Source organism: Pholcus phalangioides, unplaced genomic scaffold (assembly GCF_987345545.1).
Source record: "Pholcus phalangioides strain wild (caught in Gottingen) unplaced genomic scaffold, Ppha-v1.0 ptg000029l_1, whole genome shotgun sequence".
NCBI classification, from domain to species: Eukaryota; Metazoa; Arthropoda; class Arachnida; order Araneae; family Pholcidae; genus Pholcus; species Pholcus phalangioides.
Genome location: NW_028301619.1, coordinates 6,132,690 through 6,360,378, shown reverse-complemented (window position 1 = coordinate 6,360,378; position 227,689 = coordinate 6,132,690). Strand labels below are relative to the sequence as shown.

At 35.4% G+C, this 227,689-nt stretch overlaps 3 protein-coding genes across 7 annotated transcripts; 1 reads left to right on the top strand and 2 right to left on the bottom strand.

Moving 5' to 3' along the window:
- The first annotated feature begins 546 nt into the window (after positions 1–546).
- Positions 547–97,049, top strand: PGAP1 (GPI inositol-deacylase). 4 transcript variants are annotated; one of them, XM_089252435.1, is made up of 23 exons: positions 547–853; positions 1,592–1,659; positions 3,315–3,335; positions 10,695–10,848; positions 13,170–13,212; positions 26,775–26,854; positions 27,591–27,687; positions 29,856–30,037; positions 30,955–31,007; positions 36,826–36,892; positions 39,010–39,177; positions 42,571–42,642; positions 43,687–43,748; positions 52,399–52,549; positions 62,546–62,771; positions 70,947–71,007; positions 75,896–76,049; positions 79,228–79,321; positions 84,114–84,204; positions 86,126–86,314; positions 87,027–87,186; positions 87,964–88,223; positions 96,277–97,049. In XM_089252435.1, exons 1-23 carry the CDS (start codon positions 713–715, stop codon positions 96,449–96,451), a joined length of 2,769 nt encoding a protein of 922 aa, XP_089108561.1. In that variant the 5' UTR covers positions 547–712; the 3' UTR covers positions 96,452–97,049. The 4 variants fall into 4 exon arrangements, with proteins under 4 accessions (XP_089108561.1, XP_089108564.1, XP_089108562.1 ...); XM_089252438.1 differs by having other exon boundaries at positions 576–853; positions 3,315–3,371; XM_089252436.1 differs by lacking the exon at positions 1,592–1,659 and having other exon boundaries at positions 770–853.
- A 949-nt stretch (positions 97,050–97,998) lies between these two features.
- On the bottom strand, positions 97,999–174,228 carry LOC149067621 (uncharacterized). 2 transcript variants are annotated; one of them, XM_089252469.1, is made up of 11 exons: positions 174,030–174,228; positions 131,559–131,610; positions 128,315–128,521; positions 128,116–128,206; positions 126,706–126,874; positions 126,290–126,414; positions 122,070–122,199; positions 111,864–112,049; positions 109,475–109,600; positions 107,029–108,495; positions 97,999–98,766 (listed from the first exon to the last, which is right to left on the bottom strand). In XM_089252469.1, exons 1-11 carry the CDS (start codon positions 174,054–174,056, stop codon positions 98,461–98,463), a joined length of 2,886 nt encoding a protein of 961 aa, XP_089108595.1. In that variant the 5' UTR covers positions 174,057–174,228; the 3' UTR covers positions 97,999–98,460. The 2 variants fall into 2 exon arrangements, with proteins under 2 accessions (XP_089108595.1, XP_089108596.1); XM_089252470.1 differs by having other exon boundaries at positions 98,332–98,766; positions 128,315–128,509; positions 174,030–174,184.
- A 16,811-nt stretch (positions 174,229–191,039) lies between these two features.
- Positions 191,040–220,462, bottom strand: LOC149067620 (nose resistant to fluoxetine protein 6-like). Its single transcript, XM_089252468.1, has 15 exons — positions 219,701–220,462; positions 208,624–208,856; positions 206,313–206,427; positions 205,087–205,174; positions 204,897–204,988; positions 204,605–204,775; positions 204,390–204,483; positions 201,081–201,173; positions 200,749–200,917; positions 200,463–200,542; positions 199,859–199,981; positions 197,120–197,240; positions 194,955–195,141; positions 192,513–192,655; positions 191,040–191,424 (listed from the first exon to the last, which is right to left on the bottom strand). The coding sequence occupies exons 1-15, from the start codon at positions 220,182–220,184 to the stop codon at positions 191,191–191,193; spliced, it is 2,427 nt and encodes an 808-aa protein (XP_089108594.1). The 5' UTR covers positions 220,185–220,462; the 3' UTR covers positions 191,040–191,190.
- Positions 220,463–227,689: the final 7,227 nt, after the last annotated feature.

Here is a 227,689-nt window from a genome sequence, read left to right as displayed (position 1 = left end):
GAAAAAAAATCTTATTGCAAAAAAAAAAAAATTAGGGAAAATTGTTTCTGCCCGCTCTTTTTCTGACCGTTCGGACTTTTTGGCGAAAGTGCCCCGGTTTTTCCTGTTTTTACATGACGCCTACTTAGATTTTTATTCTTTATTGAAGTCAAAGACGGAAATTATTTTTCGACTCATACATTATAATACGATGATTACAAATATAAATAAGAACATTTATCTCCCATATTTATCTTGGTGAAAGTTTTATTTCGTGTAATTCATTTTAATCCACTGCAATTTGCTGTAATGCTTCATTTCCCGCCATTTCGATAATTTCCGTAAAATCAGCAATATTTGGCAACTTTTTCACTTTTGGCGTCATTTTTGGCAATGTCCCGTATTTTCTCCTATTCGGAATCTCAATTTCCCGTATTTCTCTCGAAGAAATATGGTTAGCCTGTTCATGATTCGTGTTGGATCATTTTCGCGACGTTCGTTCTTGGGAGTTCTTCAAGAACCATCCTCACTCGCTCTTTGAAAAGAGCCGGCTCTTGTAGACGGTTCATGAGCGGATTGCCCTTCTCTGGTCTTTTCATTTGACGGGGCCGGCGATTATACAAACTGTCACATATGTAAAATTTTCAAGATTATCTTCGATAATGAAATCTACCTAGACATCTAGATCATATCACATCAATGATCGTCGACGTAAAATTACATTTTTAACAAAATGCAAAGCTTCATGCTGCTGAAAATTTGTGCTTCAGTTTTTTGTTTTTGTCTGACACTGTACGGATTGTTCAATTATGTCACTGATCAAGAAAATAACATGTGCAACATGACTTACATGTTCGAATATCCGGAATATATTGTAAGCAAAATCAATCATGACTGCATGAACTGAACACAATTATACTCATAATTATGCTTCAAGTCACTTGGATATAGATTCAATATTTCGATTAATGGTTTGATACAGAACAGGGATTCTCAACTTATGATCCTTAGCCAGACTTGAAATTTTATTATAATCATAATCACACAAATATTTTTAAACTTCACATAGGCTATAAAAAAAAATAAGATCCGCATGTTGATGAGACTGGTATATGAAATTAATATATTTTACTGTTCCTTGGTTTGCAAAAAGAATGAGTAGCACTGATGTAGAATATTGGATTCCTTTAAGCCAGACATCTTCAACCCGTTGCTTGTGAGCACCATGGTGCTCCCTGAAACGTGCAGAGTGCTTGTGTCTGGTTTCATGCTCGCGAGCACTTGAATGCCTTCAAGTAAACACCTTGTTCATATTGCACTGAAGGATTGAAATCCTAGTTTTTCATGCATTGGTATGCCCAGGGCTGCAATTATATACTTTGTCACCCAGGGCAAGCTGGAATTTTGGCATCCCTTACATGTAGAGGACGCGGTTAAAGGGTATGCCAAACTTGTCGTAAGGGTGCTCGTCTTTTGATTATAGGTACAGGCGGAATGCTCGGGACTAGAAAAAGGTTGAAGATCTCTGCTTTAAGCTATAAAATATTTCTCACAGATTTTTTTGTTTGCACTGAATTTGAAATTGGTAAACTGTGGAAATTTTCAATTACAGAAATTACCTTTAAAACATGATATAACCAAGAGATTTCCCAGATATGGCCTGTATGCATATGGAGAAGGGTAAGTATCTGTGTTGGTAAACAAGTCAGTTTTTCTTTTGTCAATGAATCTGAATTTTGTGGCCATTCAAGTACAGTGAAACCTGTCTAAGACGGACACTGTATGAGATGGAAACCTGTCTTGACAGAGTCAAAAGGATTATTGCTTTTATGTGTACCTTTTTAAAACAAAAATCTGTCTAAAATGGAATATTATGTCAGTCTCTTGATGTTCCATCACGTGTATTATGTAAGAAAAATTTTGGTCATTTTTGACTCTTTCTCCCCCCCCTCCCCCCGGCAAAAGTAAGCAAAGCTTTGATTCCCCATCCCACAAAAATTGAGTAAGCAGCAAAGTTAAATAAGTTAAGCCAAAGCCTCCTAGACTGGTACTGGATTCAAGCAAGGAGGCTTTGATGGCCCCCTGCCCTCAGAGAAATATTTGAGGGGGTGTCCCCTTGCACGTACTTTTACTTTCCTATAGGGGACTCTTTACCCCCAAAAGAGAGAAAAACTAAATTTAATTAATGAACTCTTAAAATATTTCTTGATTTGTTAAGCCCTGCTGCATAAAAGAATTAAAATATCAAAGAAAAAAAATGCCTTTATGCTCTTTTAATTAATTTTTATAATTATAGGAAGTTTTTTGATGAATTTTCTTGATATTAAAATGTTTTTGAAAGCTAGCAACCCAAGATTCCTCTGGAAGATTTTTTCTATGTGCCCTGTAGAGGTAAATCCTGGCTAAGCCCCTGGACCCTCTTTTCTTATCCCGTTGACTGGGAAATCCCCCTTAGAGAATAAAGCTGTTGATTCTGGCTCACTGCAATGCTGAGGTGAACATCTCTGGATTTTCACAAGCATAAGAGCACGTTATTATTATGCTTTTATTCACCATGACATTTTTTTGACATTACAACTGATTGAATACACCATGTTCCTTAGATCATGTTTTTATTGAGCATTCCTCAGCAAAGTGGTGAGCCCATTCCAAAAGATTTATGTTTGCATTGGACTGATGTTTGATTCGATTCAATTCTGATTTGAATAAAATTGTTTCTTATTTTTATATTTTCACACCCAATTGCTCATTTAATCGCTATTCAAACCCCTATCCCTGCCTTGTCATTAAAAGTAAGCAAATGCAAACCCCACATTGGTGCTTTGGCCCCTTTCCTCCCAAAATTTATGACTTTTTATTGCTGTGATTATACATTTTGAAACTAATTACTGAAACTATTGTTATGTACACCATTGTAGTACTAAGCATATTTTCAATGAAAATCATGGGCGGAGATACAGAGGGTCATGGGGGAGGGAAGCAATGCACCCGACCTAATATTTATACAAATACAACGCCACAACAGGCAAAATGCCCAACGAGGTGGCTGAGAAAAAGATGCCCATAAAAATATGGATGTCATATATTTAAAAAATACAGCAACCCAATTAAAAATGCAATTAACAAAAATTATAAACAATATATACACATGATAAAATATTATACAATGCCCATAAAGAATACTTATGGTTGTCTTAATCTAAGTATGGTTTCTGTAATAATCCATTGACATCATCATTGTCGAGACCTCTCACCAAACCTTCCAAGTCTATCTCCGCTTATGATAGAAATTTATATTTTTTGCTGAAGTTTGACTTTTGTTTTCTTTTATCTAGGAGATATGCACAAGATTTGAGGTAATTGATTTTTCTTCAATAATGCAAAAATTAAAGGTAATACAGTGACACTGCTTATTGGAATCACGGATAATGTTATCATTCGGGTATCATTATCACTTTTCACAAAGTACTGAACAGACCCACCAACCATTATCATATCATGAGAAAAAAATTATGTATAGTTATTGCGATTTCGGTTTTTATTAATATTTGGCCTATGGGTTCATTTAAAATAGTTATCAATTGGTTATTATCACAGACCCTGAATCCTGATGTGATCACGTTAAGTGACATGCACTGTATTCATGAAATTATGGTATCGCTTGGAATTTTTCTTCAACAGCCTCATTTCAGTATTTTTTTCTCTTTTTTTGTAATAGAAATAGCTTAAAATTTTTTTATTTCCACCTTTTTCACCTTTGTTTTTAAAAAAAACCAGTAAAACGATAGTAAAAACAAAAGTCTTGATCATGAGCACAATGTGTCTGAGTAGGTTTAGCAGGCTCACTATCAGTAGCACAGCATCTCTAGTGAAGTCTCTCTGTTCTAATGTGACTAAGCAATCAAAAAGTTTTATCTATCAGTTCAACTAGGTTTAATTACTTTTATTGCTACCTAGTCTACTCTTACTTGTTCTTACCCATGTGTCACAGACGCTTCCCAGATATGTCATACAGTCCCTTATGATCCTCTTGCAAATCCACTCTACACAATTTATTTTGCTAATTTTCGACAGCAAACATTTTATAATTGAAGGATATTTAATAAAAAAAATTTAATTTTTCATTAAATATATTATAAGGAACCCCTTTTTGCCAAAAATAGGGGGGTGGGGTTTCTTATACATGGATAGTATTATCAGGACCGCCTTTATCAGATGCTGGAAAAATATAATATACGCAAAAATAATTTTGGGGCTATAATATTAGTATTTTGTGGGGGGGGGGGAGTGTTATTTTATTAATACAGCATCTAAAGATTCATTCATTATCACAGAATATGCGGGAATGCTGAGAAATACCAATGAAAATTCAGAATTAATGAGAGGGAAAAAATCCCAGAATCAATAAAAATCCAGAATTAACAAGAGAAAAAGTTCTGAATTGAAAATATATGTGTGAGGCCACCCCCCTCCCCAAAACCACAGCCTGGTGCAACTGCACCTGTCACACACCCCTAAGAATGGCTCTGAGTATTATAGATATTAACAATTTACTCCATTCCTAACAATTTACGGTGAAAGTGACTCTGATGATAATGACTAGTTAATGTAGCTGATTGCAATGTATCAGAAGAGAGATCATAGAGAGCAATTTAATGGTTTATGAATAATTAAAAATATATATTTTTTATATAGCTTAAAACTAGAACTGCAGCACTTTCGGTATACCTAGAACCGCGGACTGGGTCAAATTGACCCAAACTGTGAAAGAACGGTGTTTCATAACGGAAACAGGAATTTATTTTCGGTTTCTGGGTTTTTTCCTTACTTTTATTCAATGTTGTTTAATTGCGTATTCATAATTGAAAACTATATTTGTTTATGAATATAAAATTGTCTTCAAAATTAGCTAAAAAATGATGTAATTCAGTAAAAATAAGATTTAGTATACATTATTTACTCTATTCAGTCCAAAAACACTTTTCAGTAATCCCATAATACGACAAAGATGTAAAATAAGTGTGTCAAATTGAATATGAAAAAGTCTATAATATGATTGTCAAATAAGTATTGATTTCTTACTGATAATTATGATGAGCAGCTTGGAGCATTTTTTTTTCATTATTCTTGCACATTCATCGCATGTTGAAATTCTAGACAACCCATGCAAAAGTTAGCAGTTTTGTTTCCACATTTTTATGTCACCTGACATATCAGACTCATTTTTATTTATCACTATTATTATTATTTTGACAGCTCATCAAAAGTTACATGATCAAGAGCGCACGAACGTTTCCTTTTGCGCAAGGGCAACACCTATGATGAACGCAGCTCTTCAATACGATTTTAGAGAAACTGCTTTCAAAAAATAATTCTGGCCTTCTATACTGCTCTATACAAAATCCAGGATTATTTTTATAGTGAGATCCAGGATGTAGAAAATGTCTGTGATATGCCACCTCAACCAAATATTTTCTGGGCGCTACAACTACGATCGTTACACTTTTTTGAATTGTAGTGTGAAATAGATTCTGTGTGTAGGTGTGTGGAAGCTTTTTGTGGCTACTACTGCTAATATCGACTGCCAGATGAAGCGTGCTAAGTAATGAAAAACTTATATGGTTCTTTCCTTGTTAAATTGTAATTGTGGCATCATTGTTCCATACAACTGTAGTTTCATTATCTTTCTTGCGTCAGATAATATTACTCTTCAATTTCTCTACTAAGCTCGTATTTTTTGGCTTTTAGCATTTGAGCCAGCATCAGTGTAGTGAAATAAGGTGTCGGTTGAGGCATTTCTACTCTTGTTCTCAAATGGTTTGATCAGTTGCATCACTATGTGCTCTGAAACAGAGATTTGTTGGACGCTGATACTCCCCAAGGTTTAGAAATCCGTGCAAAACGTATTTGGTGCAAGCTAGAATTTTATTCTTTTTCTGTGACATCGTTTGCTTACAGAAATTTCAACTATACGTTTTTTTTAGAGTTAAGCTTTTACTCGCTCAAAATCTTTATTGAGTCTCGTCAGAATTCTAGGTATTCAAGTTTACAAGGGAAAAAAGTATTTAGCTCTACTTGGCATTCCTCCATTGAAAAAAAGATAATCAGCTCTGACAATGAATTGGCCTTGACCTTGAAAGACCTTTATTCTTCACTATCTTCATGTACACATACTTTTAGAAAGGGTAACCACTTCCGAGAAAATTCTGCACCCCTTTTTTCCTACAGAATATTACGTTGGGTCACAATCACCCAAACCGCGGTTCTAGGTATAAGTGCTTATAGCTCTGAAACACAAAATGTGAAGATAATAAAATTTTTGAGAATTAATATTCATATGATATCATGAAAAGTCACGAAATTTTTTTAACATCTGCCCTTAAGTTTTTGAGATAAATGAAAACAAAGTTTGATTTGGGTCAAATTGACCCACTCCGCGGTTCTAGTGTTAAAATAAAAAAATATCTTTGGTAACTTTTTTTTTTCTTCAAATTTCAACCCCACAAAAGTCAGGGAGGTTCCTTATACATGTTAAAATGTGGTAATCATATTTTTGATTGTGGGTTGCACCTAAAAAATATCAAGAACCCCTGCTCAGGCATTCTAGCTAAAACATAATAAAATCATTTAAAATTAATACTTCAACATAGTGGTTCTAGAAAAGTATTTTCTTTCAATTAGCACCTTCTCAAGGACTCCATTGAACACACAAGGTCAACAAAAGGCATTCTGGACTTTGCTATAAAAAAAATTAGTATGAAATATGTAACAAGCAAGTGCAATCTAAGGGCCATTCAAGTATTATGCAAGCAGAATTTTGGCAGTTTTTGCCCTCCCCCATCAGCAAAAACTGTGAGTAACTAACAGTATCTACCTAGACTTTGGCTACTCCTCTCCTGGAGTGGAGATGATTTCCAATATTTAAATTTTGATCCCTCAAGAGAAAAAATATTTGAATATTTTTTGTAAAAAAATTTTATTGTTGAATACCTTTTATATGATTTTCAAAAAAAAAAATTCCATAAATTTAAATGTTTTTTGCAATCTAGTAACAAGATTTCTGTATAAAATTTGCCACATACCACCCCCAAACCTCCAATTTACCACTGTCACCCAAATGTAGGTGTCTGCTCCTGGGGAGGACAAGAGGCTCACTCAGAAAATATATCTGGCAAGTCTGACTTGCTGCACTGATGAGACGAGCATCTCTCATGAGCATATGAGCAAGTTATTAAATATAAGGGTGTATCAAATGAAGATGAAACAGCGGCTATAATTTGGTTTATTTTTGTACTAGTGTGGTACATTTTTGTGTAGAGTTGGAGTGAAAGCAACTCCTACTGGGGAATGGACTTGCCCTAGGTAGTTGCTCGGAAGTATGTGATGTGTGCTGGCAGTCGGCCCACAGTATCATCTGGCAGGCAATCGGTTATTTTTTCGTGTGCAGAATGTTTGTGAGTAAAGAAAAGCAATGTGGTATTATTTTTTTAGTGGCAGAAGGAGTGGGAGTTTGTGTGTGTGAGGAGTGCATCAGCAAACAAAATCAGTGTATGGAGAAATACGCGCTCACGTGCAGGACTGCCACAAGCATTTCTGCGAAGGATGGCGATCTGTGAATAATGATACGTGACCTGATCAAGGTCACCTTGTCATCACAGACACTTTGGGGAAAAGAAGTTGACCAGATAATCAGTTCAAATGATGACACACCATAAGTGACATCAACAATAAGTGGGAGTGAGTTTCGGTTTCATTATTACAGAGAAACTCTGCTACAGGAGAGTGAGTGCACAGAGAAACCACTTGTGACCGTCCTGCATACGAGTTAATGGCAGTGCATGTTCTCCACATACACTGCCTTAGTTCGACGATACACTTTGCAAACTCCAACTCCTTCTCCCACAAAAAAAAGAATAACACCACGTTGCTCTTATTTTGTTGCAAACATTCCACAGATGAAAAACAACTGATTGCCTACCAGACGATACTGCTAGTACACTGCCAGCACATATCAAGTGCTCCCGAGCGACACCTAGGGCAAGTCCATTCCCAAGTAGGGTTTGCCTTCCTTATCTTTGCTGTATCTCTAAACAAAAATATTGCCACACTCATACAGAATAAACCAAATTATAACCATTGATCTGTTTTCATTTGATCCACCCTTATACATGCCTACAATTTTCTCACATTGCAAAAGATTGAGTACACTATTTTCTTAGCTGATTTTTTTAATTCTGAGCATTGCTAAGCAAAGTGGTGAGCAATGATATACTGTAATTCAGTGGTTCTCAAACTTTTTCCACCTCCCATTCCCTTAGCCTTGTCATCGTTTATCTGCCGCTCCCCAAAATAGTCTAGAAAAGAGTAATTTCAAAGCACTGAACGGGCGCATATCAATGTATCAACTCCTTTCAATGCCTCAGACAGAGGTTGGCGATGCCCACTTTGAGAACTACTACTTCGATTTATAGATTTTTTTCCCAAAAACAGAACATTTTGCATTATTCTGCAACAAGCCCTAAACTGACTGAAAATATTCTGCCGTATATATAAAAATTTCTTTGTAGTGTTTTCTATGCAGAAAAGTTTTTTAAATTCTTCCTGAGATTCTTATGCAACAGCACTGATTGTTCTGCCACGTATATTCGTTTGTGGCATATTCTGCTTTGAGGAGTTTTTGTGAATTATTAGTAATTCATAAGTACTGTAAATATGTGTGTGTCATTGATTTAAGGTTACAGAAATGAAAAAAAAAACAAACTCAATTTAAAAGTGAATGTTGTTTTATAATCAACATTTATTTAATGGGTTTTTTTTGTAGTCACTTTACTAATCGATCAGCAAAAAGAGTCAATTATGATCAAGCAAGAAAAATGAAGAAGTACAGAAATGTTTTTCTTCACTAAATTTTAATTTGAGAGATGTAACTAGGATTTTTGTCAGTAACTGGGGAGGAGGTTAGTTTGAGTTTTGCCTATGCCCGTGTTTCATGAGGTATTAAATTTTCTTGAAAATGAATGAATATATCTTCACTGCTTATGTAATACTTGAATGGCACCTAAGACCCATACAAAACTCTTGCGGACCAACTTTTGAAAACCACTGTCTAAAAGACAATGAATATCCAGCTTACAAAGAAATCCAATAACACGGAAATTAACATATCAGTGAAATAAAAGTAGAACAAATTGTGTTTACAATAGTTAGTGATGATTAGGGCTCAGGTTTTTATGACCTAAAGATATAACGTCTTTGCTGATTGATTAAAAAATCCAAAATTCTCTCGTGTTTTTTAACCTATCAGCAAAGATCCTCTATCTTTAAGTCACAAAAATCCAAGCCCTAGCGATAATACATATTTACTGATTATTCAATCATTAGATTCCCCTCTGATCGATTTTTCATTTTGGTAAACCTTTGCTGTTTCAATGAAAATTTTTTGATTCATTTAAAGAAAGTTCTTTCAGAATGATTATCATAAATTTATGGTGGGTTTTTCTCCTTGTCAAGACAATTTCTTCATTCTTTTTGTACGGAAGAAACCCCCTTCGTAGGTTTTCTTTTCCTTATGAACCATGAAACAAGCACTGAAAACCACAACCAATGAAGTTTTGATTCTGTCAAAACAAACTAAAACTAAACTCTCCAGTTCTCAAAGAAGCGTCCCTTTTCTTGTTACACACTCACAAAGAAACATGTTCAGTTGCTGCTTCATTTAGCTGCTTTGTATAATATTTGGGTCTGTTAGTTATTTGGTGCTTGCTAAAATTAAGAGAGTCAGTTTACTATTTCATATAAAGGTGTATGTGGGATGGGGGAGGGCAAGGTGATAAAAAATGAATTTTTTAAAATATTTTTGTAACAAAAATTAAAATTTTAGTAACTCTTTTCAAGCTTCAAAAATTTATCTGAAAGCAGATTTTTGACCCCCCCCCCAAAACCTTTTGTGCCCTCTCCAAAGGTCAATCCTAGGTACGCCCCTGATTCAGAGTTCTCCCTGACTTTTTAACAGTTGTGGCAATTTGGCTAATCAGATGGAAAAATATGTAGCCAAATGAGAGAGAACCTAAGCCAAATTGACGAGTCATAAAATGTGAATTCCAAAAAAAATTGGCCAAATGAGCACTCGTAATTTGGCAAATTTGATCTTTTATTCATTTGCCAAATGAAATATTTGGTGCAATGACAATTGGCAGCGGGAACCCTGCCCTGATTTCACATCTGAATAGGGGAGCTATGTTCAAATTGTTTTATTGAAACCTAATAGTGTGCTTTTGTGCACTCTATTAGAATCCACTTTATTGATCCTTAAGTGGATGGTGCCACCTATCTTCCAAATTGCCTAGGAGTGAATATGACTGCATGTATACTGGATGTGGATATGCTGATTGCTGTAGCAGTACTTTTTTCAAATGGATAACCAACTTGAAGATTGAAAAGTATTAAGTCTCATTCAGCCAACCACTGTTGGGAGGTTGCGAGAATTTGGTAGTGTTGATTTCACATCGCTAAACCAAAACATTGGCGATGTGGAACCAACACTACCAATTTCTATTTTTGTATTTTTGCTTATACTCGTAATAGATGTCTACATGTTATATCTTAAAGTTTTATTTCACTGACATCGAAACAGAATAAAAAGTTTTTGAAGTAAAAATATTGAAAAAATTTTTTTGGGGGAATTTATCATAATTTTTTTTCTGAAATTTTTATAGGAATAATCGTATCAGTGGTATCCCTGTCTTATATATTCCTGGAAATGGTGGTAGTCATCGTCAAATTCGCTCAATAGCATCTGTATCAATGAGAATGGGACATTCTTTAAGAAGTTCATTCCATTTCAATTTCTTCGCTGCAAGTTTTCAAGAAGTAAAATTAGTTTTCTTTCAATATACCTTTCAGAAGTTTTTCTTATTATAGTATATTTTATTGCAAATATTTTCTATAATATTTATCAAAAACCAATAGGCTGAAGCCTCTTTTGAAGTACAGTCCTATTCAAGATATTAAAAAAAAACCTAATTAATTTCTTATCTGGAATTTTTTGTTGAGCTCTGCAGAATGGAGATTAATCCTAATAAATCAAAAATTATAGTATTTAGGAAAAGTGTATAAGATACTCGCACTGTATCAAAAGATGTTTAGAAGTGTTGCAAGTTTGACATGTTGTCAAAATGTTTTTGCACATGGAAGTGTATGGCAGCAACCCTGGAGCCCAGGTCGATTCTCATAATTTTTTTGTTTTTTTTATGCTATAATTTCACTATAGAGGAGCCCGCCAAAGATCCCATTCTAAGAGTTTCAGTTTAGAAAAATTTGTGACAGCACGTATCGGGGGAGCTTTGTGAACTGGTAGGAAAGTGGATGCTACATCATGATAACACCAATCTGCATGTTGCTACTTCTTTCAGCAATATCTTGGTAAATGCAATATTGAAATCATGCCACAACTCAGAAAGGGCTTGAGAAAAATCTCTACCCATGTGGAACCAATTTTTGGCTCTCCTGATCTTTTTTTGGTCCACAAAGCTTTTTCATTCTTTACTAGCTGAATTGATTTTATACATTTGAAATTTTAATTTTTCTCAACCAATTTTTGGCTCTCCTGATCTTTTTTTTGGTCCACAAAGCTTTTTCATTCTTTAGTTAAGTTAGTTAAGTTTCTTTAGCTCTGTTTTAGTTAATTTTATTCTCATAATCCTTTAAAATTTGCCACATTTCTCAATTTTTTTTTAATTTGAGCTGTATAATAAACTGTAGGTGTAACTGTGAAAGTTGTATTATGTTGCTGCAACGACATCACACCTTGTATTATGTTGATGTTACATCACTGCAAATGTTGTATAAAAATGCGGGTGATGACTCATTCGTTGTTTTTTTTCTCACTATTTACTTTTAACCGTTATGTATACCTGTTTTAAGTTTTTCAATATCTAACATGTTAACAAGTTTGTTTTAAAGTTATTTTTTTGAATAAATTAATTGCTCAATTTATATAACATATATACCAAGAATTGGAGTAGTAGTAATTTATAGAGTCAGATAAGTAAATTGTTATCAACATGTGGTTCTGACTACTGATAATCCCTAAGGCCACATTCATGGTGGTTCAAAACTTTGTTTTTCATGATTTTCTTTTTATTAAGTTTGGATATAAGCTTAAGAAATAGATCTTGGTGGTCATAATTTAGAGGGCTGATCAAAAACATTTCATGTTGTGTTAGTTGAAATTTTAAACACCGCCTAGTTTTTAAAACCAAGTTGATTGGTTTGCATATAGGAGTTTGATACATTTCCAGTTTGGCTTTCTTTATTTGCAGTAAGTTTTAGATGGAATTTCTCTGAAAGACTACGATGCCACAGTCTAAGCACCTCAGAGAATGATTAGTCACTAGAATAGAATTCTCACAAGCCAAATGCTTCATATTTGTTATAAGATACTATAAAGGATAGAAAATTAAAATGTTATGTATTTTAGAAAACATGTCTAGAAAATTTCTTAGGGCATGCAGAAATAATTTTTAAAGCATGAGGAATTGAAAATTCATGTGTTGCTGATCTGGTTGAGAACATTATAAATATTTACAGAATACAGTGAAACCTCACTACAACAATACTCAATATAATGATTTATTTTCACAAAAATATTTTTCAAGTCTTGTTTGTAAATTTCTATATTCTAATGTTAAACTGCTGCCTTTCAATATAACACTATCCCTCTTTAACAGTATTTTTTCTTGGTTGCAGAGTATCATTATATCAAGGTTTTGCTGTATTTAATTATGCATTTTTGCCAACATTCATATAAAAATATGAATCGAAAACTTAAACAAAGGGGTATTTTACAAGCAAATTATTTCTCTGGTCTTGCCTCTTGCGACTTCAATTTTTCCTGGATGAAGAATTTGTTTGATGCTGTAGGTAGAAGCACTTTTCCTGAAAAGGTGATGTTTCTTTAGTTCTTCAGAAGAACAATGGGTAGTGACAGAAGCACTGGAGAATGTAGCAAACAATCTTGCAATTTGTATTTATGACCTTTAGCTGCTCTATATATAAAAGAAGCATAATAGATACAGTATTACCTGTACTCACTTTTTTTAAATTTTTTCAGAACTGTTTGATCGTACCAGTATAATTAGTTTGCACACATGTTCACAACTTCTTACTGAATTCTGTTTGTCTTATTCTAGGAATTATCCTCATTTTATGGGTGCATTTTAAAAGATCAAGCTGGTATGTGTTATTTTGAACTGGACTTTCAATACCTATTTGTTGAAAATGAATGTTCAAGTTCAGATAAGGAAATGACAAACAGTATCTCTGTGATAGTTAACTTCAATACTTTTATTAAACTTCAACTTTCCCATAAAGTTGTATGTTTTTTTCAACAGTTGCCATAAATTTGATTGTGTTTTACTTTAGTTATAAATATATATATATATTTTAATATTAATAAACGCAATGGCAATATAAAGAGGAAGTATGACAGTATATATATATATATCCGGGTTCGAACCCAAGGGAGGATATAGATAAGATATTTTCCCTTACGAACTCGAGGCGACCACTGATAGACAGCGCCTTCACTTCCAACCCATCTCACTAATGGCAGTAAATTGCAATATAGTGATATGGCCAGAGTTGGCGTTTGGTGAAATAGTGTATATATATATATATACCGAGTGCATAGCTACCAGCACTCACTGCATTTTACTGGCGAACCGTTGATCCTAGAGGCATACTTCCAATTAGAAGAAATATCTAATTAACGTGTAGAGCTCAGATGCATCATTCATGTTGCAATAGGTTGTATAGTTATTAAAATAAAAATTTTAACTTTTTATACGGACACCTCATGCTCAAAAACCCAGTGAGAAAGTTGTTGCCCTGTAATATTACTGAAACTGGTGCTAGAGCAGTCTTCTGCATCTCTGGAGTTGATCATGGCTACCACAAGATACAGTTGTATCTTGGTAAAATGACTACCATCTTCCAAGCTGAAGTACTTCCAATAGCTACACTAGCTGAAAACTTAATCGCTAAAGGGTATCATAATAAACAAATCGTTATCTTCTCTGATAGCCAGGCAGCATTAATGACTCTTGACAACTTCAAGTTTCAACTGTGTGTCAACTACTACACTGAGATATTGAAGAACTTAGTAGCACTTGACAACGATATTAACCTTTACTGGGTCTCTGGACATGTAAACTTCTATGGAAATGAACTTGAAGACCAAATAGCCAAAGAGGCAGCAAATCTGAAGGTATATGGATCTGAAACTTTCTATCCTGTCTCCATGTCAACCATAAAAGGATATATGTAGAGAAAGAGGTCCTCTCCACTTGTTAATACAAGATTTTTGAAAAGCTGGTTATATCCAGAGATGATGATTTAGGAAGAAAATTCACATTTGCCTCCATGTGGACTTAAACCCTGTTCTCTCATATGCCAGACGAGTGCTCTGTGTCTAAGGGATCATTCAAGTATTACATCAGCATCGAGGGAGGGTTTCGCATTTGCTGACTTTTTGATGGCAGGGAGGGGGGGGTCATTGTTTTGCTGACAAGGGGGAGGGGGGTCAAAAATGGCTGAAAATCTGCTTACGTAATACTTGAATGGCCCCTAAACTATGAAAACAGAATATTTTTTCCTTTGAGCGTGTTTCCATAGCATAGAGGTAAAGCACTCAACCACATACGAGAGACCAGGGTTCGATTCCCTTGTGGAGTCAGAGATAAATTTTCTTTTTAAATCATCATATACAGATATAACCAGTCTTTCAAAAATTTTGCATAAAAGGAGATGTTAAGCAGTAGATAAAAAATAAACATTATCGGCAATGGAACTCAAGGCCGGACTGCGGAGAAGCCAAACTGCCCTTGCGAACTCAACCAAATATTGCCAAAAAAACTTATTTCACAGAATAAAAAACAGATTTAACAGGTAATAAAAATCACAGGCTAACGTGGGCAAACTAGAAATATTTGGATTTGATTAACAGATAAAAGTTTGGAAAAAACATGATAAATGCTGGTAAACCATGTTTTATCCCCATTTATGCGGTTTTTCACAACTTTTCTCCATTTTTTAAAATTAAAATATCTCGGTGAATATTGCATTTCGAAACGTGTAATTTTTTTTTGTTGACATTAAGAGAGACAGGGGCAACAACCTTCTAATTGTGTTTTTGAGCACAGGGTGTATAAAAATTAATTTAAAAAAAAAATAATTATTTCAACCCCTTGCACCATAAATGACATGTTTGAGGTCTACAGATTATTTAGATACTTTTTCTAATTGAAAGCATGCCTCTCGGATCAATGGTTTGCTAGTAAAATGTGGTGAGGGCTAGTAGCTATGCACCCTGTGTATACAGAGATGCCACTGTACTTTAATTTACCTGGGACCCAGGGTATTCAAAAAATCTGGGTCCCTTTTGAGTGAAAGTGGGGCCCCTCTCGAAAAAAATTATCCAAAAGTATTCCCCCCATAATTCACTGGTATCTCTATGAATTTTTTTCCAGCATGCCCCAGATTTTTCATCACCTACTTATATCTCTTTGTTGAGACAGCAGTGGGCCATGTTCTGGGTAAGAAAAAGAGGTATCTTTATGAATCAAATGATTCATTTCTAAAAACATGTTCTATCCAAAGGTTCATTTACTTTCATTGTCTAATAGTAGGAAAAACTTACAAAGAAGCCCATTAATGCGAATTTAACATATGGAATGTAGCACATCTAACAAATCAAAACCAAATATATAGTTGATCCCGCTTATAACATTCCCATTTAGAACATTTTTCCACTTAGTACAACTGATTTTCATGATTTTAACTTTAAACGGGAAATCTTAATAAGAATTACTTAAAGTGTTTTCCTGCTTACATTTTTTATGACAGTTTTTTGAAAAGCGTTATAAGCAGGATCCACTGTAATTAAAAGTTAGAGGCACACATTTATATATTTACTAATAAATCAAAATATAATATATATAATATCTATAAATTCTCTTCTGATTGATTTTTCATTTCTTTAAAAAAATCTTAGCTCTTTCAATTTTCTTTTGATTTAAATTTAAAAAGCAAATGAGATTTTCTCTCTCTCTCAGTACACACACTCTCTCAGACACTTATCTTCCGATTCTCTCTATTCATACGAGCAAGGATTTCATACCAATCCTTGCAAAGAGATTTCCTGGTAGAATGATTTTATTTTCCCTCTCTGTTGGTCCACCACTCTGATCTGTCGTCATTTAACTGCCACATATTTTCACTCCTGAATATGGGAACTATGTCAGATTTGTGTTGATGAAACTCAAGTGTGTTTGTGTGTGTGTGTCCAGCATTCAGCGTGTTTTGTGTTCAGTAGGTGGTGCCATGTATCTAGGGCTGCAACCAGATAATTTCTCAAATAGGGCAAGCACACATTTTGTCACCCCATGTAATGTAGAAGAAGCAGTTCTTAAGTGAATTCTGCACCCCCTCTAGTCTATAGTACAGGAGGGGGGGGGGCAGAACTAGACCTGCCTGGTCCTCCCCCCCCCCCAGTTATGGCCCTGAACCTATCCTCCAAATTGGTTTTTCATGGATTTGAAATTTAATGTATACATACAAACATACAAGATATACGGAAGACTGGATGTTGTGAAGATATTTATTATTTGAGATGTTAATTTTTTTTTTTTAAGGAAGGAAGTTCCTTGTATTAACAAGTGAAGAGCGACATTCATGTCAAATACAAATACAACGCCACAACAGGCAAACTGCCCAACGAGGTGGCTGACTTAAGAATATCATGGATCCCGAGCCATTTTTTGGAGGCCCTACCTACTACTGCTACACCACACTGCTGTGGTGGTCGAGTGGTTATAGTGACGGACTCGCGATGTGAGGATCCGGGTTCGAACCCCACAGTGGTGGTCGGCTGAAGTTGGTTTTCTGTGGTCCCCAACTTCAAGGCGCAAATGCGAGCCGATCTCCCCGTTAAAAAGTCTCGCCACAGAGAGCAACAGTCCTACAACGATAAATCATTCAATCATAACCCTTCACTCATAGTTAGAAAAACTGGTGGCAGATGGCAGCGCTACACATAACAAGCATTGCAAAGAAACAAAAAACTTCACGTCAGGTTTCACTACACGTACACGCACATTCCCGCATGTACCGATTCGTTGGGGGTTCCGCGGGGGGGGGGGTGTGGGTGGGGTGCATGTGTGGTGTAGCAGTAGTAGGTAGGGCCTCCAAAAAATGGCTCGGGATCCATGATGTTCTTAAGTCAGCCACCTCGTTGGGCAATTTGCCTGTTGTGGCATTGTATTTGTATATCTCAAATAATAAATATCTTCACAACATCCAGTCTTCCGTATATCTTGTATTAACAAGTGAAAAGCGACATTCATGTCATAATGTATACGTATTTGTGTTGTAGGTCTGTGTGATTTTCGTGATGACCAGACCTTTTTCAAAGGAATAGCCAACTCAAAATTTGAAAACCTTTGAAAATCATATTTTTAGCCGATTACCACTACGCAATCATAGGTACCAAACCCTGATTTTCACCAAAGGCAAAATCAGGGGGGTGGGGTATGGAGGCCCCAAGAAAATGAGAAATTAAAAATATTTTTGTAGAAAATTAAAATATTGGAGAAAATACTCTTTTATACTATGTTAATTTAAAATTCTTTTTGAGCGTTAATGATCCACAATTTCTGTGGAAGAAATCCTTCTTCCCCTCCTAAAGCTGATTCTGCATACACAACAGTGATTTTTGTGATGCGAAACGGTGACTACCACATAGCAGCTAGATGACAAAACTGTGAATATTCAAGATAGTTTTTACAGATTTGCTTTTTTTCTTTGAACGATCTCAAAAAATGTTTTACACTTTGAACAGACGTTCCAAATCCTTTACGATTTTTCAAAAATGTGCATTTGCAATCTTGTAAGAACAAGGCGCATTTAAGCCGTAAAGACAGCTGTCTTTGAATGCCGGCAGATAGCCACTAAAGTACCGTAATTTCCGATATGTAACAGGAGGGGAGAAAATCCGCAAGGGAATAGAAACTCAGAAATTCACTTTGAAAATTTTGTAGACGGCCCCTCATTAAGGGAAACTAAATATCATCAACAACCCGCGTGTGTATCAATACAATACAGTACAGTATACGTAGTAAAACCCTTTTTAAGGTCACATGCAATCATGATAAGACTGAACAGAAGGAAAAAAAAGTTGGGGAGGTTTTTTTCTCTCTACTTTGTTCATCTTGGAACTAGGAAAGAATGCGTTACAGCGCGTCAATGGCATCTCTGTGTATATATATATTTAAACTTTGTGATTATGTATCATCCTCGGGGGGGGGGGGGGTGCTTTTTATTTTCTACAGTAAATGTAATGAAATTACTCAATAAATTTAATGTCTGGGCCTTATTAATAGTCAGCAGCACGTGACAATCCAATGACGACAAGTCGGGCATTGAACTCAAAGTCTTAAAATTTAGAAATGTTACAAATTTTGATTGAAATTCATATCACCAAAGTCGCCACATTGCTTGTCCTGATTTCTCATTAGTGAGGTTTAGTTTATCATAGCCGGATGTTCAATATCAGCTTGCCCATTCTTTACTTCAAGAATAGATTTCAGGAACATGGAGGACTAGAAGGCTATCCTGTGACTATGGCATCCTAACTCCTTGGGTAGAGTTAACCATTCTTTCTTTCAAACCGAGCCTTTTTTCTTTTTACTGAATAAGTTGTGCCAGATGTGTGTGTGTGTGTACCTAACAGTCTGAATATGTATCATAGTGTTGTGCATGTATTTTTTGTGCCACCATCTATTTTTGAAACTGAGCTATGCGGGGTGATTGAATACTTGTGCCATTGTAAGTCTGTTGCTCTCTGTGGTGAGACTTTTTAATGGGAAGATTAGCTCGGTAGAGTTAACCAGCAAAAGGCAAACTGCAAGTGAGAGCGAGTAAACTGTAAGAACAAGTTCATTGAGGTGATCTCATGGCTGCCATGTATCACCTCAGCTTGAAGAGGGGTGGCCAATCACCGCCAACCGCTCCTTTACCTCATGTATAGAAAATTTTCATATTGTATCGTATGACCCAGCTACTTTTTCCCGTGATTCTTACATTCATCTAGTAAATTCTCAGGCAATTTCATTGAAAACGATGGCAAGTTTTAAATCAAGTCATTTATTCAATTACTAAATACAAATAGCAAGTTACATTAAATTTATTAAATTAATTTTATCTTTAAAGTATATTAGCTATGATCGCGATATGTTTTAAAGAACAATCTCACCCAATTAACATCAACAAAAATCAGTTTGACCTAATGTAATAGATCATCACAATTTCACTGCGGGATCTGAAGACGATTGAGTTGGGTGTGGGTTTTGAGTCTCCATTAAGACCAGGGGTGGCGAGTTTTTGCCACAGGTGGGAAAAAACTGCTGTAAAAACTGTCCTGGCTAAAAATTTATCCCCCGCATTTCTGCATGTGAGGCGTTATTGCTCATTTGATCATTTCTCTAAATACAAATAAGATAGTTTTGAACACAAACTTTACTAAAAGAATTAATAAATTTTAAAGTTGGTGAATTTTTGCTATTTCTGGAAAAAACTGCAGTAAAAAATGTCGACAAAAATAGGTTTTTTGCAAGCATCAAAAATTGATATTTTCCACTTTTTTTTTTCTAGTCTTTCAGAAAAAGTTTAATACAAAAAAAATTGCGTAAAACACGCTAACTCTCGTTTAAGAATTATATTAACATGATATATGCACATATATATATGCTTATTAATTTTATCAATCAAAGAATGAGCATAACTTGTGTTTCGTGAAAGTGTTTAAAGCATCCAATACCCTATCATTCACACTATTGTGTTTGCTATGAAAGTAGCAAATTTTTCCCAAAGTGAAAAAATTCTTTCTGAAATAGACAAAAGCACAGCAATACCCTGATAATAGCTAGAATAGGTTAGACCAGCAACAACTGTGTAAGTCATGGTACAGTTTTCCACAGAATGCATATAGATATTAGTTAATTGTGACCATATTTTAGAAAGAACACCTGTATTTTTCTTTCTTACTATGACTATAATGCTATGGTACTCTTTTATGTGAACAGTACAAATGCTATGTAAAAATTATTTTTTAAACTTGGCGTTGGAGTTCAAGTATAAAATTGTTATCTTATCTTCTAAAAATAGCGGATACCAAACAAGCCTTGGGATTCCATTTCAAAATCCCGGCAAAGTTTTCATCTTTAGCCTACATACCATATCCTCTCACAAAAATTTGTGATTTCATTAAATATAATGCTTTTATTCAAGTAAAAAATTGTTTTATTTGATCATCACTTAATAATTTCCACTATCTCATCAATAATCCAGTGATTATGCTTGAATTTCAGAAATGTGAATTTTTCACAGAAAATTGCATAACTCTAAAATCATGCAACTCAGGGTAGTGTAAGTCAGGGTATTACTGTACAGTGAAACCTCACTGCAATGATGCTCAATGTAACAAATTAGTCTACAACATTTGTTTTCTTGATCCACAAAGCATCATTATATCAAGATTTCACTGTATCAGGATTGGTAAATTTTTGCCATAGGCAGAAAAAACGACAATAAAAACTGTCCCAGAAAAAATAAATTCTTCCCTCATATATATGCATGCAAGACATTGTTATGCATCTATTTTCCCATTTATTATGCAAAGAACAGTTTTGAACTTAAATTTTAGTTTTAATATAATCATTTTTAGGGTTTGGTAAGTTTTTGCCATAGCTGGGAAAAAAATAGAGTGAAAAACATCCTGACAAAAATAGATTTTTGCTAAGCATAAAACATTGATACTTCCCACATTTATTTTTATGTCTAGGATCATTAAAAAAAATTCAATTGTATATTGTTATGACGACCATGATTCACAGACGACAGGTGTTCGTTGTATCGAAAGGAAAAATATAGGATGGAGTTATATGAAAACATTAGGGACTTTTCCTACAAGTCATTGTAATGGAATGATTGCTATTATTTATTTAAAATACAAAGCTACAGGTTTAAAATCCAATTACAGCTTGTAGTAAAAATTAAAATTAGCACAGAATAGAAAATAGGACATGATAAAGTACACAAAAGACAAATTAAAAGTAATAAAAATTACGCAAAACAAAAATGCTATACAAAGATATATACAACGCAATCACAGCAAAAATCTTCTAAAGTCTGTAACAGACGAATGAAAAATATCCAGATGTCGAGGAAGCTCATTATAAAATTTGGAAGATCTGTTTACAGCACAGTAATTACCAACATTAGTATTGAATGATTTGACGGCAAATAAGCAATTAGATCTTGTATTGTGGCACTTAATATTGAAACAGATTTCGTTAAGAATGGGTATGCAATCAATTTGGTTAGTCAACAGTTTCTTGAAAAAAATAACGAGCAAGTACTCTCTGCGTTTTTGTAATGCTAATGACATTGAAACTGTTTCGTAGATGAGTAGGCGGCAGATAGAGAATATTGTTATAAGGACCATGTTTTTTTAAATATAAATACCTTAGAAAATTGTTTTGAATAATTTCAAGACTCATAATATGGCAAGTGTGAAATGGGTTCCAGATAATTGAAGCGTATTCTATTTTAGATCTTATAAGCCTATTAAAATAGGATATTAAAGTATTACTATTATTGAAATCTCTCGACATTCTTTTTTAAGCAAGCCAAGTTTTTTATATGACACAGAACAAAGATTTCTAATATGGTCAGCAAAGTTAAAATTGGTACTATAAATAAAGCCCAAATTGGTCGCAGAGGTTCTTCTAAGCAATTGACTATTATTAATGCTGTACGTGAAAAAGATTGGATTCTTTTTTATGAGTGAATGAAAGAACAAAACATTTATCAATATTGAGATTAAGTCTACTAAGTAAACACCATTCGTGAAGTAAAGACAACTTATTTTGTAGGCAATAACATACATCAATACAATCAATACTTTTAAAAATCCTCAAATCATCAGCAAAGAGTTGACAATTTTGGAAAAGTGCAGATTGGTGATTGATAAAAATGATGGCAATGAACAATGGGCCTAGGAGAGATCCCTGAGGTACGCCAGCACTAGCAACAAAACCTTGGCTTAAGTTGGATTTATAGGATACATACAACACTCTATTAGATAAGTAGGAAATGAATCAATTCACTAAGTCAGAGTTAAAACTGATTACGTGGGGTCATTGTAATGAGCATCAACTGTATGTCTATTTATTTGTACATGTATTTTCCACCAGAGTACTTCACCATACAACGTTATAAAGTTGATTGTTGTAATGATTTTAAGTCTCAGTTGCATATAAAACACATTGAGTCAAATGTTTTTATTCATAAAACCATTTTTTCCAGTTTTTGCTACTGTCCCAACGAAAATACCTTTTTGCGTGCAAAATGCCCAACCCTGGTTAAAACAGAGATGAATTTTTCTTCCCAAAAAAATCAGCATCTCTACATATAGCCAGTTTTCTGTATATCTTGAATACAATAAAACTCTAGCTATCAACACAGTAACTTAGTTTATGAGTGTTTTGCAGGATGAGCAAAACTTCTAGAATTTTTTTAGAGATTTTGATTTGATAAATACAAGTAGTATGCTTACCAAAGTTTCACAAATGAGCACTATTAGTATTGTGTATTCATCTTGTCTGCCAAGAGTCATGTAATCACAACTTAAAAACCAATTGTTTGTTTTCCCTCACTGTGGACTTGATGAGAAAAGGTCCAGATTCAAGCATTTTTTGAGTCACCTTTCTGTTATTCTAATGAAAGACCAAATTAAAAAACATAGCATAGCTGCCAAGTCTCCCGAATTTCTGCTTTATCTCCCGGACTCCCGAAAAATTCTTTTATCTCCCAAATTTCGCCCGTGATTGTAAATAATCCCTACATTTAGGGAAAAACTTATTCTCAGAGAATTTACTCTAAAAAAAAAACTGCTGCTTCATAAGCATTGTGTAAATTCATTTCATCAAATCACAAAAAACATCATTTTTGGGGAGAAAACACAAAATTTGCCAATCAGCAAGCGTTAATCTGGCCTTTTGAAATCCAAAATTGGCATGATTGCATGTATCTGCTTTATCCATATTTCCCATTTCGGGATCAACAGAGATTTTTTGGTTTGCAGATTTGATTTTTGAGAGGTAATTTAACCCAAGGACTTTAACCCCTACAGGTTGGCCATGATTAACGATGGTTTGCTCTGTGTCACTGTGTTTCTGCAATGGCAAAATATCCCTAAAATTTCCCTCTTACTAGGGAAAAATCCTTAAAATGTTTTAAAAGATCCCTTTTACATTTATTTTTGTCCGGAATTTGGATCCACGCAAAAACTTCCAGAATTCTCATTCTCCAAAGTTGGTAGCTATGACATAGTATATGCATGTGTGTATTAATGAAACCTTTCAATAAATTAAGGGCCCTTGTTCGATTTGGGCACATTCAACAAGATGTCACTGACTACAGAAGTGGCATTCATAATACAAGCACATAAAATAACTGCCTCACTCTCCTGTTGGGTGTTAATACAAGCAAGAATTCTAAAATGAAGCCCCTTGCTCTTCTGCATTCCGGAAATACTCGAGCCTTCAATATAGTATAAAATAAACCAGCCTGCTTTTTTCTCCTTTGAAATGGATTGTGTCTGGTGCAAAAAGAACAATTGTGGAGTGAGTCATTTGAGTTTCCATTATTTCCTACGGGGAAGTTTGATTCAATATACAAGTGTTTAAGATTACGAGCGCTTTCACAGAACAAACAATGTTTGTACATTAAATAAATTATATAAAGTTTCACTTTACTCCTTTTTGAAGGTTTACATAAAAAATCCCCACCAGGACATAGAATTTTGTTCACATCAGTAGAAGTCAGCAGGTCTTCAACATCGTTGATTTGCCTTTGTAGACTGCTGATTTCTCATGTTGGTTTACACATTATTTTATTCATAGGATCCTCTTGGCCTTTTTCTGTTGGACCATATATAGTAGAATAAAATTTTTTTATTCAGATCAGATATACTGGATTGGTTGTAATTAAACTAATTGTACTTGGACATTCATTACACCTGTTCTGATGAGACAATTTGAATAAAACTTGGTAACATGCCATGCATTTACAATAATATCTCCCAACAACAGCCACTAATGAGACGAAGGAAATATGACTTGTTGGGAGGTTACCATTGTTAAGAGGGGTTCAGTATTTCTGAAAACATTAAACTTTTTGATTGTGTGGAAAAGTAACAACCCATACTATAATGAATTAGAAAAAACTATTTCTTGACAGTTATTTTGCATTGAAGATGCGTGAATTTTACATGACTGTCTTTTATTTATGATCGGGCACTTTTTTCCTATCTAATTTCTTACAAACATTTCAGAAACAAAAATGCTTATAGCTCTGCTGTAATCTTTATATCCTTGGATATGCATTCTTTAAGAGATCAGATTCATCCTTCAATACAATCAGCTATTGTTTGTTGTTAGCCAAAGAATTGTTTTCAATTACTGCTTACTTTAGCATATTTGGTCAAACATCATGAAAATTAAGGACTCTGGTCTATGACATAGCTAGCCACTTGCTATATTTAACCATAATTTCTATTTTTTCTTTTCTGAAATGCACCCAGCACACTCATCAGCTACTTTGAGAACCCAGGGGTGCCCAGCTGACATTTTAAAAACTTTTGACATAGGGAAGAACCCATACTTATTTTTATGTCTGAAGGGTTCAAGGAAGAAAGTCTTCTTTGGAGCAAATCTTAAGGCCTATTTTCCTTATGTGATAAGGCATGTTTAACCCTTTCAGCGGCAATTAGAAATCACTAAATCCCACTTCAAAATGCAATATCTTTTTTAATAAAGTAGGCTATCTTCCGATTTTCAGCAGTTGCAAAGATAGGAGTATAGGAGAAAAGTGTTCCATCGAGAAATAAACATATCAATGCTGAAATAAGAGGCTTTTATACAAATACAACGCCACAACAGGCAAAATGCCCAACGAGGTGGCTGAGAAAAAGATGCCCATAAAAATATGGATGTCATATATTTCAAAAATATAGCAACCCAATTAAAAATGCAATTAACAAAAATTGTAAACAATATATATACATGATAAAATATTATACAATGCCCATAAAGAATATTTATGGTTGTCTTATTCTAAGTATGGATAGCTTCTCGATTTACCCCAACATGTTTATCGTATTTCTTTTTAAACGTGTCAATTGTGTTACAGTTTACTACCTTCGGGGTAAGCTATTCCATTTATTAACAACCCTATTGGAGAAAAATTCCCTGCAACACCATAGCCTTGCATTGTCCCTCACCAATCAATACTGGTGTCCCCTTGTAAAAGCAGTCGATTGGCGGTGTACTAAAAGTTCATGGTCCATCCTATCCATCCCATTGAAAATTTTGAACACTTCGATCATATCTCCTCGACACCTGCGTTCATCCAATGTAAATATATCCAAAAAATGAAGTCTCTCTTCATAACTCAAGCCCAGTGTGCCAATAAGGACACTCGTAGCTCTTCTCTGCACCTCTTCAACCAAGTCTATGTCCCTCTGTAGGTATGGTCTCCAAAACCTTACAGCATACTCCAGTCCAGGACGAACTAAGCCTCGAAAAAGCAGAAGAATGACTTTAGGAGAACGCGAAGAGACCTTTTTGAAAATGAGACCAAGCATTCTATTCGCTTTTTTGACCACCGCTGAACAATGTTCAGAAAACCTAAGTCGCTCGTCAATGAGAATTCCCAAATCGGTGACCCTAGTTGCATCCGGGATAGTGACACCATTCAACTCGTAAGAGAACCGTGGGTTGTTCGAACCAAAATGAGCGACCATGCACTTATCAACGCTAAGCGTCATGCTCCATTCATTTGCCCATGCTGCAATCCTGTCTAAGTTGGTCTGGAGCAACTCACTATCGTTTTGATTCTCGATTACCCCCATTGGCTTCACATCATCTGCGAATTTGCTAGTAATCCCATCGATACCCTGATGGAGTTTATTGATAAAAAGTGAAAAAAGTATGGGGCCAAGGACACTTCCTTGAGGAACTCCACTTGTGACGCTTGTCCAACCAGAGACTTCCCAATTCACCATAACTCATTGTGACCTATCTCTTAACCACGATTCTATCCAATTCAGCAAGTTGCCCCCAATTCCAATCTCGTTTAAACTCTTCAAGAGTTTACCATGTTGGAGGTAAGATATCTCGCCATTGCCGCTTAAAGGGTGAATGGTAACGCAATGTTTCTTTTACTTCCATAGTAGGAAGTGGCTGTTATTCAGAAATCCTTGTTTGGCGATAAACCTTAATATTAATCCAATGGAATGCATTCTGTTCCAAGAACATCTGGCTGTCGTTCAGAAGTTACTGTTGTTTGGAGGTGGTTGTTATGGGAGGCTTCACTTTATAAGATTTATGAAGGGAAAAACCCCAACAACTGACCTTATAATGGTCATATTTGCAATGCACATTTTCTCTAGGTGGAAATATTTTCTTCCCCCCCCCCTCATTCTATTAAATAATCTGCATAGCATGTATGCCAGGTTTCATTAAAATCAGTTTATTAGAATCAGTAATGGAGTGCCTAATTATAACCAACCTTTACATAATTTACTTCAAATAATTTTCCCTTTGCTTATTTGTATTTAGTCATATATTATTGCTATCATATTTTATTCTCTACTGCTCTCGTATTTTATTTTATAGAATTTGTTAGAGAATGTGTGAAAGTAATACAGCAGCTGTATACAAAAAAAAAGAAATTGATCCTTATTGGTCACTCCATGGTATGTATAAGATGTGTTTCTGAGTGAAAAATTATCTACATTTATAAAACACACTAACATACAATTCTTCTTTCCCATATTTTCTCTGATTTTTAAGTTCAAACATCTCAGTGAATATTGCACTTGAAAACATGGAAGTTTTTGTTGGGCCCAGGAAAGACAGGACAACAACTTTCTCTTTAAGACAGAGTGTCCATATAGGAAGGCCAGTTTTTTATTTCAATAACTATACAACCCATTGCAATATGAATGATGTATCTGAGGTTTACACATTATTTGTGGATACTTTTTCTAATTTGTGGTATGTCTCTAGGATCAATGGTTTTCCAGTAGTTTGGAGCAAGGGGACTTAAAAGAATTAAGGGGCTTATCAGAGTTTTCAATGAGTCAAACAAAGAATAACTTAGGTTATTAGATAAGTTTTTTATTGACCACTCCATATTTGACTTCCATAGAAAATCTTTTTTTTTAAGGTATCAAAAGGCATGTTGATGCAATTAGAGGGAGCAACATTTTTTCTCAAAAAATTATGGTGAACAATCCCCTTTCATTCCCTAAGATTTCATTAGTAGTGATAGATAGCTGCCAAAAATTTGTGGAGCTTGGCTTACATGCTGTTAAAGATTGTAGAATGACTGTTCCTCGAAGTAATGAAATACATTTGCAGGTGTAGATTATATATAGGAAATTACAGCACATTTTTTTTTAAACTACTAACTTTTTCATTTTTTTTCAGGGAGGTATTGTAGCTAGATTACTCCATTCTGCTGATAATTTTGACGCTTCCAGTATTTCTCTCATTTTCACTCTATCTGCTCCTCACAAACAACCAAGTTAGTATAACAATTTTAATTATTGTCCAGGACTGTAATGGTTAATAAAATTTATTTAAAGATGTTTTTGTGTTTCTTAACCCTATTTATTATTAACTGATGTGGGGTTTTTCTTCCAGATCCAGTACTAATAAATAGGAGGGGATTGGTTTTTTTTCTCTGCAGAAATATTTTTTTAAATCTTGGGGAGTTTAGCCCTTATTCCAACAATAAAGCACTCACAATCCTTGAAGGCAGGACTGAACTCCCCAAGGTTGAAAGAAGAATATATATAGCAAGAAAAAGCAATCTGCTTATTTGTGCGTATAGGGTCTGAAAGAAATGAAAAGGTACAAAAATGAACTATTTAAAAACTAAGCTTAACTATTTCTCTAATTTGCCTATATATGTTACAGTAAAAGTAATAAATCTGGGGAATTATGCCTAATCACCAACCATCTTGTAAGACTAATAAAATTTTCTTCATGTACAGAGAATTTATCATATTTATCAGTGATTATGCATAATCCCCCATCTTGTATTGGTAAATTTGATCATATCTCTTTTGTCTATTCAATGCTTGCATAGACATCAGGTATACTGGAATGTGTGTAAAGGCCTAAATGCATTTAAAAGTTTATAATATTTTGAAGATTAGTTTCTATACATTGCTTTGCTTTGTAAAATAGCTATTTCAATGTCTTCTGTCACCACTCTCAAATGCTTCAGGAAGCACCATAGTGCTTGTGAATAACAGGTTTAATTTGTTTGTCTTCCAAACTCATTTTCCTATCGATCTCCTTCTCAGAGAAAAATAAATTTCAAATTTCTGTTCTTCTCTGGTTAAGACAACCTTCAAAGTCCCATGTTATATCTGTAGTTTCTACCACCCTCCTGTCTGAGATCATTACCTCCCCTCCACCAAGTGGCAATATCACCCATTTTAGGAAACATTGGTTCAAGTCTCTACCTTCAGAACAAGAACGTGTACAACTCTAGATATAGCCTATGGCATTACTTGAACGTGAACCAGTTTGTCATGAAAAGAGGCATTTTATCACACCTTATTTTCAAAATCAATTTATGAGTAATACCTCAGATAACCAAGGACGTATGTAAGAATCGACCTTTGGAGGTTTTGCACCAGGTTTGATAGAAGGGAGTAAAACAAATTTCTTCCTCAGAATTTTCAGTTATGAACCTTCAAAAAACATTTAAATTAACAGAAATTTATTAAGATAGCATATAAAGGTGTTTTCTTTTGATATTTGAATTATTTTATTAAGGTTTTTAAAAATATTTAAAATTTTTCCTCGTCTTTGGCAGGCACAGGCCTCCCAGTGTATACACCTCTGCAGATAACACAAAACTTGTTTAATCTGAGTCTTACGTTATAGGACTTATTTTGAGCGAGAGATATAAATATGGTTGTAGCTGCTTTTTGAGCTATTTTACTTGGTGCCAGATCTTGAATCCTGTGAACTACGCAGCCACAGAAATCAGATTTTTTAGGGCACCTACTGAAGGGGGGGGGCAATTTTTTATCACCAAAATAGTATTCGTTTACACTTTAAAATGTCTAGAACTGACCCTGATTTTATTTTGTTTGATCGTTGATAATTTTTGTCACCACAGTCATTTTCTGCACATGAGGTCTAATTAGACCGAGACCTACAATTTACTGCCGATTCTGAACAGCAGCCTTTTTTATACTCACTGAGAGGTTGGTGTACTATCTCCTTGGTGTGGGACTCCTTGCGGTAGCAATCTCTTCTCTGGTCATGTCACTGTTTCTGTTGTACCCCCCACGTCAGAAAAGTTTCTGATAAATACAAATTGGGTATCAAACTCACAATGTTTCTGAACATCCTGTGGTACGTTAGGCAATTATCTTATCGACCTAGGCTACCGCCCCCCCGCCCCCATTTTATTTTATTATAAAGGGATTTATCAAAATAAAGAATATTGTTGTATCTAGAGAAATGAAACAATAGATTAAAGACAATTCCAAACAAGATTCAAAGAAATATTATAATATAGTGAATTTTCACACAACTTTGAAATTTTTAAGTTTAATGGCAATTCTCATAATTGAGCCAATTAAAATTTTTATGTCTGAAATATTTTTTTGTTTGAATTCATTCTTTCTAGAAATGAATGTGTTAATTTTCTGCCTTTTCTTTTCTTAGTTTTTGCTCTTGACTATGGAATTTTTAGTTCCTATAAAGCAATTGATGAGACATGGGCAATCAACTCTAGATTATTGCAAATTCCAATAATTTCTGTGGGGGGTGGACAGAGAGATATTTTGGTCAAAAGTGAACTTACTGTCATGAAATCCAGAGAAAAAGCGGCTGATTATCATGTTCTGGTTCGTATTATTCACTAAGTTTAATTTGGCTAACGTGTATGTATAAATATACATATTAAACTTGAACAAATAATTTAATTCATGCAACAAAAATTTTATTTTTTTGTACTGAAAAATTTGATATGATCAAAGCAATGGGATTCTTTTAGCTAAAAATATATTAATATAAAATATAGAGAAGGCCAGTAATTTATTCATGCACAAAAAATTTATATAATTTTGGAAATTATTTCATATTGCAAATATTTCTTTCTCATAGATGCAATATTAGGAAACTTAGGAAAATCTACGATTATTTCATTACAAGAATCATTTATCCATGTCTTCCTATTAAGCTACTACTACTAGACCACTATGCACCTCATTAACATTCCTCTGGGAAATTTCTAACAAATCAGTACATGCCAAGGAATGGCACATGTATGTGCATGTGTTTCTAACACATTCATAAGTGTCTGAGGTTTATAATGCTTTCGTCTATCTTTAATATTGAAAGTGAAAGATGCCCAAAGCTTTGGAAGGACTCTTTTAAATGGGAGATTGAATGACATTCTCTCTCCTCAAAGTTGGAAAACAAACTTCAGCCCACTACCACTGTGCTGCCAATGGGTACTTATGAACCTAAAAAAAAAACCATTTTGTAACCTTTATTGCCACGAATAGCAATGTTATGTACTCTTAATATATCATGTATTTTGATTGGTATTAGAAATTGTCTAATCGCACTTTAATGTATGTGATTTTGAAAGTTTCCAAATAGTTACATCGCATGGAAAAATAAATAAATTCAGTCATCTCATTAACAGGTTATTCCAGGAAGCTGAATCACTTGATAAATAATCAAACCATCTAATAAATCTTGAAGTTTTATTAATTTATATATATAAAAAAATTATATTAACACTAATTATTTTCAGACAACCTCAATACCAGGTGTTTGGGTATCTACAGATCATCTGGCTATAGTTTGGTGAGTTATTTATTGATTGTAATTTGTTTTTATTTTTATTGCCCGTAATAAAGTTTTGGGTCACATGGTAGCCCCAAAGATTGGGCGTATCAACTTATGGTTGGTATAGTACTGTGTTAAAAATTTCAGTTTTGTCATTCCCCCAAAGCACAATGTTTTGCATTGTTCCGAGATGAGCCCTTGGCTGACTAGAAATGTTCTGTGTTAAAAATTCCCATAATAGTGTTTTCTACACCTTTATAAAAATTCTTCCAGATTGTTCTGCAACGTACGTTGTAGATCATGGTTCGTACGGTCCTTGAAAACCTTGAAAAGTCCTTGAAAAAAAAAGTTCATTTTCAAGGCCTTGAAAGTACTTGAAAATCGATAAGAGTCCTTGAAAAAGAAATTTTTTTTAAGAATTCTGTGAGAGTCCTTGAAAAATTTGTTTTTTCCGAAATAGTTTTCGCCACTTTTTTTTTTTTACTCCGTAAGTGACGTCGTTAAAGTGCAAAGCACAGGGAAAAAGCCTTAGCAGCCAATAACCCTGGATAATTGGATTTAAAGCAAGTTTTTTCCCATTATTCTTAAGCCGGGTTTTTGTAGGAGCAGGTTCTCTGTGCCGCGTGCAAAGTGAATTGCCCAGCGTGACACGCCGTCCACTCACCAATAATTCAAGTTCGACTGTTTTCCTAGAGAGCGCAACAAGCCTCACTGCAGTGTTTTACGTCGGGTAAGATTGGCTGACTGTTTCTGGAGGAGTCAAATGCGTTGTGCGCCACTCGTTTTACCGATCTTCTCTTCATTTTTGTTTTCTTTCACTTCCCTTCATCGAGCTCGATGCTTCCCTTCAAGCCGGAGTATGCAAATGACAGAGTAGCTGATGCGCCACGGTAGAAATACACAAACGCGTAGTGTGATTATGTAACACGTTTCTGTCGACGCGAAATGATCCAGTTCGGTTCATGCGGTGCCAAAAACCTATGTTGGAATGTTTTTTCCCTTTTTATTCTCTGTGCACGTGGAACCGCTGGGCCCGATGCAATATGTAAATCGCGGGCGGCGTGCTCTCACCCTCACGGGAGCTCGGCTTTATACTGTAGGCTGGTTTTTTTCCGCGTGTATGTCGGGATTGTTTTTTTTCTCCCTGAGATTGCCGGTTGTTATTTGTCGGCCGTTTTATTTATTTTTTTTATGATCTTGTTTTTTTCTTGCAACTTTTATGGAATAAAAGCTAGTGTTCAAAATGAACTTCCGATCGTTGTTTTTTTTCTTCAGCTCAGTCGGCACGCTCTGGCCCCCAACAACCCACTTCTAGGAACACCCGGCTTTATGGTAGCATGTGTCCTGCGATCGTATGTAGACGTATTTGGAGTCGTTGGAAGTCATTAAACTTTTTTACTAGGTATTTTTTCTGGAGGACTTGAGAAATCAATATCTTAGAAAAAAAATTTCCTAATTTTTGCTGAAATAATTTCAGCCTTTCGGTCCGTAAGTGAGCGAAGCTTCCTCTGATTACTGTCAATCATAGGCGGAGATTGACTTGGAAGTCTGGGGGGGGCACGATGATGTCAATTCATATATGCATATATACATTAGATCAATCAACTTCACCTTTCACGCTAGCCCCTCCCCCCCCCCCCCCGTATCGCCGCCCATGCTGTCAAGAAAATATTTATTTAGGAGTGATGTGAAGCGCTTGTACAAGGTTCTTTAAAGAAAGAAAACAAAAAATGAGTAGCAAGTGTGTGTACTTTTAATTACTTGTGGCTGAAAAATCCCTTCTATCAAGATTGGTTGCTGAGTGTGCCAGACAAAAATGCCACCAAATGCGAGCTGTTCTTCAATGGGTGAATCGGCGCTGAAATCCATTGAGCTTATATTACTGGAGGGAATATGACGCAGGGCCATAACTAGGATTTTTGTATTGTCTTGCCGCTCCCACCAATTCGGAATCCGATAATTTTATAACGGTGTTCACCTAAAAATTGCCACCCGGGGCAGTTGTCCCCCCCCCCCCCCCGTGCCCTATAGTAGAACTCCTTAATACACGTTGATGTCGTCTTACCCTGTAGTACCGGTGCTGGTATGACGTCAGCGGCCTATATCATTCCTTGGAAGATCACGTGACGCCTTGAATGTCGGCGTATCTCTGTTATTTTCTAATGGCATCCATAGTTGTTTAAAACAATAAATGAAAGAAATAATTTCAGTATCGATGATATGATTCCAAAATTAATGAGAGATAATTCCAAAATTAATGAAAGAGATAGTTCCAGAATTAATGAAAGAAAAAATTACAGAGTTAATGAAAGGAAAAATTACAGAATTAATGAAAGAAAAATTACAGAGTTAATGAAAGAAAAAATTACAGAATTAATGAAAGATAATTCCAAAATTAATGAAAGATGACTTCAAAATTAATGAAAGAGAATTCCAAGATTAATGAAAGACAACTTCAGCATTGATAAAAGAGATAATTCCAAAATTGATAAAGTAATAATTCCAGAATTAATGAAATAATTTTAGAATTAATAAAAGAAATAATTTTAGAATTAATAAAAGAAATAATTTTAGAATTAATAAAAGAAATAATTTTAGAATTAATAAAAGAAATAATTTTAGAATTAATAAAAGAAATAATTTTAGAATTAATAAAAGAAATAATTTTAGAATTAATAAAAGAAATAATTTTAGAATTAATAAAAGAAATAATTTTAGAATTAATAAAAGAAATAATTTTAGAATTAATAAAAGAAATAATTTTAGAATTAATAAAAGAAATAATTTTAGAATTAATAAAAGAAATAATTTTAGAATTAATAAAAGAAAGAATTTCAGCATTAGCGAAAGAAACAAATCCAGAATTGATGAAAGAAATAATTCCAGAATTGATGAAAGAAATAATTCCAGAATTGATGAAAGAAATAATTCCAGAATTGATGAAAGAAATAATTCCAGAATTGATGAAAGAAATAATTCCAGAATTGATGAAAGAAATAATTCCAGAATTGATGAAAGAAATAATTCCAGAATTGATGAAAGAAATAATTCCAGAATTGATGAAAGAAATAATTCCAGAATTGATGAAAGAAATAATTCCAGAATTGATGAAAGAAATAATTTTTCTTTTTCTATCTTTAGAAGAGTTCTTTTTTTTTAGTCTTTAAAAGAAAATTAATTGCAATATTTAGAGACTAAACTACGTTTCAATGGGGAAATTGACAGGCACGAACTGTGTTATTCAATGTGTCATATGTTTTGTAGGATATATATGTGTATGTGGCCTCCTTTATTCATTACGGATAATGTGAAATAAAGTAGGTAGAAATGTAATCTCTGAAAGATTTAATCAAAATTAAATATGTGCCTATTCATGTGAAAAATATGCGTTTGTAAAAAAAAGTCCTTGAATTTTTAAGTTTTACCTTGAAAAGTGCTTGAATAGTCCTTGAATTTTTTTTCGTTGGAAGAGTACGAACCATGTAGAACCATGTAGCACTTGAAATCAGCAGAACCAGGTCTTGAAACTATCGACTCATTATCATCATTTACTGGAAGCACCATCTCTGACATCTGTTGTAACGCTAAGGTCGGTTCGCAAGTCTGAGTCGTCATACATAATTGGCCATCTGGCTTGTCTTCATCATTGGAAATGGAAACACTATGATGGTTGTCTTCTTCATCGTCAGATTCTTCGTCATCAGATGCCTGAAGTTTCTGATTCAAGCTATTCAAGTCGATAAAATGTTTTTTGGCAGTTGATCCCGTCTTACATCACAGTCTAGGCACAGGAAATTTGCAACCAGCAATTGATCTGTTTCACTCCATTGCTCAACAATTACAGCCAGTCGGTTTTTGTATTCCCCAGAGCCATGCTCGCACCAAAAACCATTGAAACTCCTGAGTCTCTTTCGATTTCCTCTATCACCCTCAGACCTGAATATGAGTTTACGTAATTTATTAACAATTTTCGCGGATGCGCTCTTTATGTTAGCGTTAATTTGAGGGATTTCACCCAAACAAATCAACATGTTGTTCGTCGGAAACTGATCAAAATGCACTCACAGTGAATTCATCGTCGTCAAAAGGGATCTGCGGTTGGTGTTGTAGATCAGTGAGATTCATCGCTGACAAATGGAAACTGTCTTCATTGAATGGAATTGAAATCGTCGTCTTGAAATAACGTCATCACTAGAAAGAAACCGTCGTCGTCACTGGAAAGAAACCGTCATTATCTTGAAATGACGTCATCACTAGAAGGAAACCGCCATCGTCTTGAAAATCTTGGGAATGGTCGTCTTAGGAATCGTCGTCATCTCAAAAATCTCTGGAATGGTCATCTTAGGAATCTTGGGAATGGTCGTCTTAGGAATCATTGTCATTTTGAAAATCCAGGCAGATCCCACAAATTTGAGATTTAATCATAACTATAATATTATTTACATAGAGTTACAGACATTATCCTTATACCGTCTTTCGTCCACCGCATCGTCACTCACTCTCCTCGTCCACTCTCTGCATATGCGCACCCACACACACTCGCCAACTCGATTCCGGCATGTGGCGCCATCTTTCTCAACATTTCACTCCATAACACTTTGAGTATGTGTGAAAAATTTGAACTTCTAAAACAGATATAACATGGAAAAACAGTACAAATATTGTGAAAAGAATACTAAATCAGAAAATCTACCGTTTATGACCTTCAAGCAAAAGGTATATTACTGCTTAAAATACAAAAACTTGGGAAATAAACAAAACTTGATCCCTAATCATCTGTATCCAGAGGAGTCCAGATTAGAGAGGTTCTAGTGTAGTTTAATCATATATATTGAAAAAAAATATTCTTTTTGAAGTGAAACTTCTTTTGACGCAGTAAAGTGAATTGGTTCCATGAAAAAACCAGTGTCACAAAAAATGAAATGCTTCAATTGTCTTCAGTCCGGTTCTATAGATGAAGTCTGAAATAGAGAATCCATGCAAGAGTAAATTTGCAAAAAGGGGTTTTGCCAATTTGTGTAGGTAGATGATGTAAGAGTCAGGAATGTGTGAACTCTATAAAAAAAACTGTTAACCCATTCCCTTCATTAATCTTAGGTTTTACTGGTACATTTACTATTTTTTTCAAGCCTTTACTTAACAAGTAACCCATCTAATCATGAGGATGGAGCACTCCTAAAATCTATTGGATCTGATCAGTGATGTCAAAATCAGGTTTTTACTTGCATAATTGATATTACTCTTAATATCGTATCCACCATCCATAGTACAAATTTCCTTTTCAAGTTTCATTTCTATTGCACAAGATTCTTATGGTTTTTAAAAGAATCTTTATGGTAAGATTATGAAGTTGAATATATAATAAATACTCTAAATTAATGTAAGGAATATTTGAAGAAATTTTTTTATAAAGAGTAATTATAGCTTTTTTTTCCATCTGAAGAAAAGAGGCAGAAAAAAAAAAACAGTTGGAACGGGAGAGATTTTTTTCTTTTATTTCTCATGAAGGATACTGCATATAGTTGTACACCAGAGACAACAACTTAGCACTTAAATGGTACAGAAAAGTATACTTTTCTCCATGCTCACTGCTTTTATTGAAAACATATTAGCTGCAAAAAGGTTAATTTAATGTAGTCTATTGTTTTTAAATGAATCATGTCCGTTTTTGTGGAATGGTTTTTTTTTTTCATGGTTTTTAAAAAATATTTTACTGGCCTTATTTTTCATGTCTTATGAAAAGATTATTTTATGATAATCTAATTTTATGATATTAGCTAATGAAGATGTATTCTATCATATTAAATTTAAAACTAATGAGAATTAATTTTTTAAGGTGCAAGCAATTGGTTCTTGTTCTTTCTAGAGCAATGTTTGATCTCATTGATATTGATACAAATGAGGTAAGTGAGAACTAGAAGCTTTTATAAGAAAAGAAATTGTACAGTTGAAATCAGTTTTAATTTTTGATACGTTAAAGTCACAAATTAATCTGGAGATCCATTCAATTCACTCTAAAACTATGCTGAATTCAATTTTTTTAATATTTTTGATTATTCAAAGATAGATGTATAATAGTTACTTTGCTGGGGGAATACATTTTCTCCACAATTAAAAAGATTTAGCTCTTTCTGAAGAAAACTTCTGCAAGTGTAATAAATTCTTTTCGCGCTTTCGACCCATGAATATCATAATAGTATTCCTTTTATGAGCCGGTTGCCTCACCATTTTATTCTCATTGAGTAACTAGTAGCCACTCATTAATGATGCTATTTTAACTTAATTGTGATATTATTATATTTATTAATTTTTGCATATGCATTGGCCAATTCTTTCTATGACTTTTCTCAAAAATTATTCATATAAATTGAATTGGTGAGAAGAAAAAGGTACATGTTCTGCAAAAAAAAATCAAAATTCAACTGAGATAGCCATTTTGTTCTTCATGCGTATACACACCCACTGAGTAAAAAAAAACCGCATTTCTTAATCATAAGTCTGTGTCATCAGAAAAATGGGAATGAGTTGAAAAAGGAACATGTTCTTTTTCTACTTAATTTCGGGCTAGTTCTGTTTATCTGCGGATGATGTCACTCTCTGCTATCCATACGAATGTTTTTTAATAGCTGCTGATAAGATATATTTAGGAAAAAGAAAAAATTCTGCTGCCCTTGCTGGGAATTGAACCCACATCCTCTCTCTTGCCGGAAGTCATCTGGTGGTATTGGCGGCAATTGTGAGCTTTGGCGTGACTTAGGTCTGACCGTCCATGTACAGTCCTGTTCAGTGCACGTGAGCTCTAAGGAAAGATTGAGATATTCATTGCCTTTGTAGTCTAGTGGTCTAAGGCACTCCCCTGGCAAAAGAGAGGATGTGGGTTCGATTCATCGCAAGGGCAGTAGAACTTTCTCTCTATTTCCTAAGTATATCTTCGCATGAGTGAACTATTAAAAACCTTCATATAGTTCTGTTTATGCTCACTGCAGTGCCAAGTGAGTACTAGAGTTCGTTTTTAGTTATTGCTTTTGAAAGCATGCTGTTTTAGGATTATGTCTGGTATTTTTCAGTAGTGAAAGATAGTATTATTACCTAATTAAAATAAATTTTGTGTGAAAGTTGTGATTTGTATTCAAAATGTTTTAAATCAAACAGTGAGGATGCTGAACCTAAACATAAGAAAAGGATACATAATGAAGAACATATAAGAGAAATAAAGAATTAGCAAGACTTGAAGGTTAGGAGCTCGTTAATTTGAAAGGGTTGCTTGTCTTAGCCAAAACAACAGGTTGAAACTGTAAGTGTAAAAAGAAATCTATGGATAGTTTTAGTAATGAAGAAAAATAAATTATCATTAAAGATCTGAAAAGTGGTAAACCTAAAACTGAACATATCAGATGGGCGCTCTGATGAGCTTCGTTGAGAGATTTGATGTTGTTAGACATAGGCCACCATCGGAACATTCCAAAACACAAGGCTCATCATTCAAATACTTTTCTATGAAGGGTACAACCAAAACTGCAGTATATCATTATACTAGCCTACATGCAGTGTCTCATAAAATCTTTTGTACATCATACAACCTAATTTTTCACCCGCTAAAGTAAGTCTGGAACACTTAAATAAAATATTTTCATACATAATAAAGTTTTGAGTTGAAAAAGAAACATTTTCCATGGCATTTATGTTAGTTTTTATATTTATGATATAAAAACAATTAAATTAATTTTTTCAAATATCACAATCTGTTCTACTTACCTAAAGGTATAAATCATCAATACAAATTTTTTTTGTGAAAAGAAGTGTTTGGCTGAGAAACAGTTTTTTTTAGATTTTCTAAAAGTTGAGGTTTGTAGAACATGTACCACCTTCTTCTCACTGATTCAATTGTGATATTACATTTTTATCAATCCTGGGTTCTCTTTTCATATGTATATGATCAAATACTGGGCAATGAATGTTTTGTCAGCTCAGTATCACAAGCATCTTGAAATTCATTCTGGAGTTCAATTTTTTTTTGTAGGTATCCCAAAATGTGGAATTTCAGCATCAAGTATTGTCTCATCATTTCATTCAGCGTAGCTATGACGGTCATTTTTCCAAACTTCCCCCAATTCAGTTTGCAGAGTTTTCAAATTCTGGAGAATGGATAGAAGAAAAATACACTTCATGGAGACTTGCTAGAAGCAAGGCAAGTTCCATGTTTTGCTTTTGCTAGGTTACATAAAAAAACATTCAAGTGATTTTAATTATGATCCTACACAAAATATTCTTAAATATGTTGAAATCAAGGCAACACTGGGGCTGTAAATATCAGTAAGCTAAAGGCATGAGTTAGGTTAAAAATTGATATCACACATAGCTGTTATAGTTTTTCATATTTTATTACAATACCATTGCAAAAAAAAATTTACTCATCGATCAGCTACATGTTCAACATGATAACTGAATATTGCAAATAGCCCCATAACTTAATAACTCTATTACTGTATAGTCAAAATATCTTTTTTCTTTTTTAAATTTTCAATAATATTGAGAGATATGCAGCTTTTTTCTCAGCCCAAGATATCAAGGAAACATATTTTCTGGATATTATGTTGAGGTGAACTCATAAAGAAAAGTCACCTTGTCTCTGCTAGGACTCAAACCCAATGCCCTCTTGCATACCTGGCAAGCATGCTGCTTGCTACTTGATGACTTTTATTTCCGAGCTCACCTCAGCATAATATCCAGAAAATATGTTTCCTTTTCAATAATATTTGTTGGAGTTTTTTAGACTTTAAGCCAATACTTTCTCCAAGCTTCATTGTTATGCTGGCACACATAGCTGAAAAGGCTTCTGCACAAACAGAATTTTTGTTGCACCAAAGAAATTCACTATATTCTGAATGATGACATTTTTCCTATATCACCATTGTAGAGATGAATATAATAAATAATTCACAGTTTGAAAAAAACCAAAATATCTATTAAAACTTTCAAAAGCAATATAGTGTAACTTAGCACCATAGCAAGACAAAAACTCACAAAAAAACTACATTCATTAAAAATAAAACTTCACAATAAATCATAGTATACCCATGAATAATTCACTCGCAAAAAATTATTTGCATAACGAGTATTGTTTCTGGAGGTGAAGGTTTTTCTTTTTTCTCTGATATCTAACATCCATTCATTCGTGCAGATGTTAAAATTATGTTTACAGAGTACCAGGTCCATGCAGTAAAAAAGTGTTAGAGGGCACATTACTTATGATAATTTTCTTTTTAACCCTTTAAGCGATTTTTAAAATTTTCTTGACCTGCATTATAAAACTGCCGCATTAGAAGTAAAAGCTTGTTAAGAACTCAAAATAAAGCAGATCAAGTTTGATGAACTATCTCTTTATTGTTACTGTTAAGGGTTAACTGTTTACCAAACAATTGGTAAAAAATTTAGTTTCCCACAGGCATAAAAAAACTTTTTTTTTAGTTTCATTCCCTTGATTTTCCTTGTCTGGAAATTGTGAAAGCACTGGCTTTTACATATCTCTAACACCTCTTTTGGCACAAAATACAATAAAACTTTGGATTATGACGGCTTTGCAAGATGTGAACATCTTGACTTGATAAATGAGTGATTTCTCATAGTACAAGCAAAAATTGTAAACAAATTTTGACTTGATTAACTAGTGATATCTTGCAATATTAGTAATATGTGTACACAAAAGCCTCCTAGATGAGAACTCATTTATAAGAGACTTTGTATATTCCTGATGTCTATGTAACCTCACATTATTACAACCTGAAGACGGTTCTCTTTCTCTCACTGCAGGCAAAGCTGTCTTAACTAGTTCAGGGGCTAGGCTCAAGTAATTTTTAGGGCTTTTACATTATTTCAATAAAGGACCAATTAAAAAAATGTATGCATACTAATGAAAACTTTCGATAGTTTAGAGCCCTCTGTTTGACTTGGTCCTTTCTTCGGCCCCGTGGACCAATCATTAAGATGACGCTAACTATGGGAGTGACATTTATAGCATAAGCTCATGAAATACTGTCCTCCCCTTTCAGTGTAAAAGCAGGCAGGAATTTTGAAGTAAAGCCTTGCTCTTTTGTATCATTTCAAAAATATTGTGTAAGTAAAGTAAAAAAATATAATATCAATTGATCTGCACTTTATCTTTGGCATGAGTGTTGGGGAATGAATCATTTGAGTTTCCATTACAGTGGAACTTCAGTTAACGAGCTTAATTTGCTCCACAACGTACTTGTTATCCAAATCAAACTTCCCTATAGGAAATAATAGAAACTCTGATAATTTGTTCCATAATTATTCATTCACATAGAAATGACTAATAAAAACGGATGACATTCAATTAATATACATAATACAATAAAATAATCGTAATATAAATAACACCATAAATAAACATACAATACGGTAATGTTTACAAATTAACTTACTTGAAACGACGAGAGAGAGTAGGACTATTGTTTAGGACGATTTACAAACTCACTGTTGGTTGCGAACTTATTCTTTTTGCGTGACTTTCAAAAAGAACCTTATCCATTGACACTTCCTTTTTAGGATTTCTGGGAAATAAGAAGTTGCAGTGTTTGTTGGTCAGATTCATTGCTGGCACACTGCTATAGCTTTATTTGGGTGTTTCTTTTCTACAGAGTTTTGCGCAGATTCACACATCTCTCTAATATTTTACGTGAAGGACTTCTCCTTACTTCTCTCTTCCTCTGATGAGATACCGTCCATAAAAGTTTGCTGGTGTGTGCAGAATAAATCCATCCCTTCATCTACCACCAACTTCTAGACTACCTTTTCACCACTAGCTCTTGAATATCATCCTCATGCACCTCCAATCCATGGTCTTCCCCAAGCACACAATCTCTTCAACAAATAGTGGCTCCTGTTCATGAGCTAGCCCCTCAAAGTTATGTTCAATAATGCAATCAGCGCACAGTTTTCTTGAAGCAGAATAAAAACCCTTCAAGCGCATACACGCATATTTGCAATGCTACATCTAGTTTCTCAACGTAAATTTTAACACATGCAGTGGGTGTTAATTTTCAGAGTGAGATACACTTACTGGAGACTGTGGGGAGAATATTATCCACAATTCCATGACAAGTGTGTGGGCCAAACCATCAGCTCAGTTGTGATAGCGTGAAAATAAATAAACAAAGCACAAAATTTTTGCTCGTAATGTGGATCATCGCTCGTTAACCGAGTCAACATTTTTTCAAAATTTTTCTCATTATACGAATTGCTTGTTAACCAAACCGCTCATTAACCAAAGTTTCATTGTATTTCTTATGGGAAGATTTGGTTTGCTACAGTATATGAGTGTTTTGAATTACGAGTGCATTCATGGAATGAATTATGTTTGCAAACCAAAATAAAAAGTTCTACTTCACTTCAAACTGTCAGTAGACAATGGAACCACAGTCTGCTAACCCAATAGCAAAAAAGACAATGAAAGCAGTTAGGTAGTTGATAATGTGTAACATGGCATGAAAATTGGTTGATATGTTTAATGCAGAAAATCCTTGTTATACATGTAAAATTGTACATTTCCATGTACTTTTAGGTGCTTACAACAATTCACATAATAGTTCCAGTGAAAAGTTATGAAAATATTATCTTTGTTGCTTCAGGATTGGTATGTATACAGGAAATTCTTTCTTAAAATAATTGTACACAAAGATAAAATTCTGATACACAATCTAATCTCTATGAGTTGATTTTGAATACTGTATTCCACGGCATTAGCCGGTATGCCAGGAAAGTCGTGTCACAGATTCTGGAAAATTCTCAAATATTTGGATTGATCTGAAGCTTGTCCATTCTCACATTTTAGGATTGGTGTTTAACTATGTTGAAGATAATTTGAATTTAGTTTGCTTTTGTTACCATAAATATTAGTTTATTGCAAATGCCTGATACTAAAAATATTCGTTCTCATAGATTAAATGAGATAAATGGGAAAAATCTGTAGACTTCGAAGAATTTTTATATTTTTCGATCATGTGTCTAAGATTTGAATAAGCAAAGCACAAAAATGAAAGAAATGCATTGCAAAACAGAATATTGTAATGCAAAAGCGACAGCATATTTCTTCAATCTCTGATCATACAAAGTAACAGACAAAACAGAGTATCTGCATTTCGTATTAGGTAATACCTAGGTTAGAGCAATAAGTAAATGCTCAATTTCAGTTATCGTTATCATATTTCTGGACAAAACATGTTCGCTACAATGAAAGCTACTATTTTATTTCAATTTGCGTATTTATTCGGTATTTAATATAGACTTCAAAAAGCTTGTGGTCCCCCAATTTTTATGACATGCCAGCTAATGCAGTGGAAGATGGTATATATAATACTGATTAAGTGACTAATTCTTTCTACTCCCTTTGGGCTTTCATTTAACTGACCATCAAAATTGTGTCATTATTCCATGTTTTCTTGCATTTAGGATCTGAATTTAAAATTTTTTTTTCTTTATGAAGTATGGTTAGCCTGATTATAAGGGATATAAAAATTTTAAACCAATTTCCAGGAATTGAATTAAAAATTTTGTCTCTGATTGTAAACTAAATTTTCCTATTTGAAAAATAATAATCTATAATTTTATGAATTTATGATGATTTAATACATTGCTCAAAGACAAAACACAAGTCTTATAAGTATCTTAAATTGCTCAGGTGAAACAAGACTGGGTATTTGGTTGCACTCCTGAAATTATAAAGAATGGGTCACAGATTTGGTAAGTAAGGTTTTAATGTTAAAATTTATCAAAAACGTATAAATGTGCTTTAAGGAATGGACTGTTCTGATAGAATTTGAAAATAATGTTTCATTCACTCATATTTTAAATTTTTATTAGTTTAGTGAATACTGAAAAACTAACTTTGAAACTATTGTGTAAAATTTTTTTTTGTGATAATATAGTGCATAAGATAAATTCCTTGTTTTTCTTGTTTTTAGCCATAACATTTCAAAAACACTATTTTTGAAGTTTTTGTAGTTGTCTACTTATTGGTGAAAACTTATACCAAGTACATTTTGAGCATGTAAACATAATTGAACTCATACTTTCCAGTGCAGAATTGTTCACAAATATTTTAGGGGACTGACAAACAATTAAAGAATAAAAAGTTTCTGTTCAGCCCTATATCATAAAAAAGATGCAAATGATTTGTTACTTTAACAGAATATTTTACTTGCTTTGTAAAAAGTGCAATATACTTGTATGCATTTTCATGAAAATAGCATGCATATTCACAAAGATATAAATGCTTCTTATAAAAATTCCAATTGTCATCACATTTTTTACTTATAACCTCTTTGTTCTAGAGGTACACATATGTACCTCATGGTTTTAAATGATTCTTTTTTCAAGTTAGAACCTGAGGTACACATATGTGTACCTAACTCGAATGATCCTAGTAAAAATATCGACCCAAATTAATTAATTTTTTAAAGGGCATTTTAACGTAGTACAATAAACACACATCAATCAAAAAAATTTTTTTTTAATAGTCAGTTTTGGAGCTCAAGTGTTGAGAGGATAACATGCAGCGTTATTTTTACGAGAATTACAGAAAATTTGATGCTGTACATGAGACATACTGTAAAGATTGTAAAAATGTTAAAATCTAACAATTTAGTTTTAGATCAAACATGAGTGTTTTAAATAGATGATTTTTGAAAAATATGTTTTTTCCATTTTATGTTTCAGTTTTTCACTTTAACTGTCCTTAGTACAGAAAACTCTTGTCATTTCAAGGTTTTAGTGTTTGAAAAACTAGCCTCTTAATTTCTGGACCAGTTTTAGTCAGTCTTATTATAATTTTTTTATATCTGATAAATATCCGTTGGTGTTTACTCACAATGGATTTTTGGTCAAATAGTTTGAAGAGAACCAACTGACTTTCTGTACTAAAAATGTTTTGTAGCCAGGTTGCGTGTGCAGGATTTTTTTTAAGGAAGAAGTAGGGGGGGGGGTCATCCTTTTTTTCTTCTCAGGGGTTTTTTAATGCAAAAAACCACCAAAATTTGCAAGGTCTTTCCCCCATTGTGTACACCAGTGTTTGTAGCAGCTTAATTTTACTCTTACCAGAGATTTGTTTTTCCTTCACAGTTTTCATGAATTTCAATTTTTTTGCAGCAATTCAGTGTATCATATTATTGCATGTAACCCTTTTCAATGGTATAGAGTAGAATGATGAACATTTTATTGAAAGTCATTCATCTTGCAATGGGTAAAACAAATTATGTCCAGAGTTATCCACAATGGCATTACATTCTATATGTTGCAACAGTAGGAAATATTTGAAACCCATTTTGTGAAATTTCTAATAAAAATATTTTTGTATAAGATATTGATTTTCTAACTTTTTATCTGATTGACATCAAAATTATTGCTGAAATTCTGCAGCTTGCCTGAAAATGCATTGTATCACAAATAGAAACTTATCATGCAATGTGTGTAACATGATGTGTAATAATTATAAGACTATATGTTATAATATATAATCATGTAACAAAATAATTTCACCTTTACATTCATAGAAAAGAGATTACCTTTTGGGCTATAAAATAAACAGAAGATGAGCCGTGTAGGTGAACCCATAATATAAATTCAGGACTTTTTACGAAGTTCTTTCCTTGTTAGAAAAGGAAATAATAAAGCAAAATACAAATATTTTTTTTATATTTTTTCTCTTGTCAAGCAAGTAACCTCCACTGTGAAGAGATTTTTATTTTTATTGGATTGTTCTATTATTTTTCTCTGAGAGAAAGGAACTTCATAAAGTTCTGAAACGTGCCAAGTTATTACTAACCTATATTTCAAGCTTCTTATGTCATTTTTAGTTCATTCTATATTCATCATCAAAGACAAGATTGACATGAACAATGATGTTGATTTTCTTTTTGTAACGCATGGGTTGAAACGGCTAATTTCCAAAATGAAAATAAATTATGTTAGAAATTATTGCTTATCGCTTTGCATATTTTGTTTCTACTGACTGATATGAATCAAATTAAAAAACATCAACATAAAGTAGCAGTATAATTTGGGGTATTTCTTTGGCTTGTGTGTACGATATATCTTTTTCTCTCTCTCCCTTTTGCTTTTAGGTTGAGATGAAGTCTGCAAAGAAGCTCAAATCAGTTTAAAATTCCTCTTTTTTTCAGGTTTGACTGAAACTTTATTTTATTACCTTCCCTTGTTTTATAATTTATTATGTTCAACTTAAAAATTTTAGTTGTCTCCATTTTTGGATTTTTTTTTTAATTACCCCTTTCAGACTCAGTACTAACAAACATGAGGTTTGTTTTTTCTCACTACATATATTCTTATTAACCTCAGGTAGTTCAGCCTTAACTTCAAAATAACACACATATAATCCTTGAAGTCAGGCTTAGGTTAGAAATAGAATATTTAAAGCGAGAAAAAGCAACTCACTCATTTGCCCATACAGGGTCTGAAACGGTTATGCTTTTTATTAGTTTGATTTTTTTCTTTTCTGTGTGTTTCAAGAAATTTTTACTTTTTAAATACATTTGTAATTTTCTCCCTATCTCTTGATAATGGAAATTTATTTCTTTCAAGAACATGAAATTTTCAGAAGCTTTTTTTTTTCACTGATATAATTATCTTAACTTGTTCTAAGAGGTAATACAAAAGATTAGTATCTGGAATTCAGTCAATATTAATGTTGAACTCAAGACTATTTATACCTAGAGGATAGACCATAAGTTTATCCCTAAATTAAAAATGTAGAATGTCTATGCTGCTAACTTTAGACTCTGAATGCATTGCTGTAAACATTTCAATACAAAATGTGATAATGTTCACATTGAAAAGAAAAAATATTAATAGTAAATAATAATAGTAAACAGTAAAACAGTAAATTGCTGAAAAAAAATGTACAGTGTCCATCTAGAACCACACAGACATGTCAGTGTGGAATGTGCTGTTCCTGAGCTGAAATGCAGTGCTCACAGTTTTTAGTTATTATAGAGAGCTTTGAACATGAATGGAGTTTCTTGAACAAATGCATAAATTTTTGATGTGGTAGTTTGAGAGCGGGCCAGATTTTGTCATTTTACGGCTCTACAATATGCATAAAAAAAACTTTGAAAATATGCTGATAGATGTTGAGTGTACCACTAACGCATATACATAGGTGTAGGAGTGGAACCCAATAGTGTTCCGTACCATAATGCTAATGAAGTATGAAATATCTTCCTTATTCTTTGTGTAACAAGGCTGCTGCAATCATTGACAATGTTTAGTTTGCCCTTCCTGCACCCACTAAGTCCATGTTTGCATTACAATTGTACAATTAGATTTTACCCTAACACAGGTATGGATTTCTTGGAAGAAAAATCTCCAGGCTTGATAAGCTACTCCCTTTTTGTGAAATTCAGAAACATGCTAATATGATTCTTTTTTTTCAACATAGTATAATTAAGTTTCTTATACACAGTAATAAAATGGGACAAACTTTGTTTCCATAATTATGAACTATTTTCTTTTTCATGCTGTTTACCACAGGATTGCTAGTCATTTGCACATTGTTGCATTCAGGCAAATGTCACAGAGTCCAAAAATTGCGATTTTGAGATAATTATCCCAGCGTCATTCTCCAATTAATGCTCAACAAGAAGTCAAGTCGTCTGGCAAAGCTCACTAATGAAATTGAATTTTTGTTGCTAAGCAACAGAGGTTTCCATATTTTACTTAGTCTTGTGAGCACTTTTATCAGCAGAATTAAGTTTGTTTAGTTATTTTTAGCAGATTTTGTCGGCATTCAAGCAAAAGTCATGAAGTTCACAGAAAACCTTTTAGAGTAGACAGCAGCAATTGATTGGGATTTTCTATGAATTACTTCATGATATGAACAATTATAAACCATGAAGCAGTTATCTACTGTAGGAGTTGGAAATCTTTGAAATATTTTTTACTATTTTTCATAACTCAGAAGTTTAAATTGACAAAATCTCAAAACAGGACTTGGTGACTTTTGCTTGAACGGCGATGATATATTTCTATAAACTGTTTATTGTGGGAATTTCAAGGCTATTGAATGTGTTTCTTTCTTGGTATGGCATGAAGGGAGGCATAGAAGCATAGCTTGTGAAAAGCAGCTTTAAATTGTTTGTTCTAGTTCAACTGCCTCTTATATGTATGAAACAGGCATTCCATAGGTCTTTCAAGATCTTCAGGCATAACACCTTATACATCACAGTTCTTGCTATGATCTGTGAAGACATTTAGGTTCATATATGAGGAGGTTAAAGTCAGAGTGGTGAAGTCCATTAATCATCATTCTGAGAAAAGAAGGTTATACTAGAACTGCTGTCCTACGTTCCTCATGTTGAAAATTTTGTGATTTCACAATTCGGTTTCAAACTACTGAAGCTGAGACTTAGTTAATTTTTTCTTTCAGTAGTTTAGCACTTTTAGATTGCATTTCTGGACTTAAGTCAGAATTGGTGAAAATGTGACTTACACCACTCCAACTTTAATCCCCCTCATAATGGAAATGGGGGTGACTTACTTTATAAGTGACAATCTGTGTCATACTTTAAAGAAAAAAACTAATGATAAAATAGCAGGAAAAATACAGATACCCTTTCCTGCTATTTGTCTTTATTTATTGTTTTCTTCTTTATTGTGTTAGTATCAGACAAAGGATTTGTATTTCTCTATTATTTGGCAATTATGTTCTCTTATAAAAAGAAATTTCACTTTAGTTGCAATAGAGTAAGGATAATTTCCTGACACATGTCGGAAGCTGCTTATGTTAATTTAGAAGATAGCTCGGAGTCTGAATACTACTATTTGCACACATCCAAAATGTATCATTGCAGATAGCACATTCATATTTTTTCTATATACAGTCAATGCTTGATTTTACGAATCTGAAATTTATGAACACGCTTTTTTTATGAACTGGTTCTTTGTCCCAAACAGCATGCCATATAGATCTAATGTAAAATCTGTTTTATTTGACAAACTCTTATTTCTTCTAACTCTCTGTTTTACAAACTTGTTTTCCTCTTTTACTGTTTTTTTGTTATTTTATTCTTCCAGCCACCTTCGAGTTCATTGTAACCAAAAGTAAACTTCAGTTCTGACATTCTACTTGTCTTAAAGGCAAAACAGAGAAGGGGGGGAGGTGTCCATAAATTTGTCATCAACATGAAAATCCACATTCAATTGTGGGTAGGCGTGACCATGAACTGATGATGCATTGGCTATGTAATTCATCCTTTGTGCATTATGAGAAATGGTATGATACAGTAGACTCTCTGTAACTGACACCCTAAAAGTATCGACAAACATGTCGACTTAAGCGGATGTCAAGTTAGCAGGGTTTTGTTCTAAATTTTGTTTGATTACTTTTGTGTACGTAATTATATACATTCAAGCAATTCCATTAAATAAAGTTCTAATTCTCATTAATTTTAATTCAGGGTTATTTCATTATAGAATCAAAACATATGAGAAACATTTACCTCATGAAAAATAATCAAGTACACTTGTTTGCTTTTTTTCCTGAAGAGAAAACAAAAATTCTTCTACACTATTTAGTTTATCCTGTGATTGTTCAGCTTTTTCTTGAGTGCATAGGAATCGACGTATCACATCTACAGCTTTTAATGCATCATTGCGAGATGGTGCAGATACAGTCAAATCCTGTTTTAACGAATACTGTTATAGCGAAAAAATCTCATTTTAAAGAACACTTTTCTAATCCCCAGGTAAGTTTACATAGGAATAATGCAAAAACCTGGGATTCCTTTATAACGAAATTTCGTTATAACGAAGTGATTTCTCCTGTGTCTTGGAGTTATAACAGGATTCGACTGTACTTCTTCTTTATCTGAACTTCCTAAATTCTATTTCATCGGAACATGAAGCACTTGCTCTTTGGTTGATTGATTCTAGAATATCATTGTCTTCTAAAAGTCCTGAAGTTACAAGATCAGAATCAATGTTTACAAATTCATCCTCGATACAATCACCTGCAGCGTTGTAGCATTATTTATGCTTCCTCCACATATAATCTGAGAGAAATCTTCAGAGAAGTTTCATTTTCCAAAGACTCAGAACAAAAACCAACATGACATAAGCAGTTCCAAATTGTGGCACTCGCAACTGACTTCCATGCAGAATTGATCATTTCAATAGCATCTAAAACAATTTTTTGCGTCCATTCCAACATCCACAAATTCACAAATTTTTTTGGTCTAATTTTCTGTAAAAAGTTTTCATACTTAGAATAATTTTTTGATTCAGTTCAGCTTAAGCGGAGTTAAGCCAAACATATGTTGAGTTAGAGAGTTTCCGTACATTGAAATTAGTATTGTGCCAACCAAGGGAATAATAGATGTCGTGTTATCCGGATAGTCGAGTTATCGAGATTCCACTATATATTATCTTATTGATAAGGAAATTTGTGAGTCGGGAGTTGATCAAACTTGACTAACTGCCATTTGTCTACTTTTCATTTCACAATTTCAATAAAATTGTTTAATAAAATCAAGGAAAAGGTTGTGCTTGATAGTAGATGGAAACAAAGATTTCAAAAGAAATTAATGTGTTTGTGCGTATATGCAAACTCTCATACATTAAAAGACAGAATGAAAACAGAAATTGTCAAAATGTACAGGATTCCAATAAGTACATTGATTACTCTAATTAAAGATCAGCAAAAGATTGTTCCTGCGGCAAGTGGATCCAGTGGCATTTCATCATCCTTAAAATATTTCCGAAAATAAAAATTTCTTGAGCTCAAAATGGCGCTTGTTGCTTGGCTGAGGAAAATGTGAGGTAAAAATTCCAATAGACGGAAACTTTTTGAAACAACATGCGAAATTGTTTGACTCAAAGTTAAACTTAAAGGATTTCAAAAGATCAGCTAGATGGTGGCAGATATTCATGAAAAGACACTGCCTGACTTTTCAAATACGTATGTGGAGAAAGTGCAGCTGTCACTAGTAAGGGGAAAGAAGGGAAACTAAAATCATTGATTACTGAAATCACTGCCAAATGTAATGATGAAGCAAACAAAAGTGTTTTTTTTGTTTTTGGAAATTGTCAAATACTGACTCGTTTTTTATTTCCCACATTTTTTTCATCGCTCTCATTTACGAAAACTTTCGATTTTATGAACTAATTATCAAGTCTTTACAGGTTCATAAAAACTCAACTGTAGTGTTTGGATTTTGAATTAGTGTTTTTTATAATCTGTGTTTATATGTTCAGCCTTAATAAATTCATAAAAAATTTTGATCTTATTAATTTGTCTCAGTGCGATCTACATCATTACACCAGGCTGGGTAATGGATCTGGGTTGTATGTGTAAGGACATTGCACGTTCGCTGTGAAAGTGTTTCATTGCACACAAAATACAACATAGGTGGGTATGACATAATGTCATTCCATGCACAGAAAAAAAAAATGGTCTGTACATATAAATGTCAAAGGGGTTAGTGCACCGACCTCTCAACGAGTATAAAAAACAAGCCTGCCATTCGGAATCGGCAATAAATTGTAGATCCCTGTCTAATTAGCCCTCATCTGCAGAAAATGACAGTGCTGCAACAAATATGATAAAAAAAATGATCTAGACTCCAAAATGTATTACCCAACATTCATTAACTTTTCAAAAATGTAAATATTTATAAATGGCTGTTCACCGTACCCATGTAAATAAATGCCTGAACTCTGCCACTGGACTTATCCAGTTACTGAGATCTCTTCCATCCCAGCTTTGGGGAAGAATCTGAAATTTTCATACACACAAAGATTCATCTCTTGTACAATATCAAGACAAGTTATTTGGTTGATTATCTAGAATCATACATTTCTTGCAATGAATGTTCACAGTAATGACTGCTGTGATACAACATAGCCAAGATTACATGTATTGATTGCTGTGATCTTTGAAACGTGTACACCATTCATGTATCTTGCCACTGTACTTTTCTTGAAGTATTCTGTTCATATCTGTTGCTTTACATCATACATTGTACACTTTCACATTATATGATTACAGTTCAATCTCAATTGTCAATTGCCTTTTAATGAAGTAAAAATTTGTCTGTCAGGTTCAATAGCATTGTGCATTCATTGTTTCATGACTCAGTTTTCTCCATGCATGCATTTTCATATTTACTCATATTATTCCCACCAGAGTGGTGACTGCCATCAAGCCACCATTTTATCTTGATTATTTTATATATGTTTGGTGTTCTTATTGGATATTACTAAAACAAATACTCACATTATATATAATTACGAATTTATAATAATGTGCAAATCTGTATTATAAAAATACAGTAGTGCTTTAAAATTTGGTTTATTAAATTGACTTACATATTTTCATTTCTAGTGAACATGGTATTAATCTATCAGCCTGGGGTAAAATTGTTCCCCGCAAGAATGGTGCTTATGAACGAAGAATGCTTTTAATTGATTCATTTTTGGTGCAATCGAAAAAGTTAACACATGCAGTGTTGCGTATAGAAGCTACAAATTCAGAGGTAGTATTACATTAGTGAAGCCAAACCTATTTACTATGTATAAATACTATGTAAAATAGAATGTATGGAATACATACATTATGTATATATAATAGTATGTATATATAATAGTATGTATATTATGTATATATAATAGTATGTATATTATGTATATATAATAGTATGTATATTATGTATATATAATAGTATGTATATTATGTATATATAATAGTATGTATATTATGTATATATAATAGTATGTATATTATGTATATATAATAGTATGTATATTATGTATATATAATAGTATGTATATTATGTATATATAATATTATGTATATATAATAGAAATATTCATGCATATTTTAAATTTTGGGCTGTTGAATAGTCTTTACTTGTTAACTAGGAGAAGACCCTTTAATTGCCTCATTATGAGGACTTGAAGGAATCAACTAGGAGTAGAAGCTTAAAGTCCAATCCGCACCTTCTCGTGGTACAGCCTGTAAGTAGCAATGTTTAACCCATGGTGAACAGACGCGGATGGGCTTTCTCCAACCTGCACTGGCCAGCGTGGAGGATTATGGCCAAAAAACCCTCTAAAAAGAAATATGAACTCTGTCAATAAACTAAGGCCGTCAGACCCAAGCAGTCTGAGTGTTCCTGGTTACGGCAAGACATGAAGACAGAGGGTGCTAAGAATCTCTGGGTTGGACCAGACTGCCATAAGATGATGACCTTGACCACGTATAACGAACGATATATTTCTTCCAAAAATCGTTTGCAGTAGTTGGAAGAACTGGAAAGAATAAATTGGGACATCTTAGGCATCTGTGAAATAAGAAGAAAAGGAGAGGAGAAAATCAAACTTGCCAGTGGACATGTATTTTACTACAGGGGAACAAATAATGGAAGAACCAGTGGAGTAGGATTTCTCATTCATAAAAAGTGGAAAAATCACATAGTTGAGTTAGATAGTACATCTGATAGAGTTGCAAAGCTGGTTATGCAAATATCAATCAGATACCGGATACAGATCATACAAATCTATGCACCAACAACAAGCTACTCTGAGGAAGAAGTAGAAGACTTTTATGAAGAACTAGACGAGCTGCATAGTAAAGGAAACCATCATATCAAGATAGTAATGGGTGACTTCAATGCCAGAATTGGAGAGAGAAGAAATGGTGAAAGCTCAGTTGGAAGTCATGGTTACGGTGTACGAAACAACAGAGGAAACCGACTCGTCAAATTTGCAGAGAGCGAACAGTTATGCATCATGAATTCATTTTTTAAGAAAAAACCCCAAAGAAAGTGGACCTGGAGAAGCCCAACTGGAACAACTAGTGAGATCTACTACATCCTATCTAATAAGAAGCATATGATCCAAGACTGCAGTGTTCTCAACAAATTCAATACAGGAAGCGACCATCGGCTGGTTAGATGCAGAATAAGGCTTAACACTAGAATGGGAAGAGCGAAACTTATCAAAAAAAGAAAAACTGTCATCGAAATATGGTAAAGCTTCAAGAACATTGATATAAATTCCAGTTAGAGCTGAAGAACCGATTTGATTCGCTGTATAACATCACTGAGGATGAACAAGATGTCACCACGATGAACAAAACTTTAACTACTACCCTAAAAAAAGTAGCAAAAGAAGTTGCTGGAGAAAAAGAAATCGAACCAGTGAAGAAAATAACAGAAGAAACAAAGAAACTTATGAAAGACCAGAGATAATTTCAGATTAAGAAGAATGACCCTAAATCAAAAGTGGAATGTGCAGAACTTTGTAAGACTTTACGAAAGCGGATTACAGAAGATGTCAGGAAGTTTAATTGCGATATTTTGAAGAAAGCATTGGAAGATAATAGGAGCTTAAAATCAGCACAACGAAAACTGTGTGTTGGGAGAAAGGAAATTTTTGCACTAAAAAGGAAAGATGGAACCATCACAAAAGATGGAAATGAAATCATTAGTATTGTTGAGGAATTTTATAATACTCTATACAAACATGAAGAACAGGATCGGAACAAAGGAAAGGGAGCAGAAAGAAAAGACAATGAAGCCGAATTTGTACAAGTAGCACCTGTGCTGAAAGAGGAAATCTACAAGGCTATAAGATGTATGAAAAAAGGGAAATGCCCAGGTGAAGATGGGATTTCAATAGACATTATTAAAGAAGCAGAAGAATTTGCCAGTATGCTAGCTGTCTTGTTTACAAATTGTCTCACAAAATCGGATGTGCCTGAAGATTGAAACAATGCAATGATGGTTCTTCTTTACAAAAAGGGTGAAAAAGAGGATGTTAAGAACTATCGACCAATCAGTCGCCTATCAGTAATTTATAAAATATTTACCCCCGCCCCCCTAAAGTGCCGACATATAGGCTTGAATCCAAATTGGACGAAGCTCAACCAAAAGAACAGGCAGGATTTCGAAGTGGATTTAGTACAATGGATCACATCCAAACAATCAAGGAACTCAGAGAGACATAAGAAATACGAATTGCCATTGTGTATCCTTCATTGATTTTGAGAACGCGTTTGACTCTGTCTTCACATCTGCTGTTATTAAAGCTCTAGATGTAATTGGGGTAGAGAAGACTTACATCACACACACATCATCAAGAAAATATATGACAAAGCAACTGCAATGATTCGTTTGGATAAAGGAAAAGCAAAGATTAAACTCAGAAAAGGAGTCAGACAGGGTGATACTATCTCACCAAAACTCTTTACCGCTGTTTTAGAAGTATTCATAAAACTGGATTGGGATAAAAAAGAAATTAAAATAAATGGAGAATTTCTCAACCATTTGCATTTTGCTGACGACATTGTTGTTATCAGCAGTAATCCAGACAAACCAGAAGAAATGATACAAGAATCGGCAAAGGCAAATATTCAGGTGGGCTTGAAAATTAATCTGCAAAAGACAAGTTATGTTCAACCCCTTTGTGTTAAAGAGGACAATCTTGCTCAACAACACAGAGATAGAAGAAATAGAAAGCTATGTATACCTGGAACAAGAAATTACCATGAACAATGGAATCATTAATGAAATAAACAGAAGGATCAGGATTGGATGAAGCACTTTTGGCAAAAAATGCATAATTCTGAAGATTCACATGCCATTATGCCTAAAAAGAAAAGTTTTTAACCAGTGTGTGTGTGTGTGCTACCAGCACTGACTTATGGAGCTCAAACATGGACACTCACAAACAAGACAATACAAAGGCTACAGACAACACAAAGGAGCATGGAAAGATGTATGCTAGGCATCACAGGGAGAGACAGAAAACGAATCACTTGGATAAGGAACAACACAAAGGTATATGATATCATGGAAAGAATCAAACGTTTGAAATGGAAATGGGCTAGACATTGCAAGAAGACAAGACAACAGATGGACCGTAAGTATTCTGGAGTGGTACCCCATGGTGTTAAACGTCTGAGAAGGCGTCCCCATGCAAGATGGATTGACGAGATCAGGAAAGTGGCAGGAATCAACTGGATGGCTAAAGCATCAGACAGAACAGAATGGAAAAATTTAGAGGAGACCTTCATCCAGCAGTGGACTGAAAATGGTTGTTGGTGATGATGATGATTTTATAAATTTTAGTCAATTTTATTCTTCAGTTTCTTTGATCATTCACTTAAGAAAAACATGTTTATTTAAAAATCAAGTCAGATTTTTCATTATGCACCATATTCCTTGGTGCTTACTGTTGGAGGGAAAATATTCAATGCAAGCACTGCATCTGCATTTTCAGCACACATTTCTAGGATGAAATTTAACTTTCATGTGATCACTATTTCCTGATATTCTACAAATATTTGTTAGAAAATATCAGGAAAGGATTTGTTCTGTTGTTCAGAACTAATCCTAAATAGTTTATATGCTATTTAATTAGTTTATGCTTGAATAATATATGGTCAATACTAGTAATAACAAACCCCCATTGTTTTATGAAAAATGAACATTATATTTGGTGGTCATTATATTGAATGTTTGGAAAAAAATAAAATTGAGGTTTTTTTAGAAAATTTCATATTTGTGTATGGCTTGACCTCTTTGTTCCTGAGGTCCTTATACGTGGACCTCATACACAGGTTTAATGGTTTTAAATTATTTTTAATGTTTTTATCTTTGTCAGGTTAAGACTTCATGCAACTCAAAGTTGATGGCCCTAGTAAAGATATAGACCAAATTAAAATGAATGAATGAATTTTTTTAATGAAATTTTTTAGAGCATTTTGGCATACAATAAACACAAATATTATATTATTAATTTTTTTATAATGTTAGCAGGAGGGGCATTAAAATGTATCAGGTTAGAAAATAATAAAATTTAAACACATAATGCATTGAGTGTAATTTAAGGTCCAAGGATATCATGTTGTGCTCATTTAAGACAGCCACATTGTGTGAATGAACGAAAACAGCAAAGTTTTCATTTCAAACTTGAGTCCACGTGTCTGTATATTGTTCTCAATTCTTATAAAAGTAAACCTCGGGAAATGGGGGAAAATGAGAATAAAATTATACAGGGTTTGTTAGAAAGTGTCTGATCGTTATTCAAAAAAAATATTTGTATTGAGATACAACAGTCTTTTACACAAATCTCCTTTGAATTAGTCCCCTTAGGCTGCCATGTACTTCTCCCAATGGTTCTACTACTGTTGTTGACAGCGCTGGAACACCTTTATTGAGATTGCATGGAGCTGGTCCATGCATTCTGCATGATATCTTCTCTGAACCAGGACCGGACAAATCTTGAAAAATATACATTACCAATCGAGCGCATGTGACTCTAAATGATAGGATGCCCCTAATAGTATTACTGGATTTACATATTTAAAAAAAATATATATATATATATGTATATACATAAAATAATTATTTGCATATACAGTAGAACTTATTTCTTAATTCAAATTTTGGCTAATTTGAACCTTTTGGAACTTTCCTTGAGTTTTCTATCTAATTTAATGTTAAAATTTCTTGTTTAATTCGAACTTTTTTAAATTTTTCAAATAATTCAAAGTTGGAGAAAAAAAATCATGATTTTTTTTTATGAGCAAATTTAGTTTGGAAAAATTATACAAGAAGCACAACTTTGCTTTTTTCGATCAAATTGCTAAACAAAAAATTTTCAAAGACTAACAAAAGTTTGAAAATTCTACTCTTTTTTTTTTTTTTCTTGATAATTTAATGCCCATTTTAACATTGTTTAGCTAGAGTGCATCAAAAATGTGTACCACTTAATACTGATTATGCTTTTCAACCAAGGTGTAACATTCAACATATAAATCTTTTGGTCGTCATTAAAAGTATGGAAAAGTTCAGATTGCAATTCGTTAATGGAAGTCTATTTTCTTGATAGCATAAGAATGGTAAGCAAGATTTGGGAGTTTCATAAAGGATGATCACATGAACTGTTCCCTTAAATTAGGCTTTGAACATGGTCAAGAAATTCTTTATTGATACTGATTCCAAAACAGTGAAATACAGCTAGAACCAAACTGAGCAACCATGCACTTGTCAATGCTTTATTCATCTGCCTTCGCAGCAATCACATTGAAATTTTTCTGAAACAGCTCCCAATTGCTGGACTCCGAAATTTCACCCATTAGTTTTGCATCATCTACAAATTTGCTGAAGAGGTGAACTCTCTTTCAAAAAATGAAGGGACTTTTCTTTTCTTCACTCAATAACTCAGAAAAATGCTCAGAACTTTTAGCATGATCAATAATAATGCATACGAATATGTTGTTTACGATTAGAACTTCAACAATAAATGGTATTTATAGTTTTAATTTTGATAATATTTGTGCAGTTCTTTACATTGGACTTTCACCAAAGGAAATAGTCCAACTTGGTGCAGTGAAACCTATCTAGGCAGACACTGCATGAGATAAAAACCTGTCTCGAATAGAATCAAAAGATAGTAGTCTGTTTGAAGATTAGGATTTTGATATGCACATTTATAAAACAGAAATCTGTCTAAAATGAAATATTATTTCAGACTCTTGACATTCCATTTCATACAGGTTTACTGTATAATGTTAGTCATTTTGAATGTCACCCTGCTTATTACATAATGTTTTTCCAAGTTCTTGCCAACTGAATAGGATTTTTTTGTTATGGTTTCCGGTATCTGCTTGATATTTGCATAACCAACTTTGCAACTATGTCAGATGTAGATGTGTTTTTGAATACACAGGGTGACTGTGAATACACTCAACATAGAAACTTTTAGGGGAGGTAGAAAACACAAAAACAAAACAGAATGTGAAAACCCTGTGTAATTAAACAAGTCCCAGAGTGATCAAAATTATTGAGAGAATGGGTTTACAAAGGCCTTTAAATTTTTAGGGCCAGGTAAATAAGTGAAAACATTTCCAATTCTCTTGCCTTCCACTCTTTTGTAATATCTCGAGTCCTTTTTTCTATTTCTTGCAACTTATGTCTTTATCTGCCAATGAACAAAACAGCTTCGAACAACTATTTATTTCTATTATTACAAATTAAAACATTAGTTAAGACATCAATTCAAGGGCAAACCCTTCACTAGTAGGAAAATCGCAAAGTATACTTATGGTGAAGCTACTAGGGCGGAAGTGACACTCAGCTATGGTTTTCAAGAAACGATGTTCGACCACAGATGTCAGTAGAATCACACAGAGTTCGGCCGCGGAATCGGATCACGGACGTCGACCAGAACTGCACTTGGTCTTCACCGATCAGGCAGTAGAAGTCAGATAACGGATATCGTGATGAACCCAGGGCGTTGATGAGGCGATATTAGATCACGAACACGGTAGAACCACACAAGGTATTCAGCGATCAAGTGGTGGAATCCAGTTAACGGATATGTAGACGAACCCAGGGTGTTGACGAAGGGGGCGTCATTAGATCGCGGACATCGGCGTGCTACACATGGATTTCGGCATTCAAGTGAAGGAGTCCGATGGTGGACATCATGACTAAAGGGTAGCATCAGATTGCAGCTTCATAGGAAACTATCAGATCACTGCTATTGACCATGCCAGCCAACGTCAGATCGCAGTCAGCAAGATCTACGAAAGCATTAAGATCAAGAATGGACACCAGCAGACATCCCTGAACGGCATTCTTGGAGAGCAACTGACGGGAACATCGGACCAGCCGAGTTGTTCGGATGATTAGCGAATCTAGCGCTACATGAGACTCAAGGCCAATTTGAAGTACGGACGTGATTATATATAGCTCTCAAATCACTAAACATGCAAATGAGGAGTAACGCACATGCGCCCCCATCGACATCGGCGTTCCAAGCGGCAAGTTCGGAAACTAGTTTCCCTTTCTTCCTAAAACGGTTCGTGACACGTCTGCATCGAAAACGTCCGTAAGTAACAAGTTTGTTTAGTCGACAAAAAATAATTATAAACATACAGAATATGATAGACATAACACAAACTCAATAATAAAACATAACACATGTACTACCATTACATCAGGGGTAAAGTGTCAGGCGAGCGTCAACAAGGCCATGTTACATTCTTTAAATTACAAATCTTAGAATATCTTCTTTTCACCTTGACTAATATATTCAAATTTTTCCCTTTTTTCTCTGTATTTCTGTTCTTTTAATTTTGTAAACAAGCAATGTCCTCCTCTTACAGATGTTCTCCATTAGGGGCCGTTCACTTGAAGTAACATCCCCCATTGATAACTGCCCTACAGAGCCACTTTTGTGATCTCTAAATGTTTCACGAATCCAAGTGATCTGAAAATATGTTCAGGCCACTTAAGTACTCTGGAAATGTGTCCGGGCCACTTAAGTGCTCTGGAAATGTGCCGGGCCACTTAAGTGCTCTGGAATTGTGCAGCAGGATCACTTAAATAATCTGAGAATGTGCCGAGGATAACTTGAGTGATGTAGAACCGCACTTGGGGGCCGCTTAAGTGCTCTAAAACTATACCACGTGTCACTCACTCAAGGGATCTCTAAATGTGTCACGGATCGCTCAAGTGTTCTGGAACTATGCCCCGGGTCATTTAAGTGATCTGAAAATATGCCACGGGCCGCTTAAATGTTCTAGAATTGTGCCATGGGACACTTAAGCGATCTGTAAATGTGCCGCGTAGTTCATTTTTACAAAATTAGGTTTGAAGAGGGCAGGCCGCATCAGATAACCCCCATGGGCTTTTATGCGATTTATCATTATATGGCTTAGAGGGTGGGTCACAATGAATTTATTAAAGATAAATTTTGAGTTCATAGCCTTAAAATAACAATGAAATTAACAGAAATTTATTATACTAACATATGAAGGTATTTTCTTCCGAAACTTCAATTAAAAATTATTTTTTTTTGCATTGAAAAAATAAATTTTTGATCATGGGATAGGAGCACGAGCCCACCTATGCCCCCCCCCCCCACATACATCTGTGATCCCACCAATGTGCGTTAGGATTCAGAGGGACAGAGCTGATGACAAGATTTTGCTGACAAGGGGGGGGGGGAGGGGGTAAAAGAAATGGCTAAAAATTTGCTTACGTAATACTTGAATGGCCCCTTATGGTTAGAATCTGTAAGAAATAGATAGCTGTGAATTCTCACTGTATGATCTGCTGGTGCTGTGATTAGATGGTTGATAATACAGGTTTGATTAGATGGAAAAAAATTGTAATAACCAATACTTTATTATAAGCAAACCACTGTATTATAGTGTGACCACAGAAAGATGGCCTCTGACCTTATTTAACCTTCATGATGAAAAGAGAGATGGTTCATTTTTCAGTAAAGAGAAATGGGAGAGAAAAAAGAAAATGAACATCTCAGGGGTTGCTGGTCCTTGTTCTCCCCATTTCTCCCTACTGAAGAATGAATCCTCTTTTTGTGATGAGGGGTCATACAAGGCCAGGGGCCATCTTTCCATAGTCACACTATCCCTTTCATTCAGCATCAGAATGCTGGTACCAATTCGTGTCAAAAATAAAATAATAAATTAGCAAACTGTATATATATATTTAGATAATACAAACATTTTTTGCTGTTTGACCGTTTTCTCCTTAAAAAAAAAACTCAGACCAATCTTTTATTATAAAGTTTAAGCTGGTTAAAGAATAGAACAGATGAACATGCATTCATCATATGGCTATTAACATTATCTTATAGTATATAGCAGGGGTGACCAACAGCTGGCCCGCTAGCCGCATGCAGCTCTGGAAGTGATTTTGTGTGGCCCTTGACAAGGTAAAAAAAGTACTGCGTATTATATAAATTTAATTTGTGATCATTATTCGAGCTATTGGTTCCAATAGCAGAGATTTTCTGATTAACGAACTGCTTACAAACTACTTATTTCCGGTGAGGAAAGTAATTCCATAATTTATTTATATAATATTAGTGTGACTTACATGCTGAAGTGGCACCACTAGTGCAACCTGCAATGCTGCAGCTGACCATTATGTTGGTACATGAACAGAAAAAGGTTGGCTACCCCTAGTATAGAGAAAGGAGGAGAGTGGGAGGGTCTATATACTCCATTTCTTTTTCATTTAACCTATTGCAGCTGGATAGACAAAGATGATTGTTCCCCCTCCCCAAAAAAAAAGACCCTACTCTGTATTTTGTCTTGATTGAGGTAAGTAATTATCGGTTTGTTCTGACAAAAATCATCATAAAATACATAAGGACTTTGGTTTTTTTTCATGATCATATTAAAAAAAAGGTCTGTTAGATAATTATTGTTCTCTCATCAAACTTTCCTAATGCATCTTGGCACTCTTATTACTAGGCACACTGTGCAGTCCACTTTTATAGATAATTTTCTAGGAAGTACTGAATAATGATCCAAAATTTAAGACTAGTGTGTTAACTAGTGTATTAAGACTTCAATGAGTAAAAAACTCTATAAATATTTTGCCACATTTTTTTTATGCTTTTAGTGCATATATAATACTTGAAATATATATATCAAACACTTACTAGTTGAATAAAACTATGAATTGATAATGATCTCATTTTAGATTGATATTCTGGGTGAACGTTACAGAAAAGGAGAAAGAGAAAAGATCATAACTCTGACACCATTTCCAGAAAGATTGTTCACATTTACTCCTGTTCGTATTATGAATTTTTTACTTGCAGACAGAGCTGTGTTTTATAATCTCACAATATCTGGGTTTGGGCGTGTGGTTGATTCTGTGACTTTCTACCTTGAAACACGCATATGTAAAGCTGGAAGTTTAGTTGGTAATTACATTATTTTGATGGCTTACATGAATAACTTTCTTTCTTATGTGCTTTGTTGCTTTTTCACCTATTTTATTTATTGTTAATTTTTTCAAGAGCCATGATGTTGACTTAGATTTCACATGTGGCAAAAATCAGGGTGTTGCAGAAAAAGAAGGGAGATCTCAATTTTTCTAATCAAGTGTGATGATTTATGATAATGAAATCATATATTTGAATAAATTAAATTTTTTTACTATTACAACCAAAATTTATCAAGCATGAACTTTTATCAAATTATTGAATAATTAAAATTAATTTTTGTTTCAATGCAAAAATGTATGTCCAAAAAATGTTTAAAATAATTATTTACATATTGATAATGACTTACGTGGATTGACTGTCTCAAAAGAAAATAAAGGAAATAAAAAAATGGATAGCATTGACTGAAAATGGCTCAGCCTGGAATATGCTCTTTGACAAGGTTGAGAAATGTTGATTGATTGCAAGTGGTCATAAAAATCATATTAATCATCAGGCATAGGGAATAGTGCCTTCTTAGGTTGTGGTTCCAAATCCAAAGATTGCCTACAGCATATTTTTACTAGCATTCACAAAATTACCTGTAATTACTCCTTAGAATTTTTTGACCCATGGTTTTGTTTCTTTGCATTCACATCAATAAATACAAGCCATGCGCTCCTTGAAAATCCTCAAAAAAAATTATAATTTTCAAGTGTTTTTAAAATAATTTAGTAAGTAAAATGAGTAAGTTATATTGTAAGTAAAATTAGTAAGTTATATTGTAAGTAAAATTAGTAAGTTATATTGTAAGTAAAATTAGTAAGTTATATTGTAAGTAAAATTAGTAAGTTATATTGTAAGTAAAATTAGTAAGTTATATTGTAAGTAAAATTAGTAAGTTATATTATAAGTAAAATTTTTTTGCATTTCTTCTACATTTTCATTTTTGCATTTTTTCTCTTTCATGAATTTCTTCTACAAATTTTTATCTTCACCCTCCAAACTATGTTCTGTTGAGAACCTAATGAGTTACAGGACAATGTTCAAACCAGGGCATATTGTGGTGTCCTTATAAGAAATGACTAAAAGAACTAAAGTGATAAGAACATAACAATGCCACCTAGTGTTGTGTAAGGGGAACTAGGGAGTTCCACCTCGGACATCAAGTAGACAAGATGTGTAAATGTTCTGCTCTTTCCGCTTTATAAATTCTTCCTATATATATGAATGTAATCTATCTAAGTCTAACGTAATAATAAATACTCATCAAAATAAATACCCATGTGTTATCCACTCTGCTAACAAAGTGTTAAAGAAAACACAACAAGTGGCGACGAGGCCCATCTTAAAAGTTGGATAGAGTATTTACTCGAAGACTGCAAAAGGTAGGAGAAAAAGTTTTTCATACATCTCTGACAATGGAAAATTTAGTTGAAGAGTTAATAAGACAGAATCAAGCTCTAATGGAAGCTCTCAAAGAGCAACAAGGCTCAACGTCAACAAATCAAAAAGTGACAGTTTCGTTTGATAAATACGATGAAGCTTCAGAGACTTTCGATTCGTTTATAGAACGTTTCCAGGCGTTTTTAGACATTCAAAATGTCCCAGAAGAAAAACGTGCTAAAGTCTTAATTTCGAGCATTTCTGCAAAGCTCTACAACTTGTTAAAAAATTTACTGTCTCCGGACAATCCATCAGAGAAAGAATTCGCCATTTTAAAGAATGTTTTGAAGAACCATTTGAATCCTAAAGCATTGATTATACCGAGTAGGCACATGTTTATAAAGCTGAAAGAGCAGAACATTTAGACATCTTGTCTACTTGATGTCCGAGGTGGAACTCCCTAGTTCCCCTTACACAACACTAGGTGGCATTGTATGTTCTTATCACTTTAGTTCTTTTAGTCATTTCTTATAAGGACACCACATTCCTCCCCGCTAATTTAAAGATCCAACCGGACAGGAGCTTTCCTGGTTGGTTGGGAACGTCGCAAAGGAATGGAAGTACTGGACATCGCTGTAGGCTTGCTGGACGTTGCTGGTGCCTTAGCTGGTGTTGGTAGATCGCTGCTGATCTCTTTCGTAGTTGTCTGTTCTTCTGGAGCAATCTGTACCTCGGAGTTAGAAGTGACAGGAGTTGATGAAAGTTTGCCTGGAACTCTGGGTATCACCACGGTTGGCTGAACTTGATTGCCAGCTGCTCTCATCTGGTCGATGTGACGTCGGAAGAGAGTTCCATTTACATCTACAGTGTAGTGTAGAACTCCGTCTTTGTTGAGAACAGTTCTGAACTTCCACTTGTTATTGGCGAATCTGTAATTTTGCACAGCCACACGATCTCCTGGCTCGAAAGTTCGGTCATAGAAGTCTGTGACCTCATTTCTGATCCTTTCTTGAACCCTGTTAGAGAGGGTATTGAGTGAAGAGCCGAAAAAGCCTCCGATGATGGTTACTGTCAACATAGACAATAAACCAGTGAGTATGGAAGTTGATACGGGTGGAACAGTATCAGTAATGAGCTTACAGAGATTCAGAAAAATCTCGAAGAAAAAAGTTCAACCTACGAATTTAGTATTCTGGACATACAATGGAGAAAAAATTGTCCCAGCAGGATATGTCACTGTGAAAGTGGAGTACGGAAAGCAAAAGTTGCTTACTTGAATGAACTTATATTTGGTGAGGGAAAATTTAGACATCTTGTCTACTTGATGTCCGAGGTGGAACTCCCTAGTTCCCCTTACACAACACTAGGTGGCGTTGTATGTTCTTATCACTTTAGTTCTTTTAGTCATTTATTATAAGGACATCACACATATGGTCACACACATCTTTATTTCTGTGCTTAAAAAAGGTGTTGCCTAATATCTGGTAGTAAAACAGTGCACTTGAGATATTGCTTCAAAATATTTCAAACTATTCACACACACAATTAATGAATGTCAGTTGTATATACAGTCAGTAGCCTAAAAAATTAAGAACACTGATCACTCAAACTTCAACTCGTCCGTGCAGCACGTGCGCTTACTTAATGAACCAGATAAAAAACTTTCTCCTGGTCAGAAGCACCAATTAACATTGCAATTTGCCTGTTCATGGGGAAAAACAAGAGATTTGAGTGACTTTGAACATGGCATGATAGGTGCCAGAAGGGGCGGCTCCAGTATCTCTGACCTAGGCTTTTCTTGTACAATAGTATCTGAAGTCTTCAAAGAATGGCAACTAAGCCAAAAAACTTTGAGCAGAATAGTCGGCAGAAATTGCTTGTGAATGAAAGAGGTGCCGTGTGATTGACACACATTGTGTGCAGCAACAGCAGAGCTATAACATAACAAATTGCAGTTCAATACAACTCAGAAGCATCGCAAAGCATATCCGTGCGCTCTACGAGACAGATCTTAAAACGAATTGGTTTTAATAGCCGCCTCTCAAAAGAGTCCCTTAGATTTCTCTGCAAAACTGAAGAAAATAGCTTTTGTGGGCTAGAGAATGCAAAATTGGACACTTGGTGAATGGAAGAAGGTTATCTGGTCTGATGAGTTATGATTTCTTCTCCATGATGTTGAGGGCAAGATCTGTGTGTGGCTCACGCAGCACGAAGCCATGGATCCGCTATGCCACATGACAACTGTTCGAGCGAGTGGCGGTGGAATAACTGTCTGGGGAGCATTTTCCTGGTATAATCTTGGTCCCTTATTTCCATTGGAAGCATTCGTCAATTCCTACACCTACCTTCACATCGTTGCTGACCACGTGCACCCGTTTATGGCCATAATGTTTTCTGATGACGATGGCTAGTTCCAGCAGGACAATGCACCCTCCCATGGGGCTAGAAATATCCCAGATTGGTTTGAAGAACATGATTTAGAGTTTCAACTCTTCAATGGCGCCCTCGCTCATCCGATCTCAACCCAGTTGAGCGTTTGTGAGACGAGATTGAAAGGTCTGTTAAAAGCTCCAAAACACAGTCGTCTTATCTGAGGGAATTAAGAGCTGCCATTTCGTTAGCGTGGGCTAATATTCCTCCTCAACAGTTTTAGCAACTTGTAGAGCCCATGCCTAGAAAAATATCTGCTATCATCATGGTCAGAGGAGGTCCCACACAATATTAGTGACGAGTAGCAGGGTGTACCTAATTTTTTGGCCACTGGGTGTATATGACTGTGCTTTCAGATTTTTTTTATCAAGTATAAATTTCAATGCTATTTTCAAAAAAGGAATGATTTCTGCTTGAATGCTAAACTATGATGACTTTTTTTCAAAAGCAAAACCTTTATATCTTGATTTTGTCTACAAGTTAAAATGATAACTATATAACTGCATTTTAAAAATTATATCCATTGAAACTTCAATATAACAATGGTCTGTTGGCCAAGAAAAAAATGTAGTTGTAGAGGGATTATCTTCGTATCAAGAAGCAACATTATCATCACGTGCCATCAAATTTATGATGCTGTTGGCATCTTTTCTAAATTAGCATTGTTAGAACCACAAAAAAATGTGTTTTTGAGTATTTATTTGCCGCAAAGAATTTTTAATTCATTAGCTGAATAAACAAAATTCAGTTAGATGTACTGCCCTTGCAAAGAGGTTTCTTGTAATACATTTTGGTATATCACACAAAAAGTAGCGATACCAAAAACTTCAACACTTTCTGTGATCACGTAGTACTAAATACTGATATTATTAGATATCCTTGGTAGAATTGAAATATGTGACGAAAAATTTGATAAATATTTCAAGCAAAATATAAAAAAATATGTTGTAGCTGTTTCAAATCTCTTAAAAAAATAGTTATAATGTAGAGGGATTTTTATCGCCATATATTATTGCATGACGAGGAGTTAAACACTAGGCTATAGGGGATTCCAAACAAGGTGTGACATATAAAAAAAGTAGAAAAATATATATATTGTTGTGAAGGGATTTATCGTTATATCAAGTATCATTGTTATGAGGTTTTGCTGTATCTTTAATGAAGTAGCATTTCAGACTCAAAATGATGGAATGTTGAATACAAACAAACAAAAAAATTGTATTTGATTTTTTGAAGGAAAAAAAACATGATATTTTTATATCAACTGCGATATGAATGTGTGTGTGTGTCCTTGAATTTTTAAATTTCTCCTGGAAAAGTGCTTAAAAAGTCCTTGAATTTTTTACTTCTGAATAGTATGAACCATGTTACAATTGATAAATCCATCACACACACATTACAGATAAATCTGATATACTATTTCATCTATAAGATTCATGTCAAAATTTTGGCTGAAATATTGCAGAGCAGTTTTATCTTCACTGGTACAAAGTATTTGAGATATGTTAGTGAGATTCAGTGAAATGTCTTGCTTCACCCAATCAAATATTATGGCATTCTTCTGCTCTTGCTTTGTTTTCATGCTTTGTCAGTGCATTTGCTAGAAAGTGAACTAGACCCTGGTAGTTCATTGCTTTCTGAACAGTGGCATTATTTACTAGCTTCCTGATGAAAAAGTTGAATAATTTCCAAGAGTTTAATCGGTAATTCTTCGCATGTAATATAGAAACACATTGAAAAAACAGGATAATACTTTGTAAAAAAATTGAAGTCACAAAATATAATCAAAGCAATAACTTAATTTTCTCCAACCTTTTCAATTCAGGCATCGAGCCCTCTGGCCAAGGTCATTAATGGACTCCCTAAGTAAAGAGAAGGATGCAGGTGGATCTTGTGCCCTGAGTGCTAGATGGGGGAGTGCTAAATTCTTTTAAAATTACACGAGAGAGGTACAATGCATGCTTGCCAAGCTGAAAGGATATCTAGTTGCTGGTCTGGGTAAAAGGTCTCCAATATTTAAGTGCCAGAAGACACACTTGAAAATGTTTTTCAGTGGGCACTAATCAAAATAATTTGACTAAGTCGTCCAAATTTATTGACAAATGGTCTTTTATACGACCATGCAATAGTGGTTCGATAATCATTCTCTAGTGCCAATGTAAGCCCAGTGTACACCACAGTGTTCATGGATACTGGAGGGAAGTAAAGTATACAGGATTTTCTCGGGGGTCCAAACCCTCATTTGCGTACATTAATGCACTGGAGGGGGTTTGAAATAATGTTTTAGAGAGCCGCAAAGCTGTTTTCGCATCAGGTTTCAAAAGACTTGAGCCCCTCTATGAAATACAGCAATATATTTTTCCCCCATCTCCCTTAGTTCGTAAACAGAATTGGTAGGGGTTTATAATTATTGGAATCTGGTTTCCAACAATAAGTCATTGAAAAAAAATCAAATTGGATTTTCAATAAAAACGCCTTTATTAGTTTTTGGAACGGTCGAATTCTTTTCTGCTGCCCGGTGTGGCTGCACCTTATGAACAAAGCCGCAACTAAGAGAGACAGCACAGGAGTCTGGTGCCCCGGGCGCTTGATCACAAAAAGCACTGAGTTTACACTTTTTTCCGAAAAGCTGGGGTTTCCTAGGAATCGGCTTTTTTCATCATGTGAACCTAACTGGATCATTTCACATTAGCAGAAACTTGTTACATAATTACGCTACGCATTTGTGTTTTTATAGCGTGGCGCATCAGCTCAGGGTGGCTATATAGTATATGGCCCTGGCATCAGCTACTCTGTTGTCTGCATGCTCCGGTTTGAAGTGAAGAAAAAGAAAACACAACAAAAATGAAGAGAAGATCGGTGAAGCGCATGACGCATTTGACTCCTCCAGAGGCAGTCTGCCAATCACACCCGACATAAAGTGTAGTCATGAGGCATATTGCGCTCTGTAGGAAAACTAGTCATACTGCTTTTCTTATTGGTGAGTGGACAGTGCATCACGCTGGGCGAATCACATTGCACACAGCACAGAAAACCTGCTTTTAGGAAAACCTGGCTTTAAATATTACTGGGAGTGGGGCCACAAAATGGAACCTGAGCCCGGGCGACAGTAAATTTTTGTTCCTCCTAGTTGCAGCCTTGCTTAATTCTGGTTTGGGTATTTGAAACTCAGGTTTCTGAAACAACGAAAGGTTTTCAGTTGTGTGTGAATGTGTGGTTTGTTATAATTTTTTGGCCCACGTTCACTCATTGCACTATTAGAAAATTTTGGTAAGGTGGGAGATGGACCAGGGATCTGGGGGGCAGAATGCATGGTTTCCCAGTGTGAGAGTACTGTACTTTTTTCTAATTGCTCCTTGTAAGATGGATAGAAAAAGCTGCCTGGGTTCAGGATCCCTGTTGAAAGAGGGCCTTGAAGTCATAATAGACATTTTTATGTCAATATTGTAAAAAATACATACTGTAATGGTGATTTGATTCCATGTTTTGAATGTGAATGGAGGGAGGACTCTCAGACGTCTCAGCCCTCTCTGGTCATCACTTGAAAAATCATTCTATTTTTTACATCTCGCAACACAGGGGAAACACTTTTTTTCTTGTTAGCAGAAAAAAGGGGGTGATGTCTTTCTCAATTATCTTTATTTTTTTCCATTGCTACTGGACAGCAAAAGAGAGAGCAAACTGCCCAGTATCTCTGGAGGGTTAATGAAGAAAAAAAGCTAGTGTGTGTGTATTCTTATCTTCATGGAAATGGGTATACAGTATGCGCTGTATATGCACTGCTTATCAACTCAAACCTTGAAATTTTTTTCTCATTACTTATTTTTCATGTGCATTTTGCACAGTAATTTTTTTTAAAATTACCTTAAGAATTATTTTCTATTTATGTGTGTATCCCCCAAAGCAGAATGTTTAGCACTGATCTGCGACGAGCCCTCAGCTGACTGGAAATGTTCTGCAGTAAAAACCTCCATGCATGTAATAGTGTTTTTTGCTGTGTTTCTTAAAATTCTTCCAAATTGTTCTGCAGTAGAGCTAATTGTTCTGCGACGTACGTCACAGATTTTGGCACATTCTGCTTTGGGGTGTGTATCTAAGTTCTCTAATTCGTTTCGGCACCTCCTTATAACTTGGCGCCCTGTGCAATTGCACTATTTGCACAGCCCTAAGACCACCACTGATTCTCATCATTTTCACTGATTATCCCACATTCCTTTCTAACTGGTCTAGGAGTAGAAAAGATGCACATGATTAAACTAAAACTCTTTCCTAGTACTTCCTTTCAAAGAGGAATGTAGTAAAATTTTAAATTGAATGTACTGTATTGTTTTTTTATAGGATATTCTTATTTATTTATAGGGCAAGGCATGATAAATGTGCATATTCCCTGGAGCCATGAAGATAATTTTTATCATATACGGTGAGTGAATTACTAAAATGATCAGTTTAGTTCATAGAGCTGTATCAAATAAGCTTTTAACATTTTAGAAAAAGAATTGGAAAAAAAATCTTTATTTTTTTCAGCAATTATACCTCAAAAAATTGTTTGAAAACTTTGAAAAGTTTATTTTAAACAGTAGAAATATTTTACAAAGTTTAAGAAAAATATGTAGGTTGAGTTTTTTTTTAAACTTCAGCCATTTCTAGCTTTTAATTTCTAATAATTGCAGGGTTTATAGGAGTTGAAACATATAGTACAAGATGCTATAGATCTAACAAGGTTGAAGCCTGGGAATCAAAAACCCTTATATCTTAAAGAAATTGTGAAACGATAAACATTTCAGATAATAATGATTGTGGCATGCAGCTGTAAGGGCTGACATGAGATAATGGAAGTTGAGGGATGACATTCTCTGGAAAAGATTTCTGGGAGTATCGCATGCACTGATTTTATCATGCCACAGAGTTGCCAACTGCTACGGTTTGTTAGTAGTTTCTACGGTTGAATTTAATTAACTATGTAGTTATAGAAAGAGAGAAACCCTGATATTTGTTTTTATACATTCGATAAATACAAATACATCAAGGAGGATCATGAATCTGTTGGGAAACTTCTTTTTTAGTTTATGCTAATTTTTTCTTGCCAAAGAAAGGTTTCCACGCACAAAAACAGATAAAAATCCTGCTGCTTTAACCCTAAGAATTAAAAAAAAAAAATGGTGTCATGTGCTGTTTCCGATAGATAGTGGAGAGGGAGGAAAATATTTCCAGTTAGCTTGATTCATGCATACTTGTTATACTGCTGTTTTTCCTTCCTTGTAGGATGGGCAGGAGGGGGGGGGGTTGTAACGTGTACAGTACAAAAGCCCCTGGTTGCTCCTGAAGTCTTCTAGTAGGATGGGTGCAGGTGTCTTAATTTATTGCAAAAAACAGCTATTTGAAACATTTAACTCTTTTATGAGAAGGGTGTTTTCCCAGAACAGTTTGCCCCCATAATGATCTACTTGAAAGTACTTGTATACTTCTTTGTGGGGGTAATAAAACACACATCAGCTTTTTCTTTTTTTTCTCCACCCATGCACCAAGATGCAGCTGCAGCCACTGTTCAAGGTCCCAGAGATCTTAACAAGATCCAAAGTCTTTGATGTGATGAGGGAACAGGTGGGGGGTAATAAATATATTGGTCTGACTTTTGCTTTTTTTTATCCTCCACCCACTCAGCAACAAGTTGCTGTTCCAGCCACTGTACAAGATCCCAGAGGAGGAGGGATGCAAGTTCCTCTGATTTACTGATGCCTGTAGGCCATTTCCTGGCTTTTTTCCTACATCATCATAACTTATCATTCCCTTCACATTGAAAGGGAGCTCAGCAAATCCCCCAAAAGCAACCCGTAGCCCACTAAAGCCCTGTTCACATGTGCAAGATTGGGGGTCGCTTTGGTGGTAATTACCGGCATGACAACTTTTTTCCCCTCGTAGGGAAGAAAAAGGTGGGAGAGAAGCTCATAAAAAAAACCCATCTTTCTTGGGGTGGATTGGAGGTCGACGCAGACCTTCTCTCCCATAATCCTTAGTGCCACGAAAACTGCTATAAGCTCCTTCGTCAACCACCTTGAATAAATCACTTCCGTTCAACCTACGTAACCAGTGATGACTTCCGTAAAAAAGAGGGGGATTACCGGCATAAACTTAACGTCATGTGAACAGTTTGTAGCGAAAATCCCCGTTACCGGGAACTTCCCTGGATGTTTTATTGTACATGTGAATGGGGCTTAAGAGGGAGAATCTGGAATGTTTGTCAGGAGGGGCATCATCATCAATAGTGTTCAGGAGGCAAATCTATAATACTTATAGATAAGAGAGAGTTGGTATAAAGTATATTTCTCTTTTCACCCTCACCTAACTGTTCTCTTTCACCTCCTACATACATGTATATGGTAGAACAAATACAACGCCACAACAGGCAAATTGCCCAACGAGGTGGCTGACTTAAGAACATCATGGATCCCGAGCCATTTTTTGGAGGCCCTACCATACTATATATGTCAGCAGCTTAGAATATGAAATATTCTAAGCTGCTGACAAAATGTTGCTGGGGGGGGGGGGGTGTCAGTGTTTTGCTGACTTTTGCTGAAAAGGGGGGAGGGGGTCAAAAATGGCTGAGCTACGTAAATAAATATGATTGATACAAGTATTAGAAAGGGCGCCTAGTTTGATCAGTAATCAAGGGGAGGAAGCCATGTCCTAACAACATATTCATATAATCAAATCTTCATTATTTGGGTTTAATATGTTAATGTCACCTATCAATAATACACTTTTCTAGATTTTATATTCGTGAATATAGAGTCAAGCTCTTTAACAAATTCTATCTTCGAAAATGAGTGTGATCGGTACAAACAAAGAATAGTTAATTTGAGTGATAGTTGGTTAATGCCAATCACTGGCTGTTTTCATTGTGATGGAGATTATGTTATTATAATTTAAAGATTTGTTTGTGTATATTAATATGTCTCCTGAATTATTGTAATTTCTACAGCATGAAAATAAATCAAAACCTGATATTTTATAGAAGTCAACCTCTGCATTGAATGTCCACACCTAAAAGAAAATTGTAATATCAATGTTATCAATACAGCTACTTATAAATGCCATGAATTTGTCGAAATTGGCCTTAACATTACACTTCTTATATTGAAGTGAAATAAACCAAAGTTGGATATATTACCAAAATTGTTACATTGCGATCGATGAAAAGATATTTTTCTAGATCCTCCTGGATGTTCATTTTGAGATTTAAATTTTCTTTGCAATTAATTGACATAAGATAGATCATCTACATGACTAATCCTGAACACTCTGGAGTCATCTGTTTTACGCATATATATCTTACCATCACAGATCCAACAATATTTGGAGTTCTTGTATAGTTCAGAATTGAAAAAACACATTTTTCATGTATGGGCTCAAATGTTCATTAAAATAAACCAATGTAGATCCAAGTCTGCTGTTGATTGTAGAGGCAACCAGTTTCTTTGATTTAGCCGACTTGAGAAAACTGCACAATTGTATTTTTTATCGAATTGAAATATGGATTTATTTTATCTTTCTTCATTGTAGACATTCTATGTATATTGTCCACTAGATCACGTTGGACCTGATCAGCTAATCTGGTTTTCAATTCAGTCATATCCTCATTTTCAGTCTCTGGAAGGCCTTGGATCTCAATATTACAGCGACATGAATACTGTTGCAGTTCACCAACTTCAATCTAAAGTTTTTGACTTCAGATTTTAGTTCAGAATTTTCCGATGACAGCTCTTTTTGTTTTTTGTTTTTTTCATAGATGAAGTGTTTGGGATTGATAGTTCTTGTTTTGCTCATCCAGTTCTCTGAATTGGTCACATATGTATGATTTTAGTGATTGCATGTGTGTTTAGAATGCTTCACTTATGCCATTCACTATATTTCTATCTTCACTCAGCAATTTTTCAATATCAAGTGGAGACAGTAACTGCATATCTGTCAATGACTTGTGATCTGGAACATTTGCAGTAGTATTACCTGGATCATCTTGGCTACGTGGATATTTCTTGGATGACTTGTTTGTTGTTTCTTTACATTTGAAGCAAATTCAACTGAGAACTTGATCGTGGGCCACATGTTTGAAGTCTGTTTTTTTCTCCTTTGGAAAAATAGAAAAATAAATTTTTTGGACCAAAAAAGGTTGTATAATAATGTAAGTTCTGTCATAAATCTAATTAACTCTTTAACGCCCAGATAGAAAACCTGGGAGGGTCGTGAAAATACCAAGTTTTTTGTGTTCGAAGTGGACTCGTCCAAATTTCGGCCACTTTCCCTCTCCCCGCTTTCTCCATGAGTTTCTATTCATGCCACCCTTTGAATTGACGTTCACCCCTTCATTTCAATGGATTTTCGGGAGACAATTTGTCTACTCAAAACACCCCTTTCCTCACAGTATTATATCTTTGTAAAATGCATTGAGTACCCTTAGTTCATTCTCAAGGAACATTCTAGTACATCAGCTTTTAAAATCCTATTGATAGGGCGTTGCATTTGTCTTTCCCGTTCCCGCCTCTGACAAGAGCTTTCATCTTCTTCCCCGTTGGTGACAAAAGCCCACCAAAACATACCCATACCCCCTAGCTGGGCCGACTTGAGGCGGTTATGGGCATTAACCTACTCGGCCGACTTCGGGCGATCTGGGCATTATAGAGTTAAAGGCCTATCCACACACATCAGTCACAGCCCATCTCTGTTTGGGAAGATCCATTTAGTCCTAGTGCATAGTTTTTCAAACTTTTTGTTCCATCACCCCCCTTCTTCAGAAATTTTTTTCCTCATCGCTTCCAACTCAAGATAATAATAAGATCCTGCATTATACCCACAGCTTCTACTGGCCCCTTGGAGTATTCAATCATTCTGAGGGGGCAATATTCCACACTTTGGGAGACACTTATCTAGTGTCTTCAACACATACTAGGATTGGATTCTGACAAAGCAAAGATGGGCCTTGACTAATGTGATGTGTGTGTGTGAATAGACCTTAAATTGGTGAGTTAATGTATTTTTTGTTGCGGAGGTCGTAGTCAGAGAACAGACTGGGGGTGTCTGGTTTCCTCTCCTCAAATGTTGGAAAATGACATACATAAGGATGGGTTGTCTATTGTAATGTCAATTTTGTTTCCTGGCCAAAATATCAGTTGTTCCCCTAAGAAAGAAATTTCTGGCCATTGCACTGCCCATGACCCAATAAAAGGAACCTATGTAATTTTTTTGCTGAAATAATTTTGCTTTTACATACTTTCATCTTCATCTTGTGATTATTATTTTTAAACTTCTTACAGAACAACTCTAGGTGGTATGACAGCAATCCCTGTGAAGATTCATAGTTTTCCCCAAAAAGGAGTTAAGCCTGACATACAAATGCACATAATTCTTGATCCAGAATGTAGCTACACACTTTTTGTGTCTTATCCTATATCCAATATTATCAGTCAGGTAAATTTTGAAATTTTTTCTCTATATAATGAGTCTTCATCAAAGTAAAATATTTTAATTTTTTTAGATGGAGGAGAATATTGACATAGTGAAATAGCAAAAATTATGATTCAATAAAAAACAGTTCAATGAATGTAAAAACAATTTTTATATGAAAAATCTCACTTGACTGTCAGTGTCACTTAAATGGGCAAAATGGGTGAAAGAAAATCTTATTTACTTTTCTCTGATGAGAAATCTTAAAGTATAAAATTTGATTTTTCTTCATTTTGGTTGTATTAAAATTATATTGCTTAATATTTTTTTTAAAACCCAAAAACTTTCAAATTCCAGTGTCAGAGAATTTATAGAAATGCTGATGCATTTTTAAGAATTAGTAAAATAAATATTTCATGATCAATGAAAACCTAATAGCAATCAAAAAATATTTTCAGATTTACTATATGTAATTTCAGAATAATTAAAATGATAATTTTTTTTTCTAATCTGAAAGAAATACTTTCAGGAATTGAAAAAATAAAATAAAACAAACATTCAGTGAAAGAAATGATTTCATAACATAAAAATTCATATTTAATCAAAAATAATTTCACAATAAATAAAAGTGTTCAATAATTTTGGGCCCTTGTTTTACTTGGGGCTTGTTGGGGGGCCCTCTGTTGAAATGTCACTGTACATTACATCAAATCCTTGTTAGTGTGGATACCATCTTACTATTCTAAGTACAGCAGTATAACTTGGTTGCCCACAAGCTTTATGAAAAGTTTCAATTTGACCCACAATGATTGAGAGCTTGAAGATCCCCACAATAGATCATTCCAGCAAACATTAGGAAATGCAGAGGTCCTTTCTCCTGGTGCACAGTTTCAGTCTATATACAAACTCTTAAAACTCATTGTCTTCTTTGGCTCATATGGTACACATAAGTGAAAAATATGCCTGTGGCAAAATGAGGAAAGGGAGAATCACCATTATCTTGTGTTGCAATATAGATGGCATTGATACACAGACACCTGTTGTCATTGGGAAAAGTAGAAATCTGCGCTGTTTTAAAAGCATCAAATTAATACCTGCAGGAAAAATATGCCAATTCAAAAGGCATGTTGCCAATTCAAAGGCATTGACTGACAAAAAGTAGAATTTCTGAAAATGTTTTTTTAAAGTCAAACCTGTTGTAGTGCTCTTCGATTTAGAGCCAAGCCCGCTTAGAACCAAAATTTTTCAGTGAACCAGTCTTCTATAATATAAGAATTGCACAAGTTAATTTGTAATTTGATGGCAGAAACTCAACTGCCAAACTCATTACAGCGCCAGAAATCTGCAAGACAAATGGTGACATTTTTTTTTCGTGGTTTTCAACCTGTTTTTTTTCAACCAATGTGGTTTGCCTGTATTTATAACTTTTGAGTCCTGAAGGTCACTTTGATTTTTACGTTCATTGTTAACTGTGAAACGGTCTAAAATTAGTTTCTGTCAACAGATGAGTATGAATATGTTATTACCAAATGTTTAGAATTAATTTTGAGGTCTCTGTGAGCATTTCATTTAGTTAGGTGGAGATTTTTTAAAAGTGCTGTTGAGTGTCTTCCACAAGCAATGCAGAGACCGAGGTGGTTAAACAAAAACCATTAGCATAAACTCAAATAATATCAATGAAATCATTCAAAGTTTAAAAATGTGTATACATTTTCTAATGTGTGTATGTTTTCTAATAAATCTTTGAACAACTTCATAAGAAATTGCCAAAAATAAATATTCGTGTAACATTAAATTTTATTATGTGCTGCTTATTTTGTTTGCTAAAATCTCCTCAATTATGCATTTTATGCACATATATAACTATTATACTGTCAAACCTTGCTTATAACAAAGTCAGAAAAAAACGCCAAAAATATTCATTATATGCAAACTTCATTGTCACTACTAGCTGTATGAGAATAGATAAGCAATACAAAATTCACAGGAAAAGCAAAAACTTTTTTATATGTAAAAATTCTTAATATCTGTGTTTTTTATAAGCAAATTTTACTGTATAAGCTCATTCCATGACCTTGCTTATCACAAATACTTTTGGAATCCTTAAGAGGGTATGTTATAAGTGAACTTGACAATAGATTCTTTGTTGATGGCTGTATGATTTATATCATATCATTGGCCACGAGATTGATCAAGAGCTTCTGTAACTCATAGTTCTATTTCTACTAGTGCACATCTTAGCAACTGCCTCTCAACACGTCTAAGTTTTTAACCTGTGATATCGATAAGTTAGACTCAGTTAAAAAAATCCACCTACTTTATTCATGACAGCAGATCTTCCTCAGTTTCTATTTCATAACATATATATTCATAAACATCAACTTTTAATATCTGACCTCTCACTCCTCTTCAACTTATTTCCCAATCAACTATGCTCTTTAAAATTCTCCATGGCTATGATAACTCTGATTTTTATTTAAACCATCTTATTCTTCAAACAAATTAATACAAATCATCCACAAAAATTGCACCCTATAAACTGCATCTACCAACTGTATTAAATATTGTTTTTTATCTTAAACCATACTTGACTAGAACAACCTCCTAACCACTATTTTTCAAACTCTCATACAATGTAAAATAACAGCTGTATGATAATTAACCAACACATTCTCTTGTATAGGTCTCAGTCAATATTGCATAAGTAAATAAATTTATTCATTTCTGTGTGAAAAGATCAATATTTTAAGGAAACAGTTATTTTCTGGACTGTGGGCTGAGGTGATCTCGGAAAGAAAAGTCATCTCGTCTCCGTTGGGACTCTCAACCAGGCCCTCTTGCATACTGGGCAAGCATGCTGCCATCTACACCACGGGAGACATGGAGACATGACCCTGCCTTCCTTATTTCACGCCCTGTGGCATGAGGTGCTGAAGTAGAGACATTAGTAGCCTATCTTAACTTCCGGAAATCGCCCCCAGGTGGGATGGTTTAGAGAGAGATAGATGGCTTTTTTCTCAGCCCAAGATATCAAGGAAACAGTTATTTTTTCCACTGCCTAGATTCGAGAGTCCTGGCAGAGATGATTTTTCTTTCCGAGATCACCTCAGCCTAATTGTCCAGAAAATAACTGTTTCCTTGATATCTTGGGCTGAGAAAAAAGCCATCTATTTCTCTCTAGATCAATATTTTGTTTTTACAGTTCATAAAGTTTTATGGGCTCTATGTGATGATTTATGTAGTTGCTCTCATGGTATGTATACTGAGCGGCCAACTGTATGCTTTTGGTGTGAAAAGTAAGAAAAATTTCTTTGTTTTGCATCTTTTTTATAATGAATATTACTGAGCCTCCACATTAATGAAGAAAACTTTTTATTTATTATCAATTATCATTAATTTATTATTAAAAAAAATTACTTTGAAATTCCATACTATTCAATGTAAATATTCTTATCGACCAAACAATTCTTTTCTGATTGTCATACCATAATCGCTATCATTGCTCTTTTGGGCTTGGCACTAACAAGATTTTTTGCTAGGCCAAACAAGCTGATATAGTAAACCCCCTATTGAATCCCTCCAGTGTTTTTGACATAATACAGGGTGTTGTATAAATTTTGACAGGTTTTAAAAATCATAAAAAATTAACGTACCAAGTTGAGGTTTGCACTCTTAGACTTGTCGAAAAGTTGGTTTATCTGACACAAGAAATAAAGCTAATTGTCACCAATAAGTGGCCCTATTTAGCGCCACGTTAAAAAAATACATAAAAACATTTAGATGATCACTTCATCAGGCATTTGTTTTCACTTGAGAATGTTCACTAAATGCTCTTTCAAATTCTACCAGTGTCAACATAGCTAGTTAGAAAAGTTGATGGCAGATGGCAGCACTACACAAAACAAGCATTACACAGAAACAAAATTCACATTAGGCTCACAACACGTACACACACATTCCAACATGTACCAATTCATTAGAAGTTTCACAGAGGAATATGGACAAGGTGCATGTGTGGTTTAGTTGCAGTGTCAACATCAGGCTTTCAAAGAGACACATTAATGTAGCAAAGCTGTAATTCAATTTGCATTCACTGGGAAGAATTTGTTCGTAAGCGAATTGTTAATTTTCATCATCTTTTAAATTGTTTAAATTTGTTTATTATCAGGAAACAACATGCAGCGCCACCTATCACAAGAATTTTAACTAATTTTTTGTTATGTCAGAAAAAAAATCAGACACTGAGAAATCTACAGGTTTAAACCACACTCAGATACGTCAATTTGTTGATATTTCATGATTTTTTATTATCAGTCCAAATTTATGGAACAATCTGTATTATATCAGAAGTTGTATGGAAGAAAATGCAATGCTGCTATTGTTATGCCAAGTATATATGCCAATTTGATGCAATAAAGCAATTGTGCAAACCTTTTGTGTGAATGAATAAAAATAAGTCAAATATTTTTCTCTCTGCTTGCTGAGGGGTTGTATATTCAAATAAATACAGTCGGACCCCAATCCGATTCAATGAATCCCTCGATTTAAATTTTTTTTCTGAAATTCTGACGAAAATAAAGCTCGAACCCTATCAATAAAAGTCCTCAACATAGCAAATCATTTTCGGACTATCATAATTTTTTTTTCTTATTTCTTGTCACCCAAAACCACAATCCAAAGATTTTACTTCCCAGAATTTTTATCTTCATCTTTTCTCTAGAGACAAATGAGAACAGTAACCAGAGAACTACATGAAGGAGGTACTTGCATTGATAATGTTTTCTATAGATCAAATAAAAACACTTTACAACAATTCTCTGTACTTAAAACGCACATTACTGATCACTATCCAATATTTGGTTACATTGATTTTCAAGATCAAAAGAGTGTTAAAAATAATAAAGAATATACTTCAAAACAAAAATAGATTATACCAAATTTGAAAGATTCATCTCAAATGTATCCTTTGGAAATGTTCTCTCAGAAAAGAAAACCAAACAAAAATATAAAGAGTTTTTTCAGATACTATCTCACTAAATTCTAACCTCTGGACCAAAACACAACAATATAAATGTAATAGAAAAAAATGAGTGGATTACTAAAGATCTCATACTGAAGACAAATACTAAAGAAAATTTATATAAAAAATATAGGAAATATATCCCAACATACTTGCATATAAAAATGAATATAAGAACTATGATAAAATGTTAAAATTTCAAATAAAAAAGCTAAACAAGAATATCTGAAAAACAAATTTATTGAATGCATTAGAGACAAATGAAAACAATGAAAGAATTGCATAAATACTTTTATACTCAATATAAAAATAACAGAAAGCAAATACTCCCAATCCATCATGATCCTAAAAATTTAGCAAATGACTTTAATAAGGAATTCATTGATAGAAACTTGAATGCCAATACTATAGGATACACATGATTTTCGAAAATATCAAATGGCAACACCAAGTTTTTTGTATTGGAATGTGATCTCCATTGTGAAAAACCCTAAATAGCGTTCTAACGGCAACTGTAGCATGAAAATCACTGGCGGTAGATAGGCTAAAAGTGAGGACAACCAATAAGGACAGAGAAGCAGCATAAAATAAAGTATTTTATTGTGTTTCACAAATTTTCCACATGACCTTGTGGAGGACTAATCAGGCTGGGATCTCAGCCGAAGAAACGGTGTGACGAATGAAACAAACATTAATGCTGTGGTGCACGGCAAAGTCCTTTTTACTTTTTCCTTGCCTAGCTCCGGGGATTTTCGTGCTACAGGTGTCATTCCAACGCTATTTAGTGTTTTTCAGTATGGAGATTGCATTCCAATACAAAAACTTGGTGTTGCCATTTGATATTTTCAAAATTTTCTCACTGTAACCGTAACTGTTAGAGTGACACTGTTGTTTTCCATATCATTCTTGAGTGCATACCTCAAAATACCTTATGCCAAAATTTCATTCAGTTTCTGTGAATGGTATGATAGTTAGGGGCCCATATGTCAGGATAGTTTTTTTATAATCACCCCGTATAATATAACTATGTAAATATATATAAACTCAAAAAAAATAACAATTATAGATATTGATATACCTACTTTAAAAAAATTGATAAATGAATTAGATAATTTTAAAGCAATTGGCTACAATGGCTTAACACCGAAAATGCTAAAAATAATTTCATTCTATCACATTGAAGTACTAAAACACCTAGTTGACTTGTCAATCAAAGAAAGTTACTTCTACGACGAAATTAAATATTCCTTTGTTTACCCAATTTACAAAAAGGAGACCCTAATAGTATGAACAATTACAGACCAATTTCAGTTCTCCCAATTTTTTCTAAATGAATAGAGAAACATGAACAAACAAGTTTTAAATTTTCTAAATCATATTTTTTTTGCACCAAATCAGTATGGATTTCAACAGAGTAAAAATACAGAAATGGCAATAATCAAACTTTGACAATACATGAATACAGGATACAATAATAATAAATATTCTATGATAATCTACCTGGATTTAAAACAAGCGTTTGATAATGTTGATCTAAATATACTATTACAAAAGTTGCATAAAGCTGGTGTTCGAAGAAGTATTCTGAAATGGTTCAAAACTTATTATTGTAAAAGGCAACAGGCAGTCTTCCTAATTAAGAAAATAAGCGAGTACCTACAGGTTCAAAAAGGTGTCCCTCAGGGATCAGTTTTGGGCCCTACATTATTCTTGTATTATTGTTGAAAACGATGTGAAAGGTTGAACTTTTCATTTGTGTGGCTACTCTCTCATTACTACTTTTATCCGCATGGAGTGAATAAAATTAATAAAACTGCTTGCTACCACTTTTTGCGATTTTTATCATTATAAGAATGCATATTTTGGAAGCTACAACTGGCATTTATCAATGAAACCATAATTATTTGCACACAAAAAAAACTAATTTGGAAATAATACAAATTTCACCCAGTACAGTAACTCGATGACATTGTGCCGTCTTCAAGCTCAGAGCTTACATTGATTGAAAACCATTGCATTCTATTTTTTTACTGTATTCTATTATGTTTATTTTGCTTTTTTCATAAATTAAAAATTAATCAAATTAAATTCAAACATATTCATACTTCAGACAATTTTTGAATAAATATCTTGTAATGGGAAAATGGGGGGTAGGAAAGAAGGGGAGTAGAAAATTAGTCATGTTCGCAAGGGGCCACAGGAAGGAGAAATGTTTGAAAGGGGGCCACAGACAAAAAAAGTTAAGAACCACTAGTCTAACCTATACATATACTCTTTCATCGAACATAAAGTTCATGAACTCTTGCACCAGAAGCATCACCAGCTGTACATACGTATTCCATTTGTGAGAAGAAACCGATTAATTTTTATGTCGGGTTGGCAGAGCTTGGAATAGACTTCCATCTGATCTCGTTTGTACACCGACGTACTCATTATTTTGTAAACGACTATCAAGCTTTGACATTTCAAGTTTCTTGATCAGATACCATTTTAATTTCATACCCCCATGTATGTACAGTATGTCATTATTTGATATTTTTCTTTTGATTTGTATCATGCTTTTTTTCTTTCTTCCTTGCAATGTAAGTGCAACCAGCCTTTTGTGGATGTAAATAAGTAAAAATATTTGTATATACACTGTATTGTTTAGATGGCGTTTTATGAATGATACACTCATACTCAGTCGATGGTTCAAATTAATTTCATCAGTTATTTTCTTAGTAGACTTTCTCTATGAATTTTTCATTTACTTGCATTATGCTTATTCTCTTATTTGTGGTTTTCCTAAAGTCATTCTGAAAGAGAATTACTTTCAACATGTCCCAGAGATTTTTGAACTTGGTATTACACCCAAACTAATTATCACGAGAAACCAAAATCATGTGCCATTTGCACTTGACTTCACCTGTTCTTTCAAGCTTCAATTACCTGTACTAAAAAATCAACTGATTATTCCTTACATTTTGCATTGATTCTCAAACTTCTGCCACCCTTGGGCTCCCTTGATTTTAATTCAATTAAAGTATCAAATTTATAAATGATTGCAATATCAGATTTTTTTCATTTAGGAACTTGTGTGTCATCTCTTGATATCCTTGGAAAATACCCCACCTACTTGAGTCTTGTGATGTTGCCAGCTATTTTGTACCATGGACTAGGGTAATTTTTTTTTCTTTCTTTAGAATTTTTTTTCCGTGGAATTTTCAAATTATTCATAAGAAATCATACAAGTTGATACTTTTGTACTGCTAAGCCTTGGTTTGATATCCAAGGTGATTTGAAATGTGATAAACATTTTGAAAATCTTTATTTCAGTGAATAAAAACATATTAGCAAAACAATTTGTGTTCAGCAAACATAAGAACAGGCATGCATGTGATTTATTATTGTTTTTTTTTTAACCAAAAAATTAGTTGCAATTACATCCACCAGATAGCATAATATCAGTTAGAAGATAGAATTTGAAGATCATAGAACATAAAAATAGAGTTACTAGACATCTTTATTCTGAGGTCATTTCAAGCATCTTCATATGTTCTTTAAATTTCTTTTGTTCTTATTTTCAAGTTTCCAGAGTTCTTTTTTTTCTTTTTTTGAAAAAAATTGCATTGTGTGAGAGAAATATATATCTCTTCATGAGTGAGCATTGTGTGTTGACATGGTTTTTTCCTCACACATATTTACACACTTTGACCAATCACAGTCAAAACTTGCAGTAAATTAAAACTAAATGAGGACAGATAATATTCTAGTCATGATTCCGTGTGCTCCATTTTAGTTTAAAGAAGACAGTACGAAAACAGTTCTGGAAGAAGAAAAGCACAACAACACTTGAGAATGCCATTTTTTAGCAGCAGCCAATTCCATGCACTGTAAGAAGGTTACTCAGGGCAGTCTCAATAGCATCTTAGGCTCCAGAAAAATATTCTTAAGTCCTTTTTACTAGCCTACCAATTCATATACTTTTCAAAATAATAATAATAGCAAAATAAAAACATAAGCATGGAGTCTGCCCCATTATGCACCCAATTTTTCTGGCCCATGTTTGGGTGGGTCCTATGCTTTAAGATGGCCAGACCTCTTTCTTCTACCATTCAGAAATAAACTAACTGGATGAAACAACACTCAATGTCTCGTTGCTTAAAAACAAAACCCCCATAAAAACATGTTGTATACCAGCACAGTATACTACTTTTTCATTTTGCAGGCCAGATATGAGAGATAACTATCTCTTGCAGCTCACAAATTGAGGTACTCATCGTGTAGTGTACATTGTTTTCAGAAACACTTTTCGTGGGCCGGATAGAACCACTTCGCAGGTAGCACTCAGCTAAAAGTTGTGCACCCCTGCTAGAAAGACATTGAAATGGGTTATGTTTGGGTTTGAAAACAAATATTATTCTTTGTTAAATGGCACCATCTGGTGTAAGCATATGCAAGGGCCGTTGCCTCCAGGAGTGCATGTACACGCGTCCTCATTTCTAAGTTTTGAATCTGGTAACTCTACATAAAAACATTTTCAGGCCTTGAAATTAGCACAGGCTCAATTATATCAATGTGGCGCTATCTGGTGGACAGAATTTCAACTAATTTTCTTTCTTTTCTAATAAAACCTGATATTGCATCATGCATGTCTATGCTAATCTGATCACAATATCTTTATTATTTAATGAAATATTGCTTTTTAAAATGTTTCTTGTCTTATAAATCATTTTATAGATGGAATTATGAGGAAGATATTCATTGTAGATTTATAAACATTTATGATACAGTGGAGCCTGCATGAAACAGAATGTTAAGAGACTGAAATAATATTCCATTTTGGACAGTTTTCTACTTTATAAAGGTGCACGTTAATGTATCAATAATCACTGATGAGATTCTTTTGATTCTCCATTCAAAACAGATTTACGTCTCTTACATCGTCTGTCTTAGGCAGGTTTCAATGTATACATGTGGTCTGTAGGTTAATAAGACATGTAGATTTATAATCGTTATGTATAACTGTATTTTATTTTTTTGGTTTTTGAAACTATGTCTAGAGTTTTTTTCAATAGATACATGTATAAATTAATTACAGTGCTGTAGGACTTCAAGTTTCTTACTTACCTGCCCCAGATGATATAATGGAAGATGCTGCATTTCACCATGGTGTTGCTTTGAGATCTGTTCTTTATATTATTGCTTACGGAATCGTTTTGATTATAAACTACATCTTTGAGAAGTCAATCAGCTCAATTTCATGGGGTTGCCTTTGCATAAAAAAAAAGTAAGTATTTTTATTCACACACATTTATTAATATTTTTTTTTCTATTGGCAACGAATATTGGATGAAAGATTGAGTTTATGTAAGATGGTTTTATGCAGTAGGATCTGAAAGTTTCAGGACTCAGTGCAGAATTACTTACCTTAAACAGTTTAAAATACTGATGCATAGCCATCTTTAAAATAATCCCCTTGGAGGAATGATACACATTTGCCAGTTCTAGTAAAGCTTCTGGAAGTCATCTTTTGAAACCACCAGCAATGCCTCTCCTGCAATTTTGCTTTCACCTTATCTGTTTAGTGATATTTTGGCAGATTGAATGGGCTGCAATAAATGGTGTAAAATGTCTAAGTAATAACCTTTGTTAGCTGTTCTGCTCTTAGAAATTAGTTTTATGGTGTTTTTGGAGTACATTTGTTGTAAATAGCCTGAAGTGTGGCAAAGTGGACCATGGTACATTATTTGTCCCTAATGGTTTACTCATTTTCACTGATTAAACAAAATTCTGCAGGGACGTCATTTTATGTCATCGGATGAGCAAAATGTGTATTGTCACAGAAGATGATTATCTGTTTCGAGATGGCTGTACGTCAGTATTTTAAGATTTTCTGGGTAAGGAATTATACGACGAGTCCCCAAACTTTTGTATCCTCCGATGTATATAGATAATTCAGTATCTATAAATATATATATTTATTTATTTTTGTAATTTAGAACAGTCATGCAGGTCACAGAGCACCCTCTAGCTGAAACCCATGATCGCTTGATAATATCTTATTTCAACATTTTCATCAGCAGTGTGTTACAAATGCTAGCAGTTGGTATGGCAGGATCATTATCAGTCATTCTTGGTCTCTTCTATCAACTTGCTAAGGTAATATATGTGATTTCAATTTTTTTTGGGGAGATGATATATTTTTTCATTTTTGGTTCATAATTATTTTTTTAAAACTAATGAGACAAGAAATGTGATAAAGTAAAACTGGGAGTTTTAGCCTTTTCCCCCATCTGAGAAGTATCTTATAGCAGATCAAATATTGAATTCAGCAAACTTATCATGCCTATTTTTCTCTGGTTCGAATTTTCCTACCCCCTCGGACTGTTTTAGCACCCCGCTCTCCAAATCACACTGTAGTGTATTTGATTTCACAGTTTGTGTTTGCAAATAGGCTTTGAGAACGTGGTTTTTTAAAGGTTAGGTGTAAATCATTCTTGAATGGTTATGCTATCATATCTGGTACAGTTATGAGCACTTGTGCCTATAGGAAGAAATTTACTCTTTCATTTCAGTGATATTAAACTTTTTTATTCAAAATATAAAATGTAAAAACGTTTATTTCATTCGACTAAACCATAAGTGGTATTTATCTTTATCTGCATTATCATCTGTATTTATTAGTTCTTTTTCCTGTCAGCCATTTTCAGCACAGTTATAATATGTTACGAGAATCACACAAACAAGGACTAGTGATGGTTCACCATATTTCCTTTAGCTCTATTTCATGTTATGAACTTGTCAGTTTTTTTTCTATTTATGTTCATTGAAAAAAAGAAAAAAATAGGTAGAGATGAATGGGAGAAAATTTTTCCCCAATGTCACTCATTGGTTACAGAAGCAAATATTTATGATTATACATTATTATATATACAGCTGATAAAAATGTGTGTAAGATGTCAAGCTGAAGAAGAAAGGAGAGGTCCGAGCATCATCACCAGCAAGTGGCGATTTCACATGGCTTTGAGTATTTTGTGGAGCTTTGCAGTAATACTAACATTACCTGGAACCATAATGTGGGCTAAGCAGTTGAATTTGTCTTTGCATCTCGCATGTGACCCTCACACTCTCCCTTGTGTTATTCTGATCATTTCAATGGCTTTAGTTTGGCAGCTACCAGTCCCCTGTTCCAACAGGTGAGATTAAAAATATTTTATCACAGTTAAATATATATATATTTGTTTTTTATTTATTTTTTTTCAAGTTACGTTGTTGAGCCATTGGCCTGCTGTGACTTAAAAATTTGTATTTAAAACCCCTCTCTTAACAGTTATCCCACAGATGCAGTCACCCTTGTTTTATAGCAAAATAATAGTTTCCTGACGAGAAATTTCCCCCTATTTAAAGTGCTGTAAACCGGGGCACAGTAGTTACTTTGCGACAGTTTTTGATGTTTTTGTGAAGTTTCTAGGTGAAAATATGTATATTAAAAATATATATATATATGTTATTGGCCATAATCATCACTCATCTTTTAATTATGGTGGATGGGACTTTTAATTAATTTTTATTTGCACAGATAATACTTCACTAAATAGCTGTCATAAATTTACCCCTGCTTATAATACAACTTTGTGACACTCAGATTTTTCAATATTCTGATATGTGCCAAAATGTTATACTTGCATACAGTTACTTTAGGACTCTGAAGGAAAAAAATGAAAAACATATTAAATTGTTTTGGTAGAATTATATCAAACTTATTAGTTTTAAACAAACGTATAATCATACTAACTGAAAGTAATTGTGAATGAGCATCACACTTTTGTCTATGTTTATGGGTTGAAAAAAAAAAGAAAAGAAAAAAAAAGGGGGTGTAATGTGATAGGCCTCCTCGTGGTGCACCCTGGGTAATGCTAAATCTATCACACGTCATTGTCATTGCTTATTTGTGCTCATATCCTTCACTTTCAATAGCCCTGATTACATGTTTTTTTTCTACACATCTTACAGTACTTGTCTTGCGTCTCGTTTTGTCTTGTTTATATCCTTGTCTTTTGTGTGCGACCCCTCATTGTGGGCCTCGCTCAGGCGGGGAGGAGTCCTCCCAGACGGGGCATTGCTTCTAGCGTATGCCCTATCTGGGATGCTGTCTACCTGCATGTTTGCCGTGCGTGGAGACCCGTAAGGCTGGAGATGGGGATGCTGGTTAGCCTGATGCGCTAGCTTTGGCCTCGGATTCAGCCGAAACGGGAGGCCTGGATTAGCCCTGTCTGGGTCAATCGGCTGGTCGCCTCGATGGCTGAAGAGGTCACACTACTGGGCAGGTAGAGGGGCCGGGCCTGCCGGACGTCGTTGAGGTTTGTTGGTGCTGCTTCACGGCGATCTTGGATCTTGAACGCGTCTGCTCGCCTGCTTCGGTGGTGTATAGCTCCTACCTAACCTGGCGTTGCTACTAACCTTCATCGGTTACGTGTGCGCATCCCCTTGTAGGGCTCCATGGTGGGCATGGTCGGTAGGGGCTGAACACATTATCTCCAAAATGGGGAAAAATCAAAATGCACCAAAACGTCAAAGAACTGCTATGAGTGAAACTATTGTCACTGATCCTGCTCCTACTGTTTCATTTTTCTTCCTGCATTGTACTGACACTGATAAACCGCTGGCCAAAGTATCACCATTCTTAATAGACAAAGCTCTCTATGGCGCAATAGGCACATTAAAATCAGTGAAGGCTCTTCGTTCAGGAGACCTTCTAATTGAAACTAACACACCCAAACAATCCGAACTCATTCAAAAGCTCACATCTCTTGCAAACATTCCCATAACAGTCAAAATACATCCCACGTTGAATTATTCACGTGGTGTCATTTCAGACACTAACTTGATTAACATGGATGAAGAACTACTAACAGAAGAGCTGGCGTCTCAAGGCGTAACATCTGCCAAACATATCATGAGCTGCAAAGATGGCAACCCATCTCCATCACGCAACATAATCCTTACATTCTCATCGCCAACATTGCCGAAAGATATTAAGATCGGTTATTACAGCCTCAAAATCCAGCCATATATACCTAACCCTGTAAGATGCTTCAACTGTCAGAAATTCGGTCACTCAAGAACGGCGTGCCGAAGTCAACCCACCTGCGCAAAATGCGGTGAGAAGGACCACATTTTGGACAACTGCACCTCAACATCATTCAAGTGTGTCAATTGTGGTGGCAATCACCCCGCATTTGACAGAAAGTGTCTGAAATGGAATGAAGAAAAAGAGATCCAGAAGATCAAGGTCCTTAATAACATCTCGTATATTGAAGCATGTTGTCGCGTAACATCTAACCAAGCCCCAATAGTTGGTAAATCATACGCCAATATGACTACACCATCACTGACTACTAACAATATCACCAAAGTTTCTATTACAACTCAGACCGAACCAATAGCTAACACATCTACTCAAACTTCATCCAATCAACCATGCAATAGTTGTGGCAGCTGTTGCTCCGCTGGATTCCGGAGGGAGTCCACTACCTCCAAAGAAGAAGCGGAAAAAGCAACGGCTAACACATTCAAAAAATCTGGTACTAAACCCAAGATCAATTCTGGAAATAAATCTAAAAAGAAACAGTTAAAGACCGGATATTCAAGAAAAGCGATACAGAGAGCAATTAAATGTCCCACCCTCCAGAATGTATCACCTAATTGATGACAAGTCAATTGGTGACATGGATCTTGATAATCCGTCACAAACTGGTGGTACTTGCCGGAAACTAGACCGGAATAAATTCAAAGACGTTGAACCGTCTACTTCTACTTAATTTATGGTCAACATAATTCAATGGAACATTCGTGGTCTTAGATCCAATTATGAAGATCTCCAGGATTTGATCAATCGTTATCATCCTGTTTGCGTGGCACTCCAGGAAACTTTTACAAAGCCATCGGAGACATGGAACATCAGGTGACATTCCCTCTTTCATATTGACTACGATGACGGGAGTAGGGCTTGCGGCGGTGTTGCTCTGCTGGTTCCACATCACGTGTCGTCGCGGTGTTTTAACGCTGCGCACGAACCTGCAAGCCATCGTGGTGGAAATCTCTACAGGCCTAAGAATTACCATCTGTTCCATTTATTTGCCACCAAATGACACCATCTTACAGAGAGATCTAGAAGATCTGATTGATCAATTACCACCACAATTTTTTCTTCTTAGAGACTTCAATGCACATAACATGATATGGGGTTCTAACAGCAACACCCCTCGTGGGGAAATGGTAGAACGGCTGTTAGACGACATGGACCTTGCCATCATGAATGATGGCAGTTTCACTCATTTCCATGCCTCAAACAATAGTTTCACTGCAATAGATCTATCCTTATGTTCACCCTCACTCTTGCCGAACTGGTCCTGGTCGGTTGATCCGTACCTCCACGGGAGCAATCATTTTCCTCTAGTGGTTAAGTGCCTTGATCGAAGCCATACCATACCTGAGGGTCCTCTTCGGTGGAAGCTTGTGGCCGCCCGATGGGCAGACTTCACGGTCAGAGCAGAAATCACGGAGGGTATGGTTTTGCAACCCGACGTCGACCACTGTGTCGACCTTGTGACCAGTTGTATCATCTCTGCAGCAAATGAAACAATACCCAAAGTCTCCTCGAAACTTCCTAAATTCCCTAAACCTTGGTGGAACCACGAATGTAATCTTATGATTAAAGCACAAAAGAAAGCATGGAATAGGTTCTGGCGGTATCCTACCCATGACAACAAGCTGGCATTTTTAAAAGCAAAGGCGATAGCGAGAAGAACCAGGCGCCAGGCTCAACGCGAGTCCTGGCACAAGTTTATCACGGGAATCAATTCATCTACTTCATCTAAAGTCATTTGGGACCGTATCCGAAAAATCAATGGTCATTATCAGTCTCATCCAATCACTATTTTAAACACCAATGGCACTATCATCAGCGATGTGAGGGATATTGCGGATACCATTGCCACCCATTTCGCCACTGTCTCCAGTGATGCGAATTATCCCCCATCGTTTCATCTCATTAAATCATCGGCCGAATGTACATCGTACACCTTCCGGCCTTTTACACCGGAGGAGTACAATTCATTGTTCACCCTTCATGAACTGACGACGGCCTTGCAGCGAAGTCCTGACTCAGCTGTAGGGCCCGATGCCATTCATTATTCCATGATTCGGCATCTCTCACCCGAATCACTCTCACATTTACTGATATTATTTAATCGGATCTGGATCAGTCACTCATTTCCTGACACCTGGCGAGCAGCCATTGTTCTTGCATTCCCGAAGCCTGGCAAAAATCCTCAGCAACCTAACAGTTACCGACCTATTGCTTTGACCAGTTGTCTATGTAAGCTCATGGAACGCATGGTCAACTATCGCCTTATGCACTACCTTGAGGTTAACAATATTTTATCTAAACATCAAAGCGGCTTTAGACGGTTCAGGTCCACAACATGCAATATGTTACGCCTTGAGACATCAATTAGACAAGCATTTGTAAAGAGGGAGCATATGATAGCTATATTTTTTGATATAGAAAAGGCCTACGATCGTACATGGAGGCACGGAATTCTTTCCGATCTCTATAATTGCGGCTTGTGGGGGCAACTTGCCCATTTTCATTAAGAACTTTCTTGCTCGCCGCATCTTCCAGGTACGGATCGGAAGCACGTTATCAGCTCCCCAAATTCAAGAACAAGGTGTACCTCAAGGTAGCATTTTAAGTGTTACACTTTTTATTTTAAGACTCAACGGGGTGTTGAACCAACTCCCGTTGTCTGTCACTGGCGCACTCTACGTGGATGATCTGTTGATATCGTATCAATCAGTGAATATGAGGTCAGCCGAGAGACAATTACAAACCGCACTCTACAAGATCAGCAAGTGGGCTCATGATAACGGCTTCTCTTTCTCCGCTGACAAAACCATCGCTGTACATTTTTGCAGGCGTCGTGAGCTTCATGATGACCCACATTTATTTTTAAATAATAGTCAAATACCTATTGTAGAGAATACAAAATTCCTCGGCATTACATTTGACAAGAAACTTACATTTAAACCTCATATTTCACAGTTGAGAGCTCGTTGCATGAAGACGATGAACCTCTTGAAGGTCATCTCTTCTACATCGTGGGGAGCTGACCGTAAGTCGCTCCTTCACTTATATAAAGCTCTAATACGATCAAAGCTTGACTACGGTTCCATTGTATACGGGTCAGCACCTTGGAGCTATCTGAGTGTGCTCTACCCAATTCATCATCTCGCTCTCCGCATTTGCTCTGGAGCTTTCCGAACTTCTCCCATGGAAAGCCTCTATGTCGAATGCAACGAGCCATCACTGACATCAAGACGCCAGCAACTTTCCTTGAAATATTATTTCAAAATGAAGTCTTTACCAGATCATCCACTTCATCGTGTCATTTTTAATCCCTCATTTCATAGACAATTTGCTGCTCGCCCTTTCATGTGTTCCATCTTACGGTCTTCGTATGAGGGCACTTGTGGAAGAACTACAATTAGACATCAGTCGTGTGGCCCCAGTTGCTTGGCAACTGGCACCATGGGAGCAGTCTCTGCCAGATGTCTCTCTTTCATTATCATCATACTCTAGAGCCACCACAGCAGATGTCATATATCGACAGATATTCTTTAGGCACAGGGGTAGGTACAATAGGTACTTCCCCATATATACCGACGGCTCTAAGAGCCCTGGGCATGTCGGTTGTACCTACATCTGCTGTGAGGAGACATCTTTCAAACTTCCCGATATATTTTCTATTTATTCGGCAGAGCTGTACGCAGTCCTTCACGCTCTACGTCATATACGACGCAAACGCCACCGACGGTGCATCATTTATAGTGACTCTCTCAGCGCATTACAAGCACTGTGTTCCTGTACGTTTCACACTCATCCATTCATTCATGCCATTTTTCATGAACTACATTACCTCCCTCATCATGGTACCACAGTATAATTTTACTGGGTACCAGGTCATGTTGGAATACCGGGCAATGAAAAAGCAGACAACGCAGCTCGAACAACAACTAACATCAATAATAGCCTTTTGGTTCCTGCCAGTGACCACTTCTCAATCCTCCGAGAAGTGATGCATCGCCGCTGGCAGGATCACTGGAACAATCAAATTAATAACAAACTACATTCTATCAAGCCCACTATCGGCCATTGGCGTTCGAGCTGCAGAGCTAACTGAAAGGAGGAAGTTCTGCTTGCCCGGTTACGCATAGGACACAGTCGCCTCACACAATCATATTTGTTATTACGAGAGAGTCAACCAGAGTGCCCTCATTGTCAAAGTCCATTGACCATTGCTCATGCTTTTACTTGTTCACATCATCGCCATCATTTTACGACCACTTTTGGTCAGAATCATCTTTCAATTTGCGACACTATGTCTGACAATTGCGATGCATCTCACATTTTTAAATTCATCAAAGCCATTGGTTTTTATGACAAATTATAGTTTTTACAATTCATGTCATTGCTTCACGTTTTATGCATACTTTTACCTTTTGACATGAAAAGAACAATTCTTGTATTGATTTTATATGAACATTTGTTCTGGCGCAGCTTGACCTAGATGGTCCTTGCGCCAAAAAAATCAAAAATCCAATCCAAAAGAAAAAAAAATATTCACTGATTTTATATTTTTGCTAAGAATGGAATCTTTTTGAAAGTTTAAAAAAATTAAATCTTTAAAAATGAGAGCTTTTTAGATTCATTTTTGTTTTGTTTTTTAACTGAAAAAGAGTGTATTAGCTGTTTTTGTTTTATGTTTATATGAAAGTATACAGTATGTATATACTCGTATAATTTTTTGCAGCAAGCATTTTTATTCATATTTTTTTTTAATAAAAAGTGAGCTTGTGGAATGAAGTATAAAATGATAAACTGTTACATTCAGCAAGAAAATAATTTAGAAAAAAATTCAAAATGTGTGCAGGCACAAGTTTTTAATAATCATATTTCTGCTGGCAACCCATTTATTTCTGGAACATAAAAAATGTCTCACTTCTTTCTTTGCATAGAAGTTTTTATCCTTCACACTATTCTTTGTCTTGGTACTAGATTTTGTCTTTCTCATTAGGTCATTCTCACTGTTTTCTTTCTTTCCATCAAATTCACTAAAGTACGTCATTTACCAACTTTGTTCCTGGATAATATTTACTAACAAAAACTATAACACAAACCCCTACTTTTTTATCTTCCTCCCTTGTGCCAGTTAAAGGTATGCATTTTGAACTCCTGCTTAAAAGTCACCCTCAGATATGGTACTGACACTATTTTCACGTATTCATTATTTCATTGGGTGAGAATTATTTTGATTCTCTTGTGTCATATAGTGTTGCACATTTTTTCTTTGGATATTCCTGCCATATTTCCTCCCATTATTTTCCTCATGTCCTGTTTCAATAAAATATTTGATATAGCTGACTCATCTCCTTGTGTCAACTTGCAGCTTTTTTTCGTGCTCCCCCAATCTACCTGTCGTACTTCTCTTAATAGTATCTATGTATTTTTTTACTTAATTAGCATGTTTCTTTGTAGACCTCAGTTGCTAAAAAGGGTATTTCTGGGGTCTTTTACTGAACAGAGTTATTGACTCAAAATTTCTTATTAACAATTCAACTTCTAAGTGCTGTAGAGGATTGGCACAGACCACTACAGTGTTTAGTGGGGATATTTTTGGATTTAAAAGAAGTATAATTTTAAAACAGACAATGCCTAAAATTGGTATTTGAAAGTGGGTTTCAAAATAAAATTATTAAAATAATGAGAGAGATGATAGTGATGTGATTCTACAGTATACCAAAGGATAATGTAACAGGGTTCTACTGTATTTGAATTTGTTTTTGATTGTATATCAAATAGTGAGAACCTATATAAATCATTAAAATAAAAAATTGAATATAAAATGTCAGAGCTGAAATCCCTACTTAAAGAGTTTAGACACTTTGATAATACTTTTTTATGATTCCATGAAAATGATGATTGTTGATGAAATTCTCCAAGATTGGTGCAATACATTTTTGGAATGTATACACACAAAAACCTTTTTTTTTTTTCTAATCACTATCAGCACTGCATCCCTATATGATGGTTTATTTATTTTTGACTTTTTTTTTATTAATCCAAACAATGTTATGCCACTGATGTACATTGAATCATAATTCATTCACATTGTTCATATTTTATAGGATATTTTATCGTGCAACATCTCACATTGTTCGAATGTTGGGCAGTCTAATAGTCTTATATGCCATGAAGTCCACCTATAGACTATTGTATTTCATCACTCTAACATTTCTTATTGTGAATGTGCATCAGATTTTTGTCTATGTTTATGGGTTGAAAAGAAAGAAAATTGACTGATTTTTTATATTTTTGTTTAAAGAATGGAATCTTTTTGAAAGTTCCAAAAAATAAAAAATAAAATCTTTGAAAATGAGAGCTTTTTTAGACTTGTTTTTGTTTTGTTTTTTTAACCAAAAAAGAATGTTTGTATTAGCTGTTTTCATTTTATGTTTATATCAAAACTATACAGTATATATATATATATATATACACACATGTATTTTTGCAGCAAGCATTTTTATTCGTATTCTTTTTGTATGAAAAGTGAGCTTGTGTGAAATGAAGTATAAAATGATAAACTGTCATTCAGCATGTATTCTGTTGAATACCTGTGATGAAATATTCCAAGTAAAGATGAATGAGAATTCTAATAACCTTTTAATAAACTATTCTCTATTTAGTTTATTAAAATAACATTTTTTTAGCATTTTTGTATATGTTTGTTCCTATATGGTTTGCATGTGATTGAACAAATTTCTAATCTTTTTGTAGAATCTGAATCTTTGTTATTTATCTGAATGAATTGTAGGCATTTATTGACTGTAACAATGCAAGCAAATGTAAATTAATGTGATTTTAAGTCTATACTTTTCTGAAATAAAAAAATTTTCTGTTGAATTTTTTTTTCTTAATAAGAACAAAGGAACTGAAGCTCTTTCTGGAAAGGCAATCACACTAGTAGCTTAATTACATGTATCAGGTGCTGCACAGTGCCTAAAATAAAAATTATACAGTCTAATTTTAAAGTAACACAGAAAAAACTAGTAAAAAAAAGTAATTCAGCTGTGGTAGTTTCAACCACTTGACCCTTTCAGACCCTGTATGTACATATGTTGCTTTTTCTCAATAGAATTTTTTTTTTTAACCAGAGGGAGTTAAGCCCTGACATAAAGGATTGTGTAAGTTTTGAGTTAGAAATGTGGTGAATATAAACTTAGAGGCTTTCATCAGAGGGCAGCACTCAAAGTTGAACTTTCAGGGGTTTTTTAAGATGGCTTTCAGGAGAAAGTGCCTCCAGGAAAAGTAAATTTAGTGATAAAATTCTGGAGAAAATTGTATTTCAAGATATAACCTTGCATCATCTTCGCTGAAAAATCTGAAAAAAGGAAATTCACAAAAATTGTTTTTTCTTTTTTAATTTGAAAAAATTATTTGCTAGACATTTAAAGTACAGTCTTGATTATCCGAGATGAACAGTATACCAACTTTACTTTGTTTTTCGAATTCAAATGGCTCAGTGAATATTGCTCTTAGAAACGTTCAAGAGTTCAATTTTTGAGCACATAGGGACACTATAAAAAGTTAGTTTCTTTATGTTTTCGTGTATACGATTCCTCAAACAAATTTTGGAATTTTAAGTAACTGCACATCATTTCAAAATTTTTTGTAATTGAAAGTATGTTTACAAAGTCAATGGTTACAGAGATATCCGCTGTACAAACAATTTGGGGCAGTCTGTATAGTGACTAATATTTCGGAATAATCAAAACAAGATCTAAAACATCAATTTTTCTTTAAGATTGAATGATGAATATTTATCACCATAGACAGACATAACTAGTATATCAAGCAAATACAAAAAAAAAAAAAAAAACTATTTTTTTTATTTTACTTTAAGTATTTACAAATACTGAGACATTCAGATGTGAATCCTTATAAATTTGTATCTACACCATAATCTTTTTTGTAGATTATATTTTTACTCGGCACCAATATACAGTTTTCCATGTACCACATTTTTTGCAAGTCTAGTAGAACTAGCCACAATATCATGACATTGTATATATACTGTACATGATGCCTTCATACCTTAGAGACCCATCTTAATGAAGTGAAATAAAAGTCATTGAAGATCAATATGATCAATTGGTACTAGGTATAATGCCTTTTTTTTCTTCAAACCAGTGCTTAAATACCTTTGAGTTTGATTCTATGAATGCAATGATCTTATCAGTAATAATTTCATAGACAAAAGCATAAAAAATTTAATATTTTTATGCCAAGATTTCACTGAAGGTTTATGGCGTTTATTTTAACTTTCGTGGACTGCATTTTTCTCCATCACCAGGCATGCACCTTCCCCCTCCTTCAAAAAAGTATGTTCCTTTAGGACAACTATGAATAAAACCATCATATTCATCAGATTCACCTTCAGCTGGAACACACACTAAAAATTTGGCACAATCCATTGGATGGGGGTACACTCCTCTTTTCAAGCAAGTTATACCACCATCTGGCAAAAGAGCTAATGCAGGCTCTCTTGTTTCATGATAACTTGGTCTTGGTCCACGTGTTGGAGCGGGAACCGCTGGTCTTCCAGTTGGCACTGTAACCTGAATCAAAAGGATAAAAAAGTATGTATATATGCAGTATTGTTATACAGGGTGATTCAAATTGTTTATCCATCTCTGTAAGCATTGACTTTAGAGGAAGTATATTTCCAATAACCAAAAGTTTTTGAATGATATGCAGTGTTTATGAAGAAAGGCTCAATTTCTTGAACATGTTTACACTACTATTGAACCATACATGCACCTCCTCCATATTCCTCTGCGGAACTTCTAACGAATTGGTACGTGTTGGAATGTATGTGTAGTGAACCTAATGTGAAGTTTGTTTCTGTGTAATGCTTGTGTGTAGTACGTGCTGCCATCAATTTTTCTAATTATGAGTGAAGTGTAATGGTTGAATAATTGTATTGTTGTAGGGCTCTCTGTGGCGAGATTTTAATGGGGAGATCGGCTTGCATTCAAGCCTCAAAGTTGGGAACCACCGCTATGGCGACGGTGGGGTTCAAACCGGGGTCCTTGCGATGCGAGTCCGTCACTATGACCCTTGACCAACATAGTGGCACATGTTTACATAGAGGAATGCAGGTTTCAGGGGGATATGATCAAAGTGTTTAAAATTTTCAACAGGATGAACCATGAGTTATTTATACACCATAAATCTACTGCTTTGACAAGGTTATAATTCCAGGTTGTGATGTTGCAGGGAGTTTTTCTCTAATAGATTTGTTAATAAATAGAACAGCTTATCTCTGGGCAGTGTTGCCAACAGTCAAAATTAACTAGATTCTTCACAAAAAACAACTAGAAACTGGGTTTAAACTACCAGAATTAATTTTAGTCATTATTTAGATGACAAAAAGTCCCATATTACCCAGAACATTTCCATACTTTTACTTAATTTAATAATAGACTACTAGTACGCAGGAAATTTTTTGAAAAGACTAGCAAAAAATAACTAGATGGGGCAACACTGTCTCCAGGGGTCATGACTTCTAACACATTTGACACATTTAAAGAGAAGTACGATGAACATAGTGGGATAAATATTGAGAAACTATCCACACTTAGATAAGACGACCATAATCCGTTTTATTGGCAGTGTATTACATAGCATTCATTATTAGTTCTTTCTTTCATGATATATGCTTTTGTACTGGGTTGCTGTATTTTGGTTATATTTGACATTCACGTTTTATCCACATTTAATACTGTTGTTTCCCAACTTTCCTTCGTTTTCCAAATTTGAATATGCATGTGAGAAAAGTATCAATACACCCAGAACGATAAAAATACCTAGGCTGACCATATTTCTTTCATAAAAATATGGAAATCTATCCATATACGCGACATCGCCAATTATCACCAAAACATTTCTTAATGCAAGTGAAGTCAATTGCAGTTATATATATATAAAATTGTCAAAGGCAATTGAAGTTGCCAACTATCGCTAAAATTACTGAAAAATCAGCGGGAAATAGAAGGCTACAAGTCGTAATGGATAAAAATGTGTGACAAATATGTGAGATAAATACTTAGATAGATACTATAGATAATTAAAGAGGGAGAGAAGCATTGTCCATTAGTTTATACTGTTCTTTCCCAACTATCCTCCGATTTTTGAATTCAAATACCTTTGCAAATATTGCACTTAGAAAAGTGGAATTGTTTTGTTGGCCTTGGGAGAGACAGGGCAACAACTTTCTAATTGGGGTTTTTGAAGTCAGTGTCCATATAAAAAGTTATTTTTTTATTTTAATGGTTACAGCCCTTGCAACATGAATGGCGTATCCGAGTTCTACACGTTATATTTGGATTATTTTTCTAATTGGGAGTATGCGTCTAGGATAAAAGATACGTCTTCAAAAGTAAAATGCGGCAAGGGGAATTAAGTAATCACCCTGTATACTCTTGAAATTTAGGTAGGGCCGTTACTAGGATTTTTACCGCCACCCCCCCCCCCCCGCAACTTTAAAATGCGATAATTTTATAACACGGTGTTCTTTGCTCCCACCTAAAAAATTGCCGCCCGGGGCAGTTGCCCCTCTCTAGTTCCGGCCCTGAATTTAGGTGCTAGAATTGTGATGTCATTAAGCGAATTCCTTAAATGTCTGTCTGGAAATCAGGCCCAGTTTCTACAGTAAATATGTTAATCGTATAAATAAGGTTTTCAGGGGCATTTTTACATTTGAATTATGGTTATTTGACATGAATAACATGTGAGGGTATACTCTAAATATTTATTTTAAACCGGAAAATGAGTAAATATATATTTTATTTGCACTATTCTGTGATTACTATTATGTAACAGGTTATAATTTCTTTCAGGTGGTTTAACCGTGGGTTTCGGTTTTCCGTGACCCTTATATGCGTCATTTTTCTGCACACGTACAATAGATCTCTAAATCATGCTCCTGATGCATTTAGGATTCAATAGCTTTTAAATATATATATTTTTTCAATACTTCGAGTTTCATACCTCACATAGCTTTTACAATAATATCTCAATTTGTGAGGAAAATCAAATGCATTTTCTCTGAATTCCTCAGTGTTGTTGAAAGCTGTGGTCTATAACTGCTAGATATATTATACCTCACTTATATCTAATGGCTAAGCTGATCATTATTTTCTTGGCTCGGAGCCCCGGGACAGTGCTTCGGTTTCTCCAGCCTAGTTACGGCCCTGCTCTCCCCGTTAGCGGACACATACAGTATTATATCAGACTTTCCAACTTTATTTGGTGCTGGTAGTGAATTTTGATCACTTTTTTATCGAGACGATTAGTGATTATGCATAACCATCGGTGTGTTTATAGGAACTAATTGCGGTGACACGAACGTCGTATAAATACAAATACAACGCCACAACAGGCAAATTGCCCAACGAGGTGGCTGACTTAAGAACATCATGGATCCCCGAGCCCCTACCTACTACTGTTACACCACACATGCATCCCCCCCCCCCGCGGAACCCCCCAACGAATCGGTACATACGGGAATGTGCGTGTACGTGTAGTGCAACCTACCGTAAAGTTTGTTTGTGTGTAATGCTTGTTATGTGTAGTGCTGTCATCTGCCCCCAGTTTTACTAACTATGAGTGAAGTGTTATGGTTGAATGATTTACCGTTGTAGGACTGTTGCTCTCTGTGGCGAGACTTTTTAACGGGGAGATCGGCTCACATTTGCGCCTTGAAGTTGGGAACCACAGAAAACCAACTTCAGCCGACCACCACCACTGTGGGGTTCGAACCCGGATCCTCGCATCACGAGTCCGGCACTATAACGTGAAAGTCGTATAAAGTTCCACTGTATATCATACCTCCGAATTAGCGGACAAAATTTTTGGTCCCATGGGCGTCCGTTATCGAGAGGTTCTACTGTACACATCTCTACGACGTCCAGTGGCCTTATTTGTTATGGTCATCCATATTGGTTATGGGCATCTTTTTTTCAGCAAACCCGTTGGGCATTTTGCCTGTTGTGGCCTTGTATTTGTATTTGTCTTTCGGATGCTCCGTCAACTCCCATCAGAGGTCTCAAATTGTGTGAACAGCCGATATCTCTGCAATCGTCGACTTCAGAAATACATATTGCAATACATAAAAAAAAAATAAACTTTTTATGTAACCCCGTGTGCTAAAATTTCGATTAGTGAAATATGATCCTGCTCTGAAAAAAATCATTTGCAAGAAATTTCATATTCTTAGATCTGAGGAGATATTTGGTTTTCAAGTTTTCAGCATTTATCGCTAATGATTGAGGGTGTGGTTGACAAATTGTGAAAATGTAAATTAAAATCCAACTTTGAAAAATTGTCATGGTGACTAAAAAGAGAATAAAATAGTTTCATACTTTAATAATTTTAATAAGTCTTTTCAGACAAAATGTTTCACAACGAAACTACCATTTCATTTTCATTTCTCATGTGACCAGCGGTATGAAATTAGAATCGTCAACGTTTCCTGCATCTGATTCGATCTGCTGAAGAGATTTACATGAGATGTTTTTTTTACAGAGTTTTTTCACTTTTTAATCCTCAAAAGTTCGAATAATTACTTTTTTTTATGCCTTCGTCCAATATAACATTTTTTTATTTTGAAAAATACACAAAAAAATGATCTAAGGCCGGTATTACACTGTAAAACTTTAATAAACATTTTTTTATAAAACTGGGAAAATGCAACCGATAAGTTTATCGGTTACATTCGAGCAAATGCAACTGATCAGCTTATTGGTTGTTTTTGTCAAGTTTTATAAAAGAATTTTTATAAAACTTTTATACTGTAATCCTGGCCTGAATGAAATAAAAACCAATAATTTGATTTTATTCTATTTATGTACAGTCCTTAGAAATATCCATTTTTGAGCCAATTGAAACCCGCCAGTACAGCGATAAGTTCCCAAACATAGCAATTTTTCTTCAATAACTCGATAAACAATACATTAAAATATTTGGGGTTTTTGTGAAAGAATTTTCAAAGTACAATTCATATTTCACTTATTGGAAGTACAAATACAAACACAAAGGCCACAATAGGCAAATCGCCCAGCGAGGTGGCTAAGAAAAGAAATGGAAGTCAAATATAACTAAACTACAGTTTATCACGAAAAAACTAATAATTAATAATATGTAACTACACTGCCCATAAAAAAGATTATGGACCCTTATCTAAGTATGGATAGCTTCTCGATTCAACCCAATATGTTTATCGTACGAGTATATCTTTTTAAATGTTCAATTGTGTTATAATTCACGACCTCCGGAGGTAAGCTATTAAGCGATTCCATATTTATTAACAATGTTTTAGAGAAAAACTCCTTGCGACATCACAACCTGGAGTTGTCCCTTAATAAACGATACTGGTATCCCTTAGTCGAAGCAGTTGATTGACGGTCTATTAGTAACTCATGGTCGATCCCGTTGAAAGTTTTAAACACTCCGATCATATTCTCCTAATGGATAATGCGTTCTTTCATAATGAGTGTATACGCAGACACAGGGCCTACACAAAAAGTTAATTTTTCTATTTTTTTGTGTATGCGATTCCTCGGGAAATGCAAGATATTTCAAGTAACCGCAGGTCATTTGAAAAAAAAAACCTGTAATTGGAAGTATGCTTCGAGAGTCAATGATTGCAGAGATTATCGGATGTCTAAACAATTTGGAGCTGCTCGTTTAATGAGAAAGTCGTCTGCGAATGCCTGCATTTCAATATGTTAATTTAACTGTTGGTTGAGTGCCTCATTAGTCGCTAATAACCCCATATTATGGTTATTATGATCCCTATGGGACTCCCTTCCCCCATTATACAGGGTGATCAGCGAATAAGCCCTTATTTCAAAATTAAATATCTCTGCAACAAAGATCAATAGAATTATGCGGTAAACGGTACGTTTAGTAGCAAAACTGTAAGAATGTTGTACAGAAATTTCGAAAATTTAGTTTTTTAAAAATTTTTTTTAAAATTAAAAAAAAAAAAACTGGAGATTTTGGGGTTCCGAAAATCCTCATTTGTGTGAAGAGAAACCACTGCATTCGCCTAAAGTTACTGCATGGGCTGCGGTATGCGCCAGAGGCATTATCGCCCCCTTCTTCGTGCGGGAAACGATTACTACTGAACGTTACGTTACAATTTTGGAACAATTTGTCAGCACACATGGCGCATACCGCAGCCCATGCAGTAACTTTAGGCGAATGCAGTGGTTTCTCTTCACACAAATGAGGATTTTCGGAACACCAAAATCTCCAGTTTCTTTTTTTTAATTTTAAAAAATTAAAAAAAAAAACTAAATTTTCGAAATTTCTGTACAACATTCTTACAGTTTTGCTAATAAACGTACCGTTTACCGCATAATTCTATTGATCTTTGTTGTAGAGATATTTAATTTTGAAATAAGGGCTAATTCGCTGATCACCCTGTATCTGTGTTCTTGATCTATATTATCGTTAACAACACTGTATCTATCTTCCAAAATTGCTTCGAATAAAGGGTATTGATTTCTTTTGAATTCTAATATCATTCGCCAACTTTTTTTTAGTTTTCTTGAATCAACCATGTTGAACGCATCTAAACTTATAGTGCATCTGCTGAATAAGTTTTTTTTTTCCTTTTACTTATTTTCTCTATAATCTCTACTGCATTAATAATATTATAGCATCTACAACATTTTTTTGTTCGCGAAATTGGTATCACTTCTGATGCAAATAGTTGCTATTCTCCTAATAGAATATAGGTCTGGATGTTATAATTGTATCAAAAATTTTAACCTACATGGGTGAAAAGGCACAAAGGTCTAACTCCAGATGGGTAGTTAAGACTTTCACCATCTTTGAGAATAAATATAGTATTCCTTCTTTTCCAAATTTTTGGGGAATAAATAATCATTGTTGTGTATGTGTGTGTGTAAATTAGTGTTTCCCAAAGTCTGGACAATATCGCCTCCTGGTGGGCGATGGAAAGGTCCGAGGGGGCGATAGAAGCTACGGGTATAAAATAGGATCCTATGTGTTTGCTTGAGTTGAGGGGAGATGAAACATTTCTCTGAAGAAGAGAGCGATGGAACAAAAACTTTGGGAAACTATGTTGTAAATGATGATGGGGTAAAACACATTTGTCTCAAACAGTGAAAAATTGATTGAAAGAGCACGAGTGCCATAGAACTAATGGGAGAGAAGAATAACAAGAAAAGGGTCCCAACGTGACGTCTTCCAAAAAGGTTTTGAAAAAATTACCACTAATTCTACTGATTTAGATGTGCACAGAAATATGGAAAAACACGACGGAGTTATTATAAGTTACTCAAAAAAAATTATAGATATTAATATTATGAATGCCAATAGATGCCAAGAATGACTTTGAAACCCACAACCCTAGAGTGTTAGGGTGACGTTATTCGAACAACACATGATAAAGCACCATCTATAGCAGAAGGCCTCCACGCGAAGCTCGTGATGTCATTGAAGGCGTTATTTGAACTGTAGCCATATTGGATATAGCAGGTCGACGCATGTGATATCTTTACCTTTTTTTGCAGTATAACCAATATATGATTATAGGTAAAATAACTTCTTCAGTGACGTCACGAGCTTCGCGTGGAGGCCTTCTGCTATAGATGGTGTTGGTACAGCAGAGACAAAGAAAGAGAAAAAAAAGAGAAATAATTAGTTTTCTAGAACAATTACAATTAAATTACATAATCTACAATATCTGAAAGAAAATACAAAGAGAGAAAGAAAAAATTATATTTGAATTGACACGGTAGAATTAGTTAATTTGTAATGTGATGAAGAAAGCTGGGACAAGGAAGAGAGCAGTAGCTAAAAGCTAGTAAAATGCTCTCTACCCTATGACGACATCTTTGTACTTGTGACGTACCTATTATACAAATACAACGCCAGAACAGGCAAAATGCCCAACGAGGTGACTGAGAAAAAGATGCCCATAAAAATATGGATGTCATGTATTTCAAAAATACAGCAACCCAATTAAAAATGCAATTAACATTGCATATAGAACAGAAAAGATGGAGGAAAGAAAGGAAAAGAAATTGAAAAGCAGTTTTTTTATAGAAATCACCAAGAAGTGCAGGAGGTGATGAGTGGCCAACTGTTATCATTTTGAATAATTTTTTGTGGCTTTAATAATTGCATTCTGTCGCTAATTTTTTTTTTACGTGTTTCTGGGTGAGATAAATATACTTAAATTTTTTCATAATTTTTTGACGACGACACCGTGGGACCTTCTCCTTGTAAGGAGTCATTTAACTCTTCCTGGATGCATCTTGGTGGAAACATTGATGCAAATCTGGCAAAAAATATGTGTGGAGATATTGCATGACCTCAGAAAATTAATATCATGATAAATGCATTTTTAATTCGTATTAACACCGATCCTATACAGTCTTAGAGTATTGTACTTTTTGGTCAGGCATTTTATTATTTGCTTAAAAAATTTTCAAAAGTTTTGACGTAAAGAAAATAAATAACAAGTAAACAATTACAAATACAAATACAAATACAACGCCACAACAGGCAAATTGCCCAACGAGGTGGCTGACTTAAGAACATCATGGATCCCCGAACCCTTTTTTGCCCTACCTACTACTGCTACACCACACATGCACCCCGCCCACAACCCCCCGCGGAACCCCCAACGAATCGGTACATGTGGGAATGTGCGTGTACGTGTAGTGAAACCTGACGCGAAGTTTTTTTTTGTTTGTTGAAATAATCTTAGTTTTTTTAGTATGATAATATATATATTTTTTGATTAATTTCTTTCAGTAAACAGGATTAATAGGAAATACCTGATAAATAGATGGTTGTCGTGGCTGGTCATTTTCTTTTGCTTTTGTCACAAGTTGACTGACGTCTGGAACATTTCTATCAGCTTTATTCTCTCGCGGCCTCTGTGTAGGCCTAGCTCTTCTGGTTGCTGGTTTAGCAGTAGGCTTTGCTTCTTCTGAAGAGTCCTTGTTAGATGGTCTCGCAACTCTACGCACTCCTATTGTTTGCGCAAGGACGTAGTTATTATTTCCACGATTGTCTACATCATCTTGACTAGAGTTAATAAGTATTGTTCCAGGTGGATATTTATTTCCATTTTCCCCAGGAACGGGTCGAACCCGAACTACTACACGCCTGTTTTGGCGATTGGACTGGACAGGTGGTTCCTGCGCGTTAGTTCTATCTTTTTCTAATGGCTCTTCATCTCTCTCTTCTGGGAGATCGTCTTTCTTTGGATCTGACGTAGTTCTATGTCTACTTGGAGTATGGTACACGAAAGGAAATTCGACCCCAGGAGCTTCTGGTTGCGATGTAGGTAAAATTTCGTCACCCTCATCAACGTCATCTGACGCTCGTGATTCGAACTGAGGGCCTCTTGGCTTTACAGTTGGTCTGGCACGTCTTTCGCTTTTGTTCCTCCCTGGCTTAGAATATTCTGCAAATGGATCTGCATTGGTGACTTCAGAAGTTTGCTTTTGTCGGTTAGGTGCTACGTATTGTGGAATAGTCGGAAGAACCGACGTTGTTGATGACTCTGTCAATCTGTCGTGAAGTTTGTCTTGAATTTTATTTGCTCCCAAGTTCTGTAGCAGCTGTAAAAGCTCTGACAAACTCTCGGTGTTGAGTTTTATCGCATCGAGAGGGCCATTGAGGGCAGATAGGTCGTTTTGTATATTTTTGGGGATTTCTAATTTTTTTGGTGCTGTAGTTGTGGTAGTGGTGGTGGTCGTTGTAATTTTTTTCCGTGGTCTGGGTCTGGGTTTCGGTGTTGTTGTCGTTGCTGGTGTAGTTTTCTTTCTACAAACTACGTTTCCAGCGTAATCGCAGGCGTCTCTTTTCTTATTAAAGAAAAGTCCAGATGGGCAAGTAAATGAATGGGGAACAAGTCCAAGATTAGATGGTCCGCTGTCAAGGCACCAGAAGTATTTTTTACAATCCGTTGGGTTATTGAAAAATCCTTCTTCCTCGCATTCAAACGGTGGTCCTGGATCTGGTGTGGTAAATGATGGAGCTGCAGTGGTACTCTTTGGTACCCTAGGGGTGGTTGTCTTGAACTGTTTTGGTCTTCTGGGTGTTCTTTGAGTTTGAGCAGATGTTGACGGTGGTGACGGCGTTGTTTGTACTTGTACTTCCAGTTCTCCTAAAAGTGCACTTTTCAGCGTATTTATGAGTGGACTTTGTTCTCCGTAGCATGTGCCGCGGAAGTCATCGTTATCCAAAGTCCATACCATACCTCCACCTAAGTTCTCCTTCAAGATGAAATTCGCCTGTAAAGATAATATAAATTATATCTTTGAAGCGTAGAATAAATGCTCTGCATGAAAAATTGTGGATAAATTTTACAATTTTGACATTCAATAGTTTGGTTCAATCTAAAAAAAAGATGTTTGTTGTATTTTAATTTTTTCATATACGCCGTTAGCTATGTGACGCAATATTTGTTCGCGTAAGCCAGTAGTTCCCAACCTTTATATGCCTACGACCCTATGTGAAACTTTTCGTGAGGTAGGATTTCGAATGTCCAAATTTTATGTAAAAATGGCTACAGAACCCTACTAACTGTAATATAGTTGTTACTATTGTTACATAGCAACACTTGTTAGTCTTTCCCAGGCCTCGAGAAAATTTTGTGGGCATCATAGTGTCCACGGACATCTTGCTGGAGGCCACTGGCATAATCGATCCATGTTTACATGAAGTATATATTTTCCGAGTGAATCTTTTTTTACGAACAGCGTTCGCATGAAGTTTAGGAAATTAATGTTTTATCAACATTTTCCGTTTTCGAACACAAGTACATTTTTTCTGCAGCAGAGAAGTGCAAGTGGGAACAGCTAAATACATGTAGATAATCCATTGGGGAGGTACATTTTTTCACATGAAATGTTTATGATTTCTTAAGCTTTTAAAGTGATGTAAATTGGTGGTTGTGTGGGAGAGATAATATGTTTGAAATTTCAGTAAATTCTCATAAGTTGAATAATTTGTTATTTGACGGGGTAGTATAGAGTTATAGACTACTTGATGAGAATCACATGGTGGAAAAATTATCTATTAAAGGCGTACATTACTTCATTTGGTTATTGGAATTTATCTGTGCTCACGAACGGAGACGAATTATTTAGGATACTAGCATAATATTATTTTACGAGTAATTTTAGATCGTTAATAAACCGTTTAGAATAAAATTGTAATTGAAAGAAAACATGATATGAAAACGATTGAAATCGACTGCAATCATCTTACTTTTTCTATGATGATATCTTCGTCATCAAAACCGACCCACTGATTGTCCTTGAAAGCATATGGTCCCATCAAATTTGGATAAGGAGCTTCTAACTCCCACTCTTCTTCTTGAATCTTCTGGCAGATCTGATGGTAAAAATGAAGATTTGTAACTAAGCATAATTCTTCAAAGTAACTCTTGGGCTGAATTGCTCAGCATGCACACAATGAATTTGCGATGACTCTTTTAGTATTATATGATTAATTGAAGGGTAAAATGGTGAACACACACATACACACGTACGCGCGAGCGCGTTTTTTGTCACTTTGACACTTTTTTGTAAGTGCCAAAAAAAAATTGGCAATTTTTCACGTTTAAGTGTCAAATCAGCGATGCTGTGTTTAATGTTGTCAGCGATGCTTAATGTTTTCAACGTGAAAAGTGCCTAGTAGTCTTCTAAGTGGTTCAAAAGAGCTTGTAAATAGGTCGCAAATGTTAACATCCCTACGGACTGCAGAAACAGTTTTTTTCCCGATTTCCCAACATTTTACCTTTTGGCACTTAACGTGTGTGTTTACCACTTTTTCTCTTTAATTATGTATGGGGCTACATACATACCTACTCATATTTTATTATGAGTAGGGCTAGTATTTCCATGACTTTGCGTATTTTTTATGCATTTTGCATATTTCGCTATTTTTATGCGATAGAGAATTTTTTCATAATTTTCAATAATTTCAAGACATTTTTTCATGATTTTAGAACTTAATAACTATACGATCAATGACGTAATATTGCGTCCAAACGCCAGTGGAATGAATTCAAACAAATTCACTCTGTTTTCTTTCCTCTCCTGATCATCCCGAAGCTTTGTTGAAAACCTTGTAATTTTTTTTTATTTTTAGTTTTTTGTATACCTTGATATGATTTTTTTTCTCACAATGATGTATCTTTGCTATAAGAGTGAAAGAGAACAGGTAGGGTGAGGGTAAAAAGAAATATAACTTTGTACATTCTTATCACCTTATCTTTTACACACTGTCTTACTCTTTTATTTTTGTGTTTTTTTCTTCCCTTTTCCCCCCAACGTGTGGTTAGGTTAGGACAAGGTCACTATATTTTTTGCCGATTCGTCAAATAGAAAGCATCCTAATTTCTTGCCAATTCGCTTGTAAGCGAAGGGGTTAAGGCATATTGTCATATTTTGCAGCAATATTTTGCGTATTTCAGCATAAAAATTAAGAGGGGTTTTTCCCCTTCGAAGCTTTTTCTTCCCTAGCTTCATTTCCCACAACTGGCGATTTCAGCAATAATTGACAATTTTATCTACCTTGACATCATTTTTGGCAATGATTGGTGATTTTTCGCCGATATTAGGAACTATTGGCAATTTTATTTGTGTAACTCTGGTCACACATATATTTTATATATATTATGGAGCTATGAATGGGGACTACAACCTCCTTGAAAGCTAGCATAATTTTTGATTATAATTAGCGATTTCCTGTAATTTCTCGAAGAAAATATGGTCAGCTGATTTATAAAAGCATATTTTTAGGGTTTCGCTAAATTTTTAGTTTTTTAGAGCATAAATGCATTTTTTATGGAGCATATTTTGTTAGTTTTTATGTCCTAAAAATCCTAGTCCTAGTTAAAAGTATACAATGGTCATTCAACGAGTTTTACAGAGCATAAAATCAAAAATTTTCAAAATTAGTATAGTACTGCAAAAAGTCTACAGTTTATAGTCACAAATGAAAATGAATGAAGTCTCACGTGTCCATGAATATTCATTGGGACTTTATAAAAAAAAAAACATCTTTTTTTTTTTTTTAACGAATTTTTTTTACCGGGACACTCGAGGGAGAAAGGGGAATGATTGATCACGTGATTCCAAACAAAGACACCTATCAAGGAAACAGATATTTTCTGGATTGTTACGCTGAGGTGAACTCGGAAAGAAAAGTCACCTGGTCGCTGCCGGGACTCGAACCTACGTCCTCTTGCTTACCGGGCAAGCATGCTACCATCTACACCACTGGAGACATGCCCCTCACTGTCTTATTTCACATACCGTGGCGTGAGGCGCTGAAGTAGAGAACCTCAACTGGCCCCCAACACAAGATATCCATACTCGAGTAGGATTTGAATCGAGATTTGGCCAAACGTAGGCCGGTGTGTTAACAAGTTGTCTGCCATGCTGAATGGATTCGTTCAAATGAAGTTTCAGCCCTATATTTTACTTCATATATCCATTGTACTCGAAAGCCAATTTGTAGTATTGACGTTCATTTGTAATAAATACAACAGTGATAGGATGTAGGACATTTATAAAGACAATATGTGGATTATTCGGATGATTTAACATATTACTGTACTGGTATAGAATATACGTTATAAAAGGCAAACCTCGTAATATGAAAGGTAACCCTTTTCTCTAGTAGCAGTTCCTTTCTCTCCAGGTCCATCAGCAGGTGCTCCGAGGTCATATTCATCCGGATCTTGAAGTGTAAAACTTCGTCCGTAGGTAGGTACTCCAAGAATTAGTTTTTTCCTGTCAGCTCCTTTTTTGATGTAATACTCAACTGTCCATTTCTATTTGTTAAAAATTGAGCTAATGTGAATGAATGAATTTTTTATCAAGTTCAAAAATAACTGAAATGCAAATAATTTTTATCAGCAAGACTAATCATAATTAGCGGTGCCTTGTATATTCGTAGTCTGTTTCCATATCAATATTTAGATGCACATCAAAATTTCTAATCAGAATAATTTCATAATACAGTCGAATCCCGTTATAACGAACTCCAAGAGACCGGAGAAATCACTTCGCTATAACGAAATTTCGTTATAAAGGAATTCCAGGTATTTGCATTGTTCTTATGTAAACTTATCTGGGGGAATTAGAAAAGTGTTCGTTAAAACAAGATTTTTGGTATAACGGTATTCGTTAAAACGGGATTCGACTGTAGTAAAACCACGATGGCAAAGTCATGGTTTTAGGCATGACCACGGTTGAAATTCTTAAAAATAAAACAGGGTGCGGCATATCTAACGTTACCTATCCTGAGTTGGCGAAACTGCTTGTGTGAGCCGTGGGAGGGGTCACTGATAGTGACCAGGTTCCGAGTGGCCTTGGATTCGGTGAACAATGAAACGTTCGTACAGTAACGCATATTTTATATGGGACAGTTCTATTCATGCAGCGAAAGTTTCGTCGGACATTTTTGGTGATGAACGGCAACTCGAAACTGCACCTTCAAGAAAAATGATCGATCAGTGGGTGCGTCAGTGTCCGGGCCGTTTTTATGCATTAGCCTACCTGGGCATGGTCCGATGGCCGCGTGGCGGATTTAGAATAATGATTTTCGAGAGTAAATCTGTCAAATGGTGTAGACAGAGAGATAATACCAGTTAGGTAGGAGCATGGCCCCCACAAGGCCGGGGCTGACAGGGCCCGGGATAATTCTCATAATTTTTTTGCTTTTTCACGCTATACATGAACTATAGAAGGGCCCGTGAGAAGTCTGATCAGGGGCCCCGCGAAAGATCTCAGCCTGGGGACCCTACCCCTGGATGTGGGGGCCATGGGTAGGAGGAGGAAGGGTATGATGCTGTTAAGACGGCTCTGTTACTGACGTATAATGGATAAATCTCTCTTAAGGTATCCGACTACATTTCTTGTCACTTTTCTTTTAAAATAGAGTAAACTTTAATACCATTTTTTGATAGAAATTGTTTCAAAATGATGAAAACAATAATAAATTTTAAACTACCTGTCATTTTCTGTGGAAAAAGCCATTTTTATGTTAAATATTAAGCAAAATTCATGTGATATTCCAAACACGATTGCAAAATATTCTATGACTGGAATGTTTTGTTATTTCCACAGTACATTCAGATAGTAATGGTGCAGGTTATGAACTAAAATTTAAAAGATTGTATGATGTGCTATAATAAGTTAAACTCAAATTTGTTGATGCACGTATGAATTTTTAGAAATTTCATTCTACATTTCGTAACTTCGATTCTGAGCATCATATAAACCAGCGGTTCTCAACCTTTTTCACTCGCGGAGCCCTTTCTGGTCTATAATTTCTATGGCGGTGCTCCGTAAGCCTATTTATTATTTATTCATCAAAGAGTTACTGATTTAATTATATTATTAAAAATATTTATATATATTTTTTCAAATTTACTGTGTTTTTTTATTTTCCTCGAGCGGCAGCGGAGCCCCTCGGGAGTACACACGGAGCCTCAAGGGCTCCGCGGGCGCCGGTTGAGAACCACTGATATAAACAAAACAAGGCCTGTCTTGGAATCACAAAAAATAGGGCTTTCATATTTCAAAAAAACATACACACACAATATTTTCTTCCAAAATGACGTTTTCAAATTAGTCGGATACCTTAATAGTTAAACATCGGGGTGGCAACACAGCGATCGTACTGACAAGACGCACGAATTTCTGTTGTGCAGATTTGGGCCTAGCGATCGACGTTTTGAAAAATGTTATTTTATTTATTATTATTAGTTTATTTTTTGGGTGTGTGTGTGTGGATCTCATAGTTTTTGAATATGTCTAAGCAAGTGAATGCTAGTTTTTCCCCTTCCGTGTCGACTAAACGTAAAACTCTGTCCCCGATGATCGGAGCGTTTCACAGAAAACCTTGCAGTTATCGGATCAAGATGTGGACAATGATCAGTCGCTGTTAAGTTTTCAGGGTGATTTTGACATGCGGGAGGGATTTCGTTACATGATGAAGATTGAGTTGGAGTCGAAAGCTATGTTGAATCGAATGCTTGAGCGTGTGGATAACCTCACGTAGTGGCTAAAGAGATTGGAAGAAAATGTATTTGAACTTGAGAATCGCCTAGATAGGCTGGAAGATGTAGCTGCAAATCATGATCGGTCCTTGGCAACTTCAGATACAAGGTGTGGTGCTGGAGATTGTGTAGAGAAATGTGAAGCGATTATGAGAAAAGTGGATGAACTTGAAAACCACTCTCGGAGAAATAATGTTATTTTTTTCGGCTTTCCTGAGCAATTGACTGAATCGCCAGAGCAGTTGGAGGAAACTATAACTACGTTTTGTGTCGAGAAATTAGAGGTCTCGAATGTGAAAATTGAAAGGATACACAGACTGGGCGGGAGACAGAGTGGAAAAATGCCGACGACCAGTCATAGGCATCCTGGACGGAAATCACTGTAGAAGAATTTTTACAAATTCGCATAGACTCAAGGGTACAGGATTTTATGTCAGAGCTGATTACAGCCAGAGAATGAGATTAATCCGTCGTAAACTGTCCGATTTCGGAGCCGAGCAAGTCAAGGGCACTGAGGAAAATTTTCGCTTGAGGTTCGATAAACTGTTTGTCAACGACCGATGTTTCGTGTATGACGAGAAGAATAGCAGCATCATCGAACAACCGGGACATTAGGAGTCATGCCGGAGTCTGCTGAAACTACTGTCGTGGAATGTATCTGGTTTGATTTCATTGAACTCGCATAGTCTATCTACTAGTGCTAATTATGATGTTTTCTTTTTTTGTGAAACTTGGACTGAGAGCTTGAGGCATGCGAATACGATATTTTTTACTGATTTCAATCTTATTTTTAATCCGGTGGTCAGAATCTCCGTTTCTGGCGACGTTTTAAGGGCGGATGGCTTTTGGGAGTTCGAAAAAGCGTTAAATATAAAATCTTATATAAAAACGAATATTTTGTATCTATTGAATGCATTGCAAACTCTAAATCCCCTAATTTAATTTTTGTGTACTTCGATCACTCGGAGTGGGACAATATTTTACATAACATCGATAGTTTTTTGGAATTGTATCCCCGTAGTTTTCTGATTTTGGGTGACTTTAACTCTAGAATTGGTTTTTATAACGCTGTTTATGACGGATGTAACGTGGAGTTATGGGGCCATAGAAACACTCAGGATACCGCTATAAATAGTAATGGCTATAAACTTATTGATTTCTGTAATCGGCATAATTTAGTCGCTCTTAACGGTAGAAAATTCGGAGATCCCCAAGGTTGCTTGACTTTCATCGGAGGAAATGGCTCCTCCGTCATAGACTTTGGTTTTTGTCACTGGTATATTTCTCATTTGGTTAGTCATTTTGAGGTCTGTCGGGCCACAGATTCTGATCACTTTCCGATTGCAGTGGAGCTTTACGGAGAAAAAATACCCCCTTAGAAAAAACGTTAAACGTAGAAGATTCTGATAAAAATTGTTTTTTCGGGTTCGAAGACCGTCGTCCGTTTGAGTTTGTTCTCAACGTTTCCCCAACACTAGTGGTTGGCATCATCAGGAGAATTGATAAACTGGATCAAAGTCAAGTTTTCCGGAGTCTCAGGTTGTATTTATGCACATAAGTGGCTTGAACTACACTATTGTTTTGCGATTGGTCAGTTGATTCTATGGCTGGCAGCGTATTGTAAACAGTTGTTATGCTGGTAGAACCTGATTGGCCGAGAGATGTGGAGTTATCTGATTGGCTGTTGTCATCATTCTGTTGCTGGACCTTGAAGGGGAAGGTTCTTGTTCTTCTGAGAGCTGGTGTCCAGGATCTGCTCAATTTCAAAGTTTCTTCTCTTCTATTATAGCTGTTTTTGTGCTTGTATATTTCAATAGCCTCTCTGTAGATTCGTGGGAAGAAGTGGTCAACATTAGCTATTACCTGTGTTTTGCTGAACTGTACACTGTGGTTGTCGTAAAGCGCATGCTCTGCCACCGCCGACTTTTCTGTTTGGCCCATTCTGCAGCATCGTTCGTGCTCTTTTATTCTCGTGGCCACAGATCTTTTTGTGGTTCCAATATATACCTGACCACAGGTGCACGGTATTCGGTAGATCCCCGGTGTTGATAGAGGGTCACGGTGGTCTTTTGCTGATCGCAGCATTTCACATATTTTTCTGGTTGGTTTGAAAATGGTCTTTATACGATGTTTTTTCATGACCTTGCTGATTCTTGCCGTCACTCCGGGGATAAAAGGCAGCACAGCTTTTCCAATTGATTGTGACTGCTCATTTTCCGTTGGTGATTCCTTGATGGAGCGTAAGGCTTTCTTGATGTCGTCTTTCGTGTACCCATTAGAGCGGAAAACTGATTTTAAGTGCTCAATCTCTTTACCTAGATCTTTTCCTTCACATAGTCTTCTTGCCCTCTCGATCAAGGTTTTCAGTACGCCTCGTTTTTGGTGAGGATGATGATTGGAGAGCTTATGCACATATCTGTTGGTGTGAGTAGGCTTACGATAAATGCTGTGGCCTAAACGTTGACCTTGACGGCTGACCAGAACGTCCAAGAACGGGATCTGTCCTTCTTTCTCTATTTCCATAGTGAACTTGATGTTCGGATGGATTCTGTTGAGATGGTCCAAGAATCGGTGTAAATTTTCTTCACCATGCCCCCAAACAACGAATGTATCGTCAATATGATTGATATAATTGACGATACATTCGTTGTTTGGGGGCATGGTGAAGAAAATTTACACCGATTCTTGGACCATCTCAACAGAATCCATCCGAACATCAAGTTCACTATGGAAATAGAGAAAGAAGGACAGATCCCGTTCTTGGACGTTCTGGTCAGCCGTCAAGGTCAACGTTTAGGCCACAGCATTTATCGTAAGCCTACTCACACCAACAGATATGTGCATAAGCTCTCCAATCATCATCCTCACCAAAAACGAGGCGTACTGAAAACCTTGATCGAGAGGGCAAGAAGACTATGTGAAGGAAAAGATCTAGGTAAAGAGATTGAGCACTTAAAATCAGTTTTCCGCTCTAATGGGTACACGAAAGACGACATCAAGAAAGCCTTACGCTCCATCAAGGAATCACCAACGGAAAATGAGCAGTCACAATCAATTGGAAAAGCTGTGCTGCCTTTTATCCCCGGAGTGACGGCAAGAATCAGCAAGGTCATGAAAAAACATCGTATAAAGACCATTTTCAAACCAACCAGAAAAATATGTGAAATGCTGCGATCAGCAAAAGACCACCGTGACCCTCTATCAACACCGGGGATCTACCGAATACCGTGCACCTGTGGTCAGGTATATATTGGAACCACAAAAAGATCTGTGGCCACGAGAATAAAAGAGCACGAACGATGCTGCAGAATGGGCCAAACAGAAAAGTCGGCGGTGGCAGAGCATGCGCTTTACGACAACCACAGTGTACAGTTCAGCAAAACACAGGTAATAGCTAATGTTGACCACTTCTTCCCACGAATCTACAGAGAGGCTATTGAAATATACAAGCACAAAAACAGCTATAATAGAAGAGAAGAAACTTTGAAATTGAGCAGATCCTGGACACCAGCTCTCAGAAGAACAAGAACCTTCCCCTTCAAGGTCCAGCAACAGAATGATGACAACAGCCAATCAGATAACTCCACATCTCTCGGCCAATCAGGTTCTACCAGCATAACAACTGTTTACAATACGCTGCCAGCCATAGAATCAACTGACCAATCGCAAAACAATAGTGTAGTTCAAGCCACTTATGTGCATAAATACAACCTGAGACTCCGGAAAACTTGACTTTGATCCAGTTTATCAATTCTCCTGATGATGCCAACCACTAGTGTTGGGGAAACGTTGAGAACAAACTCAAACGGACGACGGTCTTCGAACCCGAAAAAACAATTTTTATCAAATGATGGCCGCGAAAACCTTATAGAGTAGAAGATTCTTTTGGAATAATGATCTTCGGGAGAAATACCCTGATCTCGTGCAAGCAAAATTGTGTAACTTCCCTAACAACATAGATTGGTCTAACTTCATAAACATTATTGAATTCTCTGCCATATCCTTGAACATGGGGTCCCCAAATAAAAAATCATTCACATGGTTTGATGACGAGTGCAGATTGGCTATTCAAAATCGCAACAGTATTCTAACTAAACTTTGGACTAAGTGTTAATTTTGAGTTAATCGACGCGTTTAAAAAGGCAAGAAATGAAGCAAGGAAGATCTGTCGTACAAAAAAAATGATGTTTCTACGTTCATGCTTTAACTATAGTCGGAATTTTAGGCAATTTATAAAGCGCTTTGATTCAGGAAAAGTAATCTCTAAACCGTCAAATAGTAACTGGACCGGGTATTTTGGAAATATTTTTGCTGCAGGAAGTAGTCATTTCAGTATACGGGTTGTACAATCACTGCGTAAACTGAGGATATGAGACACTCGATATACCGATAACTGAAACAGAGATTAGCTCAGCTTTTAAACATTCCAAAAGGGGTAAATCTTCGGGAATAGACGGAATTCCCGTTGAGTTTTTTAAACATAATTTTCTTGTGCCGTATCTGGCTAAAATGTTCAATACTTTTTACGACTATGGTAATATACCAAAGAAGTGGAATGAAAGTGTGATATACCCGCTACATAAAAAGGGATCTTTAAATGATCCGGGTAATTTTAGAGAGATTTCGTTACTATGTGCCGCCTCCGGAATATACACCTCTATTCTACATTCGCGTTTATCCAAATGGATAATTAGCGACAGAAATGTTCTCTCCCCATACCAAACTGGTTTCCGACACGACTTTTCAACACTTGATAACATTTTGATCCTTGATACAGTTATACATAAGACATTAGCTAAAAAACGCCACAAATTATATGCTTTTTTCGTTGATTTTAAAGCCGCTTTCGATACAATTGACAGGGACTCCTTTTTTTTTTTTAGTCCAAGCTCTTTAAAATTAGATTGAGCTATAAGTTTGCGAATTCAATTAAAAAACTTTATGATGGTATGTGTGGTCGAGTTCTTTGTGATGGAGGCCTTTCTGCATCTTTCCCCATACAGATCGGCGTGAAACAGGGTTGCAAATTAAGTCCGCTGCTTTTCAGCATATATTTAAATGATTTTTTAATGGACATTTCTGAGTCAGATGTACCGGGAGTGTCCATTGCTAATAAGGAAATCAAGGTCTTAGCTTACGCCGATGATATTGTTTTACTTTCTGATTGTAAATCTGGCCTTCAACGACTGATCAGTAAGCTGGAATATTTCGTCGAGCTTTCGGGAATGAGGGTGAATTTACTGAAATCAAAGATTATAGTTTTTAGAAATGGCCACAAAGATTCTAAATCTGATACACTGTTCTTCAAAGCATCCGAGATAGAAAAAGTTAATCAATATAACTACCTGGGTGTTTTATTTCAATACAACGGATGGATAAACTTTTGATTTCGGCCCCGGTAAAGCGTTTAAGTAGGTTTAAAGACCGTATGAAGTTGATAGATTCTGTGATCTTACCGACCGGCTTATACGGAATCGAGATCTGGTGCCCATACTCGAATATGCTTGATTCTATACAATTGGCTTTTATCAAAAAATGCTATAGTATATCATTTTATGTTCCATCATATTTGATTTACACTGAATTTGGTAGATTGCCAGTGCAATTCACCATCGTAAAAAAAGTTATGAATTTTTTATACAGGTTAACTCGGTCGCCAAATAACGATTTAAGTATGTTTTGCCTTAATTGGAGTGTTAATCATAAGGTGGGTTGGGGACTCCGTGTTGAAGCCCTTCTGAATGTCATAAATAACCTTGGTTTATCTGCACCAGTGTTTCTCAACCGCCGGGCCACGGCATCATTCATACCGGGCCGCGATTGATCTGCCGTTACTTTTTCCCCCCATTCACGTTCCGTTAATCGTGTGTTTGACCGGGCCTTCCACTTACAAAAATGAATGAAACCGGGCCGCGGGCTTCTAAAGTTTGAGAACCACTGATCTACACCCTTCTCCGAGTGGTCCAAGGCCAATTTCGAATCTGTTACTTACACAATCGCGGAAAATTTTGTTGACAGTTTTTGAACTGGGATTGAAGAAAGCAATTTTAACCCATATTATAAACATATTAAAAGTTTTTCTTCCCGAGTACCTGAATTTTCAAGGGAACCCGGACTATTTTACTACAAGCTCGTTGTAATTTTATTAGAGGCCTAAATCGGTTTTCTAACCGATGCCAATGGTGTGATTATCGTGGGCAAATTGATTTCGTACACGTCATTGCAAACTGCAGTCATTTTGCTGGCCAACGTCTCACAGTTTTTGGCTCTCAGTCATTATCATTATCGTTGTGTGATTTATCCAATATCTTACGAGATGAAAAGAATTCGTTGTTTCAGTTCTTTTTTTTATGTAATCTTAATTAAGTTACAACCGCACTAAAACTTGCCACGAAATGATAAACTTCAATGGTTCATCTCGTATTTATATTCTGTGTTTTATTTATTTTTTCCCCTCTGCTCTGTATTTTTTTAATTTATTTTTTAAGCGTCTATATTACATTCTGCATCTAGGTGTTCGTCTGTGTTATCCAACCAAGTGTTCTTGTTTTGTAATAGCTTTTTTTGCATTGTGGGCTCCGGCCTAATGCACAATAAAGATATTATTATTAATAGTCAAACACCGTTCGGATTATCTGAGAATATCGAATGTGTGAGACGTATAATTCGTTCATGATTGGCTGTCATTGAGGACAGTGGCGTAGAAACCCATAGCACCTCCAGAATCCACAGAATTTTATAAACAGAGGCTGAGCACCCTCAAAATTCATTCAGAAATTTTAAGACTTAAGACATGTGGCCTGTGGTTTTGTGAATCTAAGAACCCTGACTGACTCGATAATAACTATGTTATTTCACTTTAAAAATGAGTAATGCAACAGCCCGTATAACTTCGAAGAAAATGCTAATTACAGCTAATAATTTCAATTATTCAAATACTTCAGCAATTAAGCTAATAGAATATACAGGGTGCATAGCAAACAGGAGGTATGACATTTTACTGGCGAACCGTTGATCTTAGAGGCACACTTCCAATTACAAAAAGTATTAAAATAACGTACAGTACTCAGATATTTCATTCATGTTGCAAGGGGTTGTATAGGTATTAAAATAAAAAAAATAACTTTTTATACAGTCCCCGTGAGTATTCACTAAGATATTCGAATTCTAAAAACGAACGAAATTTGTGAAGACGCGGTGTTAAATGTGGCTAAAACGGTTTTTCGTTCATTCAGAGCTGTTTCTTCCCCCACTTTCCTCCAATTTTCGAATTCGAATATCTCAGTGAACATTGCACTTAGAAACATGGAAAAAGTTTTATTGCTATCAGGAGAGACAGGGCAACAACTTTCTAATTGGGTTTTGGGGCACACAGGGATTGTATAAAAAGTTAGTTTTTTTTATTTTAAGACGATCCTGGTTGTATAGTTATTAAGGACATCATGGGCTCCGGGCCAAGTGATTTTTCTGAGGCGCTGCCTGGCCAATTTTCGAAAATTTCAACCGTTTCTCGTTTTTGTGAGGCCCCTCTTCTCTTGAGGCCCCCGGGCTGTGCCCGGTTGGGCCCATGCGTTAAGACGGCACTGTATACAACCCCTTGAAACATCAATGACATATGTGAGTACTACGCGTTATTTTGGAAACTTTTTCTAATTGGAAGTATACATCTAAGATCAACGATTCGCCAGTAAAATGCCACACCCCCTGTTTGATATGTACCCTGTATATATATATGTATCTTTTTTCTGGTGCTGAACTATTAGAAACCAGGACGAAAAACTTACTTACGATGTTATACTGCCGATTAGGATCCCAATCTTCCATTCCCGGTCTTTCACCGAGAGGTGCGTGATGATCCACTTGTGGTTCGTTCGAAGTGTGATAGTCGTAAGTCAAGATATTGAAAAAATCCAGATTTCTGAAAATAATAGCCTTTTTTAAAAATTCCATACAAGTATTCGAAAAATCAAATACAAAACTTGTTAACATTTTCCCTGATTATTGTACTTTTTTTTCTACAAAGCAAAGCTGAGAAGTAAAATATTCATGCGATAGATTTACCATAAAAAATGAAATCACAAGACCAGGGCCGCAACTAGGTACTTGGTCAGCTGGACAAAGATCGCATTTTGGCATCCCCTTGTAATGTTGAAGGAGGTGTTAAAGGGTGAAATTTGCGTCTCACTCCGGGGCACCAGACCTGCCTGTTCCCCCTAGTTGCGGCCTTGCACAAGACTCGTTTTATTTTATAATTTCCTTATAAAAGACATTATCAATTTTTCGAATATTAGCGTCAGAAGTTGTCAAACAGCTTGATATTGGTACAATAAAACTTGCAACCTTGATAATATTCGTTTCTTTTAATCTAGGTACTTATAAACAAAGTATTTTTTTAAGCTAAAATATTTTAATGTCATATGAGATTGATTCACGTGGAAAAAGATGTCACTTGTCCAGCAGTTTGACGATTGAAACTGATATTGAGCTTGTATTACATTTGACAATTATAATTCCGACAAATTTCATTAAAAACTGAAGTTTCAAACGACGTTCCTTCCAAATCTGCGAATTTTATAAGCGTCTGCAAGAGTAAAACAGGAATGATGTGTGATTAAACACCAAGCATATTAAGCTGAAGTAAACCTTTTGAGACATAAGTTTACTTAAGCACTTAATAACGCATTATAACCGGAGAAAGAAAATGATAACGACACACTCTCATTTGTTTCGACGTCTATATGTGTGTATAGATTTTCAGAAATGAGTCGGGATTTGGCCGGCCAACTCGTGAAGTGGCCGGAGATCCCTCGCCAAAGTTCGATGTGCTGATATGAGACGGTACGGTAGGTATCAAATCCATTTTTTTTCTCCGCCAACGTGTGATACATGGCTATATATAGCAACTGCGTTGAATTAGTTCCATGTGTGACGAGAGAAAAACTATAGAAATAATTATACATAGATATATAGTTTTTCTTTCAAATTTTGGGGAAAAAATTAACACATCGTGACTGCGGACGTAGAGCCATAACTAATGTGGACATAATTATCACGAAAAATGCACCAACCTGACGATCTTTATTCATGTCTTTTGTTATCAAACTTTGACAACAGCTCCGGCCACTTCACGATCTGGTTGGCCACTGGGGCAAATTACAACAAAATCGGCCAATTCGCGAACTGCCAATTTCGGGTTTTGGCAGTAACATGTATAATGATAACAAAATTCATTCCTCTTATTTTCATACCTAACTATCAAATACAATAGATACGACATTTAGAAATGCCTCAGTGGAACTGAGTTAATACAGATACAACACCACAACAGGCAAAATGCCCAACAAGGTGGCTGAGAAAAAGATGCCCATAAAAATATGGATGTCATATATTTCAAAAATATAGCAACCCAACTAAAAATGCAATTAACAAAAATTGTAAACAATATATACACATGATAAAATATTATACAATGCCCATAAAGAATACTTATGGTTGTCTTATTCTAAGTATGGATAGCTTCTCGATTTACCCCAACACGTTTATCATATTTCTTTTTAAACGTGTCAATTACGAATTAGAATTTACTACCTCCGGGGTAACCTATCGTTTATTAACAGCCCTATTAGAGGAAAAACTCCCTGAAACACCATAACCTAAATTTGTCCCTTACCAATCGATACTAGTGCTCCCTTGTAAAAGCAGTCGATCGACGGTGTAACAATAATTCATGGGTCATCCTATCCATCTCGTTAAAGATTTTGAACACGATCATCTCTCCCCGACACCTGCGTTCATCCAATGTAAACATATTCAAAAAATGAAGTCTCTCTTCATAACTTCAGCCCCGTGTTCCAATAAGAACATGCGTAGTTCTTCTCGGCACCTGTTCAACCAAGTCTATATCCCTCTGTAGGTATGGTCTCCAAAACCTTACAGCATACTCCAGTCCAGGACGAGCCAAGCCTCGAAAAAGCGGAAGAATGACTTTAGGAGAACGCGAAGAGACCTTTTTGAAAATGAAACCAAGCATTCTATTAGCTTTTTTTAACCACCGCTGAACAATGTTCAGAAAATCTAAGCCGCTCGTCAATGCAAATTCCGAAATCGGTGACCCTAGTTGCATCCGGGATAGCGACACCATTCAATAAGAAAGAGAAACGTGGGTTGTTCAAGACAATGAAAGTGTCAACGCTAAACTTCGTGCTCCATTCATTTGCCCATGTTCCAATCCTGTTCAAGTGGGTCTGCAGCAACTCCCTATCGCTTTTATTCCGGACTACCCCCATTAGCTTCACGTCATCTGCTAATTTGCTAACAATCCTATCGATGCCCTGGTCGAGTTTGTCGATAAAAAGTTGAAAAAGTGTGGGGGGGGGGACCAAGGAAGCATCCTTGAGGAACTCCCCTAGTGATGCCTGTCCAATCAGAAAATTTCCGTTCACCATAACCCGTTGTGACCTATCTCTCAACCACGATTCTATTCAATTCAGCATGTTGCCCCCAATCTCAACCTCGTGTAAACGCATCAAGAGTTTATCATGTTGGACGTGATCGAATGCCTTCTAGAAATCAAGGTAAACAACATCTACATTTTTGTCTTTACCCAAAGCCTTAGTGACGTGATCATAGAAGCAAAAGAGGTTAATTACACATGCCTTCTCCTTCATGAACCCATGATGATTATCCGACAATATATTATTCTCGTCTATCCACTTCAATCGCCTTTTGATAATAATTTCTAAAGTTTTCGAGAGGGAGCTTGTCAAACACACTTGACGATAATTGGACACAGCCTCTCTAGTACCCTTTTTAAATATCGGAAGAACATTAGCAAGCTTCCAATCTCTTGGGACGATACCCTCAGCAACACTACTCTTGTAAATCTGTGCGACTGGCCCCAACAATTCATTACCACATTCCCTGAGGACCCTGAGATAGATATCTCCTGGTGCTTTGCTTGCACATACATTTCTTAGAGGATTTAGAACCTCCACGTCTTTCACTTGAATATCGTTGAGGATTTTATCACCCCACGCAACACCAATACATTGAATAGCATTTTCTCTATTAAAAACCGACGTGAAGTCATTGAAAGCACTACACATGCCTACATTGCTCCCTTACCCTAGACCCTCCTATTGAGAGGGGGCCAACTGTCCCGCTGCATCCATTATTGACGTACCTGAAAAATGATTTTGGGTCAGAGCCAATGTTATCTGCCAACCTAGATTCAACTTACTTTTTACTATCCCTCATCGCTTTCTTCAACACTCTTCTTTTATCAGTAAACAATGTGGACATATTGTGAAGGGATAATGCACAGCGTTATTAAACTGCCTAGTTGAAATCCAAATCAAACTGATTCGTACTATAGAGCATCTGGCAGCACGAGCAATTAGCGCATCAACCTCTGATACTCATCCTTAGAGAGTGGTTAATTTGAACTAGGTTCAGTTCGTAAGGCAATTATAATTGTCAAGTAAAATTAATTTTTCGTCCTAAGCTGAAAAAAGCTTAAGAACCAAATTCTCATTGAAGACGGCACAAGGTGGGACTCCCGCTATATTCTAATCTTAACATTCAGTTTCAGTTCTGGACTACAGCTTATCTGATCAGCAGATTATAACAGGTAATTCCACATAAAACGACAGAAGTACGATAAAACTGACCCATCAAAGGTGAAGTTTTATCAAAAGATCGTCTTCTTGACTATACGAGTTTCATCCGTTTTCATCTAGAGGTAATGAGTTGTTGTTTCAAATACTACCGTTATAAGTACATACCTGATTTTGGATGAGTCAGTTGTGAAGATTACTACTGGCTAAAGACCATAAATAAACTTATGAAAAGGATACAAACCAAAATACACAGGTTTTAGAAAAAGGAGTATATCACTAGACATGCCACTTCCAAAAATTATGAGCATACATTTAGTTTTTGGGTTCTTATATGCATAATATACTTATCTCTTAGACGTTTACCATCGAAGCAAAATTTCTAGCATTTACCTTGACAATACTGGTATGTCATATCCTTTGTCTATATACTGTTGTCCAGCTGGCACTGCCATCGTCAGCAATAGTTTCGATTTCCCCCTTGGAACTGACTCTGAATCAAACGCTTCTCTGAGCTCCTACAACAAATGATACATGTGTTTAATATTAAGCCGAAAACTTACTTGAAATTTTTTTGTTGGTAAATTTTAGTCGTGTTAGTTGGAGAAGTACGGTTTCTGGATTCGAAGCACGAGCAGAAAGAAGTGCGGAATGTTAAGTTTCGTTATCTATTTGAATAAGAAAAATATTTTCTGCAAACCTGTCTATAGTATGTGAAAGGTAGTTCCTGATGATCACACTCACCATAACGTAACATTTATTACATAAATTATTTAGTAAGAAAATTTTCTACCCAGTTTGATGCTTACCGTTACAAGTTTGGCATATCCTTCTTTGTCTTCATCTTGTCCCCCGTCACGAAATCCGGGATATTCCCAATCCAAATCTAAACCATCGAAACTATGTTTTCTTAAAAAGCTTATTGCACCCCGGACAAATTTTAACCGAGTTTGACTGGCTTCCACCATTTTCGAAAACCTGTAGTAAAAATAAAAAGTTACAATCACTTTTTGCATAAAAATTTATGTACATAAATTAACCTACCCGATGGGTGTGCAGTAAAAGAAAACATTTATGTACAGAATGTCCCATAAAGGTCTTTAAGCTTTAAGGAACAAAAATCCTCGTTCTGAGGGGATAAAAAATGTCCAAAGAGCCGAACTTCTTTGACCAATAGTTTTTGTACAAAAGTTAAAAAAAAAATTATGCTGTAGCGTCCGGCATAAGCAATTGTCAGAACAGGTAGTCAGAGCTCTACGCCAATCATTCGGTTGCGAGTTATAGGCGTAATCTATTGGCAGGGTACTGGTTTTGATTCCGTGATCCGGATGTGACTTCATAATTTTTATTTCGCGTTTTACTCGAAAACTGGGGCATGAGGTGCGATTTTTTTTATCTTTTTTTTTCTATCATTTTATCATTTTTGTCGCACCACGGTCATTTTCTGCACACGAGGGATAATTAGACTGGGACCTACAATTTATTGCCGATTCTGAACGGCAGGCTTGTTTTTACACTCATCCAGAGGTTGGAGCCTCGATGGGGGACTCCCGGCGGTAGCAATCTTTTTCTGTGGCCATGCCACCATTTTTGTTGTACCCCTGTGTCAAGAAAGTTTTTGACAAGGACGAACAGGGTATCGAACTCGCGGCACCTCTTAACGTCCTTTGGCGAGTATCTTATCTACCTGGGCTACCGCGCTTCTTTTTTTAGCTACTTGAAACGACACACAATTCACGCAGTTTACACCAGTGTTTCCCAAAGTGGGAAATATAGCCCACTGGTGGGTGATGGAATGTTGCAGGGGTCGATAGAAGTTACGGGTATAATATAGTATCCCATGGGTTCACTTGAGTTGGGGGTGATGAGAGGAAAAAAGATTTGAAGAAGGGGGTGACGGAACAAATAGTTTGTGAAACTATGGTTTACACTGTTTGTACGAGACACACTTTATTGCAGAGTCGCCCTTAGCGGTGTACGACAGTTGCAGTCACACGGGCACCGCTCTTTATCAGGCTCCGCACTCACGGTAAATTATTGGAAACTTTCACCAATTCTTAAATAATTTCCCGCGTTAATTCTGAATTTGCATCACTTGCGGAAGTTTTCATCAATTTTGAAATTTTTCATCAATTCTGGAATTACTTCTTCCATTGGTTCTGAATTTTTATTAATATTAATTAAAATTATTAATTTTAAATTTGACGTTTTTTTCTTACCGTTTTGAACCTTCATTCCATCCTCCAACTGCTATTAATAATTTCAATTTGGGATTGTATGTCTTCAGGTTTATGAATTTCTTGTAATTTCCTATAAAAAGAGATTATAAATATTTGGCATTTTGAATACAGAGATTCAACCATTGTAGTTAATTAATCTTAGTCAGATTTGAGTGATCTTTTAAAAATTCTCTCTTACCTTGTTGAATATCGTTCCACGAATCGAAAGCTTTCAATTCGTAATTCTTGTTCATTCCGGCAAACGCGTAGATGAGGTGCGTACAAAGGAATGGATTGATATTCTCTGGAGTGAATTTCGCCAAACTTGGCCTATAAATTGCCCAATTAGAGTAATAACAGACGAGTTTCATATCAGACCCTTTAGCAAAGACATCTGGAAATACACCTGAGTGATACAAAATATGTTGCTAATTATATCGAACTGATACACTATGACACTCATGTCAAAAAAAATCATCCACAAGGAACTTCACTGTACAGAATCCAGCTAGTTGTTACGCATCAATACAGATATGCAAATGATTAAAGATGATACAAAATTAGCTGACCGAAGGGATTTGCTGCCGGTGGGCGTGAGAGAGTGCTGCCTTTGTTGAAATATTTAAAGGCTCTTTTTCAAAGTCTACTTATATATAGTTTTGCTCTCACGGATGGATGTTAGATCAGACTCAATCGAAGGGAAGTCTCTGGATTAACAGAGTTTGAAAAAATAGTGAAATCAGTGGTTTTTGAAAAAAGCTCGATGGTCGTATCAGAGACGGATTGATCGACACCCAAGCCGTTATAACCAGACTGATAATTGTTGGGAACAGCGGATGAGGGAGCCCGAGTGGCATGGTGGTAAGATGCTTGTCTACCACCGCGAAGGTTGCTATCAGGCTCCCAGGTTCAAACCCGAGGGAGGATATGGATAAGATATTTTCCCTAACGAGCTTGGGGCGACCACCGATAGACGACGCCTTCATTTTCAACCCCTCTCATTAATGGTAGTAAATTGCAATATAGCGATATGGCCAGAGCTGGTGTAGCAGTGGATGAGGGAGAGTACGAGCCACAGCAATCAGGCTTAGGATGCTACAAAACATTAGTGGAGAGAGAGCTACTTGTACAATAAAAAGCAGAAACACACACAGTTGCAACTATATGCGAGGTTAGGTGGCACAATCGTTATTGGTCCCAAACTCTTTGCCAGGATATTTGGTCTGATGACTCCCATTATACAGTACGAGTGCTGCCATTGACAGCCACGTACCAATTGCAGTATTGTCGTTCGCGTTAAAACCGGCTGAATGATACCTGGTTGTCCTTAGCGATGAACTCATGTTTACTTTAGGCACTGACGATGGTTGCGTTCGTGTTTGAAAGCTTTCTGGTCAGTGCCTCAATCCTGCCTTTGCTATCCAATGACGCATTGCCTCTACAGTTAGTATGATGATTTAGAAAGCCACATTGCTTACGACAGCTGGCAGTTTGCACTATCTACCGTACAGGTCAAATTACAGCAACTATGCCATTGCGCAGTTTTGTGGGTATCTTCGTGGCTTCACGTCGCGGAAGCTCACGTTCGAACCCCATGACCGGCACAGTTGTGGTCCCCATTGACCACTCCAAATTTTGCACAGGTTCTAAAAATTCCTAAAGGTACGTTTCACATTCGTGAAACTGGCAGGAGAAAAACCATGTTTATCTATATTCAACGTGTGGTATTCTTGTGGAAGTCAAAAAACGAAATGAATCCATTTTTCCTTGGTCTCCGAAAAAATGAGGAAGGTTTAGATGTTTTACCTCATCCATCATACTGATAAAACATCACATCATCTAAATTTAGTTTGATTCGCTTCGTTCAAAATTTTTTATATGCAAAACCATTCTCTGATGTAATAAAAATTCTCTGATGTTTCTAAAAGCAACATACGTTACGATTTACTTATAAATTCTAGAAAGACGGAATTTCGAAAATATGACTGAAAAATAGCCTAAAGTTGTGAGAAAAAAATAAAGTATGCTTCGATGAGAATATTTAGAGGTATATATATATAAAGTGGTTATCTTAAACCTGTTTTCTTTACTCACAATTTTTCGAGGAAAACGCTCAGAACTTTCGGGACAAAATCATCATTGCGGCATAGGATAATGGCATGGAAAGTCAAACTTCTGTGAATACGTAACCCTAAAACAATACTTCATTAACAGTTCTCTCTTATGATTTTTTATAGCAAACAACAATACCATCCATGACCGTCAATTCTGATTTTGATGTTTGAACTGGTTTATACTCGACTGAAAGTCCCTACCGAAAGTGTTTTTTTGACCTCAGGCTAAAAAAAATCAACCTGTCATTAGTGAAGGATGAGAAAGCCATTCTTTTTCAATGCAGTCGTCGTATAGGCTATAGGGTATTTATAATTGGTCGTGTCTAGCGTATGACGTTTTATCCGCCTCGTGTGATAAATGTCCATTGTAGGTCTCGATCTGGGAACATATTTTTTAGTGGGTAACTGGTATGCTGTCTAACGGGTATCCGATATGTTATGCGTGATGTCCGTGACCTTGGCCTCGAACACTTTCGAGCTATTAATATGCGAGAACCGACGTTGTGTTCATTCCATCACTTTTACCCGTCGATACAACCATCATCCATATTTACATTCCCTCCCACAGTAAAGACAAAGGTAAACGAGTTCTTTTGAAGAAACAGTCGTCTTTTAAAGATTCGATCAGAGGCAATTGGCAGGTTGAACAAATAGTGAGACCGCTAACATCATTAAATGTGCCTTTCTTGGTAAATTTTTCTAACGGCCAGTTCCTGTTGCTGAAACACAATTTTACTGACTTTATTGCGAAGATTCATGAATCTTCGCAACCTCTGTATCAAAATGTAATTGTGTTCAAACGGCCAAGCTATTAGTTTGTAGATATGTAAACAGACCCTGGCAGCTTAAAAGTTTGAACACGTGTATCCAAATGAAAGAAAAATGACTTTTTTCCACGAGAATGCTGTTTGCATTCTGCTGTTCAAGGTTAATTAATAAAACATTCAATAATGTAAAGAGAAGCACTGCAAAAATTCTGAATTGTGAATGTTATGATGGAAAAAAATAAATAATTACAGATAAAAAGAATCAACGTATTTGCTAGCATACGTTCCTCTTTCTTTACCCTTCAAAAACGGGTACGTGTTATGCGTCTTCTTAAATACGATAATTCACAAACAGGGGTGTCCATATTTCATCGAGACAAATACGCAAAATCGGAATAATCAATACACAAAAATGGGACATTTAAACCAAAAATTTCAGATAATCAAAAAAAACTGGAATGTCTCTTAATGAACGGGTCATATGATCACCCTATTTATAGGTGATTATTCGAAATACATTCAAAGTACACTATATGTATGCAATGACGTTAAATGTTCTTACCCGTTAATAAAATTGTTGATAGCAAAAGCAGTGAACTTTTCCACGAATGTATCTGAAAGAAAATAAAATGTAAATTACTTCACATGCGGCTTGAATTAGTTTTATAATGAACTCAGGAATAAATGATACTTTGATATCTTTAGATTCATGAAATACTGTATTATGTTAAACGATCAATAGCGTAGAATTAAATAGAATGAAAAGTTTAATTTAATATAGAAGATATCTATTAAATATTAATTTATGTATCACTATTTTAGATAAATCCCAAAGAAAACACAATCAACCGCATTGTAAAAATTTGGCATTACTTTCGACACTTCTTGAATATCCTTCAAGTGGGTGTTCTTTTTTCCTTGCTGAGATGCTCGCGACTCTTTAAAAGATTGAAGGACCTCATATTAGCCCATAAAATCAAGCTTTTTATTCCCTTTTTATAGTTAGTTTGAAATATCTTTTGACATATTCATAACTAAAATTAAGAAAGACATCCCTCAATTTGATCGTTTATATTTATTTCGGTCTTGTACCAGTTTGACAGCCTTTGGGAGTATATCGTAAGTGTTCTCAAAAATTACTTCAAAAGTTACGGATATATGCAGACATGGATTCAGAGATCTTACTCCACAAGACCAGTATTGATTGATTAATTAATTATGCTATAATAGTTTGATTATAAAAGTTTGATAAAAGATCTTCTACAAAACTTGAAAAAAAAACTAAAAACCAATAAGCGTATCGATTACATTCGAGCGAATGTACAATAAGGCTTTGAGCATGGTCAAGAAATTTTGGTGATGCCGATTCCAGAACGGGGGAATAATATAGCAGCTAAGATCAATTATTTGTCCTATATGAATATTGATGATTAAGTTTCGATTCGTAGCCATTTTACGGATCCAGAATAAATTATTTGGATAATTCGAACTTTTCTGCTGTCCCCTTGAGCTTCGAATTAACCAAGTTTGACTGTATTACGAAGAAAATCACCGAATTAATCAGCTTTCCATTTCAGTGTTTTCAGCTGCAACACCGCGAAAACACTCAAGTATCTTCGGATGAGCTTCAATATTCATTCGGTGCGACTCCGCGATGCGTACGCATCACTTTGTTTGAACGAATAGGTTGTGTCCCATGTTAAATGATCCATGAAATTATTCGAAAAATTTGTTCTCATTTAGATGATGCAAAAGACAAACATTTGTTTCTATTTGATCTCTTAAATTATATTCTGAATGATGGCGATTCATTTCCGAGTAGACGCCAAAAGCAATAACCAATGCTGTTGATTATTTTCATTTTGTTTTTGCGCTGGTTGTGGCACGTTATTGGCTTCCCGTGTTGTCTTTGAAGGAGTTGCTGTCATATTTTGGACAGTGACTGTCGTAACTGCACGACAAAAGGGTCATCGACTTCAAACTGGAACGGAACTATATCGAATTCTATTGTTTCATAATAACTAAACACATTTCCAGGATATATGATGCAGGCAGGCATAAATGGTTCAAAAAATCGAGTGCTGTTTTCTTTTTTAAACTTTTGATCGGATTTGTTCTAAATAAAACTCACAATGTCTTCTATCATCAACAAAAACGTTCTAAAGTTAATCGTACTCGTAAACGTATCTATTCCTAATAAATTTTTATTAGCCTAGTAACTGACAGCTTTACTTCTGTTTTGCGATGTTAGTAGGCTTATATGATACTTCTCTGAAAATTATTTCAACATTGCCGCCCTTACGAGACACGGCTCTGGGGCGAAAATATTAACGGGACCTCTTCACGGGCTATGATGCCTCAAGTTTGGAATTAATTCTTTCATTGATTTTGAATTTTCATTAATTCCAAATTTTCATTAATTCCAAATTTTCGTTAATTCCAAATTTTTATCAATTCTGGATAATTTCTCTAATTAATTTTAAATTATTTCTCTCATGAATTTTAAATTATTTCTCTCATGAATTTTAAATTATTTCTCTCATGAATTTTAAATTATTTCTCTCATGAATTTTAAATTATTTCTCTCATGAATTTTAAATTATTTCTCTCATGAATTTTAAATTATTTCTCTCATGAATTTTAAATTATTTCTCTCATGAATTTTAAATTATTTCTCTCATGAATTTTAAATTATTTCTCTCATGAATTTTAAATTATTTCTCTCATGAATTTTAAATTATTTCCCTCTTTAATTTTAAATTATTTCTCTCTTTAATTTTAAATTATTTCTCTCTTTAATTTTCAAATATTTCTCTCGTTAATTAGTTAGTAAATAAAAAATTAAAGGTAAGGGATACAACATTTATAAAAACCTCTGACGCTTTAGAAATGTTGTAATGCGAGAGAGGTTTTTAGTAAAGATTTTGAAAATATGAGATTATCAAAATATTTAGAATTATTTTTTACACATGTGCTCTAATGCGAGCTTCGAGAATAGTTTTGAACTGCTGGGTTGCTTGAGAAGACAATAGTTAACAAACAGTTCTTTTCTAGACATTCTCGATGCGATTGATGTCTATAAAGTATGCTTTCCAGTTTGATTACCTAATGATTCACTGAGTTATCGATGTAATGAACACAATAATTGTCCACGAAAAATATCTCGATTACTGCAGAATAAAGGACGACAAATGGGTTAAGGCAAGGGATTCTGGACTTTTTCCAGCTACGACTCAAACTCAACAACATGATCAATTTCATGACCCATCGGCTATTTTTAATTTAACCCTTCGAACGGCATTGCAGAAATTGCTAGACCCCCCCCCCCACCCGTTTTAAAATGACATATCCTTTTGTAATTGAGTAAACTTTCTTCCAATTTTCAGCAATTTCAAAGCAAGGAGTATAGGGAAGAGTGTGCATTGAGAAATCAACTTTGCAAAATATCTAGGCTTGTCAGTGCTGAAATAAGTGGCCTCTAAAAGGAGGCGAGATATCTCGTCAATGCAGCTTAAAGGGTTAAAACTTCTTGTTAAATATTTTCTGATTAACAAAATGTTTAATTTTCGAATCTAATAAAACCTAGTCCTACCAATTAAGACAGGGGTGTCTCAACAGTTGAGCCAACAGGGCTTGAGCCGAGGAACCTCAATCCTGGACCCAGTAGGTAAGAAGGCCAATCCTGGCCTTTAATAGTGCTCAAATTATTTCTTTCATAAATTCTGAATCTTCATTAATTCGGGAATTATTTCTCTTTAATTTTATTTTAGAATTGCCTTCGTTTTACCTGCATTAAACGGTTTTTTCCCCATATTTCCTCCGTTTTCCGAATTCGAAAATCTCAGTGAATATTGCACTTAGAAACGTGGAATTTTTTTTGTTGGCATCAAGAGAGACAGGGCAACAACTTTTTAATTGGGTTTTGGGGCACACGGGAAAAGAAATAAAAAGTTATTTTGTTTTACTTTAATAACTATACAAAACCTCTTGAAACATGAATGACATATCTGAGTACTACACATTCTTTGGACCCCTTTTCTAACTGGAAATATGCCTCTAGGATCAACGGTTCTCTAGTAAAATACCATACGCCCTGTTACCTATGCACCCTGTATGAATCACAGACCTACAGTCTTTTGCTTAGTCATACTAATGAGTTACTGTATTTTACTTATATTTGACATCCATATTTTTATGGGCCTCTTTTTCAGCCACCTTGGTCTTCGCCCAAAAAGAAAACACATGCAGTCCAAAAAACTATTTCTAGCTTCTAACAAAGTTGTAAAAATTTATACTGAGTATCTACGAATCGCATCCGCATTGCGATAATCGTTTCCAGTTTGAATCAATGCATCAACGCTTATTCATTAAAATGGTCAACAACTTTAATAATCAAGGTCACGTTGGTATTTGTGATAACGTTTTCGCGCTTGATTAAGGGAGCGTGTTAACAGTTTAGTAGGATTAAAGTTACTACACGAATTCCTATTACGTACTTTGATTTTTTGAATTCCTCTCATGATATATCGGAAAATTTAGATACTGGTTGGGTAATTGAGTCAATTCAATGTTAATCGAAAAGAAACAATTTCGTTTGATTTATTATTTTATATTAAAAAAGAAAAAAAAAGTGATAAAATTTGAAAACGAAAAAATCTAGATTAAAAACGTGGAAGGAAAAAAATTGCATTGGTGTTCTATTTGTAATTGGTGTTTCCTGAGCTTTTTTAACATAACAGGATTCATAAGAATGTGTTGATCTTTATATTTATTTAAATATACATAATAGATGTTGACTTAGAATAAAGTTAAAAAGACGTGGTTAAGTTGAAGAACTGGTATCATCTTGTTTTGCAATGAAGCAACAACATTCCTCAATATTTGCCGATATTATAGTTTTCTTTCATAAACCCGTTTACGCTTTTACTAACTGTTTAGCAAAAATGTAGCTATTTTTTTTAAACACTCATCTAGCTCAATAAACTTTATCATGCGATACCTCTGTACTTGAACGGTCTCTGAAATTACATTTAAAAGGATAAAAACGGATATAAAACGTGGATTTCATTATTTTCTTATATTGCGAGCCAAAAAATTTATTATGACTACAGAAAGTATTTGGGTTTTATTTAATTTTTCAAGAAAATGCTGAGAAAAAGAGCAAAAATTATTTAATTTCGATTCATATTCTTTCACAATACCACTATCTCGTACCGTAATCCGAGACCACTTTGCACTTACAGGGGTTATTTTGTACCAATACTGAAAAAATAATTCAACGTTACCTACCGGCTATTCTAACTTGAATATTTACAAACAGTTTTGATTCTGCTCGACAAGATACGTCAACTCATTTATTTGAGTTACTGATGCATCTTCCATTTTCGATACCTTTTGCTAAATATATTTGTGCTGCTGAATTTAAGCTGGAACTGTTGTGAAGAAAAAGTTGAATTTTTTCTGCCACAAAATGACAAATATAAGTTATGAACTGACATCAGTGCTGTAGTGGTGGGTTGGTAAGATATGGGTTCAAACCCACCCACCTCCAGAAAATTACAATAAATGGAATAGCTTACCCCCGGAGGTAGTAAATTGTAACACAATTGACACGTTTAAAAAGAAATACGATAACATGTTGGGGTAAATCGAGAAGCTATCCATACTTAGAATAAGACAACCATAAGTATTCTTTATGGGCATTGTATAATATTTTATCATGTGTATATATTGTTTACAATTTTTGTTAATTGCATTTTTAATTGGGTTGCTATATTTTTGAAATATATGACATCCATATTTTTATGGGCATCTTTTTCTCAGCCACTTTGTTGGGCATTTTGCCTGTTGTGGCGTTGTATTTGTATCAATGACTCAAATCATTGAGTAGACCGATAACGCGTCCTGCCCCGCAGAATCGAAACTGTTGGGAAATATTCATTAGAATAACCATTAGGTAACGTTGAATACTTTTCAAGCGTAGTAGAAAGTAATCCCTGTAGGTGCAAAGTATTCCCAGCAATTACAGTAATTAAATTTTCATAAATAGATTTAAAAATTCTTAGGTATAGACATAATGTTTTCATTGTACCGGAAATTAATCGCATGCCAGTGCGGTTTGATCAATTCATAGGAATGATAATATAAGAACCCAAACTCTATCATTACGATTCCTATCTTTTTGTATAATAATCTCGATGATGATTGATCACATGAATTACGATTCGATCAGCTACATATGCTGTACTGGTTTTTAGAAGGAATAAATTAATTGAAGACTGACTATTATAAAGACAATTATTTAGTAATAACATAAACGAAGAAATACATATTGAAGAAATATATAAATATTTTGATGTTATTTTTTCTCTGTAGTTATCTTCTTCAAATGTGGTATTCACACGTTTTATAATAAAGTAAATGACTCGGTGATTTTTCGTGCTCATTGTGTTATTATAAATCAAATAGACGAGGAAGAAGTTCGTCTCCAGCTGAGTCCAAAAGCATGAAATGAGGAAGTTATTTTCATTTTTAAATCCAATTCTCATGACATTTACGAAAGACAATAAATAACTTGTGAGTTACTTCAATTTTTTTATTCGTTTTTGTCCCAAATACTCGTTTATTCCGATGCTAGTAAATTAAGATTATTCATATAATTTTTCTATCGCGTTCAATTAACAATAAGAGTAAGAGTTAGCAACCGAAATACGAAAGCGCAGGCCACAACAGGCAAATTTCCCAACGAGCCGGCTGTAAAAAGATGCCCATAAAAAATATGGATGTAACTAAAATACAGCAAACCAATATAAGAGCATATATTACGAAAAAACCTAATAATTAATAATATACAGGGTCTTTATAATTAAATTTCTACTTTGAAATGGCTATAAAAGGAAAACTACTGGACAAAATGTTATCAAACTTGGTAATAGTTTACGGGGGGGCCATGGGATTCATTTTCCGCAAAAAAACAAAGTTAAAAAATTCACCATCAGCGGAGAATGGCGCTGTATGCAACGTTGTTAAACGAAATAAGACATGAAGACATAGGTTTAAAATGTTTTTAATCATTCCTGAAACGAAACTGTTTGTGGGGTTTTGGCGAAATCGAAAAAAATGTGATACACCGACATGTCTGTAATATTCTTTCTGATAAGCTAAGAGCTACTGTTGAGAACGAAGTAATGCTATTAACTTGCTTTCAGAAAATGGTGGCCGCCACATTGAACATGCTTTGTAACATGTTTTAGAAACGATTAAAAACATTTTAAACCTATGTCTTCATGTCTGATTTCGTTTAACATCGTTAAACGAAGTTCGTTGATTTTGTTTAATACTTCAAAAAATAACAACAACTATAACACAGAGTTGCATAATGTGTGTGTGTGTGATGGTTCAGTACCGATTTTTTTCAACGTATCACGTCACCCCGAACTGTAACAGTTTATATGAATCATGGTAAAAGTCCGAAGATCGATTAATCTTATTTAAACACTCTGACTGCACTCAATTTAAGAGAATGTAGTTGATTTCACGACTCTTATCGTAAAAAAAAACAAAAAAATACTCTCATATTGAATATTTTTTAAGACAACAAATATACTACACTTAATTCAAATATTTAACACGTTATTTATAGTCATTATAGTTTTTGTCAACTGATTTAAGAAAATAATAAATAAAATAATGTACTGTATTTCTGAAATTTTTATCACGCGTCTAGATTTTCCACCGTCCGTAACATTACAGGCGAAATGAATCAGATGAAGTTTATTTTACGGCGTGAAATAAATTTAAATGAGTGCTTTAATAGAAGAAACCTCCGCTTTAGCAATCGAATAATATAAAGCATTGAAAGAAATTCAATTGAAATTCTTTAAAATTTTGGCATTTTCTCAGCTATTCAAATTTTATAATTTTTTCAACTTTGTACGTATTTCTATAAATATAATTCATTACGTGGTACACACGTCATGAATTGTTTTCTGTAAATTTTACTTTCTGGGGATTTCACAAATGTTTATATCAATCAGAAACAGCAATTTGAAGCTTATTTAGCTAGTTAAGTTGAAGGTTAAGCACAATTAACTGATTGTTTTGGAGTTCTACTAGAGTAACTGATGTTTATGAAAATTTTATCATATTCCCAACCATTTGTATAGTATGCATAATCCAGAAAATTGAAAACTTATCTTTTAGACATAAGTTCTGGCGGCACAAAAAAAAAATCATATGGTGGAAAAAATTTAAGAAAAACCGAAAAACCACCATATATCTTGAAAACATGTGCTTGAAGATGCATGCAAATTTTAGTGGTTATTACAAGTGAAACTACACATTTTTCCCACTGAAAATAATCTGATGGGTGCTGCACTTTTGCAGAAAAAAAATTGTTGAAATTATAGTAAAAGTCTAAACCTGGAAAAAAGTATAAGAACACGCCTGTTTTCTGACGTCGAAGAAAGAAATTTGCATTTTTCTCATGTTGGCGTAAGTCACAGAGTAATAATACTATAGAGTGCGCGCGAGGGGTTACAATGTGAAGCAAAGATCCGGAGTCACGTGATTCCGGTCGAAAGGCTGGTCAGGGAATCTCGCTGGCAATGCTTTCCTTATGGCTGTTCGTATGACGATCTCCAAGTGCTGTCTTATTTTTCATTAGAATGGTCACCACGTGTGCAGCTTTCGGATGTTCTGAACGGTTTAGGAAAGGAGGAACATTATCCTTTCACAAAGGAATACTTTTTTGCTTATTCCCCTTCTTATAAATTAAAAATTGGAATATTAAATTGACGATGCAATGGATTTCTGACGTAATCTCAGTTTCTAACGACTCCATTTTGGATTTAATTCAATTAAAGTTCCAAGTTTTGGTAAAATTCAAATGACATGAATCATTATTAAATGTTTTAATAGAATTTTTGGCAATAAATGATTGAAATTGTGAGTTTTATGAAGTTTTAACTGAAATATACGTCTCCGCAAGATTTGGCGAGATTTGGCGAGCTAGTGAGTTCATTCGAGTTTTGCTCAACTTGGAAGAAAATATGCTTTTCAGATGGAGAAATTTATGAAAAATATTCTATTTAAATAGAATGTGAGGAAAACTCCCCCCCCCCCCTCTAGACAATTGCAGTTTTGCATAAAAATGCATAACAACCTCTAAAAATAATAGTATTTTTACCCCTCTTCGTAACGGTTATGTTTGCATATGCTGATAAATACAGCAAAAGCCAACATGAACTAAGCCGATGAAAAAAAATCTCTCTCTATCTTCGCATTTATTATTAATTTAATTTTTATGGCGAAATATGTGTAGTGCACGCATCTCATACGGACAGAACTAAGTTGTTGAAATAAAGTGATATTTCAGCATGGATTTTTTCCATATTCATTAAACTTACTAACTTCATTTTGAGAATTATTCGATTCATTCGTAAAAAGTGATAAATGCTACGAAATTCATCAAACTTACTAAAAATATTGGTAATTATGCATATATTTACCAACTATTATGCATAATTTCTGAAGATAACGCGCACTACGGATTTATCAAATTTACAGTAACATAAACATTATATATTTGTTGTATACAATATTTTGTTTCCTGTGTGTGTATAGATATTTAGAAAGCTATTAAAAACTGTGCCAAAAAAATTTATTTCATGAAATTTATACTGTTTATATTCACTTCCTTCAAATATTATATATTCAATTAAAATTTAAAAACCCATGTGTTAAGAAATTATTAAGAATTATCACTTAATGGAAAATAAATAAATTCCGTTTTCCAATATTTGTTTATTTTATAGAATTTATTTTTTCAAATCTGATACTCCCTAAATATTTCACATAAAAATGAGTGAAATTCATTGAAAAAATGAAGGAAAGTTTTCATCAACTTGATCGAATTGAGTCAAATTTCGTTACAGCAACATCCTAGCTTCTGCGAAAACGCGCCAAATGTAATAGCGCAGAACCTGTTCTTTCCCCGACAATACTGCTCATCTTTTCTTCACGTTCGACAAGTTTTATGAATAGCGTGCGCGGTCTATTTATATCTTAAGTCTATGGCGTAAGTAGTAGTGTTTTGTGTGTTTCTGGGCCGTACAAGCTCCTATGGGCTAATTGTAGTAGAGAAGTTAGGGTTAGCCCATAGGAGCTTCTACGGCCCAGAAACGCACAAAACACTACTACTGGCGTAACAGTCAAAACTGTTTTGATCAGTCATGCGAAGTCAAAATTTTTTCTGAAAGTGTGAAGATGCCGAAGACATGCCACATTTATTAAATATTGAAGGGGCGTAAAGCTTGCGCTCAGAGAAAACGTAAATAAAACCTTTAATTTTTTATTTACTAACTAATTAACGAGAGAAATATTTGAAAATTCATGAGAGAAATATTTGAAAATTCATGAGAGAAATAATTGAAAATTCATGAGAGAAATAATTGAAAATTTATGGGAGAAATAATTGAAAATTCATAAGAGAAATAATTGAAAATTCATGAGAGAAATAATTGAAAATTCATGAAAGAAATAATTGAAAATTCATGAGAGAAATAATTGAAACATGCCTGAACATGAAATGGATTAGAAGAATTACAAGATGGAAGATGTTGGCTTTTAGAGTTGCATAAATAGTCCGGAGAATTACGGATTGAAATATTGCACAAGAAGACTTCTTTCTCTTACCATTCGTCAGAAAAAGACGATTATTCACAGATTTTAAGTGAAAAAAAGTATCTAATGTAATTCAGAAGGAATGACATTTGCCTTGCAAACGTCGAACTGTATCTAATGTGATAAGAAAATTCAAATGTCTAGTATACAAAATCGAAATGCAAACCTCCCTCGTATAAAACAGCACAGACAGAAGTGACCAAAAAAAGCGTGTATCCTTCGATGCTAAGTGGGATGAGGATATTCTCTTTGATGAAAAAGAATTTAGGTTGACTCGATAGTATTAAATATTATTGGCCTATGCAATGACACAGCCATGTGTTGGAAATATAGGCAGACCAAGACAGTTTCGACAGAATTTCTATTTTCTGAGCCATTTTCATTACTTTTAGACAGTTTTTGTTTCAATAGGACATTGCGCCTGGTACATGTTTCAGTCTAAAGATGCTGATTTCAAGCCATCGAAAAGTCCTTTTCTTAATCCAGTATAGCACTCTTGTATAGCATTCTGACTCACGAACCGTATAGAAATGGTACGCAGTAAGAAAACAAACATAATCTTATTGCAGTGACGAAACAAGCTTGGAAGACGATTACACAACTAATTATTAATGGCTTTATCTCTATCAGTGACATCCCTAAAGATAAAAGATTATAAAGAAAGAAAAGAATGTCTCTTTTTGATTAAAATAAAATTTTCGCGCATAGATTTTAATTGTCCTTATACGTTTGTCCAGGTTTTGATTTTTATTATAATTTATATTTTTCCCTGAAGCAGCGCAATGCTCATCTAAATTATTTTTACTGCGACAAGAAGTTTAGTTACATATTGTAGTTATGACTCTAAAATTTTCCACACATCTACTAGCACAATTTTTTAAGATATAACAGTTTTTCGGTTGTCCTTAAACTTTTTTTCACTACTTTAGACCTTTCTGATCGGACTCACACTTGGTAAGTGAGAACGTTACAAAGTTGACAGAATAGACTGAAAATGTCCTTTTAATAGCCCTTTCGTACGAAGTGTGTAAAGACGGCCTGGTTATTAACGAAGATACTCGTGATTTTTAGCTATGCAATAATATTTTGAGTTTACTTGCTGTATTTTGTCTAGAACAGCGTTTGACGGACCAATATCTTACAATATGTGGGGATAATTTTTTATTTGAACCAATGTGAATATAACTGATATTTAGAGAAAGATGTACTCTTTAATGTATATTACTTGTTACTACTTGTTAATACAAGATATGCACAAAATTAGCCAATTTTTTTTTTTATTTGTATATTTTTTGGAAAAGTTTTAATTTCTGCCCCTACCGGGACTCGAGCATGGGTCCTTCGAATGCCCGATAGAGCACTCGACTACAGTTCGAGTCCGGTAGGGGCAGAGATGAAAATTTTTACAACAAATCTGTATCTCTACAAAATTAGCATGTTTTTCCGTATTTTGTAATAACTGATATTGCTTGCATAAAATTGAATAATTTCAATTCAATTAGAATTAAACTTTCAAATCTGCCTGTGGACCGTAGGTTGGGAAACGTTGGTCTAGAACAGTTTCCCAACTTTTTTCATGTTGCAACTCCCTGTATAGCTAAGGTCAATGAACCAATTTTGGCATGAAAAAGTGCGGCCTCTTGGGTCCCATGATTTTAGGGTCCCAAAATTTAAGTAAATAGGGTGATTCAAAACTCAACATACAGACTTTTAGGGGATGTAGAAAACACAAAAACAAAACAGAATCACGTAGGAATGTATGACCGGAAACCCCAAACCTGATCAGCTGGAGGATAAACGAAGATGCAGAAATGACAAGCCAATAATCGGTGGAAAAAAACTTTATTTAGCAATACTTTACATGAGGACAGTACGGGTGAACGTTTCGCAACAAGTGCTCAAAGTTCTTACCATCCACAGTTATGCACGCTTCACAACGGCGACGCATTGATTGTCGAACCCTTTCAAAAATACCCGGCATTTCGCGGACGTTTGCAGCTGCGGTGGAGATTCTTGCGACGATGTCAGAGACAACGGGCGTTTCGAAGACCATGGCTTTCAGGGTCCCTCACAAGAAGAAATCCAAGCTAGATAAAGAGTTTTTCCACCAATTATTGGCTTGTCATTTCTGAATCTTCGTTTATCCTCCAGCTGATCAGGTTGAGGTTTCCGGTCACCCATTCCTATATGATTCTGTTTTGTATTTGTATTTTCTACGTTCCCTAAAAGGTCGTGCGTTGAGTTTTGAGTCACCCTGTACATTCCTTGACTAACCAAACATCTTTCACCCTATAGTCCGTTTCAGGTTAACTTTGCAGTGGAGAGAAAGGTAGAGAGTGTATTCCTTCGCCGCAAAATAAAGTTCCTATAAATCGTTGTTTTATGATGATCATTTATACAGAATATTTCAATTTTTTTAATGGTTTTGAAAAAATAATGAAAAAATATCGTTTTGAACCGATGTTTCTTCGTTTGAAATTTTTAAATTAGAAAAAAATATTTTTTACTATTATCCAAAAATCTATAGCAACCACAACGACATTTTGGTGCGATATCCTAGAAATCGTCCATACCTTACCGAGGCCGCGCATCGATACATTGGTTAAGAGGCTTTTGTTGCCATAGCAACGAGTGATGAGGTTCCCTCGTAGCTTCCTCTTCACTGCAAAGTTAACTTGAAACGGACTATAGTCGCAGGGCATCCTGATTCCTACTTTGCCCCCCCCCCCATGTCAACGTCAGGCCCTTTGACCTCCCTCCTATAAAATCGACATTGCAATTTTTTAAATAATATTTTATAACACAGTCAACGTTCTTTATAACTACCCCTATCGTTCCACGGAAAACGGACGTTACATTGTGAGGTCATTATATCGAAAGTTTAAAAAAAAAAATCAACTTGAGAGAATTCCATATTCTTGGACGGAATAAAAATTGTTAATCTGTTTTTATGTAAGCAGTTACGATGAAAATGCATCAGGTGAGAAAAGAATGATAAAATTATACGAGTAATACTGTAATTGCACATACACGCACAGATATACTGAATTATTCGATATTCAAGGTCAAACACAATTTTGATAAACGAAAAACACGAATTTTGTTAATTTTTTCGCCAAAAATGTCGAACAGAGCTGAATTCGGACGTTTATATCGGATAGAATCATCTTCTTTGGGTCGTTATATTGGATTAAAGAGAACATTGAGTGAATAAGAAAACAGAGGACTTATCGTACCGTAAAATGAAATTGTCATTGTAACGAGCGTCGACTGTATTAATATAATATTTTTCATATCAAAAATTGAAGCGATAAATTATAGATTTGCAGCACTAAATGTATCATTTATGCAATGGAAGTGAATTATCTCGCGGACCCCCCAAAAGTACTATGTACCCCTAGGAGTCCACGGACAACAAGTTGAAAAACACTGGTCTAGAAAATATAGTGATACCTCGGCTATAACGAACGCCTCGGTTTACGAATTTTTTGGCTAACGAAGATATTTTTCATGATTTTTCTGCCTCGGCTAATGAATACGGTTTCGTCTAACGAACATTTTCGTTGATAATGAATGCAAACACTCGCATAACGCAGCCATATCTTGAGCTGAATTTTAGCGCCAATCTTCATCTCTGAGAATTGCTGTCACAAAGGAGCCCACATGTTTTCAGAGCTCGCGTTCTTTCAGTGCAAGACTCTTAGCTGAATAGTCTGGACATTCTAGGAGCTTAACTTTTTCATCTGCATTTGCTTTCATTTGTATTTGTTTGTAATTTGTATGAGACACACAAATGGTCTGACCAAATCATAAATCTTTTTGCCACCATGAATTCGACTGGGTTATGTCAACACCAGCTAAAGCTGGTATAGACTGAAGTAGACCAAAGCTGGTGTTAGTTGTGTGCATAATGCGAAATAAAACGATCTTCAACATCTCATCTTCCTATACATTTCTCATTTGCCCAATTTCGATGCGCCTCATTTTAGCCTTCGGCCAGTTTTTATCTTTTTTATAACGCTGCTTGGTATTTTTTAAAAAAAGAGCTTATTTTTAAATTTTAGGCAGTACCTCGAACGAATTATGATGGATTCACATCTACAGACACTCACCGTGTCGTGTCAGACATGGCATATATTCTTTAACATAAAAATGTGCGTCTGCACCTGCGCAGCCACGATACGATAGATATGAATATGTTCATTGGTTTCATGTTAAAGACCGTGTCTAACACGACACGGTGAGTGTCTGTAGATGTGAATCCACCCATAAACGGTTTTCTATGGAAACCTATGGGAAATCACGTTTCGGCTAAAGAAGATTGCAGTTAACGAACATGATTCCGGAACGAATTATCTTCGTTAGCTGAGGTGTCACCGTATTAGAGTGACGAAACTCTCTTATTTTTGTCGCTCGGTTCTCTGTCTGACGGTTTTGAAGTCGAAGACGTATTCACGTCAAAAGACGTCTGTATGAGAAGATTTGTATGAGCACGTATCACCATCCCCGTGATACGTAATCTATGTCATGCAGGCAATCCGTAATATACTGTATTATTTTCTTTATTTTTGTTAAAAATAATGCTCTAATTTTGGTACAGAAGGTTGACACGATTTCTTTGACTCGTATCACTTGAAACTTTTCAGAGAAATTTTTGTTTTAAGGAAGCAATATCTAGTTTTCAACTGTGTATATTCTCTAAAAGAAGAAGTATTAAGAAACAGGTTTCACATTCCATCATTTTTTACCTTTTTTTTATTACTAAAAGTCGACAGTTCAAGTTTTTTCTAGAGTCATCTGTAATTGCTATAATGATATTCGACTGTTTCTGCTAAACTGAGAGAGAAAAAGAGTATCTCCCCAATTAATTTATATTATTTATGTAAAGGAAATGAAAAGAATCTTTAGCTTGAAAAATTGTAAAAAACATTGTGTGTGTAATAATGTAAAGACATTCACGATGGCATACGTCATCATTCAAAAACCTTCAAGATATTTAAATTGACCGTATTTTATCATCGAAGAGTTCATATGTCATGATCATACGCTGTTTTATGTATTTGAATGCTGAACGAGTTTGAAACATAACTTTTCAAATGCACGTATTGGCAAGGTTGACAGACTTTCTCATTTTTAGCTCGTGTCGTAAAATAAACGAAATGTCTGTATTTCAAAATATTACGTTATGTGATGGTAAATGTAATAATTCCGGTGATTATTACATTAATCACCGGATTTACCCCAATACGATAAACATGTTGGTGTAAATCGAGAAGCTATAATACTTAGAATAAGACAACCATAAGTATTCTTTATGGGCATTGTATAATATTTTATGATTTATATATATTGTTTACAATTTTTGTTGATTGCATTTTTAACTGGGTTGCTATATTTTTGAAATATATGACATCCATATTTTTATGGGCATCTTTTTCTCAGCCACCTCGTTGGGCATTTTGCCTGTTGTGGCGTTGTATTTGTATTATGCACAATCGCCGGTTATTAAGAATGATCACTGACTATTTTGGAAAGTTTGATAAATTTTGTGAATATATATATATCACAGTTACCGGTTATTATGACCCAGCTCTCTCGTATTGGTGAATATGATAAATCTTCAATGAATTACTTAAATTTACCAGACATTTTGCTCATAATTCAGTCTAGGATAATGGATTCTCGATCGGTGATGTTTAAAAATGTTATTAAATGTGAAAAAAGGTTATATATTACAGGTTTGGTAATAATTTATACGTTTTTATCCTTATATAACAGTTATTTTCATTTAATTTAATAGTTATGGCAAAATATGTGTAGTGCACCCATCCCGCCCGGGAATACTGATAAGTGGCCGAATTAAAGCGGTACTTCCGCATAATTATTTCCATATTTATCATGCTTATTAAATTCATTCAGGAATTATATATAATCACCAGTAAAGTGATAAATGTAGGAAAACTGATCAAACTTACCGAGACAATTGTGTGTGTAGTGATTATACATAACCAACGATTTATGTGCATAATCATCGATATATTATTACATTTACCGTAACGTATACATTAATCGATTCCAATTGAGAAAAAAAAACTCCAATCGTTAGTCAAAGTTTGTTACATGTATAACAGAAAGAAAAACTACACGAGTCCGAGATAAGTTCTATACTTGGGTAGGCCATACGTCCGGCTTTTCTAGAAAAATTAGTGATCTTTCTATCGGCATGATGTTGTTTTGATTGTGGAAATGAGAGGCAATTTGAACCTCTCCCGATATTGGTACCAGTTGGTGACGTTTGGCTGGATGTGAAGCTTTCGTCCCAATGAAGTATGACCATTCGAGGATTTCTGTACTTTGTGAGCTAGCTGTAAATCTGGTGACTCTCGTATTAGTGAACCACGATGCGAAAGAAGTCAGTTCCTTTCATTGGCTTTTTATGTGAACGTTCCATCTTTAAATTCGCAACTAAGCGCCAGCAACGTGTCTTGTTTGATGAATTCGACGTCAATTTGTGGGCACGACGCGATTCTTGCAGCCATTGTGCGAAATCACTGTGAAATATTTCTTTTTACGGCAAATGAAAAATTGAATTCTTCATCAAGCATCCACTCGCCAATGTCGCTAAGCAGCTAAATAGCACCTTTTGGCTAACTTCTCTTCCATCTGGCCAGAAATGTTTTTGCCTGATTAACCAAATTGTGATACAAATAATAAAATTCCAGCGAGAACTGGTAAGAGCGCATTATATATAGCTATAAATCTACCTCTATCCAATCTTACAGCAATTACCCACTAGCTGATGATGTACCCTACGGCAACAGTAAAGTATGCGCATAGAAAAATGATGTTAGCAAAGCGTACATCGTTTTCACTATCGCAGTTGTTTATAGATTTATGCAAATCTATTGACATTTTCCTGCTTTTATACGAAAACAAATCTCCGTACAATGACCTACAAGGCAGTAAAAAAAGCAGACGTACTTAATTTTTTTGTTCAGATTGTCTGAAGACGAGCGAGTTTTTGAAAATAATGGGCGATTCATTTTTTATGTTGTACGAAGGACAAGTAAAACTAACCCAAATTCAAAACCGTGTCGAAATTGTGTTCATGATGTTCTGAATTGAATAAATTGATTTATGAGATCGATCTGCTCAGAAGAGTGTGTTTCACATTTTTTTCAAATCGTACACGTCCAAGGCTCCACAGTCTGGTGATAATGTTTTACATTTTGGAATATTAAGGAATATACGGTATTTTTCAAAATGTAGAGTCGATTGTTTCTCGAATTCGAAATAACACCTGAATATCTAGTCTGTCTAAAGTGGTCCTCTAAAGTCTTTTAGATATTTTATACAATAATCATAATAAAAATACACGTTGCTTACAATAATATGATTTATCATCTCAAGGTCAATAATAGCGGATTAGGAAAGTGTGGGGGGGGGGGTCAATATTTCATCGTGGCGTCATTTAGCTCCGGTACCCCGAAATTAGACAGGCATTTGTCGTGTTAAGTTTTAAAGTTGATGATACCATCAGATGCACAGTTCGAACAGCTGAAACAGGTTTCTGACTGCTGAAAAGTGTAGCGAATTACAATTCCATTAGCGTCAACACTTGTACAAATTCATTGCATGACAACTGAGTACAGTAATACCCGACTTGAGTGACTTTCTGTGAAAAATGTACATTTCTCAAATTCTCAAACATAACCACAGAATAATTGCTGAATTGATAGCGGTTATTAAGTAAGAATTGTTTGGTGGATCAGAACAGTATGTGTATTGAACTACGCCGATTTTTGAGTCTATAGTATAAGCTGGACAAGTGGATGACGATGAAAACTTTGCAGTGATTTTTTAGAAATGTTATTCCAAGGCTTGGAATCTGTCATCTGTCATTTTTCAGACTGGACACGATTTCATATTTGAAGCCCAACCTTATTGACAGCCTTAAAAAATTCACTAACACTCATAAATTATAACTCCCCGGGTCTGCAACTTTTACTTAATTACAAATCACGAGTTAAAGTTCTTTTCGAAATCAAGGTTTTATGAAAAACAATTGAAGCATACTACACATGACGTTCAAATGAACGCACAGATTTCAGGAAATACGGAATTATTTTAGGACCTGGCTACAGCCACGAAGCAACTTAGATTTTATGAACACAGCGTTTCAAAAAACAACTTTTTACTTTCCATCAAGTATAACGTTGTATAAGTATAACTGCATTTTTTATTGTAATTTTTACCTAAAGGGATAGGTGTTTTTTTTCTCAATTTTGGTCCCAATTAAGAAGTACAATAAAACCCCTCTTAACGGACACCCCTCAGATGCGGTCACCCCTCTTTTACGGCCAAATAATAATTTCCCCCTTGTATAATAAAAGTATGCTTTTCAAACCCCTGATTAATGGTCACAACTCTTTTACGGTCGAATTTTTTGTTCCGCTGGTGTCCAAAAAAGAGAGGCTTTACTGTACTTATGTCTTTGTATGCCAAATCATATCCCGACTTACGGGGTTATTGTCTGTTCCACTTATCGCGTAACTGTAGGGTATTACTGTAGTTAAAGAACCAACTCTCTGTTCGGCAAGTCTGGTTTTTGTTATGAAAAGCGCGGCTGTTTTCCGAAATAGTTTTAACCCTTTTTTTAAGCGGCAATTAGAAATCATTAAACCCCCTTAATGCCATATCCTTTTTAATGAAGTAGGCTTACTTCCGATTTTTAGCAGGTGCAAACTAAGGGGTATAGGGACCGATTACGATTGAGAAATCATTTTTACAAACTATCTGGGCTTGTCAATGCTAAAATAAGAGGCTTTTATGGAGGCGAGATATTTCGTCATAGCCGCTTAAAGGATTAAACTAGGCACATAAATTAGAAACCGTAATGTGACAAGATGATCTAAGTGAGACCTGTTCGTAAAACGAAACAACTAAAAAATAATAGAAAGTAGATCAGTAATCATAAAAAATGATGTTGGAAAGATATCAGGCAATCGACTTGCATCGAGTTCTGAGTAAGAATGAAGGGAATCGAAATTCTACAATGTAAATTGAATCGTCTTCCACAAAATGTTCAAGAAAAGAATAAGGATCTACGAAGCGTTGCGAAACGGAAACTAAATGAAAATAGTTGTTGGTTGAGTTCCAAATAATTTCTCAGATGAGTGATTCGTTAAATACGCCGTTGCTGTTTTGTAGCAAGTACAACTGACGCCTGCAACCAATACTGTCTCCACTTGTTGAACCAGTGAATTGGCGTTCTATCAATATGGTACATCCTATCCATGCCATTAATTAAGGATGACACGACGCATGAAATTTTATAATTATTAATGGAAAGGTAGTGCTACAAATACCAAGGCCACAACAGGCAAAATGCCCAACAAGGTGGCTGAGAAAAAGATGTCCATAACAAATGCGGATGTCATATATTTCAAAAATACAGCAACCCAATTAAAAGTGCAATTATAAAAACTAAAAACTACATATACATGATAAAATATTATACAATGCCCATAAAAATATTTATGGTTGTCTTATTCTAAGTATAGATAGCTTCTCGATTTACCCCAACACTTTTATCGTATTTCTTTTTAAACGTGTCAAAATTGTGTTGGAATTTACTACTTCCGAGGGTAAGCTATTCCATTTATTAACAACCCTGTTAGAGAAAAACTCCCTGTGACACCACAATCTAGAATTGTCCCTTACCAATCGATAATGTTGTCCCCTTGTCGAAGCAGTCGATAGTCCTGCCTATTCGAATTATGCATCAAGACATTACCTACATGGTTTTTCTTCAACTCACGTCTTTTAGGTTGTAATTTACAACTAGTATTTCATTACAAAGGTTTCGACACCTAGTATCTCATTACGAAGGTTTCGATAGCTGGCTGATGCGAAAATATATCCAGGAAAGACCATTCAACTGGCCAGTTGAATTTTCTTTCTTGGATTTATCTTCGCATCAGCCAGCTGTCGAATTCTTCGTAGTAATAGCGGATAGTGACATAACCTTTGGTATTTCATTATTGGTTATGCTTTTAGCATCAAATATTCATATATATAATTATAGAGTAAAAATGAAAGTACAATTTTGGTTTTTATAATATCCCTGTCTGGCTTTTTTTTCTTCACATGCATTGCACATTACTGAAAATGGTTGCTCAAGTAGGTCTAAGAACTCATTCGTAAGATGTTCTGTAAGTTCTATCCAAAGAGTTGCATAACGCATAGAGTGGATATACGTAATTGAAGTGGCACTGCCTTGTTTTCTTTAGAAATGACAAATTACTCGGAAAAGAACATAGATAAGTTTTTCCCTACCGGACCTTAGGTTACCACCTATAGATGACACCTTCTCAATATGCCCTCTCAAAGTCCCCTCCATGCTCAAGACGAGTACGGAAGTATATATATCATGACTTTCTTTAAAGAGGAAGATTCGGTCGGTAGTAAATTGCTGTATGGCGTTATGACTGGAGTTTGTGTCAAATGATAAATTACTTCAATAACAAATTTCAAGATGGATCGACACCAAGCAGAAAAGAAATTTGTAATCCTCGTATTTTGTATCATTAGGAAAATGAAACGTGTTTGAAAAGGGGGGAAAAAGTATCGTTTTCTTGTGGTTACTACTGCATTTAAGTAAGGTATAATAACGTGAATTATATTCATCAAATAAGTCTTTGGAAAAACTCGTATATTTATTCTATAGCCTTGTGGTTGACTTTACTGGTTTTTTTTTTAACCATCGGAGACAAGGATGGGAAGGTAGGTTTTTTTGCGTGAAATGGTATACCCAAAATTACGCACATTAGACAGAGTTACTGTACGATAAAAGGGTTTGGCACGTTACAGTTACGTTGCGGTAACTCATAATACAAACCAACGTTCACGATTATTTTCTGAAGACATTAAAAAACATTTCTGATCCTTGTGACACGTAAAAAAAAAATTTCCGCTGGTTCGGACGATTCGTTGAACCGCTTAATGCTAAAACGAATGCATACAACGTCATTTAGTGTAATAAACACTGACCGAATAGACCTAATAACCCCGTATTTCCATTGACTTATCCTGAGATTTCCATGAATATTTCAGTCATGCTTCATAAACCTTTCTTCTCCCCAACAGCTTGCGCAGTTAAAGCACAGAAAACTGAAAGCTACTCGCATATTAGCATGCGTTTAAAAAAAATACATTACCAGGTCTACGAATATTTTAATAATATCCTTTTATTCTCCATCTCATAGATGTGACTGAATGCAATAATCATGATTTTTGTAAGCAATAAAAATGCACGACATATTTTTTTATTGAAAAAAGAAACAAAGATGAAGGTCATTCATGACAATATTCATAATAATAAATATTTAGTAGTTTTATCACATTTTAGTGAACACTTAATGGATTGAGCTCGCGAAAGAGATGCTACGTTCGTTTAACCTTGTAAAGAACAAAGAAAGTATGGGTGTGTATGAAAAGGCTGATTTTTTCCTTAAATTCATTTGTCAGTAAATATGACTGACAAAAGAAATAAAGGAAATGACTTTTTAAGAAAGATTACAAAAATGATTACTGAGAAGTTTTTAAGGAGGTTATGATATTCCAAGAATGTTTATGACACCTGGTGAAAATCATCGAATAGAAACTGTTATTGACAAAAAATTTATGGTAACATCTAAATAAGTTCAAATTTTTTAATAGTCGGCAAATGTAGGAAATGACTTTTTCTGATAGCATTTGTCGGATAAAACGAAAATTTTAAACTACCGTAATCTGGGTCTACTTTGCACCTACAGGGGTGACTTTACATCAATGCTGAAAAAAAAAAAGATTCAACGTTACCTAGTGGCTATTCTAATGAATATTTCCAAACAATATCGATTCTGCCCAACAAGAGGTCAACTCATATATTTGAGTTACTGATTCATCCGTCATTTTGGATGTCGTTTGCTAAACATACTTGTGCTGCTCGGTTTCAGCTGGAACTTTTGTAAAAAAAAAGTTAAGTCTTTAGTCACAGAATAACGAATGCATCAGTGACTCAAATACATAAGTTGACCGGTAACCTCTCCTGTCAGGAAGAATCGAAACTGTTTGGAAATATTCATTAGAATAGTCGCTGGATAACGTTGAGGATCCTTTTTTCAGCATTGGTATAAAGTAGCCCCGGATGCCTTTACATCGAAAGTTTCAATATTTTTTCATTCAGAGTTTTAACAATTACACAGCAACAAAACATCTTCAACCTAGTTCTAGCAAGCACCGTGAGGTTACGCAGCGGATCGAAACACCTAAGTATACTCGATGTTTATGCTAAATTTTGCACTCACGTATTCAAGTTGCATTTAAGAATTCATACTTTACTTGTCTAAGTTTGAGCATATGCTAGAGTTTTCATATTGATGCTCTTCTTATACGGAACATAAACGAAGGCTCACGACTCGAAAAAGGTTAGACCCTCTGCACTAGAGAGTACAAGTATGTATGCTATATAACGTAAATGTATAGAAGAATAGAGCTCTTTGAAATAATAGACTGACCTACCAATAGAGATGGACGGCTTTTTCTCAGCCCAATATATTAAGCAAACAGATGTTGGGCTGAGAAAAAACCGTCTATCTCCATCTCTACCGTCCCACCTAGGGGCCATTTGCTGAAGTTAAGAAAGGCTACTAATGCTTCTACTTCAGCGTCTCACGCCACAGTGCGTGAAATAATAAGGCAGGGTCATGACTTCAGTGGTGTGGATAGTAGAATGCTTTCCTGGAATACAACAGGGCCCAGATTTGAGTCCCGGTGGAGATGGCGAACTTTTCTTTTTGAGGGATAAAATCCAGAGAATATCTGTTTCCTTGACTTATCAGTCTTAGTAGTAGTGCTGATTACTGTTAGAATTCCTTTGAATACTACTCTCCACTGCCATTTGGAGTTATTTATTCCTAATTTCTTTTAAACAAACTCGAAAATGATACACCGCTCTGAAATGTTCTAATTCGGATTTTAAAAAATGATTACGAATGTCCAGATTTCCAGCAAATGTAAGAAACTGAGGACCAACGTGGTAGATGCTTCCACTCTCCTTTATAAGTACATTAGTCCAGTAGAAATGTAGCAAAATCATCTGCACAACAACCGTTTTTGAAAGTATAACAATTTTGAAAACATTTTTATAATATTTTATAATATAACTACAGGTTCCTGTAAAATTTTTGTTTGGTCAACCCAATAAGGTATGTTGCCTTGAATTTGTCTTGCGTCTTGGAAATTGTTTGTAATTGATTATACTATATGTTATATGTGTTTTATCTATACCTATCTTGGACACAGAAGATATCTATCTCTGGGAATCGAATGGGATTTCATGTAAATTTTTATCACTGATCTGGAAAAAAAGAACAGGGGTCTGTGTGTATTTATTTCAGTCACGGAATTTTCCTGAGCTATATTTTGCACACAATGAAACGGGAAAATGACTATGTTTACAAAAAAAGGAAACTCTTTTTTTGGCCTGTACTTTGTTGTTCCATGCACGTTCATGTCGATCTGCCCTACAAGTGGCAAAACCAAAAGAGATTTCCCTGTTTACACTTGACAAATCATCTAAAATTCGTACTTTTTTTTTAGGAATGTCACATCAGTTATGCAGGTCCAGCCTCGAGAAAAGCGGGCGCAAATTTTATGTTCTCTGGGTGAAATAGTGTTTATAAAAAGAAACTACGTATATCTGAGCAGGCTTTTATACTCGTATGGCCTACTTTCTGGAACTGGTATCAGCATACTAGTTGACCCTGAGCTCAGCAGGAAAATTAATTTTTGAGGCATTCTTATGGTTAGCGGCGTGTGCAAACAATGTTTCTTCGTCTACGGATTGGTCGGCATGCACGCTTCCGGATTTATTCTTGACCGCTTTGGGTTGAGCTCCATTTTTTTCTGAAGAAACAGACATCTCTAATGATGTCTTTTACTTTCTATACCCTCTTTCCTTTCTTATTGTGCTACAACTTCCTTCATGATATTGAGACATTCTTTTCTTGCCATTCGCTTTCTTTGAGCTGGTTTCAACCACGCCTTGTGTTTTCCGTTTCTTGGATCAAACGAACATCTCATCGATCAGATCAATAGGATTACATTCCCTGCATATATATTCGCTATTTTTTCAAATTTCATATCTAATTAAAATTGACTAATTGGTAGGCTTTAATCGTAGGGGGAAATGATATTTCACGTTATCGTTAGACATGCGGTTTCATGGCCAAAGTGATTGCGACGGGTTAGGATTTTAGTTTTTTTTTATGGAAATCGAATAAGAATTTTTCCTAACCTTGTCAATCATCGAATTCATGTGAAACTTAGTCCTGTATACTGCCTAAATACATGGAAAATTATTTTATAACTTGGTCGAAGGCTTTTATTTCTTGTAAGAAGTGAAACGTGCTAATCTTTTAAATGGAGAAGTTGTGATGTAGCAAAATTCATCGTTCCTTCAGAAATAGTAGGAGTTTCGTGATCAAAAGAGTACAAATAATATTTATTCCCTGATTAACTGAGTAGTCAAACTAATAGCGATCTAGAAGTATAATAATAGACCGAGAACGAATAAAAATAATTGAAAGGAATTAGTGCCTTCTTTTCCATAAGAAATAATTCGAGCTGATATTGCTAGCCATTCGTCATTTGTCTTAAAGTATAAGTCGGCTAAAAAAGTCGTAGAATCTTTAACATTTATGACTCGATATATATGTAATATACGAGTTTAATATAGTGTATAATACTACCTCGAAACTATTGAATAGATAATTAGCCTTTGGTCGAAGGTCATATCATCCTGTTTTAACCAGGTGTGGCTCTATCATCGAATAAATTGCCTGCAGTACTATGAATCAAACAGATCTCTCTCTCTCTCATTATCGTTCAAGATTTTATCTCTTTTTCTCACGTAATCTTTTAGTTACCGCAAACTCCGATGTTAGTTTCATATCTGAGCCTTTTCGGATACTCAAGATTATGTTAGAAACAAACTAAACAGTGTTATGCAATCGGATCAAGTAGAGCGTATCAAGCCGACATTTTTAAACCAATTCATTCCGCTTTGAGATGCGAGGCTATGCAAACACAACTAACAATAAACCTTTACAAAAAGGTAACAATGGTGCTTCAACTGAGTTTGTTTCGTGCGCTAGAGCAAATCTTATTTAACGGTCTCGTACCGTTGGATGTCTTGAATTGCGTAGCATTTCTATAGCCATTAGCAACGCCTCCGTCTATGGGCCAACACGTGCTCGAAGAGAAAGTGAGGAAATTCATCCAGAAACACACAGAAACCTATAGAAGATATAATAACCGTAAAAAAAGTTAATCGAAGTAAAAATGAAGACTATTGACAATTATCGAGTCTGTTAGACGCATCCAGTCTGTCTTTATTTTGATAGGCTGCATTCTTATAAATTTATCCGCCATTAACGCCGATCACAAGATTTGAATCAATTCAATGACAAAATATCTAACCTATTATTACATCATGAAGTTTTATGATGCATGTGCTTATAATACTTGTACATTGTGATTCATATAAAACAGGCTTCACAACTTGAGGTACATCACAAAAGATACCATACATATAGTTGTGTGCTTGATATATAACTGACTTTGGATTGCGTACTGCACGTTTGAGTGAAACTCATTGCCATTAGAGCAGGTGCTGAAAGTGGGTGCCGTTTTCTTGGAGGCACGTGGCCACTCCATATTTCATATTCTTAGTGATGTGTAGCAATATGCCTTTCCTGATCGCAGCAGGAATGTTATTTTTCAAATTTTGAAATGTGTGAATGCGAGGTTTGCTTGTGTATACTCTAATATACACCCACCTTTCGGGATCGCTTCGATACCTCTCTGAGATGTGAAGCAGGGTGTCTCTGGTCCTTCAATGTTCAATCAGAAAAGCCCCGCATAAAAAAGCAATCAAGGCTTATGACGTCTGGCGATCTTTTGTGTCCTTGAACGAGCACCGTATGTGCTGCCACCTGTTTGCGCTATTAACAAATTATTCGACTATTTCACTCTACAAAGCCAAGAGATATTAATATATCCTAATGTTTAACAGTTACACGCACCAGCTACTGAATTATTGGAGAGTTCATTGGGCCGGTTCTATAAGAATCGCTCTGTACAATGGAGTACATAAATCACTCCAATTATATTCTTATACTTTCATTTTCAAATCTTTTAAATATAAAGTAGGTTGGGTGTAATGCTAACCTTGTGAAGGGAAATATTTTTATAATGAGATGCAATCTCTAGATACGTGGGTGGGATGAATATTGAATAATAAATGAGTATAACCTTATCATACCTCCATAGCATTCGATTCCATGGCAGTTTATGAAGAATCGCTTTTGAAAATAGTGCTCAACCGTGAAAACAGCTGAAAAAGCTGGTTAACTATTTTAAAACCCCGAATCTGTTTTCTTCAAGTTTCTCACGTTTATTTCCTACTTTTTGTTTACGTCAGCGTGAAATTGCTGAAGAATTTAATTTCAATGTTCTATTACTGGGAATGGAAAAATCTGTACAAACCGTTTTACAAGGTAAGTAGTACAACGAGTTCAGAATCACCTTGTTATATTACCGAAAGCATTTCGACACTTTCAAATGATGATGATGATCGCTTTCAATTTAAGATGATGGCTTTGTGATGGTATGGGCTTGATTCTTCTCGGAAAAGCCAAGTCTTTACCATTTTGTTTTCGATTATGAACTATGTAAGGTATGTACACGTTTTAGATTTTTGCACACTTCTTACACTATACAGTACTTTGGAAACAATACTATAAATCTTAAATCATTACACTTCACTCATAGTTTGTAAAAAAGATGGCAGCACTATAACAAGCATAACACAGAAACAAACTAAACTTCACGTTAGGTTCACAACACGCACATTCCAACATGTACCAATTCGTTAGAAATTCCGCAGAGGAATATGGACGAGCTGCATGTGTGGTTCAGTAGTGCTTTGGAAAAGACGCTTCTTTCATTTTTACCTCGCTCTATGCCATACTTTGAAGTTAACTGAAAGATTGTTTCGAAAGCGAAATATACAAAAATTGGAAAGGTCAGCTCAATCTCAATCTGAACTCGATTGAATAAATATGTATTGGTTAGAATGCCATATTCGTCTCGGATCGAGAGTACTTTCCAATAACACCTCTTGAGAACAGCCTTTAACCGAAAGATGATAACAAACACAGCAAATGTACTCCAGCAATTGGTCGAAGGCGTGCGTAAAACCATCGACACATTTATTTAAAGTTTTGTCTAGCAATAATTGTTAGGTCATGATTTTGCTCTATCCTATCTTAATAAATTTTGCTAAATCTTGAAATAAAATAAAATAAAATTGTTAGTTCCGACGTAGAACGATTGTTCATATCCACGAAGACCGGGATTAACTTTACAAAGATTCTGATGAAGATTGATCCATTGCGATTGCTGGATGTACTAGAGCGGGGGAGGGGCACTTGAATATTTTTCGAGTAGCGAGCACCGTTAATATGCATATTCAGAGAAAAATGCTGTAACTCAAATAAGCAGATTGTTAATTTTTGAATGAAAACTTTATAGCGGTTCCGACAGGGTGGTGATGAAGGTAAACAATGACTGGTTTTGCTTGAAGTATGTCCACTTTTATTTTATCATGTTCGTATGTTAGGTCAGTGTTTCTCAACCTGGGACCATATGGCCCCCTTGCGGTCCTGAGATATTCTGAGGGGGCCACGAGTGAAAATCAGACAGAAGGGAAGTTGTGACAAGTGGTGAAGGGGGCCCACAGAGAGATCTAAAAAAATCAAGTTTTCAAGCGAAATATGTTGAAAAAAAAGTGAACTTTCAGAATCCAGCAGAGCTGTCCATGAAGCAGAAATCATCTAAACCTATGTGGGCATGGCTTGAGGTTCTCATGGAGGCCCTTCGTGGTCACATATGGTACTATGAATTTTGAGTGTAAATAAATTTCTAATTTAATAAGTTAATTAACCCTAAATCTTCTAAAAAATGTATGTGCAAGCAAAGCACCAGGACCAGATGATATCTATCCCAGCGTCCTCAGGGGATGTGCTAATGATTTGTTGGGGCCAGTCGCACAGATTTACAGGAGTAGTGTTGCTGAGGGTATCGTCCCAAGGGATTGGAAACTCGCTAATGTTGTTCCAATATTTAAGAAGGGTAGTAGAGAAGCTGCGTCCAATTATCATCCTGTGAGTTTGACGAGCTCCCTCTCGAAAATTTTGCAAATCATTATCAAAAGGCAGTTTGTGAAGTGGATAGACGAGAATAACGTATTGTCGGATAAGCAGCATGGGTTCAGGAAGGGGAAGTCACGTGTTACTAACCTCCTTTGCTTCCATGATCACGTGACAAATGCTTTGGTAAGCGAAAAAATGTAGATGTTTACTTTGATTTCCAGAAGGCATTCGATCGGGTCCAACATGGTAGACTCTTGAAGCGTTTACACGAGACTGGGATTTTGCGTGACTTGCTGAATTGGATGGAATCTTGATTAAGAGATAGGTCACAACGAGTTATTGTGAATGGGGAATTCTCTGGTTGAACAGGCGTCGTCACAAGTGGACTTCCTCAAGGAAGTTTCTTTTTTTTGGCCCCATACTTTTTCCCTTTTTATCGATGAACTCGATCAGGGGATCGCTGGGACTGCTAGGAAATTCGCAGATGACGTGAAGCTAATGGGGGTAATCGGGAATCAAAGCAATAGGGAGTTGCTCCCTCCAGACCAACTTAAACAGGATTGCAGCATGGGCAAATGAATGGAGCATGACGTTTAGCGTTGACAAGTGCATGGTCGCTCATTTTGGTTCGAACAACCCACGGTTCTCTTACGAGTTGAATGGTGCCACTATCCTGGATGAAACTAGGGTCACCGATTTGGGAATTTTCATTAACGAGTGGCTTAGGTTTTCTGAACATTGTTCAGCGGTGGTAAAAACAGCTAGTAGAATGCTTGGTTTCATTTTCAAAAAGGTCTCTTCGCGTTCTTCCAAAGTAATTCTTCCGCTTTACCGAGGCCTAGTTCTTCCTGGACTGGAGTATGCTGTTAGAGGTTTTGGAGACCATACCTACAGAGGGACATAGACTTGGTTGAAGGGGTGCAAAAAAGAGCTACGCGTGTCCTTATTGGCACACGGGGCTTGAGTTATGAAGAGAGACTTCGGATATGATCGAAGTGTTCAAAATTTTCAACGGGATGGATAGGATGGACCACGAATTATTATTACACCGTCAATTGACTGCTTTTACAAGGAGACACCAGTATCGATTGGTAAGGGGCAATGTTATGGTGTCGCAGGGAATTTTTCTCTAATAGGGTTGTTAATAAATTGAATAGCTTACCCCCGAAGTAGTAAATTCTAACACAATTGACACGTTTGAAAAGAAATACGATAAACGTGTTGGGGTAAATCGAGAAGCTATCCATACTTAGAATTAGACAACCATAAGAATTCTTTATAGGCATTGTATAATATTTCATCATGTATATATATTGTTTGTAATTGCATTTTCAATTGGGTTGCTGTACTTTTGAAATATATGACATCCATATTTGTTATGGGCATATTTTTCTCAGCCACCTTTGGGCATTTTGCCTGTTGTGGCGCTGTATTTGTATTTGTAAGTTGCTTCGATTACGTAAAGGGTCGCCCCAGAATATCATTTTACCCGGGGAACCATGATAGTGAGACGGCCATGCATAGCACCCCTAAAATGAGGAAGCTCACTGAACTCCAGCCCACGGTAAGGTGCAGACCCAGAATGATATTTCGGTAGAGGCGATTTATTGTGTAGGTTCGTTGGATATACCAGCATTTCCCACAGACCTATCATTCCCATATAATCTGTCCCTTAAGAAAGGAGGCAATCTCCCCTTCCCCCTCACTTTGATCGATCTTGTTTATAAAATTTTTGTTCATTACAAATTTAGTTTGGACTAGATTAAAATTTCCTTTTTCTTACGCTGATTATTGATACAAATGATTAAGTAATAAATTAAGTAATAATTTACAAAAGGAGTCTAGGTACGACGAGTGGGCCACGAGAAGAAAATGTGGTTCAAAGTGGGCCATAACCTAAAAAATTTTGAGAACCACTGTGTTAGGTGAACGTATGTCCAGTTTTTACGTTTGCATTCTATTATGAACTTGAGTGTGCGAATTTTTCTACGTACTTGTATTTCTAGTAAAATGTGTTCTAACAGGACGCATTGAAACTACATTCTGCTTTGTTCCTGAGACTTTCGCGGTCAGTAGAAGGAGAAAACCATTTCCACTCACAGGAAAAGGGTCCCAAGGTCTTGAAAAAGTTTTGAAAAAATTACTACTGATTATACCCATATAAATATGTACGAAAATATAAAGAAATCCGGCGGAATCGTTATTTATTTTTGAAATATATGACATCCATATTTTTATGGGCATCTTTTTCTCAGCCACCTCATTGGGCATTTTGCCTGTTGTGGCTTTGTTTTTGTATTTTGTATTTATGAGTCATTGATAAAAATTGTAAATATTAATATTTTGAACGCCAATAGAGGCCAAGAATGAATTTAAAAATCCCGCAACCCTAAAGTAACGTTATTCAAACAATATAGCCGAGAAAAAATAAGAGAGAAAAAAGAGACAACTAGTTTTTAAAACAGAGAAGCTGGAGGAAAGGAAAAAAAAGTTTTTTATAGATATCGCCAAGAAGCGCGAAAGGCGATGAGTAGCTGATTGATATAATTTAAATAATTTTTGCGGTCTTAATAATTGCATTCCATCGCTATCTTTTTTGTGTTTCTGTGTGAAATGAATATATTTAATTTTTTTCATAATGTTTTGAGGACGCCTTGGGACCCTTCCCTTGTCAGTTTCGCAAACAGTGTGATAGTTGGGTGTAGTTTATTGAAGATGATAAAACTTTTCAAATCGTATCGATTTCATCAAGAAGTCTACCCAAACAGGGAAGCAATATGTAGCTGTTACATGGAGGGAGATAATTCCTTTGGTCTTTTTGGTTATTCGTTAATATGAAAGAGAGAGAGGATTCACTGTATTAATATTTGGTTCATGCAAACTCATCGCATAGGCTGAATGATAGCTCTCTGGTGGTCTAAGGGATCAAACTTATTTTCTGCACAAGAAACAATTTACTAGAAAATCAATGTAGGGTGGCCAACCGAAAATTTTAGCCTAGGGAACCCCGCTAAAAGATGTTGAGGGCCTGGCCATATACATAAACTAGAAGCAAAATATTATCCTGGTATTTCTTTTCTTAAAGTGGGTCTAGGGGACACGATTGGCTTTTGCAATTTTTCTTGTTTACAAGAGGCATGTCGCAAACCTCTTTGATGTACCTAAGGGGCACAAGAATCGAGCCCTCATGGGTGCGGTGGGCACCAGTTTGAATATGCCTGTCCCTAAGCATTCCCGGTCGTTAGAAGCGTCATTATTATGTTTTCGAGCTTGCAACCGGAACGTTTTCCTGATAATATGCAAATATAATCTCGATTTCCTTCTCCTTGCTCTGATTATTGATACAAAGGATGAAGTAATAAATTAAGCAATAATTTACAAAATGAGTAGGAAGAAACGGCAGATCTTTCCATAGAATGAAAATGGAAAAATATTTCCTCGAGAATAAGTAAGATATCACATCAGGCCACACCCAGCAGCTTGAGTTAGTTTGGTGCTTCCACGAAACCCTACGAATACCATAAACTTAATTTGTGACTCGAACGAAAATGTTTTCGAAAACATTTCGCGTATCTTCAAATTGATAATGGTAAACTGAAGAAACAAAAATGTGGTTAATGTTAATCCATCAAAATGCAGATTATATTTCATGCCGAGAACGAAACAATAATTAACGGCTGCGCAGTTCAAGAAATGTCCTTGAGTACAAAGAAGAAAAACGGATGTGTGTGAGATATATAATAAAAAAACCTTAATGTGTGATAATATTTTACGTAAAAAGTACTTCAAGGTTATTTCAAAGGAAGAGTAACAATATAAGGTACGTCGTACTCATATTTACTCCTACAGAAAGTTTATATATATTGTGTTTGTTGTGTTTTTCCCTTACATTTCAGTAGAAACCTACACTATGGGAAATAAGCCAGAAAAAATCTTTATAGTTGTAGACAGCTTCAGTTATTACCTGTGGTTCCAGGAATCCAATTACCTGAGGCTTTTACCAAAACTTTTTAAACCAAATTTGTCGGCAACCCTCACATGAGGTGACCATATGTCCTGGTTTTCTTTAGGGACATTCCCGATTTTTCGTTTGTAAATGTTCTGTATCGAAAACATTTTTTGGAACGTCTTTTCAAGTCCGTTTCAATTTGCGTTATTAGTGATGAATGAAATCAAATTATTTTTTAATATTTAGTTGACAGCCCTCCCTGTTTTATTATTAAATTGGAAGTGTAGGTAGTTGTATATTCCTTGATTTTGACGCATAAAAAACGTGTGATTTAGAAAGCATCATCAAATTTCAAAATAATTCTTCGCTTAAAATCGACCATTAATCGTTCATAATACGCGTAGACACACACACACAAAACACAGTATGTTGTATTAAGAGATGGTATTTTTTTCGGCCGGAAATATACCAAAACTAATATTTAGAAAGAAAAGTGATTTGTCTCCTCCCGGGTTCGAGACAAATCACTTTTCTTTCCCAATTTTAGTTTCGGCATAACATCCAGAAAATTCAATTTCTCAGTACGGAATGTTGTGTTTTTAATTTTAAAAAATACCTATATATAATTTCAAAAAAGTCACCATTTCTTAACTAATATTGATTATATTGATTACAGATAGAATTTGATAAAATTACATTATATGATACACATGGTAAGTAGCTCAGTTGAGTAAAGACAATATGTTTGTTCTCACCACCATTTTGTTTTGTTGGGGGAGCCGCTGACCTAGTATTCATACTCCGTCAAAAAAATACGGGAAAACTGATTTTCCAACTCCTTAAGTACGGAATGTTGTTAACCATATTTCATAGAAACAGCAGTGAGATATGAAGCAAATTAGTTTGATGTCCTAGTATTTGGTGCCTAATATAGTAATACCTCGGGTTGCGCGAATTTTCTGTGAAAAATGCACATCTCTGAAATTGAAGAATAATCAAGAATAATAGATTATTGCTCAGATAGTAGAGATTATCAAGTGATAATCAAGTAAGAATTGTTTTATTTGAACAGAAAACAGAAGAAGTAATGAAATTACACTGATTTTTGAGAGGCACGAAGATGAGTATACACATGTGTATAACCCTTTCAGACCCTGGTGCCAGAAATGTGTGGGTTGTTTTTTCTCACTGTAGATTTTTTCCTTTTCACCTTAGGGAGTTAAGTTATGACTTAAACGATTGCGTAAGTTTTGAGTTAAAAATATGGTGAATATGAACTCTGGGGGATTTCATCAGAAAGCAGCACTTAAAGTTGATTTTTCTTTGGGTTTTTAAGATGGCTTCAAGGAGAAAGTGCCTCCGGGAAAAGTGTCATTTGTTACATAAAATCTAGCAATAAAATTCTGGAGAAAAATTGTATGTGAAGATGAATACACCCTGCATCATCTTGGCTGAAAAAATTTGAACGAAGTGAATTTGAAAAAAATCAAGATTTTCTGGCATTTATGTTTTTAATGCATTTTTTGAGTATCAGAAATGCACAACATTTTGAAAATTCCAAAAAATAAATGCTGGTGTCAGAAAAAAAGGGATAAAGAAGAAAATTGCCGTGATTTAGGGATGGAATCCCAAGGTTTGAATGATATCTGCCATTTTCGCAGAGAAGGTCCCAATTTCATACCTGGTGTCAAAAAATTCGTATGACACTCATCAAATGACAATGCACCTGATCTGCAACTCTCAATTAATTTCAACCCACGGATGAAAGTCGTACCTTACCTCCAAGCATTTTATCGATGGAACACAAGGTGTTATAAAAACATTTAAAGAGCGTTTAAAACGAAATTTTTTCATTTTAGCACAAATTTTTAGGGAATGCAGCCTTTTTAAATTACCGTATTTCATTCAAAGACAATTTAAATTTTATGAAGTAATGGGAAAAACAGAAAACACCCATATTAAGAAAGAAAAATACATGTTTTTCCTAATGTTTGGTCCCAATTAATTATTATTTTGTACCCTGACTTAAGGACCATTTCCACGCCTGTTGCATTCGCTCGACTGTAACCGATGCGCATATTGGTTGAATTTTTACAGTTTTATAAAAGATCTTTTCTCAAAATTTTATAGTGTAATCTCAGCCTAAGACAGGGAAAAAATAACTCAAAAACAGCCGATAGGTGGCGCTGGTACGAGCGACTTCAGTGGAAATATGCAAATGAGACGGTTATAAGAACTTGCGCTCCTAATCCACAATCACTTCACCGTTGTAAACCGTGTATGTGGACCTGCTGCACTCTGCCGTTGCTGGATTTGTGACTCGCCTGCAATGTGTTATCCCCTGTGGTGGTGGTGGTCACGTGGAACACATACTGCTGTAGTAAACGATTTGGAGGCATTCTGTTCGTTATTTGCGTATATTTTCTTTGACTTGTGTACGCCAGCGCGACCTATCGGCTGTTTTTGAGTTTTTTTTTCCTGTCGTAAAAAATTCCCGTGACCTAGCGATACTAACCCTGCAAACCGTTTTTTATTTCGGTTATTTTTCTGGTTTTTATTCATTTTTAAAGTTTCTACGGACTTTTTGCCCACCCTGTATTACTAACGTCACAGCTTCTTGTATTATTTACCGTCACAAAATTTTATCAGCTGATATAATCAGCTGTATAAATTAATAACTAAAGAATAAGGTAATTTAATGAAATGAATCAATTTTTTATGATAATTTTCTTTTGAAAAATCGAGTGATTTTTACAAATACAAACATAAAAGTCACAACAGGCAAATTGCCCAATGAGGTGGCTGAATAAAGATGTCCAATAAAAACATGGATGTCAAATATAACTGAAATACAGCAACCCTATGTAAGACAATATATCACTAAAAAAAACTAATAATTAATAATATATATTGGCCATGAAAAAAGCTTATGGCTGGCTTATTCAAAGTATGAATAGCTTCTCGAATTATCCCAACACATGTTTATCGTATTTCTTTTTAAATGTGTCAATCGTGTTAAAATTCACGACCCCAGGAAGTAAGCTATTTATTTCATTTATTCACATCATTATTAGATAAAAACTCCCTGCAACACTACAACTTGGAGTTGTTGTCCCCTTGTCGAAGCAGTTGATTGACGGTGTATTAATAACTCATGGCCCATCCATACATTCCGTTAAAAATTTTAAACACATCGATCATATCTCCCGAACACCTGCGTTCTTCGAATGTAAAAATATTCTAGAAATCAAGTCTTTCTTCACATAGTTTAAGCGTTGTGTACCAACAAGAGCACAATTTATTTATTTGATGCTTGAGGAAATATGGACATTTCAGATTTTTTAATACGGTACGGACAGGACATCCAATATTAAAGTGTCGAAAACGATCCTAAATTCTCTCTCATAGCCATTTCATAGAGTAATTTATCTTTTGCGGCGCATTCAAGTTTTTATCCATATTTGTATATACAGGGTGATTCAGAAAAGATGCGAAAACTTCAAGAGGCGATAATACACACCAATACAAACAATTGTTATTGAAGAGTGCATGGTCTAACATGAAACACAAACGCGCTTGCGCGTTTCGAAACGGTCGCTCCGCAAACGTTAAAACGACATTCCTCTTGCAATTTATCGGGAGAAAAAGAACACCATGCATAGAAATGTAACCTGGTGCAGAAGAGCAAACCGTTTGCAAATCTGCGTCACAGTGAATAAAAGGCGCGGACTCGGTATTACTGAAGTGCGTCATTATTCGGTACGTTACAACTGTTAGAACGGATGTACGTTGGAATAACTTCACAGGGCTGGCGTTCGCGCCTTTTATTCACTTTGACGAAGATTTGCATACGGTTTCTTCTTCTTTCCCAGGTTACATTTGCATATGCAGGATGTTCTTTTTCTCCCGATAAATTTCAACAGGAATGCAGTTTTAACGTTTGCGGAGCGGCCGTTTCGAAACGCGCGTTTGCGTTTCGTGTTAGACCATGCGTCCTTTGATGACAATTGTTTGTATTGGTGTGTACTCTATCACCTCTCAAAGTTCCTCCCATCTTTTCTGAGTCACCCTTTATCTATTTTCCTTTATTTCAGGATAGCGATCTTTTTTTTTTTTTGAAATGCTCTTGATCGTAAATCATTCAATAAATTTATTATTGCTATAGAAATTATTATACGAGTATATACGATTATTATACGTATCTCTCTCTCTCTCTCTCTTTATAATATTTAAATTAACTGTGTGTGCAAATATTTGAGACTCATTTGCTTAGTACAGAGTTATCGTAATAAAAATCAAAAATGAATCAGTGGAAATAAACATAAATTTTCTAGATATATCGTATTGTTATTCTTGCAATTTATTCAGTTTTTCTGAAGCAAAGAAATGTATTTCCATAAATAGTGCAATTGTTGCCGAGTTATCAACTAAATTTGAATATTTCAATTTCATTTTCATTACATATATCTTTCATATTTTCCCTTTCTATACGATAACATTTCCCTTATTCCAGCCATTTTTTTGTTTTCACGCATGCCACACAGCCATTTAACACTGCTTTCCAAAAATACGCATTTTTGTCTATTGTAATAAAGCTAGGCTTTTTTGTTCTCGACAATAGGCTAGCCGATCCGTTGTTCTTAAGAAAACGAGCTATGATGCTTATCTCAATGCTTCGTTAAGCACGGTAAGCAAAAAAGCAAGGAAATAACACTGACCTCATTTGAATATAGCAAATGGCGAGCTTCTTCAATGACAGTGATTGAAATTGAGATTATACACTGTTTTGTATTTCAAATACGTGACTGGTATGAGTACATTGGACAAAAATAAAATAATATAATCAAAAGGATTTTTTAAGTTATAAAATATGTATCACATCCTGGTTCCATGTACTAATATTTTCTATTCGGGATATAACAGTAGGGTTCATCAGAGTGAAACAACAAATACATTTTTAGTGTTTTTTCAGAAATTGAAATAGCATTGCCTTATCTTCAACCTTTTTTGATTAGTTCGCATCATATATGTATCACCAGAAGAGCACCCAATGTGGCTATACATCTTTTAGTCTTGGAATTTCGGGGCCTAAAATCACGATTTTCAGTTGGACCTTGTAACGTTCTTGTAAATTTATGGTGCCGAAAATTAAAAAAAAATTATAAGGACAAAGCCTCTTTGCTGGAACTCTGTCAGTCTACCTCTCTTGCAAGGAGATATGGAGCACCCATATCACATTTTCCTGCGTATAATCCACTGTTAAGTTAGTTAAGAAATATCGGAAAATCTTTTAGTTCAAATTATATACTGCTGCGTGTTATCTGCAACTTTTTTCTGAGAGATTGAAATAGAAATAAATGTTTGTAAATTTATTTGTAAAAATAACTTTTTAAAGATACTGTATATAGATGGCACATATATACAGTAGATACGAGTAACCCCCCCCCCCAAAAAATGCCTTCCATTGCTTAGATATAGTTAGTTATGAATGAAATTTTCTGATTGTACGCCATTGCGGAATATACGATATTTTCCCCTTAAAATTGCGAAATTTGCACATCTGCGGGTTATATGCAGGAAATTAAACTCAGGAGAACAAACTTTGATATCCCACAAGCTCAAACTTAACCCTTTAAGCAGCGTAGTACAAATTATGGAAGACAAAAAAATATTAACAACATGGTAAGGACGAGTAACCATTTAGAATACACCGACATATGTTTCGGCACTCATGGGTGGTGCATTTTTTGGTCTTCTATAGTTTCGGGCAAACCTATTCATTTTGATTAATAGTCGAAATTAATAAATTTTATATAAAATGCCATAACTTTTTGACGTGAATACGGCTTTTAAGTTTTTAGACTGTACCAGGTGCATCTCCGAAAAGTTGGCGTAACGAAAGGTATTTTAAACGTTCATATCTCGAGAAGTGTATACAACACGTGAACGTGTTTTTGGTATCTACAGATAGATCTTGCTGATAAAAATCTAATGGTACCTTATTTAGCGTTGATACGGCTTCTGGTTTGCGTATCAGAAGTGTCGTGGTACACTTTTGTAAAGAAATTGTTTTAGGATATATCTCAAAAAGTAGATGCCAGTGGTATCAAAAAAACAGATATACAAATACAACGCCACAACAGGCAAATTGCCCAACGAGGTGGCTGACTTAAGAACATCATGGATCCCCGAGCCATTTTTTTTGGAGGCCCTACCTACTACTACTACACCACACCCCCTTCCCGCGCCCACACCCCGCCGCCCCCGCGGAACCCCCCAACGAATCGGTACATGCGGGAATGTGCGTGTACGTGTAGTGAAACCTGACGTGAAGTTTTGTTGTTTCTCTGTAATGCTTGTTATGTGTAGTGCTGCCATCTGCCACTAGTTTCTCTAACTATGAGTGAAGTGTTATGATTGAATGATTTATCGTTGTAGGACTGTTGCTCTCTGTGGCGAGACTTTTTAACGGGGAGATCGGCTCGCATTTGCGCCTTGAAGTTGGGAACCACAGAAAACCAACTTCAGCCGACCACCACTGTGGGGTTCGAACCCGGATCCTCGCATCGCGAGTCCGTCACTATAACCCCTCGACCACCACAGCGGTTTTATCACTGCGACAAATTCAACAGTACATTAACTAGTGTCAATACTTCTTCTGGTTTCCGTACTAGGTGCGGTGCACTTCTCGAAATTGTCCAACACTAGCTCCGAAAGTGTATAGATGGAGATGAATCTCGTTGTGACAAATTCCACAATGCTCCATTCTAGTCTTCTCCAGTTGCACTTGGCAAAAAATACAAAATTGTATTGCAGTGCAAAGCGGTTTAAAAGACGTATTCACGTGGAAAATTGCGGCTGTGTCGATCACACAGCCGCCATCCATTTTTTTTAATGGAGTAAGCTTTCTTCAGATTTATAGCAGGTGTTAAGTAAGGGGTGTAGGGAAAAGTGCTTAATTGAGAAATCATCTTTACAAAAATGTCTGGGCTTTTCAAGAAGCTGGTAAGGAGGCGAGATATCTTGTCAATGCCGTAAAGACGATTTAATTAGCATAATGCTGATAATAATACGTGAATGGGGTTTTTGAAATGTGAAGGAAAAACAGGCATATTAAGCATTCTTTGGGGATTCTGCAGTGCTTTACTCAACAGTTAGTAGTATTTCAACTGTGCCTCTATTTGTGTCTATAGTTGACGGGCTTTTCCAAGTAATTGTTTATCAGTCTATAAAAAAGCATTTAGATGACATTGGTGAATTCGGTTTTTCACTTGATGGCAGTATTCAACCAAATATGAATGAGTTAGCTCTTTAACTCTCACTCTTTGTGATACTTGAAACTTTTATCGCGATTTTACTTAGAGAGATCTTCATACAAATATAATTCAGTCTAGACATCTAATAAATTTGATGACTTTTAATTGAATTTTGCGATCATGCGTTTTATAGACGAACAATCAGCAACACCATTAGAAAAAAACAAAACAAAACAGTGGTTAACACGAATTCTACGCGTCATTGATTGAGAACAAGTCGATGCTTCTGGCGCAAAACCGGCATCAGTTATCCAATGCCTAATGATGAAGAGAGTGGACTGAAAAGTTTCGAGTTCGGACCGGTTGGTGATGAAATGAGATCTTGGAAGTTTGTGAAGCAACAAAACACGTCAAAGTTCTATCAATTTACCTTAAAATTAGGACTGCGGGAAATGTAAGGCAAATGAGAGAGTAAAAGAATTTATATTTATACATATTTTTTTTAGGTTAATGAAAGGTGAACATAATGGAATCTCAAAAGGTCGAGAAGCATAGAATTATTCGTTTTCCGTAATAATATTTATAATGCTATCGTATTGCAGTGGATTATACTGTATTGAGAGATTATACTGTATTGAGAGATTATACTGTATTGAGAGATTATACTGTGTTGCGGTGTTCCTCAACCGGACGAGGTGTGGTTAAGTAGCCCACGGTAAGGCGCAGACCCATAATGATGCGTCAGAGAGGCGATTTATTGTGTAGGTGCGTTGGATCATCCATTATTTCGCCCTGGCCTATTATTACCATACAATCTGTCCCTTAAGAAAGGTGGCAATCTCCCCTTCCCCCCCCCCCTCCCACTTTGATCGATCTTGTTTATAAAATTTTTGTTCATTACAAATTTAGTTTGGACTCAATTAAATTCAGTAAGTAGAAAGTATTTCGCTCGTTCGTGGGGGGGGGGGGGGCAGGTAAGACGGGGGGAGGGGGAAGGGGCATGAGAAGAAAATGTGGTTTCAAGTGGGCCATAAGCTAAAAAAGGTTGAGAACCACTGCTGTATTGTATTCCCCTAATATAGACTTTTGTCAATCTATGGTCCGCGGACTAGTGATGGTCCGTGACGATCGCATTGGTGGTCCGCGTATAGGCAGACTTCAAATTCAATTCTAACTGAATGAAAAACTATTCAGTTGTTGTAATTTGTATTAGTGATATCCAAATGGGTTCTAAAAAAACTTGTACTTTCATACTTCAGTTCTGTTTTATACTTCACAAATGCGGGATATTGTTGTCAAAACATGAAATTCACGATGAATTTACTAATTACTGCTAAAATGGGTGGAAGGCGGGGAAATCAAGGGTACTACAAGTCGCAGTAAACAAAAATGTATTTGACAAAAAAAAGATATTCAAATCACTAAGTGACCATACTGCAGTGTATCTCAAAGTGTGCGTCACGGCTGCTACAACGTCGCCAACCTTTGTCCGGAGCGTCGTGGTGAGCTGGAAGTATTAATTTGTGTGACTACTTATGCTTTGAAGTGGCTCTTTTATATGGAAAAAATGTATACCAAACTATTCTGGGGAGCCGCAGACGAATCCGTATTAGTCAAGGGAGCCGCGTGGGAAAAAAAATTAGAGAACCACTTTCATACTATATTTCATTGAAAAAGATAAGAGGAACTGGGATCTTAAATACGGTATAATACGGGACGTCGCCAATTGTCATCAAAACCGTTTTCAGAAGTCGGCAAAATCCCCAGTTGTAAAAAAAATTGAGGGTAAAAAAACATTGAACCTGACAAATATGTGAGTTCAATATTCAGCATCGTTTGAAAAACGGGACAAAAGGAATAAAAAAAGTCGGAACAACCAAAAATACCAAAATGTAATTCCCGTAATACTGGACACAAGTGGTCCATCGAATTGTTTCAAACATTTCACTGGTCTCCTTGGGTTCAAAAATGTTGAGAAACGCTTCCCTAATATACAGTCACGAGAAATATTTTGGTTTAACATAAATTCAGATTTTTCAAACAATTTATTTTGCCTGTATTCATATCCAGCATGAAAATATAAATAACGTTCTTTAACAATTGCCAAATCCCTTGGGCTGTAAAAAACTATTTTTCAGAGATAACTAAAAAGTTATTTAAAAATATTAATTAAATCTGTTTATTTTGGCGTTGATAGCAGAAAATTTGGTGTCAATCGGTAAATTGTTTCTCTTAAAATTGGAAAAACAAAATTAATGAAGTTGTAAAAAATTCAAAACGTGATTTTCGAAAATTACGTTGGGCTTTTCCGTAAGGTTAAAAAAAATACCGCACCAAAACGCTGAAATTTAATATTTTTATTAATATAACTTTTATTTTGGATATTCAATTACTTATCAAAATTATTAAAAAAATTTAAAAAAACGGTAAAGAAAAATCAAGAAATTTAAATTTAATTAAAAAAATATTTCCATTGTTCAATCACTGAAGTGGAAGCTACTTTTTTAAAACAATTAAAAACTTACCTAAATTTATTTCATGCATAAAATTAATTTTATCTTATTTCTCGAGCAACCTCAAGAATAACTTCGCCTCACCACAAAATTTCGAAATTATTGTATTAAAAAAAAATCACTTTAACATTTTCAATATCATCAATAACGTGTTAAAAATGAAGTGATCGAAATAGATTTAATGTGTAAAAATAATAATAATCGAATACAAGAATACATTTTCATCATAAAAACCCCTAAAATTTTTTAAATATCGGTATTGCTATTGTACTTTACGGATATGAATTTTATTAAAATCTTGCAAAAAATCGCATAACTATCGATAACGAAACTAAATATCTTTGATCGGTTAAAATAGTATAAAATTTTTACCTGAAATATATTCCATAATTTAGCCATCTTGAATAATATTTTGATTTTTATCCACAATAAAAAAGGAAACCACAGAAAGCAATAATAAGATGAAGAAGAGTGAATCCAATGGATCAATCAATTGAACTGCCTCGAGGTAGTGGCACACGCGCTATAGCGAGATAATGTGTGTGTGTGTATATAGCGCTGCTTCGTGTGTGAGAACCGTTAGCTCTTGGGCTTGTCTAAGGAATGATTTTTATTTTATTTTTTTTGTGTGTGTTGTGTTTGAAACTTCTTTTCCATGATTTTCCTCTGTTGCATTCAATCAACGTGTTGGCCTAGATCGAAACCAGTAGACTCCCTTTCTGTCACGCATGCGCAATACAAAAAGGACGTTGGGCACAGAAAGTGTGACACCGTTAAATCGGTAGTTACGGATAAAAAGAGAATTTATAGCATTTTTTTTTCAACGCGAAGGTTTCGATTTTTATACAAAAAAATAAAAAAAAAGTAAGTAAATAACTGAAACCTAAGCGTGGATCCCGTAACTTGAATGGAATTTCTCATGCACTTCTAAGTTGGTATTTATATTTGCATAAACTCTTTGTCAACAAGGCGGGTCGACGAATAAAAATAATACAGTATGAAGAAAAATGAAATACGAAATTTTACGATTTTGTTGATGTCTTCATTGTCGTAAAAGAAAAAGAAAAAAAATATGCCACTTGTTATTCCTAGAAGGTGAGAAAATGACACACACGAGGTTGCAAATAAGTATTGGCAACAATAGTATTTTAATGGCAATGAGTGTATCTTAATATTCATTTTGATTATTAAATAATTATTAACATTTATTGTCAGTGGAAAAATTAATCGTAAAATATGGAATTATAAATGACGGAATTTAAATACAGTAGAGTCTCGATAATTCGAATCTCGAAAGTTTGAAGTTTCGGATAATCCTGATGATGAATTTTTCGAAATTCCTCTCTCCAAGAAAGAAAAAAAAAACAACCCTTTTTTTTCGGTTTTTCAATCAGGAAAGCGTTTCGTTTCATTTTTCCTACGCGAATGCGAGTAATCTTAGTTCAAAGAGGATGTGACCGAGACAAAATCAGGCCCCGATTTTGACTTGATGGGGCCTGGGCAAAAGAGGTATTGGGGGCCCCCTCGACTGCAGTCGAAGAGGTTTGGTACGTTAGCAAATATAGTACATACAGTACATGTTTTTAGTAAACACATCAAAAAAAGGATACGCGCACTATTTTAAATGGGAAATGCGATTTAAAATGCCTTACAATAAATATTTTTTTTTCTCGTTCTCATACGAGCAAAATCATTGATAATGCATAAAAACTTAATTTCTGAGTTATTTAAGCTTCGATATATCCATACTTAGGAATAAGACAGCCATAAGTATTCTTTATGGGCATTGTATAATATTTTATCATGTATATATATGATTTGTAATTGTGCATTTTTAATTAGGTTGCTGTATTTTAGTAATATGTGACATCCATACTTGTTATGGGCATCTTTTTCTCAGTCACCTCGTTGGGCCTTTTGCCTGTTGTGGCTTTGTTTTTGCATTTTGTATTTGTATAAATAATAAAGCTAAAGAGATGACAGTTTTCCTTGTGAAAGACTCCAGTTAACTGATGATTTTATACTTTTTAATAAAAAGAATGATCTTTCTCTAGGACAGTTTGATATTGTCAATTGATGATTCAATGCTGTCTCAACATTTGGGAACGCCTCTTTTCTAAACCTCTAGCGGTATTTAGCATTTGTGGCATTGTGTCACCAACCTGAGCTAAGGATGAAAATTATTGCAGTTTGTCTGAAAAAGTTTTTGCATGATCAGATGTATGAAGTTTTTCATTGCAAATATGCAGAATCTTCATGAAGATTTGAGCATTTTATGTTGATCAAACATGCAAAGTTCCTTCTCATCGTTTCATAAATAATTTTACGGTCAAAAAGATGTAAAATTGAGAAATCGAACAAAAGACTGACATATTGAAACATATTTTTATAGTGGATTTAATATTGCAATAGGGATGCATTGTACATGCTGTGTAAAGTCTATTACTGATTATAATATTAAAATTGATATTTAATAGGGTTTGCTAATAATGGACACTTTGGAAATAATATGGTGTGATTTAGGGAAAATTCTTTAATTTTCCAATATTTTACCAAATAGTATTTATAAAAAAAATTGAGTAAAGTATATACTATATATTATAAATTTGGGGACCACTTAAAACATGTTGCCCATGCGGAAATTGGGCCCTGACCAAAGGAGTCTTAATCTCTAGGCTGGAGTCCCCCCCACCAAAACTTTTCACGCACTATTATAAATTTATAGTGTATAAAAATGAAAAAAAAGCATATGTTTTAATATCAGGTCCCCAATCGGGCTGAAGCCTCTATCAAACTCCGTTATAAAGATGACATGGATCTTGCCAGTTCTAATCTAATGGACTAAGAAAGTGAATTAAGAGCTAAAAAGGTAAGAGTAAGTACTACAAATACGTAGGTCCAAAGGCGACAAGTTTGAACCAATTCAATCAGATGAGAATAAATTCCAAATATCCCAGTTTCTCAAGGATGGACCTCGTATTTTCCTAACTTTTACTACATTCTGTGTACATACAGGCTGTTTCACCATCATTGACAGAAAGGAATATAAATTCAACGGTTCATTTTAAAATTCAACAAAAATATGAAAAATCATCAGCAAGGACCGGAATTTATCTGTGATAGTTTGAATCCCCCAAAAATCATTATTGGGGGAAATACAAAAATTGAAATTTGTGTACGGCCCCCAATCTGAAAAATGCTAAATAGTAAATTTTGCGCCTTTCTCTATGAAACTGAAGAAATTTACCCCGTAAAGTTTGGATCAAAATTCGTCGAGATGATATAGTTTTTCTCATCTAACGGTATTTGAGGGACTAACCAGTACATGAAAAAAAGGAAACACACACAAAAAAATAAATAAATAAAACATTACTGAAGGAAAAAACTGAATTTTTCTGAAATGACACGATAAATTATGAATAATTATTTAAATGATAATTTCTTTACTGCCGACAATTATAAGATAGAATTTTCTGCATGAGAAGTACGTGGATTAGCGGGGTTCTACTGTATTGAATACAGGGTAGTGGTATCCGATACTTCTCATACCACTACCCTGTATTCAATACAGTAGAACCCCGCTAATCCACGTACTGGCTTTTTGAAAATATTTGAATACCTCTTGCAAATGTCAAATCCATACAAGTTTTCCCTTACATGGTTGGTTTGTCCAAAACATCTACTAGTTCAAGTTTCAAGAATTTCTGAAGGTATGTAGCGTAAGAGTTCTAAATTTTCATCTAATGTAAGAGTCCAAGTTGTTAATGAATTAAAACTATAATTGAAATTTACTATAAAAACGATTGACGTTTTCACGAAAATAACTGCGACAGTGTCCGACACTGCCTAAAAAATCGTAGTAAAACCTTTTCCGTAGGGAAATACATTTTTGTTTACAAAACAAAACATACTGTAGTTCGTTACCAACGATTTGGAACAAAGAGAAACTGAAGAGAAAATTCTTGGATGGTTCAAGAAGAGATTCAGAAAAAAGAGCTCATATTGACGTGGAAGCACTTCGTTTTGAATGGTTCGAAAAAGTCAGGTGAAAATATGCAAGTGACCTGGTCCTTGCTAAAAGAAAGTACAATAAATTTTCCATGATTATTAGGCAAAAATTATTTTAGTGCAAAACATTTACCTTACACAATCATATCAATTGAAAAAAAAAGCGATTGACAAATATTTTCGTTGAAATAAGTGAGATTTATGTGAAATTTTAACCTCTTTTCTAAATATTATTAGTTTAATCTTTATGTGTATGTAAATTATGTTTCATTTCGCTTGAACGTATCATTTTCAAAACCACTACGGATATGACAAAGTTCGCGTACAACGAATAGTTTCACTGTTCTTTCCGACTTCGTTGTAAATGGGTCTGACTATATATTATGCCGAAGTGAACTCGGAAAGAAGCCGTCTATCTTTCTCTACCGTCCCACCTAGGGACCATTTGCTGAAGTTTAGAGAGGATGTTGCCTCTACTTCAGCGCCTCACTCCACAGTGCTTGAAATAAGGAAAGCGTAATCCTGTGGTGTACATAGTAGTATGCTTGTCCAGTTTGCAAGAGAGCATGGGTTCGAGTCCCCGTGGAGACCGGATGATTTTTTTTTTTTCGAGTTCACCTCGGTATAATATTCAGAAAATATCTGTTTCCTTGATATATTGGGCTGAGAAAATAAAGCTGTCTATCTCTCTTTTAAGCCGCGTTTGTTTATAATTTTGACAGTGTTGCCTATTTTGGATGATGGGCTTATATTCCTTTCTCCAGTATACAGGGTTTCCAGATTGTTAATTCATCGCAGAGAAGACCACGAAATAGCTCTCTAAGCAGTAGCCATACGAAATCTGTGAAAGGAACAGTTGTACCAGAGCCACCCTTAGGGGTGGGCGAAAGGTGCGGTCACACCGGTCCCTGCGTTTTAAGAACCCCGCACTTGCGGTAATAATAATTTCTTTAAATTCTAAATTTACACTAATTCTGATATTGTTTCTTTAATAAATTCTGAATTTTCATCAATTCTGTAATTTTTAACTTTCATTATTTTTGGAATTATGAATTTTCATCTGGAATTTCATTCTGGAATTATTTATTTATTATATTTATTATTTTGTATATATATATATATATATATATATCTTCTTCCATTCATTCTGAATTTTCAGTAGTTCTCAAACAATTTCTTTCATCAGGTCCTAATTTTGATTGATTTTTGAAATATTTCTCTCATCAATTTAAAATTTTTTTCAGTCCAAAATTTTCATTAATTTATTTTGTTAATTAATATTTAATTGTGTCTGTATTTTTCTTGTATGGATATTTTCCAGTATTCCTGGATATTTTGTAATAATTTATGAGAATTTTTGGATGCCCGATTCTCTACTCTCCCACAGAATACATATATGAAATCGGGGATGCGGGGGGGGGGGCAATTATGACCGCCTTGCATATTGTAAGGGTGGCTCTAAGTTGTACTGCTGGTATATATACTTCCAACGGGATGGATGTCAGAAAAAAATCGTGTGAAAGTTATTGGATAGTAACTGTGCGTACAGATATGCATACAGGTTGGTGCAGAGGCGTACGCAGGATCGACATGGCCGGAGATACGGGATGTGTGTACCCCCATCGTCAAAGGTGGAGTGGACTGATCTAATATATGTATAGACATCATCATCGTGCCCCCCCCCCCAGACTTCCAAGTCTATCTCCGCCTATGAGGATCGACTTTTGGAGGGAGAACAAAGGCCTTGTAGAAGGGGGCACACATATTTTCTCCCAGAGAAATTTTGAGTTACCACCCTTCAAAAGGCATTTAAATTAACAGAAATTAGTTAATTTAGCATATATAGGGTATTTTCTTTCAATATTTCAATTCTTTCGCCGAAATAGTATAGTTTTCTAATTTTTGGTCGGCTTGGGAGGGAGTACGGGTTCCCTGAGCCCCCACTCCGTATCAAAGTTCCAAAAAAAATTGCCAAAAAAAAGCCCCAATACCCACTGCGTCGAGGCCGATGCTACTACACACACGAGTGTTAACTGCACGTACGTGATTTTCGGTGTAAGCTTTGGGGGATGAAGAATAGAGTATTCTGATGATCGATCGCAGACGGCAATAATCTCGCAACACTTGATGGGCGGACGGTTTTTTCCTGTTATGAAACTAGTTCCTGCGTGAAAAATAGTATTCGCCTGAAAACACTGACTGTGCGTTCCTGCAATTTCGGCGCACGGCGATAATCGTGCTAGCCTGTCATCATCCTGAACTTCTACGATCTCAGAAGAAACCGAATGGTGGCTTGCTTTCTTTCGCAAGCAACCAATCTGAACGTTACATTGCACTTAGACAACGTGGAGTAGTCTCCTGCTAAACGATACTAATGTCCAGCGCCGAAACTAGGATTTTTTCCTCCCGGGGTAAACATTATTTTGCCGCCCAACAACTTTAAAAATTTGTAATGTTGTAACAATCTTTTTGATGAAAGGTACCTCACTTTTAAAGATCTTCTGTTTCATTCAAATACCTCTGAATGCATCGGCTTGCTAGAGTGTTTCATCACTAGAAATTCCACTTACACATCCCTCTCTCTCATTTTGCATTCCGAATGAAAAGTTTGTATGTGAGAGTATATTTTTTGTTTCCTCCTACATTTAAGGTTGAGGTTTCATTACATGTTCTGGCATACGAGCTTAGATTAGTTCGGCTATTTTCTACATCAAATATACAAATAAAGTAATTCAGTTGGAAGGAAACTTAAATGGGTTGATAACCCCTCTTTTGCATGTAAGAAAGTTAAACAGATAGGTGGTTTTTTTAGTAAAGAGATCACTCGCAGGAGGGTTCCGAACTTGACTGGGAAAAAGAGAAAGTGGAACTGCATAGAAAATGAACTCTAGCATAAATTGCATGCTAGTCACACAAAAGGTGTGAGGTATGAATATGAACTCTTTAAACTTGTGTTTATCTTTTGACACCTCAAGTAGGTAAAGGGTAAAGCTGAGAATACTGCTAAATATTCCTGAGGACCTTGAACTCTTTGAGTTATCAACTCATATCTTGATACATTCGAAATGAACAATGACCAAAAATTGTGATTTCTTGTTGATTCATTTAAGGCAGTGGTTCCCCCAAACTTTTTGGAACGCGACCGCATTTTGACAAGAATTTTAACCCCCCACATCATCATATCCAGTGACCACGTGTTCCATTTTCCAGTACATTCTTATTTTTTGTTAATGGATATGCTTTTATTTCCGTAATCAATGATAAATTAAATCAAATTATTTTTCGTTATATACAGGACGTCCATAATTAAAAGGCCCTATTTTAAAGTAGCCTACAGGCGAAACCTGTCACCAGAAAGTTCTGAAATTTTGTGGAGAACTTTATGAAGTGATGGGAATTTGTTTCGGGGGAAAAAATTAGTTGCAAATGTCACCACCAGAAGGTTTTTTATTAAGAAATGACACATTTAGAAAAACGTTTACAATTTTAACAATTGTTTAACACTTTTCCAATTGTTACAGCAGCAAAACATGTTCCACATGATGGCCATCATTTTCAGATACCATGTGAAATCGCAAGATGGCATGTTCCACAACTGACCGAAGTGTGTGCGGGGAAATGTTCAGCACGTGGCGTGAGATGCCGCCTTTAATGTTAGGTAAAGTTCTTGGATTGTCACGACTTATCAGACGTTTCAAATGCACCCAAAGCCAAAAATCGCATTGATTAAGGTCCGGGGATAGGGGAGGCCATAGATTAGGGAAGTTCCTGCCGATGACACGCTCTTCTGTAAAATGTGTTTTAAGAACATTCTTAACACACACCGCAATGTGTGAAGGAGCTCCGTCTTGCATAAAGATTGTGTCTGCAAGGCAGTGACGTGCTTGCACAGCCAGAATAATTTCGTTCTGTAACAGCAATGCATATCGCTTCCCGGTGATCGAACATGCCACTGGACCTGTAGAGCGTAACGCCTCGTAGAAGTAGGGACCGAGAATAAATGACGCATTAAATCCACACCAAACCGTCACTTTTGGTGAATGCAACGGAACCTCTAAGATAGCGTGTGTATTTTCTGGTTCCCAAATTCGGCAGTTGTGAGTATTGACTGCACCATCCAAGTGAAAATGCGCTTCGTCTGTCCAGAGGATATTCCAAGGCCATTCTGAATCCACCCCAACGCGAGCTAGAAACCACAGTGAGAAACGGAGTCGAGCGTCATAATCATGTGGAAGCAACCGCTGCACAAGTTAAAGTTTGTACGGATAATATCGGAGGATATTCCGCATGGTCTTCTAGACAGTTGAACGTGGCCTATCTAATTCCTGTGCTACACGCCTGCTGCACCACGAGAATTCGAAGCTCTGCCTTCTTCCACCTGAAGCGAAACCTCCTGTACTGCGTCTATAGAAACGGGGTTTCTTCCTCTTCCAGGACGAACAGTCAACGATCCTGTGGTTTCAAATTTCGTTATCATGCTCCGAAGGTTTCTAACATACATTGGACCTTTTCGAATCCTCTTCCAAGTCCGATATTTCCGTAGAGCAGTTACTACGGGATTGCAGTTTTGGTAACAATTTAACCAAGAAAGCGCGATCTCGTACATTATCGTCACTGTGAGCAGCAAACACATTGAGAAAGAAGATCTCCGCGGATATTTCTAGGTCTTATAACAGCTGACATCACATAAATTTACAAGTTTACTATAGATAGATAGAACCGCTCACAACCCCGGACTGATGCAAAACACCTTACTCCCGTTCATGTTTACTATAGGTATTCAAAGTGAAACGCTCTCTGGTGACGACATATGCAACTAATTTTTTTCCCCTGAAACAAATTTCCATCACTTCATGAAGTCCTCCACAAAATTTTACACTTTTCTGATGACTGGTTTCGCCTGTAGGCTACTTTAAAGTAGGGTCTTTTGATTATGGACGCCCTGTAGCTGGCAGATCTGTTTTGTTGTGAGATTTCAAACTATCCACATCCTTTTTAGCTTTGAATCCTATGGCCGGAGTCATCAACACAGCAAGTTAGGACGGAATGCATATTTTGCGCATCGTAATGGCGCAGAATGGATAACTTGGTAACCAAACTCTGGGTCACCATATTACTAGACGTGGGGCCGAGTACAATATTTTCAGGTTAACTATTGTAGGAAGAATAATTTTAATTGATTTGTATATTATTTTCAATATTCATAACGTTTTCATGGTTATAGCATAGCCACCCTTACTATATTATACAAAATTATTTTTTATCTGCTGAAATTTTTTCTATTATAGCGAGTACTCGGTGTACTCCCCTCAATAATTTTAACCCCCCTCCTTCCCGATATTTTTGAGCCCTCCCAATGTTTTCAATGACTTCTTTTCTTCATCAAAAAAGAACTTCGTAAACGACACACTAGCTTCATTAATTGTTTATAATGTAAAATGTAGATATTTCCCTTATACATTGACATACTAATCGCGTTTTGTGTTTTTAATGTTTAAAAATATATAAAAAATATTTCATAATCGGTTGATTCTTTCTGAATCCCCCCGTATAAATACGACCTGTTGATTATTGTACACGCAGAATTTGATAAAACTACATTGTATGATACGGTAAGTGGTTGTTCAGTTGAATTCAGACATTTTTTAGTTTTGACATATTTTTACTTACGTTGCGAAAAATGAAACTAAATTTCTTGTTCGGGCGTTTCATTTTTTCACTTTGGAGAATCTTCGTTTCCTCCCCTAGCTCATTAACGCACACTTTAGGAACCACTGCTTCAAGGTAAGTCGAAAATCACGCGATTCGTGTCCACAGGTATCTCTAAAATATTGCTGCAAACATCTAGATAATACAAACGTTAGATATCACCTAAGGCAGCGTTTCTCAACCTATGGTCCACGGACGGTGGTCGACAAACAGATCGATGATGATTTAATTCCAACTGTATGAAAAATTATTCAACTGTTGTAATTTATATAAAGGATATCCTTATGGGTTCAAATAAAACAATTGGACGTTCATGCTTAAGGTAGCCATACCTTATCAAGAAAAATACGGGAAATTGCGATCCTAAATACGGGATATCGCCAATCGTAGCCAAGAAATACAATTTTTGACAAATTTGCTTATTATTGCTAAAATTAACGGAAGGAAGGTGAGGAAATAAAGAGTCGCAACAAAACTCGCAGCAAACAAAAAGCGATTTCGTGAAAAAATCGTTCATTATGACTAAGTGACCATATTTCATTCAGAGAAATATGAAAATTGGGATCTTAAAACACAAAATACGGGACATCACCAATGAGTAGTCATCAAAAGCGTTGCCATAAGCAAGAAAAATCACTTACCATTAATGCTAAAATCACAAAGAAATCGTCAAAGGGCGAGAAATGAAGGGCTACTGGAAATCGCAGTGAATTGAAATGTAGTTCACGGAAAAAATGCTGCACATGACAAATATATGACATGAGTATAAATTATATCCATAATTATCATAAAACATAATTTATAACTTATCAATATTTTCTTCATTGACAATTTCACAAACGGAAAACCGTTTTACCCGCATTTAACACTGTTCTTTCCCAAATTTCTTCTGTTTTTCGAATTCGAATATCTCTTTGAATATTACACTTAGAAACGTGGAATTTTTTCTGTTGGCCTCGGCAGAGATATAGGGCAACAACTTTTTGATTGGAAGTTAGAGCACAAGGGGAACCTTATTAAAAATTTATATATTTTTTACTTTGTTACAGACTGTATTTTCACTCTCAAAACTGGTATAGGATAATTTTTGAACGACTGTTGAGCTTTTTTTAAATTGAAATCATACCCCTACGACGGACTGTTGATGAGATGAAGGCACTTACAGGACACCTCGTATATCATTAACTATATTTCCGAGATATATGCCTTTATATTAGGTTGCTGTATTTTAGTTTTATTCGTTACATCCGTATTTTTTATGGGCATCTTTTTTTTCAGCCACCTCGTTGGGCAATTCACCTGTTGTGGCCTTTGTATTTGTATTGACACGTAGCAAAGTCGGTAGATCGTCTTGAGATTTGTTCTTGACCGTCTATAGACTACGATTTATCCAGACAGTTATACATTGAACATTGAAGGACCGGACACACCCGGACAGGCCGGAGATAGACAGTTATACAATTTAGTGTATAAGTATGGACTTACGCGAATGTATGAATTTACCTTCTTAAAGTGAGAAAACTGATACAGTAGTTAAAAAAATTACGCTCTTTTTTGGGCCAGTTTCCCGCGTGTGGACATTCTTTTATAAAAACCGGCTTTGCGGAATTTTTGTAATTAGTAAGTGCTTTTATGTCGGCGTATCTCTCTCTTCAAAATTAAGATTTTTATCTCTTTTTTGATCTCGCGTGTACCGAAATACAGTTGGTAAAGGATTGAAAGCTTTACGGCTCCCAAATGGCTAGTAATAATAACGGTCGTACAACCACGTATGAGTTTGATTTATGCCAGGTGAAGAACCAGATTCAGCGTCTCGTGGGGCGGAGCTCAATTAAAGCTAATCATACGTGTCGAGGAAAGCGAAAGTTTTTCGTCTGAAGCCATTGAATTTTCCCTTCGTCTCCGTGTGGTAAATACTTATTGCTGTCTTGACAAGAATCTAAAATTGCAACTTCGTGGAAAATCAGAAATTCTCGAACAAAAATTGCGACCCAGAACTCGAAATTTCGGCGTCGTGGGTTATGTGTTATTCATTCAAGGATGTATCGAAGACCAGAATGATTCACGCAAAGAGACCCGAAGTGAAGAGAAACGAGAAACAATTAATAAACACCAGCGGCAATAGTTGAAAAGAAGGACAAAGATTGAATTAAGAATTCATCAAATGGTTATGCACAGACGTAAGATGGCGATGTCTTCAGAATTTTAATTGATCCAACCCTGAAAGATATGACGCAAACTGTTTCGAATGCGCTTCTCATTTTCTTTTCGAAATATGACTTACACATGAAGAATCTATTATCATTAAAAAATAACTTAATACAGTAGAACCTCTCGATAACGAAAACCCATGAGATCAAAACTTTGTCCACTAACTTGGAGTGTTCTCTATTGGGGAGGTACTATATACAGTAGAACCTCGTTTATATGACTTTCACATTTATACGACGTTTGCCTTCGGCAGCAATTGGTTCCCATATGTTACCGTGTGTAAAAGTGATACACTGGCGGTTATGCATAATCATCAATCGTCTCGATAAACAAAGTTTGATTAAATTTCACTGCATTTATCACTTTTATCGGTGATTATGCATAAATCCCAATTATTATTATTTTTTTAATTTTTAATTTGCAAAGCAACACACACAAATACATGAATACAAATAATATGCAAAATAAAGACAGTAGAATAAAACATACACACTGCAGCTCTTAGGGACCCAATCGGTCCGTCCAGAACTTAATAAAAAAAAATTTTGTAATCAATAATACAAATACAAATACAACAGGCAAATTGCCCAACGAGGTGGTTGACTTAAGAACATCATGGATCCCCGAGCCATTTTTTTTGGAGGCCCTACCTACTACTGCTACACCACACATGCACCCCGAATAACCATTTGAATATGATAAATTCTCGATTTATGAACAAAACTCCACAAATATTTAGAGTTTGGAAAAAAAATTAGTTTGTCTGATTTTACTGTCCGCTATCGAGAGCTTCCGCTAACGGGGGGGTTGAAATACATTAAAGCCTTATTCCATGGGACCGGGATCAGAAAAGTGTCCGCTACGGGAAGTGTTCGTTAAAGGAGAGGTTCCACTGTATAAATTAATATCAGAAAAATAAACCAAATTTGTTTAATAACGTAAAAACATGCCAGTGATATCGATGATACATCATACAACATTATACTATACTGAGAACTCACAAAAACACGTTACTAGGATGACGATACTTCTTCCAGACGATTAACTCTGCCGACACACACGATTTACGTTATAATAAAAAGTTCTTGATTTAAAAAGATTAAAATTATTTTTCTCAAAAAAAGCCAGACAAAACGAGCACGAAGGGACATCCAAAATGCTCATGTCCCGCAAAATAAAGAACGAATGGTCTCTTCATCGTTGTCATCATCATTATTAGTTAAGTTTTTAGGACATGGGTGTGATTTTTATGACTTCAAGTCACTTCAAAGTGTGCGCCGCGGCTTCTAGGGACGTCGACAACCTTTGTCAGGAGCATCGTGGTGAGCTGTGTATGCCTATTTATGATTTTAGGCAAGGGAGTCGCGGGTGACAAAGGGTTGAGAACCACTTTAGGTAACCAAATGGAAAAATGGTTGAGACATATTTTATTCTGTGATGGCTGCCGTTCAATTTTTCGCCAATGGCTATTTCACTCTCACTTTTCTTCATCAAAGATTAGAGCGAAGTAGAGAGATGCCTAAGGTAAACCTACCATCACCCAGAAGTAAATAACAGCTTATTCACCAGCCCTTTATTGACCCACTTTTGTTCGTAGATGATTTTCTTTGAGCAAGTTTTGTTTAATTACAATCATTCTATTATTTGGCTCTTGTATAATTCTCTGAGCTGCCGTGTCGTTGCGAAAAAAAAGTAAAACAAAAAACAAACAAACAAAAAACATAACCTATCATAATATTGACTGAATGACCGAACTCAATATGAACTTTATTGGAACGAGAAGTCGCTTCATATTAGAACAGAGCCACTTGTTCCGAACTAAAAACAAAAACAATCATCAGACGTGGCTAAAAAAATTTCGCTCTTATTGTTCTGTTGAACATCCAATTAAACCGCTTTTGTTCCGGTTCCGATTTGTATAAGAACCATCCCTGTAGATTCAACATCAATTCCTAATTAATGACATCAACCCTATTAAAGGTAGAGAGTTATAAGAACTATATACCAATAGGAAACCGAAAAGATATGTATTAACCAGAGCCGCCCTTAGGGGTGTGCCACAGGTGCTGTCCCACCGGGCTCGGGGTTTGTAAGGCGCCGCACTCACGGTAAATTATTGGAGGCTTTCACCAATTCTTAAATAATTTCTTACATTAATTGTGAATTTTCATCAATTCTGGATTTTTTTTTTCTCGTTAATTCTGAATGTTCATCGATTGCGGAATCATTAATTTCATTTTAAAAAAAAAAAAAATATATATAATATTTTATTTATAATTATTATTATGTATAATATTTTATCATGTGTATATATTGTTTGTAATTTGTGTTAATTGCATTTTTAATTGGGTTGCTGTATTTTTGAAACATATGACAACCATATTTTTATGGGCATCTTTTTATCAGCCACCTCGTTGGGCATTTTGCCTGTTGTGGCGTTGTATTTGTATTTGTATTTGTATATATATATATTTTTTTTTTAAATCACTTCTTTCATCAATTCTGGAATCACTTCTTTCATTGGTTCTGAATTTTCATTAATTCTCTGGAAATGTTTTCTTCTGTAAATTCTGAATTTTTTCTCTATTCTAGAATTTTCATTAGTTTCGGGAATTGTGTTTCTTTCATTTTTGCATCGATATTTCTCAGCTTTCCCGTGTATTCTAAAATGATGAATGTGTGCTATTCCCCTCTCCACAAAATATATAAAATCGGGAAAGGTGGTCTCAAACAATTTTGGTTCCCGAAATTGTTGAGACACACCAGGCCCCGCATCTGGTAATAAGGGCGGCCCTGGTATTAACCCTTTGCGGTCCCATGTCGAGATCTTCTCTGTTTCTGTATAAGTAGCTTCTCAATATAACTTGCGAGCTATTCAAAAATATAAACGTCCAACGAAGTACCGAAAAATCCTCTGGGTCGTAAAGGGTTAGCGACAATGAAACCAAAACTTGAACAGTAATCGGACTTTTATTCTGGAACAGATACTGCTGCTACAATCTCAGAATACTGGTTGTTTTTCGTACTACTACATACGTTGACAATTTCCGTTAGACAATTATTATGGTCGGACCCCAATGTAACAAACTCCGATTTTTTTGAAAGTTTCTGTGTATACATTTGAGTTAGGACGGCTTAACACTGCACTGATACTACAACGATACAATCCGCGATATCGATACGGATTGGTTAAAAAACCTGAAATTCAGATTTTTAACCAATTCGTATCAATATTGCCGTTGTATCACTCATCGTATCGGTCCAGTGTGAACCCGTCCTTAATATCAACCCCGATATAACGATTTTCCTCGATTTAACGAATAAAAATGTCGGTTTATCTGATTCGTTAACATACCCATAGCTTCTACCGCCACCTGGACCCTATTCCATCGCCCATTTTGGGAAACACTGCCCTACCTACTACACCATCGCAGAGATGGAATTTCGGCTGTAATTAAATAGATTAAAAAAAAACACGTCACACACACACACATTAAACTTCTCCAAGTACCTTTTCTATAAGTGACGTATTGGTTCATTGCGACTAATCAAGAGACGCTGCATTCCAGGGCCGTAGGGTGCCTTCTCGGGGTCCCCAGTGCAGACTTTTCCTGGGGAAAGCTTGAAAAGACTATTATTATGCTAAATAAGCGTATATTTTTTGAGCCCCCCCCCCCCCTCCCCATGCGGCTCGAGGCCCCGGGGCAGGTTACGGGCCTGCTGAAAATTCCTTTATTATACAGTAGAAGTCTGTTATAATGACAGCTCACAATCACAGGAAAAGTTGTCGTTAAACGGACTTCTCGTTATAAGCGGATGTTTTTTGTAACATTAGCTCTGTGAGAATCACCTGCAAATTACTCGTTGTATCGAGATTGTCGTTATAAGCCATACTCGTTATAACGGACTTTTACTGTACTTGGGCAAACTGCATTAAGAGTTTCTTTCTGGCAGCTTTGATACTTGGAATACATTTAGGAATGTAAACAATGTTTATACGCTGAAGGGAGTGTGAGCGCCCCCTATTAGACCACTGGATTACAAAGGCAACGAATCCTTCCTCCTCTGAACGGGCTTTTTTTTCAAAGCATTGATTTGCCGTAAAAAATTGGAATTGATAGCTCATATTTAAAATGCAGTAAGATGCATTGCCTCTGTAAAAGGGTTTACCGCATAACAGTTTTGGGTCTTACGTAGAAGGTAGCAATATATATCAACAACTCTTCATTAATACTTTCGATGATCAGGTGGTACAAAATGCCGATATTGGTTGACAAACACCCTCGGAAGAACAGAAACAGGTGACGAGTTGAAAAATACAGGGTGATCCTAAAGTGAGTTAACATTTGAAATTTCAATAATTTACGGAATAATGTACGTAGACTGTTAAAAAACACTGGTCAGATGAAGCTCCATCTGTTCGCTATTATTTTTTAAGGTTTCAAAAACCTTAAAAAAAATAAGTTGGCTTTTAATTATTTTCTAAGGTTTAAAAAAACCCGCATGTCGTTTCCAGCATGTGTGTCAATTTTTATCCCTCTACGTACATTATTCCGTGAATTATTTAACTTTTAAATAATAACTGACTTTTGGATCACCCTGTATACTGAAAGTAAATTTGAGCGAGATGTTAAAAAAGTATCATTGAAGCCTTGCAAAATACCTTCAAAAATATCATTATAGAGGGATTTATTGTAGTAAAGAATATCGTTGTGTGTATTTATCGTTATATCGAGTATTGTTGTAGCTAGGGTTACCAGATTCATAAAATGAGAAAGGAGAAAGCCTGCACACGCACCCTTAGTGATGTCATTTATCTCAATTTCTCTAATAGATGGTGCCACTATTACGACCAATAAAAGCGGTCATAACAACAATTTTTCCCAACTCTAGAACAGAACCGTTAAAAAAGCAGAAACAGAAAATATTCTGGGAATTTCGACGGCTTTAGGTGAATGCGTGTGGGAAAAAAACACAAAACACTCATATCAATGAAGAAATATATGTTTGAAAGTGGAGAAAAAAAAAAAATTCGAGAAAACCCGAAAAGAGCAGGACAAAAGGGCGAATTTTCCGAAACGTAGGAGGACGCTTGAAATGACATCAAAAAGAAGGACGGTTGGCAACGCTAGTTGTAGCGAAGTTTCACTGTATTTTAAAAATATCGCCATCTATTTTCAGAAATGCAAAATATTATTAGATTATTACGGAATAATTCGATTCTTCACTCCAGCGCTGCCATCTATCATCCCCCTAAGTAACCACAAATATTGTTCGAAATTCCGTACTATAGAGTAAGAAGAAAGTTTAAAACTGCTATCGAATAAGTTTAATTTGTTTTTTAAAAAAAAAAAGTTTTGGTTTAGACTGCCATCTAGTGGTCATAAACGCAATTATAAAGTTTCTACGTGATGCCAAACATACTACTGAATAACGGAACATAAAAAAAGCTTTAAAAAAAACAAGATGGTTTATTTTTATTACAATGATTTTGAAATATTTTAACAAAGAATATATTTTATGGTGTGGACCTATACATTATATGATTTGTAGAATCATTATGATTTGAAAATATGTATAATATATCTGTTCTGATCCGTTCTGATCAGAGTCTCACGGAACAAATTTTATCATTGAACTGTCCATTCGAGGTTCCATTTTCCACTTTTGACGATGTCTTTGTATCAGATAATTTGCAATTTTTCTCGTCTTTGTTTTTCAATTTGCTCTTTTTGGGAAACCATACTTCTTCTAAATGCAAAAATGGACCTTCGAACATGCAATAGAAGATGATCGAGAAACACAACGTCATTATCAGAATTCCAAGAAATTCGTTGATCTGTAAAGAAAAATGACCAACATCGAATTAATGGTTCGCCGTCAAATCCATTTTCATTGTTGCAATACAGGGGTTCTTGACTTTTTGTCAGCAGCGAACCCAAAATCAACAATATCATCAAACTTCTCGACCCGTTGGTCTATTTTTAATTCGAAAATTCTTATTAAATAATTTTATAACTAAACAAAATGCTCTTAGTTTTCGAAATTGGTGACACCATGGAGTCTTAGCAGATGGGCCTACAACTGGGCCTGAGCCCAAAAAATTTCCTGCCGCTCACCCTTCTAATAGTAATTGCACAAAACTTCTAATTGCAAAACACATTTTAAATGAAGCAAGCATCCATACCATTATAATTTTACATAAATACTGTAAATTGTTTTTGAGAAAATTAAAAGAAAAGCAATTTTATATGTTCTTTCATCCCATATATTCATAACTAGACACGAATTTTTCTTTTTAGAAATATGTAAAAAACAAGTTATTCCCTTACGTCAAGTATTGTCCGAGATATTAAATTTCAAAGGTCAAGAGGGAATTGAGCAGAAAAAAGTTAAATTTGTACTTTTACGCAAATAATGAAATATGCTCTGTATATGTTTCAAACAGGTGTGCAATGCTAATAAATTGAGTGATGATGATTAAAGTTCCACCGCTCTGAAAAAAATTAATATAATTCCATGAATTGGTTGTTTGCAAACACGCAATTAATTAATTTTATTAGTTAATTTTGCCATACAAGGGATGTAGAAACATTATCAGAGATTTTTACTCTCTAGTAAATCGCAACCGAGTAACACTGAGTGATTTAAAAAAGTAGGAAAAATCATCCTCTAATTATTCCAATTTCTATTTTTTGCACCGATCCCTCAATGGCAGCTGAAAAGGTGACCTCCAAACACACGAAAAAAATCACAAAATTTTAAATTATATATCACTCAATTTTTTGTTTAACGTAACTTATGCGTGTTGTTTGGTAGTAAATTGACTCATAAATATTTATTCGCCAAAAATAGCTAACGGGAATATTGCATGGTTAAGAACATCCAATGGTTATAGGATCTTTTATATACTATTTATATACTCACTATTTCGTAATGGTGAAAACGTAACCTTTCTCTTCGGGTAGCGTTTCTCAGCCATAAAATTGGGAAGTGCAAAATGTAAGCTGAGTATGATAGACGACTAAGCGGAATGAAAAAACTCCACGACAGAAACTTGTTCAAGAGATCTATAATATAAAAAAACAAATACAACCAACACATTGGTGACATAACTTGGTGCATGAAATGATAAATCCATCTATGACACCGATGTAATGTAATGTAATCAGTTGATTTCAAGTCCCTCTGTAGCAGCTTCAGGGAATTTTCCTGGTTTCCTATCATAGTTACCCCAACCCTGGCTGTGGTTCATACAGCGAATTGCTTATAATAAGCGTCTTTGAACAGTGCCTGGAACAACTTGTATGACAGTAGTATGTGGCTGTGACAATATCTTACATTCTTTGCTCAAGTCCGTTGTAATATCCTAGAGAGTTTCCAAAACTACAATGCCTGGAAACCGTAGTAGAAAAGTTAAACAGATTATTACCGGATTTTACAAAGTACCGGGTGCGTCAAAAGTACGCCAAAACATTTAAAATGAATTAAAAAATACCTTATTCTAAAAAAAGGGGGGTAGGCTGTGCCATAGACACGGTTGCAAGTTTTGACGTGAATACGTTGTTTGTGCCTTGAACCGCGTGGTACGTACTGACTTAATCAAATGGGTATTATCGGATTTGTGGCAAGAACATCTATCAAACGTTACCATTACCTTTAATTTGCGTTGCGAATACTTCGAGATATCACGAAAAACAATTTCGTTACGTATGCGGTAAGCAAGCCTGTGTCCACACCGGAAGGGGGTATTGAAAACCAAGAGTGTGGCACCATCGGATTTGTCTCAAAATTATCTATAAGTCGATGTGACTGCCTTTCATTTGCGTTGAGAACCTCTCGGGATGTCGCGCAAAACAATTTTTTTACGAGTGTGACAAGCAAGCCTGGTGCCCATACCGGAAAAGGTATTGAAACCAGTGCGGTACCATCGGATTTGTCTTAACGAGATCTATCCGCTGACATCAGAATGGATATATTCTGGATAGTTCTTGTGGATACGGGCGTTTAAAGCATTTCGTTACGCAATTTCTTGAGGATGCATCTCGTATCGTCAGATGATTTAAAAGATGTACTGACATCAAAAAATTATGGTTCGCACGTGGATGGAGATCAGAGAGACAAGATTAAAAAAACATAGTTACAAAAAAAGCCGATAGAGCGTGCTAACATGCAATATTTGAAGATGGTTTTGCCAATCAGGACGTCAATAAAATAGATGGATGCACGTGGATTCTTCTTCGATGCCGGTAGCCTAATTTACATGATATATTTATTAATTTACATTCATATATTTATTAAATGTCAATGCCATCTATCGGTGACTTTCGTAACGATTTTCTTGCTTATAGATCCCAAAGCGGTTGAATACTTCAACGCTTTCATATATATATCTCCGATCTCCTTCCTGCAAACCGCATTTATTTTATCACAATTTGTTCCTTTTAAATTAATTCACTCATCCGGTGTATGCGCGCTAGAGTGGCACATTTTTTTAAATTTCTTGGTAATTAGATGAGTTCAACTCAAGTTTAATTTGAAATTTATTTTATACAAAAATTGCCACGTTTTCAAGACAAACAAATTCAATTGGTCGAATGGTCGACGTGTTTCGGCTCTTCAATGGAGAGCCGTCATCAGGACCTCGTGGTCAGAATTCACACGAATCAGTCGTGGAGGGGTGATGTTTATGTCTGGTCGTCCGAAGAGTTCGCCTTTGTATTTGGGAGCCATCTGTTGCAAAGTGTTGAAAGTTTTGTCACGACTGAGGTTAATAAAGCCTGTCCAAGCTGAAGTGACAAAACTTGCAACACTTTGCAACAGATGGCTCCCCAATTCGCATCCAAAGACCACTCGGACGCAGCAAATGCAAAGGCGAACTCTTCGGACGACCAGACATAAACATCACCCCTCCACGACTGATTCGTGTGAATTCTGACCACGAGGTCCTGATGACGGCTCTCCATTGAAGAGCCGAAACGCGTCGACCATTCGACCAATTGAATTTGTTTGTCTTGAAAACGTGGCAGTTTTTGTATAAATTAAAACCAGGCAAAGTTTATAATTTTTGTGATAATTAATTTAAAATATTTAGTCGTTTTGCAGAAATTTGATACAAAAAGTTTTCGCAAAGTTTTATGTGATAAACATGGCCCCCACATTCTGGAGCAGGGCCCGAAGGCTGGGAACTTTGGTGGGCTGCCAGACCAGACTTTTCAAGGGCCCTTTTATAGTGAATTTATAGCGTGAAAAAACGAAAAAGTATAAGAATCATCCCGGGGCCCTGTTAGCCCCACCCTTGTGGGCGCTAGGACGATAAACATTCTGTAAATATATATATTGTTTTTCAATGAAAAATAATATACTTACTGGCTCTTTCTGTGATGCACATAAATATTAACCAGGCGATACCCAAAGCCCAAGCAGTCCTATGAAACATTGCATATAATGCGTCTATGGCTCTGTTGGGTAGATTTCCCCGGTTCCATTCGTATGCTCCATACAATATTGCCAAATTGCAAGCAATAGCTAAACACCAGCCTAAAGCTTGGAAAGTCTGTTTAAAAAAGAAGATAGAATGATTATAATCACGCATCAATACTTCATCAACTGACATTTACAGTGCACCGTAAAAGTTTAGACACTAGTTGAGATCACACAGTGTCTGAAAACTACTAATTGCAAAATCACAAATTAATTACCACTTATTGGGGTGAACATGTGCTTTATTTTCAAAGTAATAAAATTAGACTATACACTCTATGGACAACATAATGACAAAATAAACAAAAATAGCATATAAACAATCGTCGCAAAAGTTTAGACAAAGTCAAATTTTCAACAAAATAAAAATTATTAAAAATCGTTGGATGTCCCTTTCTTTAATCAGTAAGTCAATGCAGGTTTCCATTGCAAAAAATACGTTTTGCATTATCTGCGGCCTAAATTGCGCCAATAACTCTCAGTGGGAGCTCCAAGATCTTTTACACACGAATAATATCAGTTCATAAACATCTCGACAAGATGCCATAAATATTCTCAATTTTGGAGATTGGGACACAGGCTGCCCAGTCGGGAACTTCAATATTTTGCGCATAAAACTAGGCTGTTGTGTGCAGGATCTGCATACTTGCTGTAACTCCCACTGGAGACCAGCTAGAGGTACACCTGATAGTAATAGATTATGCTCTAATGTCTGTATGTAATGGTGAGCATTTTGGCGACCTTTAAGAGAGGCTATTGATACCTGCCATTGCAGCAGAATGCAGCCGAAACCATCAGTTAACAACCACCTTTTCTATGACTACTACTACTAAACCAGACATGCACCTCGTCCACATTCCTCTGCGGAACTTCTAACGAATTGGTACATGTTGGAATGTGTGTGTACGTAAAGTGAACCTTCCCTGAAGTTTGTTTCTGTTTAATGCTTGTTGTGTGTAATGCTACCATCTGCAATCAATTTTTTTTAACTATGAGTTTTTTTCTCAACTCAAGTGAATGAATAATTGTACCGTTGTATGTCTGTTGCTCTCTGCGGCGAGACTTTTTAACGGGGAGATCGACCCGCATTCGCGACTCGAAATTAGGAGCCGCAGAAAACCAACTACAGCCGACCACCACTGCGGCGACGGTGGAGCCTTGTCTGAGACTACAATTAGTCCGTAGTTCCTTACGCAAACCGTGAAAATATTACCGTCATCTATCTGACCCATCCAGGTTCCACTTCTCATCGCTGAAAATAGCTGAATACCATTTTGATCCATATGACGCTCACAGGCGAGTTCACTGTAATCTTTGTGTTCTGTGCTCAAGTTGAAACCTGAGCGTAAAAGCTGATTTTTTCATAATTTTTCAAAACACTACTCTGTACCTGTTTCTCGTATAACGTGTACAAATCGTATTCATTAACACTGAGAGTCCAGACGAGCTTTTAAATTGCCTCGCAGTCGTCCTTTTGCGTAGATGCTCGTCTTTGGATTCTTCGGTCATCTCTTTAACTATAACGCGTGGCGTTCCTGATCGGTGTGAGGCATTATATGTATCCCCCTTCAGATAATGCTCAGTAGAAAGACATTTTAGAACGTTGTAAGATAGCTGCCATCTCCGAAACAGTCTACCTTTCTGATTTCAACTTCCATATTCTATTTACTTTTTCAGAACTATCGCTATAGATCGCGGCATTTCAAATAACTGATGCTATCGTGCGGGGACCATAAATACTGAATGTGGTGAAGTCATTAGTGGCGAATTCGCTATTATCTGACCCATCATTATTATTCAATAATTCTGGTTTTTTTTAAACAGTGAATTTCATAAGTGTCTAAACTTTTTCGGTGCACTATATTGATAACGTATGATAGTAATTGTAAATTATCTGTGCCGGAAAGATTTCTTTGATAAATATCATTATCAAAATACATGAATACACGGTACTTCCAGGCTTTAGAGCAGTATCAATTGATCACTTACAATTTTTCTTTACATATTCGTTTGCTAAATTATTCGAATGCAACTAGAAAATATTAACTTACGGGTTTGATGTTGATGTTTCTATGTCTGAACACGATGTAACCCAACGCGATACCAATACAATATGCGCCAAAGTGTGGGTAAGGACGGAAATACATCAAATCGCATAAATGTTTTGTAAACCTGTAAGAAATAACGCATAATCTTTGTTATTTTAGAAGTCTGGTGTAAAATTGTAAAGAATGATTTCTCGTGAATCTTCGAAGTAGAAATTTATTTAACGTGTGGAAAAACAATTACATTACGTAAAAACATGAAAAAATCAGATAAAAACAAGTTCAAGACACTCTCAAAACACTGTTTCTGACGCGTTTCGGCACTCTTTGGGTGCTGTTGTTAAAGGAAGGTAGAAACTTCTACAAATACAAATACAAAGCCACAACAGGCAAATTGCCCAACGAGGTGGCTGACTTAAGAACATCATGGATCCCCGAGGCATTTTTTGGAGGCCCCACCTACTACTGCTACACCACACATGCACACCCCCCCCCGCGGAACCCCCCAACGAACCGGTACCTGCGGGAATGTGCGTGTACGTGTAGTGCAACCTGACGTAAAGTTTGTTTCTGTGTAATGCTTGTTATGTGTAGTGCTGTCATCTGCCCCCAGTTTTTCCAACTATGAGTGAAGTGTTATGGTTGAATGATTTACCGTTGTAGGACTGTTGCTCTCTGTGGCGAGACTTTTTAACGGGGAGATCGGCTCGCATTTGCGCCTTGAAGTTGGGAACCACAGAAAACCAACTTCAGCCGACCACCACTGTGGGGTTCGAACCCGGATCCTCGCATCACGAGTCCGGCACTATAACCACTCGACCACCACAGCGGCAAACCAGAACAGCAAACCAGCATAACAGAAGTTAACCAGAGTCTGGTTAACTTCTTTTTTTTTTACTTTTTATCGATAAGTTCGATCAGGGTTCAGGGTATCGATGGGATTGTGAGCAAATTCGCAGATGACGCGAAGCTTATGGGGGGGGGGTAGTCAGGAATCATAGCAAAAGGGAGAGGCTCCAGACGAACTTGAATATGATTGCAGCATGGGCTAACGATTGGAGTATGGCTTTTTTAGCGTTGGCAAGTGCATTGCCGCTCATTTTGGTTCGAACAACCCACGTTCCTCTTACGAGTTGAATGGTGGTGTCTTTCCGGATGTAACTAGGATCACCGATTTGGTAATACTCATTGACGAGCAGCTTAGGTTTTCCGAACATTATTCAGCAGTTGTCGAAAAAGCGTACAGAATGCTCGGTTTCATTCTCAAAAGGTTTCTTCGCGTTCTCCCAATTCGATTCTTCACTCTTTGTTTTCATTCACATTTCTTTAACATTCTGGGCTTAGTTCGTCCTAGATTGGAATATGCCGTTAGGTTTTGGAGACCATACTTACAGAGGGAAATAAACTTGGTCAAAGGGGTGCAGAGAAGAGCCACGTGTGCTCTTGATGGTACTCGGGCTTAAGCTATGAAGAGAGAATTGAGTTTTTGGAAATGTTTACATATTAAAAAAAGCGCAGGTGTGAAGAGGGGGGACATGATCGATCGAAATGTTTAATATTTTCAACGGGATGGATAAAATGCACCATGAGTTACAGAGTGAACCTGTAAGAAACGAAACGTCAATAGATTAAAATAATAGTCTGTTTTAGACAGATTTCCATTTTATAAAGGTGCAAATAAAAGCACTAATCATTGAGAAGACTATATTTTTATTCCGTTTGAGACAGACGTTTCCGTCTCATACAGTGTCCATCTTAAGCAGGTTTCACTGTATTAATACATCGTCAATCAACTCTTTCGACAAGTGAACACCAGTATCGATTGGTAAGGGACAATTCTAAGTTGTGGTGTCACAGGGAGTTTTTCTCTAATAGGGTTCTGAACAAATGGAATAGCTTACCTCCGGGGGGGTCGGGAATTCTGACACAAATAACACGTTAAAAAGAAATACGATAAACATAGTGGGGTAAATCGAAAAGCTATCCATATTTAGATAAGACAACCATAATTTTTTTATATGCTGAAGTATATTTATATTCTATCATAATTATTGGTTTTTATTGCTCGTATTGGGTTGCTGTATTTTTGATATACATGTAGTTTAGATATATTCGACAACCATATTTTATGGGCATTTAATCAGCCACCTGGTTGGACATTTTGTCTGTTGTGGTCTTTGTATTTATCCTAATATTAAAATCAAAATAAAGCATTACTACTTCACCAAACACCAACTCTGGCCATATAGCAATTTACTGCCATTAATGAGGTGGGTTGGAAATGAAGGCCCTGTCTATCGGCGGTTGCCTCAAGGTCGTTAGGGAACAAAAAATCTCTCCTATATCCTCCGTCGGGGTTGAACCTGGGGCCCTTACACATACCTTCACGGTGGTAGACGAACGTCTGATTTGCTAGGGAAAGGCATGATGATGATGATGATGCAAATCCCTATATACGCGTAACATTAGATCAATTGGGCCCCGTATCTCCACCCATGTTATCATTGTTCCAAAACTTTTCAAAAGAATTGGTATTCATTTCTCAATTGGTGGCAATGAGTCTACATCTAAATCGGGTGTTGTGTTCAGTGCTATCATCGTTATCTCGAATCAAATGAGAAACGGCCAATGTTTGCATACATAAATCTGTGTAATATCTTGGATTATGAGTATGCTGCAACTCTATGGAGAGGATTTTATACAGTTAAATGAAACATCAAATTAGTATAAAATGACAGAACTTACCGGGAATCAGGAGTGAAATACAGAAGTGTTGGATAGAAATCATTGATTACCGTTAAAGCAGCTACGACTCCTGTACACACGGCAGTTAACAAAACCATAACAAGAAAACCTACTTTTGGTGATCTGTAACAAAAAGAAAGAGATATTTACTATATATATACAGTTACCACAAGATTCTCTCAGAAGGCTGTTTAATGCAAAACCTGTAACAAGAAACTTTTTGCAGTTTTAATGACTTTTCAGCTTGAAAAAAGGGTCAGTCAGCCCCTTTTAAATTCGAGTACATATGAGTTACTAAACCTAAAAGCGTTAGAGAAAAAAAACTACCAGAAACTTTATTGTGTTAATAAAGGCAAAGGATTGTTACAACCTTAATGGGAAAATGTGTCCAATATTGTATGGTTAAAGATCATTCAAGGCTATCACAATCAGGCCCTTTACTCTTAATTAAAACTGATGTTAAATGGTGTTGGACAATGCGAGGAAAAGTCCGTTTTCTCCGAATAATCATAAATTTATTCTAACATAAAATCACTAGCTACATTTCACGTTTACCTTATAAGAGCCAAGTCCATGCAAAACTGAATGTTGCATTTTTTCTTACCTGTACAACGGAATGAGAATGAGTGGGGCTACAAAATAGAAATGCATATCGGATCCAATGTACCAAGTATGCAGCAAGCACTGGAGAGAGAAAAAAAGCTCTTAATATCCACTAAAAAACACAAAGTAATAAAACATTTTCAATCATAACGCCTAACAACAACCAACCGTATTTTGCATGTCATCATGATATACATACATTATTTTCCACTATCCAATTGCCTGGTTTTATAATATATTCGCCAGGCCGGGGTTAAGTACATGTATCTCATATTCAAAAATCTCACCATGTCATCGAAATTCGTCCATGTATTAACCGGAATGATGAGAGCTTGCCACCAATATTTTTCACAATTACTGACTTCTTTTCCTATGACATCGTTCCATAGAGGACCAGAGCCCATTAGAGGTAGAAGAAAAATGATCATCAAGATTCCAGCAACTGGTGGTGTCAGCCTATCGAAAATTAATTTGTCAGAAGACAAACTTAAATTTACTTACAACAAAAAGTGTCTGTGGTAGGTAAGATTTTGATGATTTAGTTAAAAAATTATATTTTCCGTGAAGCAAGACTCCAATTTAATTTTAAACCAACATACTAAGACGAATATGTATGTACCTCCAAATTCTGTGTAAATAGTATCTCGTTAGGTTCAAAGATCCTTTTTTTCGATCCAGGGCCTTAAAATTGGAATGTGCAACAAGAAATGCGCTAAAATGAGAAATATGATTAATAGTAATTGCATTTTATTTTTTTTTTTTTTTTTTATTATTGGACTGAACACAACACATAAAACATACAGTCAAAAACAACTGAGAAAAAAAACACAAAAAATGACATTACGATGACAGACACTGTGACCCCAAGAGACTAAAAGTCCATCCAGTTAATCAATATAAATTAGATTAAAGAGTTAATTGCATTATGCATCAGCCTTTAGTGCAACAGCCAATGACATTTTAAAAGTCATTGTTATGTACCAAAATAGTTGTATTAAAAAACATACGGTTTTCTAAATTCGCTGCTCAAAAACCAATTAAAAAAAATCACAAAAATGTCAGTTCAGATGAAATTTTGATTGTTGAAAAATGAACAGATATAGTGTTGTGATAGGAGCAGCAACCTCTACTTCATCTTCCACAAATGAATAAATATTACTATGATAAACAGCTATGTGTTAATAAATACAAATACAAATACAAATACAAATACAACGCCACAACAGGCAAAATGCCCAACGAGGTGGCTGATAAAAAGATGCCCATAAAAATATGGTTGTCATATGTTTCAAAAATACAGCAACCCAATTAAAAATGCAATTAACACAAATTACAAACAATATATACACATGATAAAATATTATACGATGCCCATAAAGATTACTTATGGTTGTCTTATTCTAAGAATGGATAGCTTCTCGATTTACCCCAACATGTTTATCGTATTTCTTTTTAAACGTGTCAATTGTGTTACAATTTACTACCTCCGGGGGTAAGCTATTCCATTTATTAACAACCCTATTGGAGAAAAATTCCCTGCGACACCATAACCTTGCATTGTCCCTCACCAATCGATACTGGTGTCCCCTTGTAAAAGCAGTCGATTGGCGGTGTACTAAAAGTTCATGGTCCATCCTATCCATCCCATTGAAAATTTTGAACACTTCGATCATATCTCCTCGACACCTGCGTTCATCCAATGTAAACATATTCAAAAAATGAAGTCTTTCTTCATAACTCAAGCCCTGTGTGCCAATAAGGACACGCGTAGCTCTTCTCTGCACCCCTTCAACCAAGTCTATGTCCCTCTGTAGGTATGGTCTCCAAAACCTTACAGCATACTCCAGTCCAGGACGAACTAAGCCTCGAAAAAGAGGAAGAATGACTTTAGGAGAACGCGAAGAGACCTTTTTGAAAATGAGACCAAGCATTCTATTCGATTTTTTGACAACCGCTGAACAATGTTCAGAAAACTTAAGTCGCTCGTCAATGAGAATTCCCAAATCGGTGACTCTAGTTGCATCCGGGATAGTGACACCATTCAACTCGTAAGAGAACCGTGGGTTGTTCGAACCAAAATGAGCGACCATGCACTTATCTACGCTAAACGTCATGCTCCATTCATTTGCCCATGCTGCAATCTTGTTTAAGTTGGTCTGGAGCAACTCCCTATCGCTTTCATTCCCGATTACCCCCATTAGCTTCACATCATCTGCGAATTTGCTAGTAATTCCATCGATACCCTGATCGAGTTTATCGATAAAAAGTGAAAAAAGTATGGGGCCAAGGACACTTCCCTGAGGAACTCCACTTGTGACGTCTGTCCAACCAGAGAATTCCCCGTTCACCATAACTCGTTGCGACCTATCTCTTAACCACGATTCTATCCAATTCAGCAAGTTGCCCCCTATTCCAATCTCGTGTAAACGCTTCAAGAGTTTGCCATGTTGGACCCGATCGAATGCCTTCTGGAAATCAAGGTAAACAACGTCGACATTTTTGCTCTTACCCAAAGCCTTAGTCACGTAATCATAGAAGCAAAGGAGGTTAGTTACACATGACTTCCCCTTCCTGAACCCATGCTGATTATCCGACAATACATTATTCTCGTCTATCCACTTCACAAACTGCCTTTTGATGATAATTTCCAAAATTTTCGAGAGGGAGCTCGTCAAACTCACTGGACGATAATTAGACACCACTTCTCTACTACCCTTCTTAAATATCGGAACAACGTTAGCCAGTTTCCAATCTCTCGGGACGATACCCTCAGCAACACTACTCCTGTATATCTGTGCGACTGGCCCCAACAATTCATTAGCACCTTCCCTGAGAACCCTGGGATAGATATCATCTGGTCCTGGTGCTTTGCTTGCACATACATTTCTTAGAAGATTTAGGACCTCCACGTCTTCCACTTGAATATCGTTGAGCGTTTTATTACCCCATGCAACACCCGTATAACGAATATCATTATCTCCATTAAAAACCGACGCGAAAAAGTCATTGAAAGCACTACACATGCCTACATTGCTCTCTACTTTTGAGCCTCCTATCGAGAGGGGGCCAACTGTCCCCTTACATCCATTATTGACGTATCGAAAAAATGATTTTGGGTCAGAGCCAATGTTATCTGCCAACCTAGATTCAACTTGCTTTTTACTATCCCTTATCGCTTTCTTCAACAGTCTTCTTTTATCAGTAAACAATGATAGGTCACCTCGTCCACTTTTATACTCTCTGAATGCTCTTTTCTTTTCAAGATAAAGGTTCCGCACGCTATCCGTGAACCATAGAGGGTGTGATGTACAAACACGCTTTTTTCGAACAAAGGGTATGACGTCGTGCAAAACAGAGGACAGCTTCGTACTAAATTCTTCCCATTGACTTACCACCCCTACTGAATCCAACCGGTCTTTGAAAACTTCCGCTAACCTTCTTCGCAAAACATCAAAGTTAGTTCTCCGAAAACAAGGAACCAATCTTTTGTTATCAACCTTACCCGAGGAAAAGTTACAGTGAAATCTGACGATACGATGATCACTGGAAGAAAACTCTTCCCCCACCGAAACATGTTCAACTAGATCCTCAGAACTAGTAAGAAATAGATAGAGAATTTATAAGCAATAAATAATAATTTATTCTGAGAAGAAAGTATAGATTTATGCATTGTTGAAGTTAAAATGTAAGTTAGTACCTCTATCAATGGTCATATTGTTCTGTATATCATCAGACATGACCATCTTTTCCTTCCCACGTACCTTAAGTTATCTGCCGTTAAGCCATAAAACTTACCTGGATTCACAGGGATTCATACGGAAAAACTACGAGATCCTGTCTTTTCCGGAGCAATATATATTAAACAATAGAAAGGAAAAATCATAGTATATAAATACAAATAATTTTTAAAGTAGAAATTCTTACCCACCCGAGAACAAAGAAGCAATCGACAATGATCCAAGCATTTATTATTGCTCCAAAAGTGATTTCATCTAAAGCTGATTGAGCATTCTTCATTCGAGCTGTGAATTCAATGAAAGCATTGGATGTTTTAGTTCTCGTACAGATTTAGAACACATTAAGTGCATAATCATAATTTCATCTGCTGTATATGATCAAATTTTATTTACATGATGTACTCACAAAATGATTGCACGTGTCCAAATCCATACGTATGGACAAGTATCACCCACGTCATACAGAGAACACGCACACCATTAAGGACGCCGAAATTTTCTTTGGATACGTGAATTTTGAATATTTTCTTGAGATTTTTCTTTAGCGAGAATGAATGAACGGTATCATACCACCACTCTGTAAAAAAATAGGAAATTGGTACCATGTGCTGTCACAGTGTTCAATAATACCGTATCAAATTAGGCTTCAGTTCCTTGTGAGTTTAGGATTTCCTCACATTCAAAGGGGAATCCCATACCTTTAAGTTCCGTATTTGCTATTTCTTTCCGCTCTGTAGTTTCCAAATATGTACCAACGATTATGAAGAAAATTAAAGCACCAATGACCATCCTGGAAAAAAAGGGTTGGTATTAATAAATAATTTTTCTCCGATGTAACAACATGAAACAATTTAGATATTCCACCGAAGAAGTTCTTTTTCTACTTACATGACGATTATTTGCAGTAACGAAACACTCAAAGGCTCTTTAATTTCACAGCTTCTGACCTTTACATCAAGAGGCAAGTCTCGCATTGCTAAAAAGTTACCAGAAACAGAATACAAAAAGTTATAATAATAATTATAAGTGCACAATGTATAGTTCACTAAGAGCATAAATGAACTCAGAAATTTCGAGCGATTCCATCCGTTTTTTATAGGTAAAGGGGTGATAAGGCCGTATTTCACTATAAAAGTTTTATAAAAATTGTTTTATAGCACTTGAAAATTGCGCACACATAATTACGTAAACAATTGCACGTACGCAATGTGCAATTTGCAACATTGCGTACGTGCCAAAGACCAATCATCTTTGTCTTCAACAAAGACAACTTATTAGCAACCTTGGTGAATTCTCCTGCATTTCTACCGTAGAATAATGTGATTGCATCATTACTCTATGGTTTGCCCCTATTTAGAGAACAGTGCCCTCTTTTTCCCAAAATTCAATCAGTACTGTATTTTTCCATCTTTAACCGAAATTGAATCTGGTTTTAGGATAACTATACAAAGTTGATATACAGTATAATAACTAAGAACTAAGATGGATAACTCCCTGATCCTCAAGAAACAAGTCCTTCAGAGAGGAAATCCCCTCATGGAGATGAATGGATGAAATTATTTTTCAGGCTACAATTGTGCATAATTAAATTATTATCATCATTCAGTGCGATATACCACATGTGGCATTGAAAAATATAGTCAGAGAATCCATAAAATAGATTTAGATGGATTGAATATAAATGATGGTTCGATGCTAAATTTGTGTCCCCTTATTCATTTTCATCGCCTCATACGTTTCCAATCTGGAATTTGTCGTTTGGAAACTATATTTATGGCAGGTTTCTCCATCTCTCTCTTCTCATATTTGAACGACGACGAGGCAAGGAAAAAAATACAACAAAAACTTACTTTGAGATTTGCATGTCACCGATGTTTGATACATGACGTAAGAAGTTCGACCACGAAACTGAGTTCAGAAATATTTTTTGTGATGATATAAATATATTTTTACAGATGATGTATAGAGTTTTTACATTCGTTTTATGAAATGTAGCCATGGACAAAAATAATCTTCGTATTGCACTTTCATGTAAGTATTAGTTCAATAAAATCAGCCCCCCAGGAGATATATATATTTATTTATTAATATAGTCTTAAAAGGGTAATACTCACTCAGTTTTGCGATTTCTTTTACGTCATTCATATTACACTTAGATGGAATGCACAGGCCTAAACGAAGGACCATCAAATAAAACATGTTTGCATTCTTCGAAAAATCGACTAAAACCTGTAACGTGAGAAATCGTGAGTTAGTTTACTGTTATAGTGTAAAATCGGCAAATACCGGGTGGTTATAAAATAACTTTTCCCTATAAACGAGCTCAAAGGCATGCATTACTTATGAAAATGAAATTTCATATGTACTATAGTTATTTTAGACTATGTGCTCAATGATCGTGTCAATGGCATTAACAAAGTACTCGTGGTCGCAGTTGCAGTAGACTAAATTCGAAAATATCAAAAGCGCGACCTCAACATCGTGTATTAATATTATTCTTTCTTATCTTAATGGCATCAGCAATGTTTAAAACCTATAGAAACATTGGAATTTTTATTTTACTTTGAAATGCAATCGTACAGGCGTTTTCCTTAAGAACATTAAAGAAAACGGGTTTGACCGACATATCAGGTAAGACTGAAAATGCAATATGTCATCACATATAAAAGGCTCCCCAATAGATTCTTCTTCGTTACAGATATTGCTTTTTGGTTTCTTGATGTCATTCTTATCTGTTTTGTCATCTAAACCCTTGTTCTTTAATGTTGTCTTGCGTGATTGTGCTTCGAAGTAAAGCTATAATTCCAGCGTTTATATATGTTTTAAACAGTGCTGACGACATTGCGAAAAAATAATAGAATTGTGCTTTCTGAATGTTGACGTGAACACGTCTGGTAATACGCACATCTGAAAATACTGGATACATCTTCAAAAAGTTGCGTAACGAAAAGCTTTTACCCTTCATATCTTGACGGTACTTCAAAGTACCAGGTTAGATAATTTTTTTTTAACTAACTGTTTCAAAAACATTGGTTGTTTTTGTCTTTAATTAGAACTAAAATGACCTGCAAAATAATTTACATGATAACTATTTATTATAATCATTACATTCATACTTTTATTTTAATATTTATTGTAATTTTCTTCTTATTCTACTTTTCACAATGTCGGATATAAAGGGTTAAACGCTCATATCTCAAGAAGTAAAAACAAAAATCTATGAGCGTTTTTTGGTGTTTGCGTGCAAATCTTGTTGAGACAAATCAAATGATACGCCACTGGTATTAATAACTCTTCCGGTCTGGGTACCAGGCTTTCTGCATTTTCCGCGACGAAATCTTTTTACGCTATGTATCGGGAATTGCACAACGTAAATAGAAGTCAATGATTTTGCACAGTGGTTCTCAACCTGGGATCATATGGTCCTTGCGGTACTGGAATATTCTAAGACAGTGGTTCTCAAACTTTGAAAGCCCGTGGCCCGGTTTATTTATTTTTTGTGAGCGGAAGGCCCGGTCATTCACACGACTAATGGGTAATAAATGGTTAAAAATGAAAAGGTGAACACTCACGGCCCGGTTTGACTGATGCCATGGCCCAGTACCGGCCCGGCGGTTGAGAAACACTGTTCTAAGGGGGCCACATGATGGTGGAAATCATATGATAGGGTAGCCCTGACAAGTGGAGAGGGGGTGGGCACAGAGATCTGTGAAGAAATAAAGTTTTCAAATGTAATATAGTGGGAAAAAAATGTGACAACTTTCAGAATCCAGCCGAGCTGTTCATAGAACCAGGGCCATCTTAACAAATGGAGCCATGTGAGCATTTCCCAGGACCTGATGTCCGTAGGGAGCCTGCATGCTGAGATCTGGTACTATACTTTCCATTCCAGGTGTAAGTATGTAAATATGTCTATTGTTTTTTCCAGCTAATTATGGGACCTCCAGAAACATCGCGTTTCCCGGGGACCCATGATGTTGAGACGGCCGTGCATAAGACTGTCACAAGAGGGAAGCTCACTGAACTCTAGCCCAGAGTAAGTGCGTACCTGGGAAAATGTGTCGGAAGAGATGATTTATATAAGAGTATTTTTATTAAGACTACTTCTATAACCATGTGGCTTTTCTTAACTGACACGACTTTTTGGGCACTTACATCATAATAATTATGAATGAAATTTCATTTATATACGGCCTCTTGTAGCTCATTTATAGAGGAAGGTATTTTATTATCATCCTCCATTTTTAAAAATGTAGAGAGTAAATGTTGTAATTTATACGCTCAACCTCACTTGAATACAGACTACGCAGCTAGCCGAGCGCATCAAACAAACGAAGTGAGTGCAATAATGGTGACATCCATTCTTGAATGAAAGTTCAATTTGAACACGGTGGAAGTATCCTAAACATACACGACCATACTTACCGAATCAGGTTGGGAAAATCCCGTGAAATTCAACACTACTGTCTTGAATTGTACCCTATGTGGCGGAGGGGGCATAAGAGGTTTCGCTTCCACAACGCAATACTTGCCTCTGAAATCGACTGTCTTTTTGTCATTTCCAACTTTAGTAATTGCTAGACATTCGTCATATTCTCCAAAATCAGTTAGAGTGCCATCCAATATACCAGACGGAATCTTGGCACTGGCATCAACCACTGGAATTGGAAACAAAACGTTGAAAAGAAATTGATTAAAAAGTTTCCACCATTTAAAAACCTTCAGCATTAGCAACATAAATACGGCACATTATACTTACGAGTTCAATTTGTTCAAAAAGCCGCGTTTACAAATTCTCGAAGCGGGTTTAAAAAACCCCGCTTCGAGAATTTTCACCAATGACTGCTCTCCATTTCTTTCCTTAGGCCGGTATTTCACTATAAAAGTTTGATAAAATCCCTTTTATAAAACTTGAAAAATCTAACCAATAAGGTTATTGGCTACATTCTAGAAAATGCAACCTGTGACCTTATTGGCTGCATTTTTCAAGTTTTATAAAAGGACTTTTATCAAACTTTTACAGTGTAATACCGGCCTTACGAAGGAAAAAAGTCGTCAAGCGGGTTCTAGAACTCCCAAAGCTACCACAATATTGCACATGTAAACGGAACTAAAAAGTCACTCGTATCGCAAAGCGAATTTTTACGTTTGAAATAATATTTTCAATTCTTTCCACATTTCAACAATGTTATTTCTTTTATAAAAATCAATTTATGTGGGGTACAGTACATAGTACTTTATGCAGTATGAAAGTAATTTTGTTTGCAAGACAAAATACAGAGAACACTACAGTACGACAATCACTTTTGGCTTGAACTTGTTAAGCTATAGTGTGTCGAATGAGCTTTTTTCGTACATTTCAAGCTAGTAAATAGAATATTTTCTCACAAGTTTTGAAGCATCTTAAGCAAATAAGTTTTGTTCGTAACTTCGTGTCGAGGCACTCGTAACTGAAGCTGATCTACTGTAGATCTCCACCATTTTAATTAATTAATTGTAACGAACAAAAATAAGTGCATTTGAACGTTATGAGAAAGTAGTTTCTTTCAAAAACCTTCAACGACGCAAGTGCAGATTCTTTACGATCCAAGGAGATGAGAGCGACTTAATGAGCGCAAACACCATACTGTTGTCACGCGTTCCTTATTATGTGGGACAGAGCCATTATTTTTTCATCTTTTAATGTCAGGCTGTTAAGTGTGAAATGATCCCTCCAACGGCGAACGACGCATCTGCATGTATCGAAAATTGAGATCCTAATTATAGTTTTCATGTAAAAAGACATTGAATTAACAAAACGATTTAAAAAATGAGCATGTTTCAATGCAACAATGCTTATTCGTTATAGAAAAATGTACAGGGTGATTCTTATAGAACCGCCCAATGAATTAGCTAATAATTCGTAGTTGATGCATGTGTAACCACTAAACATTAGGATATTAATTACTTGTCTTTGTAGAGTGGAATAGTCGAATAATTTGCGGATTGGTACAAACAGGGGGCAGCACATGCGGTGCTAAGTTCAAGGACACATAAGTCCCCAAGATCCTCAGACCTCAGATTTCTTTTTATCGGCAGCTTCTGGAAACAAGAGTGGACACTTGAACATTGAAGGCACGGACACACCCTCCTTCACATCTCAGAGAGGTATCGAAGCGTTTCTGAAAGGTGTGTGTATACCAGAATGTACACAAGCAAGCCTGATACTCACACATTACAAAACTTAAAGAATAACATTCCTGCTGCTATCAGGACAATCACCAAAGGCACACTGCAACATATCACTGAGAAGGTGACAAATCTTGTATTGAGAACTATAGACCTGTTGTTATTTTATCTTCGTTCGCCAAAATCTTCGAATCGATATCACACAAAAAAATTTTAATCAGATCAAGTCCTATATTTCCGCGAATCAACATGGTTTTGTCAACGGTAATCTAATGATAATTTAACTAACCTCCTGAGTCTTAATACCTGTATTATCGACGCCATACATAACAAACGACACCTGATATCATATATACTGATTTTTCAAAAGCTTCTAATCATATCGATCGTGGAATTCTTATTAGCAAAATTAGTAAAATCGGTTTTAACTCTGACTTAGTGAATAGGTTAATTTCCTACTTATCCAACAGAGTGTTGTACGTATCATATAAATCCAATTTAAGCCAAGGTTTTGTCGCTAGTTCTGGTGTACCTCAGGGATGTGTCCTAGGCCCGTTGTGTTATTTATCATTTTTGTCAATGATCTATCCGCACTTTTCAAAAAATTTGTCTATGCTTTGCTGATGATTTGAAGATTTTTAAAAGTATTGATTGTATTGATGTATGTTATTGCCTACGAAATGAGTTGTCTTTACTTCACAAATGGTGTTTACTTAATAGACTTAATCTCAATATTGATAAATGTTTTGTTCTTTCATTTACTCACAAAAAGAATCCAATGTTTTTACGTATAGCATTTATAATAGCCAATTGCTTAGAAGAACCTCTGCGACCGATTTGGGCGATATTTATAGAACCAATTTTAACTTTGCTGATCATATTAAAAATCTTTGTTCTGTGTCATATGAAAAACTTGGCTTGCTTAAAAGAATGTTGAGAGATTTCAGTGATAGTAATACTTTAATATCCCTTTTCAATACGCTTATAAGATCTAAACTGGAATAAGCTTCAATTACCTGGAAGAACCCATTTCAAGCTTTCCATATTATCAGTCTTGAAATTATTCAAAACAATTTTCTAAGGTTTTTGTATTTCAAAAAACATGGTCCTGATAACAATATTCTATCTGCCACTCATATACGAAACAGTTTCAATGGTATTAGTTTACAAAAACGCAGAGATTACTATTTTTTTCAAGAAACTGTTGACTAACCAAATTGATTGCATACCCATTCTTAACGAAATCTGTTTTAATATTAAGTGCCACAATACTAGATCTATTTGCTTATTTGACGTCAAATCATTGAATACTAATATTGGTAATTACTGCGCTGTAAACAGATTTTCCGAATTTTATAATGAGCTTCCTCGATATCTGGATATTTTTCATTCGTCTGTTACCGACTTTAGAAGATTTTTGCTGTGATTGCGTTGTATATATCCTTGTATAGAATTTTTGTATTTTTTGTTGCTTTTTATCTGTCTTTTGTGTACTTTATCATGTAGTCGTATTTTGTATTCTGTGCTAATTTGTATTTTTACTGCAAGCTGTAATTGGGTTTAAACCTGTAGCTTTGAATTTTAAATAAATAAATAAAATGTGAAATATCGAGTGGCTACGTGCCTAAACAAAAGGCAACTATTTCTAACACCTGCTCCAATCACAATGAATGGCTCTCGAACATACAGTACACATTCTCAAGTCCGTTATATCAAGCCCATAATTATATGTACAATATAGTTTGTTATGTACTTCATTTTGTGCGGCCGGTTCTATATGAATCATCCTGTCATTGTCCACTGTCCAACACCCATAACTCTACATGAGTTGCAAAGAAAACATTCATCGGATTAATGTGCAACGGGATATCAGAAAATGGTATAATTGTATGAGTAAAATGGTATTTCCTGTTGTAGACAGTCCAGAAACTTCAGACGGTCATCTTATGCCATGAGCCGAAAGAACCTTCGTTAAACGCCGCTATAACGTGAGGGTTTTAATGTTAAAATATTTCTCTATATGCGATCTATTGTTGAAAATTCCAACACATGAAGTACTAAGCTGATACCGTACTTTGCTTTAAATGTACGGTCTAAAACTAATCGCGTGATCACTCTTTTCAATCAATTCAATTTAGTTCAATAAATTTGTTCAAAGAAAACTGCACGTGTAAGAAAAAGACAAAAACTAAAAAAAACAAACTCAAAGCTTTTTTTTTTTTTCCTTTTTATATTTGTTGTAGAAAACACATAAGTTTCCTCGTTCTGCCGGAAGAAAGATTTAGGTTAATAGAATTATTCAGGAAGCATCTAGTCACATTCGAACTAGTCGAACAACTATATGGTCTGGTCTCCTGTTGATGTATGATTGAATGCGAGTATTATGAGAAAATTTCTTTCTCCGGCAGGCTAAATGCTTTTCAAATACGTAGGAAAAAAAAAAAACGAAATTATGATCGCATTTTGCATCGAACGCGTGATCAGAGCCATTACATTGTTAGAGCAGGGGTCTTCAACACATATCCTACGAGCCACATTTGGCCCTCGGAGCTTTCCGTGGTGGCCCAATGATGAATTCTAGAAAATGGTTGAAAACGTTGGAAAAACGATTAATTCTAGAATTGATGAAAGAAATAATTCTAGAATAAATGAAATCGTTCCAGAACCGGCGAATATTTAAAATTGGTAATAATTATAGAATTTCCGAAACAAATAATTATAGAATTTTTTAAACGAATAATTATAGAATTTTTTAAACGAATAATTATAGAATTTTTTAAACGAATAATTATGGAATTTTCTAAACAAATAATTATAGAATTTTGGAGACAAATAATTGTAGAATTTTCGAAACAAATAATTATAGAATTTTCGAAACAAATAATTATAGAATTTTCGAAACAAATAATTATAGAATTTTCGAAACAAATAATTATAGAATTTTCGAAACAAATAATTATAGAATTTTCGAAACAAATAATTTCAAAATTAGTGAAAAAAATAACTTATAAAGCAATAAGAGAAAAATACTTGTACTTTCGTAATTTCTGATGAAAATTATTTCACAATCAACAAGAAAGAAATTGCATAATTATTGGAAGAGAGATTCCAAGATATATATCGAGAAGGAAAATAATTTTAGAATTATCGATATAAATAACTAAATAATCATTTAAAGTGATTTCAGATTAAAATTAATCTCAGAATTAATTTATTAAATCAGTAATTAATCAAAAACCCTTCAGAATTAGTGAAAAAAATTATTTCAGATATTTAATCGAAATTGATAATTAATAAAAGAAATCATTTAAGAACGAATAAAAGTCTTCAATTATTTTTGTCCCTGATTAACTGGGGTCCCATTTGTCCCTTATATTAAGATGTCACTGAATTAAATGATTTGGTGGGTGTCAGGCTTCATGGGAAGTTTACATTTAACCCGCCGAGTCTGAAAAGTTGAAGAGCCCTGGTTTAGAGGGTTACACAAATATAGTAACTAGAGCCCGGATTATATGCCCTTGGAAACTGGGAAAATATGCACTAAAAACAAGGAAATATGCACTAAAAAAGCTGAAATATGCACTAAAAAATGTTGAAATATGCACTAAAAATGCTGAAATATACTGTACATTCAGAAAACGCTGAATATCCACTGAAAAATACTGTGATATAACATAAAATGTGTGAGAAAAATGAAAACAAATCCATCTATATATGTATCATATGCTGAAGTGTGACACGAAACTAAAAATATAAGCATAAATATGCATTCGAAAGTGTAGAAAAATGAAAAAAAATCATGGCAATTGTGAAAATATGAATTAAAAAGAAAAACAAATTGTGCATAAAATAAAAAATATGCTTTGAAAATTTTTCAATGTGTCCTAAAGGGCATGTATACGTTTACTGAAAAATAAACGTGAAATATGACAAAAAATATGTATTTAAAAATGCTGAAGTTTCCCTAAAAATGAAAAAAAATATCCATATTAAAAGCACTGAAGTATGGCCTAACCTACGAAAGAAGAAAAATATGCAGTAAAGCTAAGATATATGCTCGAAAAATGAACACACGTGCCTTTAGAAGTGCAAAAATATGCATTTGAAAGTGCAAAAATACGCATTTGAAAATGCATAAAAATATCAATTTAAAAATTCCTAAAAATATCAATTTAAAAATGCCTAAAAATATCAATTTAAAAATGCCTAAAAATATCAATTTGAAAATGCCTAAAAATATCAATTTAAAAATGCTTAAAAATATCAATTTAAAAATGCCTAAAAATATCAATTTAAAAATGCCTAAAAATATCAATTTAAAAATGCCTAAAAATATCAATTTGAAAATGCCTAAAAATATCAATTTAAAAATGCTTAAAAATATGCCCTAAAAATGAATAATAGTGAATAACGACATATTTTCTTGAAAAAATTGAAGAAAAATTGATGAAATTCGAAGAATAAAAAGTTAAAAGTAATCTCTCTCTTGAAAATTTGATCTAAAATTTTGGTGATTTTATGCATTTATATGCACTAACTATAAAAAGTGATAGTATAAGAGCAATTACACATGCACATATGCATTCGTATATAATCCGGGCTGTAATATAATCACACTTTTGTTTTTCAAGAGGATTTAAAAAAAGTGATTATGATTTTTCAGGGCATCGAGAACTACTTTTCAAGCTTGTGATTGGCTGTAAGAGAGTATTTCATTGAGTAAGAGTATTTAGCGAAGAAACTGACTGTTGTCTCGGAATCTCAATAAAAGCGATGTACGGGATAAAATTTACACCCAATTTGAATTCGAAGGTTTTAATGAGAGGCATGCGAGAGGACGTGGGTTCGATTCCCCGTGGAGGCTGTTGAATTTCATTTCCCGAATTCATTTTCGCATCAGCCAGCCTTTAAAACCTTCGTATGAATAGCGGAGAAAGAAATAATTTTCAGACAAATTTAATTTTATAAAAATAAATTTCTCCATTCTAGTTACTAAATAAATTCATTTGAAGTGGTCTCTCGACTTACGAGTTATCAAAGTTACGAGCTAAAAAGTTTTCAACTTGCGAGCGAATTTTCGATTTAAGGTGACTTTAAGGGAGTTGATACTTCTGACATGGTGAAAAACTATGCTCTAATTGAAATATCATTGAAAATGCTATTTAATCATTGATTTATTTCAATTTTTTCGCACATGTTTTTGATTGTATGTGCTATCCTATGCTTATATGAAGTTTTACATATTTTGGATACTTGGTTTTTTGTGAAATTAAAAAAAATGCATTAAAAACAGCTTGCGCGCATGATCAAATACCATGACATCAATGAAATTGAATAAAAATTGATTCAAAATGAAAGAAACTTCAGTTCGTGAAATGGAGCAGAAATTCGAGATTTCACTGAACAAATCTCATTTAAAATTGTATTTTAAATTTAAAAATTTCGTACTCTCACTGAACAGTTTCCTTTATTTTGAATCTATATTTTTATTCAATTATATTGATGTTATGGTATTTTATCATGTGCGCAAGATGTTTTTAATGTATTTTTTTGAAAATTTGTAAAAAAAATTTAAGTATCTAAGACATGTAAAACTTTATACCAGCATAAGGTAGCACATACAACCAAAAGTATGTGTAAAAAATTTTAAATAAATCAAAGTTAAATTGTATTTTTAATGATATTTCTATTAGAGCATAGTTTTCCATCATGTTAAAGGTATCAATTTCCTTAAACGTACGAGAAAAGTCACCGTCATGTGAAAGCTCGTTCACTTTCAACACGTGGCCGAAACACACTACACTGACGTTGCGTGATTTCACGTCATGTCAAAGACGTTGTGAATTCTGATTCAAGAAAATTCTGTGACGTGGGAATACACACTACTCGTCACGTCAGCGATAGGGTGAGTCATTATCACTCATAGTTAGAAAAACTGGTCGCAGATGGCAGCACTTAACAAGCATTACACAGAAACAAACTTCACGTCAAGTTTCATTACATGTACATGCACATTCCAGTATGTACCGATTCGTTAGAGGTTCTGTATTGGAATATGGACGAGGTGCATGTGTGGTTTAGTAGTAATAGTAGCACCGTGACTGATACCGAAATTACTGCTCCATGTATGGCCGACTCGGATGACGAAAATACAGCAGAAAATGCTCCAGAGGAATCAGAAAAAAGTAACAGTGAAAAATGCTATAAAAACGTTGTGTCATTTCCTTGGGCAAACTGATAAGATAGGGCCCGAATTGAACAAAAAGAATCGAACGCATTTTAGTGTATTTGCATATAGTGTAATTGAACATTGATTGTGTAACTTGACCAATAATTTCATTACTATGTAGTAAAATATAGTACGGTATTTTTTAGTCCTTATCAATCGAATTTTTCACCATTTTTGGCGTATTTTTTCTTTCTTACTGAAAAAAACTCTATTTCTCGAAAACTCTCTATTTCGAAATTTTTTTCGGTCCCGGCAGTTTCGAGATAGAGAGATTTGACTATTACTATAATTAGTTCTGAATTTTCATCAATTCTCTAGAATTATTTCTTTCATAAATTCTCGAATTATTTCTATCATTAGTTTTAAATTTTCATCAATTGCGGAATTAATTAATTTCATTAATTCTTAATTTTCATCGAAACTGAAATTTTGTTTCTTTAATTCCGAATTATCATCGATTCTGGAATTTCTCTCTTTAACCAATTATGGAATTATTTTCATAATATACCTATATAATATATATATAATATATAATTCATCAATTCTGGAATTATTTCCTTCACTGGTTCTGAATTTTCATCACTAGTCCCCGGAACTATTTCTTTTGTTAGTTCTAAATTTTCATCGGGTGCTCTTGGAATTATTTCTTTAAATTACTTTTAATTCATCAATTCTAAAACTTGATTAGTTTCACGGGAATTGTTTCTTTCATTAGTTTAAAATTTTCAGCGTTAAATTTTCATCATTTTTTATGATAATTTATATTCAATTGTGTGTTTAAATTTTTTTGTATGGATATTTCTCAGCATTCCTGTATATTCTGAAATAATAGATACGATTCCCCTCCCCACAAAATATATAAAATCAGGGCAAGGGAAAGAAGTCCTAAACAATTTTAGTGCACCGAAATTATTAAGACGCACCTAGCCCCACTATTATTTTTGCACCGGCCCGCGTTGGGTAAGGGCGGCCCTGGTCCGCGGCGATGGTACATGTGGTCCGCAGGCAGACATAATTTTAATTCTAACTAAATGAAATTTTTATGTATATATATATTGATATTAGTTATATTCTTATCGGTTCAAATAAAAGTTAGACCTTCATACTTAGAATAACCGAAGAAAATACTGGAAATCGCAATATTAAATATGAAGTAAATTGTAACCAAAAAAATTCAATTTTATGACAAATTTGCTAAAATTGCCGAAAATTCTGGAAATAAAGGACTGAAGCAAATCACAGTAAAATAAAATGTAATTCATGAAAAAAAAAAACATTCATCATCAATGGGGACCACTTTCATTACTGGAAATTGATCTGAAATAAGGCAAAATACGGAACAGTGCCAATTATCACCAAAAAAAACGTTTCCGTAAGTCGGCAAAATCACCAATTGTTACTGAAGTCACTGACAATTATGAATCACTGGAAAAAGTGAAGGACTACTGGGGACCTAAGGACTTGCAGGGAATCGAAATGTAGTTCACAGAAAAAACGTTGAACATAAAATAACTGATGTAAGATCTGAGAGGAGTATTTATGATTTTAGTCATAATTATATCACGGTATAATTTGTATGTTATGAAAGTTATTTAACTAAACCATTAACTAACCATTTTAACTAAAGATTACACAAATTCGAATAAACTTCGTTGAAACAAAACGAGACAATTGTATGAAATCCGAACGGACAAAATCACAGGAATGCCCCGTAAAATACGGGACGCATTGTCACGCTACTCATGGTGTAAGTTAGAGGTCCGTCGAATTGTCTCACATATTTTACTGGTCCTTGGATTCGGAAAGGTTGAGTAACGCTGATATACAGTATTTTTCGAGAGGCAAAATTCGGCATCAAAAAGGTATACATAATTACAAAATTTACAAAAATGCTGAAATCCTTAATGAAAGAAATACTTATGAAATTATTTTTTTCAATAATTCTCTTTATAATTGATGAAGATTTATAACTAATGAAAAAATAGTTACAGAATTACTAAAAGAAATAATTGCAGAATTACTAAAAGAAATAATTGCAGAATTACTAAAAGAAATAATTGCAGAATTATTGAGAGTAATTTCAGAATTTTTTAAAGTTCATGAAAAAAATTTAGAATTGGCGAAAGAAATAATTTCACAGTTAGTGAACATTTATAATTAAAGAAAAATAATTTCAGAATTATCGAGACAAATTTCAGAATTAATCAAGGAAATGATAATTAAAGAAATCGGAATCGGTGAAAAGACGCATTTCAAATTAAATAAAATTCGAATTTGATAAAAAAAAATATAATTTCAATTTTTCAAATTTTTCTTGTGTGAAAACCCTTGTGAACCCTTTTTAATAACGCGGGAAATACCACAGTATGACTTTGTGTCCCACGGGATTCATGGAAAATTTTAATTTGGCCCGCAATGTGCCTGAATGGTTGTAGATCCATGTCTTATAGCATGCGAGTCCTAGAGTCCTACTTTTCAGACAAGAAACATAATTCAACACAAAAACAATTCTCGGGAAAGTATTGAAAACGAAATTAACATTTTTAAGTGTAGTATATCTGTGTGTATGTTACTGTCAAACCGCCAATTCGTGACGTCTCCGGCCACTTTGTGAATTGGCTAAGAGTTTTGGCCAAAGTACGAATTGCAGAAATGATTCGGACTTCGGCGGCCATTTCGCGTAGCCATTTTTGCCATAATTATCATAACATAATTTATATAATGAAAACGCTGTGTATTCGCAACTTCAGTAAATATTATTAATTCAAATAAGTATCGTTGAAAAAACAGGACAAATGTTTTAAAAAAATCGGAACAACTGAAACTTTTGTCCCGTAATACGGGACAAAAGTGGTCCGTCACTTTGTTTCCGACATTTTACTAGTCCTTATTTTCAGAAAGGTTGAGAAACACTGCTCTAGGGTCAACGGTTCGCCAGTAAAATGCGGCGCGTGCTGGTAGCTATGCACCCTGTATATAATTTACCAATATCAAATTTCAACGATGTAAAAACCAAAGGCAAAGAAAATTTTCATTATGACTGATATGATCTTGGTAAGGATCGAAGCAGGAACGTATTTTAACAACATATAAACAAGTACTCACTTCTAAATGCCCAAGCTTTGAGACCACGAATACCCATGATGATCGACATGAGGCTTTTAGAACATTCTGGAGATACTTTAATGTCCATGCCGAGCCGCAAAAACTGCGGCAAGGCTTTCTTCATGTGCTTTTCGATGGTTTTTCTGATTGAAGTCTGGAATTCTTTCCATTTGTTATGAACAACATCCGGATCAGATAAATTCAGTTTGATTGTTCCTGGATTTACAGTCATTTCCGTGGTCAAGGTTTGCGCCATTGTCGTCTTTGGAAGGCGATTTCTTCTCTCTGATCGTCTTGATGGTTTTGCTGTTGACATTGTAATGGATGATGCCGTTACCGTTTGATTAATAATATTCGTTGAAGAAGTTGAAACTGTTAGAATAGATGATGAATTCAGATTCTGCGTTGTTTCGGCAGATGCTATACCGTGAAGATAGACACTTACAAAAACGAACAATAATAAATATGTTTTGTTGTATTTCATTTTCACTGCTTTCTAATGAAAATTCTCAATTTCTCAAATTTTCAATTTCATGCAAGGATTTTAGCTTAAATAGCCATACTAGATATCGATCACACAAATATCTAAATTCTGTGATGGTTTAATTATATTCTACGTTTATTCTTCAGATTTACATTTTTACATTAAATTAGTTGAACGAAAAATCCAAGAGTTGTTATATTTTAATAAAATTTTGCTTTCAATGACGCCGGAGTGAACATTGGCCCTGTTGCACTACCGAAAGCAGGCCCTTAACTATTATCTACCGGTAGACATCTTGGCATTTTTAAACAGCTGATTTAGGTTACCGTTGATTTTCCGTTACTTTCGCCAACACTTTAAGAATAAGAGGCCAACTGGTCACGCGAAACGAATTTTTCCTTTCATTTCAGGTCACTCTTGGATGGAAAAGCCATTGTAGATAATGGTATACTCCAGATATGTATTTATTTAACGTCATTTTTCCTCCATTAGGACGCACGATCTAGGATAACAGTCTGAATCGTATAGGCTTCTTTTGGTAGAACTGAAATTGTAATACTTTTAAAGTTCAAATTTAAAGGGTTTTTTTTTAATCACTTGACCAGATGATTCTGCCAAAAAACAGTCGCTAAACAGCCAACATGCCACACCGAACGAGATATCGAACCCGGTAGCCCTCGAGGCTTGAGTATTGTAAAGATATCTTTCAGAATGTTGTGTCCATCCTTCTCTGGGCTAATGGCCTCCTGCCCTTGTTTTCGAGAGCGTGTTGCATGTTCTTCCGTCGATCGACCAGTTATATATACATGTTCTTTTCTTTTTTGTTGTTGATGCACAGTATTTTACAGGTGGTACTTTGATGACCCGAGGCTTTGGGTTCACGTGTATGTGGCTTCCATAGTTCCATGTCCATCCATAATTCTTTTTTCGTAACAACGGGTAGCACGCGCTTCACTTTTTACCAGGAAGAGAATTTTTGTTTTGTTTCCAGGCAAATGGCTATGAACATTATGCTGTGAACGTAAATGATTACCTATAAAGCCTAGATTATAGTGAAGAATAATTGCATTGTAATTAATTGACTACGAGCAATCTACTTGAGGGAGATTAAAAATGATACCACATCGTGGTAGGATATAGTTCGTTTAGATGTCACGATAATTTGAAGTTTATTTACGAACATATCGATGTTTTTAATAACGTGGCAAATAAATTCATGAGTCCACATGATTCGCGTATTATGTAAGCTGAGATCTCTATTCTTTTTAGTAAGGAAGTTTTCATTTTCAGAGACTTACGTAATTTTAGTAACATTTATTTTTGTGTTGATGCCTGCCTCAATGAATGGAGGCAGCAATTAAACACCGTAACTCAGTGGTTCCCAACATTTTTTAGGCCATGTCCCACAGATGCATTTCTGACCTCATGATGTCCCCCGTACTTTTGTCAAGGGGTACTCCCACCCCCCTGTGAAACTTCAGTTCCATAACAAAGTGTTTTTTTTTTAATGTAAGTACCATTCTTTTTTTGCTTTGCTTTCTTAAATTTTAAAAGACGAAGGTCTTTGCCCCCATCCATTTCTGTATACTGTTACTTAGTCAAAAGCAGTGGGTCTTAATCAGGGGTCCTGGGAGAGATTTCAGGGCTCCGTAAGTTTTGACGAGAAAACAATTAACCCATTGCGTTGGCATACGCTTTGACGGCCGGCGTCTGATTAAGAATAAGGACTTACTGGGCTGTTAGGCCGTGATTTGCTATTTCTTTATGACGTTTCGATCACAGCTGTAGTTAACGTCTTCAGAGGAGAAGTCGGGTACTACCGAGTGCCAACGACAACAAAGCAAGTGAAGCCGGAAAAGTTGATAAAAAGGGCACCTTGTTGGCACTTGGTAGTATTTGACTCACCTCTGAAGATGCCCGCCACAATTGCGGACGAAGCATTGGAAAAAAATAGACCACGGCCTAACATATAAGTCCTTATTCTCGATTAACTTATTGTTTTTACATTGTTATATACAGAATATTATTTTGTAAAGGAGTTCGTGGCCTTCATTTCATGGGCACAGGGGGTCCGTGGACTTTATGTTACTGGCACAAATTTTCCGCGCAACACAAAACATTAAGAACTCGAAGTCAAACTCATCCCACTAAAAGAGAAAAATAAAAGAAAGAAATCACATCAAGAGAAATCGTTTAATAATTAAAAATTTGGACTGATATAAAATGAAGGGAGTTTGGAAGGTTCCAAGCCTTCATAGAAAAACTCAAATTTCCCTCCTTGAAAATAAAATTGCCCCCTTGTGGGGCGTGTACCCTACGTTGGGAATCACCGCCGTAACTGAAGTCGATTTTCCGTGGTCTTGTTTGTTGTGCCATCTACTAAACATTGACGGCACTAAATACGATGAAGAGCCACTTAAGACTCCCAATGTTTCTATTCCGTTTTTGTGATCCATGGAAATTCTTTTCATTCCGTTTTTGCAATCCATGGAAATTCTTTTCATTCCGTTTTTGCAATCCATGGAAATTCTTTTCATTCCGTTTTTGCAATCCATGGAAATTCTTTTCATTCCGTTTTTGCAATCCATGGAAATTCTTTTCATTCCGTTTTTTGCCGCATTTCGTTGACATTTCTCAAGAAAAAATACTCTGGTCCCTTTTCTTTGATATGAGCAGATACCATAAAATTTTGTTTCCCAAAAGAAAATTCCGGTTTCTATACTAATGCGTTAAGGAAGGCAACAACCAATGGACCTGCAAATTCAGTGATATTTTCATCATGAGTTTTCAATCCAGAATTTTTCGCTATGAAACAAAATTCGATGACGATTTCCTTTATCTCTTAATTTTATTAGAAATATGATGAGACAAGAAAATCTCAAGAGTAATGAACGACAATAATTTACCAAAGAATGGAAATATTGGTAGACTTAAATAACACTTCATTCTAGAGTCATTAATCCTTATTATAGGGCGTGACAAACAAAACAAACAAAGAAATTTGTCACGGTGGTTCTCTTTCTTATATTAACCACTTCACGATCAAGGACGTAATATTGCGTCCAAACGCCAGTGGAATAAACTCAAAAATTTCTCTCTGTTTTCTTTCCTCTCTCCTCATCACCACGGAACTTTGTTGCAACCCTATGAAAAAAGTGGTTATTTTTACTTCCGTGATGAGGAGGTAAAAAGCTTCTACTCTAAGGTTAAATAGGTTCTACTATATACATGTACATAAGAGGGGAAAGAGAACAGGTAGGTGATGGTGAAAAGAGAAATATATCTATTCTCCTTATCTGTAAGTATTACAGATAAGAGACATAGTGTATAGCAATATACTGTTTTCCTTTCATTTGTTTTTTCCCTTACACTTTTGTACTTTTTTCCCCTCCTTTTTCTAACATGCCATTACGTTAGAACAAGATTATCATATTTATCGCCTATTCGTCGAAGTCGATTTTTCAACGGGAAGATTGGCTTGCATGCACACCTCGAACTTTGAAATCACAGAAAATGAATGTTTAGCCGACCCCCACTGTGCCGCCGGTGGAATTCGGACCCGGGTCCTCATGATGCAAGTGCGTCACTATGACAACACAACACGATCTCACAGCAGCAAAAACCACAGGATGACTTATCCATCATCTTTGAGCGAAGTATGACTATATCACTATACAGGCTCTCCCAAATTGTTTGCGCAGCGGATATCTCTCTAACCGTTGACTTTTGTAGCATACTTTCAATTACAAAAAGTTTTCGAATGACATGTGGTTACTTAAAACCTCAAAATTTGTTTCAGGGTTCATATACATGAAAAAATAAAGAAATTAACTTTTTATATTGTCCCCGTGTGCTCAAAAACCCAATTAGAATGTTGTTCCCATGTCTATCCTGATGCCGACAAAAAAAATTCCACGTTTCTATATTCACTGAAATATTCGAATTCGAAAAACAGAGTAAAGCTGGGGAAAAACAGCGTTAAATGCGGAAAACCGTTTTACCCCTGATCTCGCAACATGCTTAAAAACTTTTTTTTTCCTTCGGATAAAGAATTTGCTTAAAGCATTGCAACGATTCACAGGTTCCAAAGATGTGTAGTGATTAACGACGAAGGTACAGGAGGATGTGACAAAAGGAGGCTTGCAATCCACGTTCACATCTTTGTATGAACGATGGCAAAAATGCATAGTTGCATAGGGTAAAAAAAAAGACGGGTAGAAAAACATAGGGTAACAAAATATGTCCCGGAACTTTTTGAACATAGTGTAAGAGATGATACTGAGAGAAGCACATAGATATATCATTATGACTTGCTTCTTGTAGACAGTATGTACGGATCCTAGTAGTATAACTAATTTCTATAATATCGGCATTGTTTTTCTTTTTATAACTTACACTGACTTATGAAAGTAGAATATCTTGTGAAGAATTTTCGGTGAGCTATCAGAACCGACGCAAATTTATTTGTTTCTTTCATTTATTCAGTTCTTTATTTCATTGGTGAGCTGAAGTCATCTAAGTCCATAAACTCCGCGGAAAAAAATAGGAACTCGCATCAGTGGTGTTAGAATTGGGCCACCAGCATCACAGTATTTTGTATAATTGGTATATTTTTAAGAAAGTAAATCAAATGTTGGGTTTTTCTGAAAAATGTTTCTCCGTGTTCTTCAGGATTTAATATCCCGCTTTTTTTTTTTTGCCGCTGATTCTATCTGGTTTAGGACATGCATGCCATGCAGTTTTGTCGACCGTATTTGTAGAAGGATTTGTGCATCCTTCCTTGTTGAAAGGATGCACTAAAGAGTCGCTAGGATAATTGCTGGTATAAGGGATCCGAGCGATGAAGTTACGAGTAAATCCATTAGACATGTTCTTAGATGAACAAAGGTGAACAAATTTTCATGATCTTCAAATGGGTGGACAGGGTGGATCGTGAGCTATTTGTACGCAGCCGAACAGGTGCTAGGAAGTTCTTTGCTCCTACATTCATTCATTTATAGATTTTTTCATTTCTAGTTCGGATGAGAGATGGCAGCATCTTCCTCACTGATTCCCACTGCACCATTAGGATTCCTAACGCTTTTAGACCCTGGTGTAACCAATGTGTCGGTTGCTTTCTCTTCACTGTATAATTTTTCCTTTTGACCTCATGGAGAAAAGCCGTAACTTAAAAAATTGAGTAAGTCTCGAGTTAGAAATATGAACTTTGAAGGCTTTCATCGGAGGGCAGCACTCAAACTTGAACATTCAGGGGTTTTTAAGACGACTTCCAAGACAAAGTGCCTCCGGGAAAACGTGATTTATTACATAAAATTTAGCAATAAAATTCTGGAAAATATTGCATATGAAGATGAATATACCCTTCATCATCTTAGCTGAAAAAAATTGAACGAGGTGAATTATTACTTCACAAAAAATATGAATAAAAAAAACTGAAAATTTGAAAAAATAAAGATTTGCTGACATTAATGTTTTTAATGCGTTTTTTGAGTATCAAAAATGCAAGAACATTTTGAAAATTCCAAAAAATGAATACTCGGATCCGAAAGGGTTAATATTGTTATAATAGATTATTTATTAATTATAATAGCAATATTAACCCTTTCAGATCCGATTATATTAATAAATATATAATTTATTAATTATTTTTTTAGTTTAATCTGTGCCGTATATATATGAAAGCTAGATTTTTTTTTATACTTCCCCGTTCAACTATAATTTTTCATAGTTGAACTGCCTTGTTTTTGCTGATTTTTGAAATTTTACCAGAATGTGTAGAATTTGGAGATTTATTTTGAAACACCCCGTATATATATTCGAACAGTGAACACATACTTCGGGGGGTAAATATATATATATAAGAGTCCCCCTACTCTCTCCTCAAAGAGATAATCCGAAAAAGGTATTTACTTTATTTACTTCTTGTTTTTACATGCTTTGGTAGAATAAATTTTATCGTAATAATCTTTGATGATACTGAATTGTGCATAGTTAAAACAGTAAAATGAAAAAGATAATCCTGTACTCCTCAAAGATCTATGAAAAATTATTTTGTCATAATTAGGGTAACCAGATTCGGAAATTCCAAAATGAGGACGCACGCTTGTGACACCTTAGTAATATCTAACTTATCTCTGTTCACAAAAGATGGCGCTACTATACTACAAGGAACCCTATTACTTTTCCCCCCAACAGAATTATTATTGTTATTTTTTCGGCTTTTGACTTAGGGCTATCCGATTTCGAATCTTAGAAATGAAGATACATGTGCACCCTTGAAAACGTCACTCACATATTTTCACAAATGATGGTGACTCGGTACCTACAAAGAACGGTAACTGTTTTCCAAATGAAAAAAAAACAAGGACATATTTGATATGCAACAGTATTTTTTTTTGAGGCGTTTCATCTTAATGGAGGATAAGTATAGGCCTTTGTCTCCCCCAAAAAGTGTAAATATATGTGGAAGTAAACGGAATAAACACACACTGATAAACAGGTTTTTGTTTCACAGTGGAATTTATTTTCTTCACAGGAAAAAAAAAGGAATAATATTCCTGAACCCTGAAAATGAGGACAAAAAGGAGAAATTTCAAAAACGTATGAGGACGATCATAATGGTAACAAAAATGAGAACGATTAGTAACCTTAATCATAATACAAATACAAGGGCCACAACAGCCATATTGCCCAACGAGGTGGCTGAAAAAAGATGCTCATAACAAATAAGGATGTCAAATGTAACCAAAATACAGCAACCCAATATAGAAGCATATATCACAAAAGAAAGAACTGACAATAATATATAATACACTGCCCATAAAAAAGATTATGGTTTGTCTAAGTATGGATAGCTTTTCGATTTATCACACTATGTTTATCATACTTTTTTTTAAACGTATCAATTGTGTCAGAGTTCACGACCCCCGGAGGTAAGCTATTCCATTCATTAACGACCCTATTATATAAAACTCCCACAACCTAGAATTGCCCCTTAGCAATCGATACTGGTGTCCCCTTGTCGAAGCAGTTGATTAACGGCGAATTTATAAATCGTGGTTCATCCTATCCATTACCGTTGAAAATTTTCAATACTTCGATCATATCTCCCCGACATCTGCGTCCATCCAATGAAAATATCTGCTAAACTATTTTGGGGAGCCACTGATGATGTATATTGCTATCACTGCTTACTTGTAACATTACCACTGCATTTAATGCGGTTTATTATATATATATATAATATATATATATAATATATATATATATATATATATATTTTTTTTTTTTTTGCATTTCTACAGCATTTATTTTATTCTAGTCAAATGGTTATCCTCATATATAATAACCTATTCAAACTTTTAAGAAACATTTCAAGCAATATCTCATTCGTTCTGGAACTTGTAATTGTATAATTCAGCGTTTCTCAACCTATGAGACGATGGCGTAGGTGGTCCGCAAGAAGACTTGGTAATTTAATTCTAACTGAAAGAAAAATTATTCAA

Bases quoted from the DNA above. Each gene is read 5' to 3' on its own strand.
- PGAP1 (XM_089252435.1), top strand. From the start codon at position 713: ATGCAAAGCTTCATGCTGCTGAAAATTTGTGCTTCAGTTTTTTGTTTT. The intron at 31,008-36,825 runs GTGAGTTATTTA...TAATTTTTTAAG, and splicing joins GATCATCTGGCTATAGTTTG to GTGCAAGCAATTGGTTCTTG. The intron at 42,643-43,686 runs GTATGTATACAG...TAAATTGCTCAG, and splicing joins TCTTTGTTGCTTCAGGATTG to GTGAAACAAGACTGGGTATT.
- LOC149067621 (XM_089252469.1), bottom strand. From the start codon at position 174,056: ATGGCTAAATTATGGAATATATTTCAG. The intron at 128,207-128,314 runs GTAAGAGAGAAT...CTCTTTTTATAG, and splicing joins GTGGAACGATATTCAACAAG to GAAATTACAAGAAATTCATA. The intron at 108,496-109,474 runs GTAAGATGATTG...TTATCTTTACAG, and splicing joins AAGATATCATCATAGAAAAA to GCGAATTTCATCTTGAAGGA.
- LOC149067620 (XM_089252468.1), bottom strand. From the start codon at position 220,184: ATGAAATACAACAAAACATATTTATTATTGTTCGTTTTTGTAAGTGTC. The intron at 201,174-204,389 runs GTGGGTAAGAAT...TTCTCATTTTAG, and splicing joins GATTGCTTCTTTGTTCTCGG to CGCATTTCTTGTTGCACATT. The intron at 191,425-192,512 runs GTGAGTATATAA...TTTTCTTTACAG, and splicing joins GTTTTCACCATTACGAAATA to ATCAACGAATTTCTTGGAAT.